Source organism: Rattus rattus, chromosome 16, assembly GCF_011064425.1.
Source record: "Rattus rattus isolate New Zealand chromosome 16, Rrattus_CSIRO_v1, whole genome shotgun sequence".
Lineage (NCBI taxonomy): Eukaryota > Metazoa > Chordata > Mammalia > Rodentia > Muridae > Rattus > Rattus rattus.
The window spans coordinates 37,742,557-38,028,762 of record NC_046169.1 but is presented as its reverse complement, the minus strand read 5'-3'; the positions used below and the strand labels follow the sequence as shown (position 1 = coordinate 38,028,762).

At 49.4% G+C, this 286,206-nt stretch overlaps 3 protein-coding genes and 1 pseudogene across 5 annotated transcripts; 2 read left to right on the top strand and 2 right to left on the bottom strand.

The window, feature by feature from the left end:
- Positions 1–28,548: 28,548 nt before the first annotated feature.
- Positions 28,549–28,899, top strand: LOC116885804 (annotated as a pseudogene).
- Positions 28,900–44,818: 15,919 nt separating this feature from the next.
- Cit (citron rho-interacting serine/threonine kinase) lies at positions 44,819–203,226 on the top strand. 3 transcript variants are annotated; one of them, XM_032886608.1, is made up of 48 exons: positions 44,819–44,921; positions 49,582–49,723; positions 57,719–57,894; positions 61,464–61,565; positions 71,926–72,068; positions 73,884–73,974; positions 83,041–83,244; positions 84,606–84,758; positions 105,815–105,999; positions 122,338–122,443; positions 123,382–123,525; positions 124,831–124,950; positions 130,539–130,709; positions 130,963–131,013; positions 131,676–131,729; positions 133,654–133,794; positions 135,512–135,637; positions 138,653–138,748; positions 142,893–143,009; positions 143,919–144,028; positions 144,967–145,141; positions 149,625–149,822; positions 159,494–159,547; positions 166,175–166,372; positions 167,086–167,279; positions 168,971–169,106; positions 171,296–171,400; positions 176,898–177,038; positions 177,360–177,467; positions 179,245–179,407; positions 179,689–179,853; positions 182,609–182,746; positions 183,081–183,261; positions 183,401–183,492; positions 184,322–184,426; positions 184,655–184,824; positions 185,955–185,999; positions 186,401–186,481; positions 186,629–186,764; positions 188,566–188,705; positions 191,768–191,860; positions 193,219–193,327; positions 193,440–193,568; positions 194,092–194,172; positions 196,144–196,222; positions 196,314–196,493; positions 201,832–202,138; positions 203,190–203,226. In XM_032886608.1, the coding sequence occupies exons 1-48, from the start codon at positions 44,826–44,828 to the stop codon at positions 203,211–203,213; spliced, it is 6,255 nt and encodes a 2,084-aa protein (XP_032742499.1). In that variant the 5' UTR covers positions 44,819–44,825; the 3' UTR covers positions 203,214–203,226. The 3 variants fall into 3 exon arrangements, with proteins under 3 accessions (XP_032742499.1, XP_032742498.1, XP_032742497.1); XM_032886607.1 differs by lacking the exon at positions 185,955–185,999 and having other exon boundaries at positions 179,290–179,407; positions 201,829–202,138; XM_032886606.1 differs by lacking the exon at positions 185,955–185,999 and having other exon boundaries at positions 201,829–202,138.
- Positions 203,227–210,051: 6,825 nt separating this feature from the next.
- Prkab1 (protein kinase AMP-activated non-catalytic subunit beta 1) lies at positions 210,052–220,382 on the bottom strand. Its single transcript, XM_032886716.1, has 7 exons — positions 220,009–220,382; positions 217,633–217,796; positions 216,602–216,695; positions 216,238–216,352; positions 214,367–214,500; positions 211,380–211,448; positions 210,052–211,174 (listed from the first exon to the last, which is right to left on the bottom strand). The coding sequence occupies exons 1-7, from the start codon at positions 220,165–220,167 to the stop codon at positions 211,097–211,099; spliced, it is 813 nt and encodes a 270-aa protein (XP_032742607.1). The 5' UTR covers positions 220,168–220,382; the 3' UTR covers positions 210,052–211,096.
- Positions 220,383–220,434: 52 nt separating this feature from the next.
- On the bottom strand, positions 220,435–281,178 carry Tmem233 (transmembrane protein 233). Its single transcript, XM_032886504.1, has 3 exons — positions 280,990–281,178; positions 251,012–251,148; positions 220,435–220,585 (listed from the first exon to the last, which is right to left on the bottom strand). The coding sequence occupies exons 1-3, from the start codon at positions 281,176–281,178 to the stop codon at positions 220,435–220,437; spliced, it is 477 nt and encodes a 158-aa protein (XP_032742395.1).
- Between the last annotated feature and the right edge of the window lie 5,028 nt (positions 281,179–286,206).

Genomic DNA, 286,206 nt, shown 5'->3' with positions numbered 1-286,206 from the left:
ATGACAAGGGGGCCGTGCAGAGCAGTCCACGGAGCTCAGGTACGGGAGAGTGGCTCAGAGCCCTCTGCACCACTGATTAGCAGGAGGCTGTTGAATACTAAGTTGCAGACAGCAGCCTGGTGCGCACTCCAGACCATCTCAAGACCTTAATTAGCATCGTGCAGGGTAGAAACGCAGGAGCTGCCTCGCCGTGGTTTCCCACTGACAGCAGTCAAGAGAATGAGGATTTTTTTAACCTCTCAACATAAAAAAATGCAACAAATCCCAGAGACGGAGGATTCAGATAGATAGATAGATAGATAGATAGATAGATAGATAGATAGATAGATAGATAGATGGATGGATGGATGGATGGATGGATGGATGGATGGATGGATGGGTGGGTGGTTATATGCATAGATAGATGGATAGGTGGAAAGATGGATGAGTAGGTGGGTGGATAGATATATAGTTGTATAGATACATGGATGGATAAACAGGTAGATGAGGGATGGACAAATGACTCAGTTGTTAAGAGCACTGACTGCTCTTCCAGAGGTCCTGAGTTCAAATCCCAGCAACCACATGGTGGCTCACAACCATCTGTAATGAGATCTGATGCCCTCTTCTGGTATGACTGAGGACAGCTATAGTGTACTTATATATAATAAATAAATGAATAAATCTATTTTTAAAAAGATGGTACAAATAGGCAGGTGGATGGATGGATGAATGCAGAGAGAGAGAAATTAGCTATTAACTACAGCCAGCATTTAAGGGTGTTGCTTGGGGCTTATTTACTTTTAACCAGTTAAAGAATGCTCCCATTACATTTAGCTCTGAATACCGACTGCAAACCAAGTCACCTTGGGAAGTGACCAAGGAGACTGTCTCTCCAGGCTGATCTGTTTTACACAGATTGGATTAGAATCCAGTAATCATCTTTTTTTTTTCTTTTTAAACTCTCCAGGTAATTGTAATATTCCTAAAAACCACCAACCTAATGCAATGGTGCTCGAACTGATAAGTGCCTGGTAATGACTTGGGGACCTCAGTAACTATGCCAGGTCTCCTGTTTCCCGCCCAGGAGTCTTGTTTGGTTGACTGATGGTGAGGGATCTGGAATTTGCATTTTAATCTAGTAGTCCAGGGAATTGCTTTTTAATCATGTTTTAAATGTATCGAAGGTTTATTTTTAATGTTTAATTTTATAGGTATATGTGAGTATCTGCGTGCGTGTGTGTGTGTGTGTGCGTGTGTGTGTGTGTGTGTGTGTGTGTGTGTGTGTGTGTGTGTGTATGCCGTGGTGTGACTGGCATCCTCAGAGGCCAGGAGAAAGTGTCAGATTCCCTTGGAACTGGAATTGTGGACAATTGTGATCTGGGATGTGGGTACTGGGAACTGAACCCGGGTCCTTTGCAGCAACAAAAGTACTCAACAGCTGAGCCGTCTCCGCGACCCTTTTTTATTTATTTTTAATGATGTGTGTGTGTGCGCCATGTGCCAGTTTATGCATGTGAATGTGGATGCCCACAGAGACCAGAAGAGGGCGCTGCATCCTGAGAGCTGGAGTTCTGGGTGATCCTGAACCGCCCGCGCTGAGAAGGTTAAGACTGGAACTCATGTCCTCTGGAGGAGCAGAAAGTGGACCTAACCGCTGAGCCATCTCTGCAGCTCAGGATGCTCCTCTTAAGGACGTGACAAAAGTATGTCAGAGGCCTTGGGATGCATATAGCTTTGTGGTTTACCCTGAGGAAATAACTGGAGGTGTGGGCGATGCTGTGTACTGGAAAATGGTCGCTACGGCACTAGAGCTACTGGTGGTTGAAGTGGAAACTCCTGGTTTCTTTGGAAAGTCAGTGATGTCAAACGATGGTTTGCTGAGGCACACGGGTGAAAGACTGTTTTCCTGAGGCAGACACGGGTGAGAGGATGTTTGGATATAACAGACGCGTGAAAGGAAGCTTGATGAAGGGGTATAAATGTGACCCCACAGACAGTGGGAGATGAGCGCTGAGCATTGGTTTGGTTTGCACCGCCTCGCTATCCTTCGCTAACGACGCCACAGGTATCGGTTTGCCTTACATAGAGTTGTTAAGCTCTGTGTATGCCATTGGGAGAGATTCACCCAAGAACTGCTCTTGAAGCTCCTGCAGTAGCTTGTGATTTCAGCGGCCGCGCCTCAGGCTGGTGGGCGAGCCTGGTGGTTCCTTCAGGATTGAACTACAGGTGCCGGCTGTTGAACAAAATGGCCTAGAGTTGCTGGTTTGTGCCGGGGGTCCGTAACTGCTGAGTCGTATTTGATGTTTGCTATGGGACTGAGCTGCTGCCCAAGAAGATCGAGCTCACCCCCAAAGAACTATTGCTGAACAGGTCCACTTCTCCCACATCTTAATAACTTTTCTCTTCCACTACGTCTGCTGGGTGGTAGGCTAGGGGAGTGGTTGAGCCCTTATTAAAAAGTAGGTTGCATGGGGAGTGGGGAGTAGGTTGCAGGGTTGGGGATTTAGCTCAGCGGTAGAGTGCTTGCCTAGCGAGCGCAAGGCCGTGGGTTCGGTCCTCAGCTCTGGAAAAAAAAAAAAAAATAGGTTGTAGGTTGGCTCAAAAATGTATGCTCTTCCAGAGTCCTGGTTCAACATTAGATCCCAGCAACCACATGGTGAGTTAAACCATCTGTAGGTGAATCTTCCCACTTCAGGTTGTCAATGGGAGGAGGGAGTATAATAAATAAACCCTAAAAAAAATTTATGCCCTAATGTTTAAGACCTTTTGAGTATTGTCACTCACTGGGAGCTAAATGACCCTAAGCACATATACCTTTTCTATTGTCACAACTGGGAAAGGGTGTGATATTGGCACCCAGTGAACAGGAGCCAGAGATTAGCTAGTACCCTAAGGTACTCAGGATAGCTCCCGACAACAGAAAACTATCATGACAAAATGTCCGTAGGGGTGATGCTGAGAGGCCCTACAGCATCCTAATGCCACCCCCAGCTAATGGCGTGAGGATTTCTAAGGGAGATGTGATGGTATGTTAGGAACAGCAGCCCCTGGATGGGTCTCCTGGGTGACTGAGCTGAGCAGATCTAATTTTCATTTTCAGAAAATGGAAAATAACTTACAAGATCGATAACAAGCCGTGTTACATAAACTCTCCACTTTCATAATAACACCTGATTTCTGAGTTCGGCAAGGACTTTAGACGTCAATAAGAAAAAGACAAACAGTGGGAATCGACTTGGAGGACGTCAAAGGGCAGTTCTTATAAACACACAGCTGAATGTGGTGGTGTGTACCTATAACACAGCACGGGGGGGGGGGAGGCAGAGGGGCAGGAGGGTTGGGAGTTCAAGGTCAGGGTCAACTGTAGTGAGTTCAAGGTTAACCTCAACTAAGATGAGATCCTATATAAAAAATTAAAATCAGTCAATAAACAAGAAAACGAATCCAAACAAGTAAAATACACACTCACCAAACTCACTAATAATTAGATGCTAATTAACAATGACTATGTAATTTGCCTATTCACCTTTTTGATGAACAAATCTTTTAAAAAAAACCAACTACCTGGTTGTAATGGTTGGTTTCTGTTAACTGGACACAGCTAGTTGTCTAGGAAGGGGAACTTCAATGTAAGAAATGTCTCCATCAGATTGGCCTGTAAGCACAATTATGACTGCTGTGGGAGGGCCCAGCCCACTGTGGGCGGTACCACCCCCTAGGCCCAGCCCACTGTGGGCGGTGTTATCCCCAGGCCCAGTCCACTGTGGGCGGTGCCATCCCTGGGCTGGTGCTTCAGGATGCTATAAAAAAAATCAGGCTGAGCAAGTTGAGGGAGCAAGCCAGTGAGCAGTGTGCTCCTCCATTGCTTCTGTTCCAGGTCTTGCCTTGGCTTCCCCTGGTAATGTACTATGACCTGTAAGCCAAATAAACTCGTCCTCCTTTAAGTCGCTTTTAGCCATGGTCTTTTAATAGTTATAGCAATAGAAACCTAATTCAGACACTAAAGTTAGCACGTGAATGGGAAACTAGGCACGTCCATAACCCACAGTGAAAGGGGAAGTTGGCACAAAATCTGCAGGTTGGTGCTATTTCACAAATTCAAAATTCGTGATAGATTACGTGTAAAGTCAAAAGACACAGTTAAATCCTTGAAAAGTACCTAACCAGTTTATTGTATGTGAACGAACACATTTGTGTTAATAGTAACTAACACACTTCTTTTTTTTTTTTTTTTTTTTTTTGAGCTGGGGACCCGAACCCAGGGCCTTCTTGAATGCTAGGCAAGCGCTCTACCACTGAGCTAAATCCCAAACCCCTGTTAATAGTAACTAAATGAAAATACTATCACCCAGGATACTACAAAGGAAAAAAGTTATACTCCAACAGATTTCAATTTCATTTTTAAGACAGTCACAGAATGGTCTGGGAAGGAGGTTGGTTGGTGAAGCACTTGCTACGGAAGCAGGAGGACCTGGGTTTAGATACATAGTGTGATGGTTTGTATATGCTTCGCCCAGGGAGTGGCACTATTCGTCAGAGTAGGTGTGGCCTTTTGAAGTAGGTGTGGCCTTAAGTAGGTGTGGCCTTTTGAAGTAGGTGTGGCCTTGTTGGAGTGGCTGTGTCACTGTGGACCTGGGCTTTAATGCCCTACTCCTAGCTGCCTGGAAGCCAGTATCTACAAATGTGCAAACACCACACATAAACATGCAAACACACCACATACACATATGAACATCCACATATATATCACATACCACATCCACAAACGTGCAAACACCACACACAAACATGCATACGCAGACACCACATACACCACACACACAGACATATAAACACACACATGCACACGTGCCCCACATACAAACATGCAAACACACAAACAGGAATGTGCAAATACCCCCCCACATACATGCAAACACATACACACACCATACACACCAATGAACACCACATTCACATATATACCACACACACTACATACATACACAATCGTGCAAATACCACACACAAACATGCAAACACACACACCACATACACACACCACACACATGCACACAAACATGCACATACACACATAGAGACACCTCCCTACACACATACACACACACACACACGTACGGAGAAAGCCTGGAGGATCCATACTCCTTCCTCTCCTGAAGTGGCCTTTTTGTGTGTGTTTTTCCGTTTTCAGCACCTCTGCAGTGAGGTTGTAATTCTTCTGAAATTAGAAATTCTGAGAAACCTACAAGAAATGCTATTTTCTCACCACAGAACATCTACCTATAACTGAGGGTGCTGTGCGCGGCTCTGGTGCAGTGGTGTGCAAACAGGATTTGACTGCGAGTGTGACATTTTGCCAGGGATCTGAGGCAAAGCTACTGGGTGGGTCGGCTGGAATGGTGACCCTGGGAGACCTCTGTGAAAATCAGAGTTTCCTCTGCCTGTGACGCCCGGTGGATTTCATCTGGGGATAATTTATTTAATATGAAAAGTGTTTCTGCTATTAGAATCCATTGCTATCTTCAATATATACTATAAATAATATGTAATATATAATGATTTTATTATATAATATAATTACTATTATATGTTAATTAATATGCAACATAATGATGTGATTAATATAATTATACATTAATATAATTATATGCTGCATATTAATGAACTAGTTAATATACAATATCGAATGTTTATAATATGTTATATATTAATATATCATATATTAAATATATAGCAGATAATTAATGATATAGAACACATAAATTATACAACATATAAAAATATATACATATTTATACATATATACACATAACATATTTATACACATATACACATATAATTATGCATATATATACATTTTTTTTTTTTTTTTTTCAGAGCTGGGGACCGAACCTGGGCCTTGCGCTTGCTAGGCAAGCGCTCTACCACTGAGCTAAATCCCCAACCCCATATACATAAACATACACACATATACCATCTGTAATGAGATCTGATGCCCCCTTCTGGTGTCTGAGGACAGTGACTTATGATAAATAAATAAATTTTTTTTTTTTTTTTTTTGTTCTTTTTTTTTGAGCTGGGGACAACTACAGGGCCTGTGCTTCCTAGGCAAGCACTCTATGAACTAAATCCCCAACCCCTAATAAATAAATCTTAACAACAGCAACAACGAAAAACCAACATCAAGAAACACCTTAGCAGCTGGGCAGTGGTGGCGCAGGCCTTTAATCCCAGCACTTGGGAGGCAGAGGCAGAGACAGAGGCAGGTCAATCTCTGAGTTCAAAGCCAGTCTGGACTACAGAGTGATTTCCAGGACAGCCAGGGCTACACAGAGAAACCCTGTCTCAAAAAAACCAAACAACTGAACAAAAAACCCCTACCTTGTGTCTCATTGATTATAATGCCTTCTGAGGAGAAGAACTTGTGGGTGACACCTCAGATCTGATCTTGGTAGATGGATTTGCATTTTCAAGCTTGGGCAATGCAGCTTTACTGGGAACAAAAAATGTGTGTGTTCTATATGGAGACAAAAGAATCAAGGAGCCTCCCCTGTTGGTAGCAGGGTGGGGAGAAGAAATGACTAAGGGAAGAAATGAGTAAGGAGGTGAGGAGAGACCAAGATGTATTTGTACTATGGAGATCTCTCTGCAAATAGCCTGGACTCCACCACCACCCCCAGCTACTCCCCTCCACCCCAGCTGCTCCACTACCACCCCCCAGCTACTCCCCCACCACCCCAGCTGCTCCCTACCACCCCCAGCTGCTCCCCTCCACCCACAGCTACCCCTTCCATCCCCAGCTGCTCTACCACTACCCCCAGCTACTCCCCTACCACCTCCAGCTACTCCCCTACACCACCAGTTACTCCCTCACCACCCCAAGCTACTCCCCTTCCACCCCCAGCTTTTACCCTCAACTGCTCACAGCTACAGACTGGTGATTCTCGGCCATTAGCCCCCTAGGGGGACTGCCCTCCTTAAAGTCAGCTGTTGTGCCCAAGGTCATCACCTCCCACAAAAGAGTCACGGGTCCAATAATGACAGGGGACCTGAAGGCTTTCAGGGAGGGGGAAGGTCAACTGAGGCCTTCACTGAATCACTGCCAGGTCTGCCACCTTCCAGAACATTCCCAAGGGATTCCCTCACAGAGCAGTCTCCAGTCAACACAGACCCCTGGGCGCAGGTCTCCAGGTGAGATTCCCAGCCTGTGATAGGAATCTAAAGGTGTCTGCTGTAGCGGGAAGGGGTGATTTAGTAATGGTGAAACTAGCATCTCTCCTTGGTGCTTTTGAGACTGTGATTGGAGTCAGGCTCCCCGTGGGTGCCCAGCTCCTGTTCTTAGAAGTCTCCAGGTTCCACCTCCTAATGCTTCCATAACTTCCTCAAAGGACACCACCAACCAGGGATCAAGCATTTAAATACTGGATCCTTTGGAGGCCAGTTCTTATTCCAACGGGACACAAATTTGGAAGGGGGTGTGAGGAAGGGTCTGGAGGAGTCGGTGGTGGGAGCCAACAGTGGACTTGATCAAAATAAAAGCATTAACGTGTGAAGAAAAAAGAATTCTCTTCAGATGTGACTCCCTGGTGATTTCTATGCTTCTTCAGGTACCTGGCTGTACACATAGGACTGAGGAAAGACGGGCATCATTTCTGGACAACCGCGCTTCCTCTTTAAAAGTCAGACTTTAGTGAGGTCCCTGTACTGTGCCTCCACAGTGCAGAACCTGCAGGACCACACCACTTTAAATAGATTTATAACTTTAAAACGACGCTGGTCTCTCTCTCTCTTTTTCTTTTTTGGGCTGCTCCTTCTGGCCCTCGGGAGCCCCCTGTTCTATTTTTAGGGGTCTAAGGTAGGTGGATCAGATCAGAGCTGCAAAGGCAGCTTAAGAACTCAGCACAGCATCGACCTGGAGCGCCCTGGCTTTGCTCTTTTCCCTCTACTGCAGGTAAGCCCGGCCTCAGATTGCTGGATCAGAGAGAAGGCAACATAGAGAATGAATTGTCTGAACAAATGTTACCAGCTCAGACATTCTCTGAATCACAGATAGAGAGTTGTTTGTTTGGTGGTGGGTTTTTTTGTTTTTTGTTTTTTTGGGGTTTTTTTGTTTTGTTTTGTTTTTTTGTTTTGTTTTTTTGAAAGACTGGGTTATTCTGTAACAACCCTGGCTGTCCTCGGACTTGCTTTGTAGACCAAACTGACTTCAAACTCTCAGAGATCCACCTGCCTCTGCTTCCCTAGTGCTTCCTGCTTCTCCACTTCAACTTCCCTAGGGTGGACAGCATTTTTACAGTGTACCCAATGTCCTCTGGAGGCTCAGTTCTTGCTCTTTTTTAGCACAGTTAAAAAAAACATTTATTTATTCATGTATTTTGTTTATAGGAATGCTCTATCTGCACATACACCTACATGCTAGAAGAGGGCATCAGATCCCATCACAGATGGTTGTGAGCCACCGTCTGGGTGCTAGGAATTAAACTCAGGGCCTCTGGAAGAGCTGTCAGTGCTCCTAACCACTGAGCCACCTCTCCAGCCCCAGGACATTTTGCATTTTCCTACCATCTAGAGTTAAAACAAGCAAACAAACAAAAAAACCCGACAACAAAAATGTATCTTCTGATATCTTGTAAACAAGTTCTGGGTCAGATATACCCCCTTCCCCCAGCTAGTTTCTAGTTTATGTACAAATCGCTCAGAACTTCATAAGTCAAAAGCCTCTCAGGTTGTCTGTAGTGGTTTGAGTGGGTTTGGCCCCCACAGACTCCTGAGTTGGAATGCTAGGAGGCGTGGCCTTGTTGGAGTGGGTGTGGCCTTGTTGGAGGAAGTGTGTCACGGTGGGGATGGGCTTTGAGATCCTAAGCTCAGGCCCCACCCACTGCATAAGAATGCCTCTTCCTGGCTGCCTGCGGGAAGACAGTCTCCACCTGGCTGCCTTCCGGTCCAGATGTAGAGCTCTCTGCTCCTCCAGCACCATGCCTGCCTGAATGCTACTGTGCTTACCATGATGATAATGGGCTGAGCCTCTGAACCTGTAAGCCAGTCCCAATTAAACGTTTTCCTTTAGAAGACAAGTCTTGGTCACGGTGTCTCCTCACAGCAATGGGAACCCTAAGTGAGCCAGGTGGTGCTTTTTCCAAGGTGCCACCAGTCTCTTTCTTTTCTTTTCTTTTTTTTTTTTTTCTATTTTTCGGAGCTGGGGACGGAACCCACGGCCTTGCGCTTGCTAGGCAAGCGCTCTACCACTGAGCTAAATCCCCAACACCCACCAGTCTCTTTCTTCCCAGTGCTGCCATTGTCTCACCTTGTCTCTCTATTTTAATTTGCACAGAGGAGGTGACCATTGGTTCCTTAGCTCTTGGGTTTATGTCACAGTAGAGCTCTTCGGATGTTCAGGCTGACTCCGAGTTACCGGGGAAGTTCGTTTTCACTGGACTCGTTGTGTTAGTTCCTGTTCTTTTCCCTACCAAGGAGTTAGGGTCACATTGGTTAGACAAAGGAAGCCACCGCTGTAGCTAGGAGTGGAGACGAGTCACATCTCAAGGGTTTAATGTCACCACCTGATAACCAGGACAGTGAGCATGTTCTTAGATGCCAGAGCCTAGGGAAAGTCCTCTACTCCACAGGCCTGATACAATTCTTCGGGTACAAGTGGTAGACACCAGCTTGGCCATTCTGGAACAGACATTTGTGTGTGCACATTTGGGGTCCTGGCATGGAGTCACATTGGAGTGGCCAGGGGGTCACAGTGCTCGTTATGATAATGGCCCTCAGTGAACCCTATTTTATTCAACTGACCCCTCTCTAACGAGATGTCTCTTCCTTTCTTTTCTTTCTTTCCATTTATTTATTTATTTATTTATTTATTTATATATTTTTTGCCTTTTGAAATGTCTGTGCACAATATGTCAGTTGCGTATAATTCCAACTCTAGGGAATATGATGTGCACGCATGCCCATAAGCACATGAACACACGCTTCCACCCAGAGTAGGAATAAAATAAAATTTAAAAATACAAACAGGGCCAGGTTTGGTAACACCTGCCTTGATTTTAGAACTTGAGAGGGAGAGGCAGGAGGATCTCTGTGAGTTTGAGAACAGCCTGGTCTGTGTAGAGAGCTCCTGTCTCCTCTGGCCCCCAAATATAAAAAATAGCTGTGTTGGGGCTGGAGAGATGGCTCAGCGGTTAAGAGCACTGACTGCTCTTCCAGAGGTCCTGAGTTCAATTCCCAGCAACCACATGGTGGCTCCCAACCATCTGTGATGGGATCTGATGCCCTCTTCTGGTGTGTCTGAAGACAGCTACAGTGTGCTCATATACATTAAATAAATAAATAAATAAATAGCTCTGTTTACACTGGTGCATGCATGTACCTATCAGTGTGACACAAACTCGGGTGTCATTCTCAGGAATGTCACTCGCCTCTGAGGCAAGGTCTTTGGTGGGCTTGGAGCTCATCAACTAAGCTAGCCTGGCTTCCAGTAAGCCCTAAGTCCTCTAGCCCCATCTTCCTCCAGCTAGGATTACGAGAGCATACCTTTACATTTTATGCGGGTTCTGGGGCTCAAACTTAAGAACCCATGCTTGTAAGAAGGTGCGAGACCCATCCCCCTGGCTCCTACATTTCTGTTCCTCTGTCTGAGAGCTGGAGTCTATCTCCTCAAGTCCCTTTGTGACTGGATTGGCCTTATGATGGCTCTTGACCAACTATGTGTTAAATTTGGACCTCTGGGCTCCAGAGTCGGGACTTACACAGTCTATCAGCTTCTGCTACTAAACTCCTAGAGCCTGGAGACCACCACACCAAAGCACTAGCCTACTGGAGCTGGTGGGGAGTCACCTGGAGGAGAAACGAGATGTCCCAGGTACCCATCTGCACCCGTGACCACGCGGGTTCTTCCTCCAGCCGTGCCAACACTCCGGATCAGTGCGGACCCCTAAATGAACCCAGGTAAACTCAATAGATCTATACCGATGTCCAACCCGCAGAATCCCATACAACCACGAATCACTGTTATGAAGCCTCCAAATTCTAGATAGTTTGTTACATGGATATAGATAGCATTGTGGTCCTTGCCTGCCTCCTCGGCCTGGCAGGGTGGGATGTGCCTGAGGGGCCTCCTGAAACCGCCCTGGACTTCCACGGCATGAGGACTACATACCGGGATTTTCCGCTGCCCATGGCCTAGAGCAAGGAGGCCAATCTTCAGTAACTAAGCAAGGTTCTGTTTAGAAGAGAGAAAGAGACGCCCGGAGGTTCAGAACGAGAGGCGTTTCTTCCGCTTGGTTTTGAGCCTCTCGTATGCAGAGATGTATAAATACCCTGGGTACCTATTGCATGTTGTGTTAAACACTTCTGAAATAGATGCCACTAGGACGGGTTGATCTGAATTAAACAGCCAGAGACTGCAGCCTATGCCATCTGTAACCCTCCACTTTCTCTCTTGGCCCAGTTTGAGAACACACACACACACACACAGACACACACACACACACACACACACACACGGAGGGGGGAAGGAGGGAGAGAGAGAGAGAGAGAGAGAGAGAGAGAGAGAGAGAGAGAGATCCACAAGAGAACTACTGATTTAGAACACATTAAATAAAGCAATCTGTAGGATGTCATTGCAGAGAACTCCAAGACAGGCCCCCCTCCCCCCACCCCCAGCACACTGACTCCCCAGTACATGTGGAGGACAGGCCAGCCCCATGTGCTCAACGACTAAATCCCCTGCATTGGGAATGGGGAATGGCATGGTTTTCATAGACTGAAATATTGCTATTCTGGGATTCTCATGGAGGGGGACTATGCTCCTAGGGGATGTTTCCTGGCATCTCATGGTACCCATGGGGTTGTCCCTTCATGACAATGAATTACCTGGCTTTGGGAGTAGGGGTGGATAGGTGATGGAGGACCTGCTTAGTGGATAGAAGACCCTGGCTTCAATCCCTAGCATTACGGAAGAAGAGGGGATGAATTATTTAATTTTACTATTTTTGCATATGTGGTCCATGAGTGGGCATGCACGTGTGTGCAGGAACATATGGCCATGTTTGTGTGTACAGATGCCAGGGGAGGTCCTTGCGTGTCCCTCTCTAGTGTTCTCATTTTATCCTCTCGAGGCAGGGTCTCTCACTGAACCGGATGTTCAGCACGGTGGCTCCCAGGGCTGGCTAACCAGCAAGCTCCCAGGATCCACCTGTCTCTCCTCTCTCTCGGCGCCGTTTCTACGTGCGTGGAAGGGATCCAGACTTGGGTCCTTATGCTTGTGCAGTGGATGCTCTTACACACTGAACCATCCCCCTAAGCCCAGAAAAGAAGGATTTGGCCTAAAATAGCGACAGTGCAAAGACCAAAAGCCCCGACTTAGAAGAAATAAAAGTACCTGATAGAATATGACCGTATCTTTGGTCCTGAGAACAGTTACTCAGTATAGCGGCATGGCTAACACTCCGTCTTGCTCTACAAGCCACTCATCCGCAGAGACACGGAAAGGCCTACACACAAAGCCTTGTGTGTAGCTCTTCCCAGAAGTATTGCTCCTGTGGTTCAAAACTATGAAACCAGAGGCTAGAGAGATGGCTCAGAGGTCAAGGGCGTTTGCTGCTCTTCCAGAGGACCCGGGGTTTGGTTCCTGGCACCCACACTGGGTGACTCACGACTGTCTGTAACTCCAGCTCTTAGATATTCGAGGCCCCTTTTGGCCTCCGCAAGCTCCCACACACACATGGCATTCCCTCACAAAGACACATATAGAAGTAAAAACAAATGTCTCAAATACCGAATCAACCCCAAGGCTGGTAACTTGCCAATAGTTAAACAGAGAGTGGCCTGTCGGCACTAAAGCCAGAAGCGAAGAAGGAATTAAGTGCCAACCCTCCATACGACAGCAGTCAATCTCAAATTCATGATTCTCTGTGAAAGAAGCCAGACTCACACCACCACAGATTGTTTGAGTTCCTTTACATAAAATGTTCCGGAAATAGGAAGATTACGAAGACAGGAAGTAAAGCAGGTGCCGTCTGGGGCTGAGGGTGGGAATCAGTGTCCACTCTAAATGGCCGTAAGAGATCTTATTTGGGTCATGAAAACATGCCCAAACTGGTTCAGAGTGGTCGTTGTAGAACTTAGTGAATGCTCTCACAAAGACTGAACTCAGGGCTGGAGAGATGGCTTAGTGGGTAAGAGTGTGGAGTCATCTTGCAGAGGGTCCCAAGTTTACTTCCCAGCACTAATGGCAGGAGCTTACCTGCCACTCCAGCTCTAGGGCACTTGGAGTCCTCTCCCGGGTTCTCTCGACACCTGTGCTCGCATGCACCCTCACACGTGTAATTAAAAAGCAAAATAAGATCTTTAAAAAAAAAAACAACCATCTAATTCTGGAGGCTGGAGAGATGGCTCAGCCGCTAAGAGCGCTGACTGCTCTCCCAGAGGTCCTGAGTTCAAATCCCAACAACCACGTGGTGGCTCACGACCATCTGTAATGAGATCTGATGCCCTCTTTGGCTGTGTCTGAAGACAGCGATGGTGGTGCTTGCATACATAAGATAAATAAATAAATAAATAAATAAATAAATAAATAAATAAATAAATAAATGCTTTTCTAAAAATCAAATTCTACACTTATTTTTTTCCCTTCCCACTCCCAGATTCTACACTTTAGAGTGAGAAAATTTTATGTCCTACAAACCATGTTTCAATAAAACCTTGCAGTTTAAACTGTGTCTGTAGGGCCAGAATATCCAAATCACTTGGGAAACGGTTAGAAATTCAAAACAAAACAAAACAAAACAAAGACTTTAGGTAGGAGTGGTGGTGCTTGACTTTAATCCAAGTACTCGGAAGACAGAGGCAGGTGGATCTCCATAAGTTTAAGGCCAGCCTGGTCTTCAAAGCAAGTTCCAGGATAGCCAGGACTGGTAAAAATAATAATAATAATAATAAGCCTCAGGCTAGACTTGATTTAGAATCTGTGTTTCATATGATTTTTTTCTTGCAGTGTTGGGGATTGAACTCAGGATCTTAGGCATGCTAACCAACTATGCTTTCACTAAACTTATAACCCATCTGCCATCTGTTTTAAGCAAGATCCATGGACAGCATGTCGTCACATTGTGTGTGTGTGTGTGTGTGTGTGTGTGTGTGAGTGTGTGAGTGTGTGTGTGTGTGTGTGTGTGTGTGTGTGTGTGTGTGTGTGTGTGTGAGTGTGTGTGTGTGTGTGTGTGTGTGTGTGTGTGTGTGGGGGTGTGTGTGTGTGTGTGTGTGTGTGTGTGTGTGTGTGTGTGTGTGTGTGTGTGTGTGTGTGTGTGTGTGTGTGTGTGTGTGTGTGTGTGTGTGTGTGTGTGTGTGTGTGTGTGTGTGTGTGTGTGTGTGTGTGTGTGTGTGAGTGTGTGTGAGTGTGTGTGTGTGAGTGTGTGTGAGTGTGTGTGAGTGTGTGTGTGTGTGTGAATGTGTGTGTGTGAATGTGTGGCAGAGGAAGCCATTTCTCATCCCAATGAAGGGAAAGAAATAGACCGTGATTCCATGATTCCTTCAGACACAACCCACAGTTACCTGAACCACCATGTAGGCCACAATTACCAAAGGTTCTGTTACCTCCAATAGTCCCAAAGCCTACTTTAGCCCTCTGGGGGACAGTCTATAGCTAAACTTGAACATTCCAGTAATTGTTTTTAAAAGATTGATTTCATGTATATGAGTACACTGTTGCTGTCTTCAGACACACCAGAAGAGGGCATCAGATCTCATCACAGATGGTTGTGAGCCACCATGTGGTTGCTGGGAATTGAACTCAGGACTTGTGGAAGAGCAGTCAGTGCTCTTAACCCACTGAGCCATCTCTCCAGCCCTCCAGTAGTTTTTTTTTTTTATGAAAGTGGTTCCAATATACATAATGAAATCTAGGCCTACTGCCTGTTGCTTCTGCCAGTGTATAGAGGGATGTGTCTCTGACAAAATGTGACCTTAGATCTAAGATAGAATGGCGAATATATTTACGCATATGAAATAGTATCTGCTACAGGACACCTCTAATGGACCAATGCCCAAATGGAACATTCTAGAACTTTTATTGGTGCTACATTAGCTTAATTCTGGATTTATTATTATTTACTAATGGGGCAACAAGGCTCTGGAAGCTTCATGATATAGTTAAAAGTCACTCAACTTTTAAGATCACCTGCCTGTCAAGGGGCCCCCCTGGGAGGAGAAGAAGCAAGGGGTCATAACCTGCCTAGACTGTAATCCTGGAAACCTACAGGGGGCAGGGTTCATGGCGCTTTCTGTGAATGGACAGCAATCAGCCTTGAGCCTTTTACTTCTAACATCTGTGGCAAATTCACTGGATGATTTTTGAGTGCACCAATCAGACCAAAAACTTTTGAGAGACGGAGAATACAGAAGGGTTTAGCCTGTTCAGCGACCTGATTTAGCAAAGTAACATGACGCTGGCCAGCAGCTCTGCAAACTCTCCAAAGTGGTTAGAGGGAGCCGGGAAACGAGCACCTAATGGGATCGCTCACTGGGCTGGGGTACTCAGGTAATCCAAGCAGCCTGTCGACCAGAGGCACCGGAACTTTGGAGATGATGTGCTCACCACTGGGTCAAGTACTTGGAAAATAGGGTCAGGGTGCTGGAGAGACGGCGAGGCTGTTGTAAGGACCCGGGTTTGGTTCCTAGAACCAACCTCTCATGGCTCGCAGTCTCCTGCAACTCCAGTTCTAGGAAACAGAACACCCTCTCTGGCCTTTGTGGACACCAAGCACCGATGTGGTGAGCATGCGCATATGCAGGCATTCGGACATAAATAGAAAAATAAAAATAATTACATCTTTCAAAAAGAAAGGGATAGGGATGGGGTATTACAGCATTTCCACATCCTGGTCCACTCGTGGCAGATCTGGGCTCTATTTCCCAGGCAGCGTTTGTGGGGCATAGCCCCTGGGGACCCATGATTGGGAATGGCTAGAAGGATACACTTAGCATGTGCCGTGATATTTTTGAGGGGTGTGAATTAGAGGCCTAAACGCAGATACTGGAGCAGAAAACAAGAACTTGAAGGCAGGAGATGAACACATGTAATTAGAAATGTGTTCTTGCGCAAGGCCCTGGATTCGGTCCCCAGCTCCGAAAAAAAGAAAAGAAAAAAAAAAGAAAGAAAGAAAAGAAAGAAGAAATGTGTTCTTGAGGACTTTGGCGTCCTTTGACCAGAGGAATTCTTTTTTTTTTTTTTTTTAATTTCATTTGGGCGTGGTTGCTCACACCTTTAATCCCAGCACTCAGGATGCAGAGGCAGGCAGATCTCTGAGTTTGAGGCTATCCTGGTCTATAGAATAAGTTCCAGGATAGCCAGGGCAACACAGAGAAACCCTACCTTGAACGCAAGCAAGAAAAAAGAAATATAAAAAATGATCTTTATTTTTGTTTATTTAACTTTAAAACTAGATATAGTCATTTCATGCATGTTTTGCCTGTATACATGTTATGTGCACCACGCATGTGCTTGGTGTCCACAGAGGTTAGAAGAGGGTCTCAGATCCCCTGGAACAGGCACTACCATGCGGCGCTGGGACTTGAACCTGGGTCTTCTTCAAGAGCAGCAAGTGTTCTTAACCGCTGATCCATCTCTCCTGTCCCCATCTTTACTGTGTTTAATCGTGTGTGTGTGCGTGTGTGTGTGCATGTGAGTGTAGGTGTCATGGAGGCCAGAAGAGGGCGCCATATTCCCTGGAGCTGGAGTTGCAGGTGATTGTGAACCACACCAGGTGCATGCTGGGAGCTGAATTCAGGTCCTCTGGAGGAGCGGCCAGTTCAGTGCTCTAACCACTGAGTCATCCATCCTTCCAGCACTCACTTCTTTTTTTAAGATTCTAGGTCTTACTATGTAGCTCAGGTTAGTCTGGAACTTGGCCTCCTCTGGCCTTAGTGCTGGGACTACAAATGCACGTAGCTCAGAGGCGTTACTACTCGAATACCATTGTAGCTGCTCCCACTTGTGAAGGGACATAAGCCAGCGTGCGTGCTGATATCAGAGACACGGACAACTGATGTTTACTAATATTTTGGAGCAATGACTCCATCTTTACTATGTCTTTGTTTCTGTTTTTAGTTTTTATTTAGCAAACAACTAATGGGGTTGTAGAGGTTAGGTCCCTGTTCTTCCTCCCAGGCCCACTCCCCCAGAAATAAGACTCGGACTCAAAATATATTTACAAATACCTTGGCTACATAGCTAGGATTTCCCCAGACTAGATCATTACTAAAATAACATTTATTTTTTTTTTTTTTTATTTTTTTATGTTTTTTTTTTGGAGCTGGGGTTACCTGTGCCAGGGCCTTGGCTTCCTAGGCAAGCGCTCTACCACTGAGCTAAATCCCCAACCCCTAACATTTATTTTTAACCTACATTCTGCCACATGGCTGGTTACCTGTGCTCAGGCACCAAGCCTTAGTCTCCTCACATCTTCCCAGCTGAATCTCCCACCTGGCTCTATCCCAGAATTCTTTCTGCCTCCCGGATGTCCCACCTTTTAGTCTACCCTTTCCTATAGGCCCTACGGTTTTTGATTGACAGATGCCACATCCATACAACACACAAGATATTCTTTCTATGGTCGGTAGTAGCGGCACTCCTTCCATGGAATGTTCTAGAATACTAAGTGAGTGCCTGAACACACGCGGTGTTCTTAGTTCCCAAAGGAAAACACTAGAAGGAATGTAAGTTTTTAAGACTAGGAAGAAAGCATGGGGGGTGGCACACACCCTTTCATCTCAGCACTAAGGATCCAAGATCGCTGGAAGCTCAAGGCCAGCCTGATCTACATAGCAAGGCTATCCATGACCACACGGTTATATCCCATCTTAAAAACAAAAAAGTCGTTAATTGAAGAGAAAATGAAAAACAGACAAAAAAAAAAAAAACAAAAAAAAAACAAAAAACAAAAACCTGTAAGCCTGGTGTGGTGGTGCACACCTTTAATTCCGGCACTCAGGAGGTGGAATCAGGAGGTCTTTGTGGGTTCGAGGCCAGCTTGATATATCTGGTGAGTTCCAGGCCAGGCGAAGTTGCACAGTGAAACCCTGGCGAAAATGAAATGAAAACAAAACCCAAAAATAATAACATAAATAAATAAGAAAGGAAGGAAGGAAGGGAGAAAGAAAGAAAGAAAGACAGGCCAGGAATGTGGCAGGCACCTGTACTCTGGGCTACTCAAGAGGTGTAGGTAGAAAGGTTCCTGTTTGGAAAGCAGTTTGGATTATAAAGTGTGACCTTATCTCAAAATAAAACAGGCATGGCGGTGGCCATCTTTAATCCCAGCGTTCAGGAAGAAGAGGCAGGCACTATAAATTCAAGACCAACCTGGTCTACACAATGAGATCCAGATTAGCCATGATGACAGACTCTGTCCCGGTCCCCCCCCCCCAAAAAAAAAAAAAAAAAAAAAACCCAGCAGACACCCTAGGGCCGGAGAGATGGTTCAGCAGTTAAGAGCATTTACCACTCTTCTAGGGGCTGGTTCCCTGAACCCACATTAGGTGACTCACGAGTCATCTAACTCCAGCTCCAGGATCTGATACCTGCTCCTGGTCTCTGTGGACCCCTGTACACAGAAACACATACAGATATAAATAAAAGTAACTTAAATATACTCCAGAGGTCCTGAGTTCAAATCCCAGCAACCATATAGTGGCTCACAACCATCTGTTATGGGATCCAATGTTCTCTTCTGGTGTGTCTGAAGACAGCTACAGTGTACTCACATAATAAATAAATCTTTTTTTTATAAAAACCAATACAAATATATTAACAAATCAGTGAGCCCATAGTATTTATTGAGAAAAAAAAAGACATATTTAGTCTCCAACCAAGTCCCACAGAGTGGACTCACAGTAAATGTTTCTGTGCACACAATATTTCTTCTCTCTTGAAACTAGCCCTCAACACTTTGGGGTTTAGGAGGGCTGGGCAGAGAGAGCAGCATGGGTAGAAACTGATTGCTGGGTTCAACATTGATTGCCCTTCCTCTGTTCTGCCTGATTGTGACAGAATGAAGTCTCGGTTCATCCCTGTCCAGCTGACCAAAGCCAGTTCTGACTTGGGTGTTGAGTATGGGATCGGAGTTAAAATATTCCAGAGAGAGGGTGGGGATTTAGCTCAGCGGTAGAGCGCTTGCCTAGCGAGGGCAAGGCCCTGGGTTCGGCCCCCAGCTCCAAAAAAAAAAAAAAAAACCCAAAAAAAAAAAAAATATTCCAGAGAGCATTCTGCTCCAAGAAGTCTGTGTCTGTCTTTTCTTATCTTTTCCTTCCCATTGGATTTTCATCCCGTTGGGATGGTGGGAGCTCAGGCTCTCTGGAGTATGAGGAGTTGGTAGGAAAGACAGGCAAAGGCTGGTGGCAAGCCGTGTAATGGAAGCGTGGCTGAGGCTGGCCTTGGTGACAGTGGTGGCTGTTTGTGTTGGCACGCGGCTGTAATCCTAGTACCTGGGAGGCCTACATTGGAGGACCATGATCCACAAGAGCTTCATAGAACCTATCTCATTCCCCCAAATGCACCTCCACTGGGAGTTTGTGTCCTATAAAAACCAAACACTCTTCTATTTCCACTTCTTACCAAGCGGTGGTGGTACATGCCTTTAATCCTACCACTCGGGAAAGAGAAGCAAGTGATCTCTGAGTTCAAGGCCAGCCTGTTCTACACAGTAAGTTCTAGGAGAGCCAGGGCTACACAGAGAAACCCCATCTTGAAAAACAAAACCAAACCTTATTCTATTCATGCTGTGTTTGAGTGTACACGTGTGTGGGGGCGGGAGTGCCACAGCACATACATGGAAATCAGATGACTCTTTGCAGGAAGAGTTGGTTCTCTCTACCATCTGTGTCCCGTTTCAGGCCATCAGGCTCGGAGGCAAGCACCTTTACTCACTGAACCAACTTGTCAGCCCTTAAAATAGTCTTCTCTAAAGAGGCCTGGTGGCTTAGGTAACATTCTGTGACATAAGCCACTATTTTGGTTTGCATAAGTACACTGTCGCTGTCTTCAGACACAGCAGAAGAGGGCATCCGATCCCATCACAGATGGTTGTGAGCCACCACGTGGCTGCTGGGAATTGAACTCAGGACCTCTGGAAGAGCAGTCAGTGCTCTTAACCACTGAACCATCTCTTCAGCCTCCCAAGGAGGACAACATTTAACTGGGGCTGGCTTACAGGTTCAGAGGTTCAGTCCAGTATCATCAAGATGGGAGCATGGCAGCATCTAGGCAGGCATGGTGCAGGAGGAGCTGAGAGTTCTACATCTTCATCTGAAGGCTGCTTGGAGAAGACTGACTTCCAGGCAGCTAAAATGAGGGACTTAAAGCCCATGCCCACAGTGTCACACCTACTCCAACAAGGCCACACCCACTCCAACAAGGCCACACCCACTCCAACAAGGCACACACCCAGTCCAACAAGGCCATACCCAGTCCAACAAGGCCATACCCATTCCAACAACCAACGGCCACACACACTCCAAGGCCACTCACTCCTTGGGCCAAGAATATCTAAACCGCTACAGGCAATTCTTTTGTACCTCAGTCTCTGTTCTATGTTACTTAGCTCAGCAAGAAAACAAAGTCTCTCAAATCTGTGTTCTTAGGTCAATGTAAAGCAATCTTTTTATTGTAGTAGTACATTCTCTTTACGGAAGAGCTCAAACACATACAACCTAAATACGGCCGGGCCAACATGGGCAGCCACAGCTCTCATCCTCAGCTCACCATGAGCCTATATTGAAACTTCACTGCAAGCTTAGGAGAGCCCATCCCTGGCACATGGACTGAGTGATGCAGCTTTTGCTAGGGTTTCCTTCCTTCCTTCCTTCCTTCCTTCCTTCCTTCCTTCCATCCTTCCTTCCTTCCTTCCTTCCTTCCTTCCTCCTTCCTTCTTACTTACCTACTTTCCTTCCTTTCTTCCTTCATTTATTCATCCTTTTATCCTTTGGCTTTTCAAGACAGGGTTTCTCTGTAGCCCTGGCTATCCTGGAACTCAGTATGTAGACCATGCTGGCCTTGACCACAAGAATCTATCTGCTTCTGCCTCCAGAGTACTAGGATTGAGTGGGTGCGCCACCGTGCCTAGCTTGCTGGGGATTTTCTGAGCTAGGTAGAAGGGCTGAAAATGCATTTTCTGTGTCAGGGAATGATGAGTGATTACCTTTAAACATCTTTGTTTTGCTAAAGTTTCCCCATCCCCGCCTTGCGCTTTCCTTCCTGGTCTGTCTTTGTTGTATTACAGCCTAAATTTGCCTCAATCCTGTGGCAGTAGCTTCTGTTCTGACACTTAACTGGCCTATGTACTTAGAAAGACAAATGCTCTCTGTAGGTGGTTGATTGGTCTCCCATCCTTTTCCGAGGGGTCAGGGGAGGAAAAGAAAGAGAGACAGAGGGGGAGGAAGAGGGAGTAACCATCATTTATCTGCTAAGAATGTCTGGGTGCAATTTGTCCTGCTTACAAGATGTGCAGGGATGAAGATGGAGCAGAAATTGAGGGAAGGGCAAACCAGAGACTGACCCATCCCGTGAGAGGGAGCCCACCCCCGACACCATTAGTGATACTCTGCTTTTCTTGCTGACAGGCTCCTAGCATAAGCGCCATCAGAGAAGCCTCACCCAGCAACTGATGGAAACAGAAGCAGAGACCCACAGCCAAACATCAGGTGGAGCTTGGGGAATCCTGTGACCACAGCCGGGAACAATGGAAGGAGCCACAGAGGTCAAGGACCCCACAAGAAAAGCCAAAGAATCAACCAACCTGAGTCCATAGGGACCCACAGAGGCTGGACCGCCAACCAGAGAGGATGCATGGGGTGGACCTAGGAGTTCTACACATAAATAACAGATGTGTAGTCGTTCCTCATGTGGGGCCCCTAATAGCAGAAGCAGGAGCTGTCTCTGACTCTGTTGCCTGCCTTTGGATCCCTTTCCCCTAACTGGGCTGCCTTGTCTGGCCTCAATAGGAGAAGACACCCCCAGTCTTACTGTAACTTGATAGGCCCAGGAGGGTTGATATCTGTCTAAGCTCCACCCCCACAGTTACCTGGCAACAGCCAGGTATGCTCCGCCCCACCGTTGCCTGGCAACAGCCAGCTGTGACTGACACTATAAAGGAGGCTGCTTGCCCCCTCCTTGCTCCCTTCTCTTCTCTCTCTTGGCCTCTTCCCCTCTTGCCCTCTTCCCCTTTGTCCCTTCTCTCCGCATTCCCCTCCCCACTTCCCTCCACGTCCTCATGGCCCACCTTTACTCCTCTCCTTTTCTACTCTTCTCTCATTAAACCTTTCCACGTGGGAACCATGTTGGCTTGGTATGGTCTGTTTGGATGCGAGCCAAGACTTCTATCCCAACAGTATCTGTGGGAGGACTCCCTTTCTCTGAGGAGAAGAGGAGGAGGGGGAGGAGAGAGGTGAGATGAGCATACTTTTTTTTTTTTTTTTTTGCAACCTACTTTTAATAAGGGTTCAACCTCTCCTCTAGCCCACCGCCCAGCAGAGGCAGTGAAAGAGAAAGTTATTGGGATATGGGGGAAATGGGCCAGTTCAGTGATATTCTCTGGGGGTGAGCTTGATCTTTGGCACCAGTTCAGTCCTGCAGCAAACACCAAATATAGTTCAGCAGCTGCAGACCCGTCCGCTAGGCAGGCAGACACCAGGCACGAACCCCAACTGCAGGAATCTCAAGAGCAGCTTTTTGGTGAGTCTCTCGCAATGGCAGTGTTACAAGTTGAGCTCAGCAACTCTTTGTAAGGCGAACTAATACCCGTGTGTCGTTAGCGAAGGATAGGGAGGCAGAGCAAACCAAACCAATGCTCAGTGCCGTCTCCCACTGTCTGTGGGGTCACATTTATATCCCTTCATCAGGGGTCCTTTCACGTGTTTGCTCTAGCCAGACATCCTCTCACCTGCGTCTGCTTCAGGAAAACAGTCTTTCACCCCCGTGTACCCCAGCAAAACATCGTTTGAAATAACTGACTTTCCAAAGGAACCACAAGTTTCCACTTCAACACACTTGTTAGGCAATTTTGCCACCGTCTGAACCTCGCAGAGCATGCCTACTGAAGCCCATGTGGTTAACTCAACCACTGAATCAAGTCATGTGATAAACACTAGCCATATGGAGCTCCTGCCGGCTTAACAGGGGACATTGTTTTACAGACAACTTTTTAAAGAAAAATAAGTAGAACGGTGTACCCTGTCTTAGTTACGGTTCTGTCACTGTGGAGAAAAACCACGCCCACTGCAACTCTTTTTTTTTTTTTTTTTTTTTTGGTTTTTTTTTTTTCGGGGCTGGGGACGGAACCCAGGGCCTTGCGCTTCCTAGGTAAGCGCTCTACCGCTGAGCTAAATCCCCAGCCCCCACTGCAACTCTTATAAAGGAAAATTTCATTGGGCCTGGCTATCAGTTCAGAGGTTTAGCCCATTATCATCATGTGGTAGCACGCGGACAGATATGGGGATAGAGAAGGAAGGAGCTGAGAGTCCCACATCTTGATGTGGCAAGCAGCAGAAAAAGACTGTGTGCCACACTGGGTGTAGCTTAGACATAGGAGACCTCAAAGCCATACCTCCTGACAGTGCCACTCCCCATGGGCCAAGCATTCAAACACATGAGTCTCCCGGAGCCATTCCTATTCACACGACCGTCCACGCACCCTAGCATGGTCACCGACGCAGTATGGCCAATGCATAAGCCAGTTCCATACTTGTTATCGCTGTTACTCTGCCTTGATGTTTTGCGGCAGGGTCTCGTGTAGCCCAGGCTGGCCTCAAATCGATATGTAGCCGAGGATGACCTCAAACTTCTGATCTCTGGCTTCCATCCCTTCAGGGCTGGGATCGCAGCTTCCATTGCCACGGTCTAGTTCATGTGTCAAAGCTTCAGGCTTGTAAGCGAGCATCTCACCCCTGAGCCTGTCCCCCATGCACTGTACTCTGCGCACAGCCGATGCATTTATACAGACCTGGCAGTGCAGCAGGGTCTGTTCCACACCTGCAGGACCTGCTGTGTTATTTTGTCAAGGCAGCCCCACCCCGCTGGGTGTTACCAGTGATCTGGCTCCGTTGTCACCCGACCGGTCTGTTGCTGACATCGTGACATGGCATGTGACTGTCTGAAGGGCAGATAGATAGGGGGAGGAAAAGGAAGGGACGGTGGGAGGCGGGGGATAAGAGAAGCATCCCAGAGAGGCCTCATTGTGTTGTGAGGTGTAGAAATTGTTCGTCCCATTCCAGGGTTTCTACCTGGCCTTCGATCGTTCAGTTCCTGGATAAAAGACGTACAACTCTTACGGTTTACAATAAGCCTTAAGCAGCATGAGAGCTGGGCAGGTTTCTACCCTCTGTGCTCTTGGAATCGACTCTCCTATTGATAACCCCAAGTTATTACTCATTATGTTTTATCTGGGCCGCTCTTAACTCCAACTGGCCGGCCGCCAGGGCCACGTTTTCTTCACACCTAGCCCTTGGCGTCCCTCTCTTCCTCCACCTTCTTCTCCCTCTCGAGGTTCTCCTCCGGTGTCCCTGGCTGGGAACGTCAAGCCCCGCCTATCTTAATTCTGCCCAGCTATAGGCTGTGGGCATCCTTATGTACCAATCAGAAATAGCTGGGGGCGGGGACAAGGTCACATAGCATCACTTGGGTCTTCATGCAAACTCTCTGATCTCTGGGCCAACCCGGTCTGAGGGCCCACACTTAGCATTACAGTGCAAAGCAAACGACCAAGCCTCAACCATCAGTCATCGCTTCCGAGATACGGTTCACTGGAGAAGCAACCCGTCAGTCAAGGGGGTGGAGAACCAAGGCGATGTGGGTAGCTTGTAAGACGTGGAGAACCATTCCACTGTAACTTCTGTCATCCCCACTTTTGCACTCACACCCTCTGTGGCCCTCTCCCCTCTGGTGTGGCTGGCATCTGTTGCTTGTTTCTTGCCAGGAGACTGTGCGACTGTCATGTCTGTCTTGCTGAGAGAGTCTCCTCTTTGCTAGTGCTAGCTTCTGTGTTTACCGGGCTACAGAGCAAGGAAATGAACTTGGCCTCCATTGACCGAGGAACAAACAACTACGCATAGCACTCTGAAGGAGCGAAATGCTGCCAGTCTTGACGCGGGCTCGAAGCAAGTCTTTGCGGGTCAGTTCCAGAGACAAAACACCTGTTCCACACTGGTTAGGGCTTTGCAGAGAATCCATCTAAACTGTAAGATACAGAGCGTTTTAAAATGGAATTTTAATTTTAGTGGTTATGTTTGTTTTCAAGACAGGTTTTCTCCGTGTAGCCTTAGCTGTCCCGGAACTCACTCTGTAGACCAGGCTGGCCTTGAATTCACAGAGATCCTCTTGCCTCTGCCTCCCAAGGGCTGGGATTAAAGGTGTGTGCCTCTGGCACCCGCCCAGCAATTTTAGTGTTTATATATATATATATATATATATGTGTGTGTGTGTGTGTGTGTGTGTGTGTGTGTGTGTGTGTGTGTGTCCAGGTGCTCTGGAGGCCAGAAGAGGTGGTGAGATCTCCTGCAGCTGGAGTTACAGGAGATTACAAGAGAGCGTGAGCATACTCGGATCTAACTCGGGTCCTCTGGAAGAGCAGCAAGAGAGCTCTTAACTTATGAGCCGTCCTGCCAGCCCCAGCATGGGGTGTTTCGTGTGTCAGTGACAACGTTATACTGCACACAGTAGCTAACACAGACGAACCTGACTGTGTGCTCAGATCACATGTTACAATTGCCCTCATTGTATTGGATTGTATCGTTGAATAGAGAGACAATGGGGTAACTCAGAAAACAAGAAGACCAAACACATACATGACCATGAACGGTAGACCCCGATGTCTGTTGTTGAAGGGCTGATGGGAATATTTTCAATCGCAATGGTTTCTTGCTCCTTAAATAATCCTGGTTAGGTGGGGTGGGCGTGGGGCACAAGGCTGGTGGTGAGTCTCAGGGGTATTAGCTCTCTGTGCTGGAGTGGTTTTCACTGGGCAAAGCAAGTGTGTGGTCAATTGTGCTCTTGAAAGCCGGGGGAGAGAAAACACCCTCTGTTTTTCCAAGACGGCTTATTTAGACTCCGCTAATGGGGAAGAGAGAGCAAACCAGGTTGGAAGAGCAATCATCTTTGAACCACGCCGCCCCTAAGCAATACATTTCAGTTCTAAAAATATGCCAAGCGCACCAATTCAGAGAGCCGTGTCTCACTGGCGGCGGGAAATCTCTGTACCCAGAGAAATTGGTCACATTACGTCGTCATCTCGAGTTTTGTCTATACCGAGCATAAAGCACACCGATACAGCCCTTCATTGTTCTCTTTTTTTTTTTTTTTTTCTTTTCTATTTTTGGAGCTGGGGACCAACCCAGGGCCTTCACTTGCTAGGCAAGTGCTCTACCACTGAGCTAAATCCCCAACCCTCATTGTTCTCTTTTAAGAGTTTCACTGGAAGCGCCGTGGGGGCTCACAGATCAATTTTCTGCTCCTCTCTTATTTCCTGTGTAGAGCGGCCTGAAGTCTTCTAGCCGAGGCTCACCCATGTCCCCCTACTTAAATCTCCGGAATTTTTCTCGGCTTGTAGGTGGTCTGTGTCTATGTGCTATGAAATAAAATGTCCTTGGCGATCTCCATGCTTCAAATATAAAATCTTAAAGGACTGGGAGCCTTCTGCTCATCTTTCGTCCACAGGACTGCTCTGGAGGAAGCAGCTAAGACTGAAAAATGAGAATTAAAAAAAAGGGGGGGGAATCAGAGTTGGAAGAGCTTGAAAAGAAAGAAATGAACAACAATGCCAAGTTCCAGGGACTAAGCCACTACCTAAAGACTATGCATGGATTGACCCTGGACTCTTCATTAAGTAAATGAATATCCTAGTAAGAGTGGAAGGGAAGCCCTGGGTCCTGCTAAGACTGAACCCCCAGTGAACGTGATTGTTGGGGGAGGGCGGCAATGGGGGAGGATGGGGAGGAACACCCAAAAAAGGGAGGGGAGGGGGCTAGGGGATGTTGGCCGGAACCAGGAAAGGGAATAGCCTAAATGTAAATAAGAAATCTCAAGGAAAGAAAGAAAAGAAAAAAAAGGGGGGGGTCGTGTTCTGAAAGTTAGTCATCCCCAGAAAAAAAAGCCCCTAATACATTCCAGGACCTGATTGCATTCCCAGAACCTCATGCTGTACCCCCAGCAGTGGTAGTGGGCGTTTGTAATCTCAGTGCTGGGGATGCAGAGACAGGCAGATCTCTGGAAGGCAGCTGGGCACCCAGCCTCTACCCTGGCAGAGTTCCAGAGTTCATCGGCGGGGCTGGGGGGGGGCAGTGTGTGTACTGTTCCAAACAGAAAGTGGAAGGCAGGAAGTGAGAAGGCTCGCCGTGCTGAAGCCTTGCTGCATCTGCTGGTTTAAATGGGAAATGTCCCTCACAGGCTCCTGGGTTTGAACACTTGATCCCTAGTTGGGGGTACTGTATGAGAATGTTACAGAACCTATTGGGGTATAGCCTGACTGGAGGAAATGTGTCTACTGGGGTGAGCTTTGACCTTTTATAAACCCCCACCCCCCCCCCCCCCCCCCCCCACCCCATCTCTCTCTCTCCCCTACCTGATACCATGTCTTCTCACCAGGACAGACTCATCTCTCTGGTCTATAAACAAAAACAACTTCTGAACTTGCTTTGTGATTTCTATCACAGCAAAAGAAGAGTAACTACTACACCACACAAAACTGTCGAGGTGTGATGAATCCCCAGAACCAAGGTGGGAGAAAAGGAACAACTCCTTCAAATTATCCACTGACCTTCATAAGCCTCCAAGCCCCCGTTGCATGTATTATGTATGCGCGTGCGCATACACACAAACACACGAACACAAACACACCACACACACACACACACACACACACACACACACCCCACAAGATGGGGATGGAGCTCGCTTGTTTGCCCATGCATATCATACACTGTATCCTGGGGCGGATCCCAGCCCCCAAACCACAACAATATGAACAAACTATTGGTTTTTTTTTTTTACACCACTCCTGGGAAGCCATTTTTAGAGGCAGAAGGCTTCTGGTAGCAGAAATCCACTGCTTTGTGACATCATCGCATCATGTGCCACAGGTCTGAGGGACTCTGAGCTTATTTATGCTCTCAGCTGATCTAATAACTTGATTCCCCCCCCAAATAAATTAATTTTCTGTATCTCTGTCTCTGCCCACCTTCCTCCTAAACCCTAAGTTTGGTGAATTTCCTAATTGCATTTATCCCCCTCCCACCTTCATTGAGACAAAATCAGCAATGAAATGCAACACTGTGGGGACATATTTAGATAAGGATACACTTGGATACATTGTTCTCGAGACTGAGTCTTGCTACCTTTGTTGGCTCGGGTTCTCAAGTCTCTTGCCTCAGTCTCTTGCCTGCTGGGATTAGAGCAGGCATCATCACACCTGGTCATTTAGATACAATTTAGAAAGTTATATACCTGGAGCCACTGCTCTGTGGGTAAGAACATAGGCCATGCTCTCCCCCACCACCACCACACCGAGACACGGGACACATGCCATGCATTACGCTGCCTCTTATCTGCTGGCCACCCTCGGGGGTAACTCCAATCCCAGCGCCAAAGACATCAAGACAATACTAGACAGTGCGGGCATCCAGGCAGACGATGAACAACTCAACAAGGTCATCAGTGAGCTAAATGGAAAGAACATTGAGGAGATGTCATCGCTCAGGGTGTTGGCAAGCTGGCCAGTGTGACTGCTGGTGGGGCTGTGGCTGTTTTCTGCTGCCCCTGGCTCTGCAGCTCCTGCTGCTGGTTCTGCCCCCGCTGCTGCAGAGGAGAAGAAAGAGGAGAAGGAGGAGGAGTCTAAGAAGTTGGATGACGACATGAGATTTGACTTGTTTGATTAAGTTCCCCTGCAATAAAGCCTTTTTATGTAAAAACAAAAGAAAACAAAAACCAAACAAACAGAAAAAAAACCATAGGCCATTGCTTTACTTAAGACTAGAGTTCTGTTCCCAGCACGTCAGATACCTCAAAACAGCCTGTGACTCTAGCTCCAAGTTATCAGAGGCCTCTTCTGGTCGTCATGGGCACTGTACTCTTGTGCACATACCCACGAGAACACGCACACAAACACACATAATTTAACAATATAAATTTAAGACAGTCATAATTTAAAAGAAAAATAAGAACGTCCTCACTGAGCCCCAATTGTCCCCTCATACCGTTTAAACTATTGGTCCTCATTCTCATTGCCTTCATTTCTTCCCTCTTTAAAACATATGAATCCATCTATACAGCCCCTGCACCCTTTTGTGCCTGGCTTCTTTTGCTTAGCGTGATACCTCGAGTTTCTTAACCGCAGAGTGGAATCCTACTCCAAGGACAGGCCACTGATTTGTTTATCTCGCTTTTCTGTTTCTAGGTCCACGTGGGATGATAAGGAATCCCCAGACCGCCGTCTGTGCTGTGTCTTGCTTTAGCGTCTGTAGTCAGCGTTCACAGTTTTCATCGTGTGAGCCCCGGTCTTTTCTTGGTCGTCTTATTTATAGGACCTTGGTGGTGCGTAGTGACTGGAGGGCACTCATTTCTTCTCAGTTTTAGCTCAGTGGTTGCCGCTGTAGAAGGGAAAGTCATCGGTTACTACCCTTTGTGCTTTCAACTTAAGTTTGATTGTCTCTCGGGAGTCTTGTGGGTTTTTAATAAATTTTTTTTTAGTGTGCCTCTTAGAGCTGTTCGCCTTGTAATTCCATCAGCTGTAAAGAATGACTCGCTTCCTTTTTAAATCGCTTTTGTAATGTCTGAGGGAAAGGAGAAAAACGGAAAGAATATAGTTGGGGTATGGGGCTGGAAGGTCACAATGAGGGGATCAAATGTGGTCACCTGAGTTCCTCGTGTGGGAGACTCGAAATGGAGACAGTGGGCATCTTAGAATCTAGCTGCGAGGTGAATTGAAAGGAAGGAAGAAGGGCCTGGGAAAGAGTCTAACGGAGACCCACTTCCTACTTCCGAAAAGTTTATAGAGTATGACTCTCTCCCGCTCTGACGGTTTGTATGTGCTCAGTACAGGAAATAGCACTATTAGAAGGTGTGGCCTCGTTTGAGTAGGTGTGGTCTTGGAGTGGGTGTGTCCTTGAGAGAGGAGGTGTGGCCTTGGAGGAGGTGTGGCCTTGTTAGAGTAGGTGTGGCCTTGTTGGAGGAGGTGTGGCCTTGTTGTACTAGGAGTGGCCTTGTTGGAAGGAGTGTGGCCTTGTTGGAGGAGGTGTGTCATTGTGATTGTGGACTTTTTGATCTTCATTCTAGCTGTCTCGAAGTCAGTATTCTGCTAGCAGCCTTCAGATGAAGATGTAGAACTCTCAGCTCCTCCTGCACCAGGCCTGCCTGGATGCTGCCATGTTCCCACCTTGATGATAATGGACTGAACCTCTGAACCTGTAAGCCAGCCCCAATTACATGTCCTTATAAAAGTTGCCTTGGTCATGGTGTCTGTTCACAGCAGTAAACCTCTAACTAAGACACTCCCCTAATTTTAGATTCTACCATAAATGTCAGAGGAACTTTAAACCGAAGGGAACGACCATAAAAGAGCAGATCACTCCTTCTGGACAGTTAGTTCCTCCTCCCCGTTTTAATGTCCCATGCCCAGTTTGTTGGGAATGTTTTCTTTCTTTCTTTCTTTCTTTCTTTCTTTCTTTCTTTCTTCCTTTCTTTCTTCCTTCCTTCCTTCCTTCCTTCCTTTTTTTTTTAAAGATTTATTTATTTATTACATATAAGTACACTGTCACTGTCCTCAGACACACCGGAAGAGGGCATCAGATTCTGTTACAGATGGTTGTGAGCCACCATGTGGTTGCTGGGATTTGAACTCAGGACCTCTGGAAGAACAGTCAGTTCTCTTAACCACTGAGCCATCTCTCCAGCCCCTTTCTCTCTCTCTCTCTCTCTCTCTCTCTCTCTCTCTCTCTCTCTCTCTCTCTCTCTCTCTCTCTCTCTTTCTTTTTTGGTTGTTGTTTTGAGACATGGCCTCTCTATGTAGCCCAGGCTGGCTTTGAACTCATTATGTTGCCCAGGATTACCGCGAATATCTGGTCATCCTGCCTCCGCCTCCAGGGTGCCAGGACTATAGGCATGGGTTGCCATGCGTGTTTTATGGGATGCTGGTATTCAAACCCAGGTCCTCCTGCATGCTAGAAGAGTACTGTGTCCGCTGAACTACATTTCCCCGCGTTCGAGAGCGTTCGAGATGTCTTTCGAGGTTAGAAAGGGAAATTCAAAAGGTAATGGGTGAAGGAGGCGATTGGAGGAAAATAAAATAATTTCTTGGATAGACTGTCTATCAAAATGTCACCCGTGTCTCTACTCCTATTTTAGGAAAGGAGCCATTATGAGAACACCGGAGAAGTCCTTGTCATTTGAGGTGAGAACCTATCTATCTGTGCAGTAGACGTAGACGGACGGAAGCCTTTCGTGGCTCCAACCAATGGATCACAAGGTAAATAAAGTATCAAGTACCCTCTGGGGACCCGCACCTGAGGAAGAGGGCTGCCCCTGCAGATACCTGCTCCGGCCACTAGAGAGCGCTTCTGCTTTGATGAGGCAAAACCACAACCAAGCAATGGCGCTTAAGGAGGTCTGACTAGGCGGAAGCCCAAGGGCTGGAGAAGTATAGGTGTACATTTCACAGCGTGGGATGCGTGGGATCCAGAAAACCCCCGCGTTTCAAGTGAGACAAAGGTTATTGCTAAACAAGGAAGCTAAAATTGTACAAGGGGGTGTGCGTGGCAAATACAGAGAAGACAGAGGTTTAGACATTTAAAAATGAAGTAAGTGGGCACAATCAGAAACCACCTCACACCGCGAGAATGGCTACTGGATATTTTGAGATCTGAGACTAAGTCACGTAGGTGATGCTTGGAGTCTTGCTTCATAAGGGCTGGTAACTTTGAAAGGCGTGGCCACTATAAAAATATCATTTGCTGTTCTTCAAAATGTTAAAGACAGATTTAGTGTAAGACCCAGCAGTCCATTCCTAGCCATAACGCACCCCCCACAAAACAAAACAAAACTGGGAGCAGGGTCTGGTGTGTGTGTAAACATCTTTAATCCCAGCACTCGAGACAGAGGCAGGTGGGTTCTCTGTGTGTTCAAGGCCAACCTGCTCTACACAGTGAGTTCCGGGCTAGCCAGGGCTACACACTGAGACCCTGTCTCAAAGAAAGAGGAACAGGAGCAGAGAGTCAGACAGTTGGACACCAGCTCTCATTCAGGAGGTGGAGATGGGGTTGGGGAGGTGGCTCAGTGGTTGGGTGTCTGCTGCTCTTCCAGAGGACCAGAGTTTCTTTCCCAGCACCATGTTGGACAGACAGGTCACAATGACCTGTAATTCCAGCCCCAGGGGCTTCCATGTCCTTCTCTGGCCTCTGTGGCCTTTGCATGCTTCTCTCTCTTGTCTGTCTGTCTGTCTGTCTGTCTGTCTGTCTTACACACACACACACACACACACACACACACAGAGAGAGAGAGAGAGAGAGAGAGAGAGAGAGAGAGAGAGAGAGAGAGAGAGAAATCCCCAAAGGTTGAAACATTATAGATTATAGATGTCAATCAACATATATTTATGGATGTTTAGAAAGAGAGGGGAAAAAAGTCCCCAAAGGTGGACACAGCACAACTGCCAATCACCACTGCATAGAATTTTAAACATGCGGTATCGGGCTATGTACAATGGTAAACATCTTTAGTTCCAGCCCTCAGGAAGCCAAGGCAGATGGATCTCAGGGAGTTTGAGGTCTGGTCTACAAAGTGAGTTCCAGGCCAACCAGGGTTACACAGAGAAATCTGTCTCAAACAAGCAGACAGATGGACAGACAGACAAAAAAGCAAAACATGTGATATTGGGCCAGCAAGATGGCTCATCAGGTAACAGCGCTTCCTCCAGTCAATGACCTGAGTGGAATCCCTACCCACTTGGTGGGAGGAGACACTACAGCAAGTTGTCCTAGGACCACCACACAGGCAACCATTCTGGCATGGCATGGGTTTGCAAGCAAAGACACACACGCACACACACACACACACACACACACACACACAGAATCATACACACACACACACAGAATCATGCACAGACACACACACAGAATTATACACACATACAGAATTATACACATACACAAAATCATGTAGACATACACACACAGAATCACACACACATACAGAATCACACACACACACACACACAGAATCACCTACGCACACAGAGAATCATGTAAACATACACACACAGAATCATGCACATTCACGCACAGAATGATATACAAACACAGACTCACACACACACACACACAGAATCACACACACACACTGATAATATAAAGATAGAAACAAGGTATATGCACCACAGGACTTTTTCCTAACATGGAATGAGGTCCCAAACCACCAGGGCTAAGTGAAAGCAAGGGAAGGGAGATCATCCAGACACAGCCGGCTCTGTGTCGTTTGCTTCCACGACATGCGGCTCCTTAAGTAGATAGATTCTTTGAGAAAGTACACTGAAGGCTGAGGAAGCAGAACGACATTTCTCAGGGGTCGAAAAGCGGGGAGGGAATTGGGGGTGTAATTATTTAGTGGGTAAATCGTTTGTTAGACCGTAGCCCAACATTGTGAATACATTTAACCCTGGGACTTGGAACTCCAAAATGCTTGAAGTTGCTCAAGTATTGAACAGTGCTTTCCCATCTACTTGGTTGGCAAAGACGACATTTTGGTTTTAGTCTGGAGATGCGGTCTCACGTAGCCCAGGTTGACCTGGAACTCACTGTGTAGAGTGATGACCTTGAGCCCCTGATTCTCCTGCCTCCTCCCCTCTAAGAGCCAGGACCCACATTTGTGTCATCATGTCTGGCTTATGAGGTGCTGAGGATCAACCCAGACCTTCGAGAACGTTGGGCAAGTATTCTATCAACAGAAGTACACCCGTAGGTCCACCTACCTTTTATTTTTTTGAAAAAGGGTCTCACATTGTAGCCCAGGCTGGCTTTGAACTCCCAGCAGTCCTCCTGCCTCAGCACACCAAGTGTTTTGAATACAGGCCTGAGGTGGATACACTCTGCTGAAGATAAGATATTTTACTGTCACACTGTGTCAGAAAGAAAGGGTGACTGGGGACACAGTTGTGAATTTCTAGGACTGTAGCAGTTTTAATGAGCCTCTCAAACTACACAAAGCAGTTCCTTCAACTTGACACAATTAGTTCTGGAAATTTATCCTGGAGATAAGCTCGCCTGGGGTGAAGTGATATACTCAAAGGCTGTTATCTATTTTTGTTTCTGTTTTTTTTTTTTTTCAGCATTGCTGGACAGAACAGTACACCAGAGACAGCTTTAAGATGGCGTCATACCGTGACTGATGAAAGTCTGTCGCAGCCATTTGGTGGAATACTAAATAACCGGAAAAAGTAGCAAGGAGATTCTTTATTGGCTAATACGGTTGCCATCTCTCCATCCCTAACTTTTTTGTTTTTGTTTTTTTGAGACCGGTTTTGTTTCTGGGTAGCTCCAGCAGTCTTGGAACTCACTCTGTAGAGCAGGCTGGCCTCGAACTCAGAGAGCGGCCACCCCCGCCTCCCAAGTGCTGGGATGGAGGGGGAGCAGCAGCACCTCCACTCATCCCTAATTTTTTTTCCCATTGTGCTTTGTTACTTTATGTGTGGAAGGTGCACACATGGCCCACAGTGCACATGGGGAGGTTGCAGGACAACTTGTTGGGAACCAGTTTGCTCTTTCTACCCCGTGGGTCCCAGGCATCAAGCTCATTCATGAGTTTGGTGACAAGTACAGAGCCAATCCTCCAGCCTCCCCAGAAAGGTTTTGGAGGGGCTGTTGGATCCTGAGGATTTCGTCTCTATGAATCCATTGATGGAGGGAGGTAGGGCCTAATTAGGGAGAGTGGGTCACGGAGAGCATCCTCTGAATGGACATACCTTTTCCTGGCCTCATCCTGTCATTGTCCCTGCTTCCTGGCCATCATGAGGCTAGAAGCTTCTGCCCACAGGATACGACGGTCTCAATTCAGGACCTCAGTGATGTGTCCAGCTGGAACCTCTGAAATCACAGGCCCTGATAAGTTTTTTTTTTTTTTTCTTTTTTTTTTTTGGAGCTGGGGACCAAACCCAGGGCCTTGGGCTTGCTAGGCAAGCATCCTACCACTGAGCTAAATCCCCAACCCCAAGTTTTTCCTTTGCATTAGATTGAGGTATTTGTCATAGTGGTGAGATCCGTGACTGAAACATAGGTCCCCCACAGAGATTGCTATGTGTGTTTGTGTGTGTGTGTGTGTGTGTGTGTGTGTGTGTGTGTGTGTGTGTGTGTGTATGTATGTATGTGGACATCCCATAGCTTCTTTCTCTGTCTTCAAAATCAGCAGGTTTGGGGCTGAAGAATTGTCTGGGTGGTAAAGAGCACTGGTTGCTTTCCCAGAGGACCAGATTTGATTCCCAGCACCCATTCCCATCTCATAGGATCTGGCGCCCTCGTCTGGTCTCAGCAGGCACTGCACACAAGTGGTTGTGTGTGTGTGTGTATGTGTGTGTGTGTGTGTGTATGCTAATTTACTTAAGAAGCAAGTTTTGAGCAATATGATCATGAGATGGAATTATCTGGAATTTCCTCCAAATTAAAGCACCTGTATCCTTATACACGAAAGCAGAGGGAAGCTGGATAACATACAGTTACCACATCACCTGCCCCAAGATAATTTATGTGACCCAGGAACACCCGCTGATCCGCCCGGAAAAGTTAGAGGCTGTGGGTAGGGACTGCCATCTATCCTCCAATTGTAACTCTCTGGATGCAAAGAGAGTCAGTTTCAAACAGAAGGCTGGCAGCAGCCCAGGTCCCACCAATGGGGACTGTCTGTCTGGGGTAAAACAGATAGAGGAGTGCTTAAAACAATGTTCTTCTCAGTGCACTAGCTAGCCAAGAAGGCGTGTCTGTGACCTCTCTTGCTGTCCTTTTTTCTCAAGCAACCCTTCCTCAGCTGTGCTGACTGTGGAGGTCAAACAATGGGGTCCACGTCCTACAGCCTAAGGACCATGCAGATGTTACTTATGGGATCAAGGAGACACTGCAGATGTAATTACATTAAGGATCGTGATATGGGAGCATTACCCAGGTGGCTGCAGTGTGACCGGAAGGGCAGAGAGAGGAGACTTGACAAGTGGAGAGGAGGAGGGGAAAGCAGGAGAGGGGAGGAAGAAGTAGGAGGGTGGAGGACGGTGAAGGCAGAGGGGGAGGGATAGTAAGGAGTGGGGAGAGGAGAGGCTGCATTTGCTACCTTGATGATTTTTAATTTTTTTAATTAAAAAATTTAAGATTTAGTTATTTTTATTTTATGTGTACGGATGTATTCCCTGCGTGTGTGTGCAGTGCCTACCAAGGCCAGAAGAGGGCGCCAGATCCTCTGAAACGGAATGGGTGCTGGGATTCAAACCTGGGTCCTCTGGGAGAGCAACCAGTGCTCTTAACCATCCGGGCAACTCTTCAGCCCTAAACCTGCTGCTTTTGAAGGTAAAGAAGCCATGAGCTGTCCAAATACTTTAATTTGTTTCTGGGAAAGCATATGGCGGAAGGAGAGAACTCACTCTCACGCATTGCCCTCTGACCTCCACACACAGGCACACACAGCCATATAAAGAAATTACAATAAAACCTAAAAGGAGCCATGAGTCAAAGACCATGGGTGGCTTCTAAAAGCTAAAAAGGCCAGGAAATGGTTGCACCCAGATCCAACTTATCAACAGGCAGTGGATGTGGCCGCAGGTCTTCAGACACCTGGTGCTTGAATAGGTATCAAGCCGCTGTGGGAAGCGAATGCAGGGACTTCTGGACCCACAGAATCTCTCCTCCCTCAAGGCTCTGTCCGGTGTCCATGTCACGTGATCTGGTTTCCCATGTTATCCTGCGTAGTCATCCGTGGGCCGACTCGCCCGGGCAGCTCCAGTTCGCCTTGATCCTGATGTCTGAGGGTTCTCCCCCAGCATCTTACCTGAGACTTTTCCCTGTATTGGGTCGGGGTGGGGTTTCTTGTGGAATGTCACCCTCTCAAAGACGCTGTCCCTGGACACCTAATTCTCCCCGCCCCCGCCCCAAACTCCGAGAGCCTTCCCTGTGGTTCATTTTTCTCTGTGGCTCATTTACGGACTCTCCTTGATTAGTGTTTGCCCCACTCACTGGAACAGGGGGGACTCAGTCAGGATTGTGTTTCCTGGGTGGCCGTCCCTCCGGCTAGGCAAGCGCCCTCTGCCATGGACTTTCTACCACCGACTGGACCGGACCGTACTCGCAGCAGCAATCAAGGGTATTTTTGCCCCATTTATCTCCTGCTGTTCTAACACCTAACTAAACCGATGTCAGCAAATAGTAGACACCTGATGAATGTGTGTGTGTGTGTGTGTGTGTGTGCGCGCGCGCGCGCGCGTGCATGTGCATGTTAACAAACATGATGTCTGATGAGGTCTTCATAGTCCTCCAACTCAAGACATAATAAAATTATTTTAGTCACTGAATTTTTTATTTATCTTCCGGCTCTTGGTTTGTTTGTTTCGCTCTATTTTCCTTGGAGATGGAGCCTTGCTGTGCTGCCCAGGCTTGCCTTAAACGTGCAATCCTGTCTCTGCCTCCCAGGTACTGGGGTCCTAATGTACACCGCTGTCCCCGGCTTTTACCTATCTCTTAAGCGGCTTACGCTGGCGTCTTCTGCTGATCGGCCAGTACAAACCCACTGAGGGATTACTGAGAACCAGGCACCATGCAAGCTTTGGGAGATGGCTGCCTGGAGCAAAATGGACCTAGAGTGCGGGTGGGCGTAGGGGGAAGGTTTAAAAATGAATATTAGGTTGACAAGAAAAGTGGGATTCGGTCTTATTAAACATTACCATTATATGCAGACTTAAGATGAGCCCCGCTGAAAGGTACGGGGCGGATTTAACCATAATCCCACGCCTGGGTGTTTGTCTTCTTGGAGCTCAGCCAAGGCGCAAGACGCAGGCAGACCACAGTGTGTGCTTTTCATCAGCGCCGAGAGATTGACATTCATCTAGTCTCTGTCACACTCGGGTGTCTGGTCTATCGTCAGTAATAATTTCGCTGAGGATCCAGAAAAAGAAGACCTGGGCCACTGCAGGCATTTAATGACATTTTCCCCCCAGCTGCCCTCAGAGGAAAGTTGATGTGCGTTTTATATGTTTGAATGTCTTGTATTGTAATGAATTGGGGATGGTGACAATACCCTGAAGCCGGCAGGCTGAAGGAATTTTTTCATTTTACTTATTTATTTTTGGGACACAGTCTCACGACGGAGTACTGACTTGCCTGGAACTTACCGTGAAAACCAGGCTGGCCTCAAATCCCCAGTAATCAGACTCTTCCTGCCTCCCAAGTGCTAGGATTCAAAGAATGCACCACTGTGTCAGGCAGGATTGTTTTTACAGTGTGTAATGTGTGTGTGTGTGTGTGTGTGTGTGTGTGTGTGTGTGTGTGTGTAGTTGTCTGTCTATCTGTCTGAGGTTGATCTCAGGTGTCTTTCTCACCTACTTCTCCATATTATTTGTTGGGACAGTGTCTCTCTGCCTCAGTAATCCAGCCAGACTTGTTGGCCACCAAGCCCCAGCCAGCCCTCCTGTCTCTGCCTCCCCAGGGCTGAGATCACAGACACAGGCTGCTGCCCCTGGCTCTCTGTCAGTCCTAGAGGCTGACTGCAGGTTCTCACGGTTAGACACCAAGCACTTTCCAACTGAGCCAGCTCCCCCAGCCCTCTTCTTCTTGTTGGTTGAGACGGTCTCACACTGTTCTAGAAGAACTCACCCGAAGCCCAGGCTGACCTCCAACTTAGGGCAAATGCTTTTCTCTCACTTCCAGAGCCCTGGGCTTACAGGTGTGAACCATGCCCAGATGCCAGAAGCGTTACCGAAAAAAAAAAATCAAAAACAGAACTAGCTGAAAAGCCGGAACAGCCTAGAAAATTAGCTATGATCAAGTAGCAGAGAAGCCAGTTGCCATTTGATTATGTTTTGAGAATGTATCTTTCCTCGCTAGGCTAGAATTTTTTTTTTTTTATTTTTTTTTATCTATGGTTTAAGAGGGAAAACAGAGATTCAGAACTAGCCACTCGAACCCAGAGAAGGCATTCGGAAAGTGTCAGGCTCAGAGAGACCGAGTAACAATCCCATCAAGATTGTCATTGGAGTTAAAATTTGGAGAACGTATTGTGTTGTTCTCAGCTTGTAAACACTACCACCATTTTTAATAAATTACATTTCATGTGTTCGGCGGGGATTTTCACATCATATAGGTGTGACAGGTTAGTTCTCAGGCTGAGGTAAGTTTTGTCTAGAAGGGGACATGTGGAGCACAGGATTTTTAAAACTATTCTCTGTGATCTTGTTAGGTGGCTACACATTATCATGCATTGTCCACACCCATGGGAGAGAGTGGGCCATAGGGTGATTACAGAATAAACCTCGCCCCAGATATGTACCCCAAAGAAACGGAAGCATCTTCATTATGTTCCTGACAAATTATTCCACAGCCAAAGTGTGAGCCTCCAGGGCAAATTAGGCATTTTCCACCGTCAGTCTCAACGTGCGGTTGTGGTGATGTCACTGATGGGTGGGGCAGGTTCGAGCCAGACCTCTCTCTGCCGCTTCGGCCAGGGAACCTAAATATTCTCTTAAACGTTAAGTCTAACAGTGGCTTTGTGTTTGATCTTAGAACAGTTGTCTTTACTGTTAGAAAATATCCTAAGTGGAAGGGGAAGCCCTGGGTCCTGCTAAGACTGAACCCTCAGTTAAAGTGATTGTTGGGGGGAGGGGGGTAAGGGGGGGGGAGGGGGGGGGGAACACCATATAGAAGGGGAGAGGGAGGGGTTAGGGGGATGTTGGCCCGGAAAACGGGAAAGGGAATAACATTCGAAATGTATATAAGAAATACTCAAGTTAATAAAAAAAAAAAAAAAAAAAGAAGACCTGCTCAAGATCAGGCCTGCCAACAGCTGGTCCTGGGGCAGGGAGGGTTCATGAGGCCCTGTCCTTTGAGAACCAAAGACAGATATAATAGCAGAGGGAACACAATTCTGAAGTCCTGGCCCATCCCTGAGTATCTGTAGGAAGTCAGTGCTCCCTGGGGACATTTTCTACAGTGGTGTAAACGTGGGTAGGGTTCATGCTCTTGTAATTTCTCTCCCAGGGTCTTGTAAAAAAAACAAAAAACAAAAAACAAAAAACAAAACAAAACAAGCCCTAAGGAGGTGTTTGGAGACATGGTCCGGGAATCATGAGCGCTTGCTGTCTTTGTACGCTTTGTTTATTCCAGTACCTAGCACACAGTAGATACATTCGTGGTCTCAGGCATTTGAATAGTTGTTCCCCAGTTGGTGGCACTGTTTGGGGAGGATGAGGAGGTATGGCCCTGTTGGAGGTAGGCTTTGAGAGAGTGAAGAGACTCTCACCATTATGAGTCATTCTCATGGTTGATTTCTGGCTCTCTCTTTCATGCTCTGGGCGCCATTTCTCCCAGCCACAGTAGGGCCTTTTGATTCGAGCTGGCTGGGGGTTCCTCAGCGCACGGCTGTAACACTGGATGGTTTTGGTGATGAGGAGCCCTGATTATGTATCGGGGAAAGGGGCAAGGGGCAAAGCTTTATAGTAACCTTCAAGCGGGGATTGAGCGTGCAAGCATCTAATTGGGAAGTTACTGTGGCCTTTAACATAGTCGGCTGGCGCTGGAGTTGTATCATAAACGTAATTTCTGCTTCTCTCTGCATTGGCGGTCATTAGGCAGGGGGTGGGCTTGTAACCTGGGGGGGGGGCAGGTTTGTTGGGGGAAGAACCTGAGACACAGGCCTTGTTGGGGGTGAGCCTAGACCCTGGAGCTAGGTTTGGGTTTTGTTGGGGGGTAACTTGGAAATAGATGCTAGGTAACAGTCCGTTTAGTTTACTGGGTTCAAACTTAGGTCAGGTTCTCTAAAATGGAGTCTGAACTTAAAAGAGCTGGTCTCTTACCAGTACCCGGATGGCAGCTCGCAACCACCCGTCCACTCTGGTTCCAGGGGGAATCCGACACCTATATCCTGGAACCCCCTCTGTAGATCAGGCTGGCCTTGAACTGAGAAATCTGCCTGTCTCCCGGTCTCCAGAGCGCTGGAGTCAAAGGCTTGGCACCGGTTACCGTGGTGATGAAGGTTAGACCCACAGTCTGGTTTGCTCTGTGTTGACCGGCATCACGGAGCTACACTCTGATCTCCTGCTTCCTTAAATTACCTGTCCATCCCCTTCCCTTGATTTCATCATAGCGGGGTTGGCGGGGTGCGGACCTAGGAAGCTCAAAGTATTCAGGTAATTTTGCAACCGAGCCATCTTTAGAGTGGGTTCTCCCTGCAGGGAAGACGCTCCACCATTAAGGTTGGCGATGAAGCCAGATTGCCAGGATATCGATTTACGGTGAGTCTGGAACGGAGCGTGCTCAGGAGACACAGATTCCTCCGTTCGGTCTTTAGCATGGCCACTCGCAGACTGCAGCATCTCCTGCTGTCCGGCTAGCAGCCCCTGTGTTCTCTTGGCATCCCTTCCTCAGGATGGCTGCACCTTATACACTGGAGCCACGTAAGGGGGCTTTTAAAACACCCCGAGTCTAGATCCTGGAATGGGGAAATGAGCTGAGCTAGGAGCAGGGGAGGCCTATGTGTACGTATTCTTTTTGCCTTACGTTTTAACTTATATTTGCATCTTGCAGGGGGCGTAAGCATGCACAGGGAAGTGTGGCATGCACTGGAGATCAGAGGATGACTGGTGAGAACCAGGTCTCTATTCCACCGTGTGGGTGTGGAGGATTGAACTTGGTACCTCAGGCTTGGCTGCAGACACCTTTACAATCTCAGCCATCTCGTTGGCCACCTGTTGTGTAGTTTTCAAACCTCCTCAAACCTCCTCTGGTGGTTGCAGTGTGCCTACCGATGCTCTAAGTGTATCTGTGTGAGAAAGCCAAATTGTAGTCAGACAAGCCTACTACTGTTACGGTCTTTTTTGTTTCAGTCAACATACTCAGAAATATCTATTCTGTGCTAGGTGCTGGGAATAGAGGAAAGTAGGAGACATTACAATTTGGTGGTTATAAAAATGGGCATTAGAGCCAGGCCCTTGGTGTCATAGCCAAAGTCCTAGCACCCAGGAGGCGGGGGCAGCCTCTGAGTTAAAGGGCCAGCTTGGTCACGGGGTTCCAGCATAGAGACAGTCTGTCTGCAAAACAAACAAAAATACATACATACATACATACATACATACATACATACATACATACTTTAGAGTGAAAGAACCCAGTTTGAATCCTAATCCAGCACTTACTGGTGTATGACTCAAGTTCCCTCCCTTTTTTGGTTCCAAAAACCAGCCTCTTCCGCAACCCTACATCCAACGCCCCCTCCCCCCCCAAAAATACCCATCTATCTATATTCTCACCCGGTCAAGAAAAAGGTCACTCTTTCTGCATAGTCCCTTCAAAAGCCTCCTTTCCAACCCCAGTTGCCTCTTTTCCCAGCATTGCTGTCTTGATTTTTTACACCTGTGTCTCGTGTGTGTGTGTGTGTGTGTGTGTGTGTGTGTGTGTGTGTGTGTGTGTCTGTGTGTGGATATATGCACTCATGTGCGGGTGCCTGCAGAGGCCAGAAAAGGTCATCTGATCCTTGGAACCGGGAGTTATAGGAAGTTGTGAGAGGTTTGAGGTGGGAGCTGGGAACCAAAGGAAGGTCCCGTGGAAGAGCCGCCGAGCCATCTCCCCAGCTCCGCCCCCACCTCCCGAGCTGAGGACCCAACCCAGGCAAGCGCTCTACCACTGAACTAAATCCCCAACCCCTCTCCCCAGCTTTTGCTGTTGTGTTAGACACTATTTCTTACTTGCTGTCTTGTATGCATTTCACGGTTACATAATTAAGGTAGAGAGGCCGTCCCTAGTAGTCATAGAGTGCAGAGAACCTCAGTGTTAGCAAATACTGCACTCCTTTTCGGAGACTGCTATTTCACAGGTCAGTTTACACTCTACCCCGGTGTGAACGTAAACAGCGCCGCCTCCTCACAAACACCTTCTCCCCCATTGCTAACGAGGCTGGGCACTTTCCACACACTGACGGCCATGGGGCTTTCTCATTGGGCGAAGGGGGCGGTGTAGTGATCCTGGCTTAAATTTACTTGAACATATCTTTGTGGTGAGATCTTCACGATCTTGCTGCGGCTCAACCCAGAGGTACAAGACAGGCAGGCTGGAATGGGTGCCGAACACTCCCCTGGCTCAGCTGTACCGCACAGCCTCCTGATTCCCCCACGTGAGCCTACGTTAGGCATGGGCGATGGCTCAGTTGAGTGCATTCATGCAGAGGGCTGGAGTTTGGTTCCTAGCATCCTTATCTGGGGCGGGCGGTCCGGGCAGAGCTGCCCGCAGGGGCTCGGACAGCAAAAGACAGCGCCCCAGACTGGGCAAGGGCCCCATCTCCAAACACAGCATCTTGCCAACCGCCAATTTCAAACTTCCCAGCCCAGCCCCGCCCGAACGCCCCTGCCCTCTTCCTATTGGTCGCCAGCCAAAGGAAGAAACAATGTGATTGGCTTTCCCATTTCACTTCCTCCAGCCCTCCAAGCCCTGGGCGGGTCCTGGAGGAGACCCCCGCTGTCCATCAGAGGGTGGCGAGCGCTGATTGGTTTAGGAGCGGCCAAGACCTGCCCACGTCGTTTCCTTCAAACGCTGGGGCGGGAGACTCAGGGCGGAGCGGAGCGGGGACAGTCTAAGTCGGGGGTCTGCGGAGTGTGAGTCCCGGTTGTGTGTGGGGTGTTGTGGGGTTGGAGAGGCTCGGGAGGGGAGTCCCCTTTCCCGGGTCTTCCCGGTCGGCCCGGTCCACACCGATGTCCACTTTCCTACCCAAGGCCATAGCGGGGCGGGGGAGCTGAGGGTCTGCTGCGGTTGCAGCCTGTGATGTCCTGGGGTAGCCCGCGGCGTGTGGGTGCAGCCGCAGAGTCTGTGGCTGCAACCCTGAGGGGCCAATGGGTCAACCCTGTGTCTGTGGTGCAGCCATGGGGTGTCCTGGGGGAAGCCTGGAGTCTGAGGCAGGGGCGGTAGCGGTGGTCTCCCGGGTTTGTGCTGCGGAAGGCTCCAGGTCTCCGAATCCCCTGTAGACCAGTCTCTGCCTCCTGTAAGCCTTACCCGTATTCTTGTCCATGATTCTTCCATTATCTGTGTGATCTTTATTCACTCAAACTCTCTGTTCCAGTGTCTCTGTCCTTTTTCCTGTCTAACCGGGCGCCTCCTTCTTGTGTTTTCCTATTGTAGCCCTCTAGCCTTTCTGGTCCGTCAGGCGACCTTTCTTAGGACCATTGACCTCTGTACCCTCCAGGGGCAGTGCAAAAACGCCCCCTTACCCCATAATCTTCAAGACTTAGGGTACATCTATTCAGTTATGAGGCATGAGTTTTGTTCTCCTCGGGGTTCTCTAGGGGAACAGAGTTGGCAGAACGTATGTAAGAATACGTGGAGATTGATTAGTTCGGCTCACAGGCTGCAGTCTGTTAGCCCACCAGTGGCTGTTAGTTCTTTTGAAAATGGTTTATTTCTGTTCTTCATGAGCACTTTTTGCCTTCGTGTGTCTACGTACCACGTGCCTGCCTACTTTTGTGGAGGTTGGAAGCGGCCTCCTGGTCCTGATCTCTTTAGGGAGACACGACTCTGCAGGCCCCTCCTGCCTCAAATGTCAGTACCCACTTGACTCTTTCCAATGTTCCTTCAGCGGTGTCGGAGAGATGTTGAAGTTCAAGTATGGAGTGCGGAACCCGTCCGAGGCCAGTGCCCCCGAGCCCATTGCCAGTCGGGCCTCCAGGCTAAATCTCTTCTTCCAGGTAAGAAGCTGCCTGCCAACAGTGCACACTTGTGTCTGCTGTGGTACCTGTCTTTGTATTTAATTAAATCCCGTGTGTATTTAATTAATTAATTAATTTATTTAATGTATGTGAGTACACTGTTGCTCTCCTCAGACACACCAGAAGATCCCATTACAGATGGTTGTGAGCCACCACGTGGTTGCTGGGATTTGAACTCAGGACCTCTAGAAGAGCAGTCAGTGCTCTTAACCGCTGAGCCATCTCTCCAGCCCCGCGGTGTGTTCTTTTACATGTCCTGCCTGAGCTGGACAGAGGTGTCACTGTGTAGATGGTTATGTGGCTGGACCGTGCCCTGGGGACATCCCCTTGTTTCTCACAATTCATACTTTTAAACTTTGTCTCTTTTCAATTGAAGAAGCCTAAATTGTCTCTGGGGTGTGTACGTGTGTGCATGTCTTTTGTCTGTGTTGTGTCTGGGTACCCAGAGAAGCTCCTTTGGATGTGGGAGCTGGAGTTACAGGTGTTTGTGAACTGCCTGTGTGGACGTTGGGATCCAGACTGTGGTTCCATGACAGAGCAGTGAACGAACTCTTAACCTTGAGCCATCTCTTCGGCCCCAGGGTAGAATAATCTAATTCCACACCAGGGATATCTGTTTTGTTTTGTTTTGTTTTTCCTTTTTCTTTTCGAGACAAGTTCTTCCTATTACATAGCTCAGGCTGTCCTAGCATTCGGTATGTAGACCAGGTTGGCCTCACCAGAGCTACACCTGCATCTGCCTCCCAAGGTTAAAGGCGTGAGCCACCGCACCTGGTGGCTCTCTGGTTCTTTTGATTGAATACCACACCTACATTCCTCATGCAGGACCTCACAGTTCCGTCTTCTGTAAGGACCAAAGTCATGAAAGTATTTCCAGACAGCTTTCTAGTTCATTTCCCCTCTGACTTGCCTTCCTGATGGGCCATGAATTGTAAACTGAAATTAACCCTTTCCCACCCAAGTTGCTTCTGGCCATGATGTTCCTCACAGCAGTGGGAAACAAAGCCCAGGGCATTTTCATTAGATCCCTTTTTAATGTGGAGTGACCTAAGTTGGTTTTATATTATGATAACGACATACCAGAGGGTGTGTGCTTTTATAAACAAAAGAGGTTCCCACAGGTCACAGTTCTGCACACTCAAGTACACCAATGGCTTCTAGTTGGCTCAGCTCAGGGCCTGGTTACAATGTTACCACACAGGCCAGGCGGATGTGCAGAAATCACATGGGCCAGATAGGAAGTAAGAGACAAGGCCTACTCCCTTTCCAACACCCTGTTCTCAGTTCCTGAGGTTAAGAAAAGCATTTTGTCTCAAAGACCTGATAACCCCCTACAATATCACCTTTTAAAGCTGCCACAATTTGGGGTCCAAACTTGTGGCACGTGAACCCTTGGAGGATAAATCACATGCAGATGGTAGCAGTGAGTGCCTCCTGCAAGAAGGAAGGGGTGGTGGCGAAGTGTCCCCGCACACCGGCACACCTGACTTCAGCCTCCTCCAGCTGAGGCTGCTGTGCTGCTCCCAGGCAGGGCTGTCACCCTGAGCGGCAGATACAGTGGCTGGTTTGTTTTCTCCTGAGGTGTGTCCTTTAGACTGGGTCTCCCTCCTACTCGGGACACTTTCGGTGCTTGGCAGACTTCCAGAGCCCCAGAAATCTCACAAATCACCAGGCGACTTTATTTTGCCAAGCAAGGATGTAAGAAAAAAGCTATTACTTCCTGGTCTTTTCATTCCCCAAAGAAAGGACATTTTAAGAACCATGGAGAGAGTGAGAAAACACATCAGAGTGAAGGGCCGTTTTCCAGGTTGAGTCCCCTGAGGTTTTTTGAGAGTGCCATGGGGCGCTCTGAGCTTAAGCCTCCTCGAGTCTCTGGGACCCCCTCCTCTACTTGGGTTATCTCAGGTGAACAGAGAAGGAAATGAGGCCCAGTTTCCAGAGTCTGAGGCAACCAAAGGGACAGGCTTGGCGGCTCCCAAACTTGACTGTGTCTGGAGGGGAATTTGTTAAAACCGGTTCTAAGCTGCAATCCAGGAGAGTTTTAATTCAGGAGGTTGGTAATGGGGACAGAGAACCTGTTCTTTTGTGCTTCTCTGGTGACTCACACGCAGCTGCTCTTGTATGTTGCCCAGTGTTGTGTAACAAGCCCTAACAAGACTTAAAGGAGCAATGGCTTCTCTTCCCAGGATTCTGCAGGTCACCCAGCAGGCCTGAAAATACACGCCTTTAATCCCAGCTCTTGGAGGCAGAGGCAGGTGGATCTTGGAGTTGAAGGCCAGCCTGGTTTATATGGCAAGACAGTCAGAGTTACAAAAACCAAAATAAACAACAACAAAGCAACCACAACAACAACAACCACAACCACTAACCCAAGGCCCTGACCCAAAACAAACCCACCCCAGCATTTGCTGTCCTACAGTGGGTGGCTCTTCTCCACCCGTGGGCTCAGCTGGAGTTACGGGGTCTGTAGTCAGCGAGAGTACACCTGGGGCAGTAGAATATAGGCACCGACTGCTCACCAAGGCACCCTGATTATTTAGATTTAGTTATTTTTGTGTGCTCACATGTTTGTGTGACTGTGGGCGTGGCATGGGCAACTGCGCATGTGTGGGCGTGCCTTAGGGTAGTGTGGCTATCTGGTTGCAACTTCTGGCTTCCTCTCGCTGTATTTTGAGGCAGGGTCTCTCTTGTTTTTGTCCACACTCTCTTCCTGTCTAGTGGGCCTACAGACTTGCTGAGATTTCCCTGCTGCCACCTTTCATTTTGAATTAGGAGTGCTAGGGTTACAGATGTGCCTCCACATCTGGCCTTTTATGTAGATTCCAGGCATCAAGTTCAGGTTATCAGGCTTCCGGGCAAGCTCAGGGCAAGCACTTTTACCAGCTGACACCCCCCTCCCAACCCCCCCCTCGTTTCCGCCCACTCCCCTCCGCTCCGGGCCCCTCCTTCCCCACCCTTTATGTGGCCTCTGTACGCTTTCATTTATTTAATCATTTCCTAGGCTACCTGGGGCTCTTTTTCATTTTCCCCCCCTTTTCTCCTTTTTCTCCTTTCTTTTTTTTTTTTTTTTTTTTAAATAATAAAAGGTTTTCCATTCTGTGGGTCATTCAACTTTGCCACTGTAGCACCCGGGGTGTCCCGGAATGCTATGTAAATGAGTGGGCGTGGCTGGGTTCAGACAGAGCTCTGTTTACAATTCAGGCAGCGGGCCTTGTTTGGCTCAGGGGCTGCGGTTTGCCAAACCCTTAAAGTGGGCTAAACTCCTGTTTATGGCAGCTGCCTTCCCACGAAGGCTGTTCGGCTCTACCCTGAACCAGCACAGCGCCATTTGCGTTTAAAGTGAGTCTCAGTGATGACGTCTGTGCATGGAGACCAGAGGTACTGAAGGGAGACGTGGCGTGTGAGAAAGGGTCTGCCACTCAGTTTCTTTTGAACTCACGATCCTCCAGCCTCATTCTCCCATGTGCTAGGGTTATAGGCTTGTGGCACCAAGTTTGGGTGCAATGAAATTGTGTGCGTGTCTGCGTGGGCACGCGAGCTATAGACACTGGTTGCATTTCCTTGGTTGGTCAACACTGTAATGTTTTGAGACAGGCTCTCTCACTGAAGCTCATCAATTCAGCTAGAAGAGCTAGACAGTGAACTTCAGGAACCCACATTCCCATCCCCCACTGTTGGGGTGATGGGCACTTGCCTCTATGCCTGGATATTTTATGGGGGTTTTGGGGATCCGAACTCAGGTCCTTATTCTTGTGTGATGGGCACTTTCCCCCAGCCCCTGAAGTCATAAAAATCTACTTTCTGTGCCTCCCCCTGTAGCTGTTTTTTCAGAGATTTTATTCCACAGTCTACAGCCTCAAATGGGAATCGTCCTCTAAACTTGGGTTCCCAAGTCAGGTCTTGAGAGGCCAGACAGTGGTGCATAAATGGATCAGGCTGGCCAGACAGAAGACAGGAGGTCAAGTCCGCAGTGACCTTTGACACTCGCAAGAGGGGGGCCTCAGCTTCTGTTATGATCTAGTCAAACCAAGGGCAATGTTGCCAGATCTGCTAGTTTCAGGAAAAGAGAGACATTCTGGTGTGTGTGTGTGTGTGTAAAATCTACTGATTTAAAAATATTGGCAGATAATTCAAATTATTTTAAATACTTGGAGCCAAACAAAACATGTTTGTGGGCTAGACAGAGTCTGCCAATCTGTAACTGATCCCGCGGATCATGAATAAATTGTGCCTCGCGGCAGGCATCCATTCCTACTACTTGAGATGAATTAAAGAGGCTGCAGTTGGACCAGCCACCCAGGGAGGGAGTGCCAGTTACAGTGTCCTCTGGAAGAGATGCGGTGTCATCTCTAAACCCTAGGGTCCGCAGTTCCAGACGTTCCCAGGGAGCTCAGGCTCTGCGAAGGAATGGCCTGTTTACAGGGCCGGTGCTGTCCGTACGATTTTCATTCCCCCATTCAGGTGAGTTATCACCAGCAACAGAGCCACGCAGATAATCACTTAGCGTCCCCAGAATCGGTGCCAGGGTGTCATGAGCAGTTAAGTTGAGTCGGCTGGTTGTGATTTACTCTGTGTGGATGTTATTGATCAAAGCCTTTCATTATTGACAGAATCCCCATCTGCTGTTTGCCATTTTTAGGGGAAACCGCCCCTCATGACTCAACAGCAGATGTCTGCTCTTTCCCGGGAAGGGGTGTTAGATGCCCTCTTTGTTCTCTTGGAAGAGTGCAGTCAGCCTGCCCTCATGAAGATAAAGCACGTGAGCAGCTTCGTCCGGAAGTGTAAGTCTGGGGTGACTCGATCTCGGCAACGCTCCCCAGAGAGCAGCTGCTCTCAACCCGTGGGTCTCCGCCCCTCCACAGAGCAGACACCCTTCATATCAGATACTTACACTGCGATTCACAGCGGTGGCAAGAGTACGGGTGTGAAGTAGCAATGAAGTGATTTTATGGTGGGGGTCACCACAGCATGAAAAACCGTATCAAAGGGTCGGTTACTCAGGGTGCTGGAGGCGGAAGGCGCTGGTTGGAGTTGTAGAAAACTATGGCCTGCATAAGACCGACCCGGGGGCGTGCGTAGATTGTGCGGTTGGGGACCAGGATTAAGTGAGTCTTCTCACTGCAGGTCACAGCAATTCAGTCAAAAAAGGAAACATGTTTCCTCAGGAGACAGATCCAAGGATGCTTCAGGCACGGCTGGTTCCAGGGACTTACTTGATGGGGACGCTGTTCCCGGACTCTGTCCTAACACTCTGAGCTAACCCTCCCTGCAGGCAGGACAGGCTTAGTGCTTAGGGGCCATTGCGTTTAAATTCAACAGGATATTTTGTTTCAGTTGCTTAATTTTAAAATCAGGATAATAGATTAATATAGTATTCTGAATCTGCTGTCTCCCCTCCTCCCCCTCCCCTTCCCCCTCCTCCCTCTCTTCCCCCTCATCCTCATCCTCTTTCTCTACCTCCTTCATGGTAAGCATTGCCAATGAACTACACCCCAAGCCGAGCCTCTTGTTTTATTTATACCACTGATGTCGTGAGATGTAATTCTTAATTTTTCTTAAATGGAGAAGCGACTGATGACAGCAAAGTGCCCTGGGCCTGTGAGCATCACGGGTCTGCGGCTTTGCCTGCCGACTTAGTATTCCCGACTTTTGCTTGACCCTGGTGTGGCGGGGTGGTTGGATGCTGGTTCCACACCTTCTAGTATTTTCTGCTCCTGGTTTCAGTCAGTGAGTGTTTCATTCCAGCATCACTGAAAGGCCCTTTGGGTTGTCACAGCTAGGGGCACAGGAGGGTGTTACTGGGTGAGCCGGGGTCCTGCCAAACATCCTGAGCACACAGGGCCATCTAGTCAGGCATGACAGACTTGGGGAACTGTCTGGTCTAAGATGACCGTCTAACCAAGCACTCTAATCAGACCGTCCAGGCTGAAGCGATAGTTTTATCCCTTCCTCATGAGTCTGTGGTTTGATTGCGTTCAGCTGGGGATTCCTCTGCTTGGTGACACATTGGCTAAGATTCAGGGCTCTCTTACTGGAGTATTCTAGATGACTTGCTCAGAGTCTGTGACCCTGGCTGGAAAGCTGAGCTCCATTTTCAGTCAGGCAGTCTGTGTGTCTCTCTCTTTTTGGAGATCAGGGTCTTGTACTCTCTGTGGTTCCTCTATGTGATGGGCGAGGAAACTATAAACTATATATAAGCAAAGCTTTACTGGAACCAGCCACGCCCACATGCTTGTGCCACACCCATGTGTTTTAGTCACACGTTAGAATACCTGGAACAGAGGTCATGTGACACCCCCCACCCCAAGCCTAAACTGTTCCCACCTGAGCTGTCCGAGCTCAGAAGCCAGATGTCCCTCCTCATGGCCCTGAGTGTGCGAGAGTGCTGGAGAGGGGGCTGCTTTGAAGGCCTTCTCTGGCTGTGGTCAGTCAGCTTTCTGACGCTGTAACAGGACACCGGGAGCAGTTGAGGTGCAGAAGAGGAGAGGTTGGTTTGCACCTTTGGGGACTTTAGACTATGGTTGGTTGCTTTGGGGCCTATGAGTGGACAACAAATCAGGGCAAGAGGTTGTGTTTACCTCAGGGCTAGGAATGCTCTGGAGAGAGGGAGGAGTCAGGGTCTCACTGGCCCTTTTCAAAGGCACAGTCTTGGGAACTCCCCTGCGGCCTACCTCTTGCTGGGAGGAAGGCTTATGCAGGTCTGTGTGGTTTCCATCCACCAGGGGTTGGGAGAAGAAAACAGAGAAGAGGTTCACTGCCTTAGTAGTGCTGTGCTAGGGGCTTGAGCTTTAGCCAGGGGCCTCTGTATTCTGTGTGTGAATCCCAGGTGTCACTTCACCGGAAACTAGTTTTAGAGACTGGATACCGCCTCATGCCCAGTTAGATGTGCTAGTTTACTTTTTAAAGACAGGATCTCATTGTGTAGTCCTGGCTGTCCTGGAACTGACTAAGTAGACCAGGCTGGCCTTGAACTCACAGAGATCCGCCTGCCTCTGCCTCCTGAGTGCTGGGGATTAAGCAGGTGTGAGTCACCAGGCCTGGTGCTAGGTGGTTGGTGTTACACAGTCCCAGGGAAGGTTCTGATTGGTTCTGCTCTGAGTCGCTCACAGGAAGACATGATCAACCCTTTCTGAATCCACAAAGGAGTTGGGAGCACTGATTAACCGGGCCTCCTAGAGTGGACTGAGCAGCTGTTGCTCAGAGGCCCCAGGAGGGCTGAGTAACCAAAATAGACGTCAATTTTCCTACCGCCGCTGTGACAGAATAGCTGACAGCAGACTGAGAGAAGAGGGATTTGTCTTGGCTCACGGTTTGAGAGAGCTCATGGCAGAGGATAGTGTCAGGGGCAGGTATCAGCCCCATTGCTACAGAGGGCTGACCAGGAAGCCAAGAGCTTGGGCAGCAGAAGGCAATGAACCCCAAGGCTTACCCTCTAGCCACCCCCATCCTTATCTTCACCCCCTGAGTGTTCCACAGCTGCCCCAGCTAGGTACCAGATGTTCAAGTACAGGAGCCTGTGGGGGCCACTTTACATCCGAACCATGAACAAGGGCTTCACTGCTTGTGTGTGTCTTGAACTGCTCTCAGTTTCCTCATCTATGGAAAGATGTGCAGAGTCAACAGTGCCCAGAGTGAGTACCCAGCACGATGGTCCATCTGTCAACTTGATAAGCTCACGGCTCCTTAGGTTAACAACATTTCCTGTAGGGAGACCGCCCGCTGTAACTGTGCCCTTTCCTGTGGGGAGTCCCGCCCACTGTAGTTGTACCACTTCCTGTGAGAGGCCCGCCCACTCTGGTTGCATCACTTCCTGGGCTAGGATCCTGGACCAATACAAAGGAGAAAATGAGTACATTTGGTGCTTCATGCTTCTTCAGTGGGGTGCCATGTGACCAGGTGCTGGGAGCTCCTGCTGTCTGGACTGTCCCACGGTGATGGACTGCACCATGGGCTCGTGAACCAGCATAAGCCCGCCCTCCCTTAGTTGCTTCGTGAGGGTATTTCTCACAGCAGCGGAAAAGTTACTAGGACAACCAGGCTTGCCAACAGCCAGTACGAGTGAACCACAAGCATCCCCCACGATTAATCAATACAGTGTGCACCTTTAAAATGTCCTTGAGGCATTCACTCAGCATCCTGCATGTCTAAATATTCCTCCATCTTTTCAATATGTAAATTATCAAGTAGGCAGTGAGAGGGGGTGGACCTGAAGGACCCCTCTCCAGGTTTGAGACCCCAGGGATGCTTCAGAGGCGTCAGTCAGTCATAGGAGGCTGTGCGTAATCAGGGCCGGTGTCTGTGGAGTGGAGCTCTTCCGGGATACTTGTTCACACTTTCTCAAGAGGCTTCCTGGAGAGGAGCTGAAGAGCCCGAGATTGAAATCCCCCGGATTGAAATCTCCACCCCCACTTCCACCTCCACCCTGACCTGCGTTGAGTCTCTGTTCCCGAATGTGAGCTTTGGTTTTTTCCGCGTGGCGAAGGGTCCATCGGCTGCCACTGCCCACGTTTGTAGGAGTGGAGGTTTCCTGAGCTGCCAGCGGAAACGGACAAGGACGACTGAAGTGGTGCCTCTCAGTAACGTGCCCCTGTCCTTGAGCCCCTGGAGGACAGGCGATGAGCATGTGGGAACCGGGGAAGTAATTCTTGTCTTCGCTACCTGCAGTCCTGCACGGATTAGCTATGGGCACGTGCTCTGGTTGTTCCGTTAGATATTCTGTGGTTGTGTGGCCATCACAGGATGTGTACACAAACCCAGGTGGCATAGGCCAGTAACTCATTCCGCTCCTGTGTCTCTGTGAAATGAGGTCTTATTATATAGTCCTGGCCATCCTGAACTCATTATTTAGACAAGACTGGCTTTGAATTCACTGAGATCCACCTGCCTCTTGTTTCCCAGGCTCTGGGGTTAAGGGCGCGCACCACCCTTGCCTGTGAGTTCTCTCTTGGGGTTGGACAGGTGGCTCAGCGGTCAGGAGCATTTGCTCTGTCACAGAGGACCGACCTGGGTTTGGTTCCCAGCATCCTCATAAGAGCTGATGACTTCTGTAGCTCCAGTTAAGGGGACCTGGTGTTGTCCTGTATAAAATACATGCTTATGTAATTTATACATTTATGTAACTAATATAATACCTCACATTTTAAGTGATATACATTTGTATGTATTTGAGAAATACTGCGGTGTTTCAATACCTGCTTATTTAGTGATCGACTGATATTTAAATAAATATTTTTTTCTTTTTCTTTTTCTTTTTTTCGGAGCTGGGGACCAAACCCAGGGCCTTGCGCTTCCTAGGCAAGCGCTCTACCACTGAGCTAAATCCCTAACCCCTATATGTATTTATTTAAGAGTTATTTTTATGGGTGTGATGGCACACAGCTCAACAACAACAGCAACAACAACAACAACAACAAAAAACCCAAAGCACACTTGTTAATTTTCACGTAAGGTATGTGACACATCCAGCACTTATTTTGCTTCCTCAGTTTTTAAAGGATGTGGTTGGTGTGTGTGTGTGTGGGCATCTGTACTGCACTGTACCAGCTCGAGTTCAGGGAGCTCTGGTCAGCCTCTTGCCACTTCCTCTGTTAACCTAGCAAGACACTCATGGAGCAGATGCTCGCCAAGTACCTGATGCAGGCAGCAGGCAGCAGGCAACTTGGTCCGGACACAAGGCTGCAGCTGGGCGTTCAGTCAGTGTTCAGAGAGGAAGCCACCGACGTGATAGAGGTCCAGCGGGAGCTAAACTGCATCTGTCACTGCGGCCCTCCTGGCTTACAGCTCCACGAGTCCCAGACAGATTTATGACAGTGCTGTTCTAAGGATCCTACTGTGTCTAGAGAGATGGCTCAGTGGTTAAGAGCATTGACTACTCTTCCAGAGGTCCCGAGTTCAATTCCCAGCAACCACATGGTAGCACACCATCTGTGATGGGATCCGATGCCCTCTTCTGGTGTGTCTCAAGACAGCTACAGTGTACTCACATACATAAAATAAATCTAAAAAAACCCTACTGTGCTGCTGGCCCCATGGGCATCCCATGCAGAGTTGTATGAACTCACTGCACAGCGGTGGCAGTAGGTGACTGCCCTACTGTTTTATGCTTGCTGTCCGGGCCTGTACCCTGTCCGTCCATCATCTCAGGGTAGGACTGCTTGTTTAGGCTAAGTATAAGAGAGTGTGCCAGGCCCCACCCACAGTAGCCTCTTAAGTCAGGAGGCTACCCTGATAGGATTTTAACTGTTGACAGGACAAAGAAATGATCAATGCTCAATGAGACGGGAGAGCTCGTTACTCCAATGTGTTACACAGGAGATGTAAGCAGGTGTGGGGCTGGCGAGACGGCTCAGCAGTTAAGAGGAACGAGTTCAGTTCCCAGCACCCACACGGAGGCTCACAGCCACGCGTAGCGTCCAGTTCGAGGTGATCCAATGTCATCTTCCAGCCTCCAAGGGCACTGCACGCACATGATACACATGTGTACATGCAGACAGCACATACATAAATAAATGATTTTTTCCCCTTTTTCTGAGACAGGGCCTTCCTGCTTAGCCCTGGCTGCCCTGAAGCTCCCTCTGTGGTTGAGCTGCCCATTGTTTCCACGTTGGCGCTCATGGAGGTTTAGGGGCAGCCAGGCTGCTTCTGAGTATTTTCCTTTTCAGTTTTCTCTGTGAGCCTCTTCATGCGCACCTCGTCTCAGCGCGTGTTCTGTGAAGGATGGATTCCTTGTCTTTGGACTGAATTTCTGGAAGGAAACAGTCGATTGATTCTGCCTGGTTAGCTTTGGCCGCCCTCGCGCCCGCAGATCCCGCCGTCTGTGTAAGGAAGCCACAACCCGGGCTGTGTTTTCATCACTGTGCCCTGTGCCATTCGGTCAGCCTCGGTACCCACTGGGACCCTAAGCACCAACCAAATGTTCATGGAGATGGCGACTCCTTATGGTTTTAGGGTCACAGGAGCGGCTGGTGTGGGGAGGAGTTGTGAAAGGCTCCCCACCTCCTTTCTCTTTTTTAAAATAGCCAGGGGCTTGGTTTTAGCATCTCGCCTGTCCACCTTAATAACACAAACGCCTTTGGGGGAAAAGAGAGATTTGGAGTGCTTTCCTGCAGTTCTGAAGGCGTCACGGTTTTCGCCCACAAAGCAGTTTGTCTAACGTGTGATTTAGATGCCTGATCGTCCCCAGTGATGGGTCCAGAGTTACTGAGTTGGGCAACACCGTAAGCAGTTTTAGAGCCCAAGGCATAAAAGGAAATGAAGAGATATTGGCTTGGGTACAGCCAAGACAAAGTCAAGTTAGACTCGGAAATCTGCAAGCCAGTGCATTTGGCTAATTGTAATTCAGTACTCAAACACTTGGCAGGAAGGGAAGCCCAGAATGGAATGGAGACAGAAGGCAGACCGGGCTCAGCATGGTGGCACCCGTTGTGGGTCACAGCATCATAGGCCTTTACCCACTGAGCCATCTCCACGAGCCTAGATCCACTTTTAAACCACACGGCATAAAACTGCTCACGGGGTTGGGGATTTAGCTCAGTGGTAGAGCACTTGCCTAGCAAGCACAAGGCCCTGGGTTCTGTCCCCAGCTCCGAAAAAAAGAAAGAAAAAAAAAATCTGCTCACAATGAATGCATATAGATCCACACATCACTCTAGGTTGGTCCCCAAGGGATCCAGGGAACCTTTGGTGTGACTGGTCACTGTGGGACTGGGGATCAGAGGACTGGGGTCATAAGTTACATGCCTGGCATTTTATGTGGGTGCTGGAGACTTGAACTCAGGTCCTAGTCTTTTAGCTTTCAATGTGAATGGGATTTTTCAGGGTAAGCATTTTTTTTTTGTTGTTTTGTTTTGTTTTTGGTTCTGGTGTTGGGATTTGAACCTAGGACCTTCTGCATGCTGAGCGCATGGCTCCACTACTGAGATGCACCCTAAGCCTAAGGTAATTTGGACTGTAGGTCTTTCTTGCCTTCTGTGATTGTAACCCCCATTTCTGATGCAGCTCCTCTGTTAGTCACAGGGCTCCGTTTTTAGGCCATCACCGCTGTCCCTTATGTTCTTACGAGTCACTAGGGTTCCCGGTCATCTAGAAATGTCACAGTGCGTGAGATCCCACAGTACCACCCACCCGCTCAGCCCTCAGCCTGAGAGACTGGACTAGAGAAGGAGTAAGATTGTGTCAAAAATGTGAAGGTGGCAGGCCCATCAGGATGAGTGCCTGTCAGCCTCTCAGAGCAGATGTCAGGGCTCTGTTGGGACTTGGGGCTGACCCTGTACCTCTAGCACTGGCACGGACTAAGGGTGTGAAAGGAAACCATTGACACAGTACAAGTGGCCGAAGCCCGGTAGAGCGCAGCTGGCTAGAACAGAATGATTCAGAGTCCACTCCAGGGGGCCATGTTGCTCCTGTTACATTGTAACGCCCTTCGGAATGCCGTCCAGCTTGGTCGAGCCCAGCACTGCCCTGCAGCCCTCAGAGGGAGATGAAAAGCATGGCAGTGTGCTCCCTTCCTATTTTCTAAGTCTACAGGACTCGAATTATAGCTACCATGGAAACCGCACTTTGGAATTTCTGGAGCCCTTAATTTTAACAGATAAAAAAACACGTTGGTGCTGATTTTATAATTGTTCATGATAGATAAGAAGTGACTAAACGTCTTCTGAAGGGGAAGGGAGACAGACACGTTTTTCTTTTTCTCCCTCCCCTCCCCCCGCTCTTGCAAGATGTGTTCATTCGAAGGGTGTCCTTTCGTCTGGGTGTGACTCTTTCGCCTTCCACAGATTCTGACACGGTAGCCGAGTTACGGGAGCTCCAGCCGTCGGTGAGGGACTTCGAAGTGCGAAGTCTTGTGGGCTGCGGTCACTTCGCCGAAGTGCAGGTGGTTAGAGAGAAGGCCACCGGGGATGTCTACGCCATGAAGATCATGAAGAAGGCGGCTTTGCGGGCCCAGGAGCAGGTAGGAGCGTCCGGATCTCAGGTCTCGCCTCGGTCTGCACCCAGTACCCCTCACAGAGACGATAACCTGCTAATTTGACGTCTAGGATCCAGAGAGTTGTTCATTATGAGTGCGTGAGCCGAAAAGGGCCTCCTCAAGCCCTTAGCTCGCTCTCAAACTGACGTTGATGAATTCTGAAGCCTCAGAGATTCCCATCGGTGCCTTTGTCATGCCTCTGCAGCTGCATTCTACTGTAGAGCCATTGGGCTTTTAAACTAAGGCTGATGACTTTAACGTGACCCCTCAGGGCTGTACGCTTGGGTCTTAGGGACCTGCCTCCCGATGGGGTAAATTGGCAGCGTCCGTCCGCACCTGTGCCGTGCTCAGGTGCTCCTATCGTGAGCACACGTGTTTAATTTTAGAGCAGGCCTCTGCGGAAGTCCAAGTGAAACCGTGTTCCCTGGCTTGTGAGTGGCTTGTCTGAGAACAGGGTACGGAGTTATCTTTTTAGCTGTGTTTTTCTCTTCCTTTGAAGAAAGGCTGCTCTCCCCCAGACATATTGATTCATTGGCTGTGTTTTCAAGAGACAGCCGTCAGCCTTGGAGTTCAGAGAGTAATTCATTAGTTACAAGCGGTCTAGTTGCACATCATGAGTCCGACAACGTGCCCAGCTCCGTGGGAAGCCTGCAAAAGGAATTGAAGTCCCACGGCCATCCCTTGCAGGGTTGAACCTCAGCTCCCAGAGGTGGAGGGAAACTGCAGATCCACAAAGCCGGTGCTTACCGGTTAAGCAGCACGGGGGTGGGGGAGAATTAGCAGTTTCATTAGGAGTGATGTGAAGGACGATGTCATGGGTGAGCCAAGGGCAGTCAGGAAAGTCCTTAGGATGAGAGGGAATGGTGACTGGGTAGAAAATTAATGGGAACTACCAGGAAGACACATGGCCGAGGTGACATCCTGGGGGTGTGAGGTCTGGGGTTCTGTACAGGGTGTGTGTGTGTGTGTGTGTGTGTTTGTGTGCACATGTGTTTGCACATGTGTGTATGTAGTTGCATGTATGTGTGTGTGGGTGCATGTGTGCATGTCTGTGTGCATATATGTCTTGGTACATGTGTGCACATGTGTATGTATGTATGTGCATGTGTGCCTGTCTGTGCATATGTGTGTCTGTCTCTGCATGTGTACATGTTTGTATGCATGCATGCACATGTGTGTCTGCATGTGTGCATGTATATGCATGTGTGTATGCATGTGTGTGCATATGTATCTGTGTGCATATATGTCTTTGTACATGCGTGCATGTGTGTATGTCTGTGCATATATGTGTCTGTCTCTGCATGTGTACATGTTTGTATGCATGTGTGCATGTGTGTGTCTGTGTGTCATTTGTGTCTCTGTGACTGTGTGCATGTATGCATGTGTGCTATTTAAAGTAGAGAGAGAAAAAGAGAGAAGAGGAGGGGAGGGAGGGGAGGGAGAGAGGAGTTTGGTTGAGAACTAACTGAGAAATGAAGACATTTGGGTGGGCAGTTTTTCATCATTTTAGACTACCCGACGTAACATGTACCACGTCAGCCATTTTTACCATAGGATTCAGTGTCCTTAAGAGGCCCCTGCCCTCCATGCTGTCAACCAGTTCTGCCATGACGAAGGTCCTCAGAGAAACTGCCCGGAAGGGAAGGTGCTTTGCTTTGGCTCACGGTGGCAGAGTTTTTACTCCACGTCATCAGTGCCTTCCCTGCTTCAGGCCCGCAGTGAGGCAGAGTGCCATGGTTGGGGGCCCGTGGTCGTGAAGAAGAAATGAGGGATGGGGAGGGAGGAGGGGAGGGGGCTGTCCCTGGGGCAAGCCCTCCAGTAGCCTGCTCTCTTAACTGTGCCCACCTCCTACACCCTACATTTCCCAGTAGCCCATACGTTACTAATCCATGAATTAGTCACTAGCTTTTGGGGGACATTTCAGATCCAATCAGAAGGCTCCTAAACAAAATCCCAAGATCCCTGTGTGGTTGCTGTTTTCTGACTTTTAAAACAGAAACTGCAGCAGGGGGTGGGAAGCCACTTGTCAGAGTCCAAGCACGACCCGGCTTCTGTGTTCCTGAATGAAGTGTGAGCAACATCACAGGAAGGGAAATGACAAGACCCTGCCTGTCATTAGGAGGCTGGGGTGGGGTGTGCTCACTGAGCTTCCCCACCCAGGGAGGCGCTGTCCGTCATCATCCTCTCACTGAACGAGCTCAGCATGATTCTGGGTCCTCAGGCACCAGGTTAGCCCAACCTCGAAGCGCTTGCACTAGGATGGGAACTAGGACATGTAAGAGGAAGCAAGTCTCATGTGCCACATGTGGGCAGGCAGCTGAGAGCCAAACAGATGCACTTTCCTCCAGGAAAAGGACCTCAAGAGACCACGGTGCTGAGGTGCAGGCCTGGGACTTTAGAAACCCTGTTTACGAAGGAGCTAATAAAACTAGCTTTGGTGGTAAATATACCATTGATGGAGTGAGTTAATGTAATAAAGAAAAGCAGACCCCCCAATGGAGTCACTGTGAGGATTTGGAATTTAAGGATGCGAAGAGAAAAGAGCAGCATGGGAAATCTGAGGGAGTTGTTAGAGAGAGAGGACATGAAGAAATGGTGTCTCATCACACGGGAGAGGCTGGAGTGCTGTGACAGCCAGAAATGGTCCTCAGAGACCTGTTACCGTAAAGGAGTCTTCAAGGGTCAGGCAGAGTCAATAGTGAGCCAGTGAGGCCTGGGCCTGTTCAGATCCAGCTTCCCCCACTGACCACTTTCCCTGTCAGCAAAAAAGATCACCCTCTAACATGTTTGCTAAGCGGCTTAGATTTAGGGTCTCCAGGGTGACTTTTGGGACTACATGGAGGAGCTGCTTAAAAACAGTTCTGAGCTAGGGATCTAGCCCAGAGGCCAGAACGCTTGTCTAACAAGCGTGAAGTCCCGTGTCCAGTCTGCAGCAACGACCGCATAAACTGGGCACGGTGGCACACGACCAGCACTCAGGACGTAAAGGCTCGTGCACAGAGGCCAGAGGAGGATGGTGTGTTGCTCTGTCCCTAGAGTCAGGGTCTCTCACTGGACCTGGAGCCGGACCGGCACTCACTGGGCTCTCCTACGGTGCTGGGGTCTGGAGTGCCCGGCTGTGCAAGCCTCTTATGTATTTACTTATTTATTTGATGTGGGCTAGCACGCCAACTCGGGTCCCAGCCTGGCTTGCTGCCACACCCGCTTGCCAGCCTCCTCACGGAGATTGAGCCCCGCACCAGCGGCACTGTCCCTCTCTCCTACCTGGCCAGCATTGTGAGAACCATCCAGGAAGTGAGGGTGCATGGGAAGGGAAGGATATTTAAGCTCGAAGTGAATTGAGGAGAGATGCTAGGTGCGTAACTGGATGGATAACGTGAGGGCTCGGCAAAGCTGAGCTAAGCAGTCAGTAGTGAAATTTCAGAGCGCCATGCCAAGTGACTCTTTAGGACCCAGAAACATCAGTTTAGACTGAGAGGCAGGACAAAGGCCATGTCCCCTTCACATTTACTTCTATCAAAATTACTATCTAAAGAGTTTCTCTTCTCCCCCAGGTTTCATTTTTCGAGGAGGAGAGGAACATATTATCTCAGAGCACGAGCCCTTGGATCCCCCAATTACAGTATGCCTTTCAGGACAAAAATAACCTTTACCTGGTGAGTCTTCACGTCTGTGCCCATGAAATGCTCTGCGGCTCTGATACTCAGATACCACGGGTTCTTGCCGATGTAGCCCATGACATCTCTCTCTCATTCAGTGGACTTTCTGACTAGACGCCTCCCATTGTTCTGATGATAGAGATAGAGAAGGCCCACTGTGCGTGGCCACGGAGTGCAGCGGCGAGAAGTCAGACATCTAACTGGGAATGGTCTCTAACTACCTTTAATAGGATCCTGCTTTAATTAAATTAATTAATTTAGTTCCTGAGACGGGCTCATTATGTGGACCTGACTAGCCTGGAATTTGCTCTGTAGAGCAGGCTAGCCTGGAACTCAGAGCATCAGTCACCGGCCTCTGCCTGCCCAGTGCTGGGATTAAAGGTGTCCTTGTCTTGTTTTAATTTTTAAAAGTGAAGGTAATAACGCAGGATTGATGTAAGAAAATGCAGCCTGTTCGCACACGTGGAAGCCGGACAGGTTTATCTCCTAGAAGCACAGAATAGGATGGTGGTTGCCTGGTTACCAGGGTGAAGAGAGGCAGGGAGTGATGGTTGATGGGTAGACAAGTTAGATTACCCTGAGTCGATAGGTAAGGGATAAATAAGTCTTAGCGTCCTATTGTGGGGAATGATATGCCTCACAATAAGTAGAAGGGGTTGAACGGTCCCAAGACAGAAAGCGGACGGTCGATACATGGTGAATCTGTTAACTGTTTTGATTTGATTATTGTGCATTGTATCTACTTATGGAAATAGCATACTATACTCCATGGCTATACACAGTCATTAAGTAGAAATTAAAAACACACACCAGGCCCTCCAAATCCCACCTTCTAAATGCATATGCCTGGCCAGTAGGATGGCCCCACAAGTCGGGCTGCTTGCTGACAAGCCTGAAGACCTGAGTTCGATTCCTGGGACCCACAGGATGGAAAGAGAACTAATTCTCGCACATTGTATGCACACACACACTTTAATAAGTTTAAACACATATACACTGAAGGCGTGTGAGGAGAGCCACCATCCTCTGGAGGGAACACGCACCGATGGAGGAGCCTGCTCCTTCTGACCTTAACTGTGTCCTACCGGGGAGAAACTGAACGCACTGCTGTGTATGCAACCGAAGGGCTTTTCTCTGCAGGCGTGGGGGCCCACGTCTTTAACCCCAGCTCTCAGGAGTCAGAGGCAGGCGGATCTCTGTGAGTTCCAGGCTGGCCAGGGCCTCATAGTCTCAGACATTGTTGACATCACTACACACTGCCATTTTCCATTCTTTTGGGGGTCAGGCATGGAGGCCAGGGCCTGGAGCGTGCCAAGCCCATGTGTTATTGAGCTGCAACCCTGGCCTCCACGTTAGCCCTTGGATGGTGGCAAGGCTTTCTCTGATGTCCATGGAGCGTAGCTTATGGGATGTCAATGTCACTGTGGGGTCCTTTTCAGGTTCTTAGAGGATGTAGTTCCTGAATGCAAAACGTATCCTGGAGACAACATTTGTTCCTGGTCCAGCCTCTTGTGTGAGACTCTAGTGTCCCCGTGGGTGAGGCCGAGGAGGCTCCCAGAAGGGAGCAAGGAGCTGGTTTTTCCTTTGAACTCCCACTGGCCCATTTTTTTTTTTTTTTCCTTTTAAAATGATGTTACTGCCTTTGTTTCTGATCTGGAAGAGTCAGACTGCCTCGTTCCCATATGAATTGAAGTCTCTCCTTGGCTCCACCCAGCGCTCTTTTGGACATGGTGGTTTGAGGATCCCATAGCTGGGGTTGCAGGCCGCACCACCATGTCCAGGCCACCGAGCTTTCTCGTGTGTCTGTACATGTTCACGTGGGTGTGTGCACACGTGCCAGAGGCCCGAGTTTGGGTATTTACTCTGACCACTCCCACCTTGACTCAGTTCTTATACAGGGTCTCACTGTAGTTCAGGCTGTTCTGGAACTTTCTGTGTGGAAAGTCTTAAATTCACAGAGAGCCCCTTGTCTCTGCCTGCCAAGCATTGACGTTAAAGGCCTGTGCCACCACATCCAGCTCCTCTAGGTTTCCAGACGTCCTCCTCTGGAAGGCAGTTTGCTTCCTGTGAGATAGAATCTCTCGTAGGCCTGAAGCTCGCCGATTAGGTTAGGCTAGCTGGCTAAAAAAATTCCTGGGTTGGGGATTTAGCTCATGGTAGAGCACTTGCCTAGCAAGAGCAAGGCCCTGGGTTCGGTCCTCAGCTCCGGGGTGGGGGTGGGGGTGGGGGTGGGGGGGGATAAAAAAGAAAAGAAAATTTGCAGCAACAGCCCGTCGAACATGGCTCACCATTTGTTTGCAGAGTTAGCACGGCTCATGCCAGTCTTCGGCTCCATTTATCAAGGCTCAGCTGTGACTCTGGCAAATGGCCCGTGGAAGCAAAATCACGAGGGAAGCTAGCTGAAGGCCTACAGTTTTAGGTTCTCAGTCCATCATGGCAGGGTGGGTGTGGTCGAGAAGAGAAAGGGCAGCTTTTCATAGTTGCCAGGGGCAGAGAGAGAGAGGGAGGGAGGAGGGGGAGGGAGGGAGGGAGGGAGAGAGAGAGAGAGAGAGAGAGAGAGAGAGAGAGAGCAAGGCGAGCACTAGAGCTTGAAGCCAGACTCCTGGCTCCCCCTACCTTCTGAATCCCCACTCAGGGTGCTATACAGCCGTATCCGGAGCGGCTCCTGATAGAGTCCTGCTCTGGTTGTGCTGTCTGAGGGTAGTTTTTCAGTCTTTCAACCCACAGCTGTGCAATTTTGTGGACAGTGTTTCCTTTCCATATAGGAACGGCTTGGAAATGACCTGTTTGGGGCCACTGACCCCAGGGCATTTGTTGACACCGGCATCTGTTGCCATCCCGAGTCAGGAGGGAGTTAACGAAGGCAGAGCCTTTGTTTGTGCTAGAACCAAGTGACAGCTTATGATAGTTTTGACAACGAGACATGTGCTGTTTTGATCTCTTGGCTAGGATTTTCTGAATTTCAGGCATGTCTCAAAAATCACCAGGCACGTGCTTTCTTGTTTCCTCCCTGGAAGCCAGGGTTTAGGAGGCCACCATCAGGAAACCTGGTGTTTAAAAGGCCTGTTCTTGTCTGTCACTGCTCCTTGTCTGTACTTCCCAGAGTCGTCCTTCTCAGCTTGAATTTTCTCATTGGTAAATACGATGGCCTGGGCATGTTACCATCATTGGGTTCTTTGAGTTTCAAATAGTTGCTCTAGTCCAGGTCTTGGGGTGTATTTCAAGAGAGTAGTCAGAGTTTGTTCTTTTCAGGAGCTGCAGTTTCATCAAATGGCCTCAGTTCTCTGTCTCCACTCTGAGTCTCCGCTTCCGGAGGTCTGACTGCTGCTGCTGCTGCTGCTGCTGCTGCTGCTGCTGCTGCTGCTGCTGCTGCTGCTGCTGGTTCAGCAGCGTCTCTGAGAAGCGTTGCTCTGCAGACACAGGGCCTCCTGTTTCTGATCGTTGCTTCTTCCTTTGCCTGTGCAGTGCCAAAGCGTGCACATCTGAAATCACTTGTTCTGTTGAGGCTCAGGAATGGTCCATCGTTGTCATCCTTGGCTTCTTTCCTTTGTTTACCTGAACCTCTCTTGGCGGCCCTTCCTTAACTCATGTCTTGGGTTACTTGGCCGAGTGCACTGCTTCTTGTCCAGACTGTGTGAGTCAATGCTCTATAAGGACTTTTTCGTTTTAAAAAATGGCCGAATCAGGCTGGAACTCAGAGATTCAGAGATAGAAAGCCCTCCTTGTCTCATCTGCTAGACAGCAGCTCTCAACCTTCCTAATGCTGCAGTCCTTTAACACAGTTTCCCATATTGTGGTGACCCCCCCAAACCATAAAGTTATTTCATTGCTACTCCATAACTGAAAATTTGCTACTGTTATGAATCATAATGTAAAAATATCTGATAAGCAGGATGTCTGATATGTGGCCCCAAAAGAGTTGTGACCCACAGGTTGAGAACCACTCAACCTGTTCTAGAGGTTACCTTGACCTTTCAGACAAATAATGTAAGGTTTCTGTCACGGACACTTTGCTTAGAGGATTCCAACATCCACCCTGATGCCAGCATTCAGAAGCACTGGGCTGAGCGCAGTGTGATGACGAGGGCTCCATTGTATTTCATGTGGCACACGCTGAGTGTGCAAGCATTTCAAGGTGTCATTCCTGGGGCAGCCTGCACGGCATGTCTACTGGTGCTCTGTTCCAGCAGACTGGACTAGAACTTGTCTCAGTCACCTGCTGGTGCTCTAACAAATTCCCAGGCAGCAGTCTGTGAGGATAGATGCATATTTGGCTCCACGGCCCTAAGAGCATGTCACCCCGGCATCAGGCTTGGACCTGGTCACAGTTTTTTTTTTTTTTTTTTTTTTTTTTTGGAGCTGGGGACCGAACCCAGGGCTTTGCTTCCTGGGCAAGCGCCCTACCACTGAGCTAAATCCCCAACCCCCTGGTCACAGTTTTATAGCAGTTTTTGAGAGCATGGAGGAGAGTGTCACATGCTAAGACAGTCAGCATTTGAGGCTATGTCTCTCCTTATAAAGCCACTAATGCTATCGGCACACTGGCCACGTCTTACCTAACCTCCCAAAGGCCACACCTCATATAGCATCGTCATAGAAATTTGGGGTTAAATAGCCAATGTATGGACATCTTTTATCCCTATGTGTATGTATATGGGCACACATATATGTGGTTATTATATACACATATGTGCATATGCATGTGGAGGTCCGAGGGTGATGTTGGGAGTCTTCCTGTATCGCTCCACACTTCATTCATTGAGGCAGTCATCACATGAACCCAGAGTTTGCCAGGCTGCCGTGTGGATCCCTGGTGTCTGCCTTCCAATTTCTGGAGTTACAGGAAGACTCTGCCACGCCCATCCACATTTACACGGGTGACAGGGATCCAAGCTCTGGTCCCCACGTCCCCAGCAAGTACTTTGCCTGCTGAGTCGTCCCCAGACCCATCTTGGGAACCATGTGTGCAAGTGTGTGAGTGAGTGTGAGTGGGTGTTAGTGTGTGTGTTGAGTGTGTGTACGTATGAGTATTTGAGTGTATGAGTGTGTGTGTGTCAGTGTGTGTACGTATGAGTGTGTGAGTGTATGAGTGTGTGAGTGAGTGAGTGGGTGTTAGTGTGTGTGTGTGTCAGTGTGTATACATGTATGAGTTTTGGTGTATGGTGTGTGTGGGGGTGTGTGAGTGTGTGGGTGTGAGTGTGTGTGTGTGGGTATGTGTGTGAGTGGTGTGTGTGGGTGTTTGTGTGTGTGTGTGTTTGGTGTTTGTGTGTGTGTGTGTGTGTGTGTGTGCTATGCCTTCCATGACGTGCTCATAGAGGTCAGTTCTCTTCTTCCACCATGTGGATTGCAGGGAGTGAATTTGGGGTGTCAGGTCCCCTTTCCTATTGAGCTATCTCCTAACCCCAAAATGCAAACTTTTGAGGGCATATTCAAACCCCACAATACTAACTGTAAGTGTTCACACCCGCCTACTGTACACATGCACACGCACACAGATACATGCACAGAGAACACGCATTTGTCCTTCATTCTGACTTTAGCACAATGAATGGAAATTACCGTGCAGTCCTTGGAGTATAGATGCAAAACCCAACAGTGAGGCTTCGGCTCCTTCCAAACGGAACACATGTAAGATCTGCCCTTTAATTAGCATTTGCAGCTGCCGCTGTGGAAGGGCCTGTCTCTGTTGGCCAGAAAGTCTTTGCTTTGAAAGAGCGAGTCCTTCACAGCCCCAAGCCAGGCTCGACTGTCAGCTGCTGTGCGGTCTCTGCCATCAGTGGGGTTGCCACATTGTTTAGGCCTGTTTCACCGGAGGGCTCTTTCTCCCATCTCATCTCCCCGACCTTCGATTGCTGTGATTTGGTGATTTCCATTTGTGTGCCCTGCGTCTATTCTCTGTGTAGATGTCTCTCCAGTCCTTGCAAGGGTGGACGATGACTGTTTCAGTGCCAACGGTCTGGTTATTTTCCAGCCCTTTATTGTCTGCGATCTTGTCTTGATATTCAGAAAGCCTCGGGTAGTCACTGAAAAAAAAAGGAAGCAGAAATGATGGCTGTATTAAAGCCAAGGTCTGTTCAAGGACAGGCTGCTGCGGAAACGTTGAATACGATGGGATTAGGAAACAGAATTGGTTCTGCAGCCTCATCAATAATGGTCCTGGTGCAGTGCTGGGTGAGCGGTGTTGGAACCAATCCTTAAAAATGCATTCTCCAGGCCGGCAAGATGGCTCAGGCGGCAGAGGCGCTCGTCCTGTGGTCCTCATGACTTGAAGTCGATCCCTGGGAACCATGTCAACTTGGGAAGAGAGAACTGACGCCACAGAGTTCTCTGACCTCTGTATGCACTCCTCTCCCCCTCCCGACAGTAATAAAACAAGTAAAGTAATATATAATTTGGGAAGATACATTCCTTAACTGGATGGGGAAATGAGCACCCATATGCCCAGGACTCAGGAGGCTGAGGCAGGAGGGTTGCAAGTGTGAGGTCAAGAGTGGGACCCTGTCTCACAGATTGGAGGAGGTCCTCTGTCACCTGTTCATGGAGGTCAGAGGAAACTGGAGGGACAAGTCAGTTTTATGGGAGTTGAAGCCATATTTTGCTGGGCAGATCCATGCCATCTCTACAAGTGAGGTCTCAGGGACCAATCTCCGGGTTGTCCTTCAGAGTTGGTGGGGCCACAGCCCATCTTCACCCCTAGACCCCAAACCCTGATTCTTTCTCATTTAAGTTCAGCAGCACGGCAACCGGTTAAACCTGGGTTGCATTTCACACACATCGACTCCCCCAAGAGCGCCATGTTTTCCGAATGAGAGCTTTATCTTGTAGTGTCGTTGTAGGCAGTGGATGATGCCTTGATCCTCGAATGGACTCCTGAAGGTCCTGTTCTGGTGCCGCGTGCGCCCTTGCAGACTTTAGTGTGCTAATTGGAGACCATGTTGGTGCTTGAGGAGTGATTAGGCTCTCTGATAAAGATTCGTCCTATTCAGATGGTTGTCATTTAGGGTGTCTATTTTGGCCCCATGTCACCGAGCACACAGGCTAGCAGCTGTTGTAATCTTTGTGGCTTGTTTTCTCAATCAATCCCAGTTTCTGAAGACTTGAGGAGGCTGTCTGACCCTCAGAAAAGACGAGTCAAGTTTGCGTGGACATCTTGCAGAGGGAGCGTGGTAAACATGTGTCTTCCCCCTTTGTAAGAGGTGCTGTTTTTCTGGAAATTCCTGATGGTTTTACTGTCAAATGGAATCTTCAGGAACTGACGCTAAATACTTAGTAGCAGTCGGCACTCGAGCTCACCAAACTTGCCGACGGTTGCCGTGGTTTTGACTTTCTCAGCCTCAAACTTAGAAGCATTCTAGTGCATTCTGGTGCTCACAGCACAGAGCCCACAGGTCTGTAACAGTGGTATGGCCACACATAGGCATTGTTCTTATTTAAAGCCATCTGCGTTCCCAAAGTACTGGTGCGTCTGCTATTATCTGCGGATTCCCTTTTGCTGCTCGAGACCCTCCTAATGGCAGTATATATTTAAAGCAGACTTAGAAATTAGCATTCACCCACATTGCCATGCCTGTAGGGAACCAGGTTGGGATGAGTGGGTGAGTTACAGCAAGCCAGGTGGCTCCTGTGGGCTCTGTGGGGCTGAGGTGAGGGCTGACGTCATTGTCGTCGGCTGGGAGTTTGGAGGAAATAGGTTTACCCCTTCTAGGTGTCACACTTCTTGCTGGTGAGCCACTTTGCTCTTAGCAAGTGTGGTACGAAATGACATCTTGCCTCCCCAGGCCAGTGGTCCTGTGTGTGCCGAGGGAGAGAGCCACGTGAGCGGGTTGGTTCCCAGGCTGTGAGGCTGTGCAAGTCCCCAGGGGTATCTGCTTCTGGGCTGGCCTGGTGCTAGGTGGACTTCCTAGAGTCTTTAGGAGGACCAGCCTGGAGCCTCTGGAGGTCCTCCATCTGACTTGCTGTGGGAACTTTCTCTTGCCTTGATAAACACCACAAGCCAAAAGCAGCTAGGGGAGGAAAGGTGTCCATTTGATGCTTCTGGGGCACAGTCTACCCCTGAAAGGAACAACAAGAGCTGAGGTAGGAAGCCCCTTATGGGCTTGCCCTCAGGCTGACATCCGGCTGCCTTCCTTCCATAGCCCGGGCCCACCTGCTTAGGGATAGTACCACCCTCCGAGAGCTGGGAATCAAGAACAGGCCCACTGCCATGCCCACCAGCCATGAGTGGGCATGGGGGGGTGATCCATCTGCTGAGGGTCCTTCTTCCCAGGTGTTGGCAACCTTGGGTGGCCGCCACACTTGCCCAGAGTTGTTTTCTAAGAGTACAGGAGAGGCAAGCTTGGGAGGATAACAGAATTCACAGCCCAGAACCGGCTCCTGGGCTCTGTAGACATATCCATTTCTTCCCCCATTGCTGTGACTCAATGCTTGGCAAGAAGAAGCCGCAGGGCGGAAGGTTGGTTGTGGGGAAGGCATGGCAGCAGGACGGTGAGGATTGCTCACCTTGTGTCCTCTGTCGGCCCAGGACCCCAGCCGCTGGAGCTGTGCTGCCCATGTCTAGGGCGGCTCTTCCCTGTTCACACCCTCACAGCCACCCCTCCCCCAGGGGTGTTTCCATGGTGATCCTAGTGCAATCAAGTGACAGTTAGGGTGACCATCACAGCGGATTTAGTGTTTGTTGACAGAAGTGCATTGAAACGTGGCCTCTCTTGAGAGGGTTGGATGCAAGCTGACGCTGGCCAACACAGTGGACCTTAGAGCAGAGGTCAGAGTGAAGGAGAAGGGCAGCACAGTCAAGTGGGTCCTAGCTTCTCCACAGCCAGAAACAAAGCACAGTGAGGGAGGGGGAGGAGGCCTGGATCTCCCAGGCACTGAGCCAGGGTCTTTCAGGTCCTGCTCAATCCTCACAGTGTAGCCTGGGGATTAGTCTTATCTTGAGTTCTCAGAGGTGGACCATGAAAGGTTGAGTCATGAAGCCACCAGGCGAGTCAGTCACACCAAGCTCACCGGCCTCCAAGTCATTCAAGATGTCAGGAACGCCACACCTGATTCTCATCAAAAGATGGCGGGCTTCGGATTTAGCTCAGTGGGTAAAAAGCGCTCGCCGTGCAGGTGTGACGCATTCAGTCCAAATTACAGCATCCGTGCAAAGCCGGATGCTGTGTGAGCATCAGTCGGCCCAGGGCTCCTTCAGGGAGGCCGGAAGCTGAAGCAGGAGGATGTCTGGAAGCTCGTGGCCAGCTCATCTGGCTTTGTAGCGGCAAACCACAAAGAGACCCTGACAAGATTGGAAGCAAGGACTGACTGACACCTGTGATTGTCCTCTGACCTCTCCCTGTGTGTCATGGCAGGTGTGTGCCTATGTTCACACATGTACAAATGCTGTGTGTGTGCATTGTGTATGCACAAATGCATACAAACCCGCGCATGCGTGCATTTTCACATTGATGGTTTTCACTTCCTTGGGGTGGAGTTTTTCTTCTCTAACTAAGCATTTTAGCTGAGAGGTTATATATATATTCTGATTTATTTCTTATATACGTCAACAAGTTAATTTTCTTTCTGATTGGAAATGGAGGTTATTTTTATCCTGTACAGAATGTCACTTTCTGCGATATGGACCACTTTCCATAGTAGCACGGATACCTAGAGTCATGTGGTTTTAATATCCCAGTCGTAGCCCATGATTTAGAGGACTCACAATTTAGCCAGTCCTTATGGATGGCGATTTGGATGATCTCCAAGTGTATTTCCCTGTTATAAACCATTCAGTGGAGGACCTATTTACTTATCTATCTTTTATCTCTGCATTGTAAGTACCAATAAAGTAAATTGTTCGGAGTGGAATAGCTAGGCCAAAGGGTATATATTCACTGTTAAATTTTTAATAAGAGATCATCAGCTGCCTTCCACACCGACTGTAAAAGGGAAAGATTGTATTGCGTTTACCACAGGCCTCCTACCGTCCGCTCTGAGCTGAGGGGATGCAAAGTGAACGTTGGTGAGTTTGTTGCCCTCTAGGGTATCCATCTACACAGTGGACCTGATCCGAGGGAGCGAATGAATGTCTAGGGTGTCGACTCGGGTGGGTGTCGGAGGAGGAGGAGGATTTACTTCAGCTTCTCAGGTTGGCCTCGAAAGCATCACGCAGGGCGACGTCTGTGGACGTTCTCTCCATTCCTTGGCGTCACGTATGCCATTGCTGTGGGGCAGAGGCCTTACCTCATGTCTTAGGATACGTCTTCCACACCTTCGTCGCCCCGTACAGGGTCGTGATTACCTTGTCTGATGTTTGAGGGCCCTGATGGAGGTGTTCCCTATTTGGGATTTGTAAAAAATGAGTAACTTTGCCTCTCTGCAGGTCATGGAGTATCAGCCTGGAGGGGATTTGCTGTCTCTTCTGAATAGATACGAGGACCAGTTAGATGAAAACATGATTCAGTTTTACCTTGCTGAGCTGATCTTGGCTGTCCACAGCGTGCACCAGATGGGATATGTGCATCGGTAAGTGAGGGGCCCAGGACCACACTGAGAGCGTCTCTGCCTCACATACGGGTTCCTGAGCGGCGAGAGACTTCTGGGTCAGAGGGCATCTTCATCTGGTTTTAGCCAGCCTGGCCTGTGATTGGCTAATGGCTCTCCAAAGTGGCCTGCATCCTATCTTAGCACATCCATTTGACCATAGACCTGGCCATCAGATGCAGCCAGTTAGGAGCAGGAACCCCTTTTGTGGGCCCTTAGGTGGGAAAACTGAGAGATGGGGAGAGGGGCTGGCTCCTCAGCCTGGCGTCGCTGGACCAAGTACCTAGTGGTTGAGAAAGGGCCGTTCTGGCTCCCTGACTTGTGGGTTTCGTTGGTCCGTTTGTCCCGTTGCCTTGGGTGTATGGCAGAAGCCTGTGTCACAATGACACCCACTCTATGACTGAGACACAGAGACGGGAGGAGCCGGTCCTACAGATGATTCGAATCTGAAATTTCCCTTCAGGGCTAGTGTATCTTGGCTGCCTGCCGTGATGCTTGAATTGATGGGGTCATGAGGACTCGGACTTCATTAATGGGTTAATATACCGAGGAAGACATTCTTCGGTGTAACCTTGGGATTTTCCACCTGAGTTCCCCAAAATAACGACTCTGAGACTTCTCATGTATGAGTAAATGCGTAGCCCAATGGCTTTGGCTTGTCTCCGCTAGCTCTTAACTCAGTTATCCCGTTTAAGCTAGTCTAAGTCATGCCTTGTGGTTAGTTACCTCTCCGAGGTTCACATGCCTGCTTGCATCAGTGTTGGGACAAATCCCTCATGCCTGACTATTTCCCAGAATCCTCTCTCTCCCCTGGATGTCCCACCTTCCATTCCAGCCTCAGCTCATTGGCCGTAGGCTTTTTATTGACAGGTGATGCTTCCACACAGTACATAAAGATTCTTTCTGCATTTTGGTGTTGTGGGGGAGTTCTAGTAACTGTGAGGTGGGGCTGGATTGAACAAGTAAATTCCTGGAGAGCGCCTTTGAAATGTACACCTCGTCCCTGTTCCTCTGGTCGCTCTCTGTTTTCTGTTGTCTACAAAGTGAGCTGCTTTGCTTGGTAACAGTCCCCATGCCATGATTCTCTGATGATGCCATGATCCTCTGCCGGGCATCAGGTTCAAAGCAGCAAGGCCACCTGCTGGATTCGAACCTCTGCAGCAGGGTGTGAAGGCCAAACTCCTGTTTCTCAAAATGTTCCTCTCAGTGATGACAAGTGTGTAAACCATAAGGCAGGTCTCAGTGACCTGCGTGCCACCTCTTACGGGAATCCACCAGCACCATCTTCAGTCACGCCGGGTTCAAGCTTGCAACATGTGTGCATTTGGAGGGCAGGTTCACACTGTAGCATGTTAGTAAGTCGCAAAGATGGTTTGCAGAAGTCTCCACTCACAGACACACACACACACACACACACACACACACACACACACACACACACACACACACACACACACACACACACTGTGGGAGATACGGAGTATGGGATAAAGACTTTTCCATGTGTGAACCACAGGACCCTGGGCACGTTCCTTGGGTGTTTCGGTCTTAGATTTTGCAGCGTAAAAAGGAACTCAATAACAGCTCCTTTGCTTTCGTTTTCTCCCTCCCTTTCAAAAAAGTTAAATTTAGTTTTCAAGACGGGTGCTAATCACTCGTCTCTGCCAGTAGGGAGGATCTGCCTAGCATAACACAGGCGCTAAGGTTCTCTGCTGTCCTGAGGCCTGAGGTATGCAGCTGGCTGCTGACTGACACAAACGCCATACTAATCCAGTGCCATGACCTTCTTTCTCACAGAGACATCAAGCCGGAGAACATCCTCATTGACCGAACGGGACACATCAAGCTGGTGGATTTTGGATCAGCCGCTAAGATGAATTCAAATAAGGTGATTAGAAAGTCGAGCGAGACAGATCGCTCAGGGGTTCCGTTCGCTAAGGAGCGTTCTGTGTCCTCATGCATCTGGCAGGTGTTAGGATTCCATGGTGAGCGGCACTGGGAGCCTCACCGGCCCGGTTTGACTTCTGTGTGATGGGGTGGAGGGCACAGAGATGCCTCCCAGTGTCTCTTCCCTCATGTTAATGCCTGCCAGCATCCCGCCAACTCTGAGTATTCTTATCTTTCCCTTTAAAAGAACGGAAGATGTTCATTTTATTTTCCCTCACCTAGAGAGGCCGTGCTCTGTTGCATCACCCAGCTTCATTTTAAAATATTTTGATGAAACGTGACCTCCTTCTCCTTAAACGCTGTCCATATGCAGCAAAATTGAACTTGCTAACTAGCACTAGAGACTCGGAATTAAATATCCCGAGATGTCAGGATGTTGATGTTCAAAGTATCATTTTCAAGCCTTGGGCCCTTGGAAAGTTAAGTCACATTGCACATGCTAATTAGACAGCCAGGGGAAGGGGCCGATTGAGATGAAGACGGCTGCTTTCAAGGAAGGTAACAAAATTAAAGAGGCCAAGAGCTAAGAACCCTCTAATAAAGTTGGCTCCTACTGAAATGTGGATTCCAGGTTGGCTGCGTAGGAAGGACAGGTCTTTGGGAAAAGCTTCCTCAGGCTTTGAGTCTGAGCTGCTCGGTGACTGGAGCAAATCCCCTCTCCAGAAGACGTAGATTCTACTTAAAATGCATAAAACCTGAGGCTGGAGACCGCTCTTCAGAACGCCTCCAGGTCTGAGACTTAAGTCCTTTATATGAAGGACAATATGTAAAATTACTTTTTCATCCCCAGATTCCTCTGGGAAAGGTGGATATTATTAGGTTGATATTAGGAAAAGGCTCAGAGCGTGTTAACTCTGTGCACTTTGGAATCTGGCCTGTGTGTTCTGCCGCTCTGAGAACTTTTTGAGGTAACTTACTCAGCTTTAGGCTGCTGGGAAAACAGGGGCTCCTCCATGCTGTCTAAAGCCAGCGTTACTTTCTTTTTTACTTTAAGGTCTTATTCTTTAAAAAAGGATTCATATTATAATTATTATTATTAGTTTTAATTATTATTATTGGATTTTTGAGACACCGTTTCTCTGTGTAGCCCTGGCTGTCCTAGAACTCACTTTGTAGACCAGGCTGGCCACAAACTCAAAGATCTCCCTGCCTCTGCCCCCCGAGTGCTGGGATTAAAGGCGTGCGCCATCACTGCCTGGAATTATTATTGTTTTTATTTGTGTGTGTGTGTGTATGTGTGCATGCCTGAGAAGGCCAGAAGAGGATGACAGGTCCGCCAATGCTGAAGTGACAGGGTGCTGTAAGCTGCCTGGCCTCAAGTGCTGGGACTCAGAGTTGGGTCCTCTAGGCTGGCAGCAAATGCTAACAACAGTTGAGCTATCTTTCCAGCCGCTCAGGTGATCTTCTTATCATTTATTTATTTATTCATCATTTAAGAATGAAGTAATCAGGGGCTGGTGAGATGATTCATTGTGTTAGGGCGCTTGCTGTCAGTTCTGATAACCCGAGTCCCACCCCGGGGTCCACACGGTAGAAGGAAGAAAACTCAACTTCTCTCCACAGACTGTCCTCTGACCCCAGCATGCAGTGACCACACACACACACACACACACACACACCACACACATACACACACACACACACACACACACACACACACACACACACACACACACATACACACACACACACACACACACACACACACATACACACACACACACACACACACACACACACACACACATACACATACACACATGCACACATACACACACACACATACACACACACATACACACACACACACATACACACACATACACACACGCACACATACACACACACACAGAATAAATGAGTATACATAATACAAAAGAATTTTAAAAATATTGTAGAATCAAATAATTTTATGCTTTAAATTCCAAAATAAAATAGCATTGAGGATGCCTGGAAATAAAAACTGCAGGGAAATATTTCACATAAGCCCATAAATCCATATATACTATATTTAACAAAAGGTGTTGAGGGTATAGCTTGGTGGTAGAGGATATACTTTCTGTGGGCTAAGGCCCTGAGACCCACCCCTGGCACCTCCCCTCCCTTCCCGCCCCAGGTAACATCCGATTCAGAAATGTGAAATAGATTCAGACATTGAATTTAGTGGGGAAATGCATAGGGAACAGATTAAATAGCATAAAACTGTCCCGGGATTTAGAAGCTCACAGACTGTATTAGCAACATTAATAAACTGATGTGCTCGGGGGGAAAAATTACAGGACAGGTTTATAGCCCGGCAGCAAATCCTTCACCGTCGCCGTCTGGGTAATTCTTTGATGTGGGACCTGTGCTGTGTGTTACTGGATGTCTGGCTAAGTCCCTGACCTCTGCTCGCTTCATCTGCCTGCCCTTCAGTTATGGCGTCCTCAGATCTCTTCAGCTCTCCCGGTGTACTCAGGGTGGAGGCAAGAAGACCCACCCTGGGTTGGGAATGCCGACTGTAGATTGAGAAGCGTTTGAAAATGAAATAATTATAGAGTTGGCAACCGTTGATGACAGTTTACCACCACTGCTTAGTAAATAACAAGAGGGTGAACTGTATGCTCTGAGCTGGGAATGGCGGCTCATACTTTAATCCCAGCATTTGGGAAGCAGAAGGATATCTGTGAGTTAGAGGCCAGCCTGGTCTACATAGCAAGTTTTAGGGTAGCCTGGTCTACCTAGTGTAGACAAGGGCTGGGGGCAGTCTCTCCACTGTCTCCTCAGTTTGAACTGCAGCAGCCGGTTCTCCGGGCAGGAGACACTCGTTATTGGTCATGGAGTCACGGTGCTCAGACACACTTGAGAGTGCTTCGCCCCTTCCTGTGCTGTCAGGGCCAGAATGGGAAAAGCAGATGAGGACACATTTTACAAATCTGTAGTGTTTTAGCGTGTGCGTGTGTGTGTGTGTATGCACACGTGTGAGTATGTGGATGGGTGTTTGATGTGTGAAGCATGTATGTGTAGATGTACATGCATGTGTGACCGTGCGTGCATATATGGATGAGTGAGTGTGTGCATGCATGTATATGTGTGTGCATGTATGTGTGAGTGGGTGGGTATTTGATGTGTGAAGCATGCGTGTGTATATGTGTGGATGTGCATGGATGAGTGAGTGTGTGTGTGTGTGTGCGCATGTATGTATGTATGTGTGCATGTATGTATGTGTGTGAGTGTAGGTGTATGCGGGCACGTGTAGCAGTCGGGATAACCTCCAGCCCCACTCCTCCGGTTGCACCTTGTTTGATGTGGGATCTTGTTGCTGTTGCTTCTGTATACAGCAGGCTGGCTGGCCCGTGGGTTCCTGGGGATTCTTCTGTTTCCACCCGTGTCTGGTGATAGGCGTGCTGGAATGCAGGTGCTACTGTGCTTGGCTTTCCGTGGATTCTGATCCTAGAATTCAGGTTCTCCGGCTTTCACTGCAAATGCTTTACCCCCTGAGCCATCTCCCCAGCCCCTTTAGCAGTGTTTTAAGTGTAAAGGTCTTTTGTTGTAGAAGAACAGCAATTTAGAGTCTAGACCCTTTGGATTTATCGATGAGAAGTTATATTGCTTTGTCTCTGATTAATGGTGGGCATAGAGCTGAACGTGTTCGTATTGGATAGGTAGGTTATAGGCCTAACGTAGTTCTGCTTGGTTTTCGTATTATAACTACTATGAGAATATAGTCTGGGCTGGGGAGATGACTCGTTTGGTGAAGTGCCGTCTTGTAAACAGGAGGACCTGAGTTCAGTCCCACGTGAAAAGGTGCACAGTGAAATCCAGAGCCGGGGAGCCTGGGACTGGTTAGTTAGCAGAAGCAGTGAGCTCCAGGTTCACTGAGATCCTCTCTCAGAAACCAAGGCCGAGAGGGCTGGCAAGATGGCGCAGCAGGTTAAAGGAGTTTGCTGCCAAGTCTGACAACTTGAGTTCTATACCTAGGACCCACTTGCAGGAAGGGAAGTACTGAAGTCTGCAAGTTGTCCCATGACCTCTACATGCTTGGCGTGGTATGCTTGTGTGTGTGTGTGTGCATGTGTGCATGTGTGTGCATGTGTGTGCATGTGTGTGTGTGCGTGCGTGCGTGTGTGTGTGTGCGCGTGCGTGTGTGTGTGTGTGTGTGTGTGTGTGTGTGTGTGCGCGTGTGCGTGCGTGTGCATGTGTGCGCGCACATACGTGGGTAAGATATGAAGGTAGAAAGTGAGGAGGACACCCAGCTTGTCCTGTGTCCTCTCTTCACCTATGCACACGCGTGCCCCCTGGTTCCCGTGTGCTGAACTTCCGGCACGCCATCCATCCGTAAGCCCACAGATCTCTGTTCATTTCCAGATGTCCTCCTGTCCTGTGGGTACTCGTGAGTCTTACACAAGTTGTGATCTTTCCAGCTCCGGCTGCCTTTATTTCAAGCTTCTCATTCAGAAGGCGGCTTTAGTGCACCTCACCTTGGTCAGCAGGACCTCAGGGCCCTCTGTGTGACCTAGGCCCCCTTCCCTTATCGGAGTCTGAGAAGGGCGGACAGCTGACGGGTCTCTCCTGGCTCTCAGGAAGCTAGTTGTAACAGGTTTGTAAATAAACTAGTGTGTAGTAGTTGGTTCTCCAGAAGCTGGAAACCCAGAGGCAAAAATCGTTTTCACACTTATGTAGGAGCAAAGGCTTCTTCTATTTCTCTTGTTCTCCTAGTCCCTGTCTTGTGTATTTATAGACAGAAGTGTGCCTGTAACATAGACACATGGAAATCACGCCTGTGCCCCTGCCTCCCCTCTCCCTCCACCCCCTCCCAGGCCCACACTCTGGGGGTGTAGGCTTTCCCAGCCCCAAAGCTAGAAATTAGAGAAATGAAAACGTATTCCTCCTTCTGCAGGCGTGTATGCATGTGTGCATGTGCACATACATGTGTGTGCGTGCATGAGGGTGTGTGTGTGTATGTGTGTGTGTGTGCGCACAAGCATGAGTGCTACAAGGAGAAGTTGTTTGCGAAGTTTTACATCTCAGATTTTTATGGCAATGGTTTAAGAAAAAGAGAATAGTTTCCTCCAGTATTTTTTTTTTTTTTTGGTTCTTTTTTTTGGAGCTGGGGACCGAACCCAGGGCCTTGCGCTTCCTAGGCAAGCGCTCTACCACTGAGCTAAATCCCCAACCCCTCCTCCAGTATTTTATTTTAAAGATTTATTTAGAAATGATGGTGGTGTGCATAGCTAGTGCAGTCCCCACAGAGTCCAGGAGGGGCGTCTGATTCCCCCCCATGCCCTCCCCATCCCCCAAGCTGGGTTTCAAAGTGGTTGCGAACCTCTCCTGTGGCTGCCCGAAGTCAGACTGGATTCTCTGGGGATCAGTTCCTTTGTGTTTGCTTTTCGGTTTCTTAAGACAGGGTTTTTCTGTATAGCCCTGAGTGTCCTGGAACTGTAGACCAGGCTGGCCTCAAACTCAGAGATCTACCTTCCTCTGCCTCCTGAGTGCTCAGCGTGCTTTCTTAGCCATGGAACCGTGACTCTGACTGTTCCATTTCCTTTTAGAAGATTCTACTAAGTTTCCAGATGTACGCTGCTCTACCCCTTGCTGCCTTTCCCTTGATTCTTCCCTTTCTTCCTAAGACATGCCAGGCACTCTCTCTCCTGCTCTTCTGTCTCTGTTGGACTGGCTTTATTTTCTCTGTCTGCAGAGTAAGAACTAAAGTTGAACAATACCTGAGCCCTGTCAGACAGTGTGCTTCCTGGGCAGCTGGAGTAGTGTCTTAGTCAGAGTTTTACTGCTGTGAACAGATACCGTGACCAAGGCAACTCTTATAAGGACAACATTTAATTGGGGCTGGCTTACAGGTTCAGAGGTTCAGTCCATTATCATCAAGGTAGGAACATGGCAGCATCCAGGCAGGCCTGGTGCAGGAGGAGCTGAGAGTTCTACATCTTTGTCTGAAGGCTGCTAGCAGAATACTGGATTCCAGACAGCTAAGATGAGGGTCTTAAAGCCCACGCTCATATTAATACACCTCCTCCAACAAGGCCACACCCACTCCAACAAGGCCACACCCACTCCAACAGAACCACACCTCCTAATCATGCCACTCCCTAGGCTGAGCATATACAAACCATCGTAAGTGGCTAGGATACTTTGACTATCTCACCCAGATTGGCTGCTGCATTAGGGTCAGAGGAGAAGGAGAGCTTGCAGGGAAGCCCTCATGGTCACGTGAGATCATGTGATGCTGGGAAGGACCTCGGTGCAACCTAGGCAATCAATAAAACCTTTGCCAGTTGCTAAGGAGCACCGTGGTTGGAGCTGTGTCGAGCGTGCGCTAGCGGGAAGTTTTGCCTTCCTTGCCTTCTAGCTCAAATTACTGATGGAATTCAGGTGGTTATTAGGCATAGATAGTTAGGATATGTAAATATGTCATACGTTTCTATCCTGAGGTAAGAGGAGTTCTTTGGTCATTAGGTATAAACTAGGTGTTGACAGTTTACACCCTTTGATTGGGTCAGCTCCCTGGGTGTGGACAAGCAAGTGATCCTGTCCCATCAGCTGCCAGCAAGGAGGACAGAATATTCTGGAACGTCCCACGTGGCAGTAAAATAGACTCTAACCAACGCAGATGATGATCACTGAACAACAGCGTAGTCCGAGCTCTTGCAAGAGAATCAGGGTTGAATCAGTTAGGCTCAGGCTGCCGACCCAGGGCTGGCTCCTCCCGGTTTCAAGGTAAAGTCACACTGTGCGCCTGTGTAGGCTCAGTGTTTCCCTGCGCATCTTCACCATGCAGCCTGCACAGGCTGCCTGTTCCCCGTACAGCGCGGCTTTGGGGCTTTCTCAAGTGTGTCCTGTAGTGAAAGGCTGTGGTGCAGAGACCAGTGTCAGAAATGCCACTATTTCCTATGCTGGAGGCCAGGAGATCCTCCGTGAGTGTGGGCCTGGGGTGGGGGCAGGCGAAGGGTGGGGGAAAGGGAGGGCAGGACATGGGAGACTAGCAGGAACCATTCTGGCTTTCCAGTATTATACATACACGTGTGTCTGTAATACACAAGGGAAAGACTATGAAAACCTTAGGGATATTCTGATATTCCTATTATAGATCCATGTGTAAAGGAACGGGACAATCTCAGCAATGTATGTGTTCATATCTGTACACGTATACACACACGTATGCACACCTGCATATACAGGTGAGGGAGTGAGAGACACGCTTGAAGTCATAGTTGAAAGAGCTTTTTACCCTGTCACCCGTGAAGGGGGCTTTGTAGTGCCAGCCTCCAAACTTCCCATTCCTCTCAAAACTCTGAAATCAAAGCCAAGCAAATTTGCCATCGCTCTCCTCCTCTTCCTCCTCCTCCTCCTCCTCCTCCTCCTCCTCCTCTCCCTGCTCCTTGTCCTCCTTACCCTCTTCCTTTTCGTCAGCAGGTCTTGCTTTGCAAACCCTGGTAGGCCTAGAACAGAACTCATATGTCACCATGCCTGGCCCAAATCTTGATGTAAAGTTCAGCCTTAAGGGACTGTGGCCATAGTCCATGATCTTTGGGCTCTACTGAGGCTGCTTTGCCTCCTTTAATAATGAGTTTTCTATACCGTCTCACTGCTGATCCGAGGTCCCAGGGCAGCGGTCTCAGCGCTTTTGATGGGCAGGAGGAGAGGTGGGTGGACACACACACAGGTGCTCTCAGACTTTTACATTTCCTGCTCGGTAAAACTTGAAAAGCCGTTCTGAAGAGCAGAGGGGCTGCCAACTTGCCGAATCCCCAGTGAGGGTCAGGGAGGCTAATTCTTTGATCAGCATCATTTCAAGAAACAAAGGCATTAAACAGTGAAACAGAAATACTAGGGGTCAGGGACGGTCCCTGTAGTGGAACATGCGTGGTTCTGTCGAAGACTTCCCGCCGTGTCCTGGTCTGTCTTTGCCAAGGGCAGTGCTCCCGTGCTGGTGGGTTGGAGGGACCTGGTTTCCCAACTGTGAGGGGACCATAGGAGCAGTAGTCGGGAATGAGGAAGGCGATGTCATTCGTGCAGCTCCTCCCTCACACTGCCCTGCAGGTGGACTGTTTGCATGTCCCCCAGATTTGAGATGTCTGACGTCATGCTGTGTGGTGTTGTTAGCCAGGCCTCAGTAGTAGATTATTGATTGGTCTTACGTCATAGATCCGGGGTCAGGCTTCACTCTCATTCATTGTTCTCTCTCCCTCTTTCTGTCCGCATGTGCGGTGTATGTGGGTGTGTGCACATACGTATGTGCAAGGGCGTGGAGGCCAGAGGTCAACACGGGGTCTCTTCATCACTGAATCCAGGGTTCACCAGTTTTGCTAGCTTGGCTACGAGCCTGCTGTACCCCCTCATTCAGTTTTGTTATGTGGGTTTTGGGGGTTCAAACTGAGGTCTCCACACTCACACCAGAAGCACTTTTCCAACAAGAGTCCTCTCTCCAGCCCCATTCATATGTATATATTTTTCACACTTTTAAAAATTCTCTAATCTTTTTCTTACAGCCCAGTTTTCATCCTCCTCCTGGTCCACTCCCCCACCCCACCCCGTTCCCCCAACTGTTCCTCACCCCATACCTCCTCCCTCATCTCCAAGAGGATGTCCTCACCCCCCACCCCTCCAGACCTCCCCACTCCCTGGGACTTCTATTTTCTTTAATAGAAGAAGTATAAGTTGTGTTGCGTTGGGATTGTGGCTGGGGCGTGGGATGAGCGGTTACTTATCTCACACAAGGCCCTGGGTTCAGTCCCCAGTACTGCCAAGAAGTTCTGGCTTATCAGTAGCTTGTACCAGGAAATCCACCTTAAAACAGTTGTGTAATGAAACCGGCATCGACCAACCCTGCTTGCCTTTGGGCTGTGTTATTTGCCCCCCACTCCCCTCCTTTTAGCCATTAGTAAAACACCGCCATTTCTTCACAGTGTGCTGCTCGACACACGGTTTAAATGCCTGGGTGGGCAGTAATCGTGGCACCCACTGGAGGGTACTGGAGAGTGCGCTGTGCCCATTGTAATTTCTGGCTTTCCAGGTGGATGCCAAACTCCCCATTGGGACCCCAGATTACATGGCTCCGGAAGTGTTGACCGTGATGAACGAGGACCGAAGGGGCACCTACGGCCTGGACTGTGACTGGTGGTCTGTCGGAGTGGTTGCCTATGAGATGGTTTACGGGAAGACCCCGTTCACGGAGGGAACCTCTGCCCGGACCTTCAACAACATCATGAACTTCCAGGTGAGGGGTCATTAGGGTTTGAACAATGCAGAGCGGCTTTGAGCTTTCTTCTGAGGGCCAGTCGTCCAGAGGGCACCTCAGCGCGTTAGGTTCTACCAAAGAGGGAAAATGGCTGCCTCTTACTTAGCTCCATGTTTTTATTGATTTCGAAATGCATCTTGAGTTCACGGTTGTTAAATGTGCGTAAGTGTGAGTCTTGGAGTCGGCCAGAGACCACTCCACAGCTCCCTTCTCTTCCAAACGCTGAGGGGACTGAACGGGAGAGATGAGGGACGGCCTGAAGCGGCGCCGGCTGTGTGATTCTGAAGCTGGGAGGAAGTGAGCAGACGACTTAGGATGGTAGTCACATATGTCTGTGTATACACACAAATGTGTCTGGAGTAGAAGTAAACCACCCTCTAATACGTACGCTGGTGCTCCATTAAGCCGGTTTCTAGAGGCTGTGACGAACCTGTTTTTTTAGCTTCAGCTTAAATGAGTAAAGAGGCCTCATTCCCTCGAATTCTGTATCGCCCGACTCTCATTTCCCTGGCATGGTTGATGCAGGGTTTGCTTGTTTTTTCTTTTTTTTTTTAATGTATAAACACTGTTACTGAGGCTTCTCGTGAATCGAAATTTCTCTCTGGATAACCCTTGGAGGGAATTTCCACCTCAGTCTGCCCATTCAGTAACCCAGGCTTAGCAGAGCTGCACTAGGTGCCCCTGGGAACCAGGCCATCAGCAGTGAGCATGGGGCCATCTCCTTCTCTCCTCACCACACCTCAGAAACCCCCCAGCACATCACGTCCGTACAAAATGGAAACACAAGTGGGTGGGTGGTGGCAGCTGGACCAGGAGTTCAAGGTCCCCCTCTGTGGCTACATTTTGAGTTTGAGGCCAGCCTGTGCTACACGACACCCTGTTCCAAAAAACCAACTGCAGAAAAAGCGTGGTGTGCAGAGGGAGCGTGCAGAGGGAGCCGTGCAGAAGGGAGCGGCAGGCCGGGAAGTAGCCAGCAAGAGCTTCAGGGTGGTGCTGGTTCCAGGCTGAGAACAGCACGAGATGTACAGGGATCTCGAAATAGCTCATGGCTGTTGGACAACAGAGAGAGATGGGGAGAGCGAAGCGGCGACAGGTCAAGTCACAAAGGACATTGAACCCGACAAAAGGACCAGGCCCATTGATGTGAGCAGGCAACTTATTTCCGGAACATGCCTTTGCTCTGAAGTTATGAGAGCACAAAACTTTATTTAAAAAAAAAAAAAAAAAAAAACAGAATGAAAGGAACCTGCATGTATGGGAGATTCCCCCCTCGCTTCAGGCCGAACTAAATCACGGCTAAGGAGATCTTTTTTCTCTCTCTCTCTCTCTCTTTTGAATAGCGGTTTTTGAAGTTCCCGGATGACCCCAAAGTTAGCAGTGAGCTCCTTGATCTGATTCAGAGTTTGCTGTGTGTCCAGAAAGAGAGACTGAAGTTCGAGGGTCTCTGTTGCCACCCTTTCTTTGCCAGAACCGACTGGAATAACATCCGAACTGTAAGTAGGACCAACCGCGCGCCTCCCCTCAGCTGGGGTCTGGGACTGAGAACCATGGCAAAGCTGCCTGAAGTTGGCCTAAATGAGGCCTTCAGTTACAGGCACAGAAAGAGCTAACGATGCAGCGGCCTTTGATTAATAATCGTCCTCACAGAAGTGGGTTGTTTACCGTGCCCTGTCTGTCTCAGAAAATTTCTAGGAGTTAAAGGTGCAAGTTCAAAGGTTGTCCCTAGGCCTGTCAGTTCTTCCAAGAAGAAACACAGCCTGGCTAGTTCATCTTTCTAACGGGGGAGGGGGGTTGGGTGGGGTGGGGGAGGGGAGGCGGGGGCGTGGCGGGGCGGTGGGGGTGGAGTCAGGATGCAGAGGTCAGCAGCTGGGGCTCTGCCTGGGACCAAGCCTGGGACCAGACTGAACACCTGGCTGGGTTCATGGCCTCCTCCATGGCGCCTCTCTCTGCTCAGAAGCGTGTAGCGTCTGAACGGCATACATTCAGGGGCGCAGTCACACCCTGTCAGTGTAAACCGAACCAGTTCACTAAGAACAAGGATCCGATTTACCATCAACGACACCAAGAAGCACGTTCGTTTATTTATTTCTGCGAGTCGTTGATTTTGTTCCGAAGCCTTTTTTCTTAGCGCGTTGCTGATTGAAGGTGACCCCCATGACCCGGGTCAGCGGTCCGCTCCGAGTAGGGTGTCGGTTGTCTTGTTGAGTGCGTTTGTTTTATTTTTGGTGCTGTTGGGAGGCAGGGGAAGTGGTAGCTGTTTTTAGGTGTCAAGTCTGAGCTTCTAATTGGAGCTGTGATTACAGGTTGAAAGTCCCTAATCAAAAAAAAAAAAAAAAAAAAAAAAAAAAGGAAAAAACCTCCAAAATCTGAAAGTTTTTTGAGCACTAATATGATATCCCAAGTGGGAAATTACCTCTTGAGTGTTCCCTCATGAGAGTTTGCATTAAGTATATAAAGTTACTTCCGGCTATGTGTGTGGGACATGCATGAGATCTGTGCTTAGACATGGCTCCCAATGTCTGTCTCATTTTTTTCTAGATGCAAATATTCTAAAATCAGAGGGGGGAAAAATTGTCCCGATTGTTTAGGATGAGGGACTGTGTAACCTCTTATGCCTTCAGCTGGAGGTGTAAGAATGGCTGGCATCTTGACTTTTTCCTGATGCTGCAGCAAGGGTACACTGGCCAAAGCAACTTCAAAGAGAAAGGGTCTACTCTGCTCACAGTTGAAGGGTACAGACCAGCTTGGTGGCAAAGTCAGTGGCAAGAGCTTGAAACAGCGGGCGACCCATATCCACAAGCGGGAGGCGGAGCGATGGGGGTTACTGCTCAGCTCAGCTCCTCTCTCAGCTCCCGCCCAGGGAATGGTGCCGCCCACAGTGGGCGGATCTTAACCACTTAGTTAACATAAACAAGGTAACCTCCCACAGGTGTCCCATTTCTTAAGCGAGTCTAGGTTTTGTCCAGTTGACAACAGTATCGCTGTTGGGATCTAGTATTTTGAGCCAAAGGCCATTCTGATTTCCTCTAACCACCTGCTGAGGTATTTCAGTAGACTGTATTTTTTTTTTTTTTTTTTTTTTTTTTGGTTCTTTTTTTTTGAGCTGGGGATCGAACGCAGGGCCTTGCGCTTCCTAGGCAAGCGCTCTACCACTGAGCTAAATCCCCAACCCAGTAGACTGTATTTCTATAAGAGTCTTTCTGACAGCTTTTCTTCCCTGTGCGGCTGCGGTAAAATATCCAAGGAAAATCAACCTGAAGTGAGAGAGTTGATTAGAGCTAATGATCTTCAGATGTTTCAGCGCGTGGCCTCTGCTCTGATGCTCTGGGCCCGTGGTGGCTCAGTGCTCCCGGGTGGGAGGCACAGTGTGAGGCTCATTTACCTCTTGGTGGGTGGGAAGCACAAAGAAGGAAGGGTCTGTACCTCAATATCCACCAGGCCGGACCTACGAAGGTCCCACCTTCCCAGGAGTGCCATAGTATTATGACCAAGCTTTCAACCCACGGCCTAAGCCACAGCATTGGGTAGACATGCTGGTTCATTTTTCTCATATCCAGACAATTCCCTCCACTCTTCCAAGGTGAGACTTTTTTTTTTTTTTTTTCGGAGCTGGGGACCAACCCAGGGCCTTGTGCCTGCTAGGCAAGCGCTCTACCACTGAGCTAAATCCCCAACCCCAAGGTGAGACTTCTTAATCCGTAATATATTTTCATTCTCTCCATCGACGCTCTGGAAAGATTTGATAGACTGTCCTGTAGATGCCATTCATGTCCTTAATCTTTCCTTGTCTTGCCTTTTTATCTCATCTTCTTGAACAAGCAATTAATGTTTTTATGCATGAGCTTGCTAATTATCCCCAACGACACATTTCCACTTAGGTGAGTTGGTGAATGGTGGTTAATTATCTGAGTAACTTTATTTTGTGTTTTGGTAGGACTTCATGTTGTTTTTGCCAGGAGAGTTTGCCCTCCCTCTTGGGAGGGGGGTTGGTTCTGGGGACAATGCCCCCCCCCTTGGATCCCCAAATCCAAGGCAACCCAAGTTCATCTGTATACAAAATGACATGTCAATTGCATATACTGGGCAAGCATCTTCCTGTCTACTGTCAGTCACGTCTGATGGCCTACCTCAGCACCTGATACGAAGCGTCCTGAGCAGTCACTGCGGTGTCCGTTTAGGGAGTCAGGGACCAGGGACAGCGGCGGAGGTCCTCGGCACAGACATGGTTCTCCTCCAGTACTGTTTTACTTTACTTAGTTCTGTGTATTTGTGTAGATGACAGGGGTGTGCGCGTGCTGTGGCCTTTGGAGGCCATGGAGGACTGGCGGCAGTGCTCTTTCAGAGGGTGGAGAAAGGGCTGTGGCGGTGGCTCGCTAGCTAAGAGCAACTGCCATCTTCAGAGGACCAGCGTTTGGTTCCCAGCACACGTGCGTGCCCACATGCATGTACCCACGCACACAGACAAAACCCATAAAGACCCTGATGACTTTACTGGCTGCCAACTCCTGGTCCAGTCAGGGGCTCTGAAGACTCACGAAATAGGTTTGCGTAAAGGAAATAGGAAATCCTTTAATTCCAGGCAGTCTGTGTCTGTGCCATCAGCCTTGGGGAAGTTGCAGAGCGGACGCAGTAGCTCTGGACCTTTCCATTACTCGTCCCCGACAGCTCTAAGGACAGTGCCTCCCTTGTCAAAACTCAAAGTTTTTCTCATAATATTCTCACTTAAACTCGAGACTTTTCATGGACTTCACCAGTTTTTGGTTCTTTTTTTTTTTTTTTTTCGAAGCTGGGGACCGAACCCAGGGCCTTTCGCTTCTTAGGCCAGCGCTCTACCACCGACTAAAATCCCCAACCCCTCACCAGTTTTTATAATGCGGGTCCCTCTCCTGTCGCAGACCATGGCACATGGTGTTTGTTTTGATGCAGCTCGTCCCAGTTTAGGGTAGCTCAGCCGGGGCTGGAAACTTCGTTCTCTCTGAGGATTGGTTGGTGGGTGCCTGGTGAGCCCCGACCTTGCGGAGAGGTACCGGATCCATCCAGCGTCTGCAGCAGGTGTTTCTCCTTTTCTTTGTGTTTTCAATCAGCTCTGGGCCTTGTGAATCGGAACACCGCTGTACTCGAGATTTAAGCTGTTTCCTAACATAAATTACGCCTTTGTCCAGCTCTGTTTCTCACAAACACTCTCAGAGTGACTCTCATCAGCCCAGAAACCTTGCAGTCATCAGGCTTCCCAAGTTCCCGGTCAGCGCTTCAATGCCTTGTGATTCCCAGCCGTTGAACGCGTCCGCTTCCCACAACAAGACATTGTCCCCTGATGAAAGCAGCATTAGCCTCTTTGCTGTCTCACCCCTAATTCTTCTTCCTGTTGTAACCAATGAAAGGAAGTGCTGCTTACCGCAGCAGGTAATGATCTTCGAGAGTGCATTATCTCCAGGTGGCCCTGGCGGGATGCAGACTTGCGATTTAAGAAGGGTCCGGGCAGGTTGATTGACAGGGGAGGGAAGACTCACTGGTGCTGCAGTTCAGGGGCAGGCAGAGCATCCTTGTCCCCCTAGGTGCTGCCCCTGGGAGTTGTCCTGGGCGGTAGCCTATGACCCAGGCGCCTGAGCAGTTCAAGTGTTCTTAGTCTTCAGTAAGTCTGTGACCCCGTGAGCAGTGACTGCCACACAGGTGGGTGTTCAGGCACCGCCACTCAGATGTTTGCCTCCCAGCCTCATGTGTTTTCCAGCACTTACTTATAATGGCGTTATTTTGGGGCCGAGCTCCAGGTCTCAGTAGGGACTCCTTAACCCAGCAGGTGCCCGGGGCTGTGCAATGCCAGTGTCTCAGATTCTTTTTAACCTGGCTTGATTTGTCTAGAGTCCCGGGAGCCAGTCCAAGCTCTCCACTCTCGTACTTAGGGGCTTTCCTGGCATCTCTCTGCTCCTGTCAGTGGGAAGGTTGTGCTGTCTGGCGCTTCCTCAGAGCACATCTTTTCAAATGTTTCCCCCAACGGAACTGGCACACTTACACCTTTCCCCCAAGGCCTCCATATCTCGAGGATGACAAAGGCATAAATGTGGGAGGTGACCGTGAAGTCTCTCCTTGAGCGGCTCTGGCGAGGGTCCTGAAAAGCCAGCGTTGTCGTGGGCTTTCACTCCCGACACGGTCATCTCAGTGTTCTCAACATGAAGCAGTTTTTGCCAAATTCTTCTGGTTGTCCAGGTCCGTGGCATTTGTTAGCACAGAGTCCATTTTGTTTTGAGCCAGCCACAGTGTTTTGGACAGCCCATGCTAATGGCACATTGAGCTCTTCTTCCAAATCGATGTCACTTCCCTGTTCTCCCTGGCCCTGGGCAGATGGGAGTTGGACAGTGAGACTCTGCTCACGTGACTGAAAACCTTCAGGATGGATGGACGCATCCGGCTGAAGAGGGGTACCCACTGCCGAGGGACAGTCTTGACAATCTGTGTATAGAGCAAGCACTGCTGTATGGCGCCCTCTTTTTTAAAATCACGGACCTCGAGCAGTGTGGACTGCATTTTTTATCCCACTACAAGATATTCTAATATGTCAAATGGCATTGCTTCAAAACCCTTGGGTTGCAGATGTGGATCATGTTGTAAGTTGCTCAAGATCATATGGGGAACAGGTGTGGTTTTGAGTCACATGGATTGTTAGATATGTTTCCTGCTTCATAGATTCCCTCACTGGGTTACTGGATCACATATGCCTGACCTAAAACACAGACTGTAGACCCCGACCTGGAGACCCGTCTCCACTCGGAGCATCTGCCCTTGTGTCTCAGAGCTGGCCTGGGAAAGGACGGTAGATTGATTAAAAATTAGGATCTGTAGCCCGAGGGGCATGTCACAGACTGTCCTGTTTCTTTAGAGCAGGGTCTCCCAGCTTTGGCACGGCTCACGTTGGAGGACAGGCGAGTCTTGGTTGCAGGGCTGCTGTGTGAACTGCAGTTTGCCTCTCAGCATCCCTGGCTTCTACCCACAATGCCATTTAGCATCCTCCTTCTGTAGTTGTGAGACTCAAAAAAGTGTCTCCAGACATTGCTCTTGGTCTCTTGAGGGGGGACTCAAGGGATTCCGTTGTATCCCGATGAGGATTTCGTGAGGAAGAACAACATTCCAGTAATGTTAATTCCCCAAGACTGCTCTTGCTAACGAGCCCCGAAACTGTTGCCAGAGGTCAGTAGGCCATTTCTACTCGAATTGTGGATTTCTACTCCGATTCCATGGACCGGCAGCGCTGTCACCACCTGGGAACTTGTTAGAGATGCAGAGGCTCGGTCCTAAGTTGGAAGCTGTGTTTTAATAAGATCCCCCGGTGATCCCTGTGCGTATTAGGGTTTACAAAGCTCCAGAGGAGGAGAAAATCAGATGTGTCAGGCTTAGCATTTCTTCTTGCTCATCTTTGTGGGGCTTCCTCGTTTTCACTGTAGGCTCAGGTTGGGGAGAAGATGCTTTTTGGTCAAGGATTCCCATGGGTGGATCTAACTGCTTAGAATTGTTGACTTAATTTTAAAATTTTCATTTATTTATTTACATATGTGTGTGTATATGTATGTGTGTGTGTGAGTATGTGTGTGTATGCGTGTGAGCATATGTATGTGCATGTGGGAGTATGTTTTTTTTAGCATGTGTGTATGTGAGCATATGTGTTTGTGTGGGTGTATGTGTGTATCTGTGTGAGCATATATGTGTGTATATGAACATGTGTGCATGTGTGGTTTTGGGGGGTGCACACATGGGCCTTGGTAATGAGTATGGAGGTCTGAGGACAACTTGTGGGCGTTGGTTTCCCTCTTTCACCCTGTGGGTCCTGGGAATCAAACTCAGGTCGTCAACTCGGCAGCAAGCACCTTCACGTGCTAAGCCTGTCCACCAGTCCAGAATTGTTGGATTTTTATGCTCCACTTTTGAGGAATGTGAAGCTTTTCTCTCAGATAGGCTGACTATGCATCCTTGAGATGACGTATAACCTCGTCTTTATTTGATAGCTGAGGGAATTTGCTTCTCTCTCAGCTCCCACGTTACTTTTTCCCTGTCAGTGAAGGATGGCGTCCTTCACTAATTCCTCTCCAATGCTAAGCACCTACTATGTGCCAGGGCTCTGCTAAGCATCTTACTGCCCCTCTGCTCCTCCCTAGACTTCCAGCGAGTCAGTCCCTAGAATGAATCCCACACATACTGCCATGAGCTCTTAGGGAGGTCGCAGATCTTTTAGCTGCCTATGGTAGGCATGGAGTTTATGCCCTTCCTACTCCTGCCTTTTTACTTTTTATCTTGTTTGTGAAGGCTGTTGTTCTGTGTTTTAAAGATAGGGTCTCACCATGTAGCCTGGGCTGTCCTCAAATTTATGATCTTCCTGCCTCAGCCTCCCAAGGGCTGGTATTATAAGTGTACACTACCATACTAACTAAAACTGATCTCTTCAGGTTTTTATTGTTTTGAGACTGTTGGAATGCTAGAAATTTTGAGTGATACAAGGAGCTGGAAATACGGCTCAGCAGTTAGGAGCACTTGTTGCCCTTGCAGAGGACCTGAATTACATTCCCGGTGCCTATATAGTAGCTAAGAATGGTCTCTAACTTAACTTCAGTTCCGGGAGATTCACCTCCTCTTCCTGCCTCCTTGGATATCAGTCACGTGTGTGACACGCATACATACAATACATGCAAGCAAAACACACATACATACAAAATAAAAAATAAATCTAAAAGACCTAAGTGACGGAGACAGTTGTAGTACCAAAAATGTCTCCCGACCCCTCCTTTTATGAGTTTCTTATTTAACTTTCCGGAACATTCTATGGTAATATAAAATACCATTACCCCGTGTCCTTCTGACCCCGTCTTTGTTCTGCGTCTCAATAACTTAGGTGTTCAGCCGGGCAGGCTATTTCTGTGGTCGTTGAGAAGAGTGAAGCCAAGGCCTCTAGACCCTCCTTCTCCCACGGCTGTTTCTTGTGGACAGCATTTGTCTCTCTCCCAAACAAGACTGAGTCCCTCATAGTGCTAACACTCGCCTCCTAATCCTATACTTGAGCGTTTTGCCTGTGGTCCAGTGTGCCATGTGGTGTGGTCACTCGCTTGGCCTTAGCCTTTCAAAGCTGCTAGGTTCAGAGTTCCTATTGCCCAGCCAGGTCTCTGGAAACGCTTTGTCTTGTCAGCTACTGTGAAGAGGATGCAGGCGAGCCTCTTTGTAGACTTGGTTGATCCTGAAATGTGTCCCTCTGCCAGACTCCTGGTCAGTGTAGGAACAAGAGGAAGCAAGGAAGAGGAGCTGAGGCCCCCGGGTATCAGCTCTCAGCAGCCGGGAGCAGGAGGCCAGCGGGAGGGTGGGTTGCTAAAGAGCATCCAGGAACTTAACTAGCCAGAGCGAGGCAAAGGAAGGATGGAGAGAAGCTGGCAGGACTCGGCAGCCTCTTAGGGAATATGCAGTGGGTATGTATGCGTCTCCTGGGGGCTGTTCTGCTTTTACAGAGTAAGTGATGAAGAGGGGAAGTAGGCTAAAAGGAGCTAACTGCTTATGAATTAGGATCATAGGCCTTTTCTCCTACAGTTTGGCGTTTGGAGGCCACATCGGCAATATTAAAAGTATATATTCTACATTATAAATGCCGACAACTTATTCCAGAGAAGACTGCAGTGTTAAGATACAGGAGTGTTGCAGTCTGGGTGAAGGGGATTTCTGGTTCAGGAAATAAAAGTGCTGGTTCGGAGTCAAAACAAGGGAATCTTAGTCTGTTGCTGAAGGAAGGGTGACTTGGAAATCTTGGCTTCCTGGTGGCCTAGTGAGAAGAGTCACTCGGACCATTAAGGGAGTCGGGCTTCATGAAGGGTAGAGGTCTAGAAAGATTTGTTCTCGAAAGACTTGGTTTTCCACCCACTGACTTTTGGGGATTTTCCTTACTATATTTCTCATAAATAAGGCCCCTTGTGATGTGATGGACCATGTCCTCTGGGGTTTGCCCCTCCACGGGTCTGCGTTTTCTCTGTGCCCCTCAGCCCAAGCCCCAGATTTCCACTGGATCAGTTCTGAGATAAGAGAATGCTTTTCCGTGGAGATGGGAACAGATTTGTCAGGGAACCCAGAAATGGGAGTTCCCCCCACCATTCAGCTCTTGCTCGCTCGCTGAAAGCCCTTTCATAAACAAGCAGGCATGGAGATGATTTGGCCGGCGATTCAAAATTATATTAAACATCTGGGACTCTGTTCAGCAGCCAACTCTCCAATCAATTCTGTGAAGAGTGCTGATTGCATTTATGCTCATCTTCTGAGGGTGAAGGTTGGCTAGAACCAAAGGGGGAGCCACAGGAGATGACAGCATTGAGGACAAAGCAGGCAGCACAGGTGGTCGGCGGCTGAGGCTTGGGAATGTTTTCCCATGTGTTACTTCAGAGACAATGACTACAGCCAGTGTTTTGCACCCTGGTGGTGGATACCCAACTGCAGCACTCAGAGTTGGAGACCCCAGACAACCCTTCCTGACTTACAAAGGGATGTGTGCAAAAGACTGGCCCCTGGGCGTGAGTGCTCGGTAACCCTTGAGGCTAAAGTCTGTCCGTCCTACAGAAGACAGCTAAACTGCTTCATGGGCAGGCTGGCCTTGCTGCACAGCCCTCTGGGAGCAAGGACAAGAGCCAGTTGGGTGAGTGCCTGCCAAGTCTGGATGCGGGCATGGAGAAGAGGAGGTGTGGAGCTGGGACCTTAAAAGTCCTGCCTCCTAGTGAGCCGTGGCCAGTGACCGCTCAGCTCTCTGGAGTGCAGTGAGTCCCTCCTTGTGCAGGGTGCATTTGTCTAATTCTTCTGCCTTGCAGGAAGGCGGAGGCAGGGTAGCTGCTCCCTACCTAGGACAGGACAGAGAATAAATGACCTCCCCTCTAGCAGTTGGACACAGCTTTGTTGAGGAGTGGGAGACATACAGAGTCCATGAGTACAGTTTAAACTTGGTTATGCACATAACACATGAAGTCAGCACCAGACTTAAGACGAACAAACCCATCACTCCCAGGACTCTCCATGGTCCTCCCTGACCCCACCCTGACCCCTCCCTTTTGTCTTTCCTCATCCCTTCCTTTGTCCCTAGCAATGACAGAGCTGACCTCGAGCATGGTGGGTAGTGGAGCTTATATATCCTAGAGTTGATGTAAACTGAATCAGTCACTCAGTGTGTCCTGTCCGCCATCTCTTACCCCACACTGTTCTCAAGTTCCTCCTGCTGAGGCGAGGTCCCCAGTTCACCGCTTCTTACTGTTGGGGTTGGTTGTCGGTCTCTCACTGCCACTGGACATTTGGGTTGTCTCCAGGTTTCTGCCCCTGCAATATGATTGGTCTTATCACATGGGCATCGGTTGTCAGACGCATGTCTTCATTTCTTTCTCTGGTCTTCTCTGGTCTAAACAGGGTTGGAGGAGTGGTCAAACCAAATGGTACACATGTTTACCTTTCAAAGGGGACACCAACCTTGTCCAGGGCAGTTCCTCCATTTTACAGCCTCGGCAACAGTGCCCGTGATACTCACTAGTTCTCCGAAGGGTGGGACCCAGAGCCCCTTGTGTCTCGGGATGCAGTCAGCTGTGGAGATGAGCCTGAGTTGCCTCCCCCACCATCCCGAGGTCTGGGGTGGATGACTCGGCTGGTAAAGTACGTGTCTCAGGGTGACCTGAGCTTAGACCCCAGCTTGATGTAAAAAGTGACTCCTGCCATCCCAGTGCCGGGGAGGTGGAGACAGGAGGATCGCCAGAGTACGCGGGCCAATCAGTCCAGTCCACCAGGATTAGTGATAGACTCTGCTTCAAAAACTAAGGTGGAGGGGCTGGGGATTTAGCTCAGTGGTAGAGCGCTTACCTAGGAAGCTCAAGGCCCTGGGTTCAGTCCCCAGCTCCGAAAAAAAAGAACCAAAAAAAAAAAAAAAACTAAGGTGGAATGTGATTAAGGAAGAAACTGGGCATTGAACACACACACACACACACACACACACACACACACACACACACACACACACACTGTACCCATAATTACATATACCCAAATATAGCACACACATGAAATCCTCTAAACATTCATATGTACACGGTCTCTCTCTCTCTCTCTCTCTCTCTCTCTCTCTCTCTCTCTCTCTCTCTCACACACACACACACACACACACACACACAGAGTCATGGCATTGACTTGAAAAGAAACCACGCCATCAATCCTTAGGACACCCTCACAGTCTGTGTCGTCTCCCTTACTCAGCAGGGATAGACAAGCTTGGAGCTTACTCTTCGGCTCCTGGCAAAGTTAGCTCCCCTGGCCCCCATCAGGGAACAATGAAAACACTGCAGTGTCTCGAAACACACCAAACGCGTAACAGTGCATGAGCTCACATTGATGCCAGGAGGAAAGGTCATTGGTCACTCCTCGAGGAGCTGAGGCCCCTACTTCACGTTTCTTTCTTTCTTTTTTTTTTTTTTAAAGATTTATTTATTTATTATATGTGTAAGTCCACTGTAGCTGTCTTCAGACACACCAGAAGAGGGCATCTGATCCCATTACAGATGGTTGTGAGCCACCATGTGGTTGCTGGGAATTGAACTCAGGACCTCTGGAAGAGCAGTCAGTGCTCTTAACCGCTGAGCCATCTCTCCAGCCCCCCTACTTCACTTTCCTGACGTTGTTAACCCGGTGTCGCCCTGTCTTTCTCTTTGAGTGTGTTGATGGGCTAGTGAGTGTGAGGAGAGGAAGAGCGTTGAAGACCACCTTCTGGCAACCACTTAGGAAGTAAATGGCTCAGAGATAATGGCCACTTTGGATGTAGAGCCCATCAGGTGGAAGACCGGAGAGAACTTGCTGGTGAGGATCTGGGTGGCATCAAACTCAGGGACCAATTTTACACATCACAAGAAGTGAGGCCAGGGGCTCTGTGCTCCAGAGTGTCATGTGACAGCGAGTTGACAACCCATCCTTGGTGATGCTCACAGGAAAAAAAATGCACACGAACACCCAGAAGGCCCCGGGTTTATCTGTCAATCAACAAGAAACACCTTACATGATGCTCTAAGGAAACTGGCCGCCAAGTCTCGAAGGTGAGAAATTCTGCAAGGTTCATAGACAAATACATTCTTTTTCCTCTAAAGGCAGAAGAGTGCAGGTTAAAAGAGACATCAAACACATCAGAACCCGAGCCTGCTGGTTCGTGGCCTAAATACAAAGGCATCTTTTGAATCACGTGGGGAAAGTGGGCAGTTTGTCATGGTGGGTGTGGTAGAGTCCCCGTGTCTTGTTTTTTTTTTTTTTTAAGCACTATAATACATCTATGTATGTGTGTTTTTGTATGTGCATGTGTGCCTGCGTGATGTCCGTTCCACGGTGCATGTGTAGAGCTCAAAGGACAAAGAGAAAGGAGGAAGAGACAGGAGGGAGAGGGAGAGAAGCCATGGCAGGACAATATGGTGGGTGACGTTAAGATTCCACACTGTACCTTACAGGTTGTCACAAATGTTCTCAAGGGATGGATGTGTACTGGGTTTTGTATGTTTAGGGGATTTATATGTTTGGGCAATTATATCTTATCAATTGGATCTAAGGTTATTGTGTTGTGTGTTCTTTTATGTGATGGTTTGCGTGTAGGAAAGTGAGCTGCGACGTGGGTGTTAGGGACTGAACCCCAGTCCCCTGAAAGAGCAGCCAAAGCCCTCATCTGCTGAGCCATCTCTCCAGCCTGATTTTTTTTTTAAACTTTGAGTACACTGTGGCTGTCTTCAGACACACCAGAAGAGGGCACCAGATCCCACTACAGATGGCTGTGAGTTCCTGGGAATTGAACTCAGGACCTCTGGAAGAGCAGTCAGTCCTCTTAATCACTGAGCCATCCTGCCAGCCCTCCCCCCCCCACTTTTAAATTTTAACTATCTATGTGTAGGGGTGCACTTATTTGTGTTGGTTGTGTGCACATGTGCGTGTAGGTGCCTGTACAGGCCAGAAGAGGGAGTCAGATGCTCTAGATCCAGAGTTACAGGTGGTCGTGAGCCACCAGATGTAGATGCTTGAAGCCGAACTGTGGTCCTTCGGGCCATGTGTTCTTAATGACTGTTCGTCTCCCCAGCCCCTAAGCACTTAATGTTAAGGAGACTCTGAGGAGGACCGTGGCCTTTGCGGGTAGAGTAGGTCAGAACACACAGATCCTGAGGTTCATGGCAATCACCACCTGAGGGGATATCGGCCAAGCCGTTAGCGTGGCTGTTAGCTGGCAGGTGCCAGCATTCTTTAGACTGATCAATTGATGGCCGCTCATTTTCCTGTGCTAGCTTCCTTATTTATCTCAAAGACAGCATGGTAAAAAATTGATCACCAAAACAGTGTTACCTTAAAGTCTATTTCTGGCTCTTTGGGGAGTCAAAGGGATGAGGTCTCTCTCTTTTTTTTAACTTAAGGCTGTCACAAACTGGTTGTTGTGCTCTGTCGGTCAGGTTGTCCTCACTACTCTGTGCCCCAAAGAGCGGAATCGGGGTGGGTCTGAGGCTCTAGGCAATGGGCTCTCTTCTCGTGGGCCGTTCTACAGTGTGTATTGGTGAGCTGTTTCGTTTGCGCACCCCAGGACTTCACTTCCTTGCCTGCATTGTTCCCGTGAGAACTCAGGTAAAGCTGTCTTTCGAATCTCTCCCCCTCCAGCCATTCTCTCTTAGGAAGAACCTATGCCTGGGTGTTTCTGGGGTGCCTGCTGTCCATGTCCTCCCTCTGGAGTTCGTACACACACACACACCCCACCCCACCCCACCACACCACACTCACCACCCCACCCCACCCCCAGTGCGGCCGAGTGTGCGGTTGTTTTTGTTGACTATTACAGACCTGTCCATCTTGGGCACAGTTCTAGCACCGACCCCTTCTGGCCACGAAAGGTTGCATCTGTGCAGTCCACTAAGACTCCCCCTGATATTATCGTCAGTCCAGGGCTCCCTCTTCAAGGTCAGCCTTCCCCATGGCTCTCTCCGGCCTGCACTCCAGCTACTGGCATTTTAAAGCCCTGCTCTTCCCCACTCCAGTTCACAAAGGTAGCTTTTAGCCAGCTCTTGAGAGTCCATCCCCTCCAGCACCCTTAGCCCAACCAACCGACCTCTTAGTGATGCAGATGGCTCCCTGCCTCTCACCAGCTCCCTCCCTCTCACCAGCTCAGAGCTTCCTTTGAATCTTCCTTCCTAAGGATGTGCTTTGTCCATCAGGGGCATGGAGTGAACTGAAAGCATCTCTGATTGTAGCCCATTAGTTGAACATTATCAAGTGCTCACTGCCGTCCAGACAGGGTTCTGATTTGTGGCGTTATCACACCCTTTACTTATGCCTTTGTCCTTTGTGACACGGCGCTTGCCACATGCAATTCAGTACAATATCTGTCAGTCACTCAGATGGATGATTAGATTAGGCTTAGCCCCCTTGCTCTCTTTGCTTCTCTCTCTCTCTCTCTCTCTCTCTCTCTCTCTCTCTCTCTCTGTCTCTCTCTGTCTCTCTCTGTCTCTCTCTCTCTGGAGACAGTGTCTTGCTGTGTAGTCCTTGTCAGCTTTGTAACTCTTGGTTCTCCTGCCTCAGCCTCCTCAATTGTGGGAGTCACCTGGCTTTTCCTTTTTCTTCCTTTCTTGAAAGATACTGGTTCTTCATGACCAGATGAATACTCTGACGGATATCCTGACTGGAGTTTCATAAAAGTGGTGTGTTGCATGGAGTGACACATTAAGTCTGAGAAATTAGCCCACACCCTGGGTTTCTGTCACGCATCCCTCCAACAGAATCCATATTAAACACTGACTAGGGGTGGCGGGGCGACGCTCTGATAGGCGTTCAGCCGTGCGCACATGCCAGCTCTTCCATAGCCCACAGGAGACTCCCCCACAGACAGCTAGCACCAGTAGACCAAACCAAGACCATCTTATGTGTGGCTGTAGAAAAGCTAACGGTGGGAACAGAGAGCCCGGCAGGCCATGAGCCGGGAGGGCAAGGGCACACGCCTCTTACTTCACTGCTGTTTAAAAGAAAACAACAAACTTTCCCTCTAACACTTTTAATGAATGTCAGGATTAGAGAGAGGAGAGGGAAGGAGAAAGAGAGAGACATGGAAGGAGAGGGGATTTATAAAGGGAAATTTAGGTACAGCTCTTGAAATAGCCTTTGTTTCCGAGAGCCTTGTTCTGTCTTATAACTGGGGGTGGGGTGGGGCTCCCCTCAAAGTTACCTCTGCCACTAAGGAGAATGTGCCCGGCCACAACCTCAAACATGTCGGTTTGTTTTTAAAAACACGGGGAAATTTTTCTCCTGTGTTTTAATGTATGGCTTCGTATGTATTCATCATTAGTGTGGTGGGCATGTTGCATGAAGAGAGCCAATGACACCATGACAGCGAACCGGGAAATAGTCACATAGGTACTCATTAACATATTTTTCAGACAGAACAATCTTAACTTTAAAGCCTTCTCATTCGATCCAAACGTCCAACACTCCCTTCGGCAAGGTCCGACCTAGAGCCATTCAGACATATATTTGCTCATGAAACATTCACAGAGTACCTGCTACACGCCAGCAGTGTAGCACCACACGGAGTGCTGGGGCAGTCAGCGTAAACGTAACACTGGTCATCAGGATTTCAGTGAGGTACTAATTCTTTTTTTTTTTTTTTAAAGCCAAACAGAAAATAGTTTATTTATATGTGTGAGTGAGTGAGTGTGTGTGTGAGTGTGTATGTGTGAGTGTGTGTGTGTGTGTGTGGTGTGGGTGCTACAGTGCAGCCATCTGTGAACATGCGGGAGTCGCAGGGCCACCTTCAGCAGTCAGTTCTCACTACGATCTTTTGAGGCAGGGTCTCTCGCTCCTGCTGCTGTGCTGCGCTCTGCAGGTCACCTCACCTGGGAGCTTGTTGGTGTTCTCCTGTATCCATTCCTCTATCCCTCACAGGAGAGCCGAGAGAGTGTATGTGGTCCTGGAATCTGAACTCTTGAGTTGTTAGGTTCCCATGGCAAGCATTTCCCACTGAGCTCTCTCCAGCCTCATCCTCCCCTCCCAAAGTGTATAAAGGCCAACAAACCAAACCGAACCAAAACATTTCCATGGAGCATAAGGAACTATTCCCTGCTTCCTGCCTCTCCCATCAGTGTGGTGTCCTACACGTAGGCTTTGGGCTTGTGCTGGGGTGGTGGTGGTGGTGGTGGTGGTGGTGGTGGCGGTGGTGGTGGTAGTGGTTTGTTTTTTGTTTCCATATGTATCAGAAGTGATGTAGTTCACTGAAGGGAGACTACAGAGGGGACTGGGGTATGCCACACCTCTCCTTTGGCTTGGCTTCAAGAGGGCAGGAGAGGACCCGGGCTGAGGTGAGCTTGTGCGTGGCCTTTGTGGGAGCATGCTCTCTTGGCTGAGTGAAGCTCAGGCAATGGAGGGCTGGCAGCCCGCCCCCTTCCATATGCTGCTCTCTGGGATCCCATCCCTCGCTGTTACTCCCTGTGGTCATCAAACTGTTTCCTGGGTGCCAGAGGGTGATGGGTGGGTCATCTTCCATGCTGACAGTGGCGTAGTTTCCACCTAAGAGGGGCCGCTAGGCTGACCTGTCGTCCTGTCTAATGGACGTATCCAGACCCCACAGTGTTGTTTTAGGATTAAGTATCCTGGTGTTAAGCCTTTTCATTCTCTGAGTGTCTCAGAACTCCAGTGCCTTCCATCTCCCTGCTGCCACGGGGTGGTCTACAGGAATTCCCCGAGCTGGGTGCCTGTGAATCACCTAGGGTGGGGCTGGGCTGGGAGCCTTTCTAGCCAGCTGACCTTGCTGAGCCTGCCTCTACAGAGAGAGCACACTCTTCAGGTCTCGCCGGTGGTCACTGAGCTTTTCCTCGGCTCTGTTTAACCTACTGACCTGGTTTCCCTTCTGTGGTAAACAGCTGGACAGTGGCAACTTTAAGGATGGGAAAGATTTATTCAGCTCATGTTTCCACCTTACAATCCACCACCGCAGGGGCGTTGAGGCACGAGCTTGGAGCAGCCAGTCACATCACGTGCACAGTCATGAGCAGAGAGAATGTGCATGTATGTGCTGCTGCTCAGGTCATGTCTCTTATGCAACTCAGGGCCCTAGACCCAGGGACTAGGGCCATCCGTTTTAGGCTGGGGCTCCTTACATCCACCATCAATGAATGTTATCCGGAGAACCCCTCAGGCTAGCCTGGTTTGGACAGTCTCTTTTTTTGTTTTTTTAAAGATTTTATTTATTTACTTTATGTATATAAGTACACTGTAGCTGTCTTCAGACACACCAGAAGAGGGCATCAGATCTCATTACAGATGGTTGTGAGCCACCATGTGGTTGCTGGGAATTGAACTCAGGACCTCTGGAAGAGCAGTCAGTGCTCTTAACCGCTGAGCCATCTCTCTGGTCCCGGGTTGTAAACTTTAAATTCAGTAACAAGACCTTACCCTTCTGGATCCCTTTCAGATGTTCTCGGCTCCCCATCCTTGGGTTAGAATGCTGACTGACTTCTGTGCTACAGCAGTAGGTACTCTACTCTCTCCTCTGCTTTGTTTTTGCAGAGTCTCACTGCATAGCCCTGGCTCACCCTGAACTCACAGTTTCCTTGCCCTAGCTAGGTTTCTGGTGTGTGCAGTCGGCCTGTCCCTTCGGGTCCCTTACCTCCTCGCCCTGGCATGTTCTGAGGATGCTCTAGAACTCCTGGTCTGCAGACTATGGGGATACACCATGCAGCTGGCTTAGCTGCTCTTAGGCTTCAGAGAGCTGGCTCTCTCCCCACAGTCCCAGGTTCACTCTCTGTGGAAGAAGGGTAGTCCTCCTGGGTGGAGTGTGTTCACACGCTCTCTCCACTCGTGTGTGTGCTGCTACCCGTGTTCAATTTCCATAGTTCTAGCACTACACACATAGCCAGGCTGCCCCCATTGCAGTTTCTAAGAAACCACTGAGCTCTTCCCTTCTAAAGGGCCTGGATAAGGGGGTGGGCATCCTCATCCTGCCGGGGGGGGGGTGTTCACTCATTTCTGGGACACTTCTTTGGCTTTGAGATCGTGCTTTTGATGTTGTGTGAACGCAGCCCCAGAAACCCTTGTTTGCAGAAGATCCTGTTCTGGTAGAGGTTGACGCCTGCTTTTAACCTGTGCTATGAGTCCTCCTCTCTCACCTTGAAAATTATCTGACCCTCTTTCTTCATGGATTCCTCCCCCTCGGTGCTGAGGATTGAACTCAGGGTCTCGCCCATGCTAGGAAGCACTGAACAATACTCTCAGCCTTGTGTGCGTAAAGTGCATGTGTGTGTGTGTGCATGTGTGTGTGTGTGCATGTGTGTGTGTGTGTGTGTGTGTGTGTGTGTGTGTGTGTGTGTGTGTGTGTGTGTGCATGTGTGTGTGCCTTGTGTACATGTGCGTGCAGATGTGTGCTTCTGCACATGGAGGCCAGTGGACAGTCTCGGGTGTCATTTCTTAGGTACCATTCACCTTTAAAAAAATGGCAACCATGTTTTCTGTGTGGTTTTGTCTGCGTGTGTGCCCGATGCTGGTGGAGACCAGAAGAGGGCGGCAGCTCCAAAGGTGGAGACACAGATGCATCTGAGCTGCCGTGCGGATGGCAGAAATTGGACCACCATCCTGGAGGGTAGAAAATGCCCTTAACCACAGAGCCACCTCTTTAACCACTCTCCTTTCTCTTTCTGTGACGTGATCTCGCCCTGGCCTTGGGCTCCCTGTGTAGGCCAGGCTGGCTAGCCAAGGAATGCCAGAGATTCTCCCACCTCCGCGGCTCAGCTCGGCCCTGGTGAGGAGTCTGTACCATCCTGCTTGGCTTTATTTATTTGTAACCCGTGGGGATCGAACTCGTGCCCTTACATTTGCTGAGCAAGCGCTTACCAGCTGACTCAACTCTCCGACCTCCCACATCACCAGAGACCGAGTCTCACGAAGTTCCCTGAGCTCATCCTCTGTAGCCCAGGCAGGCCCTCTTCCTGTCATCCCCCTGCCTCGGCCTCCTGAGTGACTGGATGGCAGGCTGGTGCTGGCAGCCCGAGCCTCTTTTCTAATCTTGACCACATTAATGCTTTGAGCATGGCAGAGTTTTACAGATGAGCCTTATTTTATAGTACAGAAATTCAAAAATCATAATTACTTCACTGAGGGTGGCTCCTACCTCTCTATTAATCATCCTCCTCACACAGAAATGGAATTCTATTTTAGTCTCCTACAGATAAATTAGTCTATAGTGGAAAGGGATTCAACTTGTGCGAGGAATTAACCACTATGATAGAATTAACACAAACATTCACCTTGGTGTGCCTGTGCTTTGTATAGCAGAGACTGACTACTCAAGGCAGATGCCGCGCTGTCTCACTGGACTCCGCCACATCACGTACTGTATGCCGGCAGTGATAACGGCCACAGGTCACCTTCATGGGTGTTTACTGTATTGGAGAAGCCATGCTAAGCACCTTGCATAGATTCACCTGGCAGCCAGGTGCCGTGGGGGTGCACCTGTGAGCCCAGTGCCCTGGAAGCAGAGGCAGGGGAATCACAAGTTTGAGGCCAGCCTTCACTGCTTAGGGACACTCTTTCAAAACCAGAAATGACCTCACCACCAGCTCCCTCAGTGCCTACAGAGGTTGAGTGCCTGTCCCAGGATCACAGAGCTGGAGTGGGTGAAATTGGGAGCCAGTTCAGATTACAAGCCCCGAGCCATCATCGGCCACCATGCTCCTGTATCTGAGTCTCCCACATATTTCCATCAGTGACTTCCCCGTCACTATCTGGCTTTCCTTATCTTGGGATGGAAACACTTCCTTTTGATCCTCATACATTGTAATTTCTGTATTTCAGTTTTAGTCATTGACCGTGCATTGGGTGAGCATGGTCAGGTCAGGTTTGTTGTTGATGTGCATGCACTCGGGATGTGAACCCCTGCTTTCAGCCCCAGTTCCCCTCCCATAAGCTAATGTTTAAAGCATTAAGCCTGGGTCTGACTCCAGCAGGGAAGAGAGAACAGCTTGGAGGTGTTAGATAATTCTCTGCTAGTGCACATTCTACATTCTCTGATCTTCTCTTTCCCACCTCACCTCCGTGCACTTGAAGCTCTGAGACTGTTCTTTTGCATCTCCCAAAAGCACCCGCCCGCCCCTCCGTGTTCACCTCTCTCTCCTCCGCACCCCTCTGTCACCTCCATTTACTTCTCTGCCACCACTTTGTCTGTTGTCCTCGGGGAGGCTTCAGCTACAGCCAGATCTCTTTGAGTCTGAAGACTCAAATGCTGCTCACTTACCCGGCACAGAAAACTGTTCGGAAAACAAGAGGTTAAAAGAGAAGTCTGGACCGTGAAGGGCTGTGACAACTGTCCTAGGGGGAGCTCTAGCGAGCCCTGGTGGGCAGTGACTCATGCTGCTCCGTCACTCAGATCGGCATTGGCCCCTGCCACGCAGGCGGCCAGGTGGGGTTACCGCCAGAGCGCGGCGCACTGAGGAGTGGGGAGGTGGGAGCATGCAGCCTGCACTGCGGGGGATGTGATGCCGGCTTGCCAACTTCCCCCTGCCTGGTCCACTGCGGACGCCCCAGCCTGCAACCATGGTAACACTTCTGACTGGATATGCCCCTGGGAGCCCCCCACGATGGGCAGCCTCCTGGTGACTGATGGACAGCCGCTCACACGCCTGAGTGAGAGAGCCTAGTAGGTCTGCAGGCAGCAGAGACGATGTGATTCCACCCCCACCCCCCAGCTGGGAGTCATGCCATAAGGAGGTAGGAGCCTTGCCACAGATGTGAGTCTGTGGGTCTCTGTGTCCCTGCACTGGTGCTGGGTGCCGAAAATCTGCAACTTTATTTGGCTGTCTTTTGATTATGCTGGTTGAACTGCGGAGGATTCTATGGGCAGGGTTGTGTTGGGGGTGGGGGAGTGGGAGGGAGAGATAATGAACTAAAAAACAAAAAGTGGTTAATCGGATCTCTGAGTAGACTCATCGGGCTATGAATGAACCAGACTGCAGTGGTGACCGACCCAACGGTGGTGTGAGGTTGCCTGAGCCTGCCTGAGCCTGCTGCCTGTTCTCTCCCCTCATTCTGGCCAAGTCATGGGACATGCTTGTCTTCCACCCGACAGCCGCGCATATCTCTAACTGTTAATCATTTAGACCTGTCTGGAAGAGGGGTTCAACGGGCTCAGGTCATCGGGCATCCTGGTATTCCAGCTGTCATGGGGGGGAAGGCGGCTGGAAATAATGAGGCAGCAGCTGCCCGCTCGGGTGAGCTGCCCAAGTGCTTCGTAGGATCCGAGTGACCTGTCTGAGTTTATCTTCCACCTCACCCACTGCCCCGAGCGAGAGGCAAGCTGTCTGCGGATTGGTGGCCATGTTGGCAGCGAAGGGGTTAATCTCTTGTTGCTGTAGGAGCCGAGGCTGGGTCTGCCTGCGCTAGGAGCTGGGTTGAAAGCAGGCGCTGCAGTGCTGTCTCCAAACGCCTAAGGAGTAAGGCGCTTTTTTTTTTTTACCCCCTCTGCAACAGTGTGGAATTCGTCTGAATTTCTCTCTCCCCCCTTTCTTGTTTTTCTTTTAACCAGCTCCTCCCCCCTTCGTTCCCACCCCTCAAGTCTGACGATGACACCTCCAATTTTGATGAACCAGAGAAGAATTCGTGGGTTTCATCCTCTCCGTGCCAGCTGAGCCCCTCGGGTTTCTCGGGCGAAGAGCTGCCCTTTGTGGGGTTTTCATACAGCAAGGCACTGGGGTATCTTGGTAGATCTGAGTAAGTGACGGGGACTCTCTGGGGGACTTGCATGGATGCCCGCACGGCAGGCACACAGAGCCAAAGGTGCTGGTGCTGTGCTGTGCTGGTGGGAGGGTTGGGGGAGTGCGTCGGAGGGAAGCCTCTGGGCTGCCTATTTGGGGCTCGTGGGGCTGGACTGTTAATGTTCTGTTCTGCATGGCATGCTAGGTGCCCGCTCCTGCCCGCGGCATCCTAACAGTCAGCTGGGCACTTTGGGTTAGTTTTTTCTATCTTTAGTCTTATTTAGAGGGAGGAGAGAGTGGGAGATTTCTAGCAGTGCAGATCCTTGGTTAAAGGGGAATCTTGGATGAGTTAAACTGAGCTGTCTGTCCATCCATCTCAAGAGGGCGGCTGGCTGGGATCCTGGCTGTATCGGAAGGATCCTAAACAGCAAACAGCGCGTCTCACAGCCGAAGGGTTTCCCGAGGGTTTAACCGAGCTGCAAGTGGCTGAACCGAGCTCTAGCAGAGATGGTGCTCGGCTCCTGTCCAAGTATGCTGCAAGATCAGGGATCCGGCAGCGGAGCCATTCCGAGCAGGGAGAGAGCACTGGCCTCCAGAAGCCCCGCTCCTTCTGTGAGCCCCCAGGAGGGAGTGCGAGGTGGCCGGCTACTGAAACCCTAAACAAACTAGGCAGTTAGAACGAGAAATGGAGATGTTCTGTAACCCTCTCGACCTGGGAATCATTCTCCTGTCTGATAGGAAGCAAGCTGGGGCTTGCTTGAAGGGTCCTGATTCCCAGACTCCCAGAATCTATGTAAAACATAGCTGCCTTGGGATGTGGGAGCCCCATGACATTCTCGTTTTTCAGGGGGGCATTTTCCCCTAGGAAGGTCTCAGACCAGCTACGCTGTCCTTTAGATTCCTTGGCTCCCTCGCACTGAGGCTCTTGGGGGCAATGCTGGGTAACTAGTTGCTGCCCACTTAGGAGGACACATTTTTTTTTTTTTAATTCTGATTGGTAGAATGAGAATTACCTGTTTGGTGTGTTTGTAGCTTAGATATTTATTTGAAGGGATGCGATATTGGTTCCTGGACAGTGTCTCCCCACAGGTACAGTTTTGAGGTCCTTAAAAAGATAGTAGATTTTTCAAAGAGAATCGAGCATTTGATATAAGCCGGGAGAGTGTGGGCTGTTCTTGATTTTTGACAGGGCCTCCTTTTACAATGAGAGATGCCAGGGTAGGCTTTCTTTCTTACCCTGCCCGCGGTCTGGGTTTAAAATCTAGGTGGGTGCTGGCATTATTAGGTCTGCCTTTCTTGCCGATCTTACCACCAAAAGCAGCCTAGAGGATGGCAGGAAAGGCAAAAATCTAACTCGCTGTGGAATGTGCCATCAGTCAGAATTGCTGTGGTCTAAGCAGGGCTAGGAGGTCTGGCGCTGTTTATCAAGGACCCAGGCAGGAGTGGAGGCCCAGTGGAGGAGGGTGCATACTTAGTGGGCAGTGTAACCTTGACACAAGAGGCACACTGAAGGTCACAGATCCGGTCTAGGAGAGGTGTGGGGAGTTGCTCATCTGGTTAGCCATGGGCTAGGTGTGTTGAGAGAAAGCTGTCTGAGGGTGTTGATCAGTGATCTCAAAAACCTGGGAGGCCTGTGGGGGTGGGGGTGAGCTTTCAGGAGCAAAGATGGGGGGATAATGTGAGGGACAGGCACCGTGGCCACTCAGAGACAGTGTGATTAATTGCTTGTTGTTCAGAAAGACTAATTGCATCCTTCTGCTTCTCAGAAAGCTTGGTAAAGGGAGGTCTGTCATAGGGACATCTCAGCGTTAGGGCCCAGGCACCGGATAAATATTTGTTGACTGAATTTACTCCCGAGCCTTTCCCCGACCCCGGAATGCTGTTGCTTTCTGATTTCCAGGGTTTGCAGTCTCACCTTTGGCTGTCCAAACCCCATCCCTAATGCATCAGGGGAGCTCGCTTGTGCCCCAGCAGAATGTTTAATAAGATCCTCACAGAAATAAGATTCCTCATAACAGAGCCGTGCGTTTGTTATCTGGAAGATGTAACTGGAGGCCTCTTAACCTTTGGGGAACTTGGTGCTTTTCCCATGGCAATTCAGGGCCGGGAGCAGGAGCTCCTGTTCTTTGCCAGGGATGGCTGGGTGGGTGGAACCTGCAGCCGCAGCCTAGAACCCCGCCCACCTGTTGGTTGTAGGTGACCCCCGGGCCTGTTGGATCAGAGTTAATTGGGAAGCCAGTGAGAGAGACTCAGAGAGGAGATTGCCAGGGGCTCCTGCAGCTTTATAGATGGAACTGGTGGTGTGGTCTCCGGGTACCACCTTTACCCTGTCGTGACCCCACTTTCTCCCTGGGTTTTCCTACTCTGGCTTCCCCTTTCTAACACCGCAGGCTTTTATTTACGCCATGCTCTTCACGCCACCGCCACCGAGGAAACCACACATCCTACTCCACGCCGCGCCAGGGAATGGACCCCAGACTTGTTAGCAGGGAACTGAATGAAACATTCGGAGGTGGGGCTGAATGAGCGAGTGCTTTCCATGGAGACTGTGGCCTCAGGAGTGACTCATGTCGCTGTGTTCCGGTCGCTCCTCACATGTCCGGGTCTTTCTCTTTTCGCAAGGGGGCCCCAGACTATTTCAGAGCCAGCCACGGCGCATTTCTAAGTTCCAGTTCATCAAGAAGCCGGTCTCGGTGTGCCGGTGACTGAGGCGTAGGGCGAGTTCCTTGCTGCCCAAGTTAAGAGGCAGGGGAGCTTGGTGAGAAGCAGAATTGTTTGGTTGGTTGTCTCTGTGAAGTAAGCTTTATAGAGCGTCCACACCAGTAACTCTTTTCCTGTCCTCCCACCCCCAAGCTGTGCTGTGCATTGAACCAGGGCCTTGTCTGTGCTGAGCAAGCGCTCTATCTCTGTGACCATTGAGCGACACTACTCTTGCCAACCCGGTTACGTTTTGCTCAACAAGAGCCCAGGTCCTGTTCCCACGCTTGAGTGCCTTGATCCCCTATTTGCTGTACAATAGTAGGGTAGAAATGAATTCTTAAGTGGAAGGTTTAAAAATACCACGGATCCCCAGCACTGTGACTGTGGTGTGTGTGTGTGTGTGTGTGTGTGTATATGTGTGTGTGTGTCTGTGTGTGTGTATATGTGTATATGTGTGTGTGTGTGTATGTGTGTGTGTATGTGTGTGTATGTGTGTATGTGTGTGTGTGTGTGTGCACACGCGCATGTGCGCACACCAGTCAGTGCAGGGTGAGTTGCTTTATGTCCAGCTGCCTCATTGTCCTGGGTCAAGTCAGGGTGTCTCTACAAGGCGATGTGACCTTGATGAGGCTGGCTTTGTGGGTTTGAGGGTTGGGTCCGAGTGAGCTGTCTTGGGAAGGGCGCTTTCTTCCTTCTGGCATCCGGTGGCACTTTCCTTTGAGTGGATCTAGAGATACGGGGATTGAACCATCCCTTTGGATATGGCGGAAGGTTAGGTGGCCAGTTTTCAGTGCCTCTTTCAAGGTTGGGGATTGTTTACATGGTAATGTCCCCTATGGTAACATGGAAACCAGCATACCTTTTTAAAGGCTTCTAGGAGGATAGCATGGAACAGAAAGCATTTACTCTAATACCTGGTATTTGAAAAGGCCTAGTGACGGTCTCCCGTTCTGTTTCTTGCTATTTCTAACACACCAGTCTATATTTATGTAGAACTCTTCCATATGTCGTAAGAGACCATGGCAAGGACGCAGCAGTAATTAGGGAGTTCCAAGTGTGGCCAGACCCACACTGAGGTCTCCAGGTCTTGGGAGTTTTTCTCCTGGAAATGCTTAAATGTCCTGGCCAACTGCAAGAGTTAACATTCTGTTGACAAGAGGTGTTCTTTGTAGAGGAGTAGATTAGAGGACAGAAGGACAAGAGTAAGTCCCAGATGGGCACCTTCCCATCAGGGTGACTCCATCAAAGCAGGTTTGTTGAAATAGTTCACAGAGCTGAGCAGGCGCGTTAGCTGTGGCATAGCAGGATAAATGAACAAGACAGAGTCTCAGGGAGCACTTACAGAGTGAGGCCAACTCAGGCTTCCCTGCTAATGAGCAGTGATGATCTTTCTTGGAATGCTGGTCCATTGCCCTGAGCATGCCCTCATGGTCTCAGCACAGGACGCTGTGGGGAGCACTTGGTGACTACGCTTGCTCCAATCGAGCTCACCCATACACCGATGGAGGATGGGTGCTAGGCCTCAGCTCTGTAAAAGACGGTGGATTCTGGACAGAGGGGAGGTAGAGAGGGACGGAGGGTTTTTGTAGCCTGGTCTCCAGTGGATTCTGGTCGGAAGGGAGGTGGAGAGGGATGGAGGGTTCTCGAAGACTGGTCTCGCACGCAGGGCGCCCTGCACACAGATGAGCTCGCTCAACACAGCCACCCAACCTTTCTCCCACCTTACATGGCACGGGGCACGGGGAGTGTGGGCTTCAGAGTCTCTTGACCACCGCACTATGACACTGCACCGAGGTTCACATGCTTGTCTGAAGGAGGCTCCATGTGGGGGAATGAAGAGCCATGAAGCTGGGTGGGGTAGGTGTGAAGGGAGATGGCACGCAGGTCAAAGTGTTGCTTTCGGTTTTGGCCTTTGTGGGTTTGTTGAGTAGGTGGCCCTCCTAGGTTCAGACTTCTTCTCACTTAGAGACACTTACCTGCTGTGGGTGTGTGTGCGCATGTGTATATGTATGTGCATATATGTGTATATGTGTTTATGTGTATGTACTTATGTGTATGTGTATGTATATAGGTGTGTGTTTGTATGCTGTGTCTGTGTGTATACTTGTGTGTGTGTATGTGTATATATGTATGTCTATGTGTGTATGTGTATTTGCATGTGTGTGTATGTTATGTATATACTTGTGTATGTGTGTGCATGTGTGTTTGTGTATGTGTGTGTGTGTGTTTGTGTGCATGTATGTGTGTGTGTGTGTGTGCGTGCATGCATGTCTGCATACATGCGCATATACATCCGTAACCACTCACATTCTTACTTTCTAGGGTAGTAGTTCACTGAGGACAGGATACAGCATTGACCTTGGTCTGCATCCCGTCTTCAGGCTAATTGCTTATAAACTGTACAATAAATATCTCACAGAGTGGTCCAAGCTATTTCCCCTTCTTCCTCTCCTGTAACAGTGTCTTCTATGTAGCCCAGGCTCAGCCTCCGAGTGTGCACCACTGTGCACAGCCAGATCACTCTCATGGCTGCTGGTGATGGCTATGATTGTGTTCCTTCCTGGTTTCCCATTCTTCCTGGTGCCTTCCATCTGGCCCCCAGTGACTTATTCTAGGGAAGGGAGGGGAATGGAGGGGAGGGGAGGGGAATGGAGGGGAGGGGAGGGAGCATTTGCCTATCAGTCCTACTTTTATTGAGCTACTTAGGAGCAGTGTGTGTGTGTGTGTGTGGGTCTTCTTTTAAAAACTGTCTTTCCTAGAATTGCTGAAAAGGCAGGCACCATAGTGTATGCCACGTGAGTATAGCGTATGTCTACACCACGTGAGTATAGCGTATGTCTACACCACGTGAGTATAGCGTATGTCCACGCCACGTGAGTATAGCGTATGTCCACGCCACGTGAGTATAGCGTATGTCTACACCACGTGAGTATAGCGTATGTCTACACCACGTGAGTATAGCGTATGTCTACACCACATGAGTATAGCGTATGTCTACACCACATGAGTATAGCGTATGTCTATAGTGGTGTCTGGGCTGGCGCGGCAGACACCCCGGCCCACTGGAGGCCGTGTCTCAAACAAGGTAGAGTGAAGGCCGACAACCACGGCTGCCGTCCATCCCACCTGCACATACATCCTATGGCTTCGCGCACAAACCAACACTCACAGCGGCAGAGAGAGACAAAGGACACATGGAGAAGGACAGAGATAGAGACAGACAGATAGACAGAGAGAGAGACAGAAGAAATTGTTTCCTTCTGTGTCCAGCCAAAAGCTCCTTGGCTTTGTGCTTCCTACCCACATCCTTGTTACACAGTCTCATTTGTGGTTGGTTTCTTTTTTTAAGTAGCCAACAACAGCCCCTTCTCCTCTTTCCTAAAGTCACCTATTTAAGAGACTTAATGTGTTCAAGAGATTTGGTGGTAACCACCCTCAAGTGCCTGTTTGTCTCCTGCCATTACCTGGATCTCAGGCTGGTTGCTCGCCTCTGGGTGTTGTCTCTCTCTCCTCTCCCTCATTCAGTTCGATTGTCAAGCGCACCTTGTCCCTGGCTTGCCCTACCCTGCTCTCTGTTCAGATGAGCGTGTGCCCGCCTCATCTTGGCAGGACCATTCTACTATCTTCTCATTTGTCTTAAAGACACCTTTAGGAACTCAGATCCAAACAGGCCCGTTCCACCGCTGCAAGTCAGGTGCTGGGAAGCCTGTCGAGGGTGTGCTTTGGTGGTCCCCACAGACTCATTTGCATGCTTGTCTGGGTCCCTGAAGAAGGTAGTCACTGACTAAACGTGCTTCATGTTCCCAAGCATGGCGTCAGGCTGATCAAACCCCTCTTGGCTCGCTCCGCTTTGCCTTTCGCCTCTCGGCCTCTCTCTGAGGGACCCTCCTGAAAGAATCATGTGTTCAGTGGCTCTTCTCTCCATCCCCTGTACAGTGCAGGGACCATCGCAAAGCTCTTGACTTCCCTCAGTCAACAGCGCAAGCCGCTGGACTCCTCTGGTCAGCCCATGTCTCCTCTGCTCTCTGGGCTCCGGGCACAAGTTCCCTCCCATATCTCTCCTCCGATTCCTCCTTTAGTGTCTCTTTAGGCCCCTGAAACTCGCATACCATCACCTGCTGTCCCATTCAGTTTTTGACTTTGCCTCCGCCCTCCCCGCCCCTCCTCTTACTCTTGTTAAGAAAAAATGACCACTCCGTACCCTTCTAGGCAAGAAAATGGTGGTGCCTCACACACTCTTCTGCCTCTGCTCCTCCTGTCACTGGCAAAGCTCTTTGATGACACTTGCGCCTATGCCACTGTTCTGTCCCCCATCACCTCACTGGACACTTGCTCAGACTGGTGCAGTAGGCTACAAATGAGCCCTCTGCCTCTGGTTTTCCTGGCTGCCATCCATTCTCCAGACTGGAATTCCTCCAGAGCCAAGGCTGATGATGTAATCGTCCTGTGGGGACCTTCAGTGGCATCTTTGTGCACAGAATTAATGGCCTCTCCTGAACTTGACATCCAAGCTTGCGTGCCAAGACCCTAGCCTGTGTTCCCAGCCCTACCTTCTTTTTGTCCCCTAGATCTGGCCAAACTACCCAGGGCTCACTGAGGACAGGGCTGTGTCTTCCTTTTGCCACAAACAGGGCTTTGCCTCAGGTAGGTCGAACTTTCATCAAATTGAGTTAGACTGAAGTGGTCTGGGTTGTACCAATTCCTTCTGCCCAGATTACACAGCATCTGCTAAGTGCTTCCTGTGTGCCCAGAACTATCTATCCTAAGACTGTCCGTGCACGATCTCATGGCCTCACCATAGTTTACTTGATAGACACCAAGACCCTGGGAAGATACTTTGTCTGGTTACCCCAGACATACCACCTGACCCCAAACCGTCACAGCTTTGCTGGTTCATGTGAGAAGGGCAAACCTGTCCAAACAGTCAAGGTAAAGGAACAACTTTCTGGAGGGGTCACCCACATGGTCTGTACCGTCATGCCACTCAGCACTATTTGTTGTCTCTAGATGATAAAGCTGGAGATGACCAAGCCCGGGTTCCCTTTGAGGAGCACACAGACCATCCCTTTAGCACTACAGCTCATGAAAAACACCTGTTATTTTGGGGGACTGGCTGTAGCACCCCCAAGAAAAGTTCAGGCTTGAGAATTAGGCAGGGGCTCAGAGCTGGGTCTCACCCCCTTCTGGTTTTGAGAACAAGACACTGACTTCTTTTTTTTTTTTTTTTTTTTTTTGGTTTTTTTTTCGGGGCTGGGGGCCGAACCCAGGGCCTTGCGCTTCCTAGGCAAGCGCTCTACCCCTGAGCTAAATCTCCAACCCCAAGACACTGACTTCTTTTAGATTGTATGGGGACTGTAGTAGTGTCTGGTAGGTTTCCTGCAGAGAGGGGGTCCCGGAGCAGGTCAGGTGTCCCTGTTCTGTTGACTGCTGTTACTGAGATGTAACCCAGTAACAGTATTTTGTGTGCCCTGTCCCCAACAAAGATGTCACCTGTTCTGTCTAACCCTTGAGTACTTGAGTGTCCTCCAAGGTGGGGTGGGTGAGTGTCATGGGATGCTGCTGCCCCAGGCCAGGCCCAAGCACTTCTCTGATGTTGGGGCTGGAGACTTTCTATGCACTCTTGGCCTTGATTCTGCACAGAAATTCTCATTTTGGATTCTTTTGTCCATGATGATCAGTATACTGAACCTGCCTGCTGCCTGTATGCCATTCATTCATTCATTCATTCATTCATTCATTCATTCATTCATTCATCCATTCATGGGCTTAATGGGTCCGTGGCTGTAGGCTTCAGGGGTATAAATGTGAACAGGATAGACGCCCCTGTCCTCAGGAAGCCACTGTACATGGAGACATATTCAAATGGTGGCCAGGGCTCTGTAAAAATCAGACCAAAGTGTGGACCAAAATCAGGTGGTCAATTTAGACTGACCAGAAGGCTTCCCTGAGCTGAGCACTAGGAGTTTGTGGGAGGAGGTCGAGTCACCTGAGGTGACACTCCTGGCTACCCACGAGCTGCTCTAGAAGTCTACACTGAGGTCCCATGAGGTGCCAAGCCCTGTGTTAGAGGCTGAACCTGCAGTGAGTCTCATCACAAGGCTCCTGTCCTGGTGGTATAGGTGAGCACCATTCACTGGACCATTCACTCAGCAGTGTCTTGCTGTCCTACTGTGCGCCATGTGCTTCCCAGGCACTGAGGATTCAACAGTGAAGGGAGGAGGCGAGAGTCCTGCCTACATCATCTATCAGAATGTGGGAGTCGGTTCTCGATGGCGATCCCTGGAAGGTTGTTCCTGGTGGGGGAGAGGCCTGTGAGTGCCCAACCAACAGCCAGCCTATCAGAGCCTCAGGAAGCTGGAGCAGTGTGGTCTCGGTTGAGGTCAGAGAGCTTGGCCTTGCATGGGGTAGCCCTGAGTAGGCTTGGCAGGGTTTTAAGTGGGAGCACAACAGATGTCGTCTTCTAAAGGATCTCTCCAACCACTGTGGGAGGGTGATTAGCAGAGGGGTGAGAGTTGAATTCAGGAGGGTTAACCAGGTGGTGGTTTTCATCCAGGGATGTGGTGGGGACACGCTGACAAAACCCTGTAAAGCGAGACGCTCACTTAGAGCCGGTAATGGTATTAAAAAAATTGTCACATGCCTGGCTATATTTTTATGAATAGCGAGGGTTTTGATAAATGATTTTTGTGCCATGTATTAATCACTCTAGAGCAAATGTTTCTCTTCATCTGGAACCCACGGGTGGTGGCGGTGGCAGCGGCCGAGCGTGTGTGGTGGCTTATCTAGGTGTACATACGTGCTGTGCTCCAAAGCCAGGGTCTGAAGCTCCCCCGGGGAGTGGCATCTTTCACATTTCCAGGAGGAGGAGGCTGCGACGGGCACCACCGTGTGTTTTAAAACGGGCTTATAAAGTTAGTTCATAAATTTCAGAATGTACAGTCTTAAAAGCCAGCGTATTTTTGGAAACGATGCTGACGGTTTTTAAATTCTCTTGTCCCACGTTACAGCTTCTGGTTACATATATTTTTAGCGCCGTTGGCCACAATTAAGGTGAGGCCCTCGGCTGAGCTAATTTCGACGACTCTGGCATTAGCGTCTTGACTCTACACTTGGTTGTCTCCGAAGCATGGGCGACCTGTGGTCTGATCGGGCCACAGATTTTTCAGGCAAGGGTGGGCTTCCTAAGGAAGCAGGTGGATGGCTTGATACTTGCCCAAGATTCTAGGCCCAGGAGTCAAGAGACGGCCCATCCCTCCTCCTGCTCTGTGGGGTGGATTCTCTTAAGATACGAAGTATTTCTGTTAATAGCTTCCCTGGGTTTTTCTTAGTTCTGTGGATTATGTATAGGCCATCATTGGGGAAACTGCATTTTATCCTCTTTCTTACATGTGATGGTTCTGTGTGAAACAGCCTTTTTTTTTTTTTTTCCTTCCTCTTTTGGTCCAGTGTAATGTTAGGCAAACTTGTTCTCTGGGCTGTAGGGGCTGGCAGTTCGGACTTTCTCCCTCTGTCTCACACTGTCCTCTCTCGACGCTCTTTGGGCCTCTGTAATTATAAGGCAGATGTATGTTAGCAAGAGATGTTGATTTCAGAGTAAAATTTTCTAGAAAATAGAAGCTGGGGGGAAAAAAAGGGAATCCTAAACTTGGCTTGACTCTGGAAGAGACAGTGCCACTGCTGCTGTGTGTGTGTGCGTGTGTGCGCGTGCGCGTGTGTGTGCACGCCCGTGGGTGGCTGCATGCACCCGCTGATCCTTGGGGGAGCGGCCCACTCCACAGGGGCTACTGGCAGCGCATCCAAAATGCAGCCAGGGGAGGGGCGTGGTGAGGAGTAGGCAAGCAGCGAGTGGGCAGGCTGTGTGTTCTTTTATTAGCATCTTTGTTGGACTGGATCCCATCCAGTCAAGAGCATGAACTGGCCTAGGCTTCCGACATCTATCTTGTTACTCAATCTTAATCGTCTCACCTCCACCCCCACCCCCCAGCCCCACCATGGAGCGGTGGAGGAAGAGTTGCTTTTGTGTATGTGGGTTGAATTGTGTCCAGGGGCAGGGGCAGGGGCAGGGGCAGGGGCGGAGGTGGTGTGGTGGCAATTGGATCGACTTAGCTTGTGGATGCTTTTGGGTTCCTAGACTGTCTTGAGCTCTGGCTTAGCAACAGACGCAGCCACTGGTGGATAGAGCCACCCCTCTCTTCCCTCCATGACTTTGCCTTTCTGGACATCTTGGTACTGTCTGCTTGTCCAGTGCTGTCCAGCCAAGCAGCCGAGTTGAGATTTGAACTTGCAACCATCGATTGTAGACACTTCCACTTTTCACTGTCCATCACTCAAATAGGGTAGGTGTAGAGGCTTTAAGATCAGCTCTTAATTACATGCACATGCACACTCAAACTCACATGCGTGCATACATGCACACATACATGCACATGTACATGCTCCATGCCAAGAGGGTAATAGCGCCCGTCCCACAGGATTGTAGAGGCCTGTGAGGTAGCCCGTGAAGCACCTGTACATAGAACTTACTCCTAAGTGGCTCTCCCACTCCTGGCAGGGCCGGTGCTCATTTTCCCTCTGGGATGGTCCCTAAGAGGAGAAATGGAGGCCTCCTTTGCCTTATGGCCTCCACGCTGGGGTTTATCAGCCTGGCATTGGTGACATTTGGGGCCCAGTGAGTCCTGTAAGTCCCTCCTGTGAGAGAGATTGTTGAGCAGTGCCTCCGGCTCCCTCATACTGAATGCTAATAGCACCTCCAGCCCCTCCCCGTGCCCCGCCCCCACACCCATCCCCCCACCCCCACTAAGACCATGGAGAATGTTCTAAATATCACCGAGTGTATCCTGGGGAAGAGCATGGGCTGTAGGAGAGAATTCCTCTTCTTTCTGTAAAGTGAGAGTTCTTCATGTGTTTCATGTCACGTGTTTTCCTGCACGTATGCACGTCTGATTTCATCACTTTCTGGCAGTTCTGGGCCAAGGGCATGTACCAAGGCCTCAGAATTCTTATGAAGTACCCCACAGAGGAGTGTTTTTTTTTTTTTTTTAAAAAGGATTTATTCATTTATTATAAATAAGTACACTGTAGCTGTCTGCAGACACACCAGAAGAGGACATCAGATCCCACTACAGAAGGTTGTGAGCCACCATGCGGTTGCTGGGATTAGAACTCAGGACCTCTGGAAGAGCAATCAATGTCTTAACCACTGAGCCATCTCTCCAGCCCTTGTTTTGCTTTTTAAACTTCCCTCCAACGATATAGGCTTTAAATAACACCATGCCTGCATTAGACCAGAGGCTTAATGTCTGGAAACGGAAACTGTGTGAGGTGGTCTGGCTGCCCAATTCTGGGGATAGCCACCACCAGTCACTTTGGAAGCTAGTTAGGGACAAACCTAAAGAAAGTGAGTTGAGGGGACGTTTGTTAGGGCTTATCTAGGGACTGGCGAGATGGCTCAGTGGTTAGGAGCCCCCGCTGCTCTTGTAGAAGACCCGGTTTGGTTTCCAACACCCACGTGGTGCTTGCAACCGTCTCTAACTCCAGCTTCAGAAGATCTGGTGCTCTCTTCTGGACTCTGCAGGTTCTTCATGTACTGGGTGCTCATACAATCTCAGGTAAAACACAACAGTCCTGGACATAAATTTTCAAAATTTAAAAAAATGTTTCTATTGGAGCTTGCCTTTGGTACTATGAGTTGATGGCCTTAGTTGTATCGAAGATAATATCGTGTTAGCATTCTGAGCTATATCTGGCTTCACTGTTTTGTTTTTTTTTTTTTTTTTTTTTTTGAGAAACCCAAAGATGGTACAGTTAAATGAACTTACGTGGGCGTCACGGCACCTTCCTATAATCGCAGCCCTTGGAGGCTGAAATAGGGGTATCATATGCTTGCCGTCAGCCTAAGCTACCTAGTGCAACCCTGTCTCCAAACAACAGAAAAGGGCGGGTGACATGGCTCAGCTATAAAGTGTCTGAGTGGAAGGACCGTTGGAAAGGAAAAAAAACCCAGTTCCCTAACGTTGTTCCATGTCACACGTGTGCGTCACGGTACATGCATGCACACATCCACTACATACATAAAGCCGTAAGCATATTAAACGATAGAGAATTCTCTTCTCAGTTACTGCCTGTATGTACTGTGCTGAAATTCAGACCAAGGCGAGGTCCCCCTTAAGAGTGACCACTGAAGAGTGACCATAGACTGTTGGCCTCACACCGAGGTTGACCACACCAGAGCGTTCAAAGTCTTGACAGCCTTGACTTGAACCACAAGCACGTCCTTCCAGTGAGCACCCCGGTTTTCCACCCTGACCATCCATCAGAATCACCCTGGAGTTTAACGGAAACGGTACTGTCAGGTTCCTGTGTAGACTGCATCCGTCTTGGGGAGCCCCATCCCCAGCTTTTCGTTGCAACAGTTCCATATCCGGGTGATGCTAGCTTGTCTGGACTGAGGGACAGGAAGTTGCCCAGAGCCACAGTGACCTTTGCCCTCCACCCCCTCCCACTGTTTGTGCAGTCGGCTGCAGGGTGAGTTTAGTCACAGCGTTCCCACCAGAGCTTTTTTTAGATGTGGTTTTTATTTATTCTTAAAAGAGAAAGGTTTCTTTAGCATATTTAGTCTGAAGAGCTCTTAATTGCCGTACTTAGAACTCTTAAATGTGAACATTTGTCAGGCATCAAAACAGCAGAGTGAATAGCCGGACACGGGGTGACTGCACGTTGTCCCCTGCGGGTGCTTGGCTCTGGCTTTCTGGGCCCTATTAACCAGTGACCTAGAAACACTTTTTCTTCCTCTCTTTTTTGGCGAGTAAGCACTCTGTTTTGTACTCAAACCAGCGAACATTCAACTTTAAGCTCTGCTGGAGCCCTGCCCCCCGTGTGTCCTTAAGTGAGCCACATCCCACCCCAGCGTCACGAAGCGCACGCAGTCGCATTTCTAAAAAGGCTAGCTTGCCCCCAGGTGCAAAGAACTGTGGCCTGGGCTGTCACCCATGATGTATGTCCCTTTGTGATGAGTGGATGGCCCTTGATCACAGAAGGACCAGGGACCATTCCTGTCTCCTCAGGTGGCCTGGGCCTTCTCTTCTACTCTACCACAGTGGAATGAGGGAAACTTAAGACTACCCCAAGCAAACCCTACGGAGGCAGGGCTCTTCCTGTGCGCACGCGCGCGCGCGCGCGCGTGCGTGTGTGTGTGTGTGTGTGTGTGTGTGTGTGTGTGTGTGTGTGTGCATGCACGTGTGCGCTCCCGCTTATATTTTGGCTAGGAAGTAGGCTTGTGAGAAGTGTTAAAATTTCTAACCCAATGTGAGAGTTAAAAAAAAACAGGTTTATTTCTGGATTTAATCCCCGTTGCCCATTCCTATGAATAATCACTGTTTGTCTTGATGTGAATAACAGTGCACAGCACATCCAGCCCCCTGAGTGTTACCATTTCAAGCAACTGTTTTAGGCCTGTGAGGCATGTGCTATTTGCAAAGTTGCTGGGATCTTAATAAAAATGGCAATAGTCATAGTAATGGCTGACATCTGTCAAACCCTCAATGTGCCATGGATGTGCTTGGGGCTCTGCATCTGCGCTCTCCTCACACCCATTTTACAGGAGGGGAGCCTGAGGCTTGTTAGTGACAGGCTAGGCTGTACACAGAGCAGCCCGACTCCAGTTGTTGACCCACTTGGCTGCCCTTGAGTCTAGAGAGAGCTGTCAGTGAGTCAGTCAGGTTTCTCACGTTGCTGTGGGAAGCTGACCTCTTTTAAGCTGAGAAGAAGTTGTCTGGGGCAGCAGAAACAGAACTTGAACCTGCTGGGAAGACCCCGAGTGCTCATCAGTAACCAGCTCCTGCAGGCCTGTTACCAAGGCAACACCGCCATGTCCCTCCATACATTGGAGCCTTTGCTTGCTGTTGGCTGGACTTTGTCTTTCATCCACCACGGAGGGACACTGGAGTCTCATCTGCACGCATAGCTAACCCACAGGACACCATATGGGTGGGGCGCCCTCCAGTACGCACCTGCATAGCCTGCCATGGGATGTGATGTTTGCTGAGCTGGGCATCAGGTGAATCCGGCCACTCTTAGTCACCCGCTTCCTGTACACGGACAGAAATCCTTTCTCAGCCAGCAGGTCCCTTAACCTCACCAGGCTTCACTTTCCTCTCCTGGAACACGAGAAGAATAAATCGTACCTGAGAGGTGTGAGGGGTGAACGATGAAAGCACGTCTGGTGTTCAGGTAGAAGCAGGCACGTCCCAGAGCTCAGAGGGCAGGCGCCGGGTCTCACGCTGCAACAAGTCACCACAAACCGAGGGCATGAAAGAGCACACGCCTGTTATCTTGCATTTCTGGGGTCAGGGGTCCCAGTGGGTGTCTCTAGGCTGAAGTCAGCTGAGATGAGGCTGTGCTCTGCCTGCAGGCTCTGAGGAGAATCCGCCTCCATCCTTGTCCAGCTCCTAGAGGTCACCTGTTTGTGAGCTGTGGCTGGTGGCTGCCCATCTTTGTATACGTGGTGTTGGTAGGGTAGGTCCCGTGCGCATGTGTGTACTACACATGTTTCATGGCACCTGTGTGGAGGTCAGGGGACAGCCCTTAAGTGTTGGTCCTTGCCTTCTGTATGGATTGAGATGTATCTCTTGCTTTGTGGCTCCACAGGCTGGGGGCTCAACGACTGAGCCACCCCTCTCAGTCTGACGCTGCATCTCCAGTGTCTTTGTATCTGACCCTGTACCTTGCCTCCGTATTTGGCTTTCTGTCCCCCACTAGGACCTTTATGAATACATTGGACCTGTTCAGATAATTTAGGATGATCTCTGCATTTCAAGATCACTAACCTCATCACAGCGACAGAGTGTTCACTGTGTAGTAAGGTCCTTGTAGCTTTCGGCTTCCATGGCTGCATCTTTGGGAGGGAATGAGAATATCCTTTGGCTTACGACCATAAGCATAAAGCTGGCTCTAGAAAACCAAACCGAATGGATGGACAAGCTGAGGGGAGTGACTGAAACCACCCAGTCCTGTCTGCCCTGCCTCAGGGCCAGTGTAGCTGCTGCCCCTGTCCCTGGAGCATCCTTTCTCTATGATCTTGTGTCCCTAGAACCTCCTCAGCCCTCAGGTCTCAGTGCCACCTTCTCCCAGGTCTCGGCCATACGTGCACTGCCATGTTCTTGGCTTACACCCCCCTTTCTCCCTCAAGAAGTCTTTCTCATTCATAAGCTTTTTGAAATCTTCCCAACACACTGTCTGCTCTCCCTACACCATCAACTTTGGGAGGAGCCCGTGTCAAGTGCCCTCTGCTGTGCACAGTGGCCCCTAGTGAGTTGGGTCCATACCTGTTGAGTGTGTCAGTGGAGGGAGCACTGCCAGGCTGGGCTGTGCATGGAGCGCTCACATTTCTCTGTGTGGTAGGTTGTCACCTCACCATCCTACTGTACTGCTGTGCAGACCAAGGCTCCGAGAAGCCAGTTCTGGTCCCAGGTTCCCTTGCATCTGCACCTACCTGCCACATCCCTTGCTTTCGTTCACCTCCCTGACCCATGGGTTTAATGCACTAGAAGATGCTGGCAGATCTGCCATTGCCCTGCAGTGTCCAAACACCGCTCCTGGGCTGGCATGCTGACTGACTGACTTTTTTTTTTTTAATTTTTGTTATTTTTATATTTAGGTCTGTTGTGTCAGGTCTGGACTCCCCTGCCAAGATTAGCTCCATGGAAAAGAAACTTCTCATCAAAAGCAAAGAGCTGCAAGACTCTCAGGACAAGTGTCACAAGGTATTTATCTGTGCAGCCGGCCTCCGTCCTTGCTCCAGGATCCTCCCGTCACTATATGCCAAGGGATCTGCCAGGGGCCGCTGCTGGCACTGAGCCTCCTGATCCGTAGAGAGCGAGGTGCCGCCCGCCTCCCTCGTTGAAGTCGCGCCTCCATCAGCTCAGAGGGAGATGCATTCGGGCCTAGACATTGCCATAAATCCTTTAAATCTTTACCAGAGGAGGCCCTGGATTTAAATCGGCCCGTTTCTCAGCACGACCCAGCCCGATGTCTGCTTCTTCCGGCAGGCGGCCTGGGTCCTCCTCACCTGGGGCTGAGAAGCGTCCCATCTGCTCGGAGTGAGGCGAAGTCTGTCTTCCTAGTCCTTTAAAACTGCTTATGTCACTGCGGCCACTGTGCTGACTATGCTCACGTCTCTTAATGCAACTCTCTGAAAACCCAATAAGAAACCACTGCTTGTGTGGGACTCCTAAGAGTTCAGACGAATAATTGTCTCTCAGCCTGGCCCTGGATCTGTCCTCTAGGTCTTTGCAAGGAGATGGGGGGACCAAGATGGATTTAGGATAAAATTAAACTGACATCTGTATAAGCCAGACCGATACCAAAAAAAAAAAAAAAAAAAAAAAAAAAAAAAAAAAGGCAAACAGGTGAACCACGATGACGGTGGCTTCTTGGCTAAGTGTGTTAGAGAAGTGACTGCGAAGCAGGACTTGGATGACAGGACTGACAGCCTTTGGTGACTGTCTTTTTGAAGACCTGTACGCTCCTGGGTGAAGAAGCAATGGTATTTCCATCCCAGCTCTTGGCGAATTAGCGGTAACCGCCCCGCAGACCACCAGGTGGCCTAGGGGCCCCCCGCTTGACATGTAACTGCCCCCCACGCAACCCCCCGCTTCTTGTCCCCTGGGTCCCTTTTAACCCGTGCGTGTGTTTATTTCAGATGGAGCAGGAAATGACCCGGTTACATCGCAGAGTGTCAGAGGTGGAGGCTGTGCTTAGTCAGAAGGAGGTGGAGCTGAAGGCCTCTGAGACTCAGAGATCCCTCCTGGAGCAGGACCTTGCCACCTACATCACAGAATGCAGTGTGAGCCTTCCCCAAAGCCCCCTTCCCTCGGAGGGAGGCGGCACTTCCTGTCGTGTGTGTCTCATCCTTCATGACAGCTCCATGAGGCACATCACAGCCAGTGGCAGAGTAGAGAGAGACCGAGCGAGTGGAAGGGCAGGCTCCACGGTGGGCAGGCTCCGCAGTGGGCAGGCTCCGAGGTGGGCAGGCAGCTGTCAGAGGTGGCGAGAGCCAGGCAGGAGGCCCCCTAGGAGTTGGGCTGGCACTGGCACTCAGCAGACAGCCAGAGTGGGCTGCCGAGCTCCACCAATCCCAGAGATGGGGACCCAGGGTCACTGAAGCCTTCTGCAGAGGGGCCTGTCATTTGTCCCAACCTCACTGGTCTATGCTGTGTCTGGCACCATCAGCTTTGAGGGCTAAACTCCCAAATTCGTGTCAGAAAACAGAATTCGGATCTATCTGGAATGAATTCGTATTCCCTTAGAAGCACTGTGGCCCAGGAGACTCGGCCTCTGAGACCCAGGCTCTGTCATTATTCATGCGACTCCATTTTTTTTTCCTTTCCTTCACAAGAGTTGACTGTCTCCTTCATTGTCTCGTGGAGTTTTCATTCAGGTGTTTTCTACTGTGCCCAACGAAACAGTCGTAGAGGTTGAATCACACATTTCTAAAGGTTTATTTTTTTTTTCCTCACAAGGGAGAGGAAATCTATAGAATGTGGCTGATTAAGAGTAACTGCTATGTTTGCCTTCCAGACTTGGCCGCCTTTCAGTGGTGGGTGAAGTTTACAGCTGTGTATTTCAGATGTCTCCCTCAGTGCCATGGATGCCTGGGATGGCGGGGGTGGGGGGTGAGCGGTATGCAGGATGATGGATCATAGGTGTCTAGGAGGCGGGTACCCAACCGGACTCTGAAATGACAGCCGGGTAGACCGTGAAGCTGTTGCTTCCTTTGAAACAGACGTGCGTACCTGAGAACCCGGAAAAGCATTCACATTCCCAGAACACACTAGATAGTCATGGAGGAGGTGGCTGTTCTAACAGACACGGAATCTTACTGGTTTTCAGTCCTGAACATACAAGTGAGCCAGGAGAAGTAGACAGTGCCAGGCTCCGCCCCCCGTAAGGTTGTGAGGTTGCGACGACATTTCTTCCGCCAAGTAGCTCTTACAGGGTGAAAACTGGAACCGGCAACGGCTGCAAGTTGTCTACCGTGGCCCATCACCCGAAAGCATCCCGCCCGGTGTCCCAGCAGCTCTCCTAATGAGCCTTTTCAACCAGAACAGGATCCATGGGGCATCCCTGTTAAAATCTTTGCTTTCTGCAGAGCTTAAAGCGAAGTCTGGAGCAAGCGCGGATGGAGGTGTCTCAGGAGGATGACAAAGCTCTTCAGCTTCTCCACGACATCAGAGAGCAGAGCCGGAAGCTCCAGGAGATCAAGGAGCAGGTACGACTCTCGCCTGTCCCCAGCGGCTCCAGCCACCGATCTCAGGCATGTCTGAGAGGCAGAGTCTGCTGGAATAAAGGTTTGGGGACACAGGGAGTGGCATAGACAGGCAGGTCGGTCATATGGAGTCTGTAGCTTCTCCATGGCTTAGATAAACCACACCAGCTTGCTTGTCTGCTCCTTTCGAAGGCCGCAACTCATAGTATCTACTTTCTTCAATAAAGAACGCTAGTGGACAGCTTCAGCCTAGGGGTAGAGCTGGCCCCGTGCCTACATTTTCTATGTCCTAGGCCAAGAGAACCTTTTATATTCTTAAATGGTCAGAGAAAAAAAAGAGAAGAAAAATATTTTGTGACATGTAATTTTGTAAAATTTAAATTTCAGTGTGCATAAAATTTATCGGAACACAACCGTACTAATTTCATTTATGGTGACTTTTGTGCTCCAGAGGCAGAAGGGAACAGTCCTCAGAGTCTGTGTCAATAAAGCTAACTTTCTGCTCCAGGTTTACCAAACCCTACCTTGGATGGCTCCAAAGGAGTCCTGTACTTTTAATAGCTTTTCTGATGCACTTTCTGTTGTCAAGAGAGACCAAGATCATTTGTAGTTTCACTTTCCTATGTATTTATCTTAAAAAAAAAAAAAAAAAGGACAAACTCTAGAAGTTTGTTTAGTCCAGGTCACGAGAGCCGTTTGGGCACACAGTGACCCCGAGCACGAGTGCTGTCCTGAGTCCAGGAGCTCAGCGACCTTTAAACAGCCGCTCCTTCTTCGACCCTCTCTTTCTAAAAGGGTTTTCTCCAGGTCATTCTTTTTTTTTTTTTTTTTTTTTTTTTTTTTTTTTTTTTTTCAGAGCTGGGGACTGAACCCAGGCCCTTGCGCTTCCTAGGCAAGCGCTCTACCACTGAGCTCAATCCCCAACCCCTTCTCCAGGTCATTCTTATATCATCTCAGTGTTTTTGTTTTAGCTTAGTTTGTTGTTGTTGTTGTTTTACTGTCTTCTGAGGCTGCTGTAAATAGAAACTTTAATGAAGACCTGGCCATGAGTAAGTGGAGAGCTGAGTACCAGTTTCCAGGCAGCTCCTTCACGTCAAGAAACCTAAGGGGACACTGCTAGAAGTGAGCCTCCTCCCGGGGATTCACACCCTCGGCCACCCTGGTGGTGCAACTCAAAGACATTCCTGCCCATGGCTCAACCCCGGTGTGTGGGGGGCGCTGGATGCTCCTTGTCACCTCAGTATGTTTTAAGTGATGGGTTGAGAAGCCTCCTGCTGTGTGAGAGCATCATAAATAAATGAGCACAGAGAACTTTGCAAATGGGTCATCAAGTCCCCGCACAGTCCCCCTGCGAGGGCTCTGAGACTTCTGACAGGTGACTCATACACCTTTATCAACACAGCTTTTCTTCTTCTCCATCCTGGAGGTTGCAGGAGGTAGGGTTGGTTCATCTCCCACCAGTCCTTTGTGTTTGGAAATTAATTTAGGGGATATCCTGGGGAAAATGAAAGCTGCCTCTGGCCACCAGAGGGTGTTCACGAGTGCCACAGAAAGAATTAATCAGGACATTTTGGAAGGCTCGGCACTCTGGCGGTTGAGTTCAAAGAGATGTCTTTTTGCGATTCATGTCACAGCCGGCCATGTGGAGTTTCAGATTTAACGACTGCCAAAAGTTCCGATGGGGCAAGAGAAAACTTTTCGGTTCTGGATTTTACTTTTCTTCAAAGGAAGATGTGTTTAAAATGGTGTGATTTTTTTTTTCTTTTTTTTTAGGCCCCCACTGTTTGCACACAAAGAGAATGCATTTAAGGCTTCCAACAAACTCATAGTATTTATTTTTTGGTGCATTGGCGTCTCAGGGATTTAGGGTGAATCCCCTGATTTTTCTTTCAGAACTCAGTTTTTAGTACACCGGCTCATTTTTGTTTTTAATCCTCTGTTTTTACCCAGAGCCCGCCTAGCAGGGTCCCCTCATGGTTTGACTCCAAAATCACAAAACAGAGCGACAGTTCTCAGAAGTCATCGGAGGCCCCAAGATGTCAGGGGGCAGGACCACCCCCACACAGTCACAGCATCAGTTGTTGGTTTCTCTGTTCAGCTCAGTGCCAGGAGCCATTCCATGCCGAGCTACAGTGGCCTCCCCAGCTGCCCTTGCAAACAGACCTGGCGGTCTGTTCTCCTGAAGCAGGGATTCGCTAAGCTGTTGGCTTTATGGAGTTTCCCTAGAGTCTCCATCATAAGGGAGGCTGGCTGATGAGAGGGTTCTTCTGCAGAGAGGGACGTTGGGAATGCTTGCTTTCCCTCCACCTGCAGGCAGCTCAGGGACCGGAGGCATCAGGTGGGGACAGGGCGTGCAGGACGACTTTTGGGCTACTTTATTGGGTTCTTATATCTCTACTCCCTTTTCTGCTCTTTTTCCACCTCAATCCCTTCCAACCCCCCAACACCAGGCAGGAGGGAAAATAGGTTTGAGAGGGAAGGGAGCATAGATCTCTTTAGACTACATCCTGCTGATTAGGGGCTTCGAGTTCCTTGGGGCAAGTCCAGTCTCCGTAGTCAGGATATCCAGTTCCTTCTTGTCTCTTTGCTCATGGCCTCTTGACAAACTGCAGCAGCAGGAACAACCCAGGGCCCCTCCCAGGGCTCTCACATATATATCCTCTCAAGAGTCCCCAGAATTCCAAATGTCACACACTCATAGAGACGATCTGCAGCTGGCACAGCCACACCCCTGCTAGAGCACGAGGCAAATCACAATCACCTGCTGTGAAGCAGCCTCTCATCCCACACCCAGGATTAAAACAAACACATTCTCAGAACATAGCTGGGTTTTTAAAGAAACCGAAATTCTCACTACACAGGTGCTTTTTTGTCCTCGCTCTGAAAACAAAACAAAAACCAAAACCACAGTAGTTTATGGTTTCTTTATAAGTTTAAGAAAGAAAAGGGAGTATGGATAAAGGTGACATAGAGCATGAATAACTGAACTTGATCCCTGGGACCCACAGGATGGAAGGAGAGCCCTAAGTCTGACTGTCCTTTGACCTCTACAGGCCACAGCATGGGTTAGACAGACAGACAGACATATGCACATGCACACGGACACACACTACTGCCATACAGTTCTTTTTTTTAGAGGTTGAGGCTGAGGACAAAGGTGCCCAGGATCTTCTGGATCTGTGCTGTCCTCACAGCTCGAGGGGGTTGTGTCTGCCGTTTAGGCTGCTTCTTACACTCTGCACAGCAGCCTCGGGGAGGGGACACTGTACTTCTAGGGCGGCATAGTAGTGAGGCCAACATGGAACCCTAATCTGGAGTGATAAATAGTCCATAATATTCAAATATTTTAAACTTTCTCAATGTAGCCCAGGCTGGCCTTCAATTTGGATTCCTCCTGCCTCAGTCTCCCAAGTGCTCAGATTTCATTTTTTTTCCTTTAAATAACAAATATTGAGCTTATAGGTCACAAGTGTCGCTTTTATAGATATTAACATCTTTATAATTATATGAATATAGGGTTAAGGTATAATCATATAAGATATATGACTATGTGAATGCAATTATCTTTATGTGTGTGTGTGTGTGCATTTACACACATGTAAATGCGCCGTCTTTGTGGTGTGAGACAGGGTCTCACATGGCCTGGGCTGGCCTCTAGCTTGCTATGTATCTGAGGATGACCTTTGAATTCTGGTCCTCTTCCTCTAGCTCCTAATTGGCGGGATTACAGGCACCTGTCACCTCACTAGGTTCCTCCTCCTCCTGGTTTTTTCTTTTTTGTTTGTTTGCTTTGTTTTCTTCCCCCCCCCCCCAATGGATGAATGGGTCAAAGGAAGGCACAGTTCTAAGAGTCATGAAAGTCATAAGGTACCCCTGGACCTCATAAGGGGGACCTCAAAGAACCCCATGAAAAGGCTATATACCATTTCACTGTGGCCCATATCCTGGGCCAGGTGACTGAAGTCCTGTCATTTGGCATCACGTACTTTGTGTATACTGAGCAGGACACCCACGAGCCATGGCCCAAGGTTGGTCTTCAGTAACCGTGTACTTGTGGGTGGGAAGGAGGGATGTGATGCCCACGCTTCCCACTCTGGCTCATGCTTCCCATGTAGGGTGAGTGTTGGGACCCGAACTCCGTGTGGATTTTGTGATGTCACCCCCCTAGTGACTGTTAGGTACGGATCCGCTGCAGTGAGATCAAACAGGTATCAAACACCCAACTACCACAGCGCCCAGTCAGATGGCTCAGCGGGTACAAAGCAATCACCACACAAGGATGGCGGGCTGTAATTTGATCCCAGCACCCATGTGGTAAGAGAGAGGACTGACCAATTGACAACTGTTTTCTGACCTCCGCGTGCATGCCAGAGTCACACACGTACACACGCGCGCGCACACACACACACACACACACACACACACACACACACAGAGAGACAGAGGGGAGAGACAGTGCTGTCATAAACGGCTGGGATTGTTCAGTGGTTGAGCACTAACCCAGCACATGCAAAAGAGGGGCCCCATCTACAAGAATAACCAAAGCCTTAATGGCAAAGCACCCCCGCCAGCACCGTGTCTCAGCTGATGCTTCACCGTCAAGATGTCAGCATAGTTTATGGACGTCAATGACTGGGTCGGCTTAATCCCTGTCCTTGTCATGTTTGACCTGCCTGCTCCTGTTCTGGTCATAGTTAGGCAGGCCTCATGCTCTCCCTACTCCGCCTTGAGTGCTCTATTGAAGAGTCTTTCTGTACTCGGTTCCAAAGTTTTCAAGGCCGTTGCCTATTTCATTGTGTGTGGGTGGGAAGGCGGTGGGAAGCCTTTGATTCGAATGTTCTCATTTGGTGTTAAAATTCACTGTGGAAAACATCAGACTGTTTGGGTCATTTTAAGGCTTTTTGTTTCAGGGAACAAGATAATTTTTCTTGGGGAAAAAGTCCCCCTCCAACCCCCTACAAGTTACTTTGTCGAGGTCTGGGGTTTGGCCACTCTTCCAGATTCCAGGGCGACTTGTATTGCAGGAGCGGCGCTAAGCTCAACCTTCCGCTCTGAGCCCAGAAAAATTAATGGTGAGAGAAGCTGACGCTGATGAGTCTCACCTTCCCTGAGGTTTCCTGTGAGGCTCCCAATCACCCCCTGGTTCCAACTAAAATGTTAATTCCAAAGCTGGTACCATACCCAGTTGTGCCAGGAGCATGCGGCATCCGAAGGACAAGTCCGTAGAAAAGAGCGCCCTTGGAGGAGAACCCCACACAAACAGTTCGTCTTCATTCAGAGCTCAGCCCTCTCTGAGCTCATCCCTGGGGCTTCTCTGAATCCGTGCGGCCTCTGATTCAGCACACGTGTTCCGGTGGGGTTACTACCGGCACGTGTTCTGCGTTAGAGCAATTTAATATTCCTTTCCCCCTCCCCTGCCTCCCTCTCTAGGTTGTTTGAGTCAATCCAGAAACAATTGTCTTTGTTCATCTGTCCCCTGTCACGTTCCCTCCGACGTACATCTTCCTCCATGGTTGATCTGCATCTGCCTCCCTGCTCTCCCCCTTTGATGGGGGTCCCCGGCTCACCGCCCGTCTCTGCCCCGTCTTTAGGAGTACCAGGCTCAGGTGGAGGAGATGAGGCTGATGATGAATCAGCTGGAAGAGGACCTCGTGTCCGCCCGCAGACGCAGCGATCTCTACGAGTCTGAGCTGAAGGAGTCCCGGCTCGCCGCCGAGGAATTCAAGCGGAAGGCAAACGAATGTCAGCATAAGCTGATGAAGGTAGTCAGCCACCCTCCAGGAGGGGACCCCGGGGGCACGGCCCCGGATGGTCTGCACAAGACGCAAGGCCACGCTGGCTTAGCGAGTGTAGGTTGGAGACACAGTGAGATTCTATAGAAAACGCCCATCTTTATTTAAGGCTGATACCATTCTTACTGTTTGTTGTGGTTTTGGTCTCGGAGGCCAAGGAAGTACAGCAGACAGTGGCAGTGGGTTGCTGAGATTTCCCAATATGCTCTCTTTTCACTCACAGGCTAAGGACCCAGGGAAGCCTGAAGTGGGAGAATGTTCCAGACTGGAGAAGGTGCGTCTTCTGCAACGGGGTGTATTATCTGCGACAACTTGTACTTAGAGATAGTTGTAATATTATTAGTGACTGCTTATCACATAAGAATACTTTTCTAGTGGCGATATATTTATTTTCGTTTTATTTTGGTGAGGGGCAGTAAATGCAAGTATGCACTATGCTGAACTTCATGCCCCTACTGTAGTGGCTTTTGGGTGACTATGTCAACCTTTAGCTGTGGTTCTAAAAGAGAAGACATATTTCTTTTTTTAAAGAGAGTTCCATGTAGACCAGGCTAGTCCCATGGTCACTGTATAGTTGAGTCTGACCTATACTGCTCTTTCTGATTCTGTCATCCAAGTGCTGGGATTCAGGCACACACACACACACACACACACACACGTGCACACGTGCATGTGCGCACACACACAAACACACAGTTCTACTTCCTCACAGTAACACATAAACCCAGACCCTTGGTACCATTGTTATTGTGTTCATATATGTTGACAGTCCTACGTGGACAGTCCATACCACAGCTTGCCTTGGGATGGGCCCATGCTTCTCTGACAGGTGAATGTTCTTTCAATGCTAGCAAATTCTAGAAAACAAACCGCAGAGGCTCCTGGAGCCTCTGCAGGTGCTGATGCGTCCGTTTTCTCTCCCGGCTTCCATCACAGATCAATGCTGAGCAGCAGCTGAAGATCCAGGAGCTCCAGGAGAAGCTGGAGAAGGTAAGTCTGGGTGATGGGGCTCCCCCATCTATATACCTCCCTGCCTCACCCTGGAGCAGTAAAGAAGACAGAGGCCAGGTTAGTCACCAGCACCACAGACAAAGGGTGCATCCATCAAAAACATCAGGGTTCTGTGTTTAGGTTTTCATTTGGAGGCCATGTCTGCAGTGTTTGTTTCTAAAAACCGAACTTGCTTGAGACTCTGGGACAGAAGCTCACCAGTCTTCCCATTTTGCATACTTGTTGGGGAAGTCTGGTTTGTCCTCTACCAGGACCCTGAAAGATTCCTTCTGGGGCGAGGACTCTGCTGTCATGATGTGATTGTGTGTCAGGGAGACGGAGGTGTGGGCAGTTTGTGCTAATGGCCCTGCTGCTGTAGTACTTTCCAGACACTGGTGGGCATGCTTTAGCTTTACCAAGGAACAATTGAAAAACAAGAAAGCTGGGGTTGGGAATTTAGCTCAGTGGTAGAGCGCTTGCCTAGGAAGCGCAAGGCCCTGGGTTCGGTCCCCAGCGCCGAAAAAATGAACCAAAAAAAAAAAAAGAAAAACAAGAAAGCTTTTATCTGGGGCTGGAGAGATGGCTCAGTGGTTAAGAGCCCTGGCTGCTCTTCCAGAGGTCCTGAGTTCAATTCCCAGCAACCACATGGTGGCTCACAACTGCCTCTGACTGCAAGATATGGTGCCCTCACATGCAGGCAGAACACCAATGCACATAAAGTAAAAATAAGTAAAAATGTAAACCCCATATACTTAACAGTGTGCAAAGTGGGGTTTGAGGTATATATTCAGCTGTGATGTGATCAGGCCATTAGCATCTCAGTCACATCTCCCCCCAGCAAGGGGGTGGAGGGGTCGTGGCCGACCTAGTTTTCTGCATCAAGTCACCTGTGCAGGGCTGAAAAAGGGCAGCTTTGGCTTCCGTTTGAAAAGTACTCTGAAACCAGAGCAATGGTGTGGCAGCTCCGTCTGTCCGCGTACCTGGACATCACGTCCCTGGGAAGTTTTTAACCATTCGCCACTGAAAGTCAAGCCCCCGTCAATGCATTTCTCAAAACAAAACAAAAAAAAAATCCCACTTTGCCATGTTTCAGGGTCCACTGTCTCCCATGGGGCACATGGCAGGTCTCAGACTCTCAGTGTTTTACTGTTGTTTCCACTTTGTTATTTTACCAGAGTCTTGCTATGTAGCCCAGGCTGGCACCAAGTCTATTCTCTTCCTCTTAGATGCTGCCCGCCATCACAGGCCTGTACCAGCTAACCGACTGCACTTGTTAAAATCTCAGTTCAATAATATGTATGAGGGTGCTGTGTATGTGTCTTCCTATGTGCCATGAACATATTACACAGGATCATTGTGATTTGTCTCATAAATTCAGATGCCGCCCACAGTACTGTAAAAAGCTGTAGTGCAGGTTAGACCAAAATAAAAGTTAATAAATGACAAAAATAAGAGGCTTAGCCTCCTCTCCTTCTGTCTGTGTCATCGCTTGTCACAGACGCCAAGGTCGTTACAGTCTTTGAAGGGTCATAGGTCATATCCTAGCTCGAGTCTTACCTTACTCTCTTACTGTGGTGGTTTCCACATTCCCCACAGGAAGAACAGTCAGGAAGTAGGTTAACTCTGGGTATGCCAGCTCTTTGACACCTTTCCTTTGCTCCTGTGTTTATCATTACGCTGGATAGACAAAGGACTTTTTGGTCACCCCGAGAAAGGGAAGCACATCATTGGTAACTATGAGACTAGTTCCAAATTCAGCGAGATTAGAAAACAGCGCACCCAACACACAAAACATGCAATAAATGAACGCTGGAAACTGGATCCCATGTGGTCGGCGTCTCCCGCTTTTTCTGTGTTTTTGTCTTTTCTTCTCCTTCGTAAACACACGTAGACATCTGTGTTCTGCCCCCCTCTCTCCCGTCAGGCTGTAAAAGCCAGCACCGAGGCCACAGAGCTCCTGCAGAACATCCGGCAGGCAAAGGAGCGAGCCGAGAGGGAGCTGGAGAAGCTGCACAACCGGGAAGATTCTTCCGAAGGCATCAAAAAGAAACTGGTGGAAGCCGAGGTGAGCGGGGCCCTCCCTCAGCCTCACCTGAGCTTGACCCTGGTTGTTCCAAGGTAAAGAACCTGCTCCTGTCTGACCTCCTTCCCTCTGAAGATCCCTGTGCAGGCGGCAGGCCTGGAAGCCTGTCTCCGCAGCTCCAAGGCGACGGCTGATGGATGGATGTGTTGTCCAGCCCGTTTCCCTCTGGCCTCCGGAGCAATCCGGTGACTTTGTATTTTCTCTAGGCTCTCTGGCTGCTGCTCCAAGGTTTTGTCTTCTCCCTTTTTTTGCTGTTTCTAACACAATGCAGATCTAACCCATCTGGTCTCCTCGACTTCACCTGTTTCCTGTGGCAGTGACTCTGGGCCTGTGTTCTGGGCCCTGTCCCCATGAGATTCTTTTGTTGTTGTTGTTGTTGAAATCATTTATATAATTATACTGAAAACACGACTTGCTTTTCACTGTCAAACTTAAACAGTGCAGACAAATAGGCGTATGGGGTGAGATGTCTCTCCCCGTCTCTGCCTCTCTGCTGCCCTCCCTCTGTGTCTGTTTCACACAGTGGACTGTAACACATTCAGTTTCACTGTCCTGTCTGTCCCTGGGTCTTCCCACTTCCCCACCGCAGTGTGCATGTGACCCCGCCTGTACGTGGCTGTCTGGGGTCTGACCTCACCCACCTTCCTGTGTTTCCTGCTGTGGTCCTGAAATCCCGAGTATGTGTGTGAACAGTGTCTCAAGTTCAGAGTGGCCCCAATGCTGTCCCCGGAAACTACCTCCTTTAGTTTCTCTGTGGCGGTCGAGCCCCCCGCTGTTCTTCTGGTGGCTGCCCCAGCCTTGAAACCTTGGCCTCATCTCTTGCCTCTGTGTTGCTGTTAGTGAGTTGGGGAGCCCTGTAAACATAAGAGAGCTGACTCTTCCTTGCCCTCCGCTTCTGTATCTTCCTCACGGGCTGGACCCCTTTCCCTCTCCGACGAAGTAGCTTCTTGATCTCCAGCTCCAGATCTTTCTTCCTCCCTGCCTAACTCACATAGTGTAAGATTCATGGACCCCCAAGTACTCCTGTCCCACCCCAAGTCTTTTAAGGGTGTCTCTGTATTAGATGTACCCTGAGCTCTATGGGGCAGCCGTTTGACCCCCCAGTTGGCTGACTGCTTTTCTCTCGATCTTCCCCACCCTACACAGCGGTCCGTCTAGGCTTTCCTTAGAGCTCCTGTTGGGTTCTGACCAAGCCTGTTTCCCCTGAGCTCCCTTTATGTGCGTGACTGTTGTGTGTATGAATGGCCTCCTGCACCCTATTCCCTACCCCTCCTCACTCCAAGCCACCCTGCGATGTCTCGCCTGAGCCCATCCCCACCTAACACCCCCAACACCTAAACTGTGCAGCTAAATGTCCCCCTTGTGTCCCCCACTCCTACCGTGTGTGTTTATTTGTGGTTTGTCATGTCTTTTCCAAGGGCAGTGTGTCGTCTTCCTCTGTATTCCACACGGTGCCTAGTGTGGTACTTTGCAGATAGTAGGTGCTTGGTAAATATTTGAATGAATGAATGCACTCTTGTAATCCGCACAGCCGAGCACCCGAATTCTAGAGCGGTCGCCTTCGCCGTTGCGTCAGGTGCCCAGGATTTTCCCTTCCTGACTCTCGTGTCCGCCTCTTGAGGGCTCTGTCCCTCGGTGCAGGTGCTATGCCCACAGCGGTTGCTCCATTAAAACTCTCTGATTGATTCACGACCCACAGGAACGCCGCCACTCCCTGGAGAACAAGGTAAAGAGACTAGAGACCATGGAGCGTAGAGAGAACAGACTGAAGGATGACATCCAGACAAAGTCCGAACAGATCCAGCAGATGGCTGATAAAATTCTGGTGAGCAGGAACCAAGGATGCAAAGTGCAAAGCTAAGAGGTTACAGGTCTCACAGGGAAGGGGGCAAGAAGGCTCGCACGCCATCCCGTGGGGGTGTCACTGAGTAGGTGGATGGAGAGCAGTGGTGTCAGAGACACCTGTGGAGCGGTGTGGATGAGCCAGGCCTGGACAGCTTAGCACCAGTGACAGAACCACTGCAGTTTCTCAGTCTGCTCTTGCCCGGCATCTTAAAAAACAGAACCGGGCCTTTGTCACGCCCTCCTCTCAGCAGAGTTTTGCTTGGCTGGTAACTCGGCAAAACCAGTGCAGAAAGCTTTTGGGACTTTAGACATCTACAGCCCAGACCCTGATTCTCACTCTCAAAAACGAAAGAAGTGAGCCACGGGCTGATTTCCTCAGGGCAGTATCTGTCTCGGGCGCTGTGCTGCTGCTGACGGAGGCGGTGCCCTTGCCTCATGGTCTCAGCTGGAGCTTCTCTTCTCAGGGCTGCTGCATTCAGTCTGTCTTTGGCACTGATGACCAAATTGACTGAATGAAGGGAAGTTGGCAGAAGCGTTAGCTTAAGTCCCCGACACAGGGTAAAGGACTGCCTTCGAGCTCTGCTCCCAAAGTCAGGAGTTTGGTGTTGTGGTTGAGAGGCTCAGGGGTGGTTTGTAAGTCAAGCACAATTCCCCTGCTGTCCCCGCAGAGGGAGATGGGGGTGTCACTTCTGGGAAGTGGGATACCCATGGGCGTGTGGCCTCAGGGACAGCTGACTTACAGGTTTGCACAGTATTTACACCTCATAGATGACTCTGTGTCTCTTCACAAATGTTAAGGTTGTTCTTGAGCAAATTCCTAAGAGAGGGATTGGTTAAATTGTTTCCCTTTGCCATCCAGTCTTTATATTTATGTGCGTATGTGTGTGTGTCCGCACACAAAGGCAAATGTGGTTGTCTCTTCTCTTCCGATCTCTTGTTCTGTCTTCAAAATCTCTTCCGCTGTTATTAAGCATGTGAGTTTTACTGTGAGAAAGACAAATGCTGACACTGTTACCCTTTACCTGGTTAACAAGCGACTAACAAAAGGTTTAACTCTTTCGTGGTTCCAGAGTGTTTCTTTACTTAATGGTGATGTGTTCATTCATTCATTCAACAAATATTTAATGAGCTTCTACTATGCGCCAGGTCCTGTTCCAGGAGCTGGAAATGTAGCAGTGAGCAGGAAGAGCTGCTCTAATACTTATAGAAAAAAGATACATTAAAAAAAATAACAACAACAACAAAGACAAAAACCACCCAGTAGTGAGGTGTGAGTGACCCGGCCCTGCATTGTAGAAACCGTCCCTGTGGTTGTCAGGCCCAGCTGTCTGAGTGGTGGGCTTTCCCTTGAACCAGTTTGTAGGTTTCTATCCCCTTTTCTGTGCCACTGTATGAGGACTGAACCCATGAAAAGATGATTAGCAGGTGACTTGTAACCAACCAGAAAAGCAAAATTTCTTTATCCGAATATACCTTGTCAGCCTGCCCAAGTGCCTCTGTGCGTGGCTGTCTGTGTCCTTGTTTTAACAGAATGTGCCTCTCGCTCAAGGGCCGTGTTCTCAGGCTGCAGAGCACAGGGGACGTGGGCCAAGAATGGTCCTTCACACTGTCCCAGGACAGAGACACTGTGACAGGTCCCAAATGTGCTTGCTCTTCCGATAAGGAATTTCAAAATGTGTTAGCGGGGCCCTCAATCAATCAAAGGAGTCTTTGCCTCAGGTCCTTTAGTGAACGTGCTCAAAGCCTGTAAAATGTTTTTATTAATTAGACTCCTGTTTATGTCCAATTTCCGGAGAGCACATCTGGTGGACTGCACTGGGCTTTGTGCACCTGCTCCTAAGACCAAACATTTAAACGCCAAGCGTGAGCCTGCAGGACTGTGGTTTCCGAAGCTTCAGGCTGTAACATTTTTTTGTGAGCACGTGACTCTCAGAAGCTCCCCCACCCCCTGTTTTGTGGACATATCCCACATAATTTCCTCATTTAGAATTCTCCATCACTGTTTCCACTTCACAGGAAACGTTCAAATAGTGTGAAAGAAGAGAACTTGGGGATACCGACCTCCTGTGACCTCTGGTGTGAGAAATTACCCAGTGGGCCCAGGTTCTGTGTCTGTGGTTTGGGTGCCTACATCTCATTGGATGCCGACTTTCGTAAAGGGCCGGTTTCTACCACACAGGCGAATGAATTGCTGTACTTTTCAAATGAATCCCACTTTTGTTTAAAGACAGAAATAGCAAGAGAGCCTTCAGCTCTAGCTGTTCACGTAACCCCAGCTTCTCTCCTCCACACGCGTGTAGGAAGGCGTTTCCGTGGTCACTGCCCATGTCCAGTGTTCACATGCCCACATTCCAGCCATTTACGCTAACCTTTCGTACTTGCTAATCGTAGTCGCTTTCCCCTTTGGCGAGGGTTCTTGAGCAATGCTTACTGAACGGGGAAGACGCCCAGTACTGCTTATCTCCATAATAAACCAAAACCCCTTTTCTTATTCAAGACTGATGAACCTCAGCACCGTAAATAGCCGGAGGCTTAGGACAGTGGTCAGGGTCTTTGTGCCGTTTGTTACCTTTATTTCCATGTGAAGTCAAGCTGCTGCCTCTGTCCTGACCTGTCACACCAACGCATGTCCAGTCCCAGCCTCACAGCCCACCGGCTGAGTGTGCGTGTGTGTGTGTGTGCGTGTGTGTATGTGTGTGTGTGTGTGTGTGTGTGTGTGTGTGTGTGTGTGTGTGTGTGTGTGTCTGTGCGTGTGTGTCTGTGCTCGTGTGTGTCTGTCTGTGTCTGTGTGTGCACTCGCTCTTGGAGTTGGGAGAGCCAGGACCACATGGTGGCGCTGCTTTCCTTCCCAAGAGCCTTAGTCTAGTGTTGCAGGAGCAGCGGCTTCCTGTCGCCTGCAGCGTCTATGGAGTTGCATTCCCTGTGAGTGTCTCATGCTTGGGTTGGCACCCTTCCCCGACCCATCATGCCTGACTGACTGCTCTTTTGTATTCAGGAGCTGGAGGAGAAGCATCGGGAGGCTCAGGTCTCAGCTCAACACCTAGAAGTACACCTGAAGCAGAAGGAACAGCACTACGAGGAAAAGATCAAAGTAAATCCACCCCTCAGTGTCGTCTGACCTCCCTGCACAGCTCACGTGCAGCTTCTCTGCCACCCTGGGCTTCCGGGCTTGGCACTTGCTAGAGCAAAGGGCCGACCAGCATGGCGGCTGCACTTACTGCTCGACATAAGACTGTCAAGTCCGGAGCTTAAACTATCCTTCGTTCTATATCGTGGTTCTGTCCCCCCCTTTTTATTTTGAAGTTAGTTTTTAAACCACTGTGATTCGGGGCATGATTTGTTTAGATTTGGCTTTGTTTACCACATTCCAGATTCTTGGCTTTTCATTTTCTTTCCACATCTCTGAATTGGTCAGGTACCCTTTCCTTTGTTTAAAGTACGTCCTTAGAAACTTAAATTTTGTGTGAAGATCTAGGGTTGTTTTGAAAATATGTTTGTTTTACCCTCACTTTCAAGTTTTGCCTATTTTTTTACTTACACACACACACACACACACACACACACACACACACACACACGTATGTGAGTTTGGCATGTGCATGTGAGTGCAGTGCCCAGGGAGGCCAGAAGAGGGCACTGAATCCCCTGGAGCCCGAGTTACTGGTGATTGTGAGCTGACTCGTGCTGGGAATCCACCTCAGGTCCTGGCACTCTTAACCACGGGGCCATCTGTACAGTTCCTTAGGCTCAGTCTTTAGAAATGGCATGTATTTATGGTACAAAACACTGACATCTGTTACGACATTTTTTTATACATCCATCTCTTACTTGGTTCACATCTCTGATATTACCCTCTCTTGCGTCTGTCCCTCCTTGTTGGTTCTCTTCTCCCTCTCAGAGTCTTTCTTCCACTCTTCTGTTACATATTTCCTTTGTGAACGTGCATTTTAGGTCAGTGAATTTGTTGTATGTATAATTTCCCCCACCTCCCTCACAATTTTTTTTAAACATTATCTGAGAATTTGATACTTGCAATGCATTCTGGTCATTTTTCACCCCTGCTTTCCCCCAACTCCCTCTGTACTCACACTCACACTCACATTCACACGGCAGCCTCATTCTTAGGGGCACCACATTCTTCACTGGTTTTTCCAGGGCTCTGTGGCTGTCCCTCCACTGTCCTTTGACTTTTATTTTGAAGCCATGTGTAAGTCTTAGACTTTTATTTTGAAGTCATGTGTAAGTCTTACTGTTACCTTCTTAACCTAAGCTTTTCCCCCTTAGTGTTTTCCTCAGCCTAATCCTCCTAGGTCTTTCTGTGAGCTGTTGGGATGCCTATTCCGCTTGAAATTTATGAAGTGTGGAGTCCTTCGGCACATTTTCACTCTACCCAGGGAATTAGTGTTTGGTTTATTTCGAGTGTTATTTCTCCATCTCTTGCCTTTTTTGCCACTTTGAGAACTTGAGTATACTTGTGCTCGGTCTCCTGGAATCCCCTCTCCCATGCTTCCCTTTCCTCCATCTCTCTGTGCTATGTCCACTGCCTTGCCTTCCATTTTGCTAACTCTCTCTTAACTGTGTCTAAATGTGGACCAATACAGTCTACTGAGGTTTTAATGTCAGGGGTTTGTTTTATTTCTGGGAGGACACTGTCTGTCTCACTCCCGAGTTTACTAAGTTATGGAAGATGATCTGAAAGACGATTTTCAGTTGTACGTATTTATCTTCACGTCTGTCTGTCAGTTCAAGAACTGCAGTAGGCACTGCTGTCTGATAATGGCTGTTTCTTTTTTTAAGATTTATTTATTTGTTATAAGTACACTGTGGCTGTCTTCAGACACACCAGAAGAGGGCGTCAGATACCATTACAGATGGTTGTGAGCCACCATGTGGTTGCTGGGAATTGAACTCAGGACCTCTGGAAGAGCAGTCAGTGCTCTTAACCACTGAGCCATCTCTCCAGCCCTAATGGATGTTTTTGAAGATTGGCTTTTCACCCTCTCTCACATCGCATCTGTACCCTTTCGTCTTGTTTGTCAGGCTGCCCATCTTCTTTGGAAAATCATCAATGGAAGCATTGATTCTGTCTTCTCAAGTTGCTTTTTAAGGCTGTGGAGCCTGAAGCTTAAGTTCATTCAGCAAGCGTCTCCAGTTAGGAACAGCTTTGAACCAGCTCTGCTTGGTTGTTGGTCTGAAATATTTGAATTCTCTTGTCAACCTCCCCACCCCTACCCCCACCCCCATCCCCTGAGAACTGAGCCTCGCTCCTTGCACATGACTTTGGTCATTATATCCTATGTGATTTCTTCCCTGACCAGATGTTTTAATTTGGGGTTTGTACTGGCTTCCAGGCTTTCATGTTTGGAGTGAGACTTTATATGGTAGTCTCCTAGCCCAAGGACGTGATGATGGCAACCCCTGTGGAATCTACTGTGTGGTTTGCAAGAGGATATGGAAGTGCCTGTCAAAGGCGTGTTCTGTCTTATGTCTCTGCCCCACCCCCATCTTTGTGATCCTCTTCCTGCCGGTCGGATCCTATCAACGCTGAGATCCTTCCATTCTGGGCGAAGGCTTGATCCTTCTGGTCCACGAGGTCTGCTTTAGAGCAGTCATCTTGACCACGCCTTCCCTTGTATTCACACCCTGAAGAGAAGGAGGCCTCCCGAGACTGGGCTTTGTGTGTGTTATGAGGCCTCTATCCCTCTGGCTAGACAGAACTTTGACGTTCAGACCCTGGGGAATGTTCAGCAAAAGCTGTTTCCTCTGCCTTCTCTACTGGGATCCACACAGACACCCGCTTGTTAACCTTTCTGTATTATGTTCTGGTTCCAGCTTGTCTAAGGCCGTCTCTGTCGTGGCTTTGGTCGTACCCTGGATCCACTGTGTTCTTGCTCGTAATTTTAGAACCACCCTCAGAAACCCAACAGAGCGGTCACTTCATCATCCCGCTGAACGCTCCGCTCCTCGTGACCCCTCTCAACCTTCCGCTCCCCACGAGCGTTAGCGCTTTCTCCCCTCACCAGTCAGTTCTAGTTTAAAGCCGTCTTTGAAATTTGTTCCGTTCTTTCTTCTGTGGACCCCTTCCCTGCTGGCTGCCTCTTTTTTTAGCAGTGATGTCCCGAGAAACTGAAAAGGGCCCCTCACAATAGGCATTGTGGGGAAGGCATATTTCAGATCCCATCTGTGACCCCAATTCTGGTAGCTTTATTCCCAGTCTCCTCTTGTTCTGGATGGCAGTGGGTGTCGTTCGCAAAGGCAAAACGAGTTCTTTGTGAGGAGGAGCATAGGCTCTGGCTTGGTCAAAGGCTCAAGGGACTTCAATATCTTCTTTCCTCTCCATCCCTTGGGGTTTTGGCGACTGGGAGGGCCAAGTGCCTCATGGAACATTAGTTCAAGCTGGTGTTTGGTGACACCATTACCCTGTTATTTTCCCTCTTTAGGAATAGAAGGTGCTCACGGTAGCAGTGAGAGCCTGGAGAACACAGCCTTTCTCTCTTCCTGGGAACAGTGTCTTTTTCCAGGGACTTTTCATCCTGGTTACATCAGAGGAAAAGAGCCACCTTTCCCCTCCCTTATATCATCTTCCCCACCCACACACTGCTGGGCAGTATCTTCTTATCCCTGGCTGTGTCGGAACATCAGCCTCAGTCACCCAGACTCACCCTGGCCCTTCAGCTCCTCTCCTCCTGAGATGCATGGCCTGTCAGCATCCAGAATTCACTTTGTACAAATTAGGAGCAAGGCATGTTCCGAAAACTACTGGTGTATTGGCTAAGAAATACACCCCCAGGTAACGTAACGTTCTCAGATGCAACAAGCTTCACTCTACAGGACTAGGTGCTGACACATATCCTCTCTCTCTCTCTCTCTCTCTCTCTCTCTCTCTCTCTCTCTCTCTCTCTCTGTGTGTGTGTGTGTGTGTGTGTCTGTCTCTCTCCTCCCTCTCCCTCTCTCGTACACACACTAGTTTTTGGAGCGGCTGACTTGACAGTAGGCCCCTCATTCATGGTCTCCTAAGTTTTGTCCCTTGGCAGCCGCGCTTACACCCGCCCCTCTGTTGGGGATTCACCTTCTCTTGGAGTCTGGAGGCTCTGGTCCTCTCCTGCCTCTCTTCCTCCTCTCCTGCCTCTCTTCTTCCTCTCCTGCCTCTCTTCCTCCTCTGCTGCCTCTCTTTTTCCTCTCCCTGCTCCCCCAGTGTAGCTTCCTGGGATATTCACATCTTAATGTCTCCATAGGTGTTGGACAATCAGATAAAGAAGGACTTGGCCGACAAGGAGAGCCTAGAGACCATGATGCAGAGGCACGAAGAGGAGGCCCACGAGAAGGGCAAGATCCTCAGCGAGCAGAAGGCGGTGGGTATTAAGGCCTGCCACGCCCCCTTCCCAGGAGGGGCTTATGGTTAACACGATCTCCCCGTGACAGCAAGCGAGGTTTACAGGTTCCAGGAAGCTTCCTCGGAAACAGCTTCCTGTCCCACAAAAACGATCAGTAGCGGATTTATGAAACTAGACAGCTGACTGCTGCAGAACGCCTCTGGACAGCGCCCAGTGGTTGCCCTCAGTCACCCACGTCGCTCTCTGTTTTAAATTTTCTAGTTTCTCTCCCTTCCAACTTAAACTTGCTGGGCATGGGACTGGTCTGTGATGCTTGTAAATCTGTGTTGTCCTGGACGCCCACCGGGGCACTCTGCCCCAGAATTCACAAGAGAGGGACTGGGCGTTTAGCTCAGTGCTCAGCACTTGCCTTGCATGAACAAGGATGCTGGGTTCGGTGTCCTTGTCCTCGTCCTCCAGTTTCCCTAAGGGAGGGTCCTGTTCTCCTTGTACTTTAGCCAGCATCCACCCTCCTTCACCCTCAGCCCCTGCTGTTTAACGAGTTAGGAAAACGTGAATGTAGAGGGATACGTTATATATGCACCTGTATGTTATATATGTACCTGTGTGTTCAAGTTGGAAGCTCCTTAAGGCCCAGGTTACAGACAGAGGACACTGGGGTGTAGAGAGGCCTCCCCTGAGGCCCTGCTGTGTGTTTTTGACACAGGCCGCTCAGTGAGAAGACCCTGGTTTCAGTTGGAAAAAGAACTGAGGGCCATCCACTGAGCCACTAGTGACACCTGTGACCTTCAGGGCACAGCCTGGTGGCTCCTCTACTGCCTCTGGCCAACCTGTGGATTTCTAAGGAGATTTTCAGTTCAGCTCCCAAGGCCCACCTTAGCCCCTCTGTCATGTGACTGTTGACGTGTAAGGTGTCTCCCGTTTCAGATGATCAACGCAATGGATTCCAAGATCAGATCCCTGGAGCAGAGGATTGTGGAGCTGTCAGAAGCCAACAAGCTTGCGGCAAACAGCAGTCTCTTCACCCAGAGGAACATGTAAGCGCACTTCCCGCACTTGGCCACCTACGCCGGCACAGAAAGTCTGTCCTTCTGTCTGATGGACCTCCCAACTGGTCCAGTCACGTGCACGCATCGGCTCAGCCTTCCTGTGCACGCCTGTGTAGTTTACTGTCCTCTGAAGGCTTTTAATCCTCCATAGCCCCCCTTTGAGTCTGTTACTCTGAAGTATAAGCCTCTACCTACAGACCACAGAGAAGTTTCCTGAGGCTAACGAGCGAGGCTGGTTAGTTTGGTTGGAGGGAAGCTGCTGCCCCTCTTCCCCATCCTGAGCTGCTCTTAGTCGGCAGGAGGTGACCTACTCCTGTGCACCCAGCTTTCTGTTGTGTATTCTGCTGGAAGGAGCTATGTCTGGGGGTGGGGGCTCGGCAAGAATGGCCGGGTTCATACCTCTTCCTGCTAGAGGATTACATTCCTCAGGAATGTTCATCCCTTTAGAGATCTGTGAACACATTCCCATCTTAACGTGAACCAGTTGGATAAGAGCTGCTCTGAGGTCTCAGGGTCTAGGCTTTGATACTTGTTGCAGTTGGTGGAATGGAGTCCCCCCAGAATTCTATAAAGATCCAGATTCTTTTCCTTGATGGCTGTCTTTTACAGAGCATGCGTTATAATCTCTGAGGAGGGCACCTCTACTCAAAGGAGACCTCTTGCTTCTCTGTAAACAGGCTTAAAAGAGAAAAATGAAAAGGTCTGCCAAAGAATTGACATGGTAGCATCTGTTGCTTGACCTTACTTAATTCAAGGCGAAGGACTGAAAAGGTCCCAGGCTCCTTATCAGGGTGGGGCTAACCTTGGGATGCCTACAGCCCACTCACTGAAGATGTACCTTCTCACTCCATGTCTGTCTGTTATCCCAAGGAAACATGTTTACCTCTGGTAATTCTCTTTGGATACCCCCACCCCACCCCTACCAGGAAGGCCCAGGAAGAGATGATCTCAGAACTCAGGCAGCAGAAATTTTACCTGGAGACCCAGGCCGGGAAGCTGGAGGCCCAGAACCGAAAACTGGAAGAGCAACTAGAGAAGATCAGCCACCAAGATCACAGTGACAAGAATCGGCTGCTGGAGCTGGAGACAAGGTTGAGAGAGGTGAGGGCGAGGGGTGGTCCCTGGAGAGGTTTGGTGGGAGGAGGGGGTGGTAATCCAGTCCTGGAGCCAGCCATCTTCCAAGGGTAAGCCAGCACACAGTGGAGGCCTTGTGCATGGTGACTAAGAGTAGAGACTGGGCCACATGGTTTCGGGTTTGAATTCACCTCTATTCATTACTCTTAGAAAATAGTGTTCTATGTATGCAAATGCATATTTACACACACCACAGCATGCCTGTGGCAGGCAGAGGACAACGTTTGGGTGTTTGGTTTTCTCCTACCATTAGGCTCTGGAGGTCAAACTCGGGTTGTTCAGGCTTGGCTGCAAGCCCTTTAACCTGTTGAGCCCTCATGCTGGCCCTGTAGCTTTATGCTCATAACTACTAAATCCATGCTTCAGTCTCATCTGGGAAGTGTCCGTGGTGATGTGTCTCCCTTTTAAGGCTATTCGGGGGCCATGCGGATTGATGCGTCTGTCTGACAGTTATGAGTCGGCAGGTTAATGAGGACCATGAGATGTACTACAGCAAGGGCCTGGCTACAGACCTACAACTGAGGCAGAGGCATCCTAACGACAGGAAATTAAAAGACAGCCAGGCAAACGTTTGCTTGATGGAGGGAACCTGGGCAAAGCCATGCTTTTCAGAGGTGAATACAGCGAGGCGCGGGGACAGTGCTGAGTTTCATCAAAGTCAGGAAGTTAGATGCAGCCGCCCATGGTGGATTTGTTAAGTACCTACTGTGTGCCAGTTAGTACTCAGGGTTTACTGTGCTAACGTCAGATGAGTATTCCTGACCTTGGGGGCGTATCCAGCGAGCTGACCCCAAACTAGCAAGACTGGAAAGCCATTCTTTCAGGTCAGACACCCAGGCAGGCGTGAAATGACTCGTGCACTGCAGACGCACGGGTTTATCATGGGGTTTGTAGAAGAGCGTATTCTCTTTCTTAAGGAAGAGACTGCGGTGGAGAAGAAATATGGCTACAGATGTGGGCTCCATAGACAGCATAATCCTGCTTCCAGGGGCTGTGAAGGTCTGGGGCCCTGCATCAGCACCACCCAGAGCCTCTTACAATGCCCTCCCAGGCAGCACCAGCTTTTTACTGCAAGTTCTCTGAGACAGTGCTGACCCTGCCTCAGCCCCCCGAGGGCTACCACAGGCGTGAGCCACAGAGCATATATATTAAAAATATTAAATGCTAAATATTAAAAATGGAATTTGGAAGGGAAACTTGTAGTCAGTTTTTAAAGTTTCCTTCCTTCCTTCTTTCCTTCCCTCGATGTTTAAACAGGCACTCGTGTGACTGAGGTCCTCCCTGCAGTGTGGGAATTGGTCTCACTAGGATCACCCAGTAATGTCAGCCTTAAGAGCCTTGGTGCAAATAATCCAACAGATGCTCTCAGCCTGAGCACAGCAGCTGTCTCTGTCTTTCCTTTCCATGTCTGTCTGTCCATCCATCTGTCTGCCTGTCCGTCTTACTGAGCTTGCACTGTGCAGTAGCTCACCTGGGAGACCAGTGTCGTCAGGGAAGCTTGGTGGTGGCGGTTCTTTCTTGAATAGTTGACCGCTTCCCCCCAACCCCGGGGTGGTAGGAGAAACTTGAAATGTTTCATAAGAGGCTCAGGGCTCTGTATTCTCCCTGGGAGTTTTGGAGTTTAGCTGTAAATAGAACAAGGCCAGGCCATGTTCTCTGGCTGACATGCTGGTGCTGAGATTCGGGGCAGAGGCCTCAACCTTGTCTGCTCTGCCTTAAAGGGCCCTGAGCTTCTCCATAGCTTCTGTGTATGGTGGTAACTCTTTGTATGGCTCCCTCGGGGCTTCTAAGTGCCCTGCATTCAGCTACCTGATTTCTCCTTGACTCACTCTCACCTGTGCCTCCTGGTTTTGCCAAAGGACATCTGGGGAATTCTCGGGCTGGTAGAGTCCCAGCCTGCTCTGACAGCTGGCATTTTAATGAGACAAACAGTAAGACGTCATGTTTGCAAACACGAACTCCCACCATACTTCCTGGGTTCGAACGCCAGCCCTGCCATCTTTTTATTTTGTTTCTTTTTTTTTAAGCTGTGTTGTTGTATTTTGCATAGTTGCCTGATGTCTTCGAGGTGGTTTGCTTATCTGTAGAGTGGAGGTTTTTGGGGAGCTGCCCTGAGCGACCCTGGTACTGTTTAGTATTTTCTAGGGCCACATCGTCTTGGCTACAGTCACTCGAGGACCTTGGACTGCTGGCTTTAGCTGTCTCTAGCATTTTAAGACTGCCAGGTCTAGGGGTTGGGGATTTAGCTCAGTGGTAGAGCGCTTGCCTAGGAAGCGCAAGGCCCTGGGTTCAGTCCCCAGATCCGAAAAAAAGAACCAAAAAAAAAAAAAAAAAAAAAAAACTGCCAGGTCTAGATTGGTGACAGGTCCTTTCTCTTGAGCTTCTGAGCCTTTGCTACAGAAGACTGTGGACCTCCACGCTGAAGTGTGTCCCATGGGGAAGTTCAGCATGTTAGCATGTTAGTATGTTAGTGTCCTTCACACAGGCTCCTCTCTTCCTCCTGTGTGCTGGGACCACTGACCTCGCTCCCTGGGAGGTGTCTGTTTGGAAGCACCACAGGCATTAACTCTGCTGTCCCTTGTTCGCTGGCCCTGTTCAAATTAGCCACAAGTATTGTTGGTTAAATCTTTTGCAATTCCTTCTTCTCTTTGCTCTGGTGAGCTGGGACTTGGATGTCACCTTTTCTGAAGTTCCTTCCCCGCTACCGCTGTTGTCAACTCCCATAGATAGCCCTGTGAGGACAGCAAACAAACGTCCCTCACTCACTTGGCATGGTCCCGGCATGGCTTCGTCCCTGCAGTGGTCTTGCTTGCTTCCACACCTCTTGGACACCTCACTTTCCCTGACTGAAAAAAAAAATCAATCAAATTTGACCAGGGCCTTGTGTATACCAGGTACATGCAAAATCCTGTGCTCTGTCTCTAGCTTCTTTACCATCTGATTTGACTCCTGTCAATTGTTAACTCTTTATGATTTTTTATTATTATTTATATGTATGTATGCCGTACATTTGCAGTAACCCACAGTGGCCACAAGAGAGCATCAGATCTCCTGAGACTAAAGTCTCTTGCTTTGCCCTTCCGCCTAAGTCCATCTCACTGGGCTTACCCTGCCTGCCCTGGTATCTATCAGTGTCCCCAGGGAAGCTCGTTGCTCTTTGTATTGGTCTGTGTCCCCAAGGTCAGTGGAGGACACAAGTCAGGTCACATGGAGCTGGATTCACAGGTGGCGATGAGCTGCAGTGTGGGTGTGGGGAACTGAGCTTGGGGCCTCTGCAGGAGCAGCCGGTGCTCCCTAACCACCGCCTTTCAGAGTCAGCTGCTGTCCCTCCTTCTACAGCAGCCTTCCGTGTCCCGCCCATCACGCTTGACTGCAAATAGTGACTTTTGTCTCACTTCTCAACTCGAAGGTACAGGCTGTCTTTCCTCTCCAGATCCTCCTCTACACAGAAATAGCTCATTAAATTTTCCTTAAATGAATGCATAAAACATTGAGTAGAAGGATGGATGTTTGGGCAGATGGAGGGAAGAGTGCTTACCTCAAAACATGACATTACTGCAGGATACCTAATGGGGATAAATCAGCATGAGACTATCTAAAAGAAGTAGAATCCATCCCATTGTGGCATTTGCGTCCTGATTATGAAGGTGTCTTTGTTACTAATAGATGTTATTTCTATCCATTTACCTTTAAATGTTCTTCTCATCCGATGATTCATTAGTTTTCATCGAGATTCCCTTGTCCCTCTTGCCTTCCTTTGGAAGCCTTCCTAAGCATCTGAGTAAGGGATGGTCAGTAGGGCGCGGGCTCTAGGACTCTGCTCGCTGCTACCAAACCTGTAGCTGCTCTTCCCAATGCCCTGTGGAAGAGAGGGAGACATCCGCAAAGAACCTCTAAGTGTCCCGTGTGTGCTTCAGGCCACAGAGGACATCTCTGCTGTGCAATTGTTCTCCAAGAAGCTACACTTGCTCGGTGGTGATGGGGAATGCCTTTATCCCGGCACTCAGGAGGCAGAAGCAGGCAGATCTCTGAGTTCAAGGCCAGCCTGGTCTACAGAGCAAATTCCAGGACAGCCAGGGCTACACAGAGAAACCCTGTCCGGAAAAGCAGCAGCAGCAGCAGCAGCAGCAGCAGCAGCAGCAGCAGCAGCAGCAGCAGCAGCAGCAGGCTCTCCACTGTCCTGTCTAGGGGAAGGTGACATTTCTGTATGTGTTCAGGCATGTCCGACACAGACCCAGCCTCTGTCCGATCTCTCTGAATACTCTCAGCCTGTGGTTGAATGAGCCCATGAGAGAGCTCACTCCACATCCTGCTGTGTCTCTCCTCAGAGCTCTGACTCCTGGGAAGTTAGCTGCTGGATTCGGACCAGGCCAAAGCTGCAGGATTTGCGGCAAGCTGTGTCCTCATGGTCTTTCTAAAGCCTACTGAGCATGTACCCGTCCCTCTGCAGGTCAGCCTGGAGCACGAGGAGCAGAAGCTGGAGCTGAAGCGGCAGCTCACGGAGCTGCAGCTGTCCCTGCAGGAGCGTGAGTCCCAGCTGACGGCCCTGCAGGCCGCCCGGGCTGCCCTCGAGAGCCAGCTCCGCCAGGCGAAGACGGAGCTGGAGGAGACAACCGCAGAAGCGGAGGAGGAGATCCAGGCGCTCACGGTGAGTCTGCGAGCGAGCGAGCATCTCGGAGCCAGCGTCTCCGGCAGGTTCAGGAGGTCTAAGCCGGCATGAGAGTAGGCGCCAAGTGTCTTTGTTTACTCTTAGAGATGTCAGGAGAGAGGAAAAAAGAAGATTCCTGGGTGCGGATGGTGGGTGGAAAAATAGCTCGTGTAGATAGACTTCTCCTTTGTTGGTATTAATACACTCGCTCATCCGGGAAGATCCTCCCTCCTGAGTTTATCTGTTGTTCCTCTCTTTACAGCAGCCATTGTCTCACGGAAGGCTTCTTTTCAGCTAGAGTCTGTGTACTTGGGTCTTCTACTGGGGTTCTTAATAATCAGAAGAAAAATCAATAATTTCTCTCCTGCAGTCATCTACTTCTTTATCCTGCTTGGTCTCGGTTGTGTTACTGGTTTTTGTTTTTGTTTTTGTTTTTTTAAGGTATAGATTCCCCATTATGTCTTTATTTTTTTATTTTACTTTTTATTTTATTTTTATTTTGTGGATGTCTTAAGATGAGGACTTGTTGTGCAGTCCTGGGTGGTCTTGGATTTATAATCCCTCTGCATCTGTTTCCCAGTTGCTGGGACCCCAGGTGCACACTCCCATGCTTTCTGGGTTTTTCTTTCTTTCCTCTTTGGTCCATTTTTATTTAGTGGTGCGTCTGAATCTATGCTGTGTGGGTGCAGTTCCTGCAGAGGCCAAAAGAGGGCGTCAGAGTCGCTGGAGCTGAGCTTGCAGGATATTGTGAGCCACCAGACACAGTGCTGGAACCAACCTTGGGTCCTCTAGAACTTGGTTATTTGGAATTGGAGGACACACTCTTCACCCTCGAGCCATCCCTCCGGCCTCGTTCATGTTTTTTAAAGCTTCTGGTATGATCTCTGTGGGAAAAACCCTCCCGAATGAGAGAGGTTGAGATTCTCTCCAAAAGCAACCTATCAAACCTGCTGTTTCTGAGAGACAAGTTTACCAGGCTGGAGAGAGCTCTCCTTCGGTTTAACATGGGAAGGCAGCAGTGGCCTCACACCTCCATTCTCTCTGGAAGACTTTGGCCATCCCCACCATCAGTGACCATTCTACAGGGACCAATCCAGGAAGACAGGCAGAGCTCATAGAGGCTTTCCTGGGGGTCAGTCATCAGCTTCCAGATGCACCTGCTGAGTCAACCAGAATGCGCTGGGTGGGTGGACCTGACACCTCCCACGTCAGGACAGTCTACTTAACCCCATCACTGAGGGCTGGAGAGGGCTCCATGGTTAAGAGCACTAGCTTCTATTCCAGAAGACCTGAGACCTGCGTTTGGTTCCCAGCACCATAGTGGGTAACTCCCAGGGATCAGACGCCCTCTTCTGGGCCTCCACAGGCACTGCTACTCCTCCCCCCGCCTCAACACACACACACACACACACACACACACACACACACACACACACACACGGATAAATCTTTAAGGAAAGCAAGCAAGTCCTATTAGATTTGGAAGGCTGCGTGGTGGGCACAGACTCTAGAAGTGGAATGAGCTTCTCCATATTAGATGCCCACACATTTCTCATAGTAACACACTGCTCCTGCCAAGCAGATGGGCACAGCCAGGCCTGCTGGTCAGGGTGCCCTTCTCCTGTGGGCAGGGCACAATGCAGCTGATTTATTCAGTGATTTCTTTTTAAATGGGTTCATCATCAGTTCCAGTCCCACTTGGTGCTGGTCTTGTCTATATCAGCTAATCTCTCTGCATCTCTCAGAGTAGTGTTAACTTCTATAGGTTTTAACACGGTCTCTTTATAACTCACCTTGTTTGAAAGGGGTGTGTGTGTGTGTGTGTGTGTGTGTGTGTGTGTGTGTGTGTGTGTGCGCGTGCGCGCGCGCGAGTGGCTTTATCTTTAAACCAGTTTTATTCTTACAAGTTGCCTCCTGTTGTTGGGTTTAGGCAATCCCGTCGTTTAAACAAGATTGAGAATGTGATGTTTAGGGACAGGCCAGGGTGGAGACCAGCGAGGGCCGCAGCGGTTTGCATGACAGCACTGATAGAGTGCCCACTGTAAGGAAGCCCCGTGCGGCCTTGGTTTTCTGGGACTTATGCCAACTGTGGATATTGATCAAGCCCTAAAGTTCTATCATCTCTACGAGAACACTCATTATGACACCACGTGTCCCCAATATCTAGCTTGGGGGGGAAAAAAAGATAGCAATGCCATCTCTTTGTTTATGTTCTGCTTTGAGAACGGATTGAAAGCAGTTTGGCAAGCTGGACACCATAAGATCGAAGAGGCAAACAAAGTAGGCGCACGGAAGACAAAACAGGGCAAGGAAGGAGGGAGACGGTCTTTGGGGCGTGTGCGCCAACGGGAGAACCACGGTTACTTAAAGCATTGTGTCATCTGCTTTCCCGTGTGAGGTGTGAGCGTCTGAGCTCGGAATCGAGGAGACGTCAGTGAGTTAATCCTCGATGTGAAGCACTTACTCGCCTCGCACGCGCCGAACATTGTGCTGCTAGCCCGCTCTCCCTGGGGGATCAGCTCCTGACTCCTTTTTTTTGGCAGTGTCCAAAGATGAGACACGGATCTCACTGCTCCGTGGGGACTGGGAGGGCAGGCAGCAGCCATGCATCTTCCTGTGCCCTGGTGGACGGAGGAGGACATAAACTAGAGCGTGCGTCACGGCCGTTTATCTGTGGGAAATGAGTCCCTTAAATCCTGCCCCGCTGCTGGGTGGGGTGTGCCCTGTCTACTGGCTGCGTGAAGCCTCGCACAGCAGCTAGTCACGACTTAATTTAGTCAGATGAGATCACTGCCTCCAAGAATCTTTACAAAGAAACAAAACAAAAGCCTTCGCTGGTTCTGAAAACTCAGGCTCTCTTGCTCCTGCACACGAAGGCTCATGGAACAGGCTTTGCTCAGACTCATGGGAGAAGATCCCGAGAGGGCCAGAGGCCGCATAGACGACCCCGGCCTGAGGAAGAAAGCAACAGCAGAAATGCCATGGGTCAGGCAGCTGTTGGCAGACATGTCTTGGGGAACCCCCCTCCACACCCCTACATGCTTCTGTTCCTATCCTGGGGAAGCATCCCCCAATATGCTTACACTCCTGACCATTCCGAGGCCCCTTGACTTTTTCCTCCTCCTTGACAGGGTCTCAGACTGGTTCTGGGCAGCATGGGGCTGTCAAGTAAAGGTCTTGGTGGACTTGGTTCCAAAGAACCTATTTCCTGAGAAAAGGAAAAGTTGCCGTAAATGCATACTTTATTCCTCTCTGTTTAAGGCCCACATTCAAATCCAACGGGAACATCAATCAGGTAGATCAGCTGGATCTAAAACAATCTCGTGGGGGGTCGGTGAGCCTCCCTTCCCGGCAGGATGCTGTCATCAGTGAAAAGAATGGCAGAGTGGGCTATTACTGCTTAATTCACAAGGTGCGGTCATCTCCCAGGCTGGGAGGGCGCAGCTCACCTGGTGCGGCCTCACCCCCGGGACAAATTAGATGGAGCACAGTTCGGTTACAATTCTCCACCGAAGGCGCTTGACAGGAGCAGCCGGGGGCCTTTGGCCTGCTTGGTCCCCGTTCTCACTTTACCCATCCTGTTGATTGCTCCTGCACTGAAATCGGCGGAGACTGAGTCAAGGCACCCACAGCAGAGTTAAACTGTGGCACAGCCACGCTACTGAATTTCCTGTCTGTATCTGACCCAGAGGGTGGCGCCGCCTCTTCCTGTGAGGTAGAGGCCCCGAGGCGTGCAGCTGTGTTTGGCTTGGTGGGTGGCTCTGTGGTGCTGACCCCATGCTCCCTTACTCATTTGGTCAGGAGGTTTAGCTGAATAACGAGCGGAAAGCTGGGCACCGAGGGGAAGACACCGCTGCGCAGCCAGAGCCATCACCTTGGATTTGTCGTTAATCAAGCAGGCTCCCACCCCGTCACACAAACCAGCCTCATACTTAATTACCAAGCTGTTGGCGTAACAGCCAAGATGTGGGCTTGGGCATGAAAGTGCAGAAAGGGTGAGGCCCACAGGCTGTGGGTCCCGGAAGGCGCATCACCCGAGCACCGCCTTCCTGTCCTTGGCTCTGTGACCCTTCACTCTTGCTGTCGGAGAAGCTATTTAATCCTGACCCGGGGTCTCTGCCCCGCCTTCGCTCATTCAGTTCCTGATAAAAGACACACACAGTCTTTGTATTTACAATACGCCTTAAACAGCACTAGAGCTGGCAGATACCTACCCTCTATGCTGTTAGAATCCACTCTTCTATCGATGACCCCGAGTTACCACTTACTGTGTTTATTATTTTTTAGTTTATGTGCATGGGTGTTTTGTCTGCACTGCGTGTGTGTGCAGTACCCAAGGGAGCCATGAGAGGGAGCTAGATCACCTGGAAGTGGAGTGGCAGGTGGTTGCTTGCCTCCATGTAGGTGCTGGGAACAGGGTTCAGGCCCCCTACAAGAACAAATGCTCTTAGCTGCTGAGCCCTCTCTCCAGCCCCTCTTACTGGTTCCTTTCTGGGATCAGCTGGGTGGTTGTTAGACCTGATGGTGATGCTGACACCCACGAGGGACCAGTTTCCTGTGCTGTGATCACTGCTCCTGTCAAGGACAGAGCGTAGCCATACCGTCAGTGGCTCAGTTCAGTCTGCCCCAGAGAGAGCTGGCCTCTGATGTGTCCAAATGACCCAAAGGCCCCATCATGGTGAGTTTAATGGGAATGAATCATCCAGGACTGAAAATTCAGATTCCAGTGGTGCAGTGAGATGAGGTTTTAGTGCTATGGAGTTACTGGAATCTTTGTTGTTAGTAAGAAAATATAACATGTAAGAAAGCTTCGACATCCCTGTGTGGGCCAGCCAGCCTTAGCTTAGAAAGAACTGACACCACTCTCAGACAGAGGGAGAGAGAGAACATGAAAATAGGTAGGGGGTGTGTGTGTCTGTGCACGTGTCTTTGCATGTAAGTTGTGTGTACACGTGTGCATATATATGTGTGTTTGTGAGTGTGTGTGGGAGTATATTGGTGCCTGTGTGCACATGCGTGTGTGCACATGTTGTGTGTACTGTACATGTGATGTGGAGGCCAGAGATCTGAAGCAGGTGTCTTCTTCCATTGGTCTCCACTTTATTATTTTCTTTTCCACTTTATTTATTTATTTATTTATTTTGAAATAGTGTTCCACTAAACCTGTAGCTTGTAGCCAGTGTGTCCCTTGCATCTTCCTGCCTCAGCCTCTCCAGGGCTGAGGTTAGGGATGTGCTCTCTGGTGCTCAGCTTTCTAGGCGTGTGCTGGAGAACATGTGTGCATGTGCACTTGACCAAGGAGGCTCCCCGGTTTCATCTGCATAGCATATTTCCTATGATTTCCTATGAAGACATTTGCCCTCGGATGATCAAACTGGCCTGCAGACCCAAAATGCCCATTGTCTCTCCCATTCAAAACAAGCGAACCAACCAGCCAACCTTGTGACCCCTGCTGCAGGTGGCACTGACTTAAGACAGTCTTCATGTTGTCCATGAGGGCTGCAGCGTGGATTGGGGGGGTGAGGGGTTCGTGGGGTCAGGCTGTGCTTACTCACTGGCCGCAAGTGGGATTTCAACGGTAGCACGGGAGCGGTCCGAAGCTGCATAAATGCTCTCCTCGCTCCAGCAAGTTGGTCTGTGCTGACGCTGGGACATTCACTCATCCCAGCACTGGAAGGAAATATGGGGACAGTCAGTGTATAAAGAGAAACGATTGTTGGGGGGGGGGGTCGCAGTTTTGACAACTCTTGTCCATGATGGATTACCTCCTTGTGATGGGCCTATGGCAAATCACTCACCAAGTGAGCGGAAAGCAAGGGTGGAGGGGGAGAGTAGGGGCAGGACCCACTATCCATTTCAAGGTCAGGACTTTAGGGAGTCCTCCCTAGGTCCCCAATAAAGCCCAGTAGTGAGTGTATATGTGGAAAACATTGAAACACAAGTTTCCGCTTGTCTTTGCCCTGCCTGAAGGACTCCTGTATAGCATCCATCTGACTGGGAGAGTCCCCCTCACCCCATGCATGCCCCTGGCAACCGTCATTTCCTCCTCACTCGGGAGAGATACTTTTGCTAGAGAATGCTGGGCAAACGGACTTTTGTTGTTGTTTTCTGTTGCAGTGTTTAAAATGCTGCTATACTGTTCTCAGGTCAACCCTCCCACAGCACTGTCCAAGGACCTGACTTTCTTGTTACTCTGCGTCACTTTGTCAACCTGACACAAGCCAGGGTCATCTGGGCGGTGGGAGCTGCAAACTAGAAAATGTTCTCATCACTTTGGCCCCTGGCAAGCCTGCGGGGCATCTTCTTGGTCACTGACTGATGGGAGGGCCCAGCCCACCATGGCTAGTGCCATCCTCTCGGCAGGTGGGCCTGGTTGGCTAAAGGAGCCTTGGGAAGCAAGGCTGCTTCAGTTTCTGCCTCCAGCTTGAGTTCCTGCCCAGACTTCCCTTTATAAAGCAAATAAACCCTTCTTTTCCCAAGTTACTTTTGGTCACGACGTTCCCAAGATGGTCTCAAACTGGGGAGTCTAGTACGGCAATTACCCACACTCCACCCACGTCTGGCTTAGGAATGTGGGCAGCTTATGGGCAGCCATACCATTGCGTTCCCTCCTTTCAGCCATCTCTTACGGCTGTGTATCGTAGGGAACCTTCCCTTTTCCTCCACCCCGAGAGGCCCTGTACTGGTACTGAGAGTTGCCCTGGTCCAGGATGGCGATAGTCTCGTCCAGCCTGGAGGACGGCAATCCAGCACTTAGCCCGCTGCTGTCTGTGTGGTGCTCGTTCTCGGGCCTCATTGACGGTCTCTTATCGATGAGCTGACTTTAAGCGGTTGGATTGAGGTGCGCTAAGAATAACTGTCTTCGTGTTTCCCGGGTGTGGGTTTGCTGAAGTTCGTGGACCTGTGGGTTCAGAGCTTTTAGCACCTGTGGACATCTGTGGCCATTTCTTCTTGCAGTCTTTTCTCCAGCTCACTCTGAAGCCCTTCAGAGTCTCCAGTTGATGGGGGTTCTGTTCTCAGCTGCCCCCCCTCCAGTTCTCTGGTTGGATTTTAAAGGTTTTGTTACTGTTGTTTTGTTTTTGTTTTTGTTAACTTTTGTGTCTTATTTTGCACAGTTTCTAGTGCTGTGCCTTCTGGTGCACTAGTCTCCAATTATAAATGTCTAGGGAAGTGGATACATTAGAGAGAACATTATAGTTCTAATTTCTTTAGTTGCCTTGTAGACTTATGGAAACTAAGGACTTCTTTTGGCTCTGCCTTGAGGCAGATGGTTCTCCGTGCTCTTATAGCCAGGCAAACAGTACTGTAGTCCACAGTCCCCCGGCCCGGTGCCCCTGGCTTCTCCTCCCCTCACACCCTTCCACTTGTCCTCTCAGAAGAGGCCCGATTCCACTTGCTCACCTCTGGTCTCTGCCGCCATGCTGTGCTAACACACCGTCATCTCTTTCTTGACCGGCAACCCGCCCTCTCCCTGTTCCTTGGTGCCTTTCCGTCGCCTCCGCTGGTCCTCACAACATCCCCGAACCCTTAAAACAGCCGTAGGAACACATCCTTCCTTTCCTTGCTTTCCAGTTGTTTCAAGTGAGCCTCAGATGCTTTCCCAGATCATCCCCTCCTCTCTGTCATGACCTGGGCTATCCTGGGCTATTTCCCCCCTTTTCTTGCTTTGTTGTTTCAAGCACTGACCACAATTCAGAAGAAAAATACATTTTCCCCTGTAGTCTAATGCAAGAGGGAAACAGAGTCATTTCTGAGGTTGATTTCCAGAACCTCTTACCTGCACCTGAATTAGCAGATGTTCAAGACCCTGTATACAACGCCGGAACCCCAAGTGTGTCCCCTCCTAAGTGCTGTGAAGAGAGGATGCTGTGCTGTCTTAAGAATGGTAATGAGGGAAGCCCATGCCTGTGGTCAGCACCCCCTGCCGCGCCCCCAGCTGGGGTCCTAGCGCTGCCACCTGGGAAGGAAGAGGCTTCTTTCACCTTAGGGCTCATAAGCTAAAGCTGAGGCCATGGAGGAGAGATGCTGCCTGGGCTGCTCTCCATGGCTGGCTCAGCCTGCTCTCTGCAGGGTAGGTACCTACGTCATCATTCACCTGTGAAGTGTACCGCAGACTTACCTGCAGGCAGACCTGATGAGGTCCCCTCTTCCTAAATGACTGGAGCTTGTGTCAAGTGACACAAAACCAGCCAGCGCGTTCCCCCCGAATATTCTCTGTCCCTGGATGGTTGAATGTGTGGATGCAGACCTCCCCCCACCCCTCTACACATCCAGAGGGTCACTACCCATATTCCATGGACTGTAAGCTGACTCACGGAGTCATGGATGCACACGGACATGCCAGGGTTTGATCGACTGCACTCTTTCTGAACGTTACATGGAGTAGGGCAGCCGGCACCATGGAACTGGGTGGATTACAGATCTAAATCAAAGCTTTGAAGTCGGGCCTCACCTTTCCCACCCAAAGCGCACGTCCTCTGTCAAACCTTTCCTGTCTAATGGGATGTATTGGAAAGACAGACTTCCTCCTTGACATGCTTGCTTCTAGGTCACAGTCCTGGGGCCCCTCCCTGTTCTGCACCCTCAGCTCTGTTTGGCCTGTCACGTGTCAAGCCCTTTCTTTCCACCATCTGCCTTCACCAGGATGAAGGCAGGGGCTCCCCGTGCTTGTTGCCTACCTTAGAGCCTATAGGACATGTGTCAGCTTTCTGTCACTGTGACAAAATACCCAATTATTCTCCCCGAGGAGAAGTTACTGGCGTTCACAGTACCTGGGGCTCTAGCTCATGGCCGCTCAGCTGTGTCCTAGCTTAATGCTATCAGGCACGTGCTGGAGGGCCTGCTTATTTCTGTAGCAGGGAAGCAGAGACCTGCTTGGAGGGGCTGAGAAAGTTCAGGGTTCGAGTATCTTCTTCAAGCACCTCCCGTGGTGTAACTTCTAGTTAGGCCATTTGCCTCTTGTTAGTGCCACAGGCCCACAAGCAAGCCTTGAACACAAGAGCCTCTGGAGGACAGTTCAAGGTGTAGCGGCAATACTGCTGTCTTAGGGTAGCATCGCCTCAAAGTCTGCTGTTCACTCCCAGGTCAGTGTGATGTTTTATGAATCTCGGCAGCTTTAATTCTTAAAAAGTCTCTGCTTTTTTCCTGACATTGTCTCTGGGGTGTGTGTGTGTGTGTGTGTGTGTGTGTGTGTGTGTGTGTCGGTCGGTCTACCAAGCTGGGAAGGGGTTAGTTGGAGGGAAGGTTGCTCATTGCTCATTTTCAGAACTGGGGTTCTGTTTCCAGCCAATGAAGAGGAGAAAGAATACCGTCCTTTACTCCCCTGGCTCTCCCCCGCTCTCCCCTGCTCTCCCCAGCTCTCCCTGGCTCTCCCTGGCTCTCCCTAGCTCTCCCAGGGCTTAATGTAAACACGAAATGATGCCTGTGCTCACGATGTGGTCTGGTCTGATGTGATTCGAGTAGCCGTACTCACCTCACAGCTCTGTGAGGCCCGCCTATTGCTGAGGCCTAGGCTGAGCTGATGAACCGGTCCTCTGCGAAGCAGATGCTGGGGCTGCTGCGACAGCGCACCAGGCTTTTCAAGCAAACCGCCGCTCTCTGTGTTTGACCCATAGCATGTAGAATTGCTTTCTTCCCTACGAAAAATGTTTAATGTACCTCTTACCTTTTAGGCACATCGAGATGAAATCCAGCGCAAATTCGATGCCCTTCGCAACAGCTGTACTGTGAGTATAAACATCTGGAAGACGAGCAAAGTAAAGCGGAGGGCGGAGGGCAGAGGGCAGAGGGCGGAGGGATCTATCGAATATGAGCAGAGTAAAGCGGTGGGTGGAGGGATCTCGGGTTTTCTGCACCTCTGACTGATCCACGCTCTTGTAGCTTGAAGACCATAATGCTTGGCTCTGTTTCAGTTTTCCAGGGCGCTACCTGTTTTAAGGATGCTAAAACCACTCTTTAGGTTTGGGAGGGGCAGGTGGCTGGGACAGTTAAGAGTCAGGTGATTCTCGGTGTGGGGACTCGCACCCGTAAAGGTAGCTGAGGCAGGAGAGTGAAGAGATCGAGGCAAGTCTGGGCTACAGAGTGAGAACTTAACTCAAAATAGAAAGCCGTCACCATTTCCTTTTCACCCTCACTAAGAGACTGTGAATAGTACAGCAGCTTCAGCAAAGCTCCCGAGGTAGCTCATCGCTTCACACGACTGTGGAAGGGTCCCGGGCCCATCCGTGCTCCAAACTGTCCAAATGTCAGGGACTGGCGTTATACGTGGCTTCTCCAGCCCAGGGCCTCTGCCAAGAAGGGCCAATCAGTTCTCCTGTGGACCAAGGAAGTATATCTTCCTAGCAGAGAAAAGGTTGCTTTTTTAATATGCAAACCCACAACCCAGGAGCCTCGCGGGTGACATCACTTCTGTGGAGATTTCCATCAGCAGACAAGCCTCAGTCACGGGTTACGTAATCTCGTCAAGTCAGTGGAAAAGCAAGCTCTATTTCTGATCAAAATGAAGGACAGAAATAGGCCCCTTTGAGGAGATGGGGACGTTCTCCTTATTAGTGCTTCCGTGCCTTTGGTCTTTTTGTGACTCTCTTACTTTCTCGGTCACTCCTCAGTGGTCCTGACCCTGTGTGTACTATTTGCGTCCATGAATTTGCAGAAATGGCCCCTCCCACATGCCTGTGGGCCTTTGCGTGAGTCTTCACAGGGACCCCCTTCCCAACTAACTGGGGCATTCGGTCTTGGTGCACTCAGTCAACGTTTTGTATCTAAGCCACCCACAGCGCAGCCACAGCGTGCTCGGTGTCCCAGCCCGTAGGCGGCTCCACGGCTCACCTGTGGGGTTCTTGTGTGGACCTGGCCAAGAGCTGCTCTCTTTCTCTTTCCTTGGTTTTTTCAGAGTGTGACGAGGACCACAGTTTGGCTCATTCTCCCCTAATGGCTGTGTAGATCTTTCCAGGAGGAGTTAAGCCGTTGTTAGGGAAGATTCTGTGCAGATCCTTTGGTGGCACTGATCTCTGGTGACCAGGGGTGGAACTGCTAGGCCGTGAGAGGCTTGCATTTGTCAGGTGGTTTGGTCTGTATGTTGGGATGCGGCAGGGAATGGGACTGCCTCCGGCTACCTGTCAGCTCCCTGTACCCGTTCCCTGAGGAACTGGGGGATTCCGGTCCTTTTCTTGGCCGTCTAGAAGTTTCGCTTTCTTATTTGTGCACAGTGTTTGCTTGTACCACACACACGCTTATGCGTGACCAGAGAGGAACACCTCACTGTCCTAGCCTTTCAAGTACTGCAGTTCCGGGCAAAGGGCAGACTCTGCCCTGGAGCCCTTTGCGATGTACCTAAATATCTTACCGAACAAGCGGCCTACATGGAGAACAACTAACAGGTTCAGTTGATAAAAATATGACTATCGTTTTCATTCAAAATACATCAACACTATTAAATGAGAAGTAAAAGTATGAGACACATTGGACAGCAACTCTTTAGAGTAACTGTAAGGTTTTATAGACTGATGCCGATCGATTACCTAATTCATAGGAACAAACATTAGCTGTGACTCCCTTGTATGACTAATCCTTTCTTAAACTTGGACTTGGACGGCTTTAAAATTTATCATCAGTTAATCCGATTTGTCCCTTTTGCCTAAAGACCCCTTTTTACTTCCTTTAGTTTCCTAGGGTAAGAACGCAAAAGAAGCCATCTTTATATACGATTGCAGTGGGATGGGTACAGAATAGGAATGGAGGGTTTCAAAGTGTACATACACACGGGAAACCAACAGGGTCGGGATAAGAAACACACCCAGCACCCTTTACATTGCTACCCTGGAGAGCCTGGCCGCCATTTATAAAATTGGAAGTTTGGCTGCAAGGGAACCTGCGAAGTATGTGGGATTAATTTGATTTCTGCCTTAGCTTATATAATGTTTATACTTTCTAACTTTGATTTCTGAGAGACAGAGATTTCCAGTGTTTGTTTCCTTTACTGATGGTGTTTGGTGGCCAGGCCTCTGGGATGCTTTCCAAAGGTGGTGGTGGTGTGTATGTGTCGGAGTGGGGGGATGGAGGGGGAAGCACTGACCTGACAGAGTCACTCCACACATCAGCTGGGAACAGCTGGGAGACACAGTGGATGACATGGCCTCTGAAGTGGCCTCCAGCAGCCTCCCTGACACCATCCTCCCCGGCTCCCGTGTCCTTGCTGTAGTGGGGCTAACCTATGTTGCTCCACTTCCAACATGACGTTGATTTTTCCAGCTCACAGCTAGTGACTATAGTTTGGGTGCTGGATGAGGGCCCATGGGGAACTGCCTGGTTCTAACAAGGACTGGCTTCCAGAAGCAGCAAGACATCAGCAGCCGGGACGCCCCCTGGCATCAGAGGCCATGCCTGCAAGGACTCCTGTCGTAGTTTTGCAGTGCGTGCATGGGCTTGACCCATGGACAGGAGTAAGTGTCGCTGGCTTCTCCTCTTGCCTTGGACTCCTAGCAAAAGCTTTGGTTTGGAGAAATGGCCTTTCTACTTTATAAAGCCTAGGAACTACTGCTTCAAGGCATTTGGCCACAAAAGTGGGTCTTAGTGACACAGTCAAGTTCAGTGTGGCTTTCAAGATTGTCGTGGGAATGGGAGCTTGTCCTGGGTGGTCTACCCCTTTCGGTGCTGTCCAAGACTACCTCTGCTAGGAGGCACCCGTCACCTCTGTCACCGGCAAGGGCTCCATGATAACTCAGCCTTGAGGAGCGCCAAGTCTACGATTTCAGAAAGCTCGGGGGCAGGAGACTTCCAGGCTCAGACCGGTTCTGTGTTTTGAAAGGATTTTTAAAAAAAGGATTCGATCCAATCTGGCACCTAAACTCCCTGAGTCTGTTTTAGAGGGGAGTTGGTGGGCAAGCATATGACACAGCTTTAATTATGAATCAATCTGTCAGCTATAAGTTTAAAAATAAATACTATGCGAATAGCTGCCTTCAGGAAAGTAGGCATTAAAATAGGACGTCGGTCCCAGCCTCTGTCGCTGAGGCTGAGGCTTGTTGATTCCACCCCAACTCGCCATTGGTCCTCTTCCTCCCCACGAACACACGCACTCTTGCTCTTTGTCTCCTGGCCTGGTGTGAGGAGTGAGCATGCAGTCCTGTGATGGCAAAGTCCACAAGGTGTTGTTCTGACGCTGAGAGCAGGTCTATATTCTTTTCTTTCTTAGAACTGCACCAAGATCTCTTGTCTGCACAACGGTCTACAAGAAATCCTGGCTGGGCCCCATGTGAGGGCTGCCCCAGCCCTGGCCCCATGTGAGGGCTGCCCCAGCCATGGCCCCATGTGAGGGCTGCCCTAGCCCTGGCCCCATGTGAGGGCTGCCCCAGCCCTGGCATTTGTTTTCACTGGGAAGACAGAGTTAGGCTCTCTGTTTATCTTCTCTTTAACCCTCTGTTCTTGGGGCCTAAGAGTTAATGAACTCACAGCTAAGTCTGTCAGTAAACAGATCGTCTGCCCTCAGTGTGGGAAGAATTTACTCACAGTCGCAAGGATGACCTAAGGAGTTTTGCAGGTTACCTGGTCTAAAAGCAAGAAGGGTACCAGACATTGGCACACACCCATATTTGCAGCCTGAGGCAGGAGGATGTTGAGTTTGAGGCCAGTCTGTTCGATAGTCTCAGAGAAACAAGCAGGAGAAGGTTTAAGAAGTTGGAATATCCCTGGCATCTCTGTCTCAGAGGGCAGCATCCTGCAGGCATTAAGACAACAAAGTCTTGAATTTCAGGGCTGGGCTCAAGTTTTGTCACGTTACCACAGCCTCACCTCAGCCACTTGAAAGGGACAGAAGCCAACATGTTCTGACTTAAGCAGATGGGGCAGTCCAATGAGTTGAAAGGCTTTAAAGTCCTCCATGGTGACAAGCATGAACACATGTATGCACTTACACATATGCACGTACAAGTGCATGAATGCTCTCACACGTGCATACATGCAGTACATATGCTCTCATACATGCATACTAGTAACAATGCAGTACACGTGCTTTCTCACACATCCATGCATGCATCATACGTGCTGTCACACACATGCATGCACACAGCACACAGGTTCTCACACACATAAACACATGTAGCACAGATGCTCTCACACACATTTGTGCACACAGCACACATGCTCTCTCACACATGAACATACTCACATGCTCTCTCTTATACACACGCATAAGCACATGCGGTACACATGCTCTCTCACACATGTATACATGCAGCACAAATGTTTTCTCACAATCCATGCATGCATCATACATGCTCTCACACACATGCATGTATGCAGCATACATGCTCTGACACCATGAACACATGTGGCACACATGCTATCACATACATGAACACATGCAGTACACATGTTCTTGGAATAGATGCCGAGAGACAGGTCCCTCAAAGACTGGATGACTCTGGGAACAGAGGGACCAGATCCTTCCTTCTCCAGCAGGCCTGCCTCAGTGATGGAAGACGCGGACTTTGTCACCTCATTAGTTTTTCTCGGTTTTCTTCTTTAGCTCTTTATAGTCTTATTTTGGGCAAAAGAGAAGAGATGACAGAAATGGGCTCATAATAAACTTTTTTTCTGTGAATCAAAGAAAGGAAGTTGTATCCAAAAACTTAAATATAACCTTGAATGGCAAGGAAATTATACATTCTCTGTGAATAGATCTTCTTCAGTTAATGTGTTCCTCAAGAGACATTCAGAATGGAACAGCATTTTGGTCATTAACTTATATCCCTGTGTCTCTCATGCCACAGGGCTTGAATAGACGCAAGGCAGTTAAAAGACGAAGAATATAGAATGTTTCTCTGTCATAGATGGAGAAACCCACCCAAGTTCAAACTCACTGGGAGTTCCGGGGCCTGACAGGTCTGCTTGTTTGCCCAATCCTGCTAGTCCTCCTTGGGGGAAGGGCAGGAAGAAGCAGATGGCTAGGTGGGGACATTTAAAGCATAGGCACTAAGCATTTAAAGCATAGCACTAAGTGGTGGGGTTACGTGTGTAGGATGAAGACAGGCTGAGTGCCTGCAGTTGTCTGCCTTGACTTAGCCGCGGCACTGGAAGGTGACAGATGCAGGAACCATTTGAGGCAAACTATCCTGGGGTGGGGGAGTAGCACAGGTTTTTGAGGAAGCAGTGTTGTCCAGGATCCTGACCACAGTCTTCATTGCCCACTCTTAGCTCACAGTGTCTCTCTAAGAGCACACAGGAGTCAATGTGGGTGTCCATGTTTCAAACAGATTACTAGGCCATCCTGTCCCCGAGAGGCTAGCAGCTGGGGGGCGGGGAGGATTTTCTGGGGTTTGTCAAAGAAATGTCCTTAATTTACACTCTTTAATTCTGTATACCCACCCAGGAAGACTTATATATCTTTCTAATTGAAATAAAAATTAGAAAGCAATGCTGACAGATCATGAGCTGTGTCTGTTATAGGTGTGGAAACAGTTAATAATTGTAGGCTTAAAGATGTTTAATTTACTTCCTTTTGTTGCATAAAATTTAATTTATGGCCCATGTGCCTTAGTCTAACTATTACGAGAAAATTACTCTTAAACTTCTAAAGTATTTTCTATAAATGTCCTCTGCAAGCACTGATCCTTAAGCTTCAGCTAAGAGAACAGACCAGCTAAACGCACTGAAATGGAAGTCATTCTGCTATTGAACAGGGAAATAATTTAGTAAAACCAGATTAAATCTCTCTGAATAAAATGACAATTTCATATACTCGAAGAACTTACTGTGTAGTGGAATCTATTAAAACCACATCGTGATGTGGTATTGTATCCTCAGAACTATCCAAGCTCCCCTTAAGTTTCCTTCCCCCTCTTCGTTACCAAGAATTAAATTCATGGCCTGGGGTTTTATTCAAATTCACTGTGATTCTTGGCCGATAAAACTTCCTTTGCTTCCTAAGGCCGTGGCTACAGCGGTGCTAGCCTTAGTGTTCTGAGGGTGGTGTCAAGGCCGGCTCAGTTTAACTAGGCGATGTCCATACCGGTTGGCCCCTCTCCTTGACCTGGGCTTCTCTCCTTGCATAATTCTTCCTGCCATTAACTGGATCTCACTTGAGCTTGGCCTGTCCATTTAGTACTTGGTTGATTAGCTCTTGCCATATTATTGTCCAGTTAGAGAGAAAGGAGACATCCTCCTGACCCTGTGAGTGTTCTAATAGGTTGGCGATGGAGCTTGGGTTTGGCAGCAAGTCAGATAGCTGTGTGTTGGTTCCCGTTATCATGAAATGCGACCCATCACACCGCAGCTTTCCAGACCGCTAGGTGAAGAAGCGTGTCCTTGCTGACAGTGAGCTTTCCTGATAACCTCCCCCCGCCCTCACCCCACAGGTCATCACCGACCTGGAGGAGCAGCTGAACCAGCTCACCGAGGACAACGCCGAGCTCAACAACCAAAACTTCTACCTGTCCAAACAACTCGATGAGGCTTCGGGTGCCAACGATGAGATTGTGCAGCTGCGAAGTGAGGTGGACCATCTCCGCCGTGAGATCACGGAGCGGGAGATGCAGCTCACCAGCCAGAAGCAAGTAAGAGGGCAGCCTGGGCCCTGGGATCCCTGGAGGACCCTTAGGATTTAGAAGGATCCGGGGTTCCAAGATGGGGCTGGCTCCTACAAATGGGCTCCTCGTCAGTTCTGTTTATAGCCAAGGATTAAAGTTTTAAAAATGACTTTTCAAAGTGAGTACTGGGGGCTAGAGGTGACTGAGAATTTAAGAGCCCTGACTGCTTTTCCTGAGGGTGTGGGTTCAGTTCCCAGCCACACTCCTTGGTAGCTCCCAACAGTCTATAACCTCCAACCCCAAGGGTTTCAACAGCATCTGCCGGCCTCCACAGACACACACAGCAGACACAGTTGGTTTTTAAAGACAGCGTCTCACTGAGTAACCCCACCTAGCTGGAACTTACAGTGAGCTCTTGACCTTCTCCGCAGTGCTGCCATTTCAGGCATGTCCCCCACCTCCTCACCCTGAGACTGGCTTTGTGTTGTACCTCTCAGTAGGTAGAGCAGGGATCACCAACCCACTGTCACCTGGTCCCCTCGGGATGAATGTGGGAGAGAAAAACAAACTGTGGTTAGGGACTTAGGCTTTCCAGAGGCCGGTGTAACAACAGTAACCTCTAGGAATCCCCGTCTGATACAAGGTTAGGGACTTAGGCTTTCCAGAGGCCGGTGTAACAACAGTAACCTCTAGGAATCCCCGTCTGATACAAGGCATAACTCGGTGCTACTGATTTGCAGACGATGGAGGCTCTGAAGACGACCTGCACCATGCTGGAGGAGCAGGTCATGGACCTGGAGGCCCTGAACGACGAGCTGCTGGAGAAGGAGCGCCAGTGGGAGGCCTGGAGGAGCGTCCTCGGGGACGAGAAGTCTCAGTTTGAGTGTCGAGTTCGAGAGCTACAGAGGATGCTGGACACCGAGAAGCAGAGCAGGTGGGAACCCCCCTGTGTAGAGGGCCTGTGCAGGTGACCGCCCTGAGTCCCCTGAGGTGGGAACTCCCTCTGTAGAGGGCCAAGTGACCACCCTGAGTCCCCCTGTCTCCCACCCCATCCCCTCTTTCCCCTTTTAAATAGTTTTCTTGTGTTCTCCTGCCTGGTTTTCAGTTGCCCCTGCTGGGCCCATCACAGCTCAGGGAGCTCTGTTCACATCAAATGTGCCCCCTAACTGAGGAGACTTTAACACCCAGTTTGTAGCCCTTGACAGCACACAGCTTAATTCTAATCATGCTATGTATGACAAGAACTTATCGGGAACCCTGAGGCCCTGTCTCCCTTTCTCACATGGGCGAGCACTTGCCCGTGCCGTCATGTCTCTCTCTGCATGGTGTTTATCCTCCATCTCTGCTAACGCCAACCGCACTCCCACCCCCACCCCCCGGGTCTCCTGTCAGCAGGGTACCCTGATCAGACTGTGTCAGGGTCATTTTATCCCCATGATTAATCGGTGGCAGTAGGATGTGCAACAAAATAGGCTGTCTGAACAGTCTGATTCCTAGATGAGTTGAAATAGGAAAAATGGAAGCCAAGGATGAGAACTCTCAGATTGCAAGAGAACCCGGGAGCAGCAGTTGCTTTGTGTGTGGCATATTAGGATGTGTGGTGAAGGACCGTGGTTTTGAAAGCCCGTCTAGGCTTCCTTCCAAACTGTTGGGCTCCCCTAGAAGTGCTAGCCGCTCCCCCACAGACCCCTCCCAAGCCACCCTCAAGATCAACTGCCCCTTCGGTCTGTCAGGCTCAAGGCTGAGGGGTGGAAAGTGTGAGGACTGCTTCATCCCAAGTCCCTTCATTAGTGCAGTTGGGAAAAGTCCCCCTCCCGCTTCTTGTTTGATATTATGTAGCTGGACAAAATATACTTTTAAAATCATTGTCCTTGCCCTCAGGAAGCCAAGACTCACCTTCCTGTGTCTGGTATCTTTTGCCTGTATACTTGGAGAGAAGTGATCTATGCTTCGGGTGGAGAGCAGGGAGGCGTGGCCTCCGGGAGGCAGAGCTGGGACAGGTTTTTTAGCGCTTGGAAGTTTGTAGAGTAGAACGTCTCCACACGTGAGCCAAGGTTCAGAGGCGAGAAAGCGCAGGACGCAGATGTGGGAAGAGAAGTCTTTTTTTCCCCTTTTACATTTGAGTTTCTGTGTTTAGTGAATACATTTGTCAGGTTCAAGTTTCAACCTTTTACGAAAACTTAGAACCCCCTAGGCCTTTCTTGAGCTTGAGGAGGAGAAGACATTCACGAGAACTTGAAGAGGTCTCCCACGGTCCACCTCACGCTCTGGTTCCTTGGTGGCTGTGTGGTAGGGGGAGCATTCCACGTTCTCCGCCCCACAGGGAGTCTGTGACGCTTTAGACCCATCCCCATTCAGTCCCTTTGCATTTGAGAATGGCTTTTTCCTCCTCAGCCTTTCCAGTCAGTCCCCACAGGAACTTTTACTGCTGCAGGGCAATTTTAACCCAAGTCTGAAGTGGGTCAGATTTTTGCTCTGTAAGCTGTCAGGAGGAAGGCAGCATTTAAAGGTAGAATCCATGGTTGGGATCCCATCCAACCTGCAGGCTGTTTAGAAAGGGACCAGCCCCCTCCCTCCAGGTCAGTGGCATGGGGCTCCTGACAGTGGGCTGTGCTTCTCTGGCAGGGCTAGAGCTGATCAGCGGATCACGGAGTCTCGCCAGGTGGTGGAGCTGGCAGTGAAGGAGCACAAGGCCGAGATTCTCGCGCTGCAGCAGGCTCTCAAAGAGCAGAAGCTGAAAGCTGAGAGCCTGTCGGACAAGGTCAGCACATATCCCCTTGGCCACAGGAAAACGGCCTCGTTTCCTCCTTTAAAGGTTAACGCGAGTTCAGACACAAGCCTTGGTAAACATATTTCAAAAGCATTCCTTTGTCACTCTAAAATCCTCAGACAGGGCTCAGCGTGGGCGTTCTTGGTCGGCAGTGGCATAGCTGGGTGAGCTGGGCGTTGGGGTCGTCCTGGGTGGGTGCTGAGCCTTTAACATCTACTTATCTAGGCCCCCGAAGTCCAGTACTGGGTACATAGCACCATTTTATTCCCAGAAGGCTTTATAACTCATGTTTTCAGAAAACACGGTGACAGTGACTGTCTCTTTCAGTGTGACTATAGGCCGCCATGTTCTCGGTGAGTCTAGTGTAGTTCATTTCCTGTCACTATAACCAAGTTCTTGAGACGAGGTGATTTGTAAAGGAGAGTATCTGGCTAACACCTCTAGAGGCTGGGAAAGTCTCAGGCCATGGCACTGGCAACCGTTGAGAACTCTTACTGTGTCTGAATGGTGGCTGATACTGCATGGCGAGACCAACTCCATTGAGGAAGTGGTTAATGCCTCTGTGGGGGGCCTCACCCTTACAGCCCCATGAAATACTGATATCACCCAGGGCCCCACTTCCAAACGTCACTTACACTTGACTTAGATTAAGTGTCTAATACAAGAATTGGGGGGGGAACATTCAGACCAGAGGTGGGAGGGTCTAACTATGCTCACACATCCTTAGCATCTCGTGATAGGACGCTTGTCTTCTGTCTGTGCCCCGGGCCCCAAGATGCTCTACACAGATGCACCACTGTCTGGTGGTTTTGTCCAATAAAGCTGGAAAAAAAAATGTAGAACAAGCACTTGACAGTGACAGATAGCAACAGATGCCAGAGAAACGTTACACGCACACATTCCTTCTCGCACATGTACACATAAACGGTGATCTGCAGGCTGCATTTTTAAATAACACCGATTATATGTTTATAAAAGTTATTACTGAGGGCCACTGTGGGAAACAACACAAGTACACGGAAAGTGGAAGAGGATCTGGTAACAATGACCTTGAGTGGTGGTGGACTGACTTAAGCCTTTGTTCCTCATTCTTGTGTACACACGCATGTGTGCACACACCTTTTTAGGCCTTTACTATTTATACACTGTCCCATCCTTTAAAAAAAAAATCATGTTATCGGAGGCTTTTCCTGACTTATTAAATATTTTTTTTTTTTTTTTTTTTTTTTTTTTTTTTTTTTTTTTGTTTTTTTTGTTTTTTTTTTTTCGGAGCTGGGGACCGAACCCAGGACCTTGCGCTTCCTAGGCAAGCGCTCTACCACTGAGCCAAATCCCCAACCCCTAAATATTTTTTAAACATAGAATTCTGAAAAAACAAAACCGCAGGCAGGCACCTAATTTAAGCATTTCCTTTGCACAGGAAATGTGAGCTTCTTCCAACTTTTTTCGAATATGAAAACGGTTGGTGAGCATACATCTTTATGGACATCTGATTATTTTCTTACCAGAAACAGAGCCATGGCCTCGAGGCTGTAGCTCACCGCTCCAGGATAGTCCTGACTCAGAGTCGAGATGGTTATGGTTTTTAATAACTTTAATAATTTTTTTAATAACTTGAGGGAAGTACATTTATTGTCTGGAGACAAATGAATCTTTCTGGGTTTAATGCTGTTTTTCTAGTTGGATATTTGCGTAGTATTTAGTAGCAGACTTCTGTCCAGACATCGCAGTTCCATCTTATCTTACCCATTTCCGACTGTTTTCTCTTTCATCAACCTTTCTTCTAACACGACAGGCCTCTGTCCTTTGAGGTCATGCCTTGTGGTAGCCACCCTCTCTGCCTTTCTGGCCCAAATAAGATCCTTGGGAGGGGTTGGCCATCTTCCCATCACAGTAGTGCTAACACCTAAGAAGCCCTAAGGATATGATTATTGAATTAAACTCAGGCAAAGCGTGGCAGGTGAACTGGGCAGCCACATTCTTAAAACTTGTTCCAGTCACACAGAGGGGATGCCTTCCTCACGTCTGTCACGTGAACCTCCCCCCACCCCCAAATGAAAGCCTGTGACTTTTAGACTTTGGTATCTTTACGTGTGAAGGTTTGGGGACATCTCAAAAAAGTCTGCAGTCTCTCAACCTCCCCAAATGTAGCATCATGGCCAATGTTCCCAAATGTGCAGCTCAACGACCTGGAGAAGAAGCACGCCATGCTTGAGATGAACGCCCGGAGCTTACAGCAGAAACTGGAGACAGAGCGGGAGCTCAAACAGAGGCTTCTGGAGGAGGTGAGTGTGTGTGTGTGTGTGTGTGTGTGTGTTACATACATGTGTGTCACACACCTGTTACATATGTGTTACACAGGTGTGCCACATACATGCGTGTTATATGCACATGCACGCGCCCATGAGTGTGTGTTACATGTGTGTGGGGAGTTATGCGCCTGTGTGCTTACACATGCAGAGGACATAGCGAGCGTGTTGGTGACTTATCTATTGCTGTCCACCTCATTGCCACGAGACAGAGCCTCTCACTGAAGTGGAAACTGGGCATTTTGACTAGACTAGTGAGCTCAAGAGATCAGGAGCCTCTGCCCCCACCCTGGGGTGGCGGGCAGCCACAGCCACACCAGCATTTTGGGCGGATGGTGGGAATTCCAACTCAGGCATTCCTTCTTGCACAGGAAGTCATTTTTACCCACTGAGCCATCTCCTGAGTACTACCCCTCCCCCGCCCCCATAAGATTTTGAGACAGGAAATTCGTTATGCTGTCCTCAGATGATTGGAGTCAAATGAGACATTTTGGAACTAAAATTTTTGAGGTAGAGTAAGGGGAGCATATGACACTTTCGAAAGCTTGACAGTAAAAGAGTGTCTCTCGGAGGCTAGACAATCTCCCTGTGACTTGTGTCTTCCGATGTGACACTTCATTGAGACCGATGTTCATCATGGTGTTTACCCAGCTCACTGAGCAATGGCTGAGCGAGTGTGTGTCTGCCCGGAGCCTCGCAGCCTGGAGAGGGCAGTGGCAGAGGACAGGCGTTGCTTTAAAGCCTGAGGGCCTGTGGACGTTCTACTCTCTAGCTGTACTGAAATGCAGCTGGGCGCTTGGGGAAGTTCAGGAGATGGGTGGTGGTGTCATGTGTGCAGCAATGTGAATGTTCTTGGTACCACTGAACATACATCTACGGCTAAGACGGGGGACACACTTGCTGGGATGGGATCCATGGCAGTGCAATGGCTTGTCTGTGACCCCAGTGCTGCTGCGGCCAAGACCAGAGTGTCCTTGGTACTCTGTAGTGAGCCTGCCAGCTTAGCTGAGACAATGAGCACCCATCCCCAGAGTTAAGGTGGAGCCACCGAGATGGCTTGTTACCACCCGGTGACCCGAGTGCAATCTCTGGTCATGGTGGAAGGAGAGAACCAGCTTCCCTACACACAGAGGAGGGAAATAGCTAAAATGGTCTGGTGTGAAAGAGACAGTTTTTTCTTAGCATTGTTTAAAAAAAAAAAAAAAAGAGAAAAGGAAAAGAATGCAAAAGAAACATTAAAGTGATTAATCTTATGTTGTGTAGTTTGTCACCAAAAGTTAAAAATAAATTTCATACATGCAAACACATATGAATGGAATTCTTCAGATATAATGAAATTTGCTGTATCCTGGGTTGACTATTCCCTACTAAAATACTTGGAGCTAAAAGTATTTTGGATCTTAGAAGTACTGGCATTTCAAAGATCTCTTGGGGCTAGGACCCAAGTATGAACATGAGATTCCCTCACGTCGTATGCATCATGCACACCAAGACTGGCAGTGCTGTTAGACTGTGTTTGCATGTGGTTCCGGGGCTTCAACCCAGGGCCTGATGCATGCTGTAGCCCTGAGCTGTACCCCAAGTCTTTGTCTAGTGTTTCTAACAGCCCACATTTTGACCGTGACCATCACATGAGCTCAGTTGTGGCATTCTCTACTCAAGAAGTTTTGGGTTTGGGAGCATTTCCAACTTGGGCTTTCGATACTGGGAGTGCTTAACCTGTAATAGAACCCATCAATCTACCAGGTGGTCCTTTCTCTGGGATGAATAGGCAATGTTCCTCCATTAGGCACATGCCGGAAACAGAAACAGGGCAGACATAATCGAGGCTCCTGAATGTCCTATTTCCCATCTGCAGAGGGTAAGCTGGCCCTGCAGCTCCGAGCTTGGTCCAAGGTTACACGGTGACTCAGTGGCAAAGCCAGGAATAGCGTGCTGAAGCCTGACTCAGCCCCACCTTCTCGGGGGCTGAGAACATTCCGGATAGATGTTTGAATAGACATCTGGACAGCAATGATCTGAATTGGAACTCACACATCATCAGAAACCATTATAAGGCAAAAAAGAGATTAACCCTTACCAGCTAGGACGGTTGTGATCCTGGGTTGTGGTATGTGCTTCATAAGTTTGGCCACAACCAAAGGGTTGTCCTCAGGGGTCAGAGACTTTGAAAAGAGACAGACTTGGAAATTTTAATGTCAGCCAACCCAAATTCCTATCAGGCTGACTTCCCGGATGGACCTTAAAGTGGTTCTTTCTCCCACCTCAGCCCTTGGGAAGTCATTCCGGAGATGAGTGTTCCTCCGCCCATTGGTTCGTGTCCCACACAGGGAGGAAGGTCCCCTCCACAGCATGTCACACATGAAGGCTCTGTGGCACTCTACCAGGGCAGCTGCAGGGAACGGAGACATCACTTCCTAGTGTCCAGCAACCCTCAATTCCTAGACAAGCCTTTACTTCGAAAAGCCTACAGCTGCCAAGTACTTTGAAGCTACTGTTGTATCAGGAATTAATATTAGTAGTCAAGTTGGCTTTTATTTTTATTTATGTGTTTGTGCCTGTCCATATATGTGCGGGTGCCTATGGGAGCCAGAGAGGACATTGGATTCTCCTGAACCTGGAGTTATGGGCAGTGGTGAGCTCCTGACGTGGATGCTGGGAATAGAGCTCCATGCCTCTGGAAGAGCTCCACTAAGCTGTCTTTCCAGTCCCAAGCTATGTACTGGAATGCGGCTTTACTGGCAGAGTTGTTAATTGCCTAAGGCAATTAGTTGTTAATTAGTTGTTAATTGAACAAGGGCTGGGGTTCAATCCCCAACAGTATAAAAGATAAAATAAAAGTCCAACACACACAAAACAAAAGCCAACAAGTCAAAATGCGCATGTGCACTCATGCACACACACGTACAACAAATGTCCATCACTAACGCAGTTACTGTTCGCCAGGTGTCTTAGTACCGTGCTTGAATCTCTGTTGTTCTTGCAGGAACCCTATGGGACACTTGTGTTCTTTCCTGTCTCGTGCATGGTGCTAGTACAGTCTGCGTGTGCTCTTTCTGCAGTGGGGGATTTCCACCTCTCCCTTTAGCTCAGCAAGTACTGACAGTCTAAGTGACCACGCCATTGAGTCCCCTTAACCTATGAAATTATGCCTATCCATCCGCAAAGTATGTTCTCAGACATCTTCAGGCCCCATACTTAGTTGATGTTTTTGAAATGCTGCCCTACCAAACTATTTCTTCTTTGCTTCCTTCGACCCATCCTTCCTGCTCCCTGCTCATGCTCCAGTTCTGTCACCAGCTGCCTCCGTCACCCTCCCAGCTCCCTGCCACTCTCATAAAGTGCTTGGACAGGTCTAAGCAGGTCACCAAGGTCCACCTCCCAGGGGAGCTCTGGCCCACAAGCACAGCCCGCTTTGCTTCTCTCTGGGCAGTGGATAAATGGCTTTGAAAAATATTCCACAGAGGACAAGGATCCCTTTCCCCTGGCTTTTATTATACTAAGTAAACAACCCACTTCCTGGTGGGCCAATGGAGGATCGCTGTGTTTAGTCTAGAGAAATATTCTTGGCCCAGCTGTCACCAGGTGAATCATTTGTGCCCGTGACGTTTCCCTTGGTTCCTGCTTGCTAATTAATGTCCTAACAACAGTGGAGGAATCTGAGTAAGGGAATCACTTGGGACTTTAAGGACCAAAACCGCCCTTGAGGGCAGCATCTTAACTGGTTTCTTCTCTTCCTTTTGTTTAAATGCGGACTTAGTTTATTTTAGAGTTCTAAGCTACGCACCTCGGGAGTGACTTCCCTCCCTGTTGGGAGAGACGCCTGGCTGAGACAACTTGCAGGAGGAGGTGTTTGTTTTCGCTCACAGCTTCAGAAGAGCCATCCATCTTTGTGGGGAGGGTTTGGAGGAGTGGAGCCATGGAGTGGAGAGCAGGAGATAGGAGAGGGCTCAGGACGAGACACAGCCCCCAGGGATGTGCGTCTTCCAAGCAGACCACACTTCCTGTCACTTAGCCCCCTCCCCAGGCTTCCGATGTCCTACTGTGACTCCTTTGAAGGCCCACCAGGCTGGAGCACCTAAGATCTAACTGCCCCAGGAATTCATCTCAAAGACACCCAGACACGGGTGGCTAACCTCCTTCCCAAAGCAGAGCATTGAGTTTAGCCATCTCACGTGCTAAATGCAGCTGGGCTGGGAGGAAAGGACTGAATTAGAAGGAGAGAAGGAAGAAGGACAGACATAAGGACAGACACAGAGACTACCACCATCTATGTGAGCACTTACTGTGTGACAGACACTGTGTGGAGTTTGTTACCTAGGGAGGCAGGGTCTTACACCCACTAGGGAAGAAGGAGGCAGGGCAACGTGTCTGCGATGAAGTCAGGATCTAAGCCACTAGACGATCGCAGGGTCTAGCTTGATGCCTCTGACAGTAATCATCAGAGGAATGGGGAGCAAGACATAGGCAGAAATCAGGGAAGTAAGAAGGTGGGGACCAGGGCTGGGGATTTGGCTCAGTGGTAGAGCACTTGCCTAGGAAGCGCAAGGCCCTGGGTTCGGTCCCCAGCTCCGGAAAAAAAAGAACCAAAAAAAAAAAAAAAAAAAAAAAAGGTGGGGACCAGCCAGCTCTGGGGCCACTGTATCTCTCATTGTGTTGGGGTTGGGGACTGGGGTGTCAGCTTTGGGCTGTCCGAAAGCACCCACGGTGATGTTTATTTTGCTTTCTTAACTTGCTTTCCCGTAGTCTGCAGAGTCTAGCCCACCGGGGGAAGATGTTCTGGGGCCGCAGTAGCTATGGTTACAATATAACCTGAGGGTACATGAAATCAAGCAGGGTCTCCCCGGATGGAGCACGTTTTGACTTACATTTTAATTAGATTCTTCAACACAAACTCTCTCCAATATATGAAACTGATTTCCCCCAGTGGGTTTTAGCAGCTCCTGTTGTATAGCTAGATTCTTCTTCCTTCCTCCCTGCACTATAGAAATGTATCTTTTAAATTGTGGCTGTTTATATACTCAGGGGCAACCCTCAAGTTACAGCTGATGTGGCTTATCTTTGTGCACACCACACAGCCTTGTCAGTGGCTTTTCTGATCACCCACTGAGGTCCTAGACACCCCCAAGTGGGACAAATGGAACTGATTTGCGCTGCTTCGCTGTCAGCTCTGGACTGTGCTCTGAGGTGCCAAAATGGCTGCCTTTGTAACACAGAACGAGTGGTCCCGGAGTTCTGCTACCTTGCAGTGTGAGATTACAGGCATGTAGCCTTTGGGGGTTCCTAGAAATCTTTTTCATCTGTGCCCTCCTCTCTTGGAAGAGAAAACAGCCAGCAAATTCTGGAAGGAGTTGCTTTCACAAAGGAACTTCCTGTGTCATACCGGAAGTCTGTTGGGGAATGGGAACCAGGGCGGGAGCGGGCTATACCTTGTGTGGCGTCAAGCCTCTTGCCATTCCCTCCATCTCACCAGCAAGCCAAGTTGCAGCAGCAGATGGACCTGCAGAAGAACCACATCTTCAGACTGACGCAAGGGCTGCAGGAGGCGCTGGACCGGGCGGATCTGCTGAAGACCGAAAGGAGCGACCTGGAGTATCAGCTGGAAAACATTCAGGTGAGGGCCAGCAGGGGGCGCTGTGGACAGCCAATGCCTGCTCCTGCCCCCTCCCATTTCCCCTAACTCCCCCACCCCTATTCCCCCCAACCCCCTGCACACTTCTTTTCGATTGTTGGTGTCCTTTGGTTGTTTGCTGCCTGTGTTTCTCCACCATTTAATGATGGCAGCCACCATGACCCACAGTGCCATCTTGCTGGCCTCATGGTGGTTTTGTTTTTCTTGCATTTCCTACTTGACTGTTCATGTCCTTATAGCACCAAATCCAAACATAATGCTTCTAACCGCCTCTGAGGCCGTCCTTGTTCCTGTGGATTTTAGGTTCTCTACTCACACGAGAAGGTGAAAATGGAAGGCACTATTTCTCAACAAACCAAACTCATTGATTTCCTGCAAGCCAAAATGGACCAGCCCGCTAAAAAGAAAAAGGTGAGTTTTGGCGCTCAACAGTAGGAGTGGGCGAGCTCGCTCCACCACCCACGAATCGGTAGATGCCACTGTGATAAATAACCATGGAAACAAAAGAGAAGCATGCGTTTTTGTTTGTTCTGGGTTGAACTTGATCAGAGCATAACCAGAACGGCCTTTATCACGGGACCATTGATCAAGACTGACAGATAAAACTGCTTTCACTCCTGTGGGGAAGCTGGGATGGGGCAGGGCGTCATCTGCTGAGGGAATGGGCTTATACGGAGAGGTTGAATGTTAGGTCTCTCACGTGGGTCAGGTCACGTGTGTCTGAGAGTTTAGCAGGTCACATGCCTGGGACTCTAGGGCATGTGTCACCTCCATGGGTCTCCAGGAAGCACTCGGGGTTGATCTAATCCAGTGCTTTTAGTTAGCTTTATGCTTTGATCCTTTTCAAGACAGAATTTTGCAATGCAGTTCAGGCTGGATCTAAAACCCATAATGGTTTTGCCTTTGGAGCGCTGGGACTGCAGGTGCGCACTCCCATAGTCCCGTGCAGTTAAGTGGCTCATGGATGCAAGAAGTTGAATGGGTTGCTTAAAATGTGACTAGACAGCTGTCTTCACCAGCACTGCACTCCGCTTTAAACCGTAACAATGGGGTGAAACCCTAGACGAAAGGCCAGCTGTGACAGGAGGCCCTAGGCTCAGCCCCAGTGTGGAGTAACCAGGTCCTAAGAGGGTCCCTGTGAGGAGATTGCTTTCCATAAGCCCAGCCTGAGGGCTCCCCAACTGCTGTAGCTCTCGTCCTAGCACAAGCCAATCAATCTGAGCGCCAGGAAGGTCTCTGAGGGCTTGGCAGTTTCCTTCCCAGGGTCTTAGCACACTGTGGCAATCGCGGCAGCGGTGTTAAGGGGAAGGACTTGATGACCTAGAATAGCCAGAGGAAGGGACCAGAGGAACAATGCCCACACTTGGCCTCTGTGATCCTTTGGTCACGTCTACTGCTCAGACAGTGCACACAGTTCTCTGATGCTGTGTCTGGCTAACTGCTGGTCACGGGAGGGTTTTTCACTTACCATGTTACCGTATATTCTTGCTAAAGCTCATGATATTTAACCTTTTTTTTTTATTCTGGCAGCGGACTATTGTCTGGTTGTGTCATTGATGTTAGGATGTTTTGCGTTCGTTTTCCTGTTAATTGATTTTTCTTTTGTCAGACGCGTGATTCCATTTTTACTCTTCTGTGTACAGTAACTTTCTGTTGGTATTTTTTTTTTTAGTAAGCCCTTTGTTTCGATATCATCTTAGCATTTGTTTTCAATTTTTGCTTTCTTTTTTAAAAAAGAAAAAACAACCCTCCCCTCCCACTCCCCATGTCTTGTCACCAAGCACCACGAGACAAGTTCAAAGGCAAGATGGACCTCTGACCCATAACCACCTCTCCCAGCTCCATACTCCATCCATCCTGATTCCATTTTTTGAGGGGCAAAGACTCCCGGGAAATGGCTCTCCTCTCTCCTGTCTTGGGAATGCTAAAGGAAGAGGTGGTGGCAGTTGCAGCATCTTTAACCCTCTTGGTGAAAACCTCCGAACCCGCTCTTTTTTACAGCCGACCGGAATGGGCTGAGGCTCAGCCTCCCCTCCCCCTCCCTTCATTTGCCATTTCCCCCCAAACACACTTACAGTGAGTATATGCCTGGCCTTGGTGGCCTGCTCCTCCCGTGTCAGCTTCTCCTTTAGCCTGGGTCCAGTGTCAGTTTCTAGGAGTTAGGAGATATCTCTGTTTCCATTGCTAGGGTTTATTTAGTCGACGGAAAGAGGACCCTGCTTTGCCCACACAGGTTCCTCTGCAGTACAATGAGCTGAAGCTCGCCCTGGAAAAGGAGAAAGCGCGCTGTGCGGAGCTGGAGGAAGCCCTTCAGAAGACCCGCATCGAACTCCGGTCCGCACGAGAGGAAGGTAGGAGCCCTTGGAAAGCCTTCAAAGCTACGGAGCAGGCGGAAGACCATCCCTGTGAGATTGGCCAGGACTAGCTCAGCATCTCTGTGGGCCACGGGCTTTCATTCTTTCATCCCCGAGCACCCTGAGTCTGAAAGTTTTGCAGCCTCCTCCGTGTCGCCGAGTTAGCACAACTGCCCTTTTGGTCTTGGGTTCTTGAAAGACAGCCATGGGCAACCTTCTTAGTCTGGTGCGGTAGGTGGCTGAGCCAACCGAAGGCTTTGTAACCGTTGTCTCCGCAGCTGCTCACCGCAAAGCCACGGAACACCCGCACCCATCTACGCCAGCCACTTCGAGGCAGCAGATCGCCATGTCCGCCATCGTGCGGTCGCCTGAGCACCAGCCCAGTGCCATGAGCCTGCTTGCCCCACCATCCAGCCGCAGAAAGGAGGCGTCAACTCCAGAGGGTATGCTCTTGCCACTGTCCGTTCTCTACTGTTAAAACGTCTGAAACCGGGTAGCTTATAAAGAAAAGAAGTTTGTTTGCCTGAGAAATTCAAGAGCATGATGCCAGCCAGCATCTGAGCGGCAGAGGGAGCCATGTAGCCAGACAGAGCATGGGAACCAGGGCGTCCGTCTTCCTGTAAAACCCTAATGCAGTCACAGGAAGCCTGTCCTGATGACACCAGTCTGAGGCTAGAGTCTCCTTCCCTGTCTGTTACCCAGAGTCAACCGTTGTCGTTTCCAGCAGTAGCTCGTGTTAATATTCAGTCCCGTACCTGATAAGAATGTGTTTCAAGAGCATGAAACAGTCTGTGGTGCACACCTTTAATCCCGGCACTCAAGAGGCAGTGACCAGCAGATGGCTGTGAGATGGCTTTGGGCCAGCCAGGGCTACACAGAGAACCCGAGAATACTATCCTGTATTTCTTAGGTTCACTTTAAAAATCTCACTGACACTCACTGTCCTGTACCCTGCAAGCTATCGCCGTGTTATTTAAATACTTTGAAAGAGTGCATTAGATGTGCTTCCCTCTGGCAAAGAACTTAGCAGTATTTCATGTGTGGGTATATGAGTCCCCTACCAAACCAGACCTGCCTTTGCTGCCACAGCACCTCATAGGACACCCTGTGCTTCTAGGGGTGGCTGGCAGGTGAATTCTTAGGAAATGAATCAGTGGGTGAAAGGTTATGGGCCACTTCAAATATGACCCACTGGTGGCCAGTTGCTGTGACCACTGACAGTGTCAAGGGTTTCCTTTGTGGTCTCTAAAGTAGTGTGTCACTCAGAGATGGGAATGGGGAGGAAGGTAGTTTGAGAAGCCTTGGGAGAGCATCTTAGAGCGATCGATCATTCAGCAGCCTGATTCACTGTCACCCTTCTCAGGTTGTAAATTTTGATGACACTGTCTTGTTGCTGTGTTTATGGACACTTTGGTCAGAATGCTTAACTCTAAAAGTCTTCCAAATGGGCAAGAACCATCCCTGGCCAGGTGTCTGCTGACAGGTGTCCACTGACAGGTGTCTGCTGACAGGTGGCCTGGAGCAGATCTCTGGGCACCGAGGTTCCCCATCTCCCTCTTGGTGTGTATCATACCTTCTGGGTATTGGTGTGCATTTGTGTCAACTTCCTGAGAGAGGAAGGTGTGGTATGGTGAGGAGACCCCAGCAGAGCTGGGCTTGGCATATATTCTGAGCTTCTCTCTGTGTAAAGTTGCCTTCAGGTTACTGTTAATGGAGAGCCAGTAAATGGGGGTGGGGGGAGCTTGTTAATTTAGCAGGCAGGAATAGAAATGTAAGACTCAGTTCTCCAGATGTAATAAGTTTGGAACAAAAGGTTATTCATGAAAAAACTGGACGTAAAAGAATTCTTGAGTCAGTTCCTAATTCAATAACAAATTCTGTGGCTCATAATTACTACCTTTAATCTGAATTCTGTGAAAAGCGTTAGATCTGTCTTCCATGACTAAACGTTTACAAGTAATTAGGGCTGGGCTGGCTGTGCACACCTTTGGTCCCAGCATTCAGGAGGCAGAGGGAGAGATAGGCAAACCTCAGTGAGTTCCAGCCAGCCTGCCTGGTCCCACACCAGCCAGGGCTGCAGACTGAGACCTGCCTCAGGTAACAGTAACCCCTGCCTGCCCTTAAATGCCCACAGGCAGGGGTGCCGCAATACAGTCAGCTTCTTCCAATAATAACATGTTCTTAAATAAAGTATCATTGGGCCACAGAGGGCATCTCACTGATTTAAACAGCTCTAGGCACGCACCCAACGGCTCCAGTAATTACAGGTCATGTTTTAAAGGATATGCACCTCACATGCCCTGTGAATCACCTCCTGAAAACGTGCAGTTTGGTGTTTTCACAGCACTCGGTGTGGTCTGGCCCTTGCTCTGACTGTAGGGCACCCGGAAACCAAACAAGCCCTGCGTCTGTCAGCAGATGTTCTGTATCTCTCCCTCTGGCGACTGCTAATCTCCTTTCTCTGTCTGGATCTGCCATTCGTGGTCTCTCAATACCTGGGCTCATACTACAGGCAGCCGTCCGTCCTCCGCTGGCTTATTCTCCAGAACACAGCGTTCTTTGGGATCCACCCACACTGCAGCACGTCGCTGTGCCACTGTTTTCTTTACATGGCCGAGTAATATTTCATCGTTTGGGTGGCGCATGTTAGCCGTTATGCTGCAGAGGGGCACTCCAGCCTTTTCTGCTGCTTGGCTGCTGTAAGTCACTGTTGCCGCCGTGAGCAGTGTGCAGTTTTCTCGTGGGTTGGTACGTTTTCTGTCCTCTTGGGCATAGAGCTAGGAGTGGAAATTGCTGGAATAATGTACGTATCGTAGTCTATGTATAGCTTCTTGAGGAACTGTCCTCCTGGGTCCTGAGGTAGCTGTTCCACCTCCCACCCCCTTGAAAAGTGCAAACAATGTCGTTTCCCTGTGTCTGCTTCAACCTCGCTTTTCCGTCTCTCGGACTCTAGACATTTTAGTGACACGGCACCTTGCTGTGGTTTTAATCTGCATTTCCCCTAAAGCCTAATGACACCTAGCGTTTTTTTCAGGTTCTTTGTGGCTGTTTTTCCTCTTTGGGGAGATATCTAGTCAAAGTATCGGGTTGTGAGAACTCCCGATAGCTTCTCGGAGCCAATCCTAGGGAGGCCGTCTCTCCCGTCCCTTGGATTGATTCTCTCTTCACTTTCCACTGACCATTTTTCTTTTCCTTCAGAGTTCAGCCGGCGTCTTAAAGAGCGTATGCACCACAACATTCCTCACCGGTTTAACGTGGGCCTGAATATGCGAGCCACCAAGTGCGCCGTGTGTCTGGATACTGTGCACTTTGGACGCCAGGCATCCAAATGTCTTGGTAAGAACCGCAGCTGTGTGTCTGCTGGGCACCTCCATGTCTCCATCTGGAAGAGCTGTCAGGTGGAGGCGATGTTCTAAACTGTCGTGTAATGTACTCACCGCCAAAGCTTTTCCCTTCTGTGGAAGGGAGGGCGCTGTATCAGGCTAGTGTCTCCCAGTTGGCTTCAAAGTCGTGAAGATGTCAGCATGTTCCTGTGCACAGCTCTGTGGGGGCCTGGCCTCAGGGTTGCTTGCGTGCCCAGCTTCACTTGCAGTCCTACTGGGGGTAGGGGAGCTCGGGCTGGCTGGAAGCCCAGCTGCCTGTCTTCAGATCCCTGGTTGCTCTCCTCTAGAATGTCAAGTGATGTGCCATCCCAAGTGTTCCACCTGCTTGCCCGCAACCTGTGGCCTACCTGCCGAATACGCCACACACTTCACCGAGGCCTTCTGCCGTGACAAAGTGAGCTCCCCGGGGCTCCAGAGCAAGGAGCCCAGCAGCAGCTTGCACCTGGAAGGGTGGATGAAAGTGCCCAGGTACGTGCTTCAGGGTGGCCTGTGCCTGTCCAGGAGGGTCCCAGGCCACTCCCCATGGCTTACAGGGAAGTGTCTTTGAGGGCCCCTCCCACTTGCTTCTCCCTTCTGACATTTTCCCTGTCTGCCTTTCTGTCCCCAGGAATAACAAACGAGGACAGCAAGGCTGGGACAGAAAGTACATTGTTCTGGAGGGTTCAAAAGTCCTCATCTATGACAACGAAGCCAGAGAAGGTAAACTAGTCAGTGCCGGGGTGAAGGCTTTGTTCTCAGTGTTCAGTTTTATTTATTAATTAATTAATTGATTTGTTTTTTTTGGACTGCCTCCCAAGCCTTCTCTGCTCTCCCATTTTTCGAAGTTAAAAGCCAGGTGACTTCTCTAAAGGTTATTGGTGCGGTACTCAATCTATAGGTCTCCCCCTTGAAGGACCCGCAGGGTGCTGCCCCGAAGACCCCACCTGCTAACACACCAGAGAGCTTCCGCCTCAGTCAACTAGCACACAAATCCGCAGCGGCGTCAGAAAGCTGACTGTGCCCTTCATCTGACACACTTTATTTTTTTTTTATCTTCCCCCTCTGCCTTGTCTGCACCTCATTCTGTTCTTTGTCCTTGTGCGGCTCTTTACATGCCTCTCCCCTCCTCTGCTCTCCCCTCCTCTCCCCTCCTCTGCTCTCCTCTCCTCTTCCCTCCTCTCCCTTCCTCTCCCCTCCTCTCCCTTCCTCTCCCCTCCTCTGCCTCTCCCCCTCCCTCTTCCTTCCTCTCCCCTCCTCTTCTCTCCCCCCTCCCCCTCCCCTCCCCTCCTCTGCTCTCCTTCCTCCCCCTCTCCTCCTCCCCCTCCTCTCTCCTCTCCTCCCTCCCTCTCCCCCCCTCTCCCCTCCTCTCCTCCTCCTCTCCCCTCCTCTGCTCTCCCCTCCTCTCCCCTCCCCTCCTCTCATGTCCTCCCCTCTTCTCTCCTCTCATCTCCTCCCCTCTCTTCCTCTCCCCTCCTCCCTCTCCTCCCTCTTCTCTCGTTCTTGGTCCTGTTCTTTTGTTTTTCTTTCCAACCTTCCTCTTCACACCAAGCTGGACAGAGGCCGGTGGAAGAATTTGAGCTGTGCCTTCCCGACGGGGACGTATCTATTCATGGTGCCGTTGGTGCTTCTGAACTTGCAAATACAGCCAAAGCAGGTGAGTGGGATCCAGAAGAGCCCCGCCCAGGAGGCGGGCTGGGGTTGACAAATTGAGAGGAGCAGGATGGGGATGTGGCACTTTGCTGTGCCAAGGAGGACCGCCTCTGTCCAGGAGCCCAGGCTGCAGGGCCTGGTGGGATTCTGATACAGTGACAATAGTCTTCCCTGTTGGGGGGTGGGGTGGGGAGCATCCATGGCCAATCTCGTGCTCTCTGGAATCTTGTAGATGTGCCATACATACTGAAGATGGAGTCCCACCCGCATACCACCTGCTGGCCTGGGAGAACCCTCTACCTGCTGGCACCCAGCTTTCCTGACAAGCAGCGCTGGGTCACAGCCCTAGAGTCTGTCGTCGCAGGTGGGAGAGTTTCTAGGGAAAAGGCAGAGGCCGATGCTGTGAGTATGTGACCACGATGTGGGTCGGGGTTTCTCTGTAGGGTGAGCGGCTGTGGGCACTGACCGTAAGATCAGTTGCTCTGTCTGGGAGCTGATGGCCGCAGCCAGGGTCATGCCTCCCTTTGTGGTGCAGAGCAGGGGAAGCTGCAGTGTCTGCCTGGCGCAGCCTCACAGCAGCCAAGAGTTTGTAAGGAAGCCCCCCCACCCCCGTTTCCTCCCTGAGGTCCTTGAGTTCTAAGCACGTTGACTGGAAACCCGGAAGCAGACACTGTCAGTGTGCCAGTGAGCACCTGCGCTCCCGGAAGCTGCATGCAGTCTGTCCAGCTGCCTCTGCAGCATCTGCTGTCTGTAGGCAGGTCTGAAATCCCAGCTGTCCCTAGATGTTGCAGATGTCACCGTGCCGACGGGCACGGCTCCTCACGCAGTCTGTCCAGCTGCCTCTGCAGCACCTGCTGTCCGTAGGCAGGTCTGAGATCCCAGCTGTCCCTAGATGTTGCAGATGTCACCGTGCCAATGGGCACGGCTCCTCACGCAGTCTGTCCAGCTGCCTCTGCAGCATCTGCTGTCTGTAGGCAGGTCTGAAATCCCAGCTGTCCCTAGATGTTGCAGATGTCACCGTGCTGACGGGCACGGCTCCTCACGCAGTCTGTCCAGCTGCCTCTGCAGCATCTGCTGTCTGTAGGCAGGTCTGAGATCCCAGCTGTCCCTAGATGTTGCAGATGTCACCGTGCCGACGGGCACGGCTCCTCACGCAGTCTGTCCAGCTGCCTCTGCAGCATCTGCTGTCTGTAGGCAGGTCTGAAATCCCAGCTGTCCCTAGATGTTGCAGATGTCACCGTGCTGACGGGCACGGCTCCTCACGCAGTCTGTCCAGCTGCCTCTGCAGCATCTGCTGTCTGTAGGCAGGTCTGAGATCCCAGCTGTCCCTAGATGTTGCAGATGTCACTGTGCCAATGGGCATGGCTCCTCCTAGACACTCCTGGGTGCAGGCTGGGCTCTTTGCTCACTGGTATTTGCCCCTCTGAAGACCAAGCAGTGCTTTTCACATTCTTAACTGTGAGCCTCCTGAAAAACTGTCCTGTCCCACACATGAGCCTCTCTCTGAAATGTCTGTTAATGTGTCCCAATAGGCATGGGACCATACTTCTTGTGAGCGTCCGCCCGTGTGGGTTGAGGTAAAGAGAGCTAGAGGCTCAGCTTGCGAGGACGCCTGCACTCTGTGTTCTTGTTGCAGCTGAAGTGGGGAAGGGGCTTCCTAACAGCTCGTTAACCCTCTGTACCCTATCTCACCATTTCCTGTCACAGAGTCGCTCTCTGTGCCTACGTCACCCACCTGTGTGTGTCCGCACAAAGCCATAACCCCGAAGCTAACTAAGGGCTGCCCAAGATAAGCCATTAACAATGACCTGGGGTTTCAGTCAAGGGATGTGGCCAGAGCCTGGGGTCACGGCTCTGTGGCCGAGCACTTGGCTTGGCGTGTGCGCTTGACTTTAGGTCACTGTCCCTCTGGACAGCACGGCCATAGACAGTGTGAACTCACCCTCCTCATCTTTCTGTTTTCTTCACATATGGGAAGAAATTACTGGGAAACTCTCTGCTGAAACTGGAAGGCGATGACCGGCTTGACATGAACTGTACCCTGCCCTTCAGCGACCAGGTGCGTGGCCTGGGCACCGGGCACGGTCCACCAGCAGCTGGCTGCCGTCACGCACGGTTAGGGTGGGGCAGGGTAGCTTTGTTGCTGGTGAGCACGGGGTTATTGCGGTGTCTGCTTATGCTCTGTCCCTGGACCTTGCCCTCGCAGGTGGTGCTGGTGGGCACCGAGGAGGGCCTCTATGCGCTGAACGTCTTGAAAAACTCCTTAACCCACATCCCAGGAATCGGAGCGGTCTTCCAGATTTACATCATCAAGGACCTGGAGAAGCTGCTCATGATAGCAGGTGGGAGGCCCAGCACGCAGCCTCTTTGCTGGCTTTTGTGGGCAGCACTTGGAGAGTGGAGCTGCACGCAGGAGCTGCACAGAGGCAGCCTCCTGGCAGCAGGCTGGGGCAGCACCGTCCCTTTTCCGCGTCTCTGCTGATGCCAAGCCGCAGCTGATGGGCCTTTGCCCACGTTTGGTTCCCTGTGCAGTTTACCAGCCTGACACCCTGAAAGGACTCCATGCCATTCTGCCGCAGGCAGAGTGCTGGATTAGCTCTCGTTGCTATAACCAGGCTTCTGAGGAAGAAAAGAGGTTTATTTACCCCACAGATCCCTCCGGAGGTTGCAAATCCCAAAGGTCATCACACCCGCTTGTTGAGAAGTTCTCCCTGGCAGCGTGACCTCATGCAGGAGCATGCAGGCCATCACCACACGGGAACACTGGATAGTCAAGGCTTCCTCCTTTATAGACCTCTCACGAACTCATGGGAGCTGCTCTCTGAGGCCTGAGACCTCCCGTTAGACCCTGGGCCTACCACTTTCTGTGTTTAACTTTACGTGTCTGTACACTGCAAGGCCGCACGGACTGAGTCAAGTCAAACTTTGTTTTTCTGTTTTAGATAGGCTTTCGTGTCACCCAGGCTGGCCCCAGACTCCTGATCCTTCTCTTTCCCACGTGTAGGAATGCTGGGATTATCCGATCAGGCTGGGCGGGCCCCTCGTTCAAGTGGCCCCAGCTCCAGCCTGGGCTGTGACCTCCCGAGAGCTAGCCCCCTGCATGTGATCAGGATGTGGTTACCACAGGATCCTCCCTGTGTTGATGAACGTCAGACCTTCCTCTGCCTCATACTCGCCAGCGTTTTGTTACGTGTCTTCCCTTTCATGCATTTTTTTTTTTTTTATCCATTTGAGTTAATTGTAGATATGAGCCGCAACCCAGTCCATCAGCCTGTGAGCCTGGGCCATCCTGTCACATGTCTGTGGCACCTGTGAGCGTGGGCCGTCCTGTCACATGTCTGTGGCACGCATCTTCTTTTTAACCTTACTGCTCGCTGGCAGACTTTGTTTACTTGCTTACATTTTTGAAGCAGGCGTCCCAGGCTGGCCCTGGACTCTATATAGCTGAGGATGGCCTTGAACTTCCGACCCTCCTGCCTGCACCTCCTGAGTGCTGGGATCACAGGCACCAGCCGTCACCCCTCTGTCTCTCACACCACAGACACATCTGAATAGCTGGACCCCTTTGTCGATCCCCAGCACGTTCTTTCTCCCGTGTTCTGGGAGCATGTTTGAAATTCTTCAGTTTTTATTTTCCTGCAAAATTATTCGCATTCCCCAAGAACCTTAAGACTGGGAAATCAGTGGCTTTCATTTCAGATCTAAAACACGGGCTAAGACACTGAGCATGGGTGCTGGTTAAGTGTGTCCCTTATAGAAAATCCAAAAACCTTCCACCCAGTCTCAAAATGGGTGTTGCATCAGAACCACTGGCAGAAAAATTCCTTCCTGGATCTTACTTGATGGGTCTCAGGCAAAATAAAGGACCCTTCCTCCGTCCCCCAAACCATGGTATAGAGTTAATTGTAGGCCTTAGAGCTTTACCAAACCCAAAGGAATTCCATGTGTAGACTTGGGTCCTATCCCCTAGGCATTTTGTTTTATACGCAGATATTCTAAACTCAGAAGCCCTTCTGTCCCCCTCATCTTGGATAAGGAGCACCCCCTACTTTGTCCACAGAGGCTCCTGTGGATTTTAGTCACGGGTAAACCAGTTGTCTTCATCTATGGGACCCCTGATCACAGCTCTTCCTTTCCTCTCAGGGGAAGAGCGGGCTCTGTGTCTGGTGGACGTGAAGAAGGTGAAGCAGTCCTTGGCACAGTCACACCTTCCTGCCCAGCCTGACGTCTCCCCCAACATATTTGAAGCCGTCAAAGGCTGCCACCTGTTTGCTGCTGGCAAGGTAACCCCTTTCCCCCATCCCCCTGCCTCCAGGCTTTTGCTGATGGAATATTCTGGAGATCAGGCGTGCTCCCCTTCCTATCAAACGCAGCTGAGTCGACCTTGAAAATAGGGCCTACGAACACTTGGGTTCCTTCTGGTACTGACGTAATTTGGGTAGATGTGAGGCATTGACCCAGGCTTTGGGTCGAAGGGAAATGTCTGAGGAACTCGGACGCTGCTGGTAAAACCCAGGGTCGCAGAGCCCGAGAGAACACGTGATGAGCACCCGGGAGGCAGAGGCAGGCAGGTCTGTGAGTGCGACGTCAGCCTGGTGTACAGGGCGAGTCCTAGGCCTGCTACAGATGCGTCGTGAGCCTCTGTCTCCAAACAAAACAGAAATAGTCCAGAAAAAAGGCAGTCCGCCTAGAGAGAGTATTTATTACCAGAAACTCACAAATTCTAGGTTATATTTATTTGCTGGTCCCTCGGTACCTGCCAGAGACTGGCTCCAGAACCACCACTTACACAAAGTGAAATGCAAAGATGCTGCCAACCTCTTTGCTGTGCACAGCCGCACAGCCGGTGGGGTCTTGTGCTCTCCTCCCTGCCTCCATCATCCCTAGATGATGTATAGCACTCGTGTGGGCAGTGTCTAGTGCCAGGACAGGACACTCCAAGGCCAAAGCCTCCAGAACGTTTATTGTGCCCTGGCCCAAGACCTTTCCGTGTGGGTCGGTTCTGCAGTGTTAGGAGCCAGTGGTAGAGGGCCAAGGGTGCAGCAGAAACTACTTTCCAGAACTTGCCAGTGCCAGTCTTCTTGGGTTTTCAACCTACCAAAATTCAGCATAGAAACACCGATCTGTCATTGGCTTTCTCCTTTAAAAATTGACAAGGCCAAGAGTATTTACTTACAGCTGTGTACACACACACGCGTACACTTCCGGTGATATCGGAACCAAGTGTTTTGTTTTGTTTCAGGACAGGGCCTCACTAGCTTTGGCTGGCCTGGACTATTTAGACCAGGCTGAACTTGAGCCAGAGACCTGCCAGTCTCTGCTTTCCGAATAGAGGTGTGTACCACCTCACCAGTCTTGAGTCAAGCACTGATAGAGCCCCTAGTACTGTAGGGTTCTTCTCATTTCACCCCCATGTGGGTTCCAGGGATGGAACTCAGTTCACCCTGCTTGTGCTGTGACTGCACTCACCAGTTAAGCCATCTTGCTGGCCCAGTGCCTTACATTTTGCCCCCATTCATCTCGTTAGAGGGGATTTGTGTTGCTTTGAAAGACCTTGGTGGTCTTTTCACTCAGAGGACTGAGTGTTCCACATTCAACAGGGTGGATGGTGGGAAGGTCATACTTTGACCTTCATCCATGCACCATGGTGTATGCATGGGCATACACACATGCACACCTGTTGGAATCTGTGTCACAGTGTTGCTTTGTCTGTCATTATCTTCTGCCTTTGCCTTCTTTTTATTTAATTTCCCTGACTCCCCCCACCCCCATTATCCTCCCAGTTTCTTATCTAGCTCACTACTTCCATAGTGGAGTTTTTTTTTTCAAGGCTATGCATTGTCCTCTGACTACTATCTTAGCTGCACCCTGTATCTGTTGGTGTGTGTTTATTTATCATCATCCCACGGATTTTAAAGTTCTTCCTATGAACAATGAGTTACTTAGGAATGTACGTATTAGTTTCCAAAAATAACTTAAAAGTTATAAATCACCCCTTTTAATTATTTGGAATACTAAAAACAATGAGAATGTGCACATAAACTATAAAGCCTTGTACTGTATTACACGCACTGCCCCTCCAACCCCAGAGGCAGCATCACCAGCAGTCTGCTGCGTTTTCCTCTCTGCCTTCAGCTCCAGGCCTTCAGCTTCCAGACGTATGTGCAGTGGGTCTCTTTTCAGTCTTGGTGGGAGATAAAATCCTGACTGTAGAAGGTAGAAACAGAATCTTCATGTAGAACTCCATAGCCACGGACCCAACTGAAGAACTTTTCCCCTGCACCCAAATGTATTCATTCTTGTCTGCATTTGGCTCAGCTTTTCCATGGTTCTGTCAGTCTGTCTGTCACTGCAGGAAGGCTTGGCGGCCAGAGCTTGGAACTCGAGGCTGTTTCTGAGATGCCTGTGTATCAGAAGGCAGACAGGAATGCTGGCTCCCACATTTCCAGCCGTATTCAGTGTGGGACCTCTGTCCATGGCAGGGCCACCCTGTAACGGCTGTTGTTGGTTGCTAGCTGGACAATCTAGAACCACCTGGGAGAGGAGCCCCTCTATAGGACTTTGGGGGGGTTACCTTATGAAATCAGTATGAGCGGTTTACCTTAGCTGTGGCCGGCCCATCCCCTAAGCAGGGCGTCCTAGATTGTATGGCTGAGCAAATCAAGCTGAGCTCTGGCATGCGTGCATTTGTCTCTCTCTGCTCCCCCACTCCATGCCTTCTACCCCTCACCTGCCCCCGCTTCAGCTCCTGTCGTCCTATGTTCACTTCAGCCATGAGCTGCACCTTCACTGAGAACCAGGTTAAACCCCACCTCCCACTCATTGTTATGTCAGGAGATCTGATCACAACACCAGATAAGAAGCCAAGACTGTGATAATCCGCTCTGGAAAGGCCCTAACCATGCCCCAGGGGTATGTCCTCAGGGGTTCCAAATCACCAAGTTGACAGTGGAGATGAACCACCTCACAAAATTCCCTAGTACCTACCCCTTACCTCCCCGTCGTCACCATGTCCTCCCCCACTCAGGGCAATGTCAAAAAAGTCTGCCGCCTCCCAAAGGCACTGTGAGATGTCACAAGGTCCCTAGGCCTTCTTTTTGTCCCAGCTAAGGCAGTGAGTCTCAAACCAGGGCTGATTTTGTCCCCAGGAGACATCTGGTAATGTGCAGACAGTTTTGATTTTCACAAGTAAAGGGTGGTCAGGGCCACCATGCTCCGTTGTCCTCCAGTGCACAGTGGTCCAAGATGTCTGTGGTGCTGAGGCTGAGCCCTGTCTAGTTCTGTGCAGAATGTTAGTTAGTTCATGCTGGTCACAGTTCTCTTTCCTGCCCCCATGGCCTTCCAGATCGAGAACAGCCTCTGCATCTGTGCCGCCATGCCGAGCAAAGTCGTCATCCTGCGCTACAACGACAACCTCAGCAAGTTCTGCATCCGCAAGGCAAGCCAGCCCCGCCCCCCTGCCCCGGGGTCCAGCCCCGCCCCCCCCCTGTCCAGCCCCCCCCCGCAGGTCCAGCCCCCCCCCACCCGTCCAGCCACACACCGCGCCCTGTTGAGGAAAGCTTATGTCTGTCTAGAGCATGAGACCTGTCCTGGAAGATCCCAGAGCCTGTGGTAGCCACAGTGTCCCCTCTTTCTTTACTCCTGTTTGGGGTCTGCTCAATGGACTCAGCTTTCTGAAGGTGGATGGAGGAGACACCCTCTGTGCTGACAGAAAGCAGCTGTCTTAGAGGTTAACAGTCCCAGGCAGTGTCTGTCTGTCTCCCTCAGTGCCTGCAGGTTTCTGGTGATAAGGGACAAGCCGGCACTGGCTCCATTTTGTCTTGTGGTCAAAAGTCTGGTTCTCCTCGGGACGGAATGCTTTGTGGGGATGACTACTGTGTGGAGGAGAAACATTCCAACCCTTAACGTTGCCTCGCTTCTGGAGACCACGTCCGCTGTCCCCAGACTAAGTGTGTTGTGTAGTGATAAGTCTGGCTCATGCTGGTCATGTTCATGCTGATACCAGAGTGAGAAAGGAAATGAGCTATGTGTCCGGGTTGTTGGTGAACGGCTGTCACTGTAGCCTCCTTAGCCAGTGCTGCTCGCCCAGCCGTGTATCAGACCGAGCTGGCCCCTTCAGGGCTTTCTGATAAGCAAGTCGCGTAGCAAAGATGGGAAAAGCCCTGCCTTCTCCACCTAAGGCTGAATCTACCTTTGGCATTTCTTATCGCCTCACGGTAGCATCCATGTCTGTTTCCTTAGTATGCAACCGATGTTACATTTTCTGTGACAGCGATGATTAAAGCTTGAACCTTTGGCTTCAGGCAAACAGGATCCCGGCCGTCACCCTGAGAAAGCGTGCTGGTTACGTTTTGTTCGGTTTTAATGAGGATTGGCCTAGAAACAACTCCGAGTGATTAGGAGGCGGTGAAGGCAGGGGTGCAGGCAGGAATGCTGTGTGGATAAAACAGCCTCAATGAGAAACCAGCAAATTACCATGCAGCCCAAAGGTGGGCCTAGGCTAGGCAGCCCAGCCACCAGTGCTAGTTGGTGTGAGTTCCCAGCGCTCTGCTCCTTCAAGGACACATTGTTACTGTTCTACCCATCTGTGAAAACGGTGTTTCTCACCCATTTGAGGGCCGCAGTTCCCCCTTGTTTTTTCAGGATGCCTGGGCTCTGGGGTAGAGTGACCAGTGATGGGATACCTTACGGGTTGTGGGTCGCCCTCGCAGGCATGTTGTGAGAGGCTTGGCTAGAGACAGAGCAGCAGAAACGAGGGGTCCTGTGTCATCTCTGTCCCTCTGTCCCTCCCCTCAGGAGATTGAGACCTCTGAGCCCTGCAGCTGTATCCACTTCACCAATTACAGTATCCTAATCGGAACCAACAAGTTCTATGAGATCGACATGAAGCAGTACACGCTTGAGGGTATGGCTGCCACCCTCCCTCCTCCTCCCCACCCCATGCAGCCCTGGCCCTGTGGAGGGCGGCTTGGGCACTGGACATCATCCCTGAAGCCCTGCCTGGCCTGCCTTCACAGAGTTCCTGGACAAGAATGACCATTCCTTGGCACCTGCTGTGTTCGCATCCTCGACCAACAGCTTCCCCGTCTCCATCGTGCAGGCAAACAGTGCCGGGCAGCGGGAAGAGTACCTGCTGTGCTTCCACGGTAGGTCCCCAGCCGGGACCCATTGCACTGCCCTTGCTCGGCAGGCAGAGGGTGGGGTCTTGCCAAGGGGACAGAGAATGTCTTCCCAGCATCACAGATGCCCACTGCGGTTCACTCCCAACCATGGCAGGGACCTGGCCATCCTGGAGTTTCTTTCCCACCTTCCCTCCCTTGCTGCCTCTGATTTTTACTACCTTTTCTCTTGATTTCTTTTTTCTTATTTAAGTTTTCTTCTTTTTTAATCTCTGGGCATTTCTTTTCACCGTTCCTGCCTGACTCCCTCCTTCTGTCTCCCACTTTTTTTTTTTTTTTTTTGTTTGAACTCTCTTTCTTGAGGAAAACTGATTACTCAGAAAAACTTCACTTAGGAAAAATTCAGTTTAAACTGGAGATGGATCTGTGACAGTTGTCTGGTTTTGCCAGTCCAGTTAGATCCGGCCAACTGTCCCCTGGACTTTGGCCCTCATTCTCCCACCAAAGCTCGTGGTGTGGCTGATGTCCCCATACCCTTGGCACCTTACAGAATTTGGGGTGTTCGTGGATTCTTACGGAAGACGTAGCCGCACAGACGATCTCAAGTGGAGTCGCTTACCTCTGGCCTTCGGTATGTGAAGTACGGGGCGGGGGCGGGGGGTTCGCCTGTTCCCCAAAGCTCTCGTCCTGGGAAGGAATCATGTGGAATTCTTGGCTTTGGTCTGGTACTGGTGTCTTCTAATGGACTTAAGTGGCATGGGCGGAATTCACCTAACTGTGTTTGTGGAGAACTGTGGTCCTGTCTCCAAGCCCACAGGCCATCCTTATGGGATGTAAACTCTCCATGATACAGAGGAAAGCGTTCTTCCTCGTGGATCTTCGGTTATCTTCCAGGCCATGTAGTGTCCCATGGCACATGTGAACACAAGTTAATTCTGACTAGGCAGGACTGTGAGCTCACGCCTGTTCATTCTGTAAGCACAACACCATGGTCGGCTTCCTTGTGCTGTCTCGTCACATGCTGTTCATTGATTGTACGTCATCCCTGTGTGTGGAGTAGGTCAGAGATGAAACAGATATGCAGGTCCACAGGACAAGACTCTGGACACTCTGCAGCACCACGGTAGCCAACGGGACACACAAGCACACACACACACACACACACACACACACACTCTCTCTCTCTCTCTCTGTCACACACGCACATACACACTGTTACACAAATACACACTCACATGCTATCTCTGTCACATATACACAAATATACACTTACACATGTGCACACACATTCTCTCTCTGTCACACACAGACACTCACACATGTGCACATGTGTTCTCCCACTTGCATGCACAGAATAAACAAACAAATGTAAAGAATATACCTTTTGTTGTTCACCCTTTGCTGTGCAAGAAGCCATCCTGGATCTCAGGAGCTGGAAACAGCAGTCTGTTGTCTGCAGCTCTGGGTCTGCTCAGCTGTGCGCCCCTCATGGTGTCACTGGGATCTAGGACAAGGAGAAACAAGGTGGCTTTTCCTTCTCTGTTTTGCTTTTCTTTTGTTGGCCACGGGGGTTTTTAGCTAGAGGCCTCGGTTCCCTTCCATCCGGACTCATCCAGGATTATAAACAGAGGCTTCATGGCCGTTCTTTTACACCACATTCTGCTGGTTCAAGCAGGCCCACAGGGCTGCCATGTTCAGTCATGGCTTGCCACAGGAGCAGCAGTGACAACAGAGGAGAGAGAGCAGGCCATCCTGTCTTCTCTGGCTGCAGTGTCCCCTCAGAGAGAGAGATAAGTATTAAGATGTAGCTGCTATGCTGGCACACAGGAGGGGTCTGGAGTTCATGGCCCCTGGGCAGCATAGGGAGACTGTGGAGAAAATGAATACCAGTGGAGCCCACCGCAGTATCTAAATCCCGGTCTTTTAAAACTGCTTGGAGAGGTCAGAGAGAGAGCACACTGACTGCTCTTCCAGGGGACCCTGGGTTGGTTCCCAGCACCCAGGCTGTGGCTCACAGCCATCTGTGACTCTCGGGGATCTGACACCTTCTTCTGGTCTCTGAGGGCATCAGGCACAGATGTGCACAGACACTCATATACAGGCAAAACACATGCAGAGTGTTGTGGTGTAAACAGGTCCATAGAAGCAGGCTCACGCTGGTGTCTGGCTCCTAAGTTCTCCATCTTGTTGTCCCCAAAGAGAAGAACGTTCCTGAGCTTACCATATTCCCAGCGTTCTGTGCAAATACAGCATACGGTCGGCTTCTCCCCATCACAAGGGTTGCACGCTCTGCGCATGCGTCTGAACTTGCTCTGCGAGCTGAGCAGAGCACTGTGGGTAGATAAGGGGCTTCCTGACGCGTCTCTTACCTTGCGCAGTGCAGAGTTCCACAGGGTTGCAGTAATTTTACTTAACTCATTCCTCTGATGTGAGTTATTCTGTCTTACACTGTAGTGAGCAGCAAGGCAGGACTGAACCCAAGCTCACGTGGTGACGCTGTGTGGGTGCTGGATGCTGGGTCACTGGTCCTTGTTGAGAATTTGATTTGACTCATCTCCCTACCCTCTCTTTTTCCTCACGCTCATCCTCCGTGGCCCGGCAGCCTACAGAGAGCCTTATCTGTTTGTGACTCACTTTAACTCCCTGGAAGTAATTGAGATCCAGGCACGTTCCTCACTGGGGTAAGCATTTCCTTCCATGCTTTGAAGACAGGAGTGCCAAGCGGCAATGGAGGTAACGAGTAACTGTCGCTTCTCTCCTGGAATCCTGCAGGACCCCTGCCCGAGCCTATCTGGAAATCCCAAACCCTCGCTACCTGGGCCCCGCAATTTCCTCCGGAGCAATTTACCTGGCATCCTCATACCAGGACAAGTTAAGGGTCATATGCTGCAAAGGAAACCTCGTGAAGGAGTCTGGCACTGAGCAGCACCGCGTGCCCTCCACATCCCGCAGGTACTGAGGCCCCTTCCCTCCTCCACGGGAAGATGCTCAGGGTAAAGCGTGCTTTCGTGTCTGGCCATCATCTTAAGCATCACAGGGATTGTGGGGGGCTCCTGCTCACAGCGGCAGGGAGAGTCTTCAGTGGCACTGTCCCCAAGAACAACTCAAGACTTCTGCTTCCTTGCTTTGATCTGTGCCTGCTGGGATAGCAGCTGAGCCCCAGGGAAACCTGTGGCCGCTCCTTCAGGCTGCTCATGCCCAGTGCAAGAGGAAGGCGACTGGAAGCCTCAGTCCAATCCTGATGGGCCCACTAGAACACTGTGGGAGCTCCCCAGAAAGCCTGCAGCCTAGAATTGGGACCAGGAAGGACTTCCCTAAAGAAAGAAACCAAGGGAGGGGCATCAGGAGGGCAAAGAAGCGAGGCAGGCAGAAGGGAGGTCCTGAGGAGTGAGGCGGGGCTGGGGTGGGGTGGGGCCATGGCCACTGAAGGCTTCTATGGAACCTGAGAACTCTTCAGTTCTAATATTTTATTTTAAAACTTGTATTTATCTTTGAAATCTAACCCCCAAAGGACACAGAAAGTATTAAGTAATAGTCTCTTTGGTTTCTTTCTTATGTTTAAAAAACAAAGATTTATGTATTTATTTTTATTTTTGTTTGATTGAGATAAGGTGCCACTTTGTAGCCTTCGCTGGTCTAGAGCTCTATATTATGGACCAGGCTGGCCTTGAACTCAGAGAGATCTGCCTCTGCCTCTGCCTAGACTGTCTACTTACGCACCAGCTCTTTTTTTTTTAATTTTTATTTTATGTATTTGAGTATTTTGCCTGCATGTATGTGTGTGCTTGGAGACCAGAAGAGGGTGTCAGATCCTCTGTAACTGAAGTTACAGACAGTTGTGAGCCGCCATGTGGGTGCTGGGAATTGAACTCAGGTCCTCGGTGTTCTTAACTGCTGAGCCTTTGGTGCACCTGCCCCTTCATGTAAAGAGATGATGGCCTTGTCAAGTTTCCAAGCTACCCTGGACTCCTGGCTCAGACAGTCCTTTCCCCTCAAGGATCTGAGAATCTCCTCCGTCCTCCCCCTCACACCACGGCCAGGAAGAAGGCAAATTTGTTTCTATTCAGACATCTTTCTGCATATACACAAGCACAAGTCCATGTTTACTACACCATAAAAAACGATACCTTATATCAGTCTGCTTTCTGGCACTACCACTAAATGCCTGATGCTGGGTTACTTATAAAGAGAAGAGGGGCATGGGATTTGTCTTAGTCAGGGTTTCTATTCCTGCACAAACCTCAGGACCAAGAAGCCAGTTGGGGAGGAAAGGGTTAATTCAGCTCACACTTCCACATTGTTGTTCATCACCAAAGGAAGTCAGGACTGGAACTCAAGCAGGGCAGGAACTTGGAGGCAGGAGCTGATGCAGAGGCCATGGAGGGGTGCTGCTTACTGGCTTGCTCCCCATGGTTTGCTCAGCCTGCTTTCTTATAGAACTGAGGACTTCCAGCCCAGGGATGGCCCCACCCACAATGGGCTGGGCCCTCCCCATTGATCACTAATTGAGAAAATGCCTTACAGTTGGGTCTCATGGAGGCATTTCCTCAAGGGAGGCTCCTTTCTCTGTGATAACTCCAGCTTGTGTCAACTTGACACACAAAACCAGCCAGTACAGAACTGTTCTGAAGTCAAGGATCCACACGTGTACTGATACGTGGTCTCTGTATCCAACCCTGCTCACGTCCTAAAGGCTGTGTCTCCACCTCCCAGGACTCCAGTTAAATTCCATTTCAACCAGCTTAACTGTGGAGAACTAGAGAGACCGCTCCGTGGTTAGTGTGGCTCTTGCAGCAGACTAGCATTTGGTCCCCAGAGCCATACCAGGGGCTCACGAGATCCGTGACGCAGTTGCAGGGGATCCGCCACCCTCTTCTGATCTTCTGGGCCACCTGCATGCACACAGGGCACTTAAACTCACACAGGCACACGCATGTCAAACTCCACCAGTATCGAAGTTTAAAATGTTTCTATCACCCCGAAGGAAGTTCGTTCTCCCCTGCATCAGTGACTGCTCAGGCATGTTCCGCCTCAGGCATGTTCCACAGCCAGCTAGGGCTATTGTTCAACTCCCGGTGGGGCCTCCTCTTGTCCAGCAAGTCCCAGGTTCTGTCCAGCAGAGACAGCCCCGAGTGTCTGTGTAGATTTTCCAGGTCAGATATTGATCCTTTTCTGGAAATGAGCTTTTGGGGCACTTGAGCCTGTCTGTGCCTTCCAGATGTGGCAGGCTGCAGAGTCCTCATGGTGGCTGGCTACAAGCCCACTGGCTTCAGTTCTACCATTGATCTGGGGAGAGGCATGGGCCCAGGGCATGCTAAGTTGTCATTGAGCCTTAGCAAGTTTGGTTTTCTTGCATAAGTGCTGTTGGATTGCTCCAAGCTGGTTTTGCAATCCTTTTGGTCAGCATGCATGAGTGTGTGTGTGTGCGTGTGTGGTGTGTGGGGTTTTTTTTGGGGGGGTGTGCAGCACTGAGAATTGAACCCTAGGCCTGGCACACTAGCCAATGGTTCTGCCACTGTGTCACCCCTGCCCCCAGCCTTGGTCAGTGTGGTTTTAGTTAATCCAGGACCTTGATGGGAACCCTGAAGTGACAGATGACCAGTTGCTCCCAGCTCTTCTTCTGAAGCTGGTTTACGAGGTCTCCAAACGCTGTGTTTGTTCTAAGTCCTGTGAGGTTGCTTTGGATGACCTTTGTGGGGCTGTTCTTTGTTCTCCTGGCCCTCAGAGGTTCTGCACCTCAGCTTCCTTTCCTCCCCCTCCTGAAGGGAAAGTACGTGGGTGGGGATGGCCTCAGGGCAGTGAAGGAAAGTGGCTTCCTTCTCCTTTCCTGGCCCTAGGGCCCCTGTGCCCTCTATTTAACTATTCATGTCGTAAACACCAGCCGTCTTCAGTTGCCTCCAGCCTGCTGCTGGAGCACCACGCTTTGCTGGCTCTGTCGGTGGGCCGTGCTCGCACACACAGTTGTCAGGCAATGCTGCGCTTACCTCCCTGGGGCCGCACCTACTTGCAGCCCCAGGAGCTTGGTCGCCTCATCCTGGTCCAGAAGACCAGGAACCAGAGCCACAGCTGCCACAGGGAGTGTGGGGAGCTGGAGACCTTGGTCCCCAGAAGCTCTGAGATTAGCCCAGGAGACTATTTCATTGGCCTGCCCTGTAAGCAGCTGTGAGGATGTCCCGCCCGTTGTGAGACATCATCTGGGACTTTGGAGAGCACTGAGTGCCCACTGAGGGCGCACTCCGTATTCTCAAAGGATCAACATCACCAAGTATTCCAGAGTCCTTAGGCATGGTAGAAGGCAGAGTGTCTTTAATATTCTCATGCCACGCCAGGACAAGCTGTCTCTCTTATTGATGGGTAGGAATCAACGTGTCTGAGATGTGTGGTCCTGCGTCCCCATGCAGGTCACTATTCTGCAAATGGCAGAGTACTACACACTCTATGTTGTACCTTAACATGTCTGAGTGATGTTCACCCCTCAAGTGCCTAGAACCTTGGTGTCATTTCTAAGGGGTCGGAGTGTTGGGAGTAGGCTTCCTCATGGCTGTGTACCCCACATGGTCCACTGTAAGTACCTGTTTGTTGCGTTGGCCCCAGGTGCTGTGAATGGGAAATAAGTAACCCGCTGGCTTCCCCGGACCGGGGGTAGGACCTTGGGGGTGGGGTGCAGGGCAAGCCCCACTCCCGCCTGCAGTCGGTTCTCACCAATCATTCTTGCTCCTGGCTGCTGTGGGCGGCTCAGAGTGTCTGTGACTGGCTTGACTGGCTGTGATTCACAGCAGGCTCTGTTTTCCTGGTCCAGTTAGCAGAGCAGGGACCATAACTCTGCAGAAACCGTAAAGTGGACGTGTTAGCTCATTGGCCATTATGGATACGGAGATGGAAGATGCCCAGTTGACCTGGAGTGATGAGTGCTGTCTTCCTCTCATTAATCTAAGCAGCTGTCCGGAGTGGCCTTTCCCGAGCCACCCTGCTTCCCGACTCTGAGCTCCTTCCCACTACTCTTAACAGACAGCGCCCCTGAGGACACATTCTGGAATGTCTCTTCCGTTACAATGAGGCATAATGTGTTTCTCGCCTTGAATTTATTTGTTCTAATGCGTCTTCTGTCTGGCCCAGCTCTGCAGCTTGAGGCATTCGAAGACCTTAACTCCAGGGTGTAGAAATGAGCTCCCTTGCATTTAATGCCCCAGAGACTGAAGTCTGCTGGCCTTTGGAACATTTACCTGGATCGCCAGTTAGCCCTGTGTGGGGAAGCGAGGCGGCTCACAACTAGCTACACTTAGAGATTGTTCGCAAACCCTGTTTTCCAGCGGGAGCAGGCTGTTCAGGCTAGGGCAGGGCTGAGGGTTGGACTGATCCTACTGAAAGGCTCCAGTGCCCTGGGACTTGGTGAAGAGGGCTGCAGTTCCCAAGTAGATGGCTTGTGTGGCTGGCTTTGTGTGGCATGCACAAGGCCTTGGCTTCAGGTTTTATTACCACTACGGAAATGGGTACTCAGTGGGCCAGAGGGTCAGAAATAGTTAATGGTTACTCTCTGAGCCACGGTGGTTTTTTGAGCTAGCTGGGCTCGTCCCAGTGTGCTCTGTTTGGTTTCCTAGTCTTACCAGGACTTATCCCTGTGTCTGTAGGTCATTTTATTCCTGTGGCTGGGAAGCACCAGCCGTGGGAGCGTCTGTATCAATTGCCACAAAAACCACCCTTGGGGAGGGGTGGCCAAACGCCAGGCACAAGGCCCTAACGGTGACAGCCTTTCTCAAAACTGCTCCCTTGCACCGGGCCCTCGATGGGCCTCTGGGCCTTTCCAAGTTGTGATAGGCTCTGGGAAATATTAGGACACCAGACTGACCTCGCTTCGGCCACTCGGTGGGCAGCTAATGGGGCCTCTCCACCTCCGTGCACCTGCCTGTGCAGCGACAAGAACTTGTTCCCATTTGGTGTTGCATGAGATGGTGAGGGCTTAGCTGAGGCAGGAGCATGGGGAGGATGCAGTAAGTAGGGGCTGGCACCGACAGTGGAAGTCGGGGGTTCTGCCCTTGTCCTTGGGTCTAAACTCAAGAGTGAATGGTAGTTATGTCTTTAACCCCAGCCCTCGGGAGCTGAGGCAGGAGGATTGTGACTTTGAAGCCAGCCTGGGCTTTATAGTGAGTACATACCGGAGTGAGGCCTGTCTCAAACATTAAACAAACGAACACTGTTGAAAGGGGGCCTGCTTGGATGCTTAGAGGGGATGGCAGCTGCAGCTTTGGGCCTGTGACGTCACAGCTCCCTGATTCCTTATTGTCCCCAGCAGCCCTAACAAGCGAGGCCCACCAACATACAATGAGCACATCACCAAACGTGTGGCCTCCAGCCCAGCGCCACCAGAAGGCCCCAGCCACCCCCGAGAGCCAAGCACACCCCACCGCTACCGAGACAGAGAGGGCCGGACAGAGCTGCGCAGGGACAAGTCTCCAGGCCGTCCTCTGGAGCGGGAGAAGTCCCCAGGCCGGATGCTCAGCACGAGGAGAGAGCGGTCCCCGGGGAGACTGTTTGAAGACAGCAGCAGGGGCCGGCTGCCTGCGGGAGCCGTGAGGACCCCACTGTCCCAGGTTAACAAGGTGAGGCAGCATCCTCAGGGCCGTGCAGCTGTCATGCATGCTGTCGTTGCAAAAGCGGGACTCCATCTCTGTCATGCAGGCCTGTGGGAAGTAAAAGCTTAGGAAGAAAACATGCTTTAAGGAGCTTCCAACACAAATGACAGTGTGTGATTGGAGAGAAGGGAGGGGTGTGTGTGTGTGTGTGTGTGTGTGTGTGTGTGTGTGTGTCTGTCTGTCTGTCTGTCTGTCTGTCGTCTGTCTGCGCGTGCGCACCTCAGAATGTAACAGCTATCAGCCGGTATGCTGTTCCCCGCCATAGAGGCAGCCATAGTCGTTTCTGGGGCTGTTCTATGCATACAAGCAAATAAGCCTATGTATCCCCCTTGGAAAATACACACAATAACATTTTGGACATTTTCCCAGCACACAGGCAAGCATATGCATACATATTGTAGTCACGGATATTTTCTGGAAGGCTATCCAGAAACTTGGAGCCGCGCTTGCCTTCTAGAGCTTAGAGTTCTTTCGACGTCTGGAGTATCCTGTAGCTCTGAGGATAGTGTCTGAATCAGTAGCTGGAGTTGTAAAGCAGGAAGCTTTCAGGACTGCTCACACAGGTCCTGGCGTTCGGTCTGCCTCAGTGGGCTGTCCTGTTTCTAAAGCCCAGTGTAGATAGAGGCGTCACCTTGCTGTCCCCGGGGATGATTTTCTGAGCGGCACCCTCCTACAGATGCTATTACTTGCACAGCACTTCTGGTGGAGAAGGAAGCAAGGCTTCCTCGTTAAAGCTGAGCATGCGTGTGTGTGTGCGTGTGTGTGTGTGTGTGTGTGTGTGTGTGTGTGTGTGTGCACGCAACCGTGCACATTTGTGGGGGGGTTACCAAGGACTCCGTTCCTGCCCCACCCATGCTTTGAGGGCTGGCTCTGTTGAGTTAGCATTGTTGGAGGTAGTACCCTTGTCAACTGCTGGAGGGGCAAGATAGGCACCATAATGTCCTGCTTGCCTTACCCAGGGAGCCAGCAGTTCTGGCTTTGGATGCTAAAATCCCCCTCCTCTCTGTTTGGCTCCTAGGTCTGGGACCAGTCTTCAGTATAAGTCTCAGCCTGAAGAACACCTCCTCATCTCAGTCTGCAGGAAGACAACTGCGCCCTGGGTCTCCACCGCAGGGGACCCCAGCACCGTCTGCTCGGCCGCATTCGGCACAGCTGGGTCCAGACTGTCCTTGGCACGGATACCCCCATCTCCGAGGGGTGCAGATAGCCAAGGCTCTTAGGCGCTGCCAGCGCTCAGTTCCCCCCTCGGAGGGGGGAGCACCCTCCTGCGGTCATCTCTGCACTGTTACTCTCTCACAGCATTCACAGACTTTTGTACTTAGCTCCAGCCTGAACCTGTTCATCAAAAGGAAACCAACCCGGACTTGAACCGTGGCTGGAAGTCCACTGCTACTCTTAAGATCCTTGGGTTGGTTGTTTTTTATTTTTCCCTTTGGTTTTGATTTCCTCCTCCTCCTCCTCCTCTTCTTCCTCCTCCTCCTCTTCCTCCTCCTCTTCCTCCTCTTCCTCCTCTTCCCCTTCCTCCTCCTCCTCCCTCTCGTTCCTCTTCCTCCTCCTTTCTCCTTTTTTTTTAAGACAACAGAATTCCTAGTAGACTTGGTAGCGACGTATTTCCTGTTGTAGTGGTTTTAGCTAGATCACACCATCAGGTCTTTGCCACTAATCATAGCCTAGAAGAGCCCCCGTCGGCCGGCTAACCCCCCGTGTTCATGTAGCTTCAGTCATTCTTGTCCCGGACCATTCTCATAGATGGCCCTGTCTTACCCAGGGTGACATCGTAGCCAAATGTTTACCGTTCTCATTGCCTCTTATGGCCTTGACAACTTCCCTTCCCACCAGCCGAGAATGTATGGAGGGTCAATGGTGCCTCGCCTCAGAGGCAGTGACCTGGGGCCAAGGGACCTGGAGCTCTCCTTCCCCGCCCCTCAGCCTCTTCCACCCAGCCTGCTTCCCCGCATAGCTTCTGCCAGGAAAGCTTGCAATAGACTTGCTCCAAGCCCAGCATTAATAGGCCTTGGGGTTGGGCCTGGGCCGGGGGCACCCGCCTCCTGTCCAAGCGTCTGTGTGTTGGCCCTCACTCCTCTGGGCTGAGGAGGAGACCCGACTGGGAGCCCTGCATGGCGGATCGCTGCATGTGCTGCCCCTGACCTGCCTGACTCCTCCCTGGGTTGCTCTGCCGATGTATTGCTGCCATCCCATAATCCCACCAAATCAAGACCCTCTCGATGACTTGTCGACAAACCGGCCACAACAGGCTGCAATCTGTAGCACTGAACAAGCAAACAAAAACAAAACAAAACAAACGCTCAAGCCTTACGACCAGAGAAGGATTTCAGCAAACCACACTCCTCCCTCGGTTTCCCTCCCGCCTTCCAGTTCCCTGCTGACTTCAAGGATGACTGTGTGCTCACACAAAACCCAGCACGGTTCTACCCCACGAAACTGTGACTTCCCAGATGAGCCTCTCCCTAGGGCTGGACCTAAGGCCAGGACATTGGAGAGAAGCCGCAGCTCAACGCTCCCAGCTCCTCCCGGGCTGGCGAGTTCCCCCTAGGTGCAGTGCGGCTCACCCAGTCTCTTCGCCCTCTTTAGAGCGCAGAATTCCTGGCAACTGGATAGAACCAACATAGAGGCTTTGCAGTTGGCAAGCTGACTCGCGGCCTTATCTTTGCCTTTAATCTCCCACAAGGAAGGCCTCTCTTGCTTTGGCTTCTCCTCGACTCTTAGGCGTGCCTCCACAACCAAGGCACACCCTAGGTAGGCTGAAAGGTAGACCTGTCCCCACCGCAGCAGGTGACCGTGTCTGTGTTTTAAGCCCACGCGTCCACAGTCCACGTCACTTCCCAGATTATAACCTGGTCTAAAAGCCGACTCCTTCCTGCTCGTCTCTAACCTAAGTGCTTTCTCCTCTGAACGCCTGTGACCCTCCACATCCCGTGCCCTGCTGTTGTGTTTTATGTGTTGCTTGGAGTCTTTGGGGTCATGTTCCCTATCCCGGTCCCCCTCCCAGGGCAGATCTGACTGGCTGTTTGCTGAAGTTTTTGTCTCTTGGTCCACAAGTATTTGGAATGGTCACTGATAGCTGGTCTCCAGTCTTGGCATCTCATTTAGGACCTCCACGAGAAATGGGCGCCTTGAGCCCTGACTGTATATTGCGTGTCTCATCTGTGAAGTGCTTCCTGCTACATAGAGCTAGCTCAGACTGTACATATTTACAAGAAACTTTATATTCGTAAAAAAAAAAAGGAAATTGAATTGGTTTCTACTTTTTTATTGTAAAAGGTGCATTTTTCAACACTTTTGTTTTCAATGGTGGTAGCTGTGGGCGGCCGCCTCCGCTGGAGTGGGGAGCTCTCTGTGTGACCACCGAGATGCCAGCAGGAAATAACCGTAACCCGAAATCGCAGTCAAAAGCTTAGATTCGCATCAGTAAGACTCTAGGTCTCCAAAATTACAGGCTTTTTCTTCATTACCTTTTTTATTAAGAAGGAGGAGAATGGATGGACGGTTCCAGACCCGCCTGAGAGGAACGACTCTGTTGTTGAACCAGAGTGAAATAAAGCAGTGGTCTCAAATGTTCACTCCCTCGGTATCCTCCTTTCTTGTCAGAGACCATAAAAAGCCATGGTCCAGGGCCGTGCCGGCTCACTGGCACTCAGCTCTGAGGGAGGCTTTTCCAGGACTGGAGAGAACCAGAAGCTGTTGGAATGAAGGGGCTTGGGGGGCACAGTTTGGTTCACTTCTGTGAACTAGGGACTTGTTATTAAGGTCTCTTTCCAGAGCAGGCAATTCAATGAGGCTACTTTACAAGGATTAGTCCAGAACAGATTAGCCATAAGGCAGCTAACCAGGAAAACAGGTCAATGCGAGCTTTTTCTGATCCCATTACGCTCAGGCTGCTGCGGCCGCCAAGAACTTAAATTTGCAAGCCTCTTTCGAGGGAGTTCCGACCAAGGTAACTGGATGCTTCCTGTTCTGACTAGAAACTTCCTGTCTGCAAAGTAAACTGGCTCCTCCACTTGTGGTTCATTATTTCCCCCCCAACTCCACCCCCACCCCCAGGATCCCTGTGTAACAAGGTAGTCGGATGTAGTTAAAAGTTGACTTTGCCGGTCAAATCTGATGGGCTTTTCCCTATGATTGTAAGAAAGAAAATGACTCACAAAGCGGGAGATGTTGCAGCCTCTTCCATAGAACGAGTGTGAGAAAAATGTCCTCACCGTCCGCCAACCAGGTCAGCTATTAGCCTAGGGATTCTTGGCAGCCAGGGGCCACCTCATACGCTAAGTAAACAGGGATTGGCTCCAAAAGGAGTGTGCTGAGAGGTAGGGCGTCCTCCAGACCCAAAGGAGCTGCCTCTGTGGCACAACTCATGAAATCACACAGCCGCGCCACAGTAATGAGGCCGCCTCTCTGAGTTTAGTGTGAAGTTGTATCAGACGCACACCTTAATTCTCACAGAATTCAAGGCACTGGGTGCACACCAAGTTTCCTGACTGTCAAACTCTTGGGCCCCACTTACTAATCTGTCTGCAGCAGAGGGCCTTTTCCATAGGTTGGTTAAGAACATGCACGGACATCCACAGGAAAAGAGCTGGTCCTCAGGGGCAGCAGAACTGCCACCACAGTCTGGCACCTTTCCATGGCTCTCAGCCAGGACAAGTTTGCCTGCCTTCCCCCACAGGACGCTTGGTGGTAGCTAGGGTTAGTTCTGGTTACCACAGGTCTGGGTTCCTGGTGGTATCCAATAGGGTGGTGAGGTCAGGGACAATGCTACACACACACACACACACACACACACACAGAGAGAGAGAGAGAGAGAGAGAGAGAGAGAGAGAGAGAGAGAGAGAGAGAGAAAGAATGATCCATCTCTGTCGTGCCAAGACTAAGAACTGGCCTGTTCTTATTCTGGGCAGAGGCGGCTCTGGTCGGCTTTCTTGCTGCTTCTTGCTGCGTTAAAATGCTGCTTATACTATCTGAAGCATGAGGACTGGGACCCAGTCACATCTCGCATCTGTTTCCTGAAGCAGAAAGGGGCTGCGGGTGGAAATACAGGAACCACTGCTTTCCCTTGGGTCTGTCAATGAGTAATAGAGATGGTTGCCCAGAGGGGTTATTCGGGGTGGAGGAAGACTTTGAAGGTGACTCCCCTACCGTACCCACCTGTGGCACCTTCAGACAGCTACAGATTAGGGAAAGTGGGGCTGACTCCTGGCTGTGCGGTTTCCAGGCGGCACAGTTGAGTTCCCTTTGGGGCAGAGGTGGGGCAACTGTAAGGTCTAGCCTACGGATGGGGATCCCAGAGACATGTGCATCCATCCCTCGGGGACGGTAGCTGAACCTCACAGACCTGACTCCAGCTTGTCCCAGGTTTGGACCCAGATACAGCTGTCAGGAATACTGGATGGTTCCTCCAGGTAACTGAGATGAGATGACGGACTTTTGAAGAAATGCAGCCATTCACGACGTCCTTGCTTTCCCTGGAGGATGCGAGAGTAAAAGGCTCAAGTCTCTTTGTATATTAATCTGCCCTTGAAGTACTGAAGACTCATCGGAAGCGGGACCACTCACTGATCCAGACATAGGTCTTCATCGTATTGCTCAGACCATCTGTAAACACGGGTGGATGTGTTTGTGTAGTGGTAAATACCTGAGACGGGGCAGTTTATAACGAACAAGTGTATTTCTTGCAGCTCTGGAGATTAGAGTCTGTGACTGGCGAGGGCTGCGGTAGACTTCCGAGATGATGCTTTGTTTCTGAACTCTTCACGGCTAGAAGGCTTTGTGCTCATGTAGTGAAGTCAGGAAGGCAAGCTGGCCAAGAGCTTCATGAAGCCTCTGTTGTAAGGTTGCAGCCCCTCATGTGGGTTGGGGAGGGACTCTAATGACTTAACTACTTAAACAGTACCTTTTGAAACCATCACAGCACAGACAACTGACCTTTGGGCTCTACGTAGTCAGACCATAGCAGATGGGATAGCAGAACTCACTTGAATGAATGTGAATTGTGCTCACGTTCAAAGAAGCAGATTAAACAGAAATCTTGTTCTCTAAAATGCCCTCTGGTCTCTGGTCAGTTACAGGTTTCTACGGTTTCTTGACTTGCTGATGACTGCACTGTAGTTTCCTTGTCTGGTGCCCTGGCTTCCTATTTGTGGCCATAACCCATTCTTGTTCTGTGGTTCCCAGTGTGAGGTAAGGGAGTCTTGGGTATCAACTTGCCTAGCCCAACCTCTCACTTCCCAGGGCGAGGACATCCCTAGAAACTGATTTACATACAGCCCCGAGCTACATCTGGTATGGGACTCAAAGGCTGACACTGTCAAGCCGGCGACCTAGTCTTGGAGCACTGTCAGCTTCCCTGGTGTCTGCACTTACAAGTAGAGACAAAGGGGAAACAAGTGGCCTCGCCCAGGTCCTCTGGCTTCAGTGTTTTCTGTGTGGTGCTCTGATTGTTCAGGTGGACCGCCTAGAGAGCTATACAGGGAGTATGCCTGGTATCCATTCACTTAACCCACCTAAACTAAAAATGGTTGCTAAGAACTTGTATATACACAGGCAGCATCAAGCATAGAAGAAGATGTATGTAGCTTATATGTAAATACTGTGCTGACTGCAGTGTCTGGAGATTTTCACAGTGGGAGCAGGAATATAAGCAGTCGTCTGAAGATATCGAGGAAGCACTGTATCGATCTTGAATTATCGTTACGTTTTACTAATTTTCAGGCCCTACTTTTGGCCTCTACAAGTGTGTTTAAGTTTCCAGAGGGAGGAAATGTATCCTTATGGAAAAGCAATTTGAGTAAGTTGTCCCCTAACCATGGGCCCAGTCCTCATCTATAGACAGAAGGCTAACAAGGCAAGCGTGACTTGGGTCACAGCTGACAGGTGACAGTGCTTCTGAGGGCTGAATGCAGCTGCTCCTTTCCCATTCCTTTGAGGTAATTTACTCCACTGCCTTTAGCTCCTGGCTCTGGGATCGCTCACTGGACCGGTGGGCATCTCCTGCACCACAGAGGACATCCTCTTGCTTGGAGAAAATGAGATTTTTCTAAATACGCATACGGAGCGCTCCTGTCATGTTTTGAGGGTGTGCCTGTCTGCTGCTCTGCCAATTGTGTCCCTTAGGAGCCACCTATGATCCTGGGCGCTCATTCGTGTAGGGTGGACCCTGAACTGGCTTGTAAGATGGCATTCTCAGTTGGGTGTTTCAGCCCCTTCTGGGAAGAGCTAGAATTTCTTCTAAAAACTGTTTATGTGCGTTGGTGTTTTGCCTGCATGCCTGTGTGAAGGTGTCAGATCTTGGAGTTACAGACAGTTGGAGCTGCCATGTGGATGCTGGGATCTGAATCTTGAAGGGCAGTCAGTGGCCTTAACCACCGAGCCATTTCTCCAGCCCCCGACAGGGAACACAGGATGGACAGGTGTCCTGACCGCTTTCCCCCTTTCCTCTTGAAGCAGGATCTCTCAGTGAACCTCAAACTCCCGCTTGAACTGCACTTGCTCGCCGGCAAGCTTTGGTCTGCTTGGTTTTGCAGCGCAGCCCTAGGGCTGTAAGCACACAGAACCTTTAAGTGGTTACTGGAGATCTGAACTCAGGATCTCATGCTTGGGCAGTTAGTGCTCTTAGCAGCTGAGCCATCTCCCCGGGGCCTCAAGAACTAGCTAACTCCCATGTGACATTTTCTAGTTGTACCTCCACCAGTCTCAGAGGCGCCCACAGGGGTGATGGCGAGGAGTCTGGTGCTGATCTTCAGCCTGGCAAGCACAGCTGTGTGGCCCACTCACTGCGGAGTACCACAGGACAGCCACAGGACAGCCCGAATGAACCTGGAAGTTCCAATCTTGTCTTCAAAAAACATTGTAGAGTCAAAACTTTCTCCAGTTATTTTACAAAGCTTTATTGAAACTTGTACATCAAGATGACAGTAAGTCCGTGTTTTGAAAACAGTAACAAAAGGTACCCAAAACTCAGGTTTAACCAAATACCGGACACCACAGAGCTTGTGCCTACCTATGCTGACAGGTGACAGGAGCCTGTACCAATGGGCACGTCTGTGACATCACTGTGGAAATCAGACTGAGTACACGATAGGTTCACTCGTGCCAACCCTGCTGGAATCTAGCAGTCTGCTGCAGGGTGCCAAGCTCTCTTAGAACGGGCAATAGCAACCACTGACGCTCTGCTCACTGGAGACACAGGCCCCCAGCTGAGTAGCACGTGCTGGAACTAAAAAGAGGGCGGGCACTTCGACCAGGTTGTCACGGTAACATGGCCAACACTGCAACTGAAATAAGGTGGACAACCTCCCATGGTGGTCAGTCCTCAGGATCGTCTGGCTTGATGGAGAAATGGCAGTGGGTTCTGATGTCTGTTTGAGAACGATTATTGCTCAGTAGTCACATGACCTATAGTCTCGTCCTGGTGACTTATTGCCTTAAGTGAGAGTGGACAGCCAGCCACTCTGGTTAAGAAGGTCTCAGTGCAGTGTCAGGAATCGATTGCGAAGCTGCATCTGGAAATCGGACACTGAAGTTGCATGGAGTCTACAATCTACTGCTGTGATTCGGAAGGACAGGCAAGACCGAGCACTGCTTTCTTCCAAGCCAGGCTTCAGCAGGGATGATGAGGGTTTTGGTGACTTCAGTCCCTGTCCCAGGTTTTCTAGCAGGTAACAGCATTCCGGTCTGGCTGTAGACATCTCGGGCCAGCAGAGGGGATGATGCTTAGAGCACTAGAGCCTGGCGCACTGCCTGCGGTGCTGGGACCACGGGCTGCCGTCCATCCGATTTCTGGCTGTGCCTGGACAGACCTTCAAGGAGGACTATGTGGGGGTGAGATGTCCCGGAGTGAGTGAGGATGCGCATGCACACGGAGAGCCCAGCGCCGCCTGCTGTCCCGTGGCCCATGGCTGGCTCGTCCTCTCATATGGGCTTGTAGAGTAGGGTGGTGACATACTTCTTCTTGTACCGGTGGGTCGCACTGAGCACCATCACTCCATCCTAAGAGGGTAGAGATGACCCATCAGGGACTCAGACTTCAGAGAACGTGACTCACCACAAGCTTACGGCACACACAGCTCCGGGGCCCACCTTCAGAGCCCCAGCCCGCCAGCCCCGAAGGCCGCTCTGCTTGTCAGCACACCAGGCCATCCTGGCAGGCTGGGTTCTCAGAGCGCAAGCTCAGAAAGGCCAGACAGGTCGTTACCTTGATAGAGAGTGCATAGAGGTGGTTCAGCATGACGTGGTTGGGCTCCGGAAGCAGCGCTGGATCACACTGTGAGGGACAAAGGGACACATGGGCAAGGAGGATCTGGAAGTCGATGGCCCCGCCGCCGACCTGGCCTGGTCAGGGTAGCCCAGGAGAGAGCCAGGCTCTGGAGTTGGCCTGTCTTCCCAGGCCGGGCAGTGTGAGCTTGTGGAGAGGACAGGGGAGGTGAGAAGAGTGGTTCCTTCGTGCTAGCCAGATGCAACAGAATGCACTTCTGGTCAAGTTTTCACCCGGACCTCTAAGGCAGGCCCCACTCCAGTCTCTTACAGAGAAGAGGCAGAAGACCAGGCACCCACTGAAAATGCTCTCCTGGAATGTAAGATCTGCTGTACGCTGTATGCTCCACGCTCCATGCTCCTGAGAACCAAGTCTCCATAGCTACACGGTGAAGCATGCAGGTGACTCTGACATGGGCACTGCCTCTCCACACCGTTCTACCTAGAAAGGCTGCCGGCTAGAGCCTTTTCATTCCACATTTCCAACTTTTAAGAAAATGCACTCACATGGGGCTGGGGGCTGGCCTCAGGCTACCAATCTGGCTTGAGGCTGCGGTCCCTGCATCAAGGGAAGGACATGTTCATGTTACTCAACACTCTGGGAATCCCAGTCCTGATGTGACTTCAAGATCTCTTAGCTGCCAACAGGCCTCTGAGACCTTGGGTTGAAGGAAACCAAGAGCTCTAAAGAGGTGTGACCAGGCCTTTCCAAAGCCGGCCGGTCTTTGCCACGCATAGGCATCCTGGGGGCTCTGAGTGTTGGCCTAAGAAGTGGCCACCTGCATCCTGGAGAGCCCTGCAGTGGCTACGTCTGAGTCTGGGGAAATCTGCTGGGGACAGAATGACCTGTACTCAGGAGCACAGGTCAAAAGAGAAAGCAAGGCCAGGTCCTAGTCCAGCTTTGCCCACCTAGCAGGGCCTCCCAGCACGCACAGGTCCTGCTGTGAAGCTAGCGGAGAGCCCTGAGAACGAGACGTCCTACGTGCCCCAGCTGCTTCAGCCAACCGCCGCCGGGAGCGTTCCAAGAATAAATAACAGTTTCAATGCGTCGCTTTAAAGCACCATGTTGGGGACACACGAGTTCTGTGGAATGGCTACATGCTCATCCTTTAGTGTGCATGTTAAAAACAACCACTTAAAACCTGCTTTGTGCTGTTACTGAGCAGAGACCAGTATTGTCTATGGGAAACATGGATGAGCCACCATATGATTCAGCCATCCAACCCACGTGTGTGTGTGTGTGTGTGTGTGTGTGTGTGTGTGTGTGTGTGTGTGTGTGTGTGCATGAGCGTGTCCAAAGGAGACAGAATCTGGATGTGGAGAGACACTGAGACTTCCACGATCATTACAAAGCCATTCGCAATAGCCAAGATGGAGCCAGCAGTTGAGAAGCAGACTGACACATGTGGCCTGCGTACAGCACTGGGGTGGTGTGCTAACTGGAGCCGGCAGCATCCGGGTAGGACACTGCATGTACACAGGAGGTGGCCAGAAGGCACACATCTACTATGGATGACTACGGACACAATGAGACCCCTTCCTCAAACTCCTGCTGTTTCCCCTGGTAGGATGGACTGGAACCTGCGACTGGGAGTTCAAACATTCCCTTTCTCCTTAAATTGCTTTTGTCAGATTTTATCATAGCAACAGGAAAAGAAACTACAACAGTATGTGGCTCAGCCTTAAGAAGGAAGGAAACTGTCACATTCAACACACATATGAATTGTGGACATAATAAGCCAGCCACAGGGCAACATCCGCAATCTTTCAAAAGCAGGCTAGGAGAACTGGAATGGAGTTCTGGGGAAGATATGGATCAAAAGCTAGAAGATGTCTGCTGGGCAGGAGAGACAGGAGAGCTGGGAGAGGAGCTACTGAGAGCGAGCAGGAGGACCAGAGTTATCGAGAGGACAGCAGATTTCCCACAGCCTCTCAAAGACAGCCGACCCTGAGGCCCCTGGGACGCCAGTCAACACATCTGTAGTCCGGTCTCTTCACTGTGAGGCTGAAGTAAGACCCCATGGAGAGCACTGCCCTGACTGAGACAAGAGCTGTGAGAGCTGAGGCTGCCTCTGACAGTGAGGTCCCAGAACAGGTTCCCCCGAATCCATGTTCCAGCCTCTCACTGGCTTCTGTGGGTGGGAGTGGGGGGCTAGGGGGTGTGCCTTCCTGGTTAAGGAGGTTCTGAGTGGCTTCCAACCTCTGAACTTTTATACAAGAGTGAGGCGATGGCCTCGGCTGAACCTTTGGGGACAGTGGCTAAGGGTCCTTGCAGTTCTTCAACGGGTACCTGTTTGAGATGTTACCAATAAGCGTGGATACACGGTTCTGTCAGTGGGTCTGACCCTGACTGGTCCTCACCACTGGCGGCCTCCTGATTCACAGGAGCGACACCAGCCGGAATCTGTGCTTGGACACAAGTGAAGTCTGGTGCCTTGAGGAAGGCAATGTCTCCTGAGACGGAGCAACAGACCCCGACACTGCAGCAGGGAACGCCAGATACAGTTTGCTCTGTCCCTAAGTCTCACGCACTGGGAAGTATCCCCAGTGACTGCGGGGAGAGGTCCTAACTGGTGATGAATTAGGTCACGAGGGCAGGGCACGGTTAGTGCAGGCACCCCCAGTGGTCAGTCATCTTCTGCCATAGTGGCTGTGGAACAGAGGAATGTGTTAAGACAGCCAATTCTGCCCCAGAGGGCTGATACTTCCGAAAGCAACAGTAATTAAAACTAGATTCTAAAATGTTAAAGGTGGAAGAGGAATTCCGAGATCTAGCTGACCACAGGGTGTCATAACAGGAAGCCGACCCTTCACAAGCAGCCTGTGTCTGTCAGGGAGGACCTCAGCAGTTCCCAGCAGTAGAAGGCACCGTGCTCTCCACTGCCTTGTAGGAGGCGAGCAGAAAGCAGCTCGGCTGGGAGTACTCACAGAGATGCCCGTGTCCTTGTTCAAGATGACCTGCAGCAGGTGTGGCGGGAGGATGGGCGGGGCCTTGAACCGCTCCTCTGGTTTAGAGATGTAAGGCTCCTGGTGGTAGGGTCCTGGGGGGGAACTGGACAGCTCTGTTGGGAGAGGGTGACAAGACGCTCTGAGACTGTAGGCTCTGGGGCTGCATTTGGTTCGTGGTGTCCTCGTCTAGCTCTCTGTCCTGGTTTCCTCAATAGAGATTGCACTGTCCTCAAAGATACTCAAGCTCCAGGGAAAGAGCGGGGCTGGAAATGCCTTGGAATCAGGGTGCTCAGCTCCATGGTATCTTGAGCTGCTCAGTGAAAGAGCAGCCGTGGCAAAGCCAGACGTCTGGGCCCCTCCAGGGAAGCCTGGCCTCTTGTCAGCAGAGGAAGGCTTGCTTCTAACTTCAGGCTGAGTTTGGCAAATGCCACAAGTTCTAGGCTTCAAGTGGGCATTAAGTGGCCCAGCCTAAGTTACAAGGCCTCCCAGGCAGAATAAGAGAAGTCTGATGAGGTCCTGATGTACTGAGAAATAACAATAGCGCCTACGTGTGGAGGCTCTTGGCTCTACACTCCTGGGTCTGAGTGTCTTTACCTCACCTTAGAAGCACCTCAAATCCTGACGCTGGCCGGCTAGATGATGGCACTGAGCTGTCACCCGAATACCTAACCCCTAAGCTGTTCTAGAATGCTAACTTTCTCAACATCCATTTAGGTCAGGCTCCCTTCCCACCTCAGCACAAGACCCAAGAAAAGCATTACATGTAGAAAGCCGAGTTATAAGAAATACAAACATTAAAAACAAGACCAATCGAGCCGCTGGAATGTCCGACCTGGTGGGCAGCCGTGGGTGGTGCACTTCCTGCCAATGATCAGCCAGACCTTTAGCTAGAAGCTTCGGTGTAGATGAAGTTCAGTGCCAGCCGGCGAGGAGTGTGTGCACTGCCTTCAGGCTGCACTGTGCCCATTTGAAAATGTTAAGTGGTCACCTAGAACAGCCAGCGACCCCAGCAAGAGAGCGCTGGCTTTGGATTTCTAAGCCCAGATCTGTACCCTGACCATTAATCACCGCCAGCCAAGCCCACCAGCCAATCACGGCTGTGGCGTCAGAACTGCTAACAGTGAGAGATCCCAGGACACCGAGGGGAGGACAGGAAAGCCTGTCAACTGATGGCCGGCTACTGCTGAGAGCTGCTCTTACCGAATTCCACAGGCCCGGTCAGCAGCCCCTCATACAAGAAAGGAAGCACCCCTAACGCCCATCTGGACCGTGACACTCGGTTCCTCTCCTGTGCTGTCCCTCTGACCTCTGAAAGCTCTGTGCTTAGAAGACTCGCTCCAGGGACTCAACAGAACAGGGTTCCAATAAAGAGAGTTGTGCCTGTTCTCTGCCCAGAGCCACTTCTAGCCGGGAAGCCAGACAAAGTGTGAATGGACTACACCGGTGACAGCCAAGGTCACTGAGGTGTCGTTTATCACCTGTCAGCCTGCAATTCTCCAGGCACCGCCAGCAGGACATGAGCTGGCAGTGTCCCTGGCACTGGTTCATTACTGACCCTAGATGTCCTCTCAGCCTCCTCAGGCCTGCCTGTGGCACAGCATCAAGTTTAGTTCTGTTTTACAGCCGAGTGGAACTGCAGGAGACCCCACAAGACAAGGGAGGGACTTATGGCTGCTTTGGGGTTAAACTCCAACAGCCAGGGCTGACGGGGTAAGGAATGAACTGCTGTGGCCCAGAGCTACCACTGTCCGCCCCGCTGGGCAGCTCAAGTGTGAGAGGCAAGGGAGACAGAGTATGTCCAGGCCACACAGCCCCAGCCTGCACACGTGGGATAAAGTAACTGTTCATACCAGACACATCGGAGCACTTTTGGGAATCCACCATTAAAGCATCAAATACTTCAAAGTCAGTTTTCTTCACTTGAATGATGTTGTTAACTGTGCCAAGCTGGCTGGTTACTATTGGCTGGGAAGAGACAGACAGGCAGAAATCATAACATGGAAGGTCTGCGGAGTTCTTCAGAGGACTGGAATTCCTGGCTGGAAGGCCTCACTACCTGGCTAGCTACTCTTCGTCAATTATACCAGTGAGCGGGCAACTGGCGCTATCTAACTCAGAGCCACACAGGGAAGAGGGACCTGATAGCACGTCACAAGGGAGGTGACTGGTTAGTTATGCAGGTACCCAGAGGGCCGAGGGCTGCAGGCAGAGTACCTCGGAAGGATCGTGGGTCCACTGGCCATCCACAAAGAACTTGTACTGATGCTCTCCTTCCGGCAGGTCCAGGATGGCTACGAAGTTGTTTTGGCTGCAGAAAGAAAGGAAGTCGTATTTCAGCTGGGTGGGCTGCCCTCTGACTCCAGGTACAACCAAGAGTTCCACTGTAGGACAGCAAACATGGCAACCAATTTGAGGTCACAGCCTTGACCTGGCAGAGCCACTAATGGAGCAGCAGGCAAGAGTTCCCAGAAAGGTCACTTTGCTCAGATTCTAGGAACCTAGAATCCTAACACGAAGGTCAACAAACAGCTATTGATGCTCTTCAAGCCTACGTGCAGAATACCACCCACCGGGCACTGGGAGCCACAGAGGGAAACACAGGCTATCAGTCTGCAGTGGACAGGGACTGAGTCAGTGGAACAAGGCTCACGGACATTCTCCACACAGACCTGTCTACCCTGCCACCACTGAGTGTTTTCCGAGTAGCCATTTCTCTGCCTGACTTGCCACCTCGTGGCTCCAGGTGCCGTGGTTCCCTCCTGCTTCGGTGTCAGCCCTGGAAACCCAAGTATCTGACAACAATTGGGCTCAGCCCAGCAGGGCACGGTCTCTCCCTCTGTTTACCAGAGGTGGTCACTAGTGACGATGTGGAGACAGAAGTCCACACCCGGGTTTTTGATAAAGTGTCTCACTACACCCTTGCTATACCCTTGCTGACCCACACCCTTAAGGGCCCCAGCCCAGCACTCCCTCTAATGCACTAGGAGCAACTTTCTCAGAAGAAGGGCATAGCTGAGCATCAGAGTCCGGCACTGAGAGTATGGCATTGTCCACTGAGATACTGCTCTCTTCTACCGACGGCGACTGCTAGGGTTCGGGATCTGAACTCTCTAACTCATTATTTCCTCACTCAGCATCTGTCTTACAAAGATACCCACAGACATAGATCATTTAGAAACCAGAACACATCCACGGCTAAGACAAGAGACACAGCTAAGACAAGAGACCATGTTGCAGGCCAGTACCTTCTCGTGAGGGGCAGTTTGCTCCAGTTGTTGAAGGACCCAGACAAGTAGACCTCCTTTCCACCCCCTGTCCATCGAAATACAGTGGGCCGAGCCTGGGCGGGGGCTTTCTCATTCACCTCGAGGTCATGCTGCCACGCCAGGAACTCCTCCTTCTCTGGAGCCTAAGAGGCAGAGGCGTTTACTCAGGGTCAGGCAGCCAGCAGTGAGCTCACCACCCCGACTGTTAACCTAAGAGACCCTGCAGTCCAATCAGGCCGAGGTGCTCATCCCCGTGGCACATGACTTGTGTCTGTCCCCTACCTGTCAAAGGGAGATAATAAAAACGACCGCTTCTGTGGTATCGTGAAGACGGAGATAGTCTGACCCACATGGTGCTTTAGCCATTTGCTACGGTTACTGCAGTCAGACTTCACAAAATCTCTAGAGGTGGCTACAAGGCCTCCTCAGAAGACCACCATGAGTCCAAGGTGACCTTAATACACTCCACTTCCCTCGTTAAGCAAGAAGTATGTAAGAATTTACTAGGGGTGACTGCAGAGCTGTTAAAGCTGGCACAATCAGACAGTGAGGGAAGAGCTGGGGTATAGAGAACTAGATAGATAAAACACACCGGTCCCTTCAGACGTGAGTAGGACGGAGTAACTATCTCCAGACAGAGACAAAGGAACACATCCAATCCTGGGGCGAGACGCAGTTACATACAGACCATTTCTACTCCTCAGTCAGAGGAAAAGCCAAACACTGGGCTTCTCTGGTAGGGGAAAGTCCTGAAGGAAGTCCAGGAAGCTTCTATCCACCGCAGATACTGATCTGCTCTTATCTAAAAGATCCCAGCAGTCCTTGGATCTAAACTACACAGATCAGATAACACGCCAGAATTGCTCTAGGGCAGTGCTGCTCAACCTTCCCAATGCAGTACTGACCCCAACCATAAGATGATCCAGCTTCACAACTGTAACTTAGCTACTGTCACGGATCACGATGTAAAGATCGGATACCCAGTGTGTCTGTTATGCCGACCCCTAGAACTCCTGAAGGGTGGCAACCACTGCTGTGGAGGACAACTAAGCGTAGCTACAAGGTTGAGCTGGGGTAATGGGAAGAATCTGACTTGACCCATCAGTCACTACTGATGAAAAGAGAGGATGTCGGGTAAGCCCGTCCATCTTCCCTGACCCTGTAGAGAACAGCAACACCACGCATTTCTTTTTAAAAAGAAAAGTAAGTTTATCCAGCTCACTGGAAAGAGAGCAGAGGGCACCAGGGATATACACACACCTGCCCCAACACAAATACCTTTTACTTCCTCTTAAACAGCCTTGGGCCAAAACGACTTCTAGGGGTGGGGACAGATCAACTCCCAGGAAACATGCTAAAGATCACTGTACACACCTTTCCCATAACACACCAAGCTCAGAAAACAAGCTCCTATCACAGACAAGTGTCATAAAAGCAGAAACAGTAACGTGGGTTCTCAGCCCATTCTGGGGGTGGGTGGAGGTGGGGGAGTAAAAACAGAGTGAGTGGCCAGGCAATTAGCCTGTTTTAGTAATGGGGATTGGTAGGCAACAAGCCAGGTAACAGAGGCTCTACTGGTCGGCGTCAACCTTCCTGAATGCAGTTTATTCTGAGGAATTAGCTTTTCTCTTCTAGAATCAACCGAATGCCCTTGGACTGGGCCCCATAGCTGGAAGCACTGTGGTTTTAAGAGAATGTGGCTCAAGCAGGAACTTTCTGCTTGGCCTGCAAGAATTGTTTGCTCTGGTCTGCTTAAAGTCCAAGGCATTATGTCAGTAAAGCAGGAGAGTAGTGGGGTAGTTAGCTGCTGGCTGCTGTTCAAAGAGACTCTTGGCCACTGACCTCAAGTGGAATTGCTGGATCTAAAATAGAGTTAGCAGAGTAGCCTGAAACCATCAAAACCAAGCACCTCTAGAAGTCAGCTAGTCAACTGCACGTTCAGCTTAACATATGTGCTCCTCGCACCTCCAAAAACGAACACTAAAACTACCAACCCAACTTTTGCAAAAAAACCCAGCCGGCCTGAAGTTGTGGGGGGAAAAAGTGTCGCGAAGCCGCGCAATCAATTACACCTAAGAGAAAAGTAGACACTAGCACTCAATTACAACTAGCTCGACTCTTAATTAATTAAGAATCTGAAACTCGGTCCCAGAGCTGCTTTCTCCTTAATGATGTTCAACGAAGCCCAGGGTGGCCTCCCATCGGTAATTAGGGACAGGTTCCCGGGCAGCAAAGAGGACTGTGACAGGGCCAGCTCCCTCCAGGTGTGACGCTGGGAATGTGGCGGGAACAACAGCAAAGGGGCCCTGCCCTCAACCTGGGTCAAGAGGGCTCGGATGCCCCTCGACTCAGCACCTTCATTTCCTCGGTGTGGAAGATGTCGGCGTCTTCGGGGCTGTCCATCAGGATCTTGGGCCTGTCCCCATCCTTGGTGCCCCCCGAGCTGTCCCTCCGCGGCGTCTTATGGCCAGCCTGCCGCTCCAGCGCGGCGCGCTCGCTGCTCGTATTGCCCATGGCGAAGGGTCTGCGGGGACACAGGGAAGCGGGAAGGGCCGGGCCGGGACCCCCGGGACCGCGGACCACGCCCCTCGGGTCGCGCGCGTTCGCCGAGCCCCGCTTTACCTGCTCGGACCGCAGCGGCTGGAACTCCGACAAGAGCGGGAGCGTAACCTGACACTCCTCGGGCAACTCCCCTCCACCCCTTAGCAACTTCCGCTTCCGGCCGGGCCCCGAGAAGGAAGGGTGGTCACTGCGGACGGAGCGCTGGAGGCTAGCGTGACGTCACTTCCGCTTCCGTTCTTGGCGCGAGCGTCCGAGGACGACCTCCTCCGGCCGCCGCACGCACAGCCGCTGCGGGTCGTTCCGGGCGGCTCCCAGGTCGAGTTTCCTGACCGCAGGCAGGAGGCGCTCCTGAGCTCGACTCTTCCCGCTCCTGACCGAGCAAGGTTGCCATTGACAGCAATGCTGACCTCATCCCAAGAGTACCCGGGTTCGGTTCCGGGCGCTTAAATGGTGGCTCAGCACTATTTGCAGTTGAAGTTCCAGGGGATCCTGGCGCCCAAGACAGGGATCATATAAAGGCGGGCAGAGCACGCATACACATAATCTTAAGAAAACAAAAGCAAAAACACATGTTTAGGTCTCTCCTGTAGATACGCTGGCTCTCATCATTGAGTGTATTAGGATAACCTAGTGTTCCTTCGAAAGGACAGCCTCTCCAGACTGGCCAAGTCAGAGTTTCTGTAGACAAAGGTGGAGGATGCAGAGCATCTTGCCGGTGTTTGAGCAAAATGACAGACCTTAAGATTTCTGGGAAATCGGTGTTATAAGTGGGCTTCTATTGTTTGATTAAAGTTGGCCCATTGATATGACATTTAGCAAGGTGCCTTGGAGCCACATTGGTTATATTATGCATACAATGTATTAGTGCTTAGTGCTTCCGTAGAAGTGTAGACTCTTGTTAGAGAATGTTCTCACCTTCACAGCCAGCCTTTTAAAAAACATTGTCTTGTGGGTTGTTCTTGCTGTTGTTATTGTTAGTTTTTTTGTTTTTTGTTTTGTTTTTTTTTTTTTGGTTCTTTTTTTCGGAGCTGGGTACCGAACCCAGGGCCTTGCGCTTTCTAGGCAAGCGCTCTACCACTGAGCTAAATCCCCAACCCCTGTTATTGTTAGTTTTTAAACATTGGACTTCCTAGGCCATATCTTACGTTTCCGGGGTTTTGTTGTTGTTTTGGTTTTGTTTGTTTTTTCGAGACATGGTTTCTGTGTATAACAGCCTGGGCTGTCCTGGAACTCACTTTGTAGACCAGGTTATCATCGAATTCACAGACATCTGCCTGCCTCTACTTCCGAAGTATTAGAATTAAAGGTGTACACCACCATGCCCGCCATATATATATATATTTTATATATATATTTTAATTATCTGCAATGTGACACATTTTTGTTAAGAAAACCAGGGACCCTGATGTCTGACGTACAGTCTTCTAGAGGGCCTTTAACAGTATCTATCTAGGGGTTGGGGATTTAGCTCAGTGGTAGAGTGCTTGCCTAGCAAGCGCAAGACCCTGGGTTCGGTCCCCAGCTCCGAAAAAAAGAAAAAAGAAAAACAAAACAAAACAAACAAACAAAAAAAAAACCCAGTATCTATCTAAAAAAAGGAAACAAATTTTTATGGACAATTTCTATAAAACTTCACACATGAAAGCAATACACAAGCATGTTCTTCTGAAGCACTGCTTCTAATTATTACGCTAATGCTAAGGTGCACGTTTCAAAATACTTCACCGCTCCGAAATTGGATGCTCCAAGCCATACAAGAATCTTAGATTTCATGAAATAGAGAAATTTAAAACCCCAGAAGTTTGTTGGTACAAAAAAGAAAAAGGCTAACTCCATTTTATAGGATATTTAAGCAACATTACAAAAAGAAAAGAAGAAAGAAAGCAATAGGTGGATGTGGTGGGACACCCCTGAAGTCCTAGTATCACAGAGGTTCAGGTCTTGAGTTTGAGGCCAGCTTGGGCTACACAGTGGGAGCTAATCTCAAAAGTAGTGAGTGTGTGTGTGCGTGTGTGTGTGTGTGTGTGTGTGTGTGTGTGTGTGCGCGCGAGCTGTTAGATGGTTCAGTAAAGGTACTTGCCAAGCTAGTGTTTGCCATATCTAGAACGCTACCACACATGCACGCACACACACACACACACACACAGAGGCGCGTGCAACACATGCACATACATGCAAATGCAGACATGCATGCACATGCAAACACATACGCATGCACATACGTGTGCACATGGGCACACACATGCACACACACATATACATGCATGCACACGCATACTTTTAAGCAAAAAGAGAAACAACCAGCATTGTGTGGCTGAGAGTGAAGAGATGGTTCTAACATTCCAGAGACCTTCCAAAGCCAAGCCCCAGAATGACAGAAGAGCATGGGCTGACCCGGTTCAGAGTCATCATGGTGTCTATTGGGAAATAGCCACAAAAGTAACATCCGTCTTAGAGGCCTGTTCGGTGACTCACTTCTTACCAGTCAGGGAACGTAGTTAGAACGCACTTAATGGGCATGGCTTTTTTTTTTTTTTTTATCAGCATCATCCTTTTTGAAGATGGGAAGTTCTGGAAGGATACAGAGCAAACACCATGAATGGCGTGGCCTGAGAATGAGACAGGAGCTTTCTAGCTCGTGCTTTCTACACTTTGCTTCACTTCCTTGCCAGCGAGGCTGTGAACAAAAATAAATGAGACAAGCCCCAGCTCTAAAGGGATCCTTATAGAAGAGGGGTGGGCCACAGGAGGGTAAGGCGCAGGTCGCAGGGGATTCTCTCTGAGCAACAAGAAGGGCTGAGTGAGAGCCAAGGAGAATTGTCTGGAACCAGAGACCAGAATTTGCTCAGTGAAGTCTGAACTGTTGAATGTTCCGGCAGAACTGAGTAAACCAAGCTGGAATGGATGAGCTGTTTTTCTAAGAGTGGTTCCGATGTCCTCAAGTAGTCAGCAAGGAGCCCAGGAGCTGTGGGTTCTTATCTGAAACAACTGGAGAAGTGAGTGTAGCGTGTGTGGACTGAATGTGTGGACTGAAGGCCCTTATCTGAGCTCTGCAGATGCTTCGATGTGCCTGGACAGTCTCGAGACTTCTGCTCTCGCTCAGATAATAGCGAGACACCCTCGTGCGTAGCCAGATCTTGTCAGTGTTTTCCAGTCAACGAGACAGTCCAGTTCCTGAGATTGCACAAGGGAGTTCCGTTTGGGAGCTCCTGCTACAGAAGGCAAGTGGGCACTGAGATCTTGACTAAACCCCCTTCTCAAGACTGTCTGGTTGTATGACCATACCTTATGGACTAACTCTAGCCTCTTTCCAACAGGAACAATCAACATAAGAATCAGAGGTTCGGGCTGGAGAGATGGAGAGGGTTTAGGTGCTGTAGCCTGATGACCCGAGTTCAACCCCCAGACTCAAATTGGTAGGAAGAGAGAACAATTTAACAGTTGATAAATAATATCCTCCTCCCCTTTTTTCTAGAATAGAAATAGCTCACCGTTTGCCAAAAACCATGGTACTCATAATTAAATTTCAGAAAATCGCTTTTAATTCTCTTTTAAAATTTATTTATGAGTACACCATTGATGTCTTCAGACACATCAGAAGAGGGCATTGGATCCCATTGCAGAAGTGGATGCTGGGAACTGAACTCAGGACCTCTGGAATAGCGTTAGTGCTCTTAACCTCTGAGCCATCTCTCCAGCACATTGCTCTGAATTTTTAAAGAGACATTTTAGTCATCAGAGTATTTGAAGATTGTAGAAAGAATCGCTTATAAGCAATACCTATCCCAAACAAACAAACAAACAAAGAAACAACACCTATGGCCAATGAGCTGAGGCAGGAAATAGGAGGTGATAGGACACTGGCAGGAAGAGAGAGGATTCCGGGAAGTCAATCGAGTCGCTAGAGATCCTCCTGGGAACATAGAGAAGGTTAGAAGCCATGGGGGCTGAACAGGGTAACCAGCCACATGGAGGATCTCAGGATAGAAAAAAGTGGAGATTCGCCCAGGAAGATGATGAGACAGATGCTGGTGACGAGTCATGTAGCAGAATGTAGATTAGGATAAATAGATTACTTTAAATTATGATCTAGTCAGAGAAGAGCCTAGCTATATGGTCAAGGTATTTGTAAATATATTTTCAGTCCGAGTCTTATTTCTGGGAACATGGGGGCTGGGAGGAAGAACCAGACCTAACTTCTAGAGAAGTTATTTAGTTTTTTTTTTTTAATGTCTATGAATGTTCTGCCCACATATATATGTGTGCCCAGTGCCCACAGAAGAGGGCATCAGCTTCCCTGGAACTGGAGTTAAGCAAGGCTGTGAGCTGTTCTGTGGATGCTGGGAACCGAACCCAAGTCCTCTGCGAGGAACAGCAAGTGCCCTTAGTCACTGAAAGTCACTGAACCATCTCTCCAGACAGACACGGTGTGGTGGTTTGAATATGCTTGGCCTAGGGAGTGGCACTATTAGCTGTGGCCTTGTTGGAGTGGATGTGGCCTCTCGGGAGTGGGTGTGGCCTTGTTGGAGGAGTTGTGGCCTTGTCAGAGGAAGCGTGTCATTGTGAAGGTGAGCTTTGAGACTCTTTTCCTAGATGTCTCATCTGCTCCTGGCTTTCTTTGGATGAAGATGTGGAACTCTCAGCTCCTCCTGCACCATGCCTGCCTAGATTCTGCCATGTTCTCACCTTGATAATAATGGACTGAACCTCTGAACCTGTAAGCCAGCCCCAATTAAATGCCGTTTCTTATAAGAGTTGCCTTGGACCTGGTGTCTGTCCACAGCAGCGAACCCCTAACTAAGGCTCATGGTCCTGGAGAAGGAGCCAAGAGTTCTTCATCCTGATCCAAAAGCAGTCAGGAAGAAGCTGTCACAACTGTCCTAGAGCTTAGGAGACCTTAAATGTCCCTAAGGGTCAAGCATTCAAACACATGAGTCTATGGAGGCCAAACCTATCCATGCCACCACAATAACATTTTTTGGGTGTGTGTGTGATTGTGGGGGGCGGGGGTGGAAACAGGGTTTCACCATGTAGCACTGGCTCCCAGAAACTCACTCTAGACACCAGGCTGGCCTTGAACTCAGAGATCTGCCTGTCGTCTTGAGCTCAGAGTATTTTCAAACCCAGTTTGTCTGCTTGTGCTTGCGTCCTGTGAAGGCAGCGGTGGGTGGGTGGATGTGCAACAGCCTTAGAATGCAGATTTGAGGCCATCTGACATAATGCTGCCTTATGCCCTCAAAACCGGCTTTGGCATGCACCCCAGGAGATCTCAAAGAGATAAAGTTGAGGGCCAGAGGTCCGGGTCAGCTGACGGGACTCTCGATGTGTTGTATTACTTTTGTATGGACAGAAGGACTAGCAATCATATCAGCTCTGGTCCATGTGGGAAGTCCAGGTCAGTGACTCTCCATTTTGTGTTCTTGTTTTTATTCATGGTGCTGGAGAGCAAATCTGTGGCTCTGCACAAGCTTACAAGGCCGTACCCTAGCTCCCAGACGGGGCCGTACCCTAGCTCCCAGACCGGGCCATACCCTAGCTCACAGACGGGGCCATGCCTTAGCTCCCAGACCGGGCCGTACCCTAGCTCATAGGTGAGGCTCTACCCTAGCTCACAGACGGGGCCGTACTCTAGCTCATAGGTGAGTCTACCCTAGATGGGCTCCCAGGCACAGGTGAGGTACCCTAGCTCCCAGACGGGCCGTGCCTAGCTCCCAGACGGGCCGTGCCCTAGCTCCCAGACGGGCGGTACCCCAGCTCCCAGACGGGCCGTACCCTAGCTCATGCTCCCAGACAGGGGGCCCACCCTAGCTCCCAGATGGGCTGTACCCTAGCTCATGGGCGAGGATCTACCCTAGCTCACAGACGGGGTGGTACCCTAGCTCACTGTGTTACTTATCCCTTTCTTTGCTTTTTGTTGTTTGTTCTTTGAGAGCTCTTTTTAAAAGACACTTGTCGATATTCAGTATCAAAAGAGCTGTATTATAAGGCTCTCTTTCTCCCAATTGGCCCCAAAGAGATCCCAACCAAAATGAGCACATTTAAAGCCAATATAACCCTCAGACTCTGTGAATGGACATCAGGAGCCTCACCTAAAAGTATCTATCAGGGGCTGGAGAGAAGGCTCAGTGCTTAGGCGCACTGGCTGCTCTTCCTGAGGATCTGGGTTCAGTTCCCAGCACCCACGTGTACACAACCATCTGTAACTGCAGTTCTAGAGAATTTGGCGCCCCCTCCTGGCCTCTACAGGCACTGCAGGCACACATCGCACAGACATACATGGGGACAAAACATCCTTACACATAAGATAAAATCTTTTAATAAGGGGTGATTGGGTCAGGAAAAAGCAGCAGGATACCTGCTCATAGGCTGTAGAGAACCTTCCCAGGCCGATGGGGTGGCCAGGGTGCCTGGGTCCCCCAAAGTGCAACTTTTCAAAATAATAATCATTAAAAAAATTAGAGTTGTGTACGAATGTTACTCAGAGCTCGGCCGGCAGTGTCTGGTACAAAACAGAGTGAGGCCGTGCATTGGAGATCGCAGCTGCAGCAAAGAGCCATGAGTTGATTTCCTACGCCCGGAGCAGAGACACAAACCTAGTGATCTTTCCCTTCGGGGGGCAGAGAGCACTGAGAACCACCTCACCTCACCGCTGAGGGGTTCCCTATCCACTTTGCAAGCATTTGGGAAGGGGGTAGACATGGAAGAGTTTGGTCACGGAGGGGGCAGTAGAAGCGCTTGTCTGGTGTGCCCCGGGGTGGGGACGGGGTGGGGTTTCAGTGGCTCCCTGTTTTACTGTGGTTACTTCCGATGAACAGGGTGAAAAGGTGTCTGGGACCGGAGACATGGCCCAGGGGTTGAGCACAGCTGCTCTTCCAGAGGACCTGAGTTCAGTTCCCAAGCACCCATGTAGGGTTGCTCACAACCATCTATAACTCCAGTTCTGGGGGATTGGCCACCCTCTCCTGGCCTCCCTGGGCACCTGCAAGTGTGTTTGCATATGTGAGCACACACACACATATACACACAATGGTATATACACATTGACATACACACACATACACACACATACATACACACACATAGTTATATAAACACATATGTATACACTCACATGCACACACTCACACACATATCACATACACACTCATGCATACAATGACATACACACATATGTACACGCTCATACACACACTGACGTACATACATACACATATGTATACACTCATACACAGACAGACACACACTGACACATACATACACACACTCACATATTGACATACACATATGTACACAATTTCACACACATATACACACACTGACATATACATACACACACTCACACACAGTTATACACACATATACACACTCACATACATCGACATACACATATGTACACAATCTCACACACACATACACACATATACACACTCACATACATCGACATACACATATGTACACAATCTCACACACACATACACACTGACACATACATACACACAGTTATACACACACATATATACACACATTGCACATACACACACATTGACATACACACATGTACACACTCACACAGACATACACACTCACGCATACAATGACATACGCACATATGTACACACTCATACACACACTGACGTATATACATACACATATGTATACACTCATACACAGACAGACCCACACTGACACATACACATACACACACACATTGACATACACATATGTACACAATCTCACACACATACACACACTGACATATACATACACACTCACACACAGTTATACACACACGTACACACTCACATCGACATACACATATGTACACAATCACACACATACATACACACTGACACATACATACACACAGTTATACACACACATATATACACACATTGCACATACACACATGTACACACTCACACAGACATACACACTCACATATGCAATGACATACACACATATGTACACACACACTGACGTATATATATACACATATGTATACACTCATACACAGATACACACTGACACATGCACATACACACACACACATTGACATACACATTTGTACACAATCTCACACACATATACACACACTGACATATACATACATACACACTCACACACAGTTATACACACATGTATACACACTCACATATACACATTGCATATACACACACATTGACATACACACGTGTACACACTCACACAGACACACAGTCACACACACATATGAACGCTCAGTCTCCACACACACTCCATAAAATCTTTTAAAACCTAAGAAGTAGTGGTCTAAAGATACCTGACTCTGAAACCCTCCGTGTTTTCTTTTGTTTGTTTCTTTGTTTCCAATGTCTCAGCTAACTTCCTAGGATCTCAGCAGCTTCAGTTGTTGCTTGGTCAGAACAAGAGGTTCCGCTCAGCGAGGTCTTCCCCTGTTGGATCTGGCTCTCTGAGAGGAGGCATTTACCCACTCTCCTCTTTCATGTAGCCATTGGAATGAAGAGTTACCGTCTCATAAAGCCAGGGAGAATCGGGGTGAGGCTTCAGAGCTCCAGGAAGTACTTGGGATGCTTTGCAAATGGTTGCCACGACGACAAAATTACAAAACGGGCAGACCACAAACAACATGCTTTTAAAGAGTCTTCCTGTGGTACTTTCTGAGGATGTAATATCAGAACCCAGCAGTCTAACCCCCTTTCATGGATACCCATGAGTCCTCAACTGTGAGTCCTCAACTAACAGACTTGCTGTTGCCAGGTTCTCTCACAGGGGAAGTGAGCTTATATCTAAGAGGGGATTGGTGAGCACACATCCTGCTCCCCCCACCCCACCTTCCCTGACTCCAGCTTGGCACTCAGAGAGCCTGGCTGCAGGCTTGCGCTGTGAAGCCTCCGCTTGACCTCAGAAAGTTATAGGGAGAGTCCATGTGCCCACACTGTTTCTGCTGCTCGGGATAGAGCTCTCCTCCCAGACCCTGCCGTGTTGTTGTCGATCTGTCTGTCCATGGTGATAATAACTTCTAATACACGCCTTACTCCCAAGTGATCCATCTCAGTGTCCCTCTTGAACTTCCCCTCCCCCAAATAAAAACCTTCCTGGGTTCACAGTCCCTCAAGCCATATCCAAGCTGTCATGACTCCCTGAGCTCCAGGTCCACTCTCCAGTCCTCAATGTGGTCCGAACACAACACTGCAAACAGTCATGAAAAGTGGTTAGCACCTGACCCTAAAATGCATTACATGGTTGGCACTTTTATCTTTTTTTTTTTTCGGAGCTGGGGACCGAACCCAGGGCCTTGCGATTGCTAGGCAAGCGCTCTACCACTGAGCTAAATCCCCAACCCCCATGGTTGGCACTTTTATTGGCACCATCAGTCTTGAAGATGGAAAGTTCTGGAAGAACATATACCTATATATCTATATATATCTATATATAGATCTCTCTCTCTCTCTCTCTCTCTCTCTCTATATATATATATATATATATATATATATATCTCGAACACTGTTGGTGAATACAGAGGCTGAAGTACAAGGGAGTCGATTGTTTTGAACTGTGTGTATTGTATGTGCGTGTGTACATGGGCACAGACATGTGTGCACGTTCCTGTCCCCGTGGAGTCCAGAGAAGTCATCCGGCATCCTGCTTCATCACTCTCTGCTTTACTCCCTGGAGACAGGGAGCCTGGGCTAGACCGCAGCCAACGAGTCCCAAGCATCCTCCTGGCTTGGTCCGCAACAGCTCATGGACAGCCACACCTGCCTTGTGTACATTGAGCTCAGTTCTTCTGTACTTCACCGTCTCCTCAGCCCTTTCGCCAGCGTTCGTCTTCCCCAAGACTGGATCGACGATCTTACCAAGGTTGGATATCTAGAAGGAGCAGCTGTGTGAGTGGCTGTCTATGCACCACCCCGTGACTTTCCAGGCCAGAGACAAATCAGTAAGTTAGACCGGCGATTGGCTAAAAGTCTACTTCGAAAGCGTCAGCCTGTACCACAGCGATTTTTACCCGGGACCCGTGTGAGTAGACGAGGCCCCCCACCCCCCGCCCCCCGCAGCTAGTTCCTTCACAGGTTCAATGTTGCTGAGCCAGTTCTCAGCACTCACTGGTCTAAAACGTATTGGGGAAAATACTGGGGCCGATTTTACTGTTGGGGGAAGTTCAACTGCACACGTATCACCTACCCACATTCCTAGCACCCTGTTGCTTCTTTTCCTTACTAGAGTCATGCCATTTTGTTTGAGTGGATGCCTTCTGAGAGAATCAATCACCGTGTTGGGGGCATTCATATGCACGCTGACCCCCCAACATTCCTCCCTCAGAAGATTATTCCCCCCCCCACGGGCTTGTTGTGGGCTTACTCTAGGGGCAGGGTAGAGCATTGGATTTTCGCCCAAGTACCCACTTGCTCCTTGCTCCCTGCTTTAAGCAGTCCAGATTCAACACACGTGGCCTGGGGGAGGGGCCGTGTGTGCGCATGCGTGCGTGCGTGTGCCTGGGCTCATGCATATAGTGTAGATTAGGGTGGGGAATCTATATTCCCAGATGCTCTTGTCAGTGCTTGGTAAAGGCATTCTAGGTGAGGTCAGTGGAGCGGGGGAGCACCCACATCCCTGTAGGCACCTCTCCCTTACGCTCCATAAGGAAACCCAATACGTTCCTTGGTTCCCTCAGTTATCTTTGGTTGAATTGTGCCAGGGTTTTCCGTTTCTGTTGGGTCCTTAGGAGAAGAAATAGATGTTGGTTACACTCCCCACCCCTCGACAAGGGACGTGGGCAATCCATTTCCTTCCAGTTTATTTCTAGATGTCATTGCAAAAAAAAAAAAAAAAAAAAAAAAAAAAAAATCCTGTCCTGTGAGGCCAGGGATTGATGTACCCTTTAGCAGAGCAACATCCTAGGGTGCCATTCTCCAAGGCTCCCACTAGAGGGCACCCTAGACTCAAAGGAGGCTTGGGAAAGGCCACCGGGACTGAGCTTCATGGGTTCTTTATCTTGACATAGCTTCTGAAGAGCCGCGTTTTCATTTCCTCCTTTTGCTGAATCACCGTGATAAGCGATAAAGAGAAAATGAGTGTGTTTGGGACAGAATTTCTACCTAATACCTTGATTTAGTCTCGGCTTGGCTTAAACGTCAAGGTTTTCTTCTGCTTAACAACGACAAGATGGTGGAGAATTCCTCAACCCCGGTTTTCTTCCATTCCCACTCCTCTCCTTCACCGCTGGCTCATCCTCCACCCTTTTAATGAATGCTCATGGATAATTTTTCTTCCCAGGTCCCGAGTTCTCTAGGAATCAGAGTTGAACACACTGAATGTGGATACTAGCCCAGAGAGCTTCTACAATGCCTGGAAAATCCACACCAGATGACCATTACATAGAGTGTATCTAACATGCCTTGTATTTATCTATTATCACCGTGTGTGTGTGTGTGTGTGTGTGTGGTGTGTGTGTGTGTGTGTGTGCTTTGGGCGTGCTTGTGTCTTGGCACTCACATGGTGGCCCCTGTACAACTTTCAGGAGTTAATCCTCATTTTTTACCTTTATGTGGTGTGCTGGCTAATTTTATGTCAACTTGACACAGGCTAGAGTCATCCGAGAAGACAGAACCCTAATTGAGTAAATGCTTTCATCAGGCTGGGCTATAGGCAAACCTGTAGGGCATTTTTTAAATTAGCGACTGATGGCGGAAGGCCCAGCCCATCATGGGTGGAGCCACCTGGGCTTGGTGGTCCTGGGTTCTATGAGAAAGCAGGGTGAGCAAGCCAGGGGGAGCAAGCCAGTAGGCAGCACCCCTCCATGGCCTCTGCATCAGCTCCTGCCTCCAGGCTCCTGCCCTGCTTGAGTTCCTGTCATGACTTCATCCAGTGATGAACAGTGATGTGGAAGTATAAGCTGAATAAACCCTTTCCTCCCCGGTTTGCTTCTGGACGTGATGGTTCACCACAGCAGTAGGGAGCCTAACTGGTACAGAGGCTATACCAGATAGTGAGGTGTCTCTGTGACAGGCCTGGCCACTTTTGGGGCAGGATTGTGGAAGGACTTTGGAACTTTGTGCTAGAAAAACCATGTTGAGAGCTCTGTGGGATGTTCTGCGGGGACTTGGAAGGCAACGTTGAGAACAGTGCAGACGAGGCCTGGCTTGTGAAGTTTCAGAGGGAAGTTTAAAGACCCTCATCAGGGCTGCTTGATATTCTCAATTGGGAAAATGTGGTTCTGGTCAGCTGGGGCTGAAGGGCCGGCTGTGATTAACAAGAGACCAGCACCATTGAAGTGAAACCTTCAGGTTACTGGGACAGTTGGTGCTGGCCAGCTAAAACTGAGGCATTAGGGCTGGTTAGGAAGACGCCAGCCTTGCTGAGGTGAAATCTTCTGTGGAGGGTTTCCTCAGGGTCAGCACCCAGACGCTGTGCAACAGCGGTGGCCAAGGTCGTACCTCACACTGGCAGCCGAACTTGGTTCTATAAGAGTCACCCAGGCGGTACTGTTTTTGAAGGCCTTGACGGGGTCATGGAGGGCAGCTGCGTGGCTGGGCTGGAGTCCCTGAAGAGAGCCCAGGAGAGGCTGTTGGTGAAGGTGTGGCCATTTGCAGAAGACCCCAGTGTTTTGGAGATGCCAGTACCATGGGACAGTCACCAAGAACAGCAGCATGTGTGGAGTGTGGAGTTGATATAAACCCACAAGACTGAGTGTGCTGTAGACCGCAGAGCTGGAGAAGTAACTCAGGCCCTTCAGAGGAGCCTAAAGGATGGTGAGTGGATCCCAGAAAATTGGGTACTGAGTTCTTAATGCTTTTGGAGTTTGGTTTTGCATTGTTCGGATTGTGACTGGGCTCTTGATGTAAGAAAATGTTTAGCTTCTGATTTTATAGGAGCCCACATTGAAAGACGTTTTAATTTTTACACTCGATCTTAGCTAAAAGGCTGAGAAGCGATGACCTTTTAATTTTTAAAAGAGGTTTTAGATTTTAAAAGAGACTCTAGATTCTTAAAGACTGAACTTTCAAAGTGTTCGAATTGGTAAAGACCGTGGGACTTCTACGTTTGTGATATTATTTTATCTTTGTGATATTTTAAAATATGAGGTCTTGGGGAATTACACACACCTGAAACAAAGGGAAAGATTGTGTCTTTAAAAGTGCTGGGGGTCAAGTTGGCAGGGGGGTCAATTGTGCTGGCTGGTTCTATGTCAAACTTGACATAAGCTGGAGTCGTTTGAGAGGAGGGAACTGGATTCCCTAGTTGAGAAAATGTCTCTGTAAGATCGGGCAGGCCTTTAGAGCAGTTTCTTAATTATTGATTGATGGGGTGGGGGTGGGGGAGGCTCCACAGTGAGGCTTTTCCTGAGACACAGAAGGGAGCCTTTGGTTCTGCAAGAGCTGGTGCATCAGAGGTGTCTCTAAAGGAAAACTTCCTGTCAGAGTTCGCCTGGGCGGGGGAAAGAGAAACAGCTTGAAGGAGGGACTCCCGTTTTGGCCCAGGGTTCCAGGGCTCAGCCCACAGCCCTGGGCTCTCTGGAAATAGGGGGACTCTGTGTCAAGTGACCAGTGCTCTAAATGACAATAAGGCCAACTGTGTGAGACCTAGGGTTGGTGTTGGTGTGCAGGGGGGGGCACCACAAGGTGAGGCTATGGCTGCAGCAGATGGGGTGGTGGGGCAGCAGCAGAGGAGCCCTGCTGGGCAGCCAGCCAAGGGGCTGACTGCTTAGGACTTGGCAGGGTCTTGACCCTGGCTGACCTCTTGATTTGGGCCCAGTGAGACCCGCCTCAGAATTCTGACACCCAGAGGCATGAAATCTGGGTTGAGTCACTGCGTTTGGTTACTTTTCTTGTTATCGTAGATATATATATATATATATATATATATATATATATACACATATATATACACACAGATATATACCCACACCATTTTATACCATATTTATACCATATACACACCATATACACACACCATATACACACACCATATACACACACCATATACACACACCATACACACACACCATACACACACACACATACACACACACCACACACACACACATACCATACACACACACACACACACACACACACACCCACACACACACCATACACCCACATCATACACACACACACCATACACACACCATGTACACACCCCATGTACACACACACCCTCCACACACACACCCCACACACACCCTGTACACACACCCCCTGTACACACACCCCATGTACACACACACCATGTACACACACATACCATGTACACACACACCATACACACACTCACACACCATACACATACATCATACATATACACACCATGTACACATACAGCATACAAACACACACCATACATACACACACCATATATACACACCTACACACACTTATAGATATGCATACACATGTATATACATACACACATATACATTTACATATACACACAGCTACACATAGATATACACGCAGATACACACACACACACACACACACACACACACACACACACACACACACGGTCTGGTGTTGGCTTACGGTTTGGAGAGCTCAAGCTATGCTGTCTGGCTTTAGAGACCACACTATGACGATGGCGGCACAGGGCAGGGAAGCTGCCATCCTCTCTGGGGACACAGGAACACTCTTCCAGACACACCCAAAGGCCCCTCTACTCAGTCTCCCGGGTGATTCTAATCAGTTATGAGGATCAGCCATGGTAGTTTGGGATTATATCTGTTTGTCTGTGACAGGGTCTCACTGTGCAGCCCTGGCTGGTTTGGAACTCACATGTGTCTGTGTCTGCCTCCTGAGCACTGGGATTAAAGGTCTATTGACGGCACACTCTGCCCCGGTTTGGGATATTAGTAATGCCATCAGAAATTAATGGTATTGATGGGTCATTGGAATATTTATTTACCTTCTCTCTTATGTGTGGCAGTTTGTGTGAAGCTCTCTGTCAGGCCATTTTTATCCTTCTAGGCTGTAAAACAACCACTTCCTATTCCCATGAGTTCCAGTCACCCCTCCCCCCCAATCCCCCAGGAACAAATCAGGTGCAGCCTCCTTGGGAAAAGCAAAATGGTTGGGGATCATCTGTGGCCTGCTGTGTGGGTGAGGACTGGGAACCACCTACACTTGGGGAGAACACTGTGGCCCGGCCACTGTCAGCTTGCCTGGATGCTCACCTGAGCATGCGAAACAGGTACCAGTAGGAAATGCACATGCTTCATAAAACACGAGGTTCCTGGCTGCTTCCCCCTCCTTACCTCTGATGAGGGATGATCAGGATTGGGGAGGGGGATTTCTTCAGTCTGTGACTTCTCCATGATGATATGTAACCCTTAAAGAACATCTATAATTCCGTAGAATGGGAATTAAATGTGTGGGTTCAGGCACCCACTTTTAGGATAACTCCCCAGGGACTAATAATAATAGGAATATGTCCTTTTTTTTGGGGGGGGGATCGGTAGTAAACCGTGAATATGGATGCTATTTTAGGGCGAAGAAGTAGTTGGTAGCCCTAAACCGTCTCTTATATTTAGAAGCCCGGGTCTAGGGTTACATATCAAGATCCGTACGGGAGCTGTTTTGCTGATTGCAGCTGTCCTGCTCTTTGCCAGGGCTAATTTGCTGATTCAGGAGCTGAGGGCAGCGATTTTTTATGTCTGCATCTGCTTCTGCCCATAACTCACGGGCAAAGACAGGGCTGGCTTCAAGGTACCAGCCTGAGCCATGCGCGGAGCGGTGGGAAGACCGGCACGTGCTCCCCTGAATTGTCGGCCCCTCGCAGACAGCGGACTCTGCCTTCTGCAGGGCGCCTGGCTGCACAGGGCTTTGTGTCTCATAGCTTCCTTCCTCTCTTGCGTTTGCCTCTTTCCCCGTCAGGGGGTGAGCAAACTTCCTGGGGTTTCCCCCTGGTGGGATTAGAACTTCAAAGCCCAGTTTTCATGCTTGAGCAGGTGCCCAGTGAATGCCAGCGGATGGAAGCTGGTAGATCACTCTGCTCCTGCTCGTGGAAGGCATAGTTAGAACAGGAGGCCTGATGTGGACAGTGTGTGTTTTCGGCCCACCATCTGTCTCTCCTTCTGGTAAAAGCTCTCTGGTTTTCCTCTAGGGAATCACCTTTCCTGAGTTCCCCCTATGAAGATTGAGGGTGCTAGCATCACAGTGGTCCCAAGGATGGGGGGGGGAGGGGGAGGGGACAGAGAGAGGAAAGGAGGAGGGGAGGAGGGGAGGAGGGGAGGAAGACGGAGGGGAAGGGAGGGGGGAGGGGAAGGAGAGGGAGGGAGGGAGGAGGAGGAGGGAGGGGAGGGGGGGAAAGGAGAGGAGGGAGGGGAGGAGGGAGGGGAGGGGAAAGGAGAGGAGGGGGAGGGAGGCTTATAGACTCCTGTTTGCTGCATCAGTTTGTATTGACCACACCTCCTGATGCTTGGAATCCACTCCATGGACTTTTATTTCCTGGTTCTGATCAACCATACATTATTTTGAATTGTATTAGATCCGCCCCCCCAGCAATTATGGAAGAAGATGCTTCGTTTCTATGCTTATGGCTATGAGAGATGGAGGGGAATGAATTTCCAATAACACAGAGCGACCATTGAGGACGACAGTCTCCCAATGGTTTTTCAGTTACACAGACAGTGAACCCTACGTTTTGCTTCAGCCAGTTGGTGTCATGGGCTGATGGAAAGATCCTCTTGGCTGATGTACTAGGAGAGAGGATGGTGTGGCTCCTTCTCCTGTGGCTGAGATGAAACACCCCCCGACAGAAGCAATTTAAGGCAGAAAGTGTTCTTGGCTCACAGTCAGAGGTGGTACAATCTCATGGCGAGGTGCCACAGCATCAGGAAGAGGGAGGGTTGGTTACATCTTTCCCTCAGGGGGGGAGGGGAGGGGAGGGGAGGGGAGGTAGAGAGAGAACTGGTTACATTTCTTCCTCAGGAAGTAGGGGGAAAGGGAGAAGGAGAGGGGGAGGGAGGGGAGGGGAGAAGGGAGAACTGGTTTTATTTCTTCCTCAGGAAGTAGGGGGGAGGGGGGAGGGAGAGCTGGTTACATTTCTTCCTCAGGAAGTGGGGGGGGAGTGGAGAGAAAGGGAGAGAGAGGGGTAGGGAAGGGGAGAGAGAGAGAGAGAGAGAGAGAGAGAGAGAGAGAGAGAGAGAGAAGAAGAAGAAGAAGAAGAAGAAGAAGAAGAAGAAGAAGAAGAAGAAGAAGAAGAAGAAGAAGAAGAAGAAGAAGAAGAAGAAGAAGAAGAAGAAGAAGAAGAAGAAGAAGAAGAAGAAGAAGCAGCAGCAGCAGGAGGGGGAGGAGAAGAAGGAGGAGAAGGAGGAGGAGAAGAAGGAGGAGAAGCAGCAGCAGCAGCTGGCAATGAGCACGTTGAGGGGACAGGGTTAAGGGAATGGGGAGAGAACAGAAGCAGGAAGGCAAGTGCAAGAGAGCCAGGACCGGGCAAGTAGCCTCTTTCCTAGTGAGTCAGGCATACCTGGCTGTTGCCAGGTAACCGTGGGGCGGAGCTTAGACAAAATGTTAACAAGAGTTTCATCTTATTTTGACTTTAGCCAGACTAACATGTTAAATGCCTCGTAGGTCAGGCATACCCTGGTTCAGCAATGGTGGCCTCTCTAGCCCCACCTCTGTCCTCTCTGTGATCTTCTCTGTGGAAGAAGGCTGGGGTGGATGAGCACATGTCAGTTATGGAAGTTTCTAGAAGGTCGAACACAGCAAGAAAAACAGACTCATACAGCTTGGAAAATGGGCTAACTTCGGGCCATTTTTATTCTGTTCTCTCTCGACAACACTTTCTGTTTGGTTTGGAGAAAAGACCAGGGGGCCAGACATATACAAACAGGATGTGAGAATTAGGATCCAATATGCTGGAATGGCGCTGGCATCCCTATATGCTCAGAATTTCTGTCCCCAAGTGAGTCTCCTACTGGGACAAGGGCTGTCTCATGACACCTGGTTGGAGTCCTGTCCACCAATTCCCCCACCCCCTCCGCCTCTATCCCCGCCAGAGCCCAGCGTTTTCCCAATCACCTTCAATCACCACGTTTTGTATTGGGTTAGCACACAGAGTCTCCCCCCAGGGGAACATTCATCATAGCAATTAATTTTCATAACGGTATGAGGTAAGGAGGTATCCTTTCTTCTCTCCACGTTTCAGAAGAAACTCATCCAAAATTAACTTGCATAGCTAGTCTCGAGGAAGTAAATGCAGAGTGTCTGGGAGAGGCGACAGAAGCCTGGGATCCCAGCACTTGGGAGGCAGAGGCAGAAAGGCATCTTTGTCTACATAGCAATTCAAGGCCAGCCTGGGTTGCCTGAGACCCCCCCCCCGCAAATCCCACCCCTCCCAAAAGGCATTGAAACAGGTGTTTTCACTACTGATCACTTGTTCATTTAATAAAATGGGGGTTTCTTTTCTGAATTCAAGTTCGTGTCACTGTGTTCCTGACATTAGTTTTGGATATATATATCACCTGTTAGGTTAATCACTCTAGATCTCTCTCTGAATTCACTTGCTTAAATGATACAGAGCGTCTGTCTGTCTGTCCGTCGGTACAGAACCATGGAAGCCTATAAACAACTACCATAAAAACAAAACCATGTCACTAAGGTCTGTAGAGACCAAGGCCACTGTCTCTTTGCTATGATGGGTAATGACTTGGGTTGCAGGAAGTTGCGAAGGACCCACTGGTCCCCAAGAGAGACATTCTCCTCTCAGCAACCAGGACTGAGAAAGGAAAAAGCAGGAAGCCTTTCTTCAAAATTCAGCGCGATTTACCTTTTTTTTTTTTTTTTTTTTTTTTTAAAGATTTATTTTATGTATATGACAACACTGTCTTCAGACACCAGAAGAGGGCATGGATCCCATTACAGATGGTTGTGAGCCACCATGTGGTTGCTGGGATTTGAACTCAGGACCTCTGGAAGAGCAGTCGGTGCTCTTAACTGCTGAGCCATCTCTCCAGCCCCTTTATAAATTAGAACCGACATTGTGTACCACCCGTGGCACATGCTTTGGACACTGCAAAAACTGTAGCATGCTCTGGGGGGTGGGACGACGGCATTATGAAGCCAGGGTTGTCGCACCTAAGCAGTTGACTTTATACAGGGGTGGCGGTGGTGGGGGGAAGCACAAGGTTTGACTCTTCCAGGCGGCGTCCTGGAAAATCAAAGATCTTGCCTGAGAATTGCTACAAGAAAGAGATAGAAAAGGAGGTGACATTCCATAAAATAGCCACGTTTACTCCATACTTGGAGTGGAGAGGGTGAAGAGGGTGTCTAGGCTCTGGGTTCATTCTCTGGCTCCAAGCGATCAATGCAGATGCAAGCAAGAGAAAGCGGTGGGGGCTGTTGGGGAAATTAGAAATGAGATGAGAACCTAGAAAGTCGGGGTGAACTCTGGGGACGCTGAGGGAGATGGAAGAGACCCTACAACATGGAAAAGAATAAACCTATGACTTCAAATGTACTAGAGAACTTTAAGCATGCTACAGCATTTGTACTCAATTTTGTAAACACCAGCATTCACAGCTCTCCCTAAAAACCACCTGCTCCCCTCACTGTCCCCAAATCCAGACCTCCCAGTGAAAAGCAGCGAGGTTTCTGGAGTTCATCCCTGAAGTGGAGGAATGGATGCAAAGAGTTTGCTGAGCTGAGACATGGAGACGCCATTTTCTTTTTTTCCCATCCACCAATGGCTTCGGTGGGTGGGTCTGCACCTCCGTGAGCTCCTACGTTCCGGACTAGTGGGTGTTCATTGGCCAGGGACCCGCCTCTGGAGAGTCCTGGAGGAAAAGATCTCACAGTCTAAAATCAAGGATCCATTCCTCGGAAACTTCTTTGGGGTGTGTGCAGATGAGGACCGTCCGCCATGCTTCCCAGCCGAGAGCAGTTTCCTCAGGGGCTGTGGCACAGAGAGGGAGAGAGGATGCGAGAAAGAAAGTCAGTGCACAGGACTTCTGGGGCGGACCTTGAGGGCTGGCTGGTTTTACTTGCTGGAACTTACCCCGACTGGAGGATGCTGACATACGTGCACTACCGGGCTTTCATGGTTTTGACTCTAAGCGCTGGCTTCCTTTAGAATAGCATTTTTTTTTTAAACCTGAAAAATGCATTTAGTTTGACAATGTGGTCCCTGCAAAAACCCTGCATGACACAGATTGCAGTTACATTCACTGAGCAGCTCTGTGTCTCTTTCTCTTCCCTAATGGTTTTCCGTTCTTGGTGTTGGGTCCTATAGGTCCTCCCAGCATTTTCTTCTGCATTTAAATATGCAGGTATCCATACACAGGTAGGAGTGTGTGTGTGTGTGTGTGTGTGTGTGTGTGTGTGTCTATGCTTGTGAAGATCGTGGGTCAACACTGGACGTCCAGAACCACCTCCCTATCTTAGCTTTTGAGTCAGTGTCTCCTACGGACCTTGGAGATTTCATACTGTGACAGGCAGGCCAGCAAACCCCAGGGACTCTCTTGTCTCTCTGCCTTTCCCGTGGATCTTTACGTGTGTGCTGGGGGTCTGAACTCAGGACATTGGGCTCACACAGCAAGCTCTTTCCTGACTGAGCCATCTCCTCAACCCTCAGGTGGGGTTCAAGTGTGAAACCACTGTGTTGGTGGGCACTCGGGACCATGGTTCTTCTCTGTATCAGAAGGGGATTGGTTCTAGGTCCTTCCACCCCCGTGAACGCCAGCGTCTCTTCATACAGTCCAGATTTCCTATATCAAGAGGCTTATGACTTTATGTAGAACCTGCAGGAAATCCTTTCATCTCTAGATTATAATTCTGAACACAGCGTAAATGTGGAGAGCATTGCTATGTTGTACCGTTTAGGGAATAGCCGGAAAAAAATGTCAGCTCCCGTGTGATGAAGATTCAATATTTTTCTAAGTAGTTTTGGCCTGAGGATGGTTGAATTTGAGGATGGGGAACCCATGGGCATAGAGGCCCGAGTGGACATCCAGAGAGAGACAGTGGTGAAGATGGCCTCAAGCTGCTTTTCTACCCAATAGTAAAGCAACTCACACTTGGCCAACCCCATCTCACCCATCTTTTCAGTGGCTTCAATGTAACTGACAAAATGGCGCAGCCTTTAATGTTCTAAACCTCACTTTCCCGCTCATTCGTGAAATCCTTCTTTTTTCTTTTGAGACAGACTCTCAGTAGGCCAGGCTACAGATCCCTAAGCTTGAGGCCATCCTCCTGCTTCAGCTTCTCCGAGGCCCTACCTACTGTATGTGCTATATCATACCCCATTAGTTTATATTTTCTCACAGTAAAAAAAAAAAAATCTATTGCTGGATATCTAACTCTGAATTTTCCCTCTCTTAACTTACCAGAACCAATAAAAGAAAGCCTGAGCAATCTTTGAGGAATAGGCCATTTGCCTGTTTTTATGTGGGAATAATAAAACCTCAGTGAAGATGTATTTATGTAAAAACAATACCTTGGCAGCCCTGCCTCAGCCAATCACAGTAAAGAACACAATTTTGCCTTTAAAAATATTTTAAAGACCACGCAGAGGTAATGTCTGGAGATCCTATTGTATATTTATTTTACTTGATGGGAAATCCGTGCTGTTCCACGAGGAATGGGAACTACTGTTGGGATGAAGCTGGAGAAACCAACTGTCACCGGCTGTCACCGGCTGTCGCCATACTCAGTCAGCAGAAGCGAACATGGGTGAGAACCTAACTCTTGCTCTTTTTGTGTGAGCCCAGTGTGTTTACTGTTCCGGCAGCCACCAAGCGCTCTACACATACAGCCGAGGACTTCGGCCTGCAGTCCCTTCCTGTCTTTCGAGTTGTTCAGGGGGGTGTTTGGGGCCGATCAGATCTGCCTGAGGGTGTAAAATGGCACCCTCCTCTGGCAGCTTCCAAGGGGGAAGTTTGACTACACTCAACACCAGAGAAGATGTGAGATGAGGCCCTCGGCTCCACTGGGTCACCCGAGACTGCCACAACTGTGGGTCAGCACAGTTGCTAGGCACCTTGAGCTCAGACTCTGTCATGCTCAACTGGTCTTGTTGCCAAAAAAGTTACACTGGTTCCTCAGAACATCAGGTAAGTGGCTGTGAGCCCAGGCATGACAAGGTGTGGAAGAAGAGGAGGAAGAGGGCGAGGACAAGGAGGAGGAGGAAGAGGGGGATGAGGATGAAGAGGAGGAGAAGGAAGAAGAGGAGGAGGAGGAGAAGCAGGAGGAGGGGGAGGAGGGGAGGAGGAGGAGGAGAAGGAGGAGGAGGAGGGTGAGGACAAGGAGGGAGGGAGAGGGGGGGATGAGGAGGAGGGGGATGAGGAGGAGGGGATGAGGAGGAGGGGATGAGGAGGGGGGATGAGGAGGAGGTAGGAGGAGAAGGAAGGTGAGGAGGGGAGAAGGAGGAGGAGGAAGGAGGAGGAGAAGGAGGATGAGGAGGAGAAGAAGGGGAGGATGAGGGGAGGAAGGAGAGGGAGGAGAAGGAGGTGGAAGAGAAGGAAGATGAGGAGGAGGAGGGGATGAGAAGGAGGATGAGGGGGAGGAGGGAGAGGAGGAAAGGAGGGTGGAGGAGAAGGAAGATGAGGAGGGGGAGGAGGTAGAGGAGGGGGAAGGTGAGGAGGAGAAGGAGGACAAGGAGGGAGGGTGAGGACAAGGAGGAGGGATGAAGATGAGGATGAGGAGGGGGATGAGAAGGAGGATGAGGGGGAGGAGGGAGAGGAGGAGGAGGGTGAGGAGGAGGAGGAGGAGGACGATGACGAGGAGGAGAAGATGAAGATGCAGGAGATGTGGAGTTATTTTGGAAGCAGCAATAAGGGAATCGTCAGCAGGTATTTCCGGTTGCTGCAGGACCTCTGTTCCAGGGAGCTGAGAGAACCCTTCAGTCCTCGCAGGCGGGAGTCCTGACAGAATATCTTTGACGCCAGATACTCATAAAACGTTTCAGATTTTCTCAGACTTTCTCAAGTAATAAGATTATCTTTCATTCTAAGGGATAACTCCTGCATGGTCCTGGATAGCCTAGTGATGCTGGGTGGTTGCCGTGGAAACCAACCATGTGAGGACCCAGCAGTAAGTCTTCAGTCCCATCTCCTCTTCCCAACCTCCGGGGAAGGGAAAGAGACTGAGTTAACATTAGTTCCTCGTGCCAACGGTCTGAAACCCTTGCAACCGTTCAAAGAGACAGGGCGTAAGAAGCTTCTAGATCTCCAACAACCGGTGTCTTGGAGGATGTTGCAGAGAGGCAGGGAAGCTCACATGGGATGCTTACAGCATAAGTCAGTGCACATCAGTACTTCCATGAGTTCGGGGGTGGGGCAGCTACAGAAATGGGAGGAGTCTGAAGAGGGGTCCCGGAACTCTGATTCCTAGCTGTTAGCAAGTCACATTTAATCTGAGGCTTACCTCCCGATGGGAGGAGGTTATCTGAATTGCAGGGCACCCGGCTAGTGTTTGCTGCTCTACCAACCTCCGGCTGACTACAGAAGTGTGCTGCTTCGAATATATACAAAAAGGAGAACACATATTTGTCTCCTCTGCTAGGCACTTAAACAGTCTGGCTTCATGGCCGCCCATGGGTGAGAATGTTTTTTCATTAAGAACTGTAGGACAGGGGTTGGGGATTTAGCTCAGCGGAAGAGTGCTCGCCTAGCCAGCGCAAGGCCCTGGGTTCGGTCCCAGCTCCGAAAAAAAAAAAAGGAAAAAAAAAAAAAAAAAAAAAAAGAACTGTAGGATAGTAGTTCTGTGATGTTAGGACACTTAGACTTAATCCCCTGCGAGATGCTGCATACTTTAGATCACTCCAGGGCTTGTCTGAGACCCAGAGATCTACACTGACAAGTCCCCAAGCTGAGTCTATTGCAGGGGGTCTGAGCGCTGAGTTTGCGTGGATATGACCACAGAGTATAGCCTAACTTTGCTTGAATTCTCAAGGTAATTAGGAGAAAGCTAAACCCTGAAGACAGTGGCTTAGACTGGGGATTTGCCTATGTTCAGGATGAGAAATACCACCTTTCATCTGTGCGATTCATCTCAGCAACTCTCCTGGCAACTTGAGGGCCGAGAAGTCTGACTTTGAGAGACTTCAAGTTTCTGATGCTGTCTTGGGCCGGAACCATCTGACGAGACATTGTTCCGTGCAAAATACCGAATATTTGCATTGTCTTCATGTTCTCTGAATTTGATGGCATGGAACCGCTCCTCCAACATCACGTGACTTACTTAGGTAGCGTGCAGAATTGCATGAGAACTTTTTGTGAGTTTGGTTAAAGGTTATTATGATTTGGGACTCTTTAAAGAAAGACAATGGAGACATTGGCCATTTGAATTCTATTCTCCGTCTTATTACTTCTTGAGAATAAAGACTAGCTACTTTACTACTACTACTACTGCTGCTGCTGCTGCTGCTGCTACTACTGCTGCTGCTGCTGCTGCTACTACTACTGCTACTACTACTGCTACTACTACTGCTACTACTACTGCTGCTGCTGCTACTACCACTACTATCACTACTATTACTATTACTGCTACTACTACAACTGCTACTATTACTGCTACTACTATCACTGCTACTACTACTATTACTACTACTACTACTACTATTACTGCTACTACTACTACTATACTACTACTACTGTTATTACTACTGCTATTACTACTACTATTAGTACTGCTATTACTACTACTATTACTACTACTATTGCTACTGTTATTACTACTACTATTACTGCTACTACTACTATTACTACTACTACTATTACTGCTACTACTTTTATTATTACTACTACTACTGCTGCTGCTACTACTACTACTACTACTACTACTATAATATTTTTCAGTGCCAGGGACCAAACCTTGGTTCTTGCTCACACCAACCTGGTACTTTATCACTGAGCTATATTAATTAAAAATTCTCTTTTTGAGATTAATACTTTTTGAGGTAGAAACTCACATAGCCCAGGCTGGTCTTGAACTTGCTATGTAGCCGAGGATAGCCTTAGGCTTACAGCCTCGTTGCTTTCTTTCTCTCTACCTGTCTGTGCTGGGATTTTTAGGCACACCACCCTGCTAGCTACGAAGACCATTTCTTTTGTTTGTACACTGTCACTGTCTTACACACCAGAAGAGGGCATCAGATCTCGTTACAGATGGTTGTGAGCCACCATGTGGTTGCTGGGATTTGAACTCATGACCTCTGGAAGAGCAGTCAGTGTCTTAACCGCTGAGCCAACTCTACAGCCCTTGTTTGTTTTATTTTTTTTAAATATTTACTTTATTATTTTTATTTATGGATGCATGTGTATTTGCATGTGAGTTTAGTGCTCTCTGAGGCCAGAAGAGAGCATCGGGTCTCCTGGAGCTGGAGTTGTAGGTGACCACAGGCCTGTTCGATGTGGGTGCTGGGAACTGGACTCAGGCCTCTGGAAGAGCAGCAAATGCTCTTAGCCTTTATATCTGTCTGTCTGTCTGTCTTGTGTGCATGTTTGGTGCCCTTGGAGACCAGAGGAGGGCCTCGGATCCCCAGTGACCGGAGTTACAAACAGTAGTGAGCCACCTGACGTGGGTGCTGGGAATTGAACCCAGGTCCTCCAAATGAACAGCCAGTGTGCTTAACCACTGAGCCATCTCTCTGGCTCACCCTTGTTTTGTTTGTTTGTGTTTGTCTATTTTGTTTTGAGACAGGGTCTCTATTAGTCCTGATTGTCCTGGAGCCTCTGTCTACATAGAGACCAGGCTGGCCTTGAACTCGGAGATCCTCCCACCTCTGCCTCCTGAGTGCTGGGATGAAAGGCGTATGTCACCATGCCTGGGTCACTTGGTTTTGTTTTTCTGTTTTTTTGTTTTTGCTTTGTTTTTAAAGACAAATACAGTTCTTAAAAACAGTTCCTTTTCTTTAGAGAGGCATTTTGAATTAGACTCAGAAAGTTCACACATTCATGACTTTTTGTCTCACCCAGCCTTGATGTTCCCTGTAGTCAGATTTCCCCGCCCTTCCATGAAGTCCTTTCCAACTTCCAGGTTGTCACAACAGAGCCTGCTGTGGGGACACACGCTAGCCCGTAACCCTAGTCCTTCCTTGGCATTGCCTTAGAGCAAACTAGGACAGCGAGCTTGCTGAGGTAAAGGAAAACTGACCACTCTGCTAAGGGCTACGCTTAGTGAGCCTTGGACTTCCGGAGGGAGAAGGATGCCAGGTTCAGGCCACGGGGCTTCATTAAACACTGGGATGGGGAGAGAGTTCGGAGCTGAAACATTGTAGACTCTCAGGCTAACATCTGATGTATCCAGTTGGAACCCTCTAAATGTTTGTTGGATGACAATATCTTTAAAGCTTCCCAGGTGATTCTTAGGCAGTCCAAAATTTGGGGACCTGTGCTTTAAGAGTTCCCACAATGCAACTTAATTCCTCCACAGAAGGGCTGGGATATTTTATTTCAAAGGATTATAAAGAAATTGGCTCTGCTATTCTGCTTACTGGAAGAAGCAATTGATTTCTATGGGCTATGGGCTCTCTCTCTCTCTCTCTCTCTCTCTCTCTCTCTCTCTCTCTCTCTCTCCTTTCTCTCTCTCTCATACACAAAGAACAAAATGTAAAAATATTAATTTATTTGTGGCAGGATCTTAGGACATAGCCTAGACTGGCCTTCACTCTTGCAAAATGCTATAAATCATTTAATTTTCTCCGTGGGATTCTAACTCTGGAAACGCTCTTTTGTTTCCTTTGAGATCTTGGAGAGACGTGTACCTAAAAGGGATCTGAATGTATAGATAGGAAGGTAATTCTAGCTTATTCTGCAGATAGGGATAAAGGAGTTGGAGAACGTAACAGCAAGTTCCAGATGGCCCGTGTGTTAGCTCTAGGTTTTATTTTGAGACAAGATCTCACTATGCAGTTCAGGAACTCGATATGGAGTACAGGTTGTCCTTGATCTCAGAGAGCTACGCTTGCTTCAGCAGTCTGACTGCTGGGATTAAAGGTGGACCTCACCAGGCCAGGTCCGAACAGGGACTTGAATCCTGGTAAAAATTGATGTCTAAAGCCACGCTCTAACCACTGTGAGACACAACCTCGAGGAAGACAGAATGGAGAGGTGGCCTCCAATTCATAGTTTATTTTTGCACTAGGAATGCCTCAACCGTAAGTCTGCACACACCAATACCTTGTCATTTGTATTATGAGTAGTGGATGTTCTTATGCCATAACTTCTGGGTCTCTTGGTCAAACCCCTCCCCCCAAAACCCCAAAACACAACTTGGGTGATATATTAGGGACAAACTCCTTTTTAATAAAGTGTGTGTGTGTGCACGCTCGCACACGCATACATACACATGTGTGTATGTGCGTGCAAATGTGTGTTTGCGTGTGCAAATGTGTGTTAGATAGCAAGTGCCAGTAGATGCCAGGAGGTGCCAGATGCCCCTGGAGCTGGAGTTACAGGCGGTTGTGAGCTATTCCTCCTGGGTCCTAGGACCAAACTCAGTTCCTGGGTAAGAGCGGGAAGCGCTCTTCACCGCGGACTGGTCTCAGCGACCCTGACGATCTTATGTTTGAAAGCTAAACGTTTACCTCAGAATGCCAAGCAGACAGGCTCCAATCTGCAGGTGTGCCTACTATTTTATGCTTGGGTTTCGACCCTCGTTTCGGCTTTAAACACTATGGTTGTCAACATGCAAATCAGGTTGCGAATACCTTTTAAAACTGGGACCAACATCTGGAGGGATGGTCGCTCCCTTTAATACATTTGTGAATGTTCCCTGCCTGGCCCTGGACACCTGTGAGCTTCGGCCCTGACTCATTACAAACCTCACGGTACTGTCACCCCCCATTAATGAACGCTGGAGTTGACCTTAGTAAAGCAAGAACACTTTATCCCTGTCACTGGGCATATCAGAAAAGGAGACCTTGACAGACAGGTAGGAGGAGGTTGTAGTTAAAGATCCTCGTGCCGATGCAGGGACACAGCTCAGTGCTTGCTGGGTAAGGATGATTTCGGGTCTCTAGCACTAGTATAAGAACCAGATGTGGCCGTGTGAGTCGGTCACCTCAGGGCTGAGGGCTGAGACATCCGTCGGTTCAGTACTATCAACCCCTGACTTCTAAGGGACCTGCAGAGGTGAATCCAGCCGCACACACATATGCATACATGCGACATGCACACACACACACACACACGCATGAAAGCGTGTGCGTGTAAACACAATCCCAGAATGAAGAGCTGCAGTTAAATCCTATCTTTTCTGCCAGCCGTCTGTAAAAGTTTTAGGCACATCACCTTGCCTCTCTGAGCCTCAGCCGCCTCCTCCTCTGTCACACGGTATTTCCCCTTGAGTTGTGTGGAGTGGTTATGCGAGCCTGCCATGTGAGAGCTCTGAGTGTCACCTGGCGTGTGACAGGATCCGTGCGTGCCAGCGACATTGTGAGTCTCATACTGCTGTGACTGTAATCCACCTGGCTCTCAGTCGGATTTGGGCACTTAGTGTTTTCCTTAGAAATGAAGCCCGGACTGGCTTGTTCCTTCCCCCGGAACACTGCCCTTTGAGCTTGGCTCATGGGAACACACCCCTGAACCCTCTTCAGTGGCCTCTTCACGACCCAGGTCTCCCCTGCCACATCCACCGCAAGAGTGATAATAACTTCAGTAAGGGGCCTGCATTTCCAATGCATTAAGAAGCCACCAAACTGTACACGTTCTCTGTCACCTCCTTAACGTGAACCACAGCTGGGGGAACTAAGGGCTGAGAAAGTTAAACAATTGGTTTGGGGTGAGAACCTAGGCCCAGATAGTCTAGTACCAAGCCTGTACTATTACTAAGGCTTCACAATCCTTTAAACACACACACACACACACACACACACTCACACATACATACATGTGCACACATAAACACATGCATGCACACACAATGCACACGTGTGTGCACATATGTACCCCCACACATATACACGTGCATACAAACACACATGTGCTTGCACACACACCTGCACACACATAAACCTACAATACCCACATAGCCACACACATACATATACATGCATCCACACACATACATACACAACATACATATACACATGAACACAGGAACACAAAGTGCCCACACACGTACATGCATACACACTCATGTATGCATACACACATGCACACACATTCATATGCACTCGTGCAGGCATACACACCCATGCACACACAGGCACACACATGCACACAGTGCCTTCTTTAGGAATGAAGTCAGGCATGTTCGCATCTCCTCTCCAGGATTCTCATCTTTCTCCATCCCAGACCGACGTCATTGCATTTCACTGAGCTTGATGACGCCAGTGTCATCTAAACGAGTTCTGAGTTCCCTATGCTCTTTCAGGGTTCCTTTTCCCTTCCTTGGACACTGTCACCTGTTTCCTCCTTGGAACACTTTCTCTTAGGACATGGGCTCCCATGTCCACCTGGTCATCATTGGTCATGGATCTGGCTTATGCCACAGGAAGCTGATCCCCTGTGACATCGCTGTCCTCTCAGTTGCCAAGGCTGGGCTGGCTGATCTATCCAGATTAAGGATCTGACCTCCTCCCTCCTCCACCAAAAACAAGGTTGGTGCTCTCAGCCTCAGGGGCAGAGGGCTTGGTCCAGTATGAAGGAAGCATTAATAGCCCAGCAAGAAAATCTATAGGGTTCTCCACACTGTGGGTTTAAACTTCTCATTTCTGGGCTATGGCTATGGCTATGTACTGTGTATCCTTTTCCTTTGTCCAAACGCTGTCAGAAAGTGATTCTATCTGGAAACTCACTGTAGCTCATTAGAGAAGTCAGAAAAAAAAATACGTTCAACTCTAGAGAGAAGCATCGCCATCCCTCTCCTCATGAGAGAGGAGAGCTCATGGCTCTTCAACCCTTGAACTAAGAATTCGATGAGCAGTGTGAAGTCAAGCAGGACGTAATTTAATTATGAGTCTACATGGGATTTGCTCAGGCAGTGGGGAATCTTGTAGGTTCTCTGATCTTCCCCACTCCCTGCCTTAGCCGGATGTCACTTCCTGTTCTAGCAATGACGGTTGGGAAGCCATAGCCCACAGAGAGAAACACCTGCTCTGTGAATAAGGTTTTACTGGGACGTAGCCTCGGAGATTGTTCCCACGCCCTCTACGGCTGCAGCTGTGTCCCCATGACAGAGCTCAGTATTTGTGACAGAGGTGGTGAGAGAGGCTAGAATATTTACTACCGCACCAGAGCAATCCGGTCCCAGTGTGTGAGGACGGACCCTGATGTGCCAGGTCGAAGGCTGCCCACTACACTTTACTGGGAGGACTTGCTGAGGTGATCTTGGTTCCAGGCAACACAAGAAACAGTCGGATCCCTACTGCTTGGGTCGGAATGAAGGGGGAGGCGACTCCATCCTTGTTGGAAAGTCCCTAGTTCCTCTTCAGGCGGTATTGAAGGGTCAGATGTGACCCTTGACCCCGAGTCTGATCGTCAACTCTCATATTCTACTTTAACGATTTTGGGTACGTGTCGTTTAAGGGGAAACTAAGCGGGAAAAACTGACTAGGGTCATTCTGCGGGTAAACATGTCAGTCATGACTCAAGATGGGTACAGTTGTGTCAAGCGGAACCCATCTCTTCTTCTCTAGATAGAACGGCTATAAGACAGCTGAGTCGCTGATATCTGAGTCTCGGAATGCCTGTGTGGGAGAGAGACCTTGAATATGCCCTGCATGGTCTGTGTAACAAGAAAACACAAAGACCCTCCTTTTTTTAAAAATTCTCAAAGCCTATCTCAACCTAACCTAACAGATCCCTGCAGGCACTGGGGGCGGTGGGGAGTCTTAACAGCTTGGAGCCCCTACTTACTTCCTGGAGAAGTGCACCGCACAGGAAACGCCAATGATGACCAGGCCGATGATGATGGAAGCCACAGCCACCCACTTGGCATTCCGCCCCAGCCTCCTGGCTCCTTCATAGTCTCCATCATTGTAGCTGTTCTGAGCCTGGGGGACACAAAGGAAGAGCTGGTGACCACAGGCAACCCATGAGGGAAGGCATGCACCTTCTTGGCCATCTTGATGGAACAGCTCTTAAGGAGCCATTGGCGTCTATTCATCTCTGTCAGGCTGTGGAGAAGACATGGCAATCATCTCTCCTCAGGATGCCTTCAGTCCAAGGATTCTGTATTTCCTACTTCCGCTCCCATCCCCACCCCCACCCCTACCTCCAAGGACCGCTTTTGTCTCTGCCACCCACAGAGAGACCACGTGAGTGGTGTGGCTTGCTTCTCTCATTTTGCCTAATACCTCAGTTCCCACAACCTCACGTGCCAAGCAAGCGCACTGCACAGGCTACAGCGGAGCACAGCACAGGCTGTAGGGGGAGCACAACACAGGCTGCAGAGGGAGCACAGCAAGGCTGCACATCTAGCCCTGCAGATACCTATATACACAATGAAAGGACATGGCAGTGTCAACCATTAGGGCAGTCATTGCAAAGTATGCCCCACATCCCTGGCCACCTGGTTTTATAAAGCTCATTTGGATCAGAGACGAACTTCATTTGTTTGCTTGTGGCTGCTTTCGTGCTACCGTGACATCGTTAGGGACTTGGGACAAAGGTTACAGCAGTTGGTCAAGCCCAAGCTATCTGCTGTTTGGTTATTTATGGAAAACATCCAGTCATTCACCCACTAAGAACTTTGGCTCGATTACTCATTTATCTCTATGCCCAAGCCAAGACCTCTTTTAACCGGTAACTCCAGATGCAGCTTCTCAGACTGTTAAAATGTTGCAACAAGGAGAAAGGCTACCCATGGAGCCTTGTTCCTCTTTCCTTAATCCCCCAGCATTCCGGGGTGGGCGTGGGGGGGGTCCTTTTCTGTGTCACTCATGGCTTGGCTTCTCAGGCATGCTAAGGGTAATTGTTGAGCCAAGCCTCCTTTTCCACTCCGTCAAGGATGTAGCTCAGTGGGTAGAAGGCTAGTTCAATGCATCAAAGGCCCTGAGGTTTGATCCTCCAGAACCACCCAAGACTGGGGCAACAGAGGCAGAGCGGCCTAGGATCAGTTCTTCAGGCTAAGTCCTTGACACCAGCCAGCTCCAGGTCCACCCAGGGCTATTTGAGATCTACCTCATCTCAGAGGTCAGATTCTATTTGAGTAGCTGGGATAGGCCCAGAAAGAACCAACCTTTTCAAGGCCCACTGTCCCTGTGTGAGGACTGGGAGCTTCACACAGAGGGTTCAAGGAATTAACGCGTGAATTGGACACCACTTTTCCTGTGAATCGGCTGCTACCCCCACCTCCTCTGGTATTGTAACAGTGGGGTCTTTGAGGGTGACAGGGTGCCTCCACCTCTGCCCATCTCCATGATCACGAGGACCCAAGTTCAGACAGGTGTTCTAGACTCTTCCCAGTCAAAGACACTGCTAGCATCACTAGGTGTCCAAATGCAGACATTGTAATCTAACTTAGAGTTAGGAAGATTCAGACTACCCACCCCGGACAGACAAATTATAATTCTTTTGTGTGTCTTTGGAAAACAACTTAGAGATCAGCCATTTGTCCTGATGACTTGAGTAAGAAGAGGAGAAATAATGAGACTCTCAAACAGGATTAACTCTTGACTGTCTAGACAGGGAAATCTTCTGTTCTTCACTAGCAGTGACCAAATAAGTCGGGAGGACAACCAGCCCGGGCCACACTGAAAGGCACACGTGTCGTCAGGGTATCGACTGTGGGCTCAGGGGAGAGATGGGGAAATCAGGAGAGAGATGGGGGGCTCAGGGGGACAGATGGGGGCTCAGGGGAGAGATGGGGGCTCAGGGGAGAGATGGGGGGGGCTCAGTGGAGGATGGGACAGGGGGGACAGATGGGGACTCAGGGGACAGATGGGGGCTCAGGGGAGATATGGGGGGGGGAGATGGAGGGCTCAGGGGAGGGGGGGCTCAGGGGAGAGATGGGGGCTTGGGGGCTCAGGGGGGGAGATGGGGACTTTGGCTTGTTTGAGGGAAGGTCAGCAAAGCCACAATGACCACCCAGCTAAGGGATTTGAGTACAAGCTATGGATGGATACATCCTTCTACACCTTCAGCCAGCCTGACATCCTGCCAGTGACCCTCCTTGGGTACCACCCTCTCTCCCAAGGCTCACGAGAGAGGTTCCAAAGGAGGCCACCATTGCCTTAAACAGTTGAAACAACCTCCTTCAGTGCCAAGGAGGATTCTCTGCTCTGTATATAGGACTCCAGCTCTTGCTTTGTTTCCCCTCCTGCCTCTTGGAGAAGGGCTCTCCCTGGTAAGTCTGCCAGGTAAATGTACTATTGGGGCGGGATCAGGGCAGAAGACTAAAGAGTTTCAAGATTCCAGACTAAGGGGCTTCTGCTATGGCGGTGGTGGGGGATTGAACTCAGGTCATCAGGCTTGGGATAAGTGCTTTTACCTGCTGAGCCACCTCACTGGCCTGGTTTATATTATCTTTTTTTTTTTTTTAAATTATGAAAGCAATTTGGATACATGCCAATCACTTGAACACTGCAGAAACAAACAGGACAGAAAACATCACTCAATCTTCTTTCTCAGCGTTAAGCAGCTTGGTATGTCTTTTAGATGCTTCACCCACAAATCCTGTGGAAATAATCCCGACACCCCTCCTGCTTCCTTGATGACTAACCATGCTTAGATAGATGTTGGGAGAAGGAAATTTGCACCCCGAGATAAAGCTGGAGTAATCGGTCTGCATGTCTAATCCTGGTCCTTCACACGTGAATGCCTTGCACATTTCCTAGAATCTTTGTTAAGATAGCTTCATCCTCCCTCTGGCAAGGTTGGTGGCACAGCACAGGCTGCAGAAGGAGCGCTGACTGCAGAGGGAGCATAGGCTACAGTGGGAGCACAACATAGGCCACAGAGGAAGCAAAGCATAGGCTGCAGAGGGAGCACTGGCTGCAGAAGGAGCACTGGCTGCAGAAGGAGCACTGACTGCTGAGGGAACACAGGCTACAGCAGGAGCACAGCATAGGCCACAGAGGGAGCACTGGCTGCAAGGGAGCGCTGACTGCAGAGGGAGCATAGGCTACAGTGGGAGCACAGCACAGGCCACTGAGGAAGCAAAGCATGGCTGCAGGTTGCAGAGGGGCACTGGCTGCAGAGGGAGGCACTGCACTGGCTGCAGAGGGACTGCTGCAGGCACAGCAGAAGCACAACATAGGGGCTGCAGCAGAGGAAGTGGGGAGCTGCATGGGCTGCAGAAGGTTGCAGTGCTGACTGCAGAGGGAACATAGGCTACAGTGGGAGCACAGCACAGGCCACAGAGAAAGCACAGCATAGGCTGCAGAGGGAGCACTGGCTGCAGAGGGAGCACTGGCTACAGAGGGAGCACTGGCTACAGAGGGAGCACAGGCTACAGCAGGAGCACAACATAGGCTACAGAGGGAGCACTGGCTGCAGAGGGAGCACTGGCTGCAGAGGGAGCACAGCACATGCTGCAGAGGGGATGTTTTGTTCTTGCTATGAACAGACTGCTGTAAATCCTGGTAGACTTGGCAGATGGGCCATTGGTAGTTCCTCTAGACACTAGTCTTGTGTTTCTCATTTGGCTAGTTGGTTGGACCTTTTGAACTTAGACTTGGTGGCATTTCTTTCTAAGTAAACCCAATCGGCGGACCCTTTCCCTCTCCCCTCCCCCCTTTTTTCTTCTTTCCCTTCTTTTCTGCTTTTTTCTTTCTCATTCCCCCACCCCCCTTTTTAAATGTTTGGCTCCTGCTATAGTTCTGGGAATGTTTCCCAGTGGGCTTCGGGCTTGGTGGTGGAACCTTCGAGAGGTAGAACTGGGAGGGAAGGGGCTCATGGTATTCTTATCTTACCCCTCCAATCTCTGTCTGTCCTGTCTGTCTGTCTGTCTGTCTCTGTCTCTGTCTCTGTCTCTGTCTCTCCTCTCCCCCCCCCCTCTTTCTGTGTGTCTGTGTATGTAGACATAGGCGGTGTTTGGTTATTTTAATTTTTTCCTTTGTTTCAAAACTATGACTTCCTGGCTCCTGCCCGCTCTAGGGTAGACAGCCTTCTAAGCTGATACTTCTATCTCTGTCATAGCTCCGTGTTCTGTTTCCACCATGATTCAAGAGACTGAGCTGTAGCGGCAGACTCCCCCCACGCCCCATTAATGTTGTGCTATCCCTGAATTCTTGGTGAAGACTTATTTATTACAAGAGCTTCCTGTGTTACCCAGGCTGGCCTTGAACTCCTGATCCTCCTGTCTCTGTCTCCTGAGGGCTGGGATGAAAGGCATCTGCCACCATGCATGGCTCTCTGGTATGTATGTATGTATGTATGTATGTATGTATGTATGTATGTATGTACGTATGTATTTATTTATGTGTGCGCGTATGTGTATAAGGGGTTGATCATGTGTGTGCATGTGTGGGTGTGGCCAGAATACAACCTCAAAGGTTGTTCCTCAGGTATCCATCTTTTTACTGAGATAGGGTCTCTCACTGGCCTGGAGTTAAGTAAGTAGCCCAGGTTAGATGGCTATAGATCCTCCTCTTTGCCTCCCCAACCACTGTCTTTACACTGATATTTATGATGCCTGGGCATGGCATGGGGTTTCTCACAGGACCTGACCAAGACCTGCATATGGTGACAACTACGTTTTTGCTTGTAGGATCCCAGAGAAAAGGGGAAAGGCAGGGGGGAGTTCGCGCCGTCTGACAAAGTGTGCGATGAAAACGCTTTCATTCTGTACTCTGGTAAAGCTGCATCGGTCTCCCAGAGGGGAATACAACACTGGGGGACACTGCAGGCCTGCCTTTGAACACGGTCTGTGGGATGGACGAGACTCGAGTGACTGTTTAATTTAGAGTGGCTTGCGAATACTTTTTAGGCTTCCCGGCTCAGGTAGAGGAAAGAGTGAGTCATTTGTGAAATAGGGGAATCCGTAGCTTAGAGAGAAATCTCCTGTGTTGGAGGGGCCCAGGCTAGCTTGAATCAAAAGGCCCTATTCTAATTTACATTGGCCCCTGTCTGTCTTTTTTGGGGGGGGTCACTAACATCTCCCTGGCACTACCTTGTCTCCTGCCACCACGGTGCTGGGTTGACAGGTGCCAGTCATCCCACTTAGATGTTCAGTATGTGTTTTTGGAAGCTTCCAAAGTCATTTTGAGGAGTGGCAAATTAACAACCACTGTCTTCGTTGGGCATTCATTCATTCATTCATTCACCCATTCATTCATTCACTCATTCATTCATTCATTCACTCATTCACTCACTTATTCATTCATTCATTCATTCACTCATTCATTCATTCATTCATTCACTCATTCACTCATCCAGTAACTTTTCACTAAACATCGCCTTCGCTGCTCTGGCCCTCATGTGGCTTCCGTCCTGGTGGGGACAGAATAAATAAGTGTGCTAATAACCAAGAGGATTATAGAATATTATTAAATCAGGAAAGATGGAGGGAGAAGAAGCTCCGTCAGGCAGGGACGTAGACGGAGTCCGACATGTAGAAAGCAAGAGGGAGGAGGGGTCCTGGCTGTGAGGACAACCAGGACAGAGGTGGGGAAGAGCTGTCAGAGGACGCCCTGGAAACTCAATATGGCGGAAATGTGAGAGAGGCGAGGCATGCTCATAGTAATAACCACATGGCTAACTGTTTATGCTTAGTACTGTGCCAGGCACTGTGCAAGGCACTTTGTGGGGGTTAAAAAAAAAACACAACAACCCTATTTTAACCCACTGTACACATCAGAAGGCCAAGGCTCAAGAGATGTAGGTAACATGACCTGTGGCGGGGGCTTCAAACTTAAGCAAAAGACAGATCGTTGGTCAAACCGTCATCGCAGCTACCACAGAACCGAAGGGGAATGGACGCAGACTTGACTCTAACTTAGGATAGTGTTGCCCGCTGGTCAAGAAAAGAGAGCAGGTCCCACACTGATCTTACCACGCTGACAATTTGTCCGTTCTCTTGGTCCTTCACTGCTGTGAAATTTCCATATTCGTCCTCAAACAAACTCCTCACCGCAACACAAAATGACGGAAAGGCACAAAGAGGCTGTTTGTGGTCTAAAGCCTGGGGATTCTGGTTTTAGGGAGCCAGTTCAGGCAAGGTGCTCAGGACGGCGTCTCAGGGATGGTGGACGGCTTCAGCCCTCGTTGGTTGACAAAGATGAAAAGAAGAACGGGTGGGAGTAGTGGGGGAGGGAGGAGGGGTGAGGGGTGGGAGTAGTGGGGGAAAGGAGGGTGAGGGTGGGAGTAGTGGGGGAAAGGAGGGGTGAGGGGTGGGAGTAGTGGGGGAGGGAGGAGGGTGAGGGGTGGGAGGAGTGGGAGGAGGGAGGGAGGGGTGGGAGTGAGAGGAGGAGGGGGAGGAGAGGAAGGAGGGGGGAGGAGGGGGCGGGAAAGGGGGAGGAGGGAGGGGTGAAGGGGAAGAGGAGGGAGGGGGATGTGGGAGGGCTAGTAGGGGACACGGTCTCACTAGGTTGTCCGGTCTGCCTTTGAACTTCCTTTATAGCCCGACCTGTCCTTGAACTTGCCATCTTCCTGGGTCAGCTCTCAAAGTAGCTGAGATTAACAGCCTATGCCGCCAGTCCTAGCTTGGAGTACACATTTTAAATATGTATTAATTATATATAATTATGGGCTTAACTCTGATGTTTTTATACATAGTCATGATGCCTTCCCATCATATTCATTTCCCATTATACTTGTCTCCCTTACATTTACCTGCCTCTTTCTAAATAGCCTCTCTTTGCTTCTGCTTTCCTGTCGTGTGCATTTGTATGTCTGTGTGTGTGTACTCATGTGCACATATGTGCATGTATGTGTGCACGTGTGCATGCACATTCAAGCATGTGTGTGTGTGTGTGTGTGTGTGTGCATATGTGTATGTGACCTACTGAGTTTCCTCAGATTGTTCACTGGAACACGGATGAGGGTTTGCTTACGGGGACATAAGCACCTTGCCAGTGGCTATACCACTGAAGACGCTATCTACCATTAACTTCGAGTTAATCCGCAGGGAGGCATGGGGCCCCAGAATCTCTCCCACTTCTGAGACACTGTATTGATGGCTCAGCTCTGTTCAGGCAGTCCCAGGACTGTGAATCTCAGCGGCCATGAGTTCAAGAGCACAGAGATCTGCTATGTCTGGAGGTCAGCCCTGCAAGCTTCTCCTCACCCACTTCCCCTGGTTCTTATATTGTTGCTGCCCTTTCTCTCTCTCTGCATCCTGATCCTGGGAAGGGTGGTGCAGATGCCCCACTTATGGCTGAATGTTCAGCAACCATATTCTTTCAATTCTTTGACCAATCATGGAGACTCCCCAGCTCTCCAGGGCTCCTCCCGGATAGGTGTGACCTAGCTTCTTAAAAACCCATTTCTTTCTATGGGTATAAGTGTTTTGTTTGCATGTATGTATGTGTACTACATGTGTGCCTGGTGCCCAGGGAGGTCATAAGAGGGCATTGGATCCGCCAGAACTGGTCTTATGTATGCCTCTGCCTCCCGAGTGCTGAGATTAAAGGCTTTGCCCACCATTCCTGTCTCCTCCCTCGCCTCTTGTGGAGCCTTTCTCCTGTCCAACTACAGCCTCCTCTCCTGCATTCTGCTTTAGAGCTAATTCCTCTGCTGGGGACCCTCAGTCTGATTCTTCTAGTCTTTGTTCACAGGTTCATTGCCTCAGGCTACCCCACCTTAAGGAGGACTCCTGGCTCTAGGCTAACTCAACCCTGGGTTCCTGCCTTTCCTGCCTGTCATTTACCCTGTTGCCTTTGACTTCTGAGCACCTTGTTCTTGCCAGTTGGCTGTGAGCACTATGGGTGCCAATACACCTTGCTGTACTTGTCAAGTGGAAGGTATGACGTAGCCTTCCCTCTCATGTTTATTTCTAGTCAAAAGAAAAAAAAAAAAGATTCAGATGGCCAGTTTCCACTTTCCAGTCCACTGATGTGCTCTGTTGGGAAATGACCTGATGACCCTGTTTACCCTGAGTTCTTCCTGTCTGGGCAGCTGATGGTTGTAGGTGGGCGGGAGGAATCCTTGTTGGAGTCCACAGACGAGACTCTGTCGCTGTGGTCCTGAAGAGTTGAGTTACCTCAGTTTGTTTATTATCTGATGCTTTTATTCTTCTACACAAGAATCCAGTCAGTCAGATCCTACTGCCAAGGGCCAGAGGACCTACGTTAAGATGGGGCTGTCTGAGGAAAATAGCCAGGCTGAATGAGACCCGAAGAATGGGCTCTGGTCTTAGAATCAAGGATGGAGGAGGAAGATGGAGGGAGGGAAAGGAGGAAGGGGTGGGCACTGGATGATCAGGCAATCTCTCTGCTTTAACCGTGCTTGAGGGTCCTACGGACAGGGCTTCATTTGCATGCTGGGTTTCTCAACGATGAGGGTTATTTGTCTGTGCTATGGCTTTGTTTGCTCATTATCTATTTATGTATTTATTGGGTGGGAACTGAACTTAGGACTTCATACATGTGTAGTGAATGTTTTACTGCTGAAAATGATTTGGAGGCTCCTCTCTGAGACCAAAGGCTACAGACTGTGCATAGAGAGAGACTATGGCTCTAACATGCCACTGGCTTGGAGGCCCAGACTGTGGTTCTAACAATGAAAGGTACTGTGCTATGGAGACTGAACAGAAAGGGGGCCAAACTAGCCTTCCTGAGCTCCATCTGCTGCCCAAATATTGTCTTCTTTTGGGGGTGGGATGGGGTCAGGAGTTGTTCTTGTGCAGTGTGTGAAAGTACTCTGCTGCTGAACAGTATCCCAAGTCCTTGGAGTAATTTTAAAGGATCTGTCTGTCTATCATCTGTCTGTCTGTCTGTCTGTCTGTCTATCTATCTATCTATCATCTATGTATCTATGTATGTAAGTTTCTATCATCTATCTATCTATCTCTTTATCATCTATTTATGTATCTACGTATGCATGTATTATGTATGTATCTATGTATTTTTCTATCCTCTATCTATCTATGTATCTTCTATGTGTCTATGTATCTATGTGTTTATATATGTATCTATATATCTATCTATGTATCTATATATCTATGTATGTATTTATGTATCTATCCATCTATATATCTATGTATCTTCTATGTGTCTTTGTATCTATGTATCTATCTATATCTATGTATATATATGTATGTATCTCTGTACCTATATATGTATCTGTATGTATGTATTTATTAATCATATGTGTACCTGCATAAGTTTATGTGCACCACACATGTGCAGGTGCCTTCAGAGGCCTGAGGGGGTCAGATTCCCAGGAGCTGGAGTTATGGCTGTTGTACACCACCTGATGTGGGTGCTGGGAACTGAATTTGGGTCCTCTATAAGAGCTGCCAAGCATTCTTGACTGTCTCTCTAGTCCCCTCTCTTGGTTTTTATTTTTGTTTTTGATACAGGGTTTCCATCTGCATCTCAGATTGGCCTTGGCCTTGCTTTGTAGCCCAGGATTACCATGAGCTCCTCCTCCTTTTGCCTCCAGCGCCCCAGTGCTGGAATTATAGAAGTATGCCATCACACCTGGGATATCATTATTTTTGTTGTTGTTGTTGCTGGCTCTGGGGTCAGACTGGGTTTTTGGACCATGAAAGGCAAATGCTCTACATCTGAGCCACACCCCAGAGCTTTACCCTTAGAATTCTGAGTAAGCTGTCTAACTTCTGTGTGAATTCTTCAAGTGGGCATCCACTTCACAGATTTTTTAGTATATTCCATGAAGCCATTCCCTGAAAGTTCTGGATGTCTCCTCTGCCAGTGGCATTCTACCAATAGCAAATTATTTTCTACTTCCAGCCACTAGGAAGATAGACTGCTTGCCTACTGGTCATTCCCTAGACCACAAAGACATTATAAGTCATGTTCTTTAGTCATTCATTCAAAACTTATCGAGCCACAGTCATTTACTAATCAGTGTAATAGGTGATCAGGATGAATAAGGTGGACGATGTCCCTGCCTCTGAAGAGTTGAACCAAGATACATTGAAAATGGTAGCAGGGTACAGTGACATGTGCCTGCAGTCCCAGCCTTTCTGGGATTTCTTAATTCCAAGACTTCAGGACAAGCCTGGGTAAAACACCAAGAACAAATTTCAGGTTGCCACACTAAAGGCAGAGATTTCCAGCATAAGAATTGCTCAGAAGGAAGTGAGGCAGGGCTGTGAAGAGAGCCCGGCACCAGGGAGGGATTCACTGGTTGCTTCATCTTTCCTTCTTAAGCCTGAGTTATCATTAACTTTCTCTGGAATGCAGACTCTCCCCACCCAACAGCAGAGTTGGTGTTTGTGTATGGGAATTAGACAAAGTCCCATTTGACGATGACGTTAGACATAATTTATGTGGACCTCTAAGATGGTCTCGGCTAAGCTCAGAGGAGAGGAAGATCCTGTAATCACGGTGAGTTTCCTCCCTCATCCGATGGGGGAAGCACCTGCAGCATGGGTCGGTTGTGAAGCTGTGATGAGGAGAAGTAAGGAGCCAGGGTCTGTCTCATTTGATACTGGAAACACACAGAAAGGTTGGCATCAACACACCCGTGTGGGTGAGGATATCCAGGCCCAGGCAAGCTAAGCTAAGGGGCTAAAGCTAGGATCCAGAGTCTAGCATTGTGTTCAAAGCCTCAACGCCTTAGAGTCTATCCTCAGCAGAGTGTTCCTGTTGGGAACTGAGGGAGGGAAAGAGGGGGGAAGTAACTGAGGGAAGGAGGGAGCAAAGGAAGGAGGGGGGAAGTATATAAACAAAACAATAAGAGGAACACTTTCCCTAAAACTTCTCGGTGTTTAATCAGACCTCCAAGGAGCACAAAGCAGAGAGAGAAGAAATACCAGATCACTTACAAGATGGAGGTGGGGGAGTGGGGGAGATGGTACCGATACATTTGGTAACAATGTGTGCTTAAAACCAGCATATATAAAGAGCTCTAGTTACTAAATAACAGAAATAACCCAGGTGAAAAGTGGACCGAAGATCTGAATAGACATTTCTTCTAAGAAGACAAATGGCTAATAAAAATAAGAGAATAAGGAAGTGCCCAAGATTGTGTTCATTAGCGAAAGCCCGGGGAGAGCCCACTGACTGGCAGTGGGAAAGACAGTTGAGAGAAGCTGTAGCCTCACTAAGGACGGGTGGGAACATGAAGTGACGGAGCTGCTATGCCAGCAGTCTGTGAGACCCTCAGGTCAGACCACCACCCAGCTCAACAGTGATGCTTGTAGATATGCCCCCAGGGAGACTGAAATATATGCTCACACAGGACTTACGCTTGAAGTCTGTAACAGCATTACCTGCTAGGGCACTGTGTGGGCTCCTCATGTGTCCCTGTGACACACACCTGAGGCAGAATTTATTTTGGCTCATGGTGTGGAGGGTAAGGTCCATCGTGCTGGGGAAGGCATGGTGGCTGGGGTTCTGCTTTTGGCTGCAGCTCAGCCTGTCACATTTTAGTTGATCAGGAAACAGAGCTCACCCGAAGTAGACCTGGACTATAACCAAAAGAGCTGGTATCCCATCTCTGCAGGTCAAACCTCCCATCTCAAAGGTCTCTCAAAATCTCCGAGTGGTGCCACCAGGTAGGAAGCAGGTGCTCAAACACACGCTGCCAGAGGACATCTTAGATCCAAACCATAATAGGCCCCGAGTGGATTAAATCCAACTGTCCATCAACGAATGGCAGAGGGAAAAATCTCTGGTCTAGGACGTTGTTTAGCTTTTAAAAGAAAGGAGTTCACATGCTGGACAATGTAAGTGGAACTTGAGAAACAACACGCAAAGTAACAAGCGGGATGAGAACGATCTAGACTGTAAGGTTCCATCTTTAGGGATTGTCCAGAACAGATACAACGTATCTGGACAGAGCCCATGTTGGTTTAGCCTGGTGGGGTTAGGGAGTGAGTGATAACAGACCTGGGATCTTCTCCTTCCCTTCACCTTATTTTATGTTTCTATCCTTTGAGAATCTCATCACATATCTATGCACACAATTCTTCTACAATGCCTCCTCCAACCTCGGGTCCTCAATGTTCTCCCTTATGACCCACTGGGTCCAGTTACTGTGCCTATATACACAGGGTGTTGAGCCATTTGCAGAAGCTTAGGCAACCTAGGAGAGCCCACACCATTGAAGAAAATGGGTTCTTATGCCCTCAATGCCAACAGCTCTCAGCCATGGGTAGGACCTTGTGACTACCCACTCCCACTCCTATGCAAGCCAGAATTCTGACTGGCTTGATTGTGTGCACATCTTATATAAGCACCTATGGCTGCTATGTTCATGAGTGTAGCAGATCCAGAAGTGGTTTTTTGTTTTGGTGTGTGTGTGTGTGTGTGTGTGTGTGTGTGTGTGTGTGTGTGTTTTAATTTGAAACAGGGTCTTTCTATGTAGCCAAGGCTAGCCTTGAAAGTGTAGCAAGCCTCTTACCTTAGACATCTAAGTGGTGTATATGATTACAGGCATGCACCACCATGTCTGGCTAAGAAAATGGAATTTCTTAAATATCTAATATGTTTTCCATATTCATATTTTATTTTATTTTCCTCTCTCTTTCTCTGTCTCTCTGTCTCTGTCTTTGTCTCTCCTACACAAAGACTCACTCTATAGTCCAGGTTGGTCTCAAACTCAGGATCCTCCTGCCTCAGCCTCCCCAGTGCTGGATCAGGTCTGAGTCACACACACTTGTTTGAGGAAAGGTTTCTTTGTAGAACACGAAAGTTCACCGGAATCAGTGGTGATGGTCTTTCAGCTAAACCCACGTCACTGCGTGTTACTAGACAGCAGAAGGAAAGATGTTCGGTGTCAGAAGATCGGCTTCTTGAAAGTCCCCAGGGATTGATTAGTGCCTGTTAGGAGACGGTGGCAGGGCTCAGAAACAGCCTGTGGGCACAATGCCTACCTCAGGTGCCCACTGGAAGCTGCAGCCAGACCAGCATCAGCGGATCAGCAGATTAAGACTTTTGTGGGAGCCCCTGAGAAACACCCCCTTTCTAGTTTCATTCTGTTGCTGTGTCAAACACCATGACGAAAAGCAACCTAGGCAGAGGAAGGATTTGTCTCCATTTAAGGCTTACTGCTTGTGGTCTATTATCAAGTGAAGTCAAGTCAGGAAGCTGAAGCAGAAACCATTGAGGAATACTGCTTGCTGGCTTCCTCTATACAGCCTAGGACTGCCTTCCTAGGGAATGGTGCCACCCACACTGGGCCCTCCTTCATTGATTAACAATCCAGACAATCCCTCACAGACATGCTCATAGGCCAATTTGATCCAGATAATCCCTCAGTGGGGACTCCCTTCTCAGGTGACTCTAGGCTGCATCAAAGTTAAAGCAAACGAGAACACCATCCAAGAAGACAGGGGCTTTACAGGGAGCTGGGTTGGCAGTGGAAGACAAGAGCTGTCTGAATGCAGCTATTGTTGGTTTAACCAAAGCCCCATCTAAATCACAGCTCATTAACACACAGGATAACCAGCACGCAGACAAAAATAGTACCTGCTTCCACAGGGAGCAAACTAGCTCAGGGTAACTGGTCCAGTTTGCAAAGAGGGGTGGGGAAAGAGCAGATTGTGAACTGGTGCTGGGTATCTGAGCAGGTTATACCTGAGGACAGACAAAAGGAAGGTCTGTTCAAACCTCTTTTAGGGACACTCCTCCAGGTGGCTGAAGACCCAGCTCCCCATGGCCCTTTCTGTGCTAGGGTTCCTTCCTGAAGAGGACAAACTCTTTCTGTGATGCTGTAGGTGACATGAAATGTTTACCTTCCAAATGTGTAGCTCATGTCTACCCCCCTGGGTCTCATCTTACCAGCTAGCATTTGTCCAACCGCCCTTTCTAAAGTAAAATTCCCTCTCCACCACCTGCCTCTACTGAGCCTTCTTGTTCCTTTTCCTTACACTGCTGGTCACTCTCTGGAAGGATCTTGTTTCCTCGGCACTGAGCCAGTAGGCCTTGGGGAATCTTTTACCCTCTCCATGTTAGGGCATACGAGGGCACAGAGAAGGCATGTGGACACTGTTTACTGATAAACTACGTGGGGGTCTCACTGTTCATACAGTCTTATATTCTGACTGCTTTCCTACTCAATCCTTCACACTAAGCTTACCATGTAAATTCCTGTTGTGTTATGCCCCGTGCCACACATTAGGTGTTTTACACTTGAGCTGAATTTCTCTACTGGCATCGAGATCCACATCCACTTTGCAATTCAGTCTAAGGCCTGTCGGATCTAAAATGGAACGCATGTCTGGCCCCATTAATGGGGTCAAGAGCCTGTGACTAGAGAGGCCACAGACCCTAGGGGAAAACTGAACATGATTGTTCTACTAAATGGACTCTTGAGGATGTGTTGCTACACTCAGAGACCCTCTGCAGAGAAGCTTCTGTTCACAGTGAATGGCAACTGACACAGAGGCCCAGGACTGGCGAGTGTCCAGAGAGTAACAGGCTGGGGAGTGCTTAGCCTTAAATTGATGTACATAGAACACCCGTCCTCAGCACTTCAGGTTCTTCCCCAAGAGCGGGCAGAAGGATCTAAGAGCCGGAGGTGATGGATAGCTTCGAGGAAATGGTTTTCTACGCAAAAAGGGCAGCTGCACATAAGAACCCATAGCGATTACGACAGCAGGCGCAAAGCCTGTGCAAACTCAAGCCAGACACAATCCTAGCATGGACGGTGGAGGGCATGAAATCCCACCTCTAGCTGAGGAGCCGTTGGCACTTGAAAGTTACAGGGAGAAGTGGAGTTGGTTTTCTTTAATGTGACCTGTGGTGGGGTGACCACACTCCCGAACAGGTCCTGTTCTCAAGACAGTTGGGCAACACAAATTGGACTTAATGGGGTTTAGAAGAAAAAGAGGAGGAGGAGAAAGAAGAGGAGGATGAGAAGGAAGAGGAAAAGGAGGAAGAAGAGGAGGAGAAAGAGGAGGAAGAGAAAGGGGAGAGGAGGGAGAGGAGGAGGAAGAGAAGGAAGAAGAGGAAGAGGAAGAGGAAGGAAAGGAAGAGGAAGAGAAGGAGGAAGAGAAAGGGAGGTTGTGGAAGAGTAGGAGAAAGAGGAGGAAGAGAAAGGGGAGAGGAGGAAGAGAAGTAGGAGGAAGAGTAAGAAGAGGAGGAGGAAGAGAGGTAGGAAAAGGAGGAGAGAAAGGGGAGAGGAGGGAGAGGAGGAGGAAGAGAAGGAAGAAGAAGAAGAGAGGTAGGAGGAAGAGGAGGAAGAGAAAGGGGAGAGGAGAAGGAGGAGGAAGAAGGAGAGGAAGAGAAGGAGGAAGAGAAAGGGGAGGTAGAAGAAGAGGAGGAGGAGGAAGAGGAGGGAGAGGAAGAGGAGGAAGAGGAAGAAAAGGGGGAGAAGGAGGAAAAAGAGGAGAAGGAAGAGGAATGAGGGGGAGGAGGAGGAGACGATGGCCATGATAATCACTAGGATGGGTAGGGTAGGTCTGGGAGGAGATGGGGTGGAGATTGAATAGGATTATATACATTATATTAAACTATCAAAGAATTAATGAAACTATTATTAAAACCATTCCATACTTCTAAGAAGGAGACAAAAAATATTCATTAAGCAGTTACTATGCTAAGCCCTGTGCTTCCAAGCTTATTGGCCTGAGCTATGACCCACTGATAATGCTGGCTGAATGTCTAGGCACGCCGTAGCTTTTCATTATCAAGTTACAGAATTATAAAAATGTTCAATTTTAATCCCTTAGCAGCGTTTTCTCCATATAGATCTGTCACATGTCCTAAATCTTCTTTGAGTATAAAAGCATGTGTGTGTGTGTGTGTGTGTGTGTGTGTGTGTGTGTGTGTGTACATGTGGTGTTTGGACACGTCTGTCAGTGTGTTCACATGTATGGGTGCGTGTGTGCATGCAGGTACGCATGCTCACTTGTATACATATATGTGGAGACTTGAAGGTGACATCAGATGTCTTCCCTGGACTGTTTTTTATGTCTTTATGGAGGCAGGATTTCTCCATTGAACCCAGAGCTCCCTGCTGGGCTAGTGTAGTTAGCTTGAGAGAATCTCTTAAAGACTGGGAGTGGAGGTGGCCACCATGCTTGCCTAACTTCTGCATGGCTTCTGAGAATATAAACTCTGTGTCTATATGCTTACTCAGCAAGTGCTGTATCCAGGGTACCATCACCCCAGTCAAGGGTTAGTTAATATTTCCTATTGGCTATTTTTTTTTCTTTTTTTCGGAGCTGGGGACCGAACCCACTGAGCTAAATCCCCAACCCCCCTATTGGCTATTTTTAATATACGAATATTTTGACCTTTAAAAATAAAACCTATGCTTAGTTAATTAAGTGTGTGTAGTGGATGGGGTTCACACCTGCCACACCTGTGTGCAAATGTCACTTGGATATTGGTTCTTTCCTTCTACTGAAGTGGTACCAAAGGATGGAACTCAGACTGTCTGGCTTGACCCTAAGGGTGGTACCCTCTGAGCCATCTCTCCAGCCCTTTGATCGTGAGTTGCAACACTGAAGTCTTAATATGGTAGTGTGCTCTCTTTTGTTTGTTTACACTGACTCTCCTCTTTCCCAAAGACACTGGCATCCCCTCCTCTTTATTTTCTACACATATGGTTGGGGAGGAGTGGAGTTTTCTCTTGGCAGCTGTCTGTCTTCCTGTTTCCTGCTGTCTTTCTTCCTCTCCCCCTCCCCCTCTCCTCTTAGCATACCTGTAAAGTTACATTAACATCTGCTCATGGCCTGAGTCCTTTGGACCTGATGCAAGAACTCTGTGTAGATCAGCATTTTAGACTCCAAACTCCCAGACAGCTAACTTCCATCAAAACAGCTTGATGCGTGCGGGCACTTAGTGGATATTCTCAGTAACGACGCCTGGATTTTCAGATCATTTGGGAGTTTCTCTTTTAGATTTTGCTTGCTCCTGGGTTTCTTTCTTGGGAAGTATTCCTGGGAACTCTCGAGACTGGGCTTCCAGAGGGCAAGGTGTGCTTCCTCTTATTACACGAGCCCATTCATGCTCATCTGTCTTGTTCTTAGGCTCTTGGTCTTTTTCGGTCCATAAATACCTTCAAGGACAGATGAGAATTGTCCTTTTGCCTATCATTAAAGCCAAATGTCAGGGAGGAATTGGGCCAGGTTTGATGGAAAGTAATAGATAATGCCCCCATATTGACAAAGCAAGTCTATTAAAAGAGACCGCTTTCAGGGCCAGGTTCCTGGCAAAGGGCTGTGCATACTTGACTATGTACCCCGTTACAATGTTTCAAGTGGTTGAGTGGGGGAGCAGAGACCATCTACCCCGTTACAATGTTTCAAGTGACTGAGTGGGGAGCAGAGACCATTTACCCTGTTACAATGTTTCAAGTGATTGAGTGGGGAGCAGAGACCATCTACCCCATTACAATGTTTCAAGTGACTGAGTAGAGAGTCACAATGTTTCAAGTGACTGAGTAAAGAGCACATGCAAGGGGGGACTAGGGGGTGGAGGTGGGGAACATCTACCCTGCTACAATGTTTCGAGTGACTGAGTAGAGAGCAGAGACCCATTACAATGTTTTAAGTGACTGAGTCGTTACAATGTTTCAAGTGATGGAGTGAAAAGCAGAGACCATCTATCCAGTTACAATGTTTCAAGTGACCAGTCAAGATCACACAAGTGGGGGTGGGAGTGGAGGTGGAGGTGGGGGACATCTACCCTGTTACAATGTATCAAATGACTGAGTAGCAAGCTCAAGGACAGTTGCTTGGGTTTTGCCCCCTAGTGTCACTTTTCCCAGTCTGTTTAAGCATTTCATGCACACAAAGTGAAATGACATGGCTAGGAAAATGATTCCCAAAACAAAACACTGTAAGTTGTAAAACAGCATCATTAACGAGGACCATGCCAATAGCAAGATGGCAGACCACCCAAAGAACAGCGCTTAGAAGAACAGTGACCTCAGACTTTTCAAAGAACAGTTTCGTAAAAAGGAACTTTAGAGACTTTCCTCTCGGTTCATATAGGATATGTGATATAAAGAGAGAAGGAAATGGGAAGGTGAGCTCCCCTTGTAGGGCACAGAGAGAGGGGGGAGAAGGCAGAGGTGATTTTCCAACTGAGCATTGAAAGGGCAGCACCACGCATGGCCTAACAGGTCCTGGAGTCTGAGAAGCGGTGTTGAATGATGTGACTCTGCCCTGGCCCTCTCTTCATGAGTATTTGGAAGCATCCTCCAGTGCCATGGTCAGAGGGGTAAGACAGAAATGGCTTGCTTGTTAACAAATGAATGGCCGACCCCACCTTACCTGTGACTTGTTTAGTGTCTTATTTTGCTCAACATCTGGACAGTGTTTAATACCCTTGGAAGGAAGTCTCAGTCTTCTTTTTTTTAAATACCTTTGTCCATCCATCCTCCTTCCTTTCCTTCTATTACATGTAATTCCAAAGGTATAAAGACATTGGCCATATAACAGAATGCATTTTCATGATCCTACAACCTAACTTCAACAACCACCCAATCACACATATACATATATATTACATATAAACACACATATTACATCATAGTGTGTGTATATCAATGTCTATGTAAATTATGGCAAACCCACCTCTTTTAGCATTTCATCAGTAAATCCAAACAAGACTTAAAAACATGTGTTCTTCGGAAGAGACACATGGATCTCCATCTTGAAATGTATGTATTCCATACCTCTGATGATCTCAGACCAAAAGGACTGCCAGAGTAACTCAATTCTAGGTTCCTGTGTACAAATGTCTACTGATCCTCTCCCACACAGTGATCAAACTTTGGAAACAACGACGAGGCAGGAGCCGCTTGGACAATGAACAGTGCTATATAAAGTCGGTGTGTGTAGTCAGTGTGTGTTTAGAGGAAAGCTCTCAAATGATGGCAGACTTCAGACAAGGTCTTTATCCTCCAGAACCACCTACGTGTTTCTCGGAGCCTCAGACTTCAGACACAGATATAGTCACGATGATCGTGGTCTTTTTTATCTTTATTTTTTTAGGTTTCTCTTTTCTTTTCTTTTCCTTCCTTCCTTCCTTTCTAATCTTTTTTTGGAGACAGGGTCTCATTATATAGCCCCAGGTGTACTAGAACTCACTATGCAGACCAGGCTGGCCTTGAACTCACAGAGATCTGCTTGCCTCTGCCTCCCTAGTGCTGGCAGCAAAGGATTAAAGGCATGTGCTGCCATGCCTGGCAGGTGTCCATAGCGTGTGTGTGTGTGTGTGTGTGTGTGTGTGTGTGTGTGTGTGTGTGTGTTTGAGACAGGGTCTCTCTACTTATCCTTGGCTGTCCTGAAAGTCGCTATGTGGACCAGGCAACTGAACTGCTATTCATCTGAAATGCAGTTTTCATGGATGAGCAGAGCCTGGTTTGGTAGATTCTGGGCCAAATGGGAAGAACACAGAGTTCTCATTGTCTCATTGTCTTTGGATACTTATTTTCTTTCTGACCCCAAATCTTGTCATCCTGAGAGGGTGTGGTCAAGCTCAGGGCAGGTCTGTGGCTTCCTGCGAATGGCTTTGGTCCAAGCATCCATTATCAATGGTGTCATCTATTGGTTTATACAGCCAGTTGTCTTGATTCCAGTAGTATCTCTCTTTGCTTCCTTTCTACATTGGATTTTTTTCTGGATTCCATGTATACTAGTTATTTCCTCATTGCTTTGACCACAGTGCCTGTTAGAAATGCTTCAAGGGAGGAGAGATTTATTTTGGCTTAGTCTCAGAGGTTCAGCCCAGCGTGGTAGGAAAGTGAAGCTCTGTTCATGGCGGCGGGGTATGTAGTGGAGGTTGTTCACACCATGGCAGACCAGGAAAACAGGAGCCAGGGGTCCCTACAATCTATGAAGGCCATGCCCAATGACCTACTGCCTTGACCTCAGAAAGTACCATGTCCTTCCTAACGTTCACCATCAGCTGGGGAACAAAGGCTCACACTGTGCCGGTATAGGGGACAAGTCAGACTCACAGCACAGCAATGTTATTTTCTTCCTCTTCATTTATTCTCTTTGAGGAGGCCGGGGACCTCTTATCATGACTTCCTGAGACAAGGTGTACGGCAGGCAGTATTTTTGATATCTTAAATGTCTGAAAAATGTCTTTATCCTCTTTCTCCAATAATTATTTTGATAGCCTTGGAATGAAGTTGAGGATAGTTCTCCTCCAGGTTCTCAGGTCATTCGGTTCGTTATTGTGCTATTGTTATTAGTTTTATTATTATGCTTTCAGCATGATTGGCAGGAATGCTGAAGTCTTTGTGAATGTTTAAGTGGCTTATTTCTTCTCTTTGGTGGTTTGCAGGAGAGTAGAGCATTTGAGATTACAGCAAGTGGCACATCTGTGAATGTTTTGTTTCTTTCATTCTATCATACTGAGGGATGCTTTTAACTTGGAAGTTCACATGTTCAGTTCTGGGAATCTTTCCTACAGTATTTACTTGATCATTTATTCTCTTGTATTTTCTTTTTTTTTTTTTTCTGGAACTTTTCCTGGACTGCTAGATTTCTGGGGACTATTCTCATATTTTAATGTCTCATCTTGATTTTTCTGTACTTTTTATGGAGGGGGTTATTTCCTTTCTCTCTCTCTCTCTCTCTCTCTCTCTCTCTCTCTCTCTCTCTCTGTACCATCGTGACAAAATACATACAGTTATAAAACCATTTAACCTCCTTTTTAAGTGCACAGTTCAGGGGCACTGGCCACATCCACTTTGTTGAGGGTGTCTGTCACCCTGTCTATCTAGATTTTCAGAATTTTAGCCATTTTCAGGATGGAATCTCCATATGGTTAAACAGTCCTCCATTTCTCCTCTCAAACTCCCAGTGGCTCCTGGTCTATTGTCTGCCAGTATGGATCCAACTGCTTTAGGTCCTCTCTATAGTGGAGTGTCATGAGGATGAAGCTTATCAATGGCTGGGCAGTCGGTGCCATGACTGTATGTGGTGGCCATCATTTCTCTGGGGGACTCCTATGATGGTAACTATTGATCGTCAACCCTCATAGCATCCAGGATTGATCAAAGAGACAGAACCTTTGGGAATATCTGTAAGGAAGTTTCTAGATCAGTTTAATTGAGAGGTATTGTGAGAATTCTGGAATTTTTGGCTTCTTTAAAAAACACAGAAATATTGTAAGATTGTGTTCGTTTTACCACAATGGAGATGTGGGGCTGCTTCACAGCACCTGCAGACTATGATTTGCCTCGTGCTCTAGCAGAGGCAGGGTTTTGCCAGATTCTATCAAGATTCCATGATTGTGTGGTATTTGGAATTCTGGGAACTTTTTAGAGAGTATATAAAGACTAGACCACCCAATAGGCAGGGTTATCCTGGGGGGGAGGGCTGGTTGTGGTTTGGTAGTATTTGTGCTTAAAGAAGAAACAAGAAGATTCAGTTCTCTCTCTCTGTCTCGCTCTCTCTGTCTCTGTCTCTGTCTCTCTGTCTCTGTCTCTCTGCCTCTCTCTCTCTCTCTGTCTCTCTCTCTCTCTCTCTGTTTCTCTCTCTGTCTCTCTGTTTCTCTGTCTCTCTGCCTCTCTCTCTCTGTCTCTCTCTCTCTGTCTCTCTCTCTCTCTCTCTCTCTCTCTCTCTCTCTCTCTCTCCTTTCTCTCCTACCTAGTGTCTAGTGTTAGGGGATGAAACTGGGGTGGGGTAAAGGGTGGGAAGAAGACCCACAAAGTAGCAAAGACCAGCTACAGAGAGTGGAAGACTAACCCTAACAGTAGGCAGCGTTTCCTCATGGGCTGGGGTCCTACACTGCACTTAAACAAGAGCAAGCTGAGGGTTGGGCTTTGGCTGCTCTTTGCTTCCTGACTGTAGCCACAGTGTGATCCTTCCATCCTAGCTTCTCCTCCATGAGCGATGTGTCTTCCAGCTGGGAGCCACAATAAACCCCTCTTTCCGTAGATTATGCTCGTAAGGTATTGGTTGTAGTAACGAAGATCAGTTCGTAACACAATTCCACACTTTAGTTTTTGAACTTGGAGAGAAGTTTCTCTGTCTCCCCCCTGGTTGCCAGATCCCTTGATCAGTGAAGCTTACCAATGGCTGGACAGTCGGTGGCATGACTGGATGTGGGGGGTCATCATTTCTCTGGGGGACTCCTATGATGATAACTATGGATTGTCAATCCTGATAGTATCCAGGATGGACCGATGAGATAGAACCCTTGGCAGGTCTGTAAGGAAGTTTCTAGATCAGTTTAATTGATCCCCTGATCAGTGAAGTGGGAGTAAGAGCCTCCTGTTGAACACAGCGAGTTCCCATTAGTCTCATTTTCAGGTGGCTCCCTGACTCTACTCTCTGCTCTGACCTGTGTCTAGACATGTTCTGCTTAATGCTACTGGGAAGCAAATCCTTTTTCTGACAGTTACTGAGGACGTAGTTGCCTGGCATCATAGGAGTGGTAATGGTTCCTCCATATCCTCTGGCTCCCTCCCCCTTTCTAAAAGATTTGCTTATATTTTCACATGTATGAAACTTTTGCCTGCATGTTCGTCTATGCCCCAGGGGAGTACCTGGCACCTTTGGAATCCAAACGAGGTGTCAGATAATCTGGAACTGGATTTGTATGGAGTCGTGAACGGCCACATGGGTTCTGAAAATTGAGCTACTGCCCTCGTGCAAAAGCAATCACTGAGCCCTCTCTCTAGCTCCCTATCGACTTCTTGAGCATACTTTCAAAGACGCCTCCTCTCTTCAGCCCTACCATTTAAAAAATTGCCTTCAAAGGCAAATATGTGTCAACACTTCTAGTTTCTGATTCTTTCTTAGGGTTTTGCAGGGAAATTTGACTTTTTTCTCCTTGGCCACTCTGTAGGATTAAGGTCTCATGGTCGCACAATGCATACAGTCAGTCAGTGCATCCCTGTATCTCTCATTTCCCTGCATTCTCACTTTGTCTTGGGCACTGACGGCCTTCCTCTACCAGCATTTGAAGTGGGTTCACATCAGAGGAAGAAAATCAAGAATGTTCATCATTTGCATGGAGATGAAGTCTTTCTCTCTCATGAGTGTATGTTTGCTTTAACATTTACCTTTAGGCTGCAAGAAATATTTATTCAGGAGGCATATCACTGCTGTCATTAATATCAGGTTTGCTGGTCACAAAGCAAAACAGAAATTTCTATTGGGAAAGGTAATACCTTACGGCTCTGGTCTATAGACACCACTACCACCACCACCACCACTACCACCACCACCACCACCACTACCATCATCACCATCATCACCACCATCATCAACATCACCATCACCACCATCACCACCATCCTGACCACAACCCTGACCAGCACCATCACGATAGTCAATACTGTCACCAGCATCACGAACAGCATGGTACTGCCTTCTGCTTGCATTCTGGGTAGTAAACGGAAATGTTTAAACGTTTATCTTTTAATCTGCAAAGTACACTTTGACTAAGTGCCATTACAGCCTCAAATCTCACAGGGTTAAAAAACCCTAAGCTCGAGAAAGGCTGAGATACTTAGATGGAGCCAAAAACAGCCAGCAGCACCGCTAGAACCTCACAGGAGTCTGCAGAGAGGCTCTGGAGGTTTGAGAGAGGGGTTCTGGTGAAAGACGCTTGCAAACCCTCCCGTCAGAAGCCACAGACTGTTCTGTGTCCGTGACTGCAGTGACCATTTAGATCAGCTGTAGAACTTAATGCCTCAGGATGTCAGGAAGGCTGGAGGCTTAGTGCGGACACACCTCCAGCCTTCTGAGTCAGATGCCAAATTCTCCTTATAGCACCAATGAGGACCTCATGGCTTCCCGATCTACAGACACAGAGAGACCTTGCTGGTCTTCTCGAGCTGAAAGAAAGGAAACCTTCCGGTGCCTGGGGAAGTTCTACCATAGAAATATTTGTTGACTTGGCAAGCATTCTTTCTCCAGGGTGGAGGAAGAGGCTGAGGAAGTTTGGGGCTCCTTTCCACTGGGATGGGCGGAAACAAAATGGAGGCTGTAGAGTGAAACCTGAGAACCAGCCTGTGCTCTGTTTGCCAAGCTGTGTGCCCTGGTGCACGGCTGCACCTGCATTGAGGAAGGCGCTGTGTTCAAGTTCATGTGGAAACGCAGTGTGGGTTAGCCCAGGTTAGTGCGGGTTAGCATGGGTTAGTGTGTGTTAGCCCAGGTTAGTGCGTGTTAGCACAGGTTAGTGCATGTTAGCACAGGTTAGTGCGTGTTAGCACAGGTTAGTGTGTGTTAGCCCGGGTTAGTGCAGGTTAGCAGTACCTCCTTCTAGAGGGGAATTCTTGGGGTATATCTGGTGGGTACTGATTCTTTTTCCCAATTGAAACATTCTCTCCTTGAGGGAGGAGGGAGAATCGGGGATTTTCAGTGATGCAGCTACCTTTGAGTCGTCCCTACTCCTGTAAGTCCTCCTCTTATTCCTGTAACTCCTCCCCTTAGTCCTGTGAGTAACTCCTCCCTTTACTCCTGTGAGAGAGTCCTTCCCTACTCCTGTAAATCCTCCCCTTACTCCTGTAAATCCTACCTTTGCTTCTGTAACTCCTCCCCTTACTCCTGTAAGTAACTCCTCCCCTTACTCCTGTGAGTAACTCCCCTCTTTACTCCTGTGAGAGAGTCCTCCCCTACTCCTGTAAATAAGTCCTCCTCTTACTCCTGTAAATCCTCCCTTTACTCCTATGAGTAAGTCCTCCTCTTACTCCTGTAAATCCTCCCTTTACTCCTATGAGTAAGTCCTCTCCTTACTCCTGTGAGTAACTCCTCCCTTACTCCTATGAGTAACTCCTCTTCTTACTCCTATGAGTAAGTCCTCCCCTACTCCTGTAAGTCCTCCCCTTACTCCTGTGAGTAACTCCTCCCTTACTCCTGTGAGTAACTCCTCCCTTACTCCTGTGAGTAACTCCTCCCTTACTCCTGTGAGTAACTCCTCCCTTACTCTTGTAAGTAACTCCTTCCCTTACTGTAAGTCCTCCCCTTACTCCTGTAAGTCCTCCCTCTACTCCTGTGAGTAACTCCTCCCTTACTCCCATAAATAACTAACTCCTCCCCTTACTCCTGTAAGTAACCCCAAATAAACTCAATGACTCACTAAGCTAGCCCTGGATGGAATTATCTCTTTTGTCTGTCACTGGGGCCCTGTCTGCGAAGAACAGACACCTGTTCTTGTCACCCTATGAAGAGTCACACAGCACAAAACCCTCCAAGATGAATACAGGTTACAAATCCCCTTTTCATTGGACTGAGAATTTCCATGCTCCTGCCACATGACGGGGTGGGATGCTCAGCCCTTCCGCAGCACTGTTATTGTCTGTGTCTTACCTGCGGGGTGTTGTGTCATTAACCCAGGACTCCCTGGTTCCACATGGGTGTAGGAAGAACACACATCCCCACAGCTTGGATGCTCTTCTGTGTGTTTTCAGTGTAGTTTCAGCCTCAACTACCTACTCCAACACGCAGTTCTATGCTGTAGGACGCTCCTCGGGCATAGCTTTATAACACAGGCACTGATTGTTTTGACATTGGTCACTTCCTTTTTCATTAACCATTTTGGGAACTGGTTGTTATTTGCAGCATATAGATATGTGTATGTCAACTTCCGCTATAGGGCATATTATTTATTAGAATGTATCTCTGTTATCACTTGTGGTCAACTTGGCACCGCCTAGAGTCACTTGAGGGAGTCTCAACTGGGGAAGTACCCAGATCCATTTGGCCTGTGGGTGTGTCTGTGGGGAAGTGTCTTGGTTGTTATTCGGTGTGGGAGGGCCCAGCACTTTGTAGGTGTCATCATCCCTAGGCAGGTCTTAGGCCCTGTAGGACAGTTCCCATAGCATGAACCAGGGAGAGCCATCAGACAGCACTCCTCCATGGGCCCTGCCTTTGGGTTCCTACCTTGAGTTTCTGCCCTGACCCCACTCAATGATAGATGATGACCTGGAAATCAAAGCCAAATAAATCCTTTTGGATCAGGGTGTTTTATCGCAGCAACAGAGATGAAGCTGTGACAGACTTGAACGGTTCTGTTTTTCGAGGAGGGGGAGGACCGTGGATTACAAGCTGAAATAAGCCTTTTCTTCCCACGTTGTCTTGGGTCAGAATGTTTTTATCACAGAAACAGAAAGCAGACGAGTAGGACACTTGGTATCTGGGATAAGTCAGTTCAGGGGAGAAAGCCTTACAGCATTGGGTTTGCATTTGGGTTCTTTTTATCAATGCTCTACATCTCCAAATCACCATGGCCCTTAGAGATGCTCCCCAACAGTCCCGAATATTTTTATGGGGACCGTGTAGCTCCTAGCCGAGATCCCCAGACCTATAGCTGAATTGTCACACATTTATAGACGAGTGAGACTGGAACACAGCCCTAAACCTTGTGCATCCGGAACAGGACTGGACAATTGCTGTTACGGTTTGAATACAGTGTCTCATCAACTCCCATGTTCAAATTCAGTCCCCATTACCAGCTATCAGGAGGCTGTGCTTTTAGAGGGCGACCGGGGCGTTACCCTCATGAGTGGATGAATCCAGTCATAAGATCAAAGATGAGGATTCATGAGAGCGGATCTACTCAAGCCAGTCCATCTGGGGTCTTCTTTACTCTCTGTACTCTCATGATGTCATACCAGCCGGAAGGCATGATGTCGCTAGATATGTGCCTTTGGCCTTGGAATAAATGAAATTCCTGTCCCTTTTCAACAACTAACATACTCAGGACTCTCACCAGTCCCCTGCATTTCTTCCTCTCCACCCTTTGGAATCATTGTATCGGAATGTGTCAAGCTCGGAATCATTGTATTGAAATGTGTCAAGTTTGGAATCATTGTAGCAAAATGTGTCAAGCTCCCACTGGAAAGAGAAGCGGCTTCCACGGCTTCCTGTACTTTCCAGAGGAGCAACAGCAAGTGTTTAGGAGACGCTGTTTACAATTTTGCCTTCAATTGTGTTGGTATTCTGCTTGTTTCCATACATGAAATACGATGTCTCCAGATGCCACATCTACCCATCTGTGTAATGCTTGCTGCACGCGTGGGGCGATACCGCAGGCTCAACATGATTGGCCTGACTTATTTTGTTAGTGTACACCCGCCAGGTACAATGCCTCTGACCCGTAAACCCAGCAACTCACGAGGTCAAGGCTGGAGGGTTGTAAGTTCAAAACTAGCCTGGGCTAGAACGTGAAACTCTGCCTCAAAACACTATGACCAGCACAGCTACCAACAAACTCCGAGCCCCAAAACAAACAAACAGAACAACAAAATGGAGCTGGCTCAGTGGGTGAAGCTGTTGCTGCATAAGCCGGAAGACCCGAGTTCAATCCCCAGAACCCACAAAAAGGCAGAGGGAGGAAGCAGCTCAGCAGTGTTGTCTTCTGACCTCTATATACAAGCGGGGGCAGGAGCTCTTCCACTTGTACACCCCACACACACATGTACCCCCCCAACACGCACCCATACACCCACATGGGCACCCACACACAGGAACCCCCCACACCCACACAAACAAATAAGACTAAAATGAGGTTAAAACCCCAAACTGAAGCAAACAACAGCAGGGCACCCCAACATCCCTCCCCTGCTCTTCAGAAGAGCAACCAAAGCTTTAAAACAAACAAACAAAAAAACTCAGAAGTTTCCCAAAGCGTTTTGTGTCTGACAGTCAGCCGGGGTCATGCTGTAAAGCCATTGAGAAAAGCTTGGGGGATGAAGGGATTAGGTAGAGAAGCCCTGTTCCCCAGGACACCCCAGCCATGTATGTCACTACAAGCTGGAGTGGTGGCTGATTTGGGACCAGTGAGGGGGAAAGCCTTCGGTACTGCTTTTTCCTAAGCGGCGCTGGGGAAGGGCAAATTAGCTGCTTCATGAATAAGCGGGAATGGAATGCGGGCATCAGCGCCAGCTTGAGAGTCTGCTGCTGGGAGAGTCTGGCAGCCCACAACTCCTCTAGTCTCTCTGAAAATAAAAACAGACCCGGGATCCGATACTCGGAGAGGAAGGAAGTGCCGGAGTTTGCTGGTCGGTCTTACAGAAACTGGTGCGATAGAACTTCCGCTTCCGGGACTTTGAAACAGGAGCAAACTGGACAGGTGAAGCCATCAACCCTTCCTTCATGCATGCGCTCATTTTGGAGTATTTCCTAAGGTTATCTACGTGTCAGACTCTCTTGTGGCTGCTTCCGCAGTGCCTACTAGTAAACAGGCAAATAACCCTGCCCTCAGAGAGCCTGCAGGCTGTGTTAAGGAGGGGACCGACATAACGGACATATTAAAAAGCAAAAATGAGGTGGCCCAGCCAGTGGAAGCACCTGCTGTGCAAGCCTGGTGACCCAAGCAGAAAGGTGGAAGATGACAGGGAAGTCACTCTACAGAGTAGTCCTCTGACTCCCACTCCTGGGCTGTTGGTGCTCCCCCAAATAAAATGTAAAAGTCTTTGAAGTGCTTTGCACTGAAAACTATAGCGACGGGTACCTACAGTTCAGGAAGGGCTTTGGTTTTAAACTTTTAAACAGGTCTCACGAGTGACACTTGAACAAAAAATTATTTGCGGCTGCTGCTACTGCTACTGCTACTACTACTACTGCTGCTGCTGCTGCTGCTGCTGCTGCTGCTGCTGCTACTGCTACTCCTCCTCTACTACTGCAATACTTGCATCATTCTAGGCACACCACATTTATCAAATTAATACTTACAATCTCTCAGAAATATAGCCACAACAATTCCCATTATACAAAGAAAACCAAGGTACAGAGATCCGCACTGATTTCTGGACGCCATAGGGCTCACATGTGGTAAGACTGGGATTTGAACCGTGGGCTGCACACTTGCATGCTGGTGCAGACAGCCAGGTTTGGGGAAAGGCAGTGAGTGGGTGCCAAGGGAATTTCTGCTGTACCCAGGAGAGGCTTTACCAGTGGGTGGGCGTACCTGCAGGCTTTGGAACCTTAGCCCATTTGAAGGAGACCTCTCTTTGGTGGAAGTTGTATTAGTTAGCTGCAAGAGAGCCTTGGGGGAGGGAACACACAACTTCTGCAACGGCTGGGGTTGTCCCAGGGCAGTGTCTGGGTGAGTTTCACCCTGCCACCATGGCAGGACCAGCTGCTCCAGTCAATAAGGGAGGAGCTGGTTGCTGGGAGCATTGAAGAAGGTGGCAGAGCTGAGCCCCAGGGCATACATGGCTCCATAGAGGAATCGCCAAATGCACTGGCCGGAGACCCTGGGGTAGGAACGAATGGTAGAGAGGTTCCTGGGAAAGTCGGACAAGGTCCGAGTGCAGCAAAATGGGGACAGATTAGGACAAACTGAGGGAGAGAGCAAGCAGGCCTTTCCCTTTTGAGAAGAGCACAGGGTACAATCAAGAAAGTCCTATGTTGGTGCCCTGTGTGGTAACCTGCAGAGAGCTGGAGGGCTGGTGCCAAAGAGAGCCAAGGTAGGGGTTGCTGGGTGTAGCAAGAAACAGGAAGGAACTTTGACCCTAGGGAAAACATGCTGGGTCGGGGGTGGAGGGTTGGGCAAGCTCAGGGAGGAGCTGTGGGAATCTCCTGAGGGGCTCGGAGAGGAAGTGCCCAGCGCACTGTAGAGAAAGAACTTGCCAACATAGAGGCAGCTTTGGGCACTGGAGGGCAGGGGCACCCAGTGTGGCCACTCGTGGGATACAGCAGGACACAGAGCCTGCAGGCTCAGAGCATGGGGGTGCACTGTGGCTTGTCAGGGAGAGAGTGTTGAAGTTCTAGGAAAGCAGTGGGAGTAGGAGAAGCCGAGGGAGCGTCCAATGAGCTTGGAGTTGGGAGCATCGGGAGCAGAGAAGTGCAAAGTTGGGTCTGGGGAAGGCTTGGTTAGCGCTGATGGTCCTGGGAAAAGCATGGAGAGGCAGCACCGCCCTTTGCAGCTGCCTTTGGTCCCAACCCAACTCACCATGATAGAGAAGACTAAGGCCACGATGTTGATCGGGTACGCTGGGCAGAAACATGAAACAATGGAGAGCCACAGATAGTTACTGGGCGCAGGCATGTCCTCCTCGGTCTTGTCATCTTCTGTATTGACTTCTGGGCTGCTACTGTCCAGAGCTCCCTTAGAGTCTGAGCGGGAAGCATACTGAGACATGGGCGAAGTCGGTGACACCGGGAGGGACGTGGAGCGCACCGTTCGCGCAGTCTGGGGCTCTGGCTGTCGGTTCATGGCGAGCAGAGAGGCTCTGAAAAGCTTGCAGCTCCGGGCTCAAGGGAGATGAGACTTCACTCTTTCTGCGTAGGTCAGTCCTCTGCCTGCACGCGGCTGGGCTCAGGGACTTAGGCCAAGAGCCAGGAGCCTCCCCATAAGAGGGAGGGAGGGAGAAAGCAAGTGGGGGAGGGGGAGGGAGCCTGTCACCCTGGGAGGCCGAGGAGCGGCTGACACGCTGAGTTCTCTCGCAGGTAGAGACCCTTCTGTGGATGCATGAACCCACTCACACTGAGAAGTTTGCAAGTAAGAGTTCAGGGAAGGAGGGAGCAGGACCTTTTAAGTTTTAAGTCTGCAAAGGACCATCTCACCTTTTAAAATATCACCGAATGTAAATCATTAGAAGGAATGAGATTCCCCCATCCAGCTGATAAAACATTTTATATTCCACTTCTTTCACCTCCCAGGAGACTGAAATCTCTCTAGTTCGTGGCCCAGGGGAAGAGTCCCAGGTGGTTTTGGCTGGTACAAACATCCTGGACAGACAGATGGGATAAAAAGAGAGAAGGATTCACTTTGGCCCTGGAGCAAAGAAAGCAGCGAATGTTAGGATGAAAACTATCCCTAAGAAAATCACTCTGCCCAGATGGAGGTTGGTTGTAGGAAAGAAAGTCCCCATCACCTAACCCAATTTCTGCATTTGAAAAAGGCGGGGTCATGCTCCCTGCCTCCCCCGGAAATAGCAAGGATGTCATTTGATTACACATTGAACCAGGCTCAATATGTGCTCAATAAATGTTACCAATTTTCAGGATTCTGCTTTCTTAGAATAGAAGTGATTAGGCTGCTTCTCAGACCCAGGATTCACTGCTACAGATATTTCCTCTGAAATCCAGATATTCAGAGCTTGGTAGGACCATAAAAATAATAATAACCCCAACACACCTTGTTTCCAAAGCAATTACATCATCATCCTCAAAGGTATTAATCATTCATTGTAGCTTTCTCAGAATATGAACGTCTTTGTCTAGGATGCTCTTGCTTATAGCATGGTGGCATGGGGTCATACCTATTTGGGTGTGATTACCTGTTTATTTAGAGAGAGAGAGAGAGAGAGAGAGACAAAGAGACACAGAGAGAGACAGAGAGACAGAGAGACAGAGACAGAGAAATCATATTTTTTGACTCCTTGTATTAGTATGAGGGACAGCACCCAGTGCAAGCTTGCTGGATGAACACTTAGATAAAATGGTCCTTTCTTCTTCATCTTCTCTTCTCTATTTTGCTTGGTTAACTGAATTTGGGTAAACCAAAAGATTGAATTCAGTCTTCCTATGTTCTATCAATCAATCAATCAATCAATCAATCAATCTATCTATCTATAGATATATATGTATATAAAGACATACACACACACACACACACACACACACACACACACACACACCACTAGAATGGCCCCCTATGTGCAGCAATCCTTCTGCCTCAACATCCCATGTGCTGGGATTATATGTGTACTAGCACACCCAGCCTTCCATGTGGCTTTTATCATGGCTGTTCCCTTTGCCTAGAATATTCTTCTCAGACAGCCTTGCTTTATCTGTCAGTTTAGTCAGGTCTTACCAACAGTAGGTCCAGTCACTGTTTGGTGACATTTTATTAGCATAGCTATTTTATGTGTGAGGGTCACAATGCTCACTTATGGTGTGCTGTTTTATGTGCATGTCCAGCATTTAGTTTTATGCTTGCATGTGTGTGTGTGTGTGTGTGTGTGTGTGTGTGTGTGTGTGTGTGTGTGAGAGAGAGAGAGAGAGAGAGAGAGAAGAAGAGCCTGATGGAGTGAACCAAAGAGCATCGAAAAACAGATCTCCAGTCTGAGGCAGTTCTGTATCTAGAAATCTATATTTTGGGTGCCTGAGAAATTAGTATTTCTGAAAACTCTCTGCTATAAATGAGGCACTCTCTCCAATCCCAACACCACCTCTAGATTTTAGGTCTTAGCCTTGGATCTTCAGTCTGGAGATTTCCCTCCCTCGAGATCTGCCTCAGAACCTGCTTCTCAAGGCTCAACCTCAACTGTTTCTGTTTATTTCCCCAGCCTCTCCCAGGTTAGCCCATTCCTCTTTTCCCGGTATTTCAGCTGCATCGACTTTTCCTCCTCATCAAACACAGTGCCTTTCCTACCCTACAGTCTCTCCCCGCCTGGTGCCCCACCCCACCCTGGGCTCCATGGCTCTGTCTCCTTCAGACCCTCATGGACTCCCTCTTCAGAGGGGACTATCTTATCCTACACACACTCTCTCTTGTTACTCTCCACTTCATTAACTTTGTTTACTTCCTTCATCTAAGTTGTCGCAATTGGATACTTTCTTTCCTCCTTTCCTTGTCTGTTATGTTGGTCTCTCCAGCTAGAAAGGAGGCTCCACAGAGCAGACCTTGTTCTTTCTTCCTCTTGGGTGGACCGTGATTCTCTTGCACCCAGGACAGCACCCAGACCATAGCAAGCACACAGTAGATAATTCATTGAGTGAATCCGAGTGTATTTAATCATCCAAGTCAGGTGCTTGGAGACTCCATTCTTCTCTTTCAGCCTCTCTGAGGGCTATTCATCAAACCCTATCGATTCCGCCTCAAACAGGACTCTTCAGCCTGTCCTCTGTCTTTCTTTGCTACAGTTGGTGTCCTGGTCCTGGCTTTCAAGAACAGTGGGAAGACTCCATGGTACCCATTCTGTGACCTGAGGGTGGTTAATTTCCTGGTGCGACCAAACTCAAGGTTTAGGTGACAAGTGGAATTTTACTTTTCAAGCTCACCAACTCCGCCGTCAAATCTAACCCACTAGCACCAGCTAGGGAAATACAAAGAAACAAAGAGGTTGTTGCCTCTCCCAGACAACTGTCTAGTCTACCAGATTTATCAAACATCGAATGAGTGATTCCTGTATGCACACAACGAATTCTTTATACCACCAACTTGAAAAAAGATGTGTTTGTGTGTCTGTCTGTCTGTGTGTCAGTGTGTCTGCCTATGTGCATGTATGGATACCTGTGTGTACAACACAGAGGAGGTGTTGGATCCCTTACAGGAGTTGGGGGTGGGACTGGAGCTACAGGTGGATGTGAGCTGTCCCATGTGAGTGCTGGGAACAGAACTGGGGTCCTCTACCAGAGCAGCAAGTGCTCCTAACTGCTGGAACCTCTCCCCAGCTCTGGTCCCTGAGCCTTCCGTTAGGTAGATGGTTAGATGTCCATTTCACAAATGTGAAAATCTGGGATGACTTAGGTAAGAAGTCTCGTGTAGGGTCTAGGCAGAGGTGTAGGGGTTGTAAGAAGGGTTAAGGTATGTTCTCCAGCATTTGATGGGCGTGTTTGAAGCTTGTTGGCATTGCTCTCGTCTTCTTAGGGAGGGTGGATTAAGAGCTCGTTGGCTGGTGGAAAGTGTAGCAGTGAAACTGTAATGACTTGAAACATTTAAAACGAAATTGAGAAGCAAGTGACTCACACCAGAAAATATAATGTATACAGCGCGGATTCTTGAGGGATACGCATTAGACCACTCAGCTGGGCTTTCCAGGTCTAATTTCCTCGCTGCTAATTTTCTTCTGAGAGCTCAGCTTGGTGCTCTTGGATGAACCCTACTGGCTGATAGCTTAGAGATGTCCCACCACCTCTCCTCTTAAGGAGCCATTCATGGGGAGAAAGCAGCTTCCCAGCAGATGGAGGAGAGAAAAGCCTGGATCCCAGTGGAACAAAACATCTTCCTGATCTTTGTCTTGAGATTTTTTTTCTTCTCAATAATTTATTTTTATTCAGTTTATATCCCCATCACAGCCCAGTCCCACCCTTACAGATCCCTCCTCCCATTGCCCCCTCCCCTTCTTCTCACCCTTCCCCACCCCCTGCTTATGTACTACCCTGCCCTGGGACATTTAGTCCCAGCAGGACTAGGCCCACCCTCTTCCACTAAGACCCAACCAGGGAGTCCAGGTAGGAGGCAGAGGATTCAAGGGCAGGGAACAGAGTCAGAGGCCACCCCATTCAGATGTGAAATGGATTCATTCTAGACAACCAGGGACAGAAAGAGCTGCAGAAGAAAGAAGAGTATGACTGCCATAGACAGTGACTGCCATAGACAGTGACTGCCACAGACCACTGGGGACACCACAGTCTGTCCCCTGCTAGCTTGCATTTTTTCTTCTTCACTAGAATGGGATTTGCACTCCCCTTCTCCCTTTCCTCCCTCAGTATAACCTGACTACTCACACCCTTTGAGGGTGTTGTCCTTGTCCCATGATTTCCCACCGGCCACCTGGGTTATTATTGTTGCCACCATGACCAGGTCACCAGGGCTGGGTTGTTTTAGTATTTAATATTGTTGTCATTGTTGCCATTTTGAAAAACTGCAGGGTCTCAGTCAGGGTTTCTATTCCTGCACTGAACTTCATGGTCAAGAAGCAAGCTGGGGAGGAAAGGGTTTCTTCAGCTTACACTTCCACATTGCTGTTCATCACCAAAGGAAGTGAGGGCAGGAACTCACACAGGGCAGGAACCTGGAGGCGGGAGCTAACACAGAAGCAGTAGAAGGATGCTGCTCACTGGATTGCTTCTCCACGCTCGCTCAGCCTGCTTTCTTATAGAACCCAAGACTTCTAGCCCAGGGATGGCCCCACCCACAATGGGCGGGGTCCTTCCCCCATGGATCACTGATTGAGAAAATGCCTATAGCTGCATCTCATGGAGGCATTTCCTCAATGGAGACTCCTTTCTCTGTGATAACTCCAGCTTGTGTCGAGTTGACACACAAAACCAGCCAGTCCATGCAGTGAGCGTCATTAGTACCCGCGCATCTGCGTTTGTAGTAATTGCTTTGTGGCTCGTGATCCTACAGGACAGATGTCAATCTTTTAAAACACTTTAAAATTTTTTTTTAATTCTTTATTATGTGTCTGTGTATCTGTGCGCATGCGCGCACTGC

Coding starts and splice junctions, on each gene's coding strand:
- Cit (XM_032886608.1), top strand. CDS start 44,826: ATGTTGAAGTTCAAGTATGGAGTGCGGAACCCGTCCGAGGCCAGTGCC. Junction 72,069..73,883: donor CAGATGGGATATGTGCATCG/GTAAGTGAGGGG, acceptor TCTTTCTCACAG/AGACATCAAGCCGGAGAACA. Junction 191,861..193,218: donor GCAAGTTCTGCATCCGCAAG/GCAAGCCAGCCC, acceptor CCCTCCCCTCAG/GAGATTGAGACCTCTGAGCC.
- Prkab1 (XM_032886716.1), bottom strand. CDS start 220,167: ATGGGCAATACGAGCAGCGAGCGCGCCGCGCTGGAGCGGCAGGCTGGC. Junction 216,696..217,632: donor AAACTGCCCCTCACGAGAAG/GTACTGGCCTGC, acceptor TTCTTTCTGCAG/CCAAAACAACTTCGTAGCCA. Junction 211,449..214,366: donor ACAAGGACACGGGCATCTCT/GTGAGTACTCCC, acceptor TGTCCCTCACAG/TGTGATCCAGCGCTGCTTCC.
- Tmem233 (XM_032886504.1), bottom strand. CDS start 281,178: ATGTCTCAGTATGCTTCCCGCTCAGACTCTAAGGGAGCTCTGGACAGT. Junction 251,149..280,989: donor CCTTAGTCTTCTCTATCATG/GTGAGTTGGGTT, acceptor TGTGTCCCCCAG/GCTCAGAACAGCTACAATGA. Junction 220,586..251,011: donor GCGGTGCACTTCTCCAGGAA/GTAAGTAGGGGC, acceptor TTGCTCGGTCAG/GAGCGGGAAGAGTCGAGCTC.